The 235,243-nt window shown below is 40.6% G+C and overlaps 1 protein-coding gene across 1 annotated transcript; it reads right to left on the bottom strand.

Moving 5' to 3' along the window:
- Window positions 1-11,809: 11,809 nt before the first annotated feature.
- On the bottom strand, window positions 11,810-143,194 carry LOC115787112 (A disintegrin and metalloproteinase with thrombospondin motifs 2-like). Its single transcript, XM_030739685.1, is given in 23 exon segments — window positions 11,810-11,962; window positions 15,294-15,378; window positions 17,771-17,900; window positions 18,126-18,333; window positions 18,484-18,614; window positions 18,713-18,853; window positions 18,979-19,157; window positions 19,254-19,362; window positions 19,776-19,820; window positions 19,822-19,884; window positions 19,970-20,103; window positions 22,204-22,379; window positions 22,586-22,731; window positions 22,856-22,969; window positions 24,754-24,886; window positions 25,979-26,122; window positions 26,394-26,499; window positions 27,364-27,520; window positions 29,259-29,342; window positions 42,720-42,925; window positions 80,571-80,745; window positions 140,969-141,375; window positions 143,015-143,194. Coding segments are annotated over 23 exon segments (3,198 nt in total). The 5' UTR covers window positions 143,103-143,194; the 3' UTR covers window positions 11,810-11,925.
- Window positions 143,195-235,243: the final 92,049 nt, after the last annotated feature.

Raw genomic sequence — 235,243 nt, 5'->3', positions numbered from 1 at the left:
TAAGTCCTTAACAAGCATCTTTTGTTTGGACATGTATAAAAATACAGTTAATCAAACTTTACTTTGTGGAAAGCATAGGAGAGCCAGCTCAGCAGGACAAGACTCAGCCATACATCTGCACCCAAAGGAGAAAGGAAACTCTTTCAGGGGTGCTAACATTCACATTTTGGAACAAGATGACAGAAGGTTTGAGAGAAGAGGCCATCTATGTCCAATCTTCAGATCCCTTCCCAGGCAATTCAGCCCACAGCTCACATGATGGTGGTGTATCACAAAGGATTCACACCTTAGCCCGTGCTTTGCTTCAAACCCTGTGACCCTTAACAACCCTGCTAGGATTTAAATAAAGAAAAACTCCTGAAACCCCACTGGTTTTGAATCATTTTAATTCGAGTGTGGAACAATAACTAAAAAAATGTCTAATCAGCCAATCACATGGCAACAATTCAATGTATTTACGCACGTAAACATGATCACGATGACCTCCTGAAGTTCAAACTGAGCAAACTGAATGGAAAAGGTGCCAGAGGGGCTCTGAGTGTTTCAGAAACCAGGTGCCACTCCTGTCAGCTAAGAACAGGAAACAGGTTATACTTCACACAGAGTCACCAAAATTGGACAATAGAAGATAGGAAAACACTGCCTGCTCTGATGAGTCCGTTTCTGCTGTGGCATTTGAATGGTAGCATCAGAACTTGGTGTAAACAGCATGAAAATGTGGATCCATCCTGCCTTATATCAACAATTCAGGCTCGTGGTGGTGTAATGGTGTGGTGGATGTTTTCTTGGCACATGTTGTGCACCTTAGTATGTAGTAGCCTTTATGACCACAGTATACCCATTTTCTGATGGCTGCTTCCATGAGTAACTAATTCAAAATTCTAAATAGTTTTTGTAGACTGTTTTTCTAAATACTAGCACTCAAATTGTTGTCTCACAGTATGGATTATCAAGAAAATGATAATGAAGATATTTGTGCAGTTTTACAGAAATGTTACCTTGTTGAGAATTCAAATCCAGACCCTTCAGAGCCAACAGTCAACAATCTACCCCTGTGTTTGAGGAAAATACTTCCCCTCTTACAGCGTGGAGTGATTGCATGTGTGTGTGTGTGTGTGTGTGTGTGTGTGTGTGTGTGTGTGTGTGAATGTGCATGTGCTGGAGGCAGCCTGACCCATAATGCATAAGATGAGTCATACCTTTTCTTTCTTTTTTTGTATCAGCCTATAAAAAGATTTCTGGCTTTTTATAGATATCTAATGAAACAGTCACAAGGAACTAAATGTGTTCACACACACACACACACACGCGCGCGCGCACACACACAATGATGTGTGTGTGTGTGTGTGTGTGTATATGTGTGTGTCTTGTCTCTGTTAGACAGACTGTCTAGTACAGACAGGCACCACACTGACTGCATTTGTTGATGCACATTTTGGTAATGACAAATTCTAGGCTCATAAATGACCTCACTAGTTTTAATAAAAACAGAAGCAAGAATAATTATGAAAGAAACAACAAACAGAAGATTATTTTAAGCAACAGCGGCGATATTTGTGTGTTTACAGGGAAATAGATGTCTTATCAGGAGCACACCATAGGCTGTTACTCTCAAGCATGGTGTGCTGCAGAAAGACTGACAATTAGCAGCTACATTATGATATTTTTGGAAAACAAAATTCAAATTGAAGATAGCTATACTCAATTAGTATGAAATACTCTACGCACTTTTTCCCTCAAGATTTACAAAAATCTTGAGTTACTTTTGTGTATTTTTCATGTTATTTTAACAGAACTCACTGACTGCTGCAGTTCTGGCTGCAATAACACGTGACCTTCTTTCTTAAACAGCTAAATGGATTTCGGCCATCATAAATATTTTAACTTACAGCTTTTCCTTTCTAATGCAATGTGTCTTTTTTGAAAAACACTTAATTATAATGCTTATTCAATCAAAAAGGGAAATCCTTTTGCCCATTTTCCAGTTTATTTCCAGCTCACTAAAGCATGCGGCTGCTATAATGTCAGCACTGTGCTGTCACAAAGCTGTAAGTCGGCACATTTTAAACATAAAACACCTCTTTTCAGTCCTGCGTTATGCACAATAGCTCACTGTCTGCCAGAATTAGAGAGACACAGGAGGATGCCTGTGTTTTATGGCTGATAAAAGCTTGAATGTGCTGCCCAAGGGATTCATGGAAATGGTCAGATACAGTAGCTGTCCTCTGAAGGGCAGAGAGTGCGGTTTTTCCGTAGGAAGATGATTATTTCCAAGAAAATGTTGTTTGGAAATGTTTGACAAAAATTAAATTACATGGAGTGTACAAAATAACAAGAGCAGAGCAATGGAGTATAATGCAGTAATCACCATACATGTCGTACGGTTCGAGAGAGCATTTTTATGTAAATCACTGTAATCCAATCAACTTTGTTGTTTACAGTTAACTGAAGGGCTTCTTAATTTAATTTAATTCATCCTTAATTTACATTTTTTTTATTCACCCCTTGTGTCTTGTAGTATACATAACTGAGCACAACACTGTAATGAGTCAGGATTGCTGTCACGCAGTAGCTAGACCCAAAACCAAGAGTCTGTTCCAGGAAAGAGTCTATAAAATAATACAGTAAACAAAGAACAACCCCACCCCTGGTTAGTGGGGTTAGGCTAACTGGTGATTCTAAATTGCCCATAGGTGTGAATGTGAGTGTGAATGGGTTGTTTGAGACAGCTGGGATAGTCTCCAGCTCCACCCGTGACCCTGAAAAAAGATAAGCAGAAGAAAATGGATGGATGGATGGAAAGACTAACCAGACACAACTTTTCCCACAGTGCGCAGAAAAACTTGCGCTCAGCCCATCTTCTGACCCATTTTCTTTTTCCTGTCTGACTACAAACTCTTCCTCTTCTGCACCTGTAAATCTGCTAGCTTCTAGGAGGGATTCACATCTCTCTGTGTGCTGGTGTGTGAATGTGGCCGACAGCTGATTTCATTCTTCATGTATGCAAGATTCAAAGACCTTGTTTATCACTTGTACCAACATGGGGCAAATTGGGTCATTTAGACAGTCTTAATGACTTTTTGTTCGATAACTTATTCAGCCTCACAGGAAACATGGAACCCAGAAACCATTTGGTCCTACAGTGAGCCCTCGAAACATCCACAGACTGAGACAGAGATTCAGGATTACTTTCTAAAGGGATAGCAGGCTATAAGTTAGACCAAACCTTTCAGAATTACACAAACACCACCAACAACAACAACAGCAGCAGCAGCAACAACAAAAACATAATGCACGTGGTTCACACTTAATGGTGCTGTGCGAAAATATTCCAGCACCCTAAGACCAGAGGTGGCAAAAGTACTGACATTCTGTACTTAAGTACAAGTACAAGTACTTATGTTAAAAAATACTTTAGTAAAAGTCAAAGTACTGGTTCAACTTCTCTACTTAAGTAAAAGTAAAAAGTACAGGCTCTGAAATGTACTCAAAGTAAGAAAGTAAAAGTAGTTCTTTGGAGGACGTTTCTACCTGCTATTTTTGTGTAAAACTAACCGAACCTCGTTATATATTATTGTAATAATATAAAATAAAATTACATGAGAATGCAAACATTATTCCAATCTAAATTTTAATCCTAATGAACGCACTCAGCTTGAATCTGTTATGTAGGACACAAACTGTTAAAGGGAATTTAAACACAGCTCTATTCTCCATGTCCTCCATAGTAGAGGGTGACTGTGCCTCCACCTAAACACCAACATGAGGATACTCAGGGGTTACAGTGGGATTCAGAAGTTGGAGGAACCCTAAGATCAGCTGTAGTGGCTCTGCATGGGGAGAAGAATCACAACTTTCTATTGTGAGCTGCAGTAAATGATGTTGGTGTGCAGGCTGTGATCAGCTGACCTGCTGCTGCTGCTCTGAGGTTTACTGCTCTGTGTGGATGAACTGAACTCACAAAGATGTAACCCAGTATTTCACAGCTACCTGAGCTGATCTCCATCCCCTACACTGACAGCATACAGGCTGTAGAAATGTTGGATTCAGTGAATGAATCTCAGCAGCAGCAGCTTTGATTCAAACTCATCTCTGCTGCACTGATGTAACCTGTAACTCTGACCATGAACACAAACACTGTGCTCCAGTCCAACACAGAGCTTTACTGTAAATACAGTACAACAAGCTAACCTATTTATTACACACTAAACTGCAGTATTTTCATACAATCTTTGAATAACACAAATTCAGCATACTTCAGTTTATTTTCCAGTCCTTACCTTTAATTCTAACCTCTCTTCTCCTCTCCTGTCCTCTTTCTCCATCTCTGAGTGAACTTCTCTCTCTTTGCTCTCCCTGAAATGCAGCAGCTCTTCTTTTAGCTAGCAGACACACTGTGTGACAAACTGCACACACTTTGTGTGTTTGCTGATATTTGTTGAGCATTTAGAAACGTTGCATTACCTGCCACACGTTACTCCCTTCATGCTCGCTCCTCTTCAGTAGCGCTAGCTAAGCTGTTTATGTGCCGCAGCGCAACTTACGGACTCGGTCCGGCCCGCTGTAACCCCTGATTATAGGGCTATAAATGATACATTAATTATATGGGTTTGCGTATTTAATCCCTTGTACGAGATAAGCCCGATGATGGAGGATACGCAGTACGATTGTCTCTTATATGTTAATATTCCTCCGTTTAGGCTCAGATCGTTTGATGTTTGACGGCGCACTGACCGGAAATGCAAACTTCTCTCTGACGTTAAAAAGTAACGAGTCTGTTTGAAAATGTAAGAAGTAGAAAGTACCGATACTTGTGTAAAAATGTAGGGAGTAAAAGTAAAAAGTAGTCAGAAAATAAATACTTAAGTAAAGTACAGATACCTGAAATCTACTTAAGTACAGTAACGAAGTATTTGTACTTCGTTACTTCCCACCTCTGCCTAAGACTAATATGCTGACTGTTAAAAGTCATATACTGTGAATAGTATCAAGATAAGCCTTCCATTTCTGAATCATTTTGATCCAAAAAATTTACTGGTGTGAATAAACAAACTCATTATGTCATTTAATGTTGCAAATATTAATGTTCCTCCTTTTTTGAAACTAATTTCAACTGCAGACAGTGAAGGCAACAACTCAGCCTATGAGGACACAAATATTACATGTAGCATTTTCTTTGGTAGCCTTGCGGGCATACACTGTGCTTTTTGCTTTTTGTTTTGTGCGTGGCACAAAATGGAATCTGACAGCCAGCATTATTGACCATGCAGCCTTAATTTGCTGCACATGCTCCTGACAAGCCTTTATGAGTAAATCTAATATTCTGGTGACAGACACAATGGAACCTATAATGACTGGAGCAAGAGTCGCACGGACACTTTATAGTAGCTTGCACAAACCAGCTTTGAAAAGCAAAAAGCAAACAGCACAGAAGAAACATATAAACAATCAAGTCTGACGTTGTTTCCATAACTTAGCCACGTCCATGGAGGTATACTGCAGCAGATTTGCAAATGTGTCCAGGAGTTGTGTAACTGTGTTTGTTGCCAGGTGTCCGTAATGAGATTTTGAAACTCTGGATGCAGACTGAGATTTGTGAGTGTGTAAACATTTACTCAGATCTGTTGCGTAATCATATTTTGATGCATGTAGAAAAAATAAAGTCTCCACATTTGTACTCAGATTTCCAAATGCATACAGATTTGTCAGTGTGTAGAAGAATATGTAAATGCAAACTGTCACTGAAAAGTACTAAGGCACAGTGTAGACAAAGAGGTATACCACCTGAGTCGGGTGACAAATCTGCACACAGTGTGCAATAAGTTGGTATACCTTTACAAATTTGTGCTTTATGCACATTAGACACAGATTCTAAATACACATCTGCAAGTTATTTCACAGATCTTAATAAGGACACACTGGTTGAGACACAGTTACACGACTCTTCAGATACATTTACTAATGTTGCTAGAGTAATACTTCCTTATATGGCACATATTAAAAAAGTTCAGATTGAACCTGTTTGAATTCTACTGTCAACAAGCCAGAGCAGATAAGTAGATGCTTGAATAAGTAGATGCAAAGCCTGATGAGTTCAGTTTAATTGCATACAGATATTCATGCGCAGTGGTCGTTTTGTTTATATGCCCGCTGCCCCAATACAGCAGAATAAATTAATGGGTTTTTTTTTGTGTTAAAGTAATGTAAAATGAATATCACATTAAAAAGAAAATAACATGTGTTTAGATACACAGTACTCAGACTTTTTTACTATTGATTAACCTTCACTAGAAAAAAGGTAAGTCATGTCCTGCCTTTTGTACGCAACATATCTTGTAAACTCAGGTTAATTCATTTTCTGGTCATTTCTTTATAAGTCTTTGCCTTAATAAGGGTAATTAATCAAGAAAAGTAATAGCCTGATTGTAATGGTAAGTAATTCCATTACAAAAATCCTGACATAAAGAAAGCAAGAAAACATGAATTTGCTTCTGTGTTGTGTTGTGTGTGTGTCCCATATGGCAGATATAGCATTTTCAAATAGGAATATTAATAGATTGAAGGAAAGCTTGTAATAATACTGATGACGTTGCTCCTGAAATTTAGGCAACTGTCAGGAACAAATATCTGAGTCCATGATTGGTTTGTACTCTGTGTGTCAGGATTGTCACATTTGTCACAGTAACAAAAAATCACACAACACTTTGTGATTGCAAAATACCACAGGCACTTAATCTTTAATAAATATTAAACATTAACTTCTATTTCATATATACAGGTATTGTACAGGAAGACTCGTAGATGCTTTGGCAGCTGCTGCATGTTAGATGTACAAAGACAACTTTTATACAAAAAATAAACTGGCCTTCAAAGTTTTTGTTTAGCTAGAGATACCATAAAAAGGCTTGTATATTTTATTTTTATATTTTTGTAGTTTTCCTATATAAATGAATGCATGAGGGACATTGCTTTTAGTAACAGTGACAAACAAAGCACCACTTTAATGACCATTAAAAATGAAAAAAAAAATGCAGTAAAAATATGTTTTCTTTTTCTCCTTAGTTTTTTTTTTACTACTTACATTAATGACATTATAATTTACTATTTAAGCACCAAATATTGGCAATGTCCCTCATCAAACTGTCATACTGTAGCTTTACTTCCTGAGAGATAAGTAACTGCTCTAGAAATGACAACAGAATCCAACCAGTGTAAACTTTCGCAATGCAATTAAGTGAAATGGGAACTTTGATTTTGCTTTCAGACCAAAACTACTATATATATATATATATATATATATAATAATATAATAATATATATATAATATATATATATATATATATAATACACACACTTTCATTAAATGGAGAGAGACATCAACCAAAAATCCTGAAAAAAAACAAAAAAAAAAACCAATATAAAAGTTATAAATTGATTTGCATGTCACTGAGTGAAACAGGTATTTGATCTTCTACTATCCAGCCAGAATTCTGGCTCCCACAGACTGGCTGTGTTCCCATGTGGCGTGCATAGATTACAATCAATCAATTACAGACAGTCCTGATCTCAGCTCCTTGTGTGTATAAAGCAGACCTGTTCACAGAAGCAATTTCTTCCATTTCAGCCTCTCCACCATCACGGATAAGACCAAAGAGCTGTCAAAGGATGTCAGGGACAAGATTGTAGGCCTGCACAAGGCTGAAATGGCCTACAAGACCATCAGCAAGGAGCTTGGTGAGAAGGTGACACTGTTGGTACGATTATTCAGAAATGGAAGAAATATAAAATGAACATCAATCACCCTCAGTCTGGAGTATCTTGCCTCATGGGGTGATGATTATCATGAGAAAGATGGTGGATCAGCCCAAAACTACACAGGAGGAGCTTGTTACTGATCTAAAGGCAGCTGGGACCACTGTCACCAAGAACACCATTGGTATCACACTACGCAATAATGGATTAAAATCTTGCAGTGCCCACGAGGTCCCATCACAGTTCACAGCCCCGTCTTAAGTTTACCAGTATCTGATTCAGAGAAGGCTTGGGAGAAAGTGCTGTGGTCAGATGAAACCAAAATCGAGCTCTTTGTCATCAATTCAATCTGCCATGTTTTGAGGAAGAGAAATACTGAGTATGACCCAAAGAACACCATCCCCACAGTCAACCATGGAGATGGAAACATGATGCTATGGGAATGTTTCTGTTTCTCTTCTAAGGGTACAGGATGACTTGAGGTCATGGAGTGGCCTATCCAGTCTTGAGGACTTAATGCTATGTGGAGGGAGTTGAAGCTTTGAGTTGCCAAGCGGCAGCCAAGAAACCTAAAGGATTTAGAGAGTTTCTGTAAAGAGGGGGCAAAAATGTGTGCAAAACCTGGTGACCAACAAGAAGAAAGATCTTACTGCTGTGCTCACCAACAAGTGGTTTCGTCACGAAGTACTAAGTCAAGTTTTGCTTAGGGATCAAATACTTACTTCATTGCCATGCAAATCAATTTATAACCTTTATGTGTTTTTTTTTTTTTTTCTTTTGGGGGGGGGGATATTCCGTCTCTCTCCATTAAAATGAAACTGCCATAAACATTAGAAGCTGTTCATTACAAATTCAGCAGGCCATCAAATAATTATTTCCCCCATTGTATATATTCAGACTATTGGCCAAAGGAATTCAGGGTTAAAGGTATATATCTGTACTGTGGAAACTGCAGTCCTGGGCTGTAATATAAAATGGGATGAAAATTTGGATTCTAGGTGGTAGATTTTGTTGTTGTGCAAATGTCAGTACCATTTTACAAAAAAAAAATGTTACATCTCATCAACATCATCATTAAATTGTTAAACAAGACAAAGGGTGGTTTTGGGAGATAAAAGCCTGGTTTTGTAAAGTGCTGGTAATACTGGATGTACATTTTTTATCCCTTCTGCTTTATTGTGTGTACACAGGCAAGGAGATTTGCAACAGTCTGTACTCTAAAGGGTTTTAGTCAAATCAGCTGTGCAAACATTTGACTGCGATATGACAGGGTTTCTTTTATTGTTTGGTTTTTTTATTTGGTGGAAAGGCCCATTAGAAAGCACTGTGGCAGTTAAGCTGTGTTTAAAGACAAAGTGTTCATCATCTCTATAAGAGAAATGGGAAGGCTTAGTTTATTTTGCTGTGTGGCCTCTCTTCATCCTCAGGAGAAAGTTTCGCTTCTCCTCTAGAAGCTCCTGAATACGTTTGTTCCTGGTTCTTTCTCTAAGGCTGACCCGGTGTTTTGGGATCAAGTTGTTCTGAGAGACGTCATTGTCTGAGCCGATGACCCTCCTGTAAAAAACTTTGATGGAGTTATCCTCTCTGTTTTCCTCAGCACTTCGTGGAGGCTTTAGAGTGGAGATGGTGGTGGTGAGGGTTGTTGGGTCTTCCTTCCTGCCCGTGGTGGGAGGTGAGCCAATATCTGGGTTTGAAGTTATCGTGACAACAGGTGTGCTCACAGGGATGTACTCAGCCTGATCCAGCCAGGGTGAAGCGGTGAGCTCTGTCATGTCATCTCCATTTATGGTTGGAATCACCATGGTGAGGCTGTCCTCCACCACCATGGTGTCACTGACCACTCCCGCATTCCTGTAGGACACTGTGATGCCATCACCACTTGGATTACTATCGCTGGTTACTGAAGAGGGAGTGGTTGTGAAATAAGGTGTTTTCCTTTTTGGATAAGTCTTTATCACCTTAAATCTATTCTTGTCAACCTTGGCCTGTGAGTTTAAGCCACTTTTGCTGTAGGACATTGTGATGTCAATGCCAGTGGGATTGCTACTGCTGGTAACTGAAACATCTTCACTGCTAGTCACTGGGACATCACTGTGAGGCATGGTTTCACTGGGCATTGTGACATCCTCAACCAAACTGTTTTCAGAGGGTATAATAAGATCATCAAAAGTACTGAGTGTTGTGGGTCCAGTATTTGTACTGTCGTGGTACCACAAGGGAGTATCATCAGTAATTTCCATGTTACTACTGATGTATGGGACATTGATTATTGACTCAGGGAAAACGAAGCTCATCACTGTGCCAGTAATGCTAGGAGAAATAGTGGAAGAAAAGCCCTCTATTGGTGGTTGGTTGCTTGAATAAGTAGGGAAAGTAGTTGCGTAATAAGGTGTTTTCTTTTTTGGATAAGTCTTTATCACTTTAAATCTACTTTTATCACTGTTAGACTGTGAGTTTAAGCCACTTTTGCTGTAGGACACTATGATGTCATCACCACTGGGATTGCTACTGCTGGTAACTGAAACATCATCGGTGCTAATCACTGGGACAACATCACCGTAAAACATGGCTTCAGTGGGCATTGTGACATCCTCAACTAAACCACTTTCCGTGGTCATTACAAGATCATCAAATGTACTGAGTGTTGTGGGTCCAGTATTTGTGCTGTCATGGTACCACAATGGAGTCTCATCTGTAATTTCCATGTTGTTAGTAATGTATGGGTTACTGATTCTTGACTCAGGGAAAGCGAAGCTAATTGCTGTCCCAGTAATGCTTGAAGAAATAGTGGAAGAAAAGTCCTCTTTTGGTGGTTGCTTGCTTGAACAGGGAGGAAGAGTAGTTGTGTAATAAGGTGCTTTCTTTTTAGGATAAGTCTTTACCACCTTAAATCTACTCTGCTCAACCTTGACCCGTGAGTTTAAGCCACATTTGGGTCCTGGTTTTGGGTTCTTTGGTTTCTCATGCTTTGTAACTTTTGTCTTTGGGTCAATTTTCTTTTGAGACTTGGACTTTGGTGGAGCATCTTTTTTAGGAGAGGGTTTGCTTTTTTCCACTGGAGTGGTCTTAAAAAGAGTTGTCTTTTTGGGGATATTATTTGCTGTAGTTGTCTTTTTGGGAGTAGTGTTCGATGAAGTAGTCTTTTTGGGAGTAGTGTTTGATGGAGAAGGCTTTTTGGGAGCATTGCTTGATGGAGTAATCTTTTTGGGAGAAGTGAGAGGTGGAATAATCTTTTTGACGGTAGTGTTTGATGAAGCAGTCTTTTGGGGAGTATTGTTCGATGGAGTAATTTTTTGAGGACTATTAATCGGAGTAATCTTTTTGGGAGTAGTGATTGATGCAGTAATCTTTTTGGGAGTATTATTCAATGGAGTGGTCTTTTTGGGAGAAGTTTTTGCTGTAGTAGTCTTTTTCGGAGTAGTGTTCAATGGAGTAGTCTTTTTGGGAGAAGTGTTTCCTGAAGTAGCCTTTTTTGGAGTAGTGTTTGGTTTCTTTTTGGGATTGACCTTTGGTAAAGTGGGTTTTCCTGGAGTACTTTTCGGGGCTACATTTCTTTTTGGATTGATCTTTGTCGGATAGATCTTTTTCGGAGTTTTCTTTGGAACAATGTTCTTCTTAGGCTTGGATTTTTGTAGGATGTCTGTCTTTTTACCATTTGCTGCTGGCTGTGTCATTGGCAGAGTGGTTGTTGCTGTAGCAGTATTTAAACCAGATGTTACTGGACTATTTGTAGAGCTGTGCACCAGATTTTTGTTTCTGTTGTTTATTTCTGGGGTAGGTAAAGGCAGAGGATGTGCAGTAACACTGGGAATGGTTATGGACTCCGTGGTGATTGCTATGGAAGAGGTTGTAGGGGGTACAGGAGTACTGGTGGTAGCCGGTGAATGAATGGTAGTCATTTCTGTGGTACTCAGAGAAACTGAGGTGGAATGAGGAGCTGGAGGGGTAGATGTAGGAGGATGAGTGGTAGACACTGAACTGATGACAGCATTGGAAAGTTGTAAGGTGGTGAAACCAGAGCTTGGGATGCTTGTGGGTGGAGGAGATGTAACTATGATGGATGTGGCTCTGGGGGTGGAGTTGGGGACAGGCTCTATGTTAGTGACATTGCTGCAGGACATGCAGCATATGCGCTGGTAGTCCGGTAGAGAGCAGTAGCGCTTCAGCACCTCCCTACGACAGAACACAGAGCGGTCTCCACGACAACGGCCTGTAAACGAAAGAACAGAAATCTGAACAGAGAGGTAGAAATTATGATAATGTGTGTGTCTGCTTGCTGTATGTTAAAGAATGTGAACAAAAAAAAGATATTGTTGTTACATTAGCATAACTCTCTGTGAACATGTAAGTTACACATACATAAAGTCCATGCACATGTGAGTGAAAGTGCACAGTGGTTTCACGGCATTAGAAGTACAGTAGTAAAGCCAGACCATTAGCAGAGGATGCAGGAAGGAAGAAAAAAGGAGAAAAATCCAAACATCAAGAGCATTCATGAGATTAGTCCAGGGCAACTGAAATGGAAAAAGAAGGGTCGCCAGTCTTGTGTTGTACCTATAACAGGTTTTTCATCTAATTCTGGCTTCCTCTTATCAATACAGCTTTTGTGTTAGCATTTTTTTTTTCAGATATGCAGAATTTTCAGTTCAATATTAAGGCTCCCACTTGACTTGTACCCTTTTTGTACCATGCCAGTAAAAATAACCACTCTCTTATAGCAATATATACCACTCTGACATTTCCTCTGACAAACAATCTAACCAGTTAACATTCCCATTAGGAGAAAGATCACACTTTTTAAAACATTTTTATTGATACAACTTTGCTGTTGAGAATGACAGGAACTGAAACAATGAGATGTACGCCCCCGCCCTCCCCTCTCAATATATAGATATATTTTTTTTTTCTTAAGAAAAATAATTCAACTGTATCGAAAGTTACAAGTTCACAGTCACTTTGGTAAAACACTTGATTACTTGGAAATCAACCAGTCAATCTGTTTATCGACTGAAAAAGAAACAAACAAACATGAAATACATAAATGATATTTGCTGTTTAAATAAAATACATAATTTTCATGATGATGTAAAAACTGTAATGGCACATTAAGTGTCATATGAAACATTTACAAAACATTAATAAAATTTCCCTGATAAATCAAAGTGCATATAGACGCAGTGCACGTAGTCCATCTGAATGTTTCTTCAACGTTAGCCAAACGTTAGTCAGCCCCACGCAGCAGGCCAGTGAAGCCACGAAACAGTTACCCATAGTATAGAATATTATAGAAGAAGAAACAGTCATGAACATTATTAAATACAGTCAACACACAATGTTATATACAGTATCGCACTGCTAGGTCTGGCTTGGTCTCATACAGTCCAACTCCAGCAGAAGGAAACCTTGGATAGCTCGCTACATAGTCACAACAGAAATATGTGTTCACAATACAATGACAAGTCTGAAGTGTTTTTTTTTTTTTTTTTTTTTTTGTTTTTTTTTTCTAGATGCCACATGTGTCAGTACCCTAGGCCCTTTGAAACCCTTCCCAGTAGTCAGACATTGGTCCAACATCATCTTGGTAGGTTTGATGGTTGGCGGGTGTGAGTTTGTTACGTTGGTTTGAAGCTGCCTCTATTCCGAGTGAAACTTTGAATGAGTAAAGCCATCTCTTTCACAGATAAATGCCATTACATTCAATCCAAGATAAGGCATTGTTCATGTTTTCAATGTTCACCAAAATAAAATGAGATCATCGGACGCTCTAAAATCAAAGTTTATGAGGTATTTCTGTAGCTGATCGCAATGTGTAAAAGCCCAAATGATGAAGCACTCTTGCACGCGCACACATACACACAAACACACACCTACCCACACACACACACTCACAACGACTAAGGATGCTCATTCATCTAAGCATACAGACAACTTGCACATCCTCCCAACACACAACACATACACAAAGACGCACACCCACGCACATACACTCACTGATATGCTCGCACACACATTTATACAAACACACAGGTGATGGACGCAAATGTGCATGACAAAATGTGATCCTAGCCGTAAAGAAAACGAGAAGCAACAGTAAACCACTGATCCATCTGAGAGAATGGAGAGGCAAATAACTGACCAGGTCCTGCATAATATAGGTCTAACCCTTTCCCCCAAAACACTTTACCTTTATTAAATATTCATCTGTATTCATGTAAAATCAATAAAAAAATACACATAACAGTCAAGGATCTAAGCGATCAATAGCAGTCCAAAGATTTTAGGCAAATAAGCTACAGCTTATTCATGGTAAAACATTATTAATATTATTGTTACTCATATAGATTTATATTTATAGTTATATATAAATACAAATATATTTATAGATGTATTTGTTTAAAGTCTGCAAGCACAAATAAGCTGCATTTATTGAACTTTTGTATAACAGTCAAAGAGAGGATGGCTGATGATGAGGTGAAATGGGAAGCAACCTCAATTGGTCAAACTACCCTGTTTTTTTTTCTTTTCTTCTTTTTCTTTATTTTTTTGTTATCTTCAACTTCGAGAGTCATCACCTCAGAATACCCTCCCACAAAAATCCAAAGGTTTACTGATTTCACTTCCTGTCCCTGTGGTGAGTTCCCATCAATCTGAGAATGGAAATGTGGAATGAGACACCATTCTCATCCCCGAATGGAACCAATATGTCAGATGAGCACTTTAGCAAAGATGTCCTCAGATCACATTCACAGTAAAGCTTTCATATTATATATATATTATATATATATATATATATATCTCTATCTCTTCTCTCCTCTCTCTCTATCTCTCTCTCTCTCTCTCCTGTTGTCTTTCTGGTCTCTCTTTTTTTCTCTATCGCTCTTTCTCACCTTTTCTGTTTCATTTTGCACCCTGTTTCTCTTCTCCCCCACATTGACAATGCGCTACAAAAAAGAAAAAAGCGCAGCTGCATGATGGCACGCAGCTAGCTCGCGCAAATCACTGCCGCCAAATGCAGAGGGGGGTCCCTCACACGTGGACGGCTCTTCGACACATCTCAGGAGATGCCAATGAAAACCTGTTCGCCTTGCCACTTCGAAATCCTTTTCACATCAAATTTTTTGTTGATCTTTTGAATTTTCGACTGGCCAGCGGTTACAACACAATGCTCCACAAAGGAGAGAGAGAGAGAGAGAGAAGAGAGAGCGAGAGAGAGAGAGAGAGAGAGAGAGTGAGACAAGCAAGAGAGAACCAACTAGCACACACAGGAGCCAGAGACCTCCCCCAGTCAGAGCCGTCTCAGACACAGAGAGAGAGAGAGAGACAACACCCCCCCCCCACCACCCAAAAGAGAAGCGAAAGCTTTGCCGTTCGCTCACGGGCGTGGCACAGGCACAAGGCTTAGGGGAGGGGCGGGTCAGGGGGCCAGCCGGGGCCAGCCCTGCAGGGACAGGAGACAGAAATGGGCAGGGCCCAGCAGAGGACAGACATGCAGCTGCAGCTGCTGCTGGTAGGCCAGCTGGAACTATAGAGGGAGGTTTTACGTGAGGAGATCTTCGGGAAGTTGGGGCTGGGGCGTGACAGCCACTGGATCAAATGTTGCCGTTCTTGTTGAGGTCTGATGAGCCTCTGTAGGGAAACACGGAGAGAGTGATGGAAAGGTTAAAACTGACTTTAACAGAACATTTTATTTAATCCTCATCACCTATCACACCTACCTTCGACACTGATGCCAGGGTTTATTTCAGTATATTATCTGCTTATTAAAAATATCACATCCCTAGAATGTGTCTCTAACATCTCAGCCAAAAATATGACAGAAATCATTTCAGTTTGATCTGACAGAAATACATGCAACGGCAGGGACCTCATGACAATCATGCCAACAAAAACAACTGAAAGACATTTCAAACTCTGGCAAATTACCTGTTGGTCACATTACCCTCAGACAAAAGCACAATCCCCATACTCAGACTGTATGATGATTGTGTAATGGTGGCTCAAGGCAAGACTTTCACTCGGTAGACTGTTGCCCCTGTGAGGTCATGCTTTTTTAGATGTTTATCCCATAGTTCTTACTTTCATTAGTTTTGATTAGGTTTAGCAAGTAGTTTCCTTCATTTGCCATTACAGGGTTCTTTGATTTAGGCAAGTAGTTGGTTAGGAAAAGACTGCGGTAGTGGTTGCATAGATAACTGCATGTAAGATGTAAAAAAGAAAAGTGGTGGTGATGTAACCATAGACACTATTCAAAGGATGGACACAGTCACTCACTGGTTTGTGGAATATTGTTCAGAAGCTTTCAGTTGTAGTGTTGCCAGCCAAAGGTAATCTATTTTCTTATTCTACACACACACATGCACGCACCGCACGCACGCACGCACGCACAGACACTCACGTACACCTGTTCAACTGATTGGTAACACAAATATGTAAACAGCCAATCACATGGCAGAAACTTGGTACATTTAGGCATGTAGACATGGCCAAGACAACCTGATTAAACTCAAAATGAGCATCAGAATGGGGAAGAAAAGTAGCTCAGAAACAGCTGATCTGCTGGGATTTTCCCACACAAACATCTCTAGGGGTTACAGAGAATGGTCCAAAATGGCAGTTATCTGGAGGGAAAATGCCTTGTCAGTGCCAGAGGTCAGAGGAGAATGGGCAGACTGGTTTGAGCTGACAGGAAGGCAACAGTAATATATATATATTATATATATATATATATATATATAATTATATATTAGGGCTGCAACGATTCATCGATTAACTCGATTAAATCGATTCTAAAAATTTATCGACACAAATTTACTGTGTCGATGCTTCGTTTAAACTCTGCAGCGCTCAGCTGTCTCGCTGTAAGCGGCGCTCCTCACTAGCATTAGCAGCATTAGTGCTGACGTTTTTTTGTGGGTTTATTGGGGGCTGGCAAACCAACATAGAACTGCATTACCGCCACCTACTGGACTGGAGTGTGAATCACTCACATATACACAAGCACACATTCTAAAAAGCTCTCCGTCGCTGCGATGTATTTCATTTAACACAGAGTGGATCATCACTAGAGTTGCCACCTGTCTCGTAAAATACAGAACCCCGTATGTTACGGGACTCCGTGGAATACGGCTCCGTAACATGCCGTGTTCCGTACTTTACGGGACGGGTGGCAACTGTCGCTGACATGCATTTCCACGCCTCCACTGCTCTCTGTGTGTCTGTGTGTTGTGCTCGCTGAGAATTTCAGCTGCTATTTTTGTTTTTACTTCAGCTGTAGCTACCAGAACTGGTTTGCTAGCGAGCGCGGGCCATTAGCACTAGCGATGGTTCGGTACCGGAAGGCCCGCCCCCCAGGACCGAGGGGCTCCTTCAAAATATTTTTTACTTTAATCCCTTATTAGTGACTAAATATAGACCTGCAGTAGAAACGTATTTTCGAGAATGCTTGTGAATACAAAGCATTACACCATTACTCACACATGCGCCATGGCTCCCGCAGCCACTAGTTTTTCAAAACACTCATAGCAGGCAGCGGTTTTAACTGCGCAAGCGCAAAGAGGCGAAGCTGTGACGGTGAGCTCAAGTAGTGAAAAAGGAAACGTTTTTCCAGCGTCCAAAACAGCAGCTTTTTCTTTTAGTAACCACCATTAAATCTGTGAAACAGCTGGAGGTCCTTCATCAAGCACCTGATCAGCAAGTGTTAAGGTGAAGAAAAGAGAACTTTGTAGCTGCTCCATTCACCGCTGTTTGTTCACATGGCAAGAAACTGCAGTACGGAAGTTAAAATATGCAGATAAACTGTTAATAAAAAAAAGTATTTCTTATCCGATTACTTGATTAATCGCTGGAATAATCGATAGAATACTCGATTACTAAAATAATCGTTTTATATATAATCGTTTTATGCAGCCCTAATATATATATATATATATATATATATATATATATATATATATATATATATATATATATATATATATATATGCATGCATGTATGAGGTGGGGCTCACACAACACTTACTGGGACATGGTGCCAGGCGACAAACTCTTATGGTATCTGGCTTACTATCAAGACACAGGTCGATTGTGTTGTCCCTGGTGTGACACAAAGCCTGTCTCTGCTGGGTCCCATTACCACATGTCACTGAGCACTAGAGATACAAGACGTAAACACACATAGTTTTTTCAATATTTTCAAATTCACAAAATTTAAAGCAAAAAAAATTGTTTAAATGCATGGATGAGTTTTTAAAGAGTTTAACTTTCATTTTTAATGATTACTTTCTCAGAAGCTTGTCCTGACTCCCAAACATAAAGTCTGAAAAAGTGAGCATCTTAAAAGTTTTGCTTTTACTAGTGTAGTTTAGTCTGCATACCTGTGACCACGGTCCAACTCTCCACTGGTTGGGGCAGGGAAATCGGTTGCAGGGTCTGCGCGACTCTGGACGGTTGTCGTTGCAGTGCTTGTTGTGGATGGAACGTGTTGTGTTGTCATCCGAAAGCTGGACACAGCTCACCGATCGGATTTGCAGGCCTGTCTTTCCACACTGTTTGCTGCAGTTCTGCCACTCCCCTGTCACCCAGCTGGAGAATATCACAGCAAAGAGAGGAAAGAGCTTAGAGGGCAATCAAAGTATGTCAACCTCAAAGGAGAAAAAGGGCGATCTGAATGCCCTGAATTCCTAAGTCATATTTTCACAGATCATGTCATGTATTTATTATACAAACACATACATGGGAGGAGGGCAGGGCTTCTGGTTGCAGTCTCTCATGTCACCTCTTGGTTTCATGTTGGACTTGTTACAGAAGCTTTTATGAACCATCTTGCTGTCAACTTTTCTTCTGCAGCCATATCGCAGATACTGCTTCCCTACAAGACGATGGAAAATGTAACTTAATTAGAGTGTTCAAAATGCAGGTAAGTGACCTCAAAGACTCAACAGTTTCACTGCGAGATTTCTACTGTACCTCCACCACAAGGCTTGGAGCAGTATGACCATTTCTTTGGGGCCCATTCATAGGCACTGTCCTCCACTAACATGTTGTTCAGAATGGCAGAGTCACAGTCTGTATTCATCAAGTACTTGTAAGACAAATTCACATCCTCATCCCCATGTAATTTCATCTAAACACAGAAAAATCATCACAAAATTATTGAAGGGAAATAGATGATGCATAATTTCAACCACAAAAGTTGATATTATGAGATTATTATGAAATGTAGGTAACTGTGTTGTTGTATACCATTATCAGAACTCCGTGTCTGAGGGGACCAGTTGACTGAAGGGTCTCCTTGTCATTATCATTCTCATATTCCCACTCCACACCCTTCTCTATGACTGAGTAGGATTCTGGCTTTTCCATGTCTTCATTTATGAAGAATTGCCCCGATGCCACATTTTTAACCACTGTGTATGGGCGAGAAAATGGACAACACTGCAACACCCAAATCTATATTAAAGTATTCGGCACAAAAAAGAAAACCAGGTACAGTGGTAAAATACCTAGAGTGTGTGAGGTGTCTTTCAGCTCTTGGATCAGCAAGTGTCTCGCTCCTCTGGGGATTTTCCAGAACTTGAGGAATCCTGAAATAAAACAAACATCTGGTTTATCCTTGCAAACTAGTTAAATTCCCTTAGCCTTGATTATTTTCATCCAGAGAAAACATCTGGTTCTGAGGAAAACTGCTGGTCTAACGAGGAGCTCTCCCAACGCCAAGAGTTAGATAATATACTTATAAACATTAGGTTATGAAGTGAGGTTTGACGTAACTTCTTGGCAATGCTCAAATGAAAACATGTGAGCTTAGAGTTTACTGAGGGTTTGGGGCATTTTTAAAATCTTCCTCTAGAGGGCGATGTTTAATCAAACATAAAAATAAATAGAGTCCAGTATGCTGGACGCTGGCTAAATATTTGCACTACACTCTTACCAGACTAAGAGTTGGCTGCTACCAAGTCAAGTTTGTTCTGAAGCAAAATAAGGTTATCCTCACTGTTATTGGGTTACCTTGTTCTTGGCAGGACGTGTGATGGTTTGTCTTTGAAGATTTTGCAGCTGGAGTTGTCACCTTCCACACACTCCACAATTGTCCTCCTGCTTTGAGGAGCCGACCACACCGTCGCATCCCACTTTCTGTTGGTAAAGATATGCGGAGTTTGACACATGGTGATCTGAGCCCGTGCAGCTGTCTTTCATGCACACATGTAACACCCCTTACCTTACACTCCCCACCCACACACACACTGTGCGGGTCCTTGTATGAGCACCGTGTACCATCCAGGACCACTGTCTCCGTGAAAACCGCAGTTCGTGTCTCCTTGGACTGGCAATGCAAGTAGCAGCGTTTGTTAGCTGGAAGCAAACACACATGCACATTCAGAATGAAAATAAATATCCAACGATTGTGGCAGTGTCACCCTTGTGATCTGTCTCGAAGATTCATGTTTACAACCAACATGTGATTTTTTACACTCTGAATATGCTCCCCATGAGTCAGCATGACACTTTGTCTCATTGTGTCTGTCTGAGTGAGTCATACTACAACTGCATGAGCCCCCAGAGATGAAACCTGGCAGATAGTCCAAGTGAGAATGAACACTCCTACTTCATCACATTTATTACAGATGGCTATAATCCAAAGACCTTGTCTTTTGGAGCTCTGACACTAATAAACAGGTGGCAGACATGCAACAAAACTGCTCAGTTCTATCATGTGGAGAAAACACATTCTTGTCAGGTTGAACTGAATCACAAACAATGTACAGCATCCCTTCTCAGTGTTCTGAATGAAGACTCTTTTACTGCACCATGCATACACATTAGAGTGAAGAGCAGCAGAACTAGAGAGGCTAAACAAAATAGCCTCTATTTAAAGTACCATCCATCAATCCATACATTTTCTGCTGCTTATCCGAGGCACCACCAGTGTAAGTAGAGATGTCCAGACCTAGGTCTCCCCAGCCACCTCCTTCACCTCTTCTATGGGGACAATCTCTCCAACATGTCCTTGGTCTGCCATGGGGCCTACTCCCAGTTGGACATGATGCTCGAACCACCTCAACTGCCTCCTTTGGATGTGGAGGAGTAGCTACTCTACACTGAGCCCCTCCCTAATGACCAAACTCTTCGCCCTATCTCTAAGGAAGAGCCCAGACATCCAACGCAGGAAACTCATTTCCACTGCTTGTAACCGCGATCTCACTCTTTTGGTCACTATTCACAGCTTGTGGCCATAGTTGAATCAGGAACATACACTACATGGACTAAAGTATTGTGCCACACTCTTAATCTTCAGGTGTTTTCAGTCCCATTGCCACAGGTGTATAAAATCAAGCACCTAACCATACAGTCTGCCTTTACAAACATTTGGGAAAGAATTGGTCATTCAGTGATATTGAGCTTGGTAGTGTGATAGGATGCCACTGATGCAGCAAGTTCGTTCATGAAACGTCTTCCCTCCTAGATATTCCACGATCAACTTTAAGTGGTTCTATAGCAAAGTGGAAGCATTTAAAGAACCACAGCGACTCAGACACAAAGTGGCAGAGGACATAAACTCACAGAGCAGGGTCGCCAAGTTCTGAGGCACATAGTCACACAAACGTAACTGTGCACCAGGAGCTCCATGGCATGGGTTTGCATGGCCGAGCAGCTCCCATAGGTGTAATGAGTGGGTAGCCCCATACCTTTGTCCATATCACGTAGATTGACCAATAAATCAGCAGTTTCCCTTTTACACAGAGCTCTCTCTTTAACACAAGAGACAAATCTAGCTAGCCGAGATGGTAAAAGCTTTGCTGAAAAATATGGCATTTAGAAATAATGAAAATGAAGAAAAACAATTTAGCAAGGCCCTCTTAGCTGACTTTGTGTAGCGTGACCTCCGTTTAGATAAAGAGACAGCTCAGCACTTTTCTTGAGGGCTGCCCTTTAGTTGGATGATAATTTAATATGTATCAGGAAGACAGTGACATCTCAACTTGGAGGCAAGGGTTGATACTCACACTCACACACTCCAAACTCTGTCAATAATGTAAAAGGCTTAGGCTATTAAGTAGAGAAATATAGGGTTGGGTTATATTGTGAATATGATAGTTGTCCATATGCGCACGGATGGAGAAAAAGTTGGAGGAGGAGCTGCTGGGGTTCAATGACATCAGCAAAAGGGTGGAGAAAAAGAAAACCATAGAAAATGGGTTTTAAAGATGTGGCTTTTTTATGGGAGGGTGTAGTCATACTTCAAAGCTGTACTCAGTCTCAGCAGGGCGGCCAGATGTCAGCGACCATAACAAAACACATCCTATACATAAACGCTCCACAACCCAGCCACATTCAAGACTGTACGGACTTCCACTTTTGGCTTTCCCCTATTTATGACTTCCACAGTATATCATCACTTAAGGTTGGCCCATATCTCCATCCCAGTACATCCCATGCAACATGTATACTCACGGTCTGGGTGTTCATAAGGCAGCCAGTGGTGCTTGTTGGTGTGGATTTCAGAGTGAAGCGCCCAAGCATGGCACTGCTCTTCTCTTGGGTCACTGTAAATATCCTCACACTCGTTGGTGTTGCACATCTGGAATTGGGAATCCGCCCCCACGCATTTCCGGCCTCCATTGTGTGGTCTGGGAGGGTGGCAGGTTCAGAGAGCACAGGAATGTTTCTGTCTACATGATTTTTCACCTCTGAAACCTTAAGCCATCACAAATCATTTATATTATTGACTCCCTGCAATTCTCTCTATCAGAAGTGCAACAATAACTAACTTGTACTTTACAGCTTTTACTTTTTTAATACATAGATGCATACACAGCGGCAAAGAGTTTCCTACATTGGATTGTTACAGTCGCGTGTGCGAAACTGTACTCCTCCACCACAGGTGCGGGAACACTGGCCAAACTCACTCCATGAACCCCAGTTTCCATCTTGCCTCATGAGGTCAGGGGTCAGCCAGATGCAGTGACCTCTATAGCAATGCTGAAATAGGCCAAGGATGTAAGACAAAGTTACCATTTGAAGACAGTATGGAATCAAATACACTTTCTTTGTACTCCAGCAGTATTGTTCCATATTTTGTGGTACTATAGCAGTGTATAAATACCTTCCCGTCCCCACACATGGTTCCATCAATGGGCGGCCCTTTCTTGGTCTTACAGAAGAACGGATTGTCTGGGTGGCTACACCACAGCTGCTTGCATGGGTCAAATGTGCGATACTGTGGGGCACAGAGAGAGACCCATTTTCATAGCTGGAAGCTCCAATTTATAATACACACAATAGGATGAGATTAAACATTGAATAAAGGAAACAAAAGTAGAGATGGGAGGAGAGATATCACAACAACGATAGCCACAACAGTATTATATTCAACACTAAACAACACCAAACCTGTGCTGAGTCACTGCACTGTACACTATGCTCACTGAAAGATACACAGCCATTCATGCAAACTAAACCAATGGATGTGTGTGAGAGAAACAAGACTCTCATAATGATACAGCCTACAGTTTAAGTACGTCACCACGGAGGTCAGAGGGCAAAAGGTTTAAAAGCCAAAAGTGAGGTCTCAGTGACCTCTAAAAAATGCCCCTGGACACAGATCAAGGACCAAATTCTCCTTGACTGATATGAGCCACAGATGAGGATATCAACCAACCAAACCGATGTGCAGTCCAGTGTCTGAGGGGCGGTGCCCTCCTCCCTCCAAAGGCTTTTCTTTTTACCCACCATGACCCCAGTGGACCTTTACAGGTCTTAGTGTGAGTCACAATCAATGGCTAGACAGCAGTAGGTAATCACCAGTAACATCAGACTGGAGGATCCTAAAAGCTGAAGAGAAGACATGGAAAAATAGCCTCTGTTCTGGCTAGCCCCTTTCCCCTTGGACGGGAAGGCATCTTTCCAACCTTTTCCACTCGTTTATAGTTATACGAGTGCCAATATGAGGCTCTTCCTGCCAGTGCTGCAGTGATTTAACACAGATTTGCAGAAGAGGACTCAGGGTATTGTACTTTTCAACTGCTGGATTGCACCACAGCCAACCAATGAACCAGTAGCTTCACAGTGTTTTGACAGATTTTAGTGCCACTTTGAAGCGTTTTAGAATCCTGCAGACTAACATCCAAAGTTAACATCCAAAGTATGACAATGGGCCGAACAGATAAACACAGTACAGTCAAAAGAAAAACAGAAAATAAGGAGCAACATTACAAACAGTTACAACTTTGGAGAACAAATAGAAAAAGAAAGTCTGAGAAAATAAAAGACGGGCCACATGTCTTCCAGGAGATGGGGTAACCTTACCTGCGTTCCTGACTGCCCCGCCTTTTGTAGCTGAGGGGAATGAGTTTGACAAGAGAATAGAGGGTAATCTAGCAAGGTGTGCAAAGCCCCTGAACAAGCTGTCAGTCAATTAAGCAACAGCCTCCCCAACAGCGTGCCACAGTGGCTTCACAGTCATAGAGTGGGTTGAGGGTGACGGGGGTAAAAAGGCCTGGCAAGATGGTGCAGTTGGGTGATGCTTGTCAACCATGTGATGGCGTTTTTTGTGTTTACAAAGTGCTGTTTGGGACCGTTTCATGTAAAGGCACTGTGGTATCAAGGCATATGTAGTGTTATAACAGATTCACTATTGATTACCATATAATAACAGAAAAAAAAAGTTATCTATCAAAACCAATTACCTGCTTTTAAGTAAGATGTCAATCCCACCAGAGGCCAGGAGAGGAAACAGAGGACATCAGAAGAACGTGAATAGCTGTGTATGAGTGACTTTCATTTCATTACAGTGTGGCCCTTGGTTAGTAAGGAAAATCTTCAGGGCTCAAGTGGTCACACAAAAAGTATATACCACAGTGAAATTCAGCAAATTGAACTGAATTGACCCGTATAATGAATTCATAGTGAGAAAGAAGATAAAGTGATAAAGGCTGAGATCATTTTGTTAGCGCAGTTTTGTATGCCAGTAAAGGGACTGTTGAGACTACGGTGGTCTCTTACCGCGGTGCACATTGTGTAGCCCACGCCGAAGTCAAAGCGGCACTGCTCATTCATGGAGTAATGCAAACCAGGAAGTTGAGGCAGCGATGGCCAGTTGTGGTCAAAAGGATCATCACGAAGACAGTCGTAGGAACTGAAAGAGGAGTTTAAAAATGTGTTTATTCGACTTACTTTCATTTATTTTCTTCCTCTTCCTCTTATATGCTATTCTTCAGCCATAAAATTAGGACTGGGACTATTATTATTAATTAGTATTGATAAAATGAATCATTTTAAATTTTTAAGGAGTCATCAGAATCTTCAAAGAATGTGGCCATAAACAAATAAAAAATAATATCAGATTTACATCTGGCTGATGTCGCCTTATTGGTCATCTCCTCGGGCAGGTATGTTTAGTTTTCTCCCGTTTTAATCACTTAAACGTGTGTCTGGACACTGGATCGCTTTGTCTTAAAACAGCAACTTTCATGCTTACCTTCAACTTTTGTGGGAAGTAGACAAAAGCTGCAAAGAGCAAAATTTGGCATGTCTGTTTTGGCACGCACCGCACCAGATTCCAGAGGCGTCTGAGGTCCTTGGGGGACGAATTCACGGTGCACGACCAATTCTCCCAAGCCACACCTGATGTGCTGCCTTTGCACTCGAACACTGGATTCTTTCACTAAATGCTGCTGTTTGATTTCTGAGGCGTAGCCAGAGCTCCAGCTCTATGACAAACTCACATGCAAGCAATCAGAACGGGACACTGGGGGAGTGAACTGGAAGTAGCAGCCACAGTGGAAGCAGTGAAGTGTTGCCCGAGAAAACGACTTATAAGGGAAGATCAGCCAAATGGGTGGAGCCATGAAACATTAGCTGGAACACTTTAATTGTTCCAATATGATTTTAGTATGATTTGTGGACCACAATGTTTTCAGAAGCTGTCAAACTACCTAAAAAGTGATGTAAACAAGTAATCATGTTTCTTTAGAAGTTGAAGATCTCACTACATATTAAAAATGTGTGAACATTGTCACAGAAGATATAATTTAATAGGATTTTTCAATTTTATAAAAATATGTTTATTTTTTTCATTCAAAATAAAACAACTAATCTTAAAGACGGTGAAGACTGGCAATATCTGCGTATCAGCTGGATGCAAAGTCATACTGATGCCAGCATTGACCTTTAACAGCCCATAAATCAAATACTTCTCTACGTGAGGTTGCATGTGTATGTGTCTCACTGAAGGTATCGTCCCAGCTCCTGCATGCTACATTTGGACCAGTGAAAGCGGTGGAAAGCAGCTTGCACCAGAGGAGCCATGATGCTGCCCATGTGCACCTCATCTCCACAGCGGTTTCCCTGGCCATCATGCTCCATCCCCAGCCTACACAAGAAGGAGAGAAAGGGAAAAAAAGAGAGAGACGTCAAGAGAGAAATGAAGGGAAGGAAGATGAACCAGTGGAGACAGATTGGGAACGTGTGGGAGTTAAAGAACACGGAACAAAGGCGGGAGGCAGTGTTAATTCACTCATCAGATATTGACTGAAGTGGACCAATGCTCCAAAGCTGTAATGAATCAATCTAGTCAATCTAGTTTTGTTTTTCCTTTGTTCTATCAAGTTAGCAGGCACACATCATCACGGCAATGCACTTACACATGTCCGGTCTCGTGTGCCACCACAAAGGCTGAGGAGAAACCATCCTCGTGGTTCAGGGTGCAGCTCCTGACTGGGTGGCACATGCCTGTCACTGGAGCATAACCTTAGCAACAAGGAAAAGAGAGAAAAACTTGAAGGATTTATAGACACACAAACAATGATTGAGAGACTAAAGTGTTCCAAATAAGCATTAAAATTTTGGACAATCAGTCGGTCAAAAGCAGTGTTCAGTCTCACACTAATCTATTACATGTTCACAAGAATTTTACTTCAAGTTCACCATCAAGTTCATAATCACAAAAAGTCTTAAATACACAATGGAACATTTCTGGTCAATGACCAATCATACTGAAATACACTAATCGTTTGGCAGCCATGCGAAAGAACTGATCAGTGAGATCAAACCAAAGAGTCATTTATATTCACTTCTCACCCCAATGTCAGCCTTTTATATAAAGGCAAATATGATGTATAATGCACACACCCACAATGAAAAGTGTGTCACCCACATAAGAACAAATGTGTTTGTATTTGTGTGTCTAATACTAACCCTAAACCATCACCTTCCACCTCTGCGTATGCTAATCTCTTGCTCCCTGTGAGCTTTTCTGTCCTGTACTGCCTTTAATTGTGACTCTGTGGCTGGCCCTTCTCTGTTTATTGATTTTCTGCTGCTAAAGGATGAGCCCAAGGGCAGCTGAAGGGCTTCTGGATAGCTAGGCCACTGCCTTTAGAGGCCTCTCCCCTGGGCTTGCCTGTTAGCCTGTACTCTGCTGCACAGAAAACCACCAACCACCAAACCCGCAGCTGCACTATGCAGCTATATGAGGAAAAGGAAGAAAGAGAGGCGATTTCTCTGAATGATGGATTGTATTTTCTCAAGGGAGGGAGCACTTGATTTGGATGCATGCACCATTATGTTAAACACATTATGAAGGCATTAGATTGTGTACATGTCTTCAAATACCCTGCATTCCCGTGGGGCCAAATTCCTGCCGTGTGAGGAAGATGGCGTGATCGTGATACTCGGCGTCCCCCGTGTCTTGCTTCTGCTGCAGAAAGGCCCAACGACACACGTTCTCCAGACTCTGAGATGGGTTTCCTAGTTCAATCAGACGCATGGACTGGAAAAAGAAAGGCATTCACACACAAAGGCAAAATAAGGAGAGGATTAAAAAATTATACAAGAAACACAGAAAACCTGCTTCTTGTTCTACTGCTGATACATTATCCTCCTCAGCCCTGTAGGGGGCAGTGTCACAGTGTGATATATTGTCAGCATATCTTGTAAATTGCTGATGTGTACAACAAACACACACACACACACACACACACACACACACACACACACACACACACACACACACACACACACACACACACAGGGGAAAGGACACTACTTACAAAATAATAAATGAATCCTGAATTGCTAATTTCAGTCATGAACATGAAATAGAACAAAAGCAGCCTATTAATAAGCTATGCACTAGTAGTCAAAAACATGCCCAATTACAAAATATTTACTTACAGTTACTTGCATAATGCCAACACCCACACAAACACCCAGATGCTTGCAGTTACTTCCATTCACCTTCACCTCTCACGCTCTTTCTCATTAGGCTCTCTGCATATCTACACCCCGCCCCCTTCGAGTCTTTCCATGTCTGCCTTTGCCTCTTTCTACATTCGCTCTCTGTTTTCACACATGCACAATGCACAGCTGACAGAGTGTGTGTGGTGTGAGTGAGTTGCACTGAAGACATATGGCCTGCCTCTGTACACATGATGAAGTGTGAAGTCTGTACTCTGCATAAACACCCCGTTAGACAATGCAAGATGCATGTATGTGATTCCTCATGTTCATCAGTTGCTTGAGTGTGTTTCGGGGTATTTTTATGATCTTTCAAAATGTGTTTGCAATGGTGTGTCGTGTGTAAATGTTGTGTTGGAGTGTGTGAAGTGTGGGAGTGTGAGTGAGCCCGCATTCAGGGTCACACAGCCAATCTGCAGGCTGTCTGGGTGCAGCTCTGTTGCCACGGTAATTGGGAATGATGGACAGCCGGAGCTTTGGCTGAAGCTGCATAGGGGCTGGCCCAGAATGACCAATGTAGTGTGGTGTGTGTGTGTGTCTGTTTGCACGTGGGTGTGGTGCTCGTGTGTGTGCATTTCCAGCGTTCCACTGGGACTGTAGACATGTAGAGAGAGGAGAGGAAGAGATAAGGCTACAGCAGCGTAAGTATATCACAGAGCACCTATCCAGCAATAAAATCACTTGTATCATCTGTTGTGGTAATCCCTGCCCTCCTCCATTTCTGCCATGTTTTGCTTTATCTCTCTTTTCCCTCTCTTCCACTTTTTCTCCCTTCCCCTTTTCAGCACAGAGAGTGCAGATAGTGTTACAGTCAAGAAGAAAAGGATGCCCCTACCACCCCGCATCCCTATTGTCCGGCCTCTCTCTTTATGAATGAGGGAGGGCTATCATTGATTGTTTATCTTTGCCTGGACTTCCCATGATTCTGTGCTGCAACCCACTGGGAAGAAGGCTGATTGCATAACGGGCAGAGCTACTGTGTTCTTTGGTGCTGAACTGTGAAGGCGTGCAACTTGAAAACACTCCCCTGGGATGCTGCATGCTTTTAGTTCCTCTTTTGCTCAGTCCACTGGAATAACAGGCTCTGGGCATCAGCGTGTGCTGATGAGTATGCGGGTGTGTCTGTGCGTTTGTTTATGACACCACATGTATGACTTCGCTGTGCTTTCTATAGGTAGATCTGCAGCAAACTTGAGAGACAAAGCGTCCACTTTCCAGGAACTGCATTTCAGTTAGCTTTTCAGTAGAACTGGTGTCGTTTCAGGTCTTACCTTTCCGTAGCCAAGCATGATAATCCGCACCAGAACCACATTGATTTTTGCTCCTAAAGAACTGTCATGGTAGATCTCATTCACCTGGAATCACACACAAACACAAGAAAGAAAACCAGCTTCAGTAGCAGTAATAAGCCCTTTTATAAAACACCTTAATATGAAATAAACAAAGTCTGAGTTGTAACAGATAGTTTGGTTGATTGCTAAATAATCTGACAACGCATTACAAAAACAGTCTAAGTCTACAGTTCCAAATATTAATAATTTTTCAAAGGTTCAAATAGTGTGACATTTTCACCAAGATACTTGTTCTCCAGAATCGTCCATCTGTCACTGAAAGGTTCACAACAGTATGCGCTCAGTTCAGTGAATGCATCCCTTTGGCTGTGCTCCATTAAAAATCGTGAACTCATGTTTTTGTGCAGGGCGTGTTTTTGTACTAGCTGTGTACTAGCCTGGCCAGGCAGCTGTGGCTCAGGAGGTAGAGTGGGTCATCCACCAATCAGAAGGTCAGTGGTTTGATCATCGGCTCCTCTAGTTTGCATGATGAAGTATCCTTGGTCAACAGTATCCAGTATCTGAAGTATCCTTGGACACTGTATCCCGAGTGCCCCCAACACATCCGTCGGAGTGTGAGTGTGTGAATGTTAGGTTAAAAGCGCTAGTGTGTGTGTGAATGGGTGAATGAGGCTTGCAGTAAGAAAGTGCTCAAATAGAGTAGAAAAGCACTATATAAGCACAACTTAATTCACCAAATGTAAAATGTATTCATTCAGTGAGCGTTGCCCTCTTTTCAAAAAAGCAATGCATATGCGAGCGTGTGTTTTTTTTTCCCTGCACACATGACCTGCAGCCCAGAACCTTTCTGCACCCAACAGAGCTAAACGTGAGAACGCAAATCAGAAATTAAACAGAATATAAATTCCCAGCTCCTTTTTACAGCATCCATGCGTTGCACATGTGAAAATAGGTGGTGAAATAACAGCAAATGAGACGGCATCATGTGCCCTGCCTTGTGCTTGCTCTATACAGCTTCCTCTCCTATCCCAAGGTATTTCCAGTAATGAGAATGTAGACTAAATGTGGGCTGTGATCTCCTGTTGTGTGTTACATGTGAGAAAGAACAACTTCAGACAGATTTCCAACCTGATTATCCCACCATTTTCTGGAGTTCATTTCCACACACACACCTGCAATCCATGATTGGTCCAATCAGAACAGGCATGCTTTAAATGGGGACTGCACTACTCTAACTAATAAAGGAAGGAAGAGTTTAGTAGCCTCAGTGAATTGTTTTCTGTTATACTTTCAATACTGCTTGTGATCAGTCAAGATATGCAACTTCACAGGCTGCCTGGCTGTCGGTTGGCTCCCAAGGGCAGAAAACTTCGCAGCAACTTTCCAAAATGTGGCATCTTTATAGGAAACCTCCCTCAAGGTGCCCTCTTAGAGCTACAGCCATGTTCACTGTGTGCAGCTCACGTGAAGTTGTTTTGCATGCTATTATTAGTAATGATCTGTCCCCCTACTGCTTTTTTACGCTGCTACGTCAAACCAAGCAGGCTTGTCATACTACTATGCTGTGCACAGAATGAGATTTAGCACTGTTTTGCTGAAATAAGCAAGACCTTTCATGAAAAAGGTGCTACCTATCAGTATATGTTGCTGCAAAATTTCTATATATCATTCCGCATTAAGGATACCTTCAGAAATACTTGTTACCCATGCCGCAGGCTGAAATGATCAGCCATACCACCGGCTGGCTTTTGAACGTTGCACTGATAGCAGGCTGGAATAATGGCTGTAATTACTAAACAGTTAATGCAATGCTTTTGTTAAACTCCTTGAAGTAGGAGCAGGTAGGAGTCTGCACGTCAGTCACATCTTGACTATTTGATTTTAAAATCCACTGTGTCGGTGTACAGAGGCAAAATTACATATGCTGTAAACGTTTCATTGTTCAAAAAAGATGAATGGACTTAAAGATTAAGAAAATGCCAATTTGTAATTTTATGTTTTGAACCATGTTCCTAAACTGCTGTATGTGCCCATGCAGGCTGTCACAGGGTGGTGAAGCCCTCAACACTCTCCCTCTCTGGGATGGGAAGACTCTACCTCTCTCGTTTTTTTTTTTTTTTAACCATCAAGCAGCTAATTAGTTGTGAGATGTTCCACCAGGTGTTTTGCTGCCCATGTCCCATTTTTTAAAAATATGCTGCAGGCATCAGTTCTGTTTTATTTAGATTTAACACATCCTAACATTTGGAAAGAGGGTTGTACCTTCAATAAGTGTATTTTTAACTATTAGTTTATAAAGGGTCTCGATGAAGCTGACGCAGCTGAAAGGAGAATTAACACCAAGATCATCGGTACGCAATTGATTTTCATAATTGATTTATGCAGCATTCTCATATGACCTACTAGTTATAAATAAAGCTTCACACACTCCAACCACTGGACAGCATGGTGGTCCAGTGGTTAACAGTGATGCCTCACAACTAGTGGGTTCTTGGTTCAAACCCACCGTGGAGTTTGCATGTTCTCCCTGTGTCTGTGTGGGTTTTCTTCAGGTACTCTGGCTTCCTCCCACAGTCCCAGAGGCATGCATGCTGGGTTAATTGACGATTCTAAATTGGCTGTAGGTGTGAATGGTTCCATGTCTCTTTATGTTGGCTTACTGACCACTTGTCCACGGTGAACCCTGCCTCTTGCCCTATGACGGCTGGGATAGGGTACAGCCGCCCCACAACCCTTGGAATTGGATAAGCAGAAGAAAATGGGCGGGTGGTTACAAATTACAAAGTTGACACAAAAAGTGCCTCATTAGAAAGTTACGAAAAGAACACAATAGTTAACTAAAGAGTGAAAATAACTAAAGAATGAGGATAGGATGTGAATTTTCCAACAGCAACTCAAGACTGAGACAGAAGAATGAGCCGAAAACAAGATTAAGGGATGTAGAGTAGAGGATGGTCAGGAAACTCAGTTTCCCATGAGTACAAATGGGCAGCAGATGAGGAAAATGCAAAGGATGGAAGAGCCATAATACAAGGAAACAAAGTAATCTGTGACAAAGTAGATGCAAAAAGAACTCTTCTTACTCTCTCTCTTTCTCTCTCTCGCTCGCTCACACACACACACACACGCACACACACACACGCACACACACACACACACACACACACACACACACACACACACACACACACACACACACACGCACGCACACACACACACACACACACACACACACACACACAAAGCCACTGAGAGAGAGGTAAATTGGCACTGGAGTTGAGACCCGCTGTCCTCAGTGGCTGTGCGTGGTGCCTAATGAGGCAAAGGGATGTAACAACAGACAGCCATAATGAGATGGCTGATGGACATGCTGTGGAGAAGAAACACACATTCCGTACACACAAATGTGCGCGCACACACACACACACACACACACACAAAGAGAGAGAGAGCGGCATAGAGACAAGGAACAAAACTGCAGACACATCCAGCAAGAGAGAGTTAAGTGAAAGAGTTAAGGAATGCTATGAATAGAGGAAGTGAAGCAAAGGGAAAGAAGACCAGAAGCTGAGCATAGAGGGGAGAAGCAGCAAAGGGGTAACGGAAGAAAAGAGGAAAAGCTTGGAAAGCATTTTTATGCGGTTTTGTGAGAAGGGTTTTTGTTTCGGGTTTTTTTTGTTTTTTTTAAAAAAAGGAAAATTCTGGTGTGAGCTCATTTTTTTTCAGACACAGTGTAAAATTAGAAATTCCAGCATCTTTTTCGGAAAAATCCAGTGGCCTCATTCTTTAAGTCTGACTAGTAATTTGTTACCCACAAACCGTCTGGAATGAATTTTCTTCATTACGTCAACATACAAGCATGTCTGCTACCTAAAGCAGTAACAGCTTTACAGCATGTTCTGAAACCTCAACATAAAGTCATGTTTGGCTTTCACCGTTGCATTTGTGTCATTCTGTTAGCAGCCAGCAGTCTGAACTAACTTTCTAATGGAGGGAAATGTTATTACTGTAACATCAGCGGCTTCAGTGGAAGCAGTGTTTAGCATCAAGAAAGTCATGTGTTGAAAGCATCTGTGGTGAGTTAAAATAATGCAGGCTGTAATTAATCTGTGAAACTAACTGTGGCTTTTTGACCTTCAAGTGGGAATGGGACGGAGCATTGCTTGAAGGAAAGAAGGTAATACTTTGTGATTTTAGATGTGTTTAATAAGGGATCAAACACATCCAGAAGCACTAGATGTGTATTTTGTAAATTCACCTACAAGTCAAAATTGGCTTTCACTAATAAAGGAGGGAAAACATCAGCAAGACCCCATCAGAGAACAGAGTGCAGCCCCGGCTAGAAAAACAGTAAAAACTGATAATGTTTTACTAGTGCAAGTTCTAGTACTAGTTCCAGGAGTCCCTATTGCTGCCATTTGCCAGGCATTTGTGTTAGTTATTTGTGAGTCTAGTTTCAGGAGTCATGGAACAGAAAAGTCAGCTAGCCAAAGATTTATGCTAGCAGCATTAGGATGTTATGTGCGTGTGTGGGGGGGTCGGTGAACTTGGCTTGCAAACAGCAATTCTTTTACTTTGAAACTATGTAAGTCAGTTCTATGACTGATAAATGTTACTTTGACTAAATTATTGCATACATATAAGATTACTGTGATGGATTTGTAAGCAAGGTTTGCTGCATAATCATTTCCTCACGTTTCCGGCTTTAAAACAAAGTGCTACATTTCAGGGTGTTTATCAGGATACAGGAACATTTGCCCTTAAGCTAAACCAATCAGCACGATTTATCCAGTGTTCAAATAAGTATTCAGATGGTTTGAAAAAATGGAATCAGAGTGACAATATGGCAAAATACTGAATTGCAACTAAAGGTACTGCATTCCAAGTGAACAGAAATGCAACATGCTTCAATGTGAAAAACGGCACAGCAAGTTGAGCTAAATCTAACACCTTTATAAGGTGATGAGTTGTTTAATCCAAAACAAGGCATCATATGCTGTAAATATGTTTTATCTGCTAGCAAATGCTATCAGACAAATGTAGTGATAGTAAAAGGTCTCATTTTTCCATCTGAAATGTCATCAAGTACAAAATAGCGTCCAATTTTAATACTACCAAAAGTGCAAGTAAACTGAGTTTACTTATTTGTTGATTTATCCTTGAACTGGGTAACATCGATCATTTTATTTTTCATTTTAGATTCAGAAGATGGGGAAAGTTGTAGAATATAGGACACAATGGGAAGACAGGGATAGGTTTTCTCCCGGCGACCTTCAGTATGATTATACTAAAGAGGTTTGTTATTGTCTCAGTTTAACCCAGTCTCAGACTGTGTGTGTGTGTGTGTGTGTGTGTGGCTGATGGACATGCTGTGGGGAAGAAACACACATTCTGTACACACAAATGCGCGCACGCACACACACACACACACACACACACACACACACACACACACACACACACACACACACACACACACTTCCCTCCTTTCTGTTTTCCTGTGTATTTACTTACTGGTTATTTTGCCTCATTTGGGAGCAGGTTGTGTCAGTCCCTTGTTGTCTTTGCAGATTGAAATATATGCCTGGAGGTGACATACATACATACTCTGAAGGTGTGTGCTGTGTTTGTTTAAGATGGACATGGACACTTGGTTGGGTCACTTTTCCCTGATCCAGCCTGTTTCCTTGACAACTGTTATGCCAATTAGGGGAGGTTGACTTCCAGGTGACCCTGACGCTCTAACGAGACATGCATGCACACACGCACATGGGCAGTGTAGTGTCCTTTCAGTCACAACTTTGGCTTTATGTGTCTTCTTACACACTTAACTCACAGATGGTAAAGGCTGGAGGACAGATATGTTACAGCAAATCATAATCCAAAACACACCCACATATTTGCTGAGATATGCTTATCCACACACACACACGCTCGTTCCTTGTGCTGCTCGCTGTCTTCTGAAATTCTGAAAGGCCACACTAGATGTCATTCCTTATAACCAAGCCTATACATGCAAATCCAAGAAAGCCTGAGTATTAATTACTACAAGCTTAGAGGTCAACAATGCCCAAAGTCAGCACTATCACATATATTCTGCAGCTAGAGACTCTCACTAAACTGCAAGAAGGAGCACAAGAATAAGCGTGAAGGCACGACCAAACTGGCAATGCGAGAAACTGCTGATCTCCTCGTTACTAATTGCTTAATCATAACAATTACAGCTGTACATATTTCAAATTCAAATTAATTATGATGATTTGTTTGTTTATGCTCATCCTAATTGGAAAGATTGGCCTGCTTTATTTATGGGTACAAACACCTCATGTAAAAAAACTTTAGGTCTGTCACAGTGAAGTGAAGGGTTGCTATTTTAGTCTGCATTTTTTCAACTGCTGTCACCTCATCCACAGGTTCACAACTGCATTTAGTGTTACAATGACAGACTATGAAGGCCTTCATAAGGGCTTAAATGCATTTGAGCTAGTATTTATTTATTTATTTATTTTTTTGCGGTGCTTTGTACTCTAATTGAATGTGTTTAAAGAAACTCATCTTGGAAAATGGATTTGATTTATTAGGCAGTGCAATTTTACAGAGATACATTTTGGAAATTTGCCTTAAAAACATTTCTCAGCTGCTGATGAGACAGAACTGAGTCATCAAATAAAATTTGGCTGGAGTGCGACATAAATTAGATAAGGCTTTAGACAGGTTCTCTACATCTTTTTCATCGACACACACATGGGAATATTTAAAAACTGAAACCCAGAATTTGAGTTCTCAGTCTCTCAGTGCTCCTTACACATTTGTGACACTTCTCGCTAACAAGGTGTCTATTATTACCTGGACTACAGCTCCTTTCCCAGCTCTTCCTGCCACCTATTAATATGAGTTTTCACTGCCTCTAGGAGCTTTGGTAAAGACAAAAGTGAAAGATCTGCACCACTTTCCAGACAGCTCTTACAGACAGGACCTTTATCATACTGGAGGCATAAAAGTGCAGACAAAACATGCATCAGCATCAGTTTGCCTCATCAAAATTAAATATGCACATGCATGTTTTCACAAACACACACACCTCCATTATCAGACTATTTTGGAGAGTGTAATTAAGACTTTGTAGCACCTCTGCAAAGGTCTTCCTTAATGAGGGTGTGAGGAAGACGGAGAGACAAATCACCGTTGGCAACAAAGTCTATCACAATGATGGTTGCCACAGGAAAATTACTGTACCACTGCCACAGCACAACACATTTATTGCGATATTAAGTAATTACTTAATATCGCAATAAGCTTATTGATTCACTGCTCCGACTTTCATTATGTATGATCAGAGGATGTACTGCCTTGGGTGCCGTTTACACGAAGCCATTTTCACTGGAAACGGTGTCGTTTTGATGCGTTTCAGCCTTTCAGCGTTTCAGAAACGATCCGCGTTTACACGATGACATGTGAAACGATGGAAACGATGAAAACGATGTAGTTCCCATGCCAGGCCACAAGTTGGCGTTGGTTTTCTCTTTGCAAAGTTTGTTTATGCAAGACGCGCATGCGTGGAGTGACACAGTAGGTAGAGCGGCAAATTGTTCATTACTTACAAAACGGCCAATGTCAGAGGTTTTGTGTGGACTGACGATGAGGTTGGATCGCTGCTGCACACAACGCTAAATTACAAAAAGGTAAAAACACAAGAAAAGCATAAGAAGCACTCGTGAATCCGCGAGTACAGTTTATCAATTCGCGCATGCGCAAAAAACTGTGGCCGTCGCAACCATAGTGCGCATGTGCGAGTCGAGCGTTTTCAAATCACCCCGGTTTCAAGTGTTTACACGAGAACGCAAGTCGGTGCGTTTCTGAAACGCTCCACTCTGGACCCCGTTTACGAAACACATCGTTTTCACTCTGTTGTCGTGTAAACAGAAGGGCGAAACGCATCAAAACGACACCGTTTTCGTGTAAACGCAAGGCCGAAACGCATCAAAACGACGCCGTTTCAAAATGAAAATGGTCTCGTGTAAACGGCACCTTGAAGACCTAGTGCTGCCTGGTTATTGTTATGCACTGTTGAACAAAGCTGTCCTGGAGTCTGTGCAGGGTAAACTAGCCATATATAGCTGCACAGTTTTGCAATCAACGTTTACGGGTTGGGAATGTTTAACGTGGCCATGCCCAAACACATCAGGCAACTTGTTCTCCACTTGATGCGGCCCTTCGGCACCAACCTGCTGCATGGGTTTTTTGCAGGGGGCGTGACATGCTGCAGTCTCCCTGGCACATCTGCTACCTGCAGAACAAGCTTCCAGACCTGACCTCCATTCATCACCGGATGGTGCATCACTCACTGTGGTATTGTGGTTTAGGCTCATTTAGTTTTGCTCCGTCTCGAGTTTAGTAATTGCTTGTTATCCATTGTTGAAGTCTTGCATATCCTCCTTCCTATGCTTCCTCTGTATGCCAGACTTTATTTCCTTACCTGGACCCCCGACCTCCTCTGTCTACCTACCTTCACTCTCACTTATGCCCTGAACCTAGCCTCTTCTCTTTCCCTGAAAATTCCTCACTGGACTCACCTGTTTCCCCCACAACAAACAATATATGGTGGTTGGTACATCATACATTTGTCCCCCCCCCAAAAAAATGGTCTCCAGCTATAGACTTTGATACAAATACAGACAAATAACAGACTCTCTCTTGAACCTTTTACTGAATAAAAAGGTGAAGCAGTCCCCAGTTGTCAATATTTGTCCATAATCCATCCATTTATCCATTGCTTTAATTTTTCAGCTTAGGGTTGTGGGGAGCTGTTATATGGTGAGAGGATGGAAGGGCCTATCACAGGTAACACAGAGAGACATTCAACCACACACTGTCAAATCCACATGTGAGGCCAATTCAGAATTACCAGTTAACCAACAGGCATGTCCGTGTACACCCAGACCCTTCCTTGTATTAAATGTGTGAAACCTGCGTGAAACGATAGTGCTGTACCACCACGCCACCCTTATAATCCATTTCCAAATGAACACATTACAAAGGGTTATTTTTTTTAACAACTTTTTTTTTTTAAGACAGATAAAAAAGAGGTGTCAATCTTATGACACAACTGGAAAAAATGACAGGAAAACACATGAGGAAGGAGTGGGAAGAAGGAAAGAATTAGCAACACGCATGCATACACGCATGCACACATTCTGACACTCCTGTTGAACTTTTTAGACAGGACTTAGCAGCCTAATACATTACTCTATGACTATTTGATTGGCTTTTTATGCATAAATCACTTCAGATTCTCATATTTTCATGCAACCCGAAAAAGCAAAAAAAAAGTCAGTGTCAGCCATATTGGCAACAAATATGAAGCATGATATTGAATTCATGTATCTAGGAAGTTTTAGATATCTGCGAGTGATTGATATAGTAATAACCAGAGATCATTTCTGAAGTGTAAGCCAGCAGCTGCAAAAGTTCTTATAGAGTGATATTACATTTGTAAATCCATCCAAATGTCCTCCTTTATGATGGTAAAACATATACTTGCACTGTACTTGTACTGTACTTGTATTGGTTTTCCTTGTATTGGCGACTCAGAGCCGATCATGAAAGAGGCTAATAAGGAGGAGGTTCTTCTGAAAAAGAATAGTCTGGAAACTCCAGAATTTTGTTCTATTTGGATAGGACTGCTGACATTTGTACAATTTGTTATATTTTCTCAATCCAGCATGAAAGTTAAATAAAAATTGCATTTTCTTCATTTCTGTGCCTAAAAATTTAATGTTATAATGTATTCTGCATGCTTTATTTTTGCAGTATTGTGAAATTCAACTATATGCCATTCAGAAATTGTCACTACTTGTCTTTTGTAATGTAAAGTTTTGTTATTAGCATGTGCTCAAATATGGGACTTTTTCATATTTTAACTAAGCAATAGTCAGATAATATTTAATGTAGCTACAGATCCAGATGAATTTTGATGGTAACAAAGACCTGTGAAAATTTCAGGCTTTTTCTTTAATGGGTTTTGAGATATTCATGTTCAAACATTGCCTCAGATATTAATGTGCAAATAAATGGCCTGAAAGTGGGTCAACAGACCATTTTTCAGAAAAATATATCTTGGAAAGTATTTGATATATGAAGCTAAAATTCCACAGCAATCATTATATATGCCCAAACTTTGGACTATGAAATTTTTCATGCAAATCGGAGATGATTGAGCAGAAAATGTTCTAATTGTTGCTGATTTGAGATGGAATGACCCTACTGCTAGCTGTTACACAATCCCACACACTGGTTTTTTAGATCATATTCACTCCAGGCATGCCTGAGCGTGACTGTCCTCTTGCTGACCAACACTCAAACTGCGCTTAGTTTTCTAGGCTCCATATGCTTCATTTTTACCCTTTTGATCCCAATATTTTACCCCTTACTCTTCTCAAAGGCGCAACCCAAAAAAACTGGATGTCTGTATTGATGTGCACATTATCAAGCGATATAACCACTAATTTCTAGGGAAAAAACATGTAAAATGGAAACAGAGAAGGCTCGTCTTCAAAGTAAAAGTTGTGCCTCAGTGTTGCAGCCACTATGTTGCAAAAGGCACAACTTTTACTTTGAAGACGAGCCTTTTCCCCGCAAGACTGATGGTTGCCAGAGAGTTGCAGACCAGTCTCTAGGCCTGGGGCCATATTCACTTGACCCAGTATTGCGGACAAATTAAAGCCACGTGGTTTGCGGTCACGTGTCTGCAAAACGTCACCTAAAGAAAACCCATCTTGCATAGCACAATAAAGTTTATTATATTTGGGGTCGTTTTGGCTTTGGTAGCACAACACATGGCCTTATCAATTATTTAATACAGAGATTTCCTGCACATGTAGGCAGCTGAAATTAAGCAAGCGTTGAAGTTCCATGTTTGTGAACAGGGACACTGATGTTTTAGCATATGTGAGAAAGTGAAGGTCCGCTTGATGTACATTTTGTCATCACAGGATGAACAGGAGGCTTGACCTTCAAATTTCTGTGACTGTGCAGTCTTGTCTGTGAGAAAAACACTACAATGTGCCAAAGGTTCAAGTGTCAAGCAGACTGCATGTGTTGTGTCAGTATGTACGTAAGGGATCACTCCATATGTACAAGTTCACCTGTTTTTGTGATAGCGTATGCTAAATCATGCATCCATTTTCTTCCACTTATCCAATTAAGGGTCACAGGGGGCTGGGGCCTATCCCAGGTACCAAAGGTGGGGACAGGGGACCACCCTATAGCCAATTTAGAATCACCCCACTAACTGCATGTCTTTGGACTGTGGGAGGAAGCCAGAGTACTCCAAGAGAACACACAAACTCCCCAGCCAGATGGTGGATTTGAACCTGAGGCCGTCTTGCTGCGAGGCAACGATGCTAACCACTGCACTGCCATGCAGCCCATCTTCACATTAAAAGTTTGTGAGCCTCAGATGAATTCCCCCAGATGAATTCCTACAATTTGACAGTCTAAACAGATTATTTTCACACATATAAAAAAAAACACACGAGCATACACATCACACACACAGATGCACACAGTCCACCTAGACCCTTAGCTCACTTCAGTAGTCATCCAAATAGACAGGCAGGGGACACAAATGAAAGACAAAAACTAAAGAAGAAGAAGTAGCACAGAGAAAGAAAAATGATCTAGTGAGAATAAATACTGAAAACACTGTTATTTTACAGAATATCCTCCTGCACTAAACGCCTGCTTACCATTTTAAGGTGGCTGTACAACAATTTTTGCCAGAAAATACCCTTTCATTGGTGAACTGAATGTTTGAAAATATACATTAGGAGCATAGAGAAGAGCTCTGTTTTAATGCTTGTATAGTTTCTGCCTCTGTTTTAGGTTGACTATAGAGAAAATATGGACTTAATATTAATGTATTAACTTAATATGAATTTATTGAAACTAGAGTGCTAAGCATTCACGTTACTGTGATTAAGCAGCTACACTACTACAATAATTCAAAGACCAGTCCTACTTGTGATTACCTTTAGAGAGCATTTGTGGCAAGAAATATTTTCTAAAATATCTCTTAATTTTATCTCTAGTATGTCTCCCATTTTACTGAGAAAGTTTTTTTCTTTTTCACACCATTGAGGATTTGTTGGCATAAACTACCCAAGTCAGGGAGGAGTAACAATCCAAGGAGCAACACTGCTGAGAACCTGGGAGAGTGAGAGGGAGACTGAGAGAGAAAAAAAATAGAGAAAGACAGAGAGAGGGGGAGAGAGAGAATCAGACAGAGCACACCCATCCTGAAGTGAGCAAAGCAAACTTTCAAGAAGAAAGTCGCCCAGATGCCACGCGTGGGAGGCAAACCTTATTTATTTATTTCTGTTTATCTGGCTGTCAGTAATTTATTCTGAATGCGCTGTTTAAAATACTCCTTCTCCCTCTGTTTCTCTTTCTCTACCCCACAGATGAGAGGGGGGCTGTGACAGGGCTGCGCACTCCCGTCTCCTATATTGTCTAACAAATATCTAAAAGGGGAGGCAGAGAGCACAGCGGCTCTTGTTCTTTCTCAAGCGCTGAACTTAGACAAAGAGGTGTGGAAGGATTTGTTGCACCTGCTTAACAGTCGGAGATTGGTTCCTTGCGCAGTGGGTCGCAGTAAAACAAAAAGCAAACAGGAGCGCGCAGAAAACAGATGCACACACATGCGCGCACACTTACGAATGCATGCTAACAGCACGCTCACCACAGGTTTAATTTGCAAAGATTAAAGTCTGCAGTGTGTTCAGTGTCAGACCAACACACATAAACATGTACACACAGATACACATACACTTGTAACAACACCTGGGTGTGTAAGTGCTAAGTGTTGTTGTGGCCTGGAGCATACTACCTGCTGTTTTTGCATCTCTCTTTCTCCCTCTCTTCCTATTTCTCTCTTATTCTCACACACACACACACACACACACTGAGTGATGAGACGACACAAAGCCTGATGAAACGATATGTAGGAGCTCCTTCAGCACAGAGGGTTCACCTTACACACACACACTCATGCACAAATGAAATCTCATCATATTCAGATAGAGAAGACAGGATTACCCGCGGCTGATTGCTGGATGAGAACATGTAGGAAGGGAATTGAATCCCATTCAGTTGGTGGGTGTGTGCGATGCGTTTTGTTTGACCTCTGTGTGACTTACTTTCTATTCAACTCAAATGAGACAATTTTATCCATTGATGATTTCATTTTTGGGCACCCGGAAAGCTGCGTATCATTTGATTACATTAATGTGAGACTTGAAATCTGTCCCATTTCAGTCTCTTAAATAACCTCAGATGATGTCCGTTAATCATGCATCATTTTACTTGAGATATATTAATTTACTCGGCTGTCTGTGTCTGTTTATGTTAGTGTGCTTACCGCTGTGTTAGCTACAGACTTACAATGTTCATAAGTGTGAGAAGGTACTTCTGGACATGCTCCTTCCCGTGAAACTGGACCACTGAGTCGTCGACGCCCAGCAGCACCTCGATGTTGTAGGCTCTGTCAGAGGTCTGTCTGCGTGCTCGCCCTGCTCGCGTGTGGTTGATGCTCTGCTCCACACCACGGTACAGAGACTCCAGCTCCATCAGACCACCAAGATCTGCACCTAGAGGCAGAAAACACACACATGAATAGTGTTGTGGAAAACTGATCAAACATATATCTAACATATATCATCGTCTGTTGTTTGGCTGATTTTACTAACAGCCTTTCAAAGAAGCCTATGCTCCAGTTCTGTTGAGTGTATTTTTAGCATTTTATTTGTATGTTATTTATAGTACAACAAATTAGGTATTGGTGACAATTGGCGTGGCCTTGCTAAGCAAGCTCACTAGCATTAATAAGGTGTGCTCCATGTTTTTGTCCAGATATGGTAACTTCTGGCTTTAAAATCAACATAGCGGCTACCAATTTGCAAAACTGTCAGCTTCAAAACAGGACTTCACAAACCAGTGAGTGATGTCAGTATCGCTATGACCATCTTTTATATACCACCAAAAGTTACTAATCCATTCAGAAGAAAGATATGCATGTAATGTCTTTATCAGTCTTTCTTAAATTAGATTAGAGGGCTTCTCAGGTACAGAAAGACTCCTGTCAGCGTTTTTAGATCACTGAGACCTTTGAGGCCATACAAGGAATGTCCTGAAAGCTAAAAAAAAAAAAAAAAGAAAAAGAAAAAAGAGATTGCTATCATTTTTGTTTGTCATAAATTCTTGATAGAAATGTTAGTGCAGAAATCTACGAATGCTGTTTTACAACTCTCCAAGGTCAGGGTACTTTATGCGTTCAATCTGTGATAAACTGCAACCTGGACAGAATCAGTTTTATACACTGAAAATCGGAATTATATATCAAAAGGCAAAAACTAAAACATAACATCCAGGTTTATTATGCAAGACACAAATTTGATGAAAAAAAAAATCTGATCACAGGTCTGCTAATTTGTTTTTCAACAAAAATATCAAAGCATAGCGAAAACAGTGTAAAAAAGTGGTGCTTTCTGACAAAAATGTGTAGGCCCAGTGCAGTCTCCAAGGTCAACAGACTCAAAAACTGACCTTTAATTAATAAGCAAATATTTGCCTTAAAATATCTGTTGGACAGTACTATGCTTGAGCCACCCCTCATTTCTTTATAGACTGCTTGGAAAATGGGAAGTTGATGGCTGTTTCAGTGATTTACTGAAACATAAATGGGAAAACCATAACTGGAAATAGAGTATATAAGAAAAAAAAAACAAAGTTTGTACAATTTAACAAGTTTGAAAGTCAAAGTTAATATTTGCTGTGACCACCTTTATTCTTCAACAGAGCCTGAACTCTCTTAGGCAAGCTCTGGGGAGGTCAATCCATGAGTGATGGTGTTCCACTGTGTGTTTTTCTATCCTGGTATGCTTTTATTGCACTGGCAGTGTGTTTGGGATCACTGTCACAATCGCGCTGAAAAATGAAGCTTTTGCCAAACAGGTGGCTTTCTGGATCAAATCTGACTGTACTTTTCAGCATTCATGATGTCCAACACCAGTGGCTGAAATGCAGGCCAGGTCAGTGTTAAGTTGCTTAACAAGCAAACAATTTTAAAAAATAATTCCCCTGAAAATGGTCAGGTATAAGGACTAGACTGAAAATGAGTGAAAAAGCAGCCAATGTTCTTCATAAAGCCTGGTGAACAACTGCTCAAGACCACTTTAAAAAATTACAAGAAAGTCCGACTCCTTGGCAGCAAAATATAAGGGAATACGAGGTGTGTCAAGACTTTTGCACAGCACTGTGTGCACACTCCTTCAAATCTGCTCGGCTGGCACGTGTGCTTCTGCTTGTTACACTGTTGTAAACACAATATGCTTATTGTCTGTGTGTGGTTCGTGTTCACATCCATATGCACATGTGTACTTATCTGAGCACTTGCATGTTGACATCTGTGTGTCTGTCTCCCATTTCCTTTCCAAGACACCAGTTGATACAATCAAGCATGTGTGTCCCTTGCAGCTCACGGTAACGTTGCGGCTATCCTTCACAGATCCTTTCCTAATCAACCAAATATTTCTACTCCCATCTGAAGAAAAGGAACAGATGGTGCTTGCTGAACACATGGATTAAGGCAGCTCCCTTACACAAGGGGTTGACCACCCTGCTCTTTTCTTGGCTTGCTATATGCTTGAAAAAAATGCAAATCACACTAGAAACTGAATTTAAAGTTATGCCATCAAAGAAGATGCAACCTACAGCAGCCCTGATTTGTTCAGATCACTAATTACATACAGGTGTGTCAGCCTGTGCACTGTGTTTTGAGTCTTTTTTGGATAAACTCCAAAAAGAAAAGCTTTTATTAAGTTTGAAGTGTCAGATCTGATCATCTTTCTTCCTCCATTTTAAGTGAGGTAAAGAGTCAGTGAAGCTACAGAAGATAAACTGTCCTGTCTCCAGAGCCAAGGCCATCCTTCCCTAACGTGCTGCCCTTCTTTGCACAACCCAACCCCAGCCTCCCGTTCTCTTTCATCCTCCTCGTATATGTGGGCACAGCATGGCCTTGATCATAAGGAAGCCATGGAAGGCCAAGCCATACATGTGGTCTCAGTGGATTCAACAAAGCGCTATTCTCACTGACTCCAGCCAAGGCCTCCCACAGCCAAGGATGACACATAACACAGCTCAAATAGTGGCGCGTGTGTGTAAGAGAGTGTGTTTACAGGTGTTTATGTGTGTGAGCACTCTGTGGACAAACATTTCCAATTGGGCAATAAATCATTGTGCCAACAGGCACTTTAATTTAGTTGAAACTAGGGTGCAGGGGCGAGAAACTGTAATAGCAGTACTGTTTTTAACTGTAGACACAGGCATAGATATTGGAAAGGGGGTGCAGGGGATACAGCTCTATCAATACTCCAAACATGTGCAGTTGTTCCCATCAATCAAAACAGAAGAAAAAAAAAGAGGGCTTTTATTTTGAAAAACATTTACAAATCTCTACAATGTTACCAAAAAGGATGCAGCTTTTTCTTACAACAAAAATATAATGTGAATTTTGCACTCATATAACCACTCAGTGACACGTGTAAGTGTCCACGCCACACACTGTACAGCTGTAGAGCATTGCAGCTTCTCCTCTCCTCTGGCACCATGTGCACACCAGCAGGGTGATGAAACCAGAAGGGAAAAAGAGGAAGACAGTTCATTTCTAAGCCATGAGGTTACATTTTCCCATTTACTTAGTTTGGTAGTTTGCTAACTTCTTCCTTCAACTGCTGCCTTTAGGGGTCACCTAAAGGGTGCAGCTGATATCTCTAGCATCCTCCTCTGTCAGCCCTCTGCATGTCCTCCTTCACTACATCCCTGAATCTTCTCTGAAGTCCCCTTCCCCGCACACGTCCAAACCATCTCAGCCTTGGCGCTCTAACTTTGTCTCCAAACCGCTCAATCTGAGCTGTCCCTCCGATGTACTCATTTCTAATTTTGTCCATTCTGGTCGCTCCCATCGAAAACCTTAACATCTGGTAGTTTTCTAACTAATCTTATGGTAGGTTTCACCCCAAAACACACGCGTGACATGTTTTGCATTTGCAGAATATTTTTGAGCAGAAATCTTGCTGGCACAAGCATAAGTTATTAAAGCTTAGGGATTTTCTAAATCAGTTAACGTTCTTATATGATTAGGTGCCACAGAGTTTTAAAAAAAAAATAGGGAAAAGCCTGCTTGTGTGCATCAGCAATGATAATATTAAACTGAAAAAGATCTAAAGCAGTGCAGAATGCCTGAGAGTCTGCCTGCTTTATATCGCAATTATTGTCACCTGATGCCTGATTTGTGTGTGTGTGTGTGTGTGTTTTCTTGTACATCATAAATTGATGCGTAAATAGTAAAAAACGTGCATAAAATCCCCCAAAATGCAGGAAATGAAGAGTCTGGTGCTAAAAGCATCCCGTGGGAGGACCCCTAGACCGCACCCAGTGTAAAACAAAACCTGTGCCCACGTCCGTAGAGCTTTAGTTGGAGGCGCTGCATGCGGACTTGATTCAACATGTGTCACAAGGGGGCAGCTGGATTGCCACTGTTTGGACACATGCGGTGCTGAAGGGAGGAAAAAAAGAAAACAATGCAAGAAGGAGAAACGGGGAAGACAAAGCGAGAGAAAGAGAGATCTGCCACCTTGTCTCCCAATCAGCAAGGGGTATTCTGATTTCCCACTCCCTCTTATGCAACGTTTCCAAGACAACGGGCTCATGGGTAAAACAATAACCACGTGGTTAACATTGGCTCCTGAGTTGCTAACAGAATTAATCTGAAAGTCTGACTATTATCCCATATCTGCCCACATTCCAGTGAGTGACAGAATACAAGCAGAGAAACAGAAAAAAAACAGGAGATGGGGGCAAAGACAGGCAGCATTATCCAGAAAAAAATGTAAAGATTTTTTTTTTTTTCCAACACATACTTTTTTTCTGTTTCATAGCGCGTTTCACACAGATGCTGAGCATTTCTTCTCCTTGTTAGTGGAGGAAGCTGAACTTAAGGCGGTGTACTTCACAACAACCCTTGGCTCTTCCTAGTTACAGCTGCCTTTAACGAGGCTGATGTCACAACCACACCATCTGCTTCTAAAGACAGGTCCAGATATTTTTACCTTTTGCTTATGTAATGTTAAAAAAATAAATAAATAAAGAGAGAAAAAAAAAAAAGTATTGTGTTTTCACTTTTAGTCCTGTGTCGCCGCGAAATTGCAGTACCTTGAAACCAGTGAATGTAACAATGCAGCGATGTTGCGTAACGCAGGGCCACAACTGTACGGAACTGTAAGGAAGATGGGAGAAATAACTCAAAGTGACAAAAGCAGAGTGGTAAACAATAAATGACTAAACCAAACAGGGCTGACTTTTTAAACCTATGTTTCATCCCACTTCTGTCCTTGCTTACTCTTGCTGGAACACTAAATATTGTTTTTTCTCTTGCTTCAGCTGTTCAGGAACAAGTTTTTCAGAGAAAAGCGTGGAGGAATAAACTGCAGGAGAGACTGAGGGAGGTGGTAAGAGAGGTGAGACGTAGAGCTGAGGGGGTGTGATGGATGAGAGAGAGAGAGAGAGATGAGACCAGAAGGACCTTGGGTGCTGTGAGTTCCGCTTCAAGTTCCTGCAGTGATGGAGAATTTCGCTCTCTTCAAGAGCAACAACCTGTCTGAGTCTGTCTGTGTGACTGTGGGCAAAGCATCGGGGTGCACTGCTGCATTTCTCACAGCTTACATTAGCCTCTGAAACCAAACAGTTAACATTATCAACCTATTTACAGGAGCTGATTTTACTGTCCTTTCTTTTCAGTGTCACTCTGAGCCCTAACAACCCCCCCCCCCCCCCCCCCACACACACACACACACACACACACACACACACGCACACACACACACACACACACACACACACACAGCTCTTGCACTCCCAGTGTTTTTATTCAGGTGGGTATAGACCGTGGCCTTATTAGGAGACAAAGGTTCTTTGTCTTTCAACCTTTGCAAAATGTCAAGAATGTCTAGGTGCCCATTGCCCAGGGCTGGGGTGGGGAGTAGGGGGTGTGTGTTGGTGGGGGCCAGAGATCCAGGGGAGACTACAAGCCACAACAAGAGAGGGTGAGAATGATGATGATAATTCAGGGCAAGCCACATTTTACTACAGAGCAGCGGCCTTTGGTTTAAACTGACTGTTTGGCAGCTGGGTGTGGCGCATCACTCTGCTATAACGGTCATTCTGGCCAGCATAAAGATAGGTGTGCATGAGAGAGACAGTGAGTGAGCGAGAGCAAGAGTATATTTGGATTATACTGCATGCTATGTATGTTTCACGACTATAACGTGGAGAGGCTGTGCCACAATTCCCAAACATGCTGAAACCAACACTTTCTCAGGCCTGAGCACGAGCGTATTGTCTTAGTGCGTTCCATTTGAAGTCAGAATTTCCGAGTTCCCAGTCGGAATTTTCAACTGGACTATCCCCCTTCGGAAAGTCGAAGCAGCCCAACCAACCCTGACTTAACAATCCAAGTTGGCACCAGCGCATCTAAACATTAGTAAAACTGTAAATCTTGCAGTCTGTACTACTACTGTTGTGCATTTGTGACTTGCTAAATAAGCCACACACAGAGCACTGACCATGCTCCCTCCATGAATGTGCTGTGACTGTGTTTATAAGAGTTAAAAAAAAAAAACAAGCTTTGTGCTGTATCGCCAGTGATGCATGAATGGCTCTACCTTGCTAAGGAGGAAAACAAATCCTAGTTTTCTGACTTTACTACTGAAATGCACTCAAATTGGGAGTGACGCCACTCCCAGCTCCGACATCCAGCTTCGGAGGCAAATGGAACGCATCATCTGTCTCTCTTCTTTATCATTTGTTTTTGCAAACAGTTTTTAATCACAAAACTGTGAACCAGTATAAATCTGTTTGTGGAGAGAGTGCTTGAAAGTAGGAGCTGCCATCCTGGTGTTTAAACAATTATCGTGTGTGTCCATTCGGAACAGCCACAAGCACTTTTTCCTTCCTAGTTCTTTTAAATTTCCCCTAAGTATAGTCTTACAGTCTTTAAAGACTTTCATGACTTTAAAGAAAATAAGGTTGGTGTTAAGTGTTTATGGCTGCTAAATTACACAAGATTATGTGACTTAAATCCACTCCCATTCATTTATTAGGTATGGGGAGTCCTGGAGGAGGAGAGCCCTGGCTTTAGGAAGCCTGATTATTTTGAAGAGAACTCTTTTGATAGATTTGCTGCTTCGTCTCAGTTCTTAAAGTGAAGAAGTGCTTGTATTAAACACAGAAGCGAGCATTATACTAACAACATGAAAATTTGTTGCATTGTGGCTCTGTCTCCACAAACAGTTTGTCGCTCAGGCGTGCCTTAATATATGTTTTAGCTACTTTTCAAACGCAGTGCTTATTTATGAGTAGCAAACAGCACAAGGGGAGATGCTAAACTCATTAGTCCTTACCTGAGTTCAAGGCTGTTTGTCCAGAGGGAGGCACAGACATCCACACACGTCAACTAATTTGCTTACAGACACGTCTTGGTCGCATAGCTCAGGGCACAAATATTTTGTCTCCCCACTGACAGCTTTATGGGTTGTCAAGGTGATGAATAGTTTGGACAGTGGACTGTTAATACTGCTGCTAGCATCTGGGCAGGTAGCAACATGTCATGCTGTCCCAAACAATGTCCCTATACTGAATGCTCATTATACCTAAGCTGCCATATGACAGCTGCAAATGCTAGAGAGTGAGGAGCACACAGTGAACTACGGTCCCCATAATTACACTGCTGTTAATTATTTAGGTTGGCAATCAGCAATCTAATTTTACATGGACAGTTCCCTGAAGATCATAATAATTATTCATACATCAAGTGCTGAACTTGGCCTAATAATTAATAACTGCTTTAGGTTAGGGCTGTTTATTTTCAACCGGGAATTTCTATGATGCTGATTAGATGTTTTGAGTGGTCGAGCCTTGGCTGCGATTTCCACATCCAAATATCCATAATATTCAGTCTGTTGAATTAGATCTATCCGTGTTCCCTGAAGTGAAGTGAAAGACCAATTTTTTTTTTTTTGTTTTTATTACTGCATGAAGAAGCTTTTATTATCAGCAGGTGAGCGGGCTACCTATATTCGCTGGTGCTCGGTATGTCTGTGTGGATTTCTGGTGGTTCAGGAGACAAGGCAACCTTTAGCTCTCCCTTCTTACATAACCGTCTGTCTGTCAGAAGCACACAGGGCTGTCGGCTGCCTGGGAGGTGCTGCGGTGCACGCCGATCCCCCCCGTGTCCTGCTGTACCATGGTTTCATTAGTGGAGCTGAGCCTTTCCTTCATAAACTCTATAATGTATGCAGCACCTACACATTCATAAAGCAGAGCCTCCAAATGAAATAAGCTACTGAGGTTTGAACCTGACAGACTTCACTGTCAGGTCTGTTCAGTCTGTCACAAATGAGCCAAATACTTGAATGGCGACGTCTTAAGCCGCAAGGATGTCCATAATTACAGCAAAGAAGAGCAGCCCATGTAAACATTACAAACAGATCTCAAAACACATTAATGCAATCATTGTCATCCACTGAAGAAATATTGCTGGCAAAGATAAATCATGTCCCCAAACTCTTTCTCTTCGCTCTGTGATTGGATCCACGGAGCTCAATGTAAACTGGAGAGCTTTAGTGTTCAATAAGACAGTAAAGCCAAGCTTATATAGGGCTTACCACAGGTCTCCTGCAGTCTGAAACTGACCTGTCTGAGTGTCTGTCTGCCTGTCCTTCTCTGTGTCTGCCTATATCAGTCACAGGACATTTATAAAGGTCTCTTATGAAATCAAAAAAAGGAGGAAAACAACTACAGCCACCGCAGGGCAGCAAAGATAAACACACAACAGCGCCAGCATGTAGATGACAGCACTGGAAGACCAGTTGTTCAACTTCATCTCTTATTATTGTTTTATCTCGCGTCACTGCCTGAAAAGGTGTAGAGCTATAGATCAGTCTTACTGGGAAGCAGGGTGTGCATCAAGAAGACAAAGAGAGACAGCGACTGACAGCGAAGTGCAAGGTCCATCTAACAGAGTAGCAATAAATCTCAGCAGCATTTCAAACCAGCAGGAGGGTGTTTCCTGCTGGACGGCTGCAGCTCTCCTTTGCCTATCACCCTATTTGCTCATATATCCGCTTTATAAACCTCAAATATTAATTGTAAGTGCTAAATTCTTTTAATCTGTTTAAATGTATCGAGTGGCTGTAACAGCTCATAGAACAAAAGGTTCAGTGCAATTTAAAATGGTATGAATCAAATCATTTTTGAAAAATATATTTGTCCAGTTATAATAATTGGTATATTGGTCATTTGTGGGCAGTTTAACAAGCTGTAAACAGAAGACTGATATTTTAACACCTCAAAATGTGTAAATTTAAGGAACAGTGGCCCATTTACACATAGCAGCACAGGCATTCATTTGAAGAATCTGCTCAAATATAAACACCAGCAAGTCGCTAACTTTGTCCTTCTGCTGTTTGGGCAGCTAGTGTAAAGCAGCTTTATCAAAGCTTTCTTGCTAAAAACAGCTGCCTGCTGTGGCTGAAAAACAATGCCGAGGAAAGTGGCGAGAGGCAGCAAAACAGTGAAATTGTGGGCTTAAAAACCAAAACAGTGAGTTAAGAACTGTGAGAAGCTGCAGAGCTGGGTCATAATTACCATTGGGTGCAAGTGTAAATAAGCAAAGTTACTGAAGGCTAAGTTTTCCGCATCTGCAGTCTGTGTGCTTTGTCTTTCACTTCTGCTGTTGTTTTTCCTTTACTTTCCTCTCACCTCTGCCTGCTTTCATATTCTAAATTGCACTCATCAAGGCTTTCAGTGGATTGTTTTCTTGCTCCCTCATCCATTGTCCCATGCAGTGTCCTGCCTTGTCCTGTCCTGGCTTTGAAGTACTCAAAGAACAGCCAGCACCGGCCACCTGAGACACACAGCACCACTTATGAAAGGACAGCCAGGCAAGCATCTGTCAACCTGAGCACTGAAGGGATGGATGGAGAGGGGGGAGTGGAGAGGAGGTGGCAGAAGAAAGATAAAATTGCTAAAGGAATGACAAGAGTGACAAGAAAATAAAAAGGAAAGGGAAGAGGATACGGTATCAATGGAGCTGGATGGAAATGGGCCAATAACTATTAAGAGGACAAGTCTGGCTGGATAAATTGTTAACCAGAGCAGTTCTAGTAGATTCTAGTAGTAGAAGTAGGTGCAAAATTTTCAAGATGGCAAACCAAATATAAAAGCTTAGGTTGCAATCATAACCTGTTTCCGAAGTCTGGGTGCATTCTATCACCACCATGTCTGATCTAAACTCAGCAGCCACCTCATTAGATACACCTGTTCAAGTGCTTGTTAATGAAAATATCTAATCAGCCAATCAGCAGTTTAATGCATTTAGACATGTAGACATGGTCTACTGAAGTCCAAACTGAGCATCAGAATGGGGAAGAAAGGTGTTTTAAGTGACTTTGAATGTGATATGGTTGTTGGTGCCAGAAGGACTGGTCTGAATATTTCACGAACTGCTGGGATTTTCCCACACAGCCATCTTTAGGGTTTACAGATCCGAAGAAGAGAAAATATCCAATCAAAGCGTGCTCTGCCTTGTTGATGATTTCGAACCTCGAAGCAGATGGGATAGAGCAGCACAAGACCACACTGGGTGCCACTCCTGTCAGCTAAGGACAGGAAACTGGTCTGATGAATCTTGGTTTCTGCTGCAACATTCAGATACTAGGGGCATAATTTGGCACAAATAACACAAAAGCATGGACCCATCTTCCCTTGTGTCAATGATTCAGGCTGCTGGTGGTAGTGTAATGGTGTGGGGGATATTTTCTTGGCACTTTTTGGGTCTCTTAGCGCCAATTAAGCATCATTTAAACACCACAGCCAACCAAAGTTTTGGTGTGACCATGTCCATCCCTTTACCGCCACAGTGTGCCCATCTTCTGATGTCTCATCATGTCACAAAGCTCAAATCCTCTCAAACTGGTTTCTTGAACATGCCATACATAACACAAGTTCACCGCACTCAGATGGCCTCCACAGTCACCAAAATCTCAAACCAATAGTGCACTTTTGGGATTTGCATAATGGGTGTGCAGCCAACAAAAATGCAGCAACTGTGTGATGCTATCATGTCAGTATGGACCAAAATCTCTGAGTAATGTTTCCAGCACTTTGTCAAATCTATGCCATGAAGAATTACAGCAGATCTGAAGGCAAAAGTGTCCAATCAAGTACTAACAAGGTGTGCCCAGCGAGTGTAGGTATTGTCCTGTATCACTGTATTGTCATCTTTAACATAAATTCATGTCTTAAGTCAGCAGTTGCAAATGCTTCCATAAGCACAAATATTTATCAGTGATAAACTGTCTGCTCTGGTTGTCCAAAAGAACCTTCCAACACTCGGGTCTTGATTTGATTTAAAGGGCAACAATAGAAGGCAGCATGGCTGATACACATGCTGTCCAGAGCCACAGATTAAGAAGTTACAGTTCTGTTCCTTTTTCTGTATTTTCTTTAAATAGACACATTTATTTAAGGCACTTTACATCATTCGCTCATTTGTCTGCAGTTCTATGTTAGTGTGTAGTCTTTTCATTTAGTTAATTAGCACCATTTAGCACCTTTGGCAGCTTGTGAAGTCAACTGGTTTGTAAAAGTTTTCTAAAACAGGCTGCTGAAAAGCAAACACACTGCTGTCTGTACGCTGCACACACGGAGCTCATGACATGCTACAAAATAAATGGACAAAGCACACATGGCAAAATGTCAAACAAGGTGTGTGTAATGTGCTATGTATTTGTCCCTTTAGGCTATAGATAATACCTCTCTGAGATTATCTCTGTCTCTCTATAGCCCTCTGTCCCACTCAGTTTCTATCCATTTTATTGTCAGTTTTCATTGCTACAGAAGCAGATCCAAGCGTTGTGTTCACACCCAGTGATTTGACGAGGCAATCGCGGGTTGGAGCAGTGAACACCCACAGGGAAAGTGTGTGGAAACAGTAAACAAATACTAATGCAGCAGCTCACGTGTGTGATTGGCCTCCATAAAAGCCAAATGACCAAACAGGTTACAGGTGTCATTAGGCCTGCTGACTGACAACCACCCCTGAGTGTTTCCTCTACCTTCCTCTTCCCTTTGCATTCTTTTTCTCTCCTGTTTCCTTAATTCCCTCATTTATTCATTAAATGTACCTTTGGAAGTGCTTTCGAAAGGTTAGATGTAGAGTGAAAATGGGTGAGAGAAAAGGAAAGTCTATCTAAAGGTGTGAGACAATATGTATGCAAATGTTCTCTACGAGCAGCTCACCAGCAGAGCCGAATCCACATGCCTGCCACGGGGCAGCTGAATGAGGATTTATCATCCAATATATCCTCATCATAAATGATAAAAAAAAATCCACATTTGCCACACTGTAAGATGGCTATAGACATCTCTAAGCCAGCTCCCTAAACAGAGTAGTAAATCAACACAAATGACATTGTAATGTTTTGAAGAATTAAAAATGGAGCCCTTGAATGCACCAAAGACTTGGACATAAAGAGGTGAACACACGAAAAAAAAGTCTTTTGGCATTTAAAAATGGACACGGTCTTCCACCAAGAAATATTACTGCCTAGTGGGCCTGCAATGCAACCACACAGACGGAGTTCTTTTCAATTGCACAAGGCTCGAGCCAGACGGGAGAGAATTAATAAGGCTCTACAGTGTATCGGTGTTACTAAATTGGCGGTGTTTCATAACAAAGTCTTTCAGAGCAGATATCAATTAGAAACAATTAAAAGAACCATTCATCATCTAACAAAGCGGGCTCCATACAGGGAGCAGCGCTGCAAGAGAAGCTGATAAAACATAATAAAGAATTTTACTCAACAGAGCTCCATAACGGAGGTTTATTTTGATAGAACTGATGCACATATCCGTCTCTCTCTCTCTCTCTCTCTCTCTATATATATATATATATATATAGAGAGAGAGATATATATATATATATATAGAGAGAGAGAGAGAGAGAGAGAGATATATATATATATACATATATAATTTTTTTAAATTTTTATTTATTTATTTTATTCTTTTTTTTGCGAAGATCCCACCCTCCGACTATCTCTGCTGGACAGAACCGTGCATGTCTATCAAACAAACACATGGCCAATGAAGCAGATTTTCTGCAGAAATATTGACAACACAGAAAAAAGAAAAAAAAAAAAAAAGGTTTAAAATTCAAGCAGGGAGAAGCTTCAAAAGATTCCTGCAAAAACACACAAACATGCCCATCCTTAGGCCCCTGGTGAATGTCAGTACAGCCTGTGTGTGAGTATGAAGCTTTTTACCAGTCTATCTGTGTGCATTCTGTTGATTGACAAACAGCTTCCTTCTTTCCTGGAAAACCCTCACAAAGGCTTCCCATATCAATGTCCAGATTATCGTTGCTTTGTTTGGAAACCAAAGTAGATATGATCTTAATGCAAAGATTGCACTGGGGGGAAAGCAGGCCATACACAGTGGCACTGGGTGAGACTACAACCCTCCAAGCCTCCAGGCTGACTAATCAGTGCAACTTCTTCCGTGCAAATGTAACTCTATACTCAAGCAGGGAGGATAGGGAAGCTACCAGCACGGCCTCCCCTGTCTCTCTGTCCTAATGAATCTCCCAGGTAATCGAATCACTGTACACACAGGCTGATGGCCAATAAGGGAACATTCTGGAGTGCACCTAATGGGAGCATGACAAAGTTTTTAAATTTTCAGATGAGTTATTTCTTCTCTCTGAATCTACTTATCAAACTGACCAAACTTGATTATGCATGTGAGCACATTAGTTCAATATGCCCAATGTGTCATTTATCTCTGTGTGCCCTTTACAGCACTGAAATACTGACACCCGCTAGATACAGCTGTGTTAGGAGTATTTCATGCATGCAGGATTTGCAGAAGTAAAATTTGTAATCATTTTAACACTGGTTTCCAAACCGAGAGGTAGGACACTATAACCCTAGGTGCTCTGTCTGACTGTCTGAGTGATATCAGCAACTGTATACAGTAGCACATATTCTTCAGCTAAATACTTATGGTTCGATCATCCAAACCTGGGTCCCTTACGTACTAACATGATGCAAGCTGCCAAAAACTTGGGGGTGTGGTTCAACATAGCTCTAACTTAACAATCAGAGAAGTTCACGCGTCTTTCAAATAAAAATCCATCCATCTATCCATTCGCTTCCACACATCCCGTTAAGGGTCGCGGGGGGGCTGGAGCCTATCCCAGCTGTCACAGGGCGAGAGGTAGGGTACACCCCGAACAGGTCGCCAGCCTGTTGCAGGGCCAACACGGAGTGACAGACAACCTTTCACACTCACATTCACGCACTCAGTCACACCTATGGGCAATTTAGATTAGCCAATTAACCTAACCCCAGTAAGTGTATGTCTTTGGAATGTGGGAGGAAACCGGAGTACCGGAGGAAACCCACGCAAGCACGGGGAGAACATGCAAACTCCACACAGAGAGAGGGAGAGGCCTGGGCCAAGGTGGAATCGAACCCAGGCCTTCCAGATGGTATTCAAACTGTGAGGCAGCAGTGCTAACCACTGCACCACCGTGCTGCCCCAAATAAAAATCAGTTGCAAAAAATTAAACGAAATGATTTTGTGTTCCCTGAACTAGATTACTCCAACTCTCTTCTTTCTGGTCACTCTTGTCTCCAGCTCGGCTTCTTTCTGGTATTAGCAGACGGTATCATATTACTCCGATCCTGGCTCATCTCCACTGGCTCCCCGTATGCTTTAGAATTGATTTTAAAAACTTTACTCATCACTTTTAAAGCACATTGTGGTTTGGCTTCATTCTACATAGCAGATATGTTGGCTCCATATGAGCCTTAGATCCTCAAATGCTTTCCTCCAAAATCAAGGCTTAAATACTAAGGTCACCATCAGGGCCTTATGGGGTGTCTTGTGCTTCCCTGGAGCAACAAGTTAAAAGGTTTAATGAAGGAAAAAAGTTTCATGGGGAAGAAAAAAAATGGTGATGCTCATCAAGCAAAAATGTACTTTGGGTACTGCCATCAATACAAAAGATAAGGCACTGTAAAGGTGGGCATTCAATTTTCCCCATCGAATCACTTTTACAAAAAGATTAGAGCTGCACTGGAAAAAAATCTGAATCTGGATAGAAATTCAAAGAAAATGGTGTGTGCAGGTAAATGGTTTGTGGAAGCCGCCGTGTTCCCCTACCATCTTTGGATACAGTGACTGAGAAAGACATCCCCCTTTTGACTAATGGTGTTTTAAGGCTTGTCTCTTTTTGCTTCTTTGGTCAAGGGGACCCCTTCTCAGCTGATAAAGCATAGGTATAATGCTTCATATCTCGATCGTGATGACGAATTTAATTGTCCCTCCATGGCACACGAATGCCCACGACTTCAGTTCTCCACTGCCTTTGCATATTAAGTATGTAGCTGGTCTCTAGTCACATACTCATCTTCTGAACTGAAGTCAGGGCTCTAGCAACGTGAATGAAAATGTTTATGTGTTGTTTATTTATTCCCGATATTTTCACAATTACTTATTGTCAGAAGATTAAACAGACCCTCCTGTCTCTGGACAGCTGACAAGCGCTAGCTAACAGGTTGTATATCAGCTGGTTATAAGTAGGGGTGGGACTTTAACACGTTAATTTCGATTAATTAATTACAAAGCTCCTAATGAATTAGATTAATTTTTTTTAATCGAGTCCCACCCCTAGTTATAAGATTTCAGCAGTGCCAGCCAATGTAGAGTTGAGTGTCCTAAAAGTCACACTTTCCCTCTGATAAACAGTTTGATTACATTCTCAACATCATATGACAGTTTATTCAGTCCAGTAATGTTACAGCCACTTCAAAAAACAGTTTCACTAAGGCTAGCTAACCGAGGCTAACAGCAGCAAAAACAGTAGCACTTACCGACAGAAAAAGTTCTACACCTCACCGCAGCATCGCTGTCATCGACCACTATGGGGTACAGTCTAAATTTAATATATTTTATCTCTTGGCTGACTAAAATTTTAAATGAGAAGTTGTGTGATTGAAAGTGTAATGTAACATGTCAGAGTGTTATTATGATGAAACAATGATTTATTTATTATTTGAGTTTGATGCACAGGCTTTGAATAATCAATTTGAGCTGGGATGGTACCATGTGCAGTGTTTCCATGAAGTTTTGTCAAAATCTGTCAGACAAACAGTGTGAAAGCTGGGGCTAAATTTCAAAACTGATTCTAGAGTCTGTAATATTTGTACGGTTAGGATTTCAAAATGACGTATCCTCTGGGCTGGGCAGTTGATCGAATTTTATTTTTAATAAAATACAAGCTCTCCAAGCTAAACACTACTGTGCTGCATCCCATTTCACAATGATCATCTAGCTTTGCTATTGTTATAAAGCCAGCATAGCCCTGTCCCTGAATGCCCCTGCCAGGCTGTGGCATGGTAAGATCAGCTTGAGCCAAGAGAACAAAAAAAAGAGAGCATTTGGTGAGGAATTTACACTTTAGTTTGCACATTATTAATTTGAAAAGATTAGCTGTAAAATCAGACACACACACACACACACACACACACACACACACACACACACACACACACACACACACACACACACACACACACACCACACCATATCATAAGGGTTTCAAGATTCAGATTCACTAATTACCTTTCAATCAATATGTTAACAGTAATTAAATGCAACCCTCACCCCCAATAAAAACAAACAAACAAACAAACAAAAAAAACAAAACAAAACAAAACTTGGCACTATTCATGCAAACACACTGGCAGATGTACAGAAGCTGCTCAGCTGCTGTGCGTTCTCCAGCTTGATTAAGTAATGAGAGGTTATTATACAGATACACACACACACACACACACACACACACACACACACACACACACACACACACATGCACACACACACACACACACACACACACTAACTCTCCCTGTCCTCCCAATCTAGGAACTGGCAGTAAGACCTGTTTCATTCTCCTCGCTCAGTAGAGCAAGTAATACCCACTAATCCTAGACACAGAAAGACACTGTGGGGATGAGAGCAGGAAAGAGAACAAATGATAAAGCTAATGTGATTATTTACAGTTTTTATGCTGAAGTGCTTTCTTCAGCCATTCAAACTTTCACCCTTTCACCCCACGCTTGCCTGTGGGTTTAAGAAAATGTGTGATTTTCTCTCTATGTGTGTGTGCTTTGTTACCAGAGCATACCCAGTGTGACACCATGCAAAGAGTCGCAATCCCCAACAGTGTTCATTTAGAAGGATTCACAATGGCAGCACACACACACACACACACACACACACACAACACACAAAGGAAGCTCCCAGGCCTAGTCCTATCCAGTGTGATGTAATGAGATATCTGCTGTTTCCCATTTGAGCCTCTTTATCCTCCACAGAACAGAAACAACTGAAGGAGATGGGACAGGGATAGGAGAGGATAAGAACTAAAGGACAAGGAGCAAAATCAGATTCCTCTGCTCCTCTCTTTCTCTCCGTCTCTGTTTAAGGCTGTAATATGTCTCCATCTAAGTCTATACTATTGTAATGGGGTGGGTCTCACTACCCTGCCTGAGGAAATTGCTTTATAGTCCCACTGCCCTCTTCTATATGTGGACACACACACACACACACACACACACACACACACACACACACACACACACACACACCACACACACACACACACACAGACACACACACACCACACACACACAAAAACAGACCCCACACACTCGCATGGCAATGGCCCCAGTGACACTGCTTAAATATTATGACCTGATTCTCTCTCATTAATAATAGCTGCAGTGCTGACTTACTCAAGCAAATTAACACTGAGTGTGTGTGTGTGTGGTGTGTATACACATGGAAGTGTGCTACTCACAGTGCGTGAGCCAAGATTTTTTGCCTGTCACTGGCATATTATACTGTGAATGACTCCAAAATGATCACTGACATTGCATTACTGAGGTAATTAAATATTATTGAATTACATAACACCAGGGATGTTAAAGGTTAATGTACGATGATAAATCCATTGTATTATGTCAGCGTGGTTGCTTATGTTTGCAAGGGACCAAAAAAAACATAAGTGTGGATGGTGGGCGCCGGGAGATATAAGAGGAGGACGTGTATATCCACAAGGAAAGAATTTAACCATGGCAACGTGACACACACAACACACACCCAACACACACACACAGACAAATAAATACAATTTGCACATGCAAAGACATAGAAACACTCACACACCCTTAGCATTCGCTCAGTTAAGCCCTGCATGAGTCGTGTGCGATGCAGCTGGCTTAAGTAGCTTAGTACCAGACAACACACTGAGTCACACACCCGCACACACATAGTAGGGCAAAGGAAAGCAAGCGTAGACATCAGTATCCAGTGGGTTGTAAGGAGAGCTATCCTCTGCTAAGAATAGCAAGGGCTAGCCATGAAAAGGAAGAGAAGTGAGGCTGCAGATAGAAAGGAGAGTATGACACTATGAGCTGTGTGTCCTTTAGGAATGATGAGCAGGGAATTACAGTGGCACAGTTGTCAAATAAAAAGCATCCCAAGAAGTATTCACTAATTAAATGAAAATTTATTGTTTGCTTGTGATGTGCTTGTTTAAGAGAAACTACAAACTACAGGCATGGCATTTCTGGATGAAAAAGGTGCCATACTAAAGCCTTGGCTAGTGAGTGTGTGCAAAGTGCCTTATACCCTCTAGTTTGTGTGTGTGTGTGGGTGGTGTTGTGTGTGTGTGTGCCTGTGTGTTCAAGTGTTCCAAACACCTACAAAATTCACATTTCTTTTCCTGATGAATTACACTGAGCTGTATTTAGACAAGGGGGAGATGTAAAGAAAGAGCTACACAACAAAAAGGAGAAGGTAATCTTGTTTGTTAAGGTTGTAATGCGTAACAGGTCAGCTAAATGTGGTTCTAGATTCAAAGGATCACCGTTCCCCCTTTTTTCAATCACTCACTCACACACGGGGCGTTATCTCGACAATCCATGGAAACAATCATTTTAGTATCCTGCTTTTCTTCTTGTCTCTTTTCTCCTTCTTCCCCTTCCCTTCTCCCACTTGACTGACTCCTTCTCACACCAGCCCCAGCCCCACCCACAACCCTAAACCTCCCCCCCCCAAGGCACAGTCAGACTTTAACACCCAACCCACCAGGACGCTCTGGCCCTGGCTGTCGTTACCTGCGTGTTCTGGCTCTGGCTGATGGAAATCATCTTATTAGAGCTGTTGCTATGCCTGCTCTGGATTCCTGGGACACTCTGGCTGCCCTATTTAATTGGCTGCTTATTAATATTTCCATTCGTTTAAATACAGCAATCACCTTTCACTCCGCTGCCTGTGACCCCCACTAGTGGCTCCTCGCTATGTCAGATGGGATATTGATAGGGAAAATTGTTTTAACGTGACCCTCACATTTTGCTTTGGATATTTTGTGTGCGTGTAAGTGTGCTTTGTGGATTTGTTATGGAATTGATTTGGAATTGGAATTTATCAGTTACGGTAAAAAGTCACAGTAATTTGGCATATGAAAAAGGTTTGTGTCCCCTTCCCCTTGATATGTCACAAAATTTCATGCACTTGTCAGAAGCCTTGATTCACTCGTTAGGGTTTGTAAGAGAGTCAACATGTCATTTGGAGTCAGCTAATGAAACTAGAGCAGAGAAATGCTACAAAGAAGGTATCAAAGTTCTTCCAGCTGGCATATTCTATCATCCACAGTTTTAAAAAGCAGTAAGTGGAGCTGTGGAAATCAAGGCAAAATCTAGAAGACCAAGAAATTTTTCAGATAAAACTGTGATTCTGGCAGAATGAAAGGTTAAAACCCAACATGACTGCAAAAGATCTGCAGGATCAGATGAAGTTGAAATATAGTTTTTTGGAAAAAAAATTGAATATGGACACCTTAACAAATGTAGCAATGATACAATGCCTACTGCAAAATTTATGTATAGACATGTTAGGCCAGAGACGGGCCTCGATACCAGCCTGTGACAATCTGGCAACTACTGGTCACTATGAAATCAACTACTAAACTCCCAGTCACACAAGCCTAGACAACAACTTCCTGGTAACCAACAGTTGCTAGGGAAAAGTGTATATTAAGCAAGCATTTGGTGAGTGGTTGCTAGAAGTTGCCGCTGTCACCAGTAGTTTGCAAGATGCCAACATGTCAGCAAACACTCGCAAACTACTCACCAAGCGGGACATAAGCTGTGAAAAACGTTCACCTTCAAGTTAAGTTACAGCTTTTGAAATATATTGGTTGCAGCAATGAGGCGCAACTTTGACTTGGAAGCTGAGAAGTTTTCCGTTTCCAGTTTGTGTTGCACTTTTTCCAAGTTTCGCTACATCTCAGAGATTATATGGTGAGGCTTTGGAGTCCAGCTTCTCCCATGTAAACTATGGGTGACCCCAACAACCACAAGGAGGTTTTCACTACAGTACTGTGTACTTGTATGTCCATCCATCCATCCATTCGCTTCCGCACATCCTGTTAAGGGGCGCGGGGGGGGGCTGGAGCCTATCCCAGCTGTCATAGGGCGAGAGGCAGGGTACACCCTGAACAGGTCGCCAGCCTGTTGCAGGGCCAACACAGAGTGAGAGACAACCTTTCACACTCACATTCATGCTCTCATTCACACCTATGGGCAATTTAGATTAGCCAATGAACCTAACCCCAGTAAGTGCATGTCTTTGGAATGTGGGAGGAAGCTAGAGTACCCGGAAGAAACCCACGCAAGCACGGGGAGAACATGCAACCTCCACACAGAGACGGAGAGGCCTGGGCCAAGGTGGAATCGAACCCAGGCCTTCCAGATGGTATTCTAACTGTGAGGCAGCAGTGCTAACCACTACGCCACCGTGCTGCCGTGTATGTACATCGGTGATTTCACCTGGCCACATCCAGTAACCTCTAGCAACCACTCCCCAACTGGTTGGGGAATAAACATTTTCTAGACCTTTGTGACTGAGGACTTAGTTATTTTCCAGTACATCAGTTTCAGGAAGTTCTTCCTAATCAATCAGTGTAGTAAGCAAGAAGGAGCACCTAGGAAGCATGAGAAATTATTCAAATGGCCAGTATCATTTTAATTTTATGACTCGTGGACTGTAGAGAGCTTAAATTTAGATTACCACAGAATAAACCCAACAAACTTTATACTGAGACATGCGTTCACTCTGTGCTTGCTGTAAGAATACAGGTGAGGACGTTGCTCACTCAGGAATGCACAGATACACACATACATGCGCGCACAAATGCACACAGAGCCAGTAGCCCTGGGGCTACCTCCAGGACAGAACTGCAGCTGAAGAGGAAAGGAGGAACACAAGAAGTGGAATGAGTTAGGGTTTGGTGACATGAAAAGTTAAGAGAAAGAGTTCCTGACTAAGAAGCCCTTGTACTACAAAATCTTCACTGACTCTTAACTCCACGATTATTTTATCAGCTCTTTTCTTTTGTGGTAGATAATATTTGACAAACTCTGGGCTCCTGGCTCTGAATCAGGAATCCACCATACACCTTCTGCAGCGATTAGGTGCTCTATCTGTAGAGTGCCAGCGACTCTGATGTGCATTCCCAGTGTAAGTTTGTGGTTTATAGTTAAGCAGGTATTTTTCTGCTTGAGGTGAGATACAGTCAGCAGGGTCTCTACTGTAAATTGCGGCGGTTGCAACACCATTTTATTGGATGACTAGAGGTTTGTTTATAGAGTGAGTTCAAACACAGTTATTATATTAAGCTGTTCATGGCTGAGGGAACTGTGTGAAGTCTGATAAATTGCCTCAAATTACGTCACCTGAGTAAGTCAGAAGATGAAAAAAATGTCAGACTGTGGAGAAAGGAGCAGACCTGTGACAGCGGAGATGCACCATCTTTTGACTCCTTTGACCAAAATCGCCAGTTTTAGCTGATTCAGCCTCAGATCCAGTGATCTACAGTCAATTCAATACAATCAATTTTATTATATAGCGCCAAATCACAACAAACAGTCGCTTTATATGCTAAGTTAAAGACCCTACAATAATTACAGAGAAACCCAACAATCAAAACGACCCCGTATGAGCAAGCTCTTGGCAGACAGTGGGAAGGAAAAAACCTCTTTTAACAGGAAGAAACCTCCAGCAGAACCAGCTCAGGGAGGGGCAGCCATCTGCTGCGAGTCAAAAACACAATAAAACATCACAATGCAAAATCGAGTGCATATCCGTTTATTACCAGTGCAAAAAGTCTGAGAAACCACTACTGATCTCCTGGTTACACAGATTCAGAGAAATACATTAGCTTTATTACAGTGTGCTGATAATAGATGCCACTGGGTGTTTTAAGGGGATTGCTGACAACTCCTGTCTTCCTCAACCCACCTCCTTTTTTTTTTTTTTTTACCAAAGCATCTTTGTGTGTAATAGCATCCTTCTGATCTTTAAGATTAAAGAGAAGTCAAAGAAATCTTTACTGAAATCACATAAATCTTATGATCCAGTATTTGTTCATCATTTCAATGTAAAATCAATGTTTTAATATGATTTTGATGATATTGTAATGTTAGTTGTGTAATGTTAGCACAAGGCTATACCTTACATACGCTAATAGTTTGTTTCCTTTTTTTGCATTTGATTAAAGCAAAAACAAAGCAAAGTATACACTTACACTTGTAAGGACCACAGGACCAAGGAAGCAAATACAATGTTATGAATTTCACCTTTTCACAAAGAACTTGAGAAAACTCGACCAAATAAAGTAATCGATCCCAAACTACTGTCCAATGTTTTTACTCTGTAAAAGTTCAGTATTGGGAAAAAGCTGAGAATTTGCCACATTATTTGGAGACAAGATTCAAACTCGCCGTCACACTATATTCTATTTGACAGCTCTAAAAGTGAAAATGTAAGCACAGGTAGGATTATAATGTGACAGCTATGGCAGCTAGGAGTCTGTGCCCACGTGTGTGTGTGTGTGGTGTGTGTGTGTGGTGTGTGTGTGTGTGTGTGTGTGTGTGTGTGTGTGAATAATGGCTGCTCCTGCGGCCTTCAACACCCATCTGTCATCCGTCAACTAAGCTCTGCACTGCTGCCATCTCAATCAGCTGACATAATGTGCTGCCCCCCCCCCCCCCCCCCCCCCCCCACACACACACACACAAACTCACTTTCTGTGTCTCTCCCGTTTCTCCAATAAGCACACACATATACACACATTATTTTGACAGTGCGCCACCATGAGTGTGAGTGGCGAGAGAAGCACACACTGTGTCCCCACAGCGTTCCCTGATTAACGAGATGGTTTGTTCCCTTCCTCAGACATGAGCCAATCAGGCACGAGGACACAAATCTCTCCCCACTGGTGATACTGAAGGCCACCGGCCACTATTTATTGGCAATCTCAGCCCTAACTGCCCAGACAGAGAGAGCAACACGCCTGCACAGGCAGACACTACCAACCTGTCTGCCTGTGTGTGTTTTTCATGTACTCCAAGTAAATTCTGCTACAGGAAATATGAAGGTAGGCATATAATAAATCTAACAATTACTATGATGAAATAATAGCTTGAAAAAAATATATACAGAAATACACAATAATGCACATGGAGGAATCTCCTTGTTTTTGTCTGTGCTGGTGTTTGAATGGAGTGCAGGTATTAAAGCTGCAACCCATCACATCGAGGTTGTGATTAAAGCAGATTAGGCCTCATAATGGTGTTTAATTAGTCCCAAAACTCATGCACATCAAACCTCGAAGCATGCACATAATATGAGCACACACAACATTATTTCCAAGCATTTCTGCTTTGTGTGCACCTGTGTCGTGTTGCAAACATGGGGCTTTCATAAGTACAAATACACCAACCTATGCAGCTACAGTTAATTCATTAAAAAAAAGTGTTCATTCATTTGAACTTATACTATATTTTACTAACCCTCTACTCTGCATTTGCTATAGGTTTGTGTTATTTTTTGGGGGGGGGCTTTCATTTATACTTCACTTATAACAATAACAGTTTCAGCAGTGATGTGTTTCAGCACAAGGCCTTCCTCAGCGTTTCTAATGATTTTCAATTCAGGTTCATTAGAAACGCTGAGGAAGGCCTTGTGCTGAAACGCCTTGTAAAATGAAATCCTTTATACATGTAATTGTGAGTGCTGAAGGTCTCATTCACAGGTCAACATTTATACGGTTCACCACCCATTAAATGGTGTCTTTGGATTTGAGTTGAGCACGTTGATTTTCTTGTTTTAAAAGATACAAATCCCTGGAAGGGTCCGTCAGGAGGGACATCTGATGTAAAAATTTATGCCAATTCATCCACTGCGGTGACTGCTGTAGCAAAGTAGCGCTGTAACTGTAACTTGTCAGAAAAGTAATTTATTGAGAAGCGAACTGGTACCTAGCTAAAAACAATCCAGTGAAAGAGCAGGTGTGCACCTCTGAAGTTGTAAAAATCAGCTTAATGAGAGATGAGTGAGCAAGTGCACGCGGAGAGCTGCTATCCCTCGTTATGGTTGTCTTTCCATCACTAATGCTTATCTACATGCACGAGCACATTTCAGCTTTTTATGTGTTTAATGGTTTTGGAGACTAATACCCCCCCCCCCCCCCCCCCCCAAAAAAAAAAAAAAAAAAAAGAGGGTTTAATTGGGTTTAATTGGAAGGATTTATCAGGGTTGGTGCTGTAGCAATTCAGCTAAACATTAGTAATTGCCTTGTTTATCTGCTTTCACAGTAAAAATAACCCACATAGAGAGGTTTCTGCTTTCACCAAAGACATATTCCTGTTTTGTTCGCTGAAATCTGAAAACAGGCCCTGATGGCAGAGTCTGTTTTTTTTCTCCCTGAAAAGAACTTGATGACAGCTTTGTTTGTGAAACATTTAACTGTGTTCCCATCAGTTATTTTAAGAAGACTTAAATTGTTTACAGCTTTTCTCTTTTTAATGGCTCTAACATCATATCTCAGTGGCTAAATTTCAGATGATCCTGCCATGAACTTCAGCCTCAGAGTTTTAACCCGCAGCAGTAATAGCATCTTTGCATTTCTACTTTTTTACTTCCCTTATCTACTCATGCTCTATTCACTATCCTGCCTCAATATTCTGTCTTGAAACCTTTGTATTCTGTGTTGACTAGTTCAGCTCCAAAGACAATGAACAGCATCAGTGAGACATGTCCACTAGCAGGCAGATTCAAAATGTACCTAAGTGAAAAACTGCAAGTGGAGTTATGAGAGAGGAAGTCTACAAGCTACTGTACTCTTGTAATATTGACACCGTATCACATGCAGAGAGACATAGTGGGAAGAAATGTGGAAGGAGAGAGAGAACTGAACTTGGCTCAAGTTCTGAACTGTAGTGCATGTGAGCCATGCTGACTGTTGCATAGTCAGAACCACTGCAAAGGCAAACCCGGCTCAAAGTCATTTTGACAAGGAAGTCAGAGCCAATTTCTAGGGGAGGAAAAACGGGGGAAAGAGTGAGAACATTAAAGATAAATAAACTGCAATATTATCTGATTTAAAGATAATCTGTAAGAAGATTCAAATCCCAGTTTTAAAATCTTTCTTTGGTTGGAAATTTTAATAGCCATCAAATGTATTTATCTTTAAGAGGCAACTCTGGCTGTCCTTCCTGCACTGGATTCCAACACAGGGGACTCACAGGAAATGATGGATATATTGCACCCCTTTGAAGTACAAAATTTGATTCATTGTCAATGTTTTAACATTAGAATAGTCTATTTACAAACAAAATAGGCTAAAAAAAAAAATCACACTATCTGATTTATACTCCACCCCTGAAAGTCACATTCACCCATCTGCTACCCCAGCTCCATCTCCCCAAAAGACTAAAATCTCAAAAAAAAAACCCCAAAAAAACAAAAGACCTATTCAAATTCATACACCGGTTACTACTCACTCAGTGGAGGCTTTGCGATAGACTACAGGCTCCAGGCCCCTAAATTGGGTAAGTGGCTAAAAATGGATGGACATATTCACCACTAGCTCAGATTCACTAAGTGTGATATTTCTTTGTTTTTGGCTGACACGGTGGTGAGATGGTTAGCACTGTTGCATCACAGCAAGAAGGTCCTGGGTTTGAATCCGCTGGCTGGGGCCTTTCCGTGTGGCGTCCCTGTGTCTGCATGGTATCCTGGCTCCCTCGCACAGTCAAAAGACATGCATGTTAGTTAAACTGGTGATTCTAAATTAGCCATATATGTGAATGTGAGCATCAACACTGTGTAGGCCCTGTGATAGATGGGCTATCCAGGGTGTGCACTACCTTCTGCCCTAAGTCAGCTGGGATAGACTGGCACTCCTATGATACAGTAAGCCATTAAAAAAAAAAAAATGAATAGATGGACTGTTTTGGAATTTGGATCAGAAACCCAAATAAGATGCACAATAATTTAGTTTGACCTGCCAGTTTATTCTGTCATGTAGACCTTTTTCAGTCGACAGCTGCTGGTGGTGGTTAAAGGTGCAACAGCACAAAAGCTTGAAGGCTGGTCTGAGATCTGAGAAATAGAAACTAGAGGAGAAGAGAGAGAGAGACAGATGGTTGAAAGTCATGGAGAACATGCTGAGAAATAGAGGTCAAAAGGAGAATGCAGGGGTACAGAAAAGTTAGCCATGCTGAATGAGCAGAATAAGCATAGAAAATACATACAAGCCCACATGGACAACCGTGAGCCAAAAACTGGGGTTATCAGATTGTCTGGGAATCCTTTCAGAAATCTCCCAGAGTTCTGAGCAATGGTGAAGTCTGGAGAAAGTGAGGGATCACAGAGGGAATGTGGGTAATATGCCAAGGGAAGCAAACTAACTTTTCTCTGGTGTCAGCACTTCTGTGGAGGATGATCTCTCTCCCTCTCATTGCTAAAGGATGACACACATGGCAGGAGAGGGAGAGTATACACATAAGCTGCTCACTGACGACAGACACACACACACACACACAAAGAGCACGGCACTCACGACATGCCAGCTCGCTTTGTAATTGTCTCAGTGTGATTGTAACCACAGCTGCAGAGGAGTATTACATAAAAGCAAAGACCTTCAGTAGTTCAACTGGCTGTGCGAACCATTGTTCAGTTATAGCTATTAAACACTCCTCAGTTGGAATAAACTGAAATGTTTCAACACTTCAAACTGACCCTGATATGATTTTCATAGGTTTTACTTATTGGTTATTATGCACTTACAGTATCAGCATTGCTCCTACACAGAACAGTCTGGATTGCCTACATGCATTTGTATTAATGCATTTGACTAAATGTTAAATGACAAATTATCTCAGTACTTTTCATGACCACAACAAGGAAACATTAATCTTGAACATATCAAGAAACAGAAAAAAATATGCAGAGCATTTGCTGTTATTGCTGTTTCATGCCCGACTACATAAAAGTTTCTAATGACCTCTCTTCTTCTGCTACTGAAGTGTAATTTTTCATCTGTATGTTTAAAGTGACAATCTTTAAGGCCTCAAGTTAAAGTGGACATATGATGCAAAAGCATTTTTGCTTTTGAATAAAATTACATGCCCCTCAAAATATGAGAAAAGATAATCTCCACAATTGTGGTCAGTTCCATAAACCAGGAAGAGCACGTCTGAATCAGCTTTCTTTTTTTTTGCAGCACGCTATGATATCAGAACAGTCTCACCGTACAACCTCCAGCTGGAACAGAACCTTTGCTAAAAGCACTTTCTTTACAGTCTGACATTTTTTTAAATTAATTTTAAATACTTGCTAGAGCTGCTTTTGCAGATTCTCTATAGTCAGTCTAAGACCCCACTCACAGAAGGCCTAGAGACCAGCTGGAGACCCCCTGGTAACCACCTTGTCACTCGGCTAGGGAAAATTCCTCAAACGGATAGCCAGTGGTTGCAGGAGGTTGTTTGCTAGGTGAAATTGGTTCCTAAGAGGTATACGGTGCTGTACTGAAAATCTCCTTGTGGTTATTTTGATCTCTAGCAGATTGCCACAGTTGCCTGCAATTTGCCTTAGACTACTGCAGCTTTATTAAATGGAGACTAATAATGATCATATTACTATGCAGGAGTTTGTCTCCTACCACTACTGTATTACCCAAACACATATGATTAAAAGTCAGGGATCAACAGTATGTCAACCACAAAATGACCCATCTGGATTTGACGGTCATTCCGGGTCAGCGCGTGCAGTAACAGAATGACAAACGGGTATTTTCATCTCCTTCTAAGCTCTAATCGGGCCTTGTTTTCTCCTCCCTCTCTCCATCCTCTCATCTTTACGCATTCGCCACTTTTATTCAAGCTAAATCTGAGCACATCAGAGTAATGCTACGAGACATATCAGCCAGCTCGGTGGAAGCAAAGACACAGGAAGAAAGAGATGATTGCAATTTCTCTTCCCTGTGCGCTCTCTTATCTTTCTTCATCACATTACAAACAAATGCATTAAAAAAATAACAACACTTAAGTAAAATGTTAATCATAAGCAAGATTTTCCAGAGTCATGACTGCATTGGCTATCTTCAATGCTTGCATTATAGCCTTTGTGGAATGAACAGGCACAGAGCTGTGCTTTATTCAATTAAAGTCCCTAGGGGCGCAGCGGCAAATGAACTGCAGCCTAACAACTCCCACCACTACACATCACCCTGCTAATCAGGCAGCAGCAATAAGGGACACACTCTGACATTTTCAATCTCGCTACATAGATATTTGAGCTTTACTGGTATCATGCAAACAGAAACTTACTCATTAAAATGCTGAATTTATACAAGCTGCAAACAGAAATCTAAACAAAATATGTGACCGACTTCATTTCCAGTGAAATGAAGAATGTGAATTTGTCAAGAATTACCTGTGAAGCTTAGCTGAAGGCACCTGCAACAACAAACTAACATTCAACTTTAGTATGTAACCCTGTGCGAGTTGGATGTAAAATCACGTGCATGAAAAAAGATAAAGAATTGTGATTAGAATTGTATTTTACATCATAACACATGCTGTGCATCTAAAGAATAAAAAAAAGCCACAGGCAGCTTGCATGTGGCTTTTTTCCTTTTTAAAAGGACAAACCCCTACACTACACAGAGACTAATAATTTTGCTTTTGAGGATCATGTTTACTCTAGTAAGTGCTACACGCAGGACGAGGAATCTACTGTAATAGCGCTGAATGTGTCTCTATCTCCACAGGGATGAGCCTCTCATTCACATGAGAGGCTCCATTAACCTCTGAATCAGCTGCTTTAGTATTACATCCTCTTTGCACAAACATTCCTACATTAACCTACACGCTTTTTCAATGACTGGTTTATCATCCGGTGGACCATTATATTGCAATTTGAAGTCTCCGTACACCCACGCAGGCGCTTTAAGTTATTTTGGCTGATTATGGCTAATCTCACGTTTATGCTGGGTTGAACTGCAGTGCAGGTCAGTAAACTCAGTGTACTTATGAAGGTTATTTGGTTCCAGGCTGCCTTGCCTTAACAACTGAATGTAAATTATCCTGGGAGGAACCATAATCAGGCAAAATAACATTTCTTTTATTTATTTTTACCAGCACTGTGCAAAAGCTTTAATCCTAGAAAACAATGTCAAAATATTCCACAAAGCATGCCATCATGGCAGCTTTTTTTTTTTAGGCAGTGGCTCCAGCGCTTTTCTGAGGAGTGCCAGATTTAACACAGCGTATGTGGTGTGCATTTGTGGTGCATGTTTGCGGCACTGTGACAGTAGTGGGAGGAAGGAAGTCACACACCATCTCATCTTCCTTGAGCGTCTGTCCCTTAGGTTGGCTGCTTATATAACTGATGTTAAGACAGAACGCTGGCCACCTCCAGGGAGGTATGTGGCACGAAATTGTAGTTACACAGTACCTGCTGCCTTGTGCCAGCCCTGTGATGAAGCCTGCACGCATAAAAATAACGCATCTTATTGTATTACTCTTGTACATTTATAGTCCAGCTAATTACTTTTGGTTATTAGATCAATAATATGCATTTAAACCTGAGTGAACATTAAAAGCGATAATTTTTTTGTTCTTATTCACCATGAATGCTTCACTGTTTTGTCTGTTTTACAACTGACTAAGCCTCGACAGCTGTATGATGTAATTACAATGCCTGAATAAGTTCTAATGTCATCATGCAGACATGAACATGCTATAGAAATACACCAGATGTGGATCTGAGTCTCCAGTATGGCTTTGCTCTGTCCTTCACACAGCTTCCTGCCATACTGGAAGATTTTTGGAAGCAGAACATTTGGTCTGTACAGGCTGCTTTTTATAATGCTCAGTGCTGTTCCTGTGTCTGACTTCCAGCCCTCCTCATCTGCTCTGTGTAGCTTGACGCAACTTCTGTATTTTTAGTATAACAGAGAGAAGAGCCCCTTCTTGGACACTTCTGAAACAGGTTGCTGCATGTCTGCTGGAATCACAAGCACTATCTTGAGGTGTAGTCACAGCTGGAATGCATCATCTCTCCATTATATTCATCATCTCCTCAAAACACTGGGGATAAAAAAAAATCTATCTATCTATCTCTATCTATCTATCTATCTATCTATCTATCTATCTATCTATCTATCTATCTATCTATCTATCTATCTATCTATCTTAATTTTAAAATTAAGATAGATAGATTAAATCTATAATTCTAAAAGCTAAATCACTAATCTAGCTGATCTTTTCAATACCGCATTTCATTTAACATTTACTCTTTAACCTTCAGCACCAGTTATATGACTAGATGTGAATTCCTCACTAAATGCCCACATTTGAAATGGTCATCATGAACTGCACAATCAGCCAGCATGGTTGCACTAAAAGAAGCAAACACACACAAACACACAGACACACCAATGAATTTGAAGAAAATCCATGTTTAAAAGACCATATATGTGGTCGAATTCACCCTCAATGGCAAAGCTCTGAATATTTGAACACCACACCAGAGGCAGTACAGAGGCTCACAAAGGTGCTAATCTTGTCAGAGCACTATGATCACCATGATATAGTGACACTCTCTCAATCACTAGGGCTGTAATAACACTCTACCCCTTCATCCCTGTAAGGCTTCCCTTCTCTTCCACCTCATCTTCACCTCACTCACTCTCTCTCTTTGTCTTGCAAGCAGACAGACACCCACACACAGACACACACACACATGCACACAGACAGACTGCGTGTGGGTCAGTGCGGCACCGGTGGCTGCATGACTGGAACAGAGGTCGGCCCGCACCCTGCTATTATCCCCAGAGACCTGTTCAGTTTAAAGGCAGCGCTGTGGCGCACTGAGTGACAGCTCAATGGAAGGCCTGCTGGGAGCTTACAAGCAGGTGAGGAGTCAGACAAACCAGAGGGAGAACACACACAGAGGGACATAGTGCAGGCAACACTGACAAATACACACCAGCAGACATATAACACGAATGCTGTTAGTTGGCTGTGAGTTAAACAAGCAAGGATAAAACTGTCAATGCAATGAAAAGCACACATACATGCAGGAACACATGACTGCACAACACATGCACACACACACACACACATATGCTGAGTATGGTAATAAGGCAGTCATGTTCTTCAGGGATGGAGCCAGTGGCCACAGAGAGGGAGAGAGGAAGCAGCTGGCTGTTAAAATGCTTCCCCTCCTAGCACTGTAATTTCCTCCCAGAGGCCCACCTGGCCAACACTCATTCACACATATATACTGTATCTGTGTGTGTGTGTGTGTGTGTGTGTGTGTGTGTGTGTGTGTGTGTGTGTGTGTGTGTGTGTGTGTGCAGTGCATACATCATACATGTGAGTGTATTTTCACACCTGTATATGTGTTTCTTCTTTAGTTCTGCTTGACTGCGCACGCCTGTGTGTGTGTGTGTGTGCGTGTGTGTGTGTGTGTGTGTGTGTGTGTGTGTGTGTGTGTGTTTATGCTGTCACTAATGTTCATGGCTGATTCAAAGTGGATCCCTGCTGCACAATATAACACCCATATTATTATACAGCATTACAAGTTATTACAAACACGAGGCGCATATTACAGAGGCAGCTATTGGCACAACATCTGAGACTACTATCTTGTTATTGCCATTTTATGTTCTGAGAAAAAAAAAAGGGAAATATTGTTGGAAATTTTTTTATATAAATTTAAAAACTTTCCATTTAAGCTCAATATACTTAATTTGGACTGCTAGCTTTAGTTTTGTAGCTCCTATTTTAAAACACTGCGGTTCTCAAATTCATCAGTTTGCTGCCAGATTTTGGGTTTTCCCTTCTATAGATGCTCAGCCTTGGAAAATGACTTTGTTTACATAGGTTGCACATGTTGAAACCTCTCCTCTAGAACCACTTCTTTCAGAGCTAAATACACCAGCCTAAAGACACGGGTCAGACAGCTCATTTCATTCAGCTAAGCTTAAATAGCCATTTTATTTAAGGGTGAATGGAAGACAGTGCTGAAATGGGATTATGTTGCTTCAGGGAACTGTGCCAGATAATGCAAATTGACAGAAGCATTAATCTGCTAGTTAAAAGTGAGATGGGCGATGTTTCGAGGGACTTGATTGTGCAAATACAATGTACTGTGTCTGCTAAGCTGTAATTGCAGGAAATTTGTGAAATTTGTCTATTAAGATACTGTGATCAGGCAACAGACACATGCATATGAATATGCAGAATCTGTAGGCAAGGGACAAATGTTTGGTACTAGAAGCTTTCTGGGTTCCTTTGTAGCCCGAGAATTAAGTTACTGACAAAGTCTGAGCAACTTTGGTTACGAGCAAATAGTCTATTTGGAGAGAAAACAAACAAAGGGGCTCAGCTGACAAAGTGGGTTGTTCTACCACTGGAAGATCAGTGGATTGAGCCCTGACTCCTCAATCAGCTCAAGTATCTTTGGGCAGTTGCCCCAGTGAGAGTGTGCATGAATGAACCTCAGACTGTGTTTGAACCAATAATAATTTTGTGTGGAGTTTGCATGTTGCCTGTGTGGGTTCTTGCTGGGTACCCCCGGCTTCCTCCCACAGTCCAAAGACATTTAGGTTAACTGGTGATTTTAAGTTGTGTGTCTGTATATGCTAACCTTGCAGTAGATTGGCGACCTGTCCAGGGTGGGATAACAGGAAACAGGTTTGATATGGCATCACTTAGTAGCATGGAAGTCAAACTTTTTCTCTTCATGTATTTAAGCTTGTGGTCCAAAGCAAAGGAGATAAATATGACTCAAGAAAGCACGAACATGGCCTTCCAAGCATTTCCAGGTGGCTATTTGGGTTTTCCATCAAGAGGCACACCATAATGCAAAGTGTCTGCTGGGGGCCCCGGTTACACACTGAAGATGAGTTCAGGCCATTATGAGTTGCGTGTGTTCACATCTCTAAGTGCTTAGTCATGAGTCGCCTCTAAAAACCCTTGCACCATGTGGCTATCCTTGTGACAGACCAGCAGAGATGCAACGGGGGGTGAAGGGGTTTTGAGCAAAAAAAAAAGAAAGAAAAAAAAAGGAGGCGTAAGTGGGAGAGTGAGACAGAGAAAGATATAGAGAGAAAGTGGGACCCAAGGGAGCCTCCTTCATTTTCTGGATGTGGGAGGCAGACATTAAGCTACAGTGACTAGCACTACTGGCCTCTGTCTGACCCTCTCCAACTTCCTCTTAGCTCAGGCCAAGACTGACACGTCATCATATCGGCACTGTGCAACGTGGCACACAATAACAACACAACAACGCCAGTCTAACAAGAGCTCACATCAGCCCTGAATGCTAAAGCGCATTAGGGTACACCATAAAACATACAAGAACACAGAATATCATCGCCTGTGGGGTAAAACAAAACAGGCTTTGTATGCATGTATAAAACCCCACGTAGCTGCCTCAGCCCTCTGCCCGGTGTCAGCCCACTAGCTAATTGCAGACATTTTCCCCCAAGGCTGCAGGGAGTCTTTCTGCCTTGAGAACAAAATATCAAACTTGAGAACAAAATGTCAGAGAAAACAAGGGAGCTGCAATGAATTACACTTATGTTATGTGTATAAGTACAAAATGGAGCTAAATGATACCACACAAAGAGAATGCTGGAGCAAAGCATCAGCTGGATTGCATTGAATTCAGTAATAATACAGGAAACAGTAACATTAATGAAGAGTATTTATGTGAGATTTAAACACAGGTAAAAGACTACATGAAGAGCATTATGGGAAAAAGCCCTCTAGTAGTCCATCTGTTTGGGCATGTCTCAGTGCCCTGGACAAAACACTGCACTAACACAAAAACACACACACACACACACACACACACACACACACACCACACACACACACACACACACACACACACACACACACACACACACACACACACAAGTGTGTTTTGCTATCTTTGTGGGGAATTTCCATTGACTTCCATTCATTTCTACAGCCTAAACCTTACCTTTACCCTTTTCCTAACCCTAACCATCACATACCTAACCCTAACCCTAACCTAAACTCAATTCATACCTTAGCCCTAACTCTGACCCCTGACCCAAAAACAGGGTTTCCCCTTGTGGGGACAAGGTTCCAGTCCCCACAAGGAGCAATTGGTCCCCACAACGTAGTGTGTCAGGAAAATTGTCCCCACAAGGTATTATAAACATACGCACACACACACACACACACACACACACACACACACACACACACACACACACACACACACACACACACACACACACACACACACAGGACAGTCCTGCCTCCCAAGACTAGACACGTAACTACACCCTTATTGCCCGGCCTCTGGAACGAAGGAAAGCCAGGTGAGAATTTGTCTGGGGCACAAAGCAGCAAACAAAGCAAACTCTGAGAAAAATAAGGGAGTGCAAAAGAAAGGAAAATTAGCTGAACAGAAGGACATTGATGAAAACCACAGATAAAATGAGATAAAAGTAAGTTATGGGGCGGCGGGGGTGGGGGGGTGGGGGGTGACAGATTGAAAGATGGGGCTCTGCCCACCCAGCAAAAAAAAAGAAAAAAGAAAAGAAGAAGCTTTACTGTCACTGTGCAAGAATACAACAAAACTTGGAAAAGAAGAAAGTGTGGCAATCCTTCCCTTTGTATTGCCCCAGCAATTAATTGATAAATGTGTCACATTAATAATAAAGCTTGCTCTCTCCACTTAGGACATTGATTCACACCTTCTCAACTTATGGTGCAAGAAACTGATCAATCTCACTGCTTCTTCATCTCTCTCTCTCTCTTGAGCTCCTCTATTACCTTGCTAAATATAACTTCCTTCCCTCTGTCTTTAGCCAGGAAATGAGTCCAGCATTCAATATCTGGCTGTGAATTACACAAGCCCAGCATAGGAGATCTTCAGAAATGATTGATCTATTATTAATTAATTTGCTAATGTCCCTGATTGATCTACAGGTGGGGAGTGATTGTCTGACAAAGAGAATATGAGGGGAATACAAGAGGAGAGCAAAAAAGATTTGATTTCTTTTTAACTTGAGGAGGGGGAAGAAGCCAAGACAATCTATACTGTGCTGCTTCTATGTCCGTGCAGCGCTGATATTACAGTGATATGATGTAACAAATGGAAGGTAAACCTTGTGTTTACATAATGTTGCGGTCTAGAATAGCTAAGACAAAAAAGATAAAAAGGAAAAGAGAAACAAAGAGGGCGATCCACATCAAATGCTACAGGGAGCAGCACATGCCTGCTTGTCTGTCTGTCTGTCAGTCTGTCTGTCTGCTTAGCCTTGAAAATCCCAGCACTCAAAGCCAGACGACCACAGAACTCATGCCCACGCCGTACACGCACGCACACAGACACACGCACACACAAACGCACGCACACACTAGCCTGTTCTATCCTACGCTATTGATCTGCACCCCACTCTTCATTAGAAAGAGAGATTCAAAGGCAGCAAGGAGCAGTGAGACGTGTTGTGTGTGCCCGTGTGTCTGCGTGGATGGAGCGTGTGTGTTCGCAAGTGTAAATATATGATCAAGGGAGTTGTATAAGCTGTGTGTGGTTACATCCTGTATATGTGTGTGTTTTTGTAAAGTTTTCCTTTCTTTCTTTGTTTTTTTTTTTTTGTTTTTAACCCATATGCATGTGTGTATGGATGTGGATGTACTGCCAGGTATCAGTAACAGTGGGAACAGATCTGTGTTACTCTAATGCAGTCTGTCCTCACTGGGTGTTCCTATGGAAACTCTCTGTCTCTCTCTGTATATTATTAGACGTTCTTGAGTCAACTGCTCAGAATAGGAAGACACAGATCTCATCTATTGCAATGCACTCGCTATAAAGTCCTTCGACTCACACCTGTACAGCGCAGCAGTTTCCTTAAAATTATTTTCACTTTAGTGATTATTTGAGATGCTGACTCTTGAACTGGTCAGTTTATTAACTCGTAGGCATCAGATCAATCAGAGCAACTGGAGGGTCACGTCTACTGACACAGGCCTGAGGCGTGCAGGGCAATAGCAGCATTCTATTCTCTGGTAAATTTTCCATTTTTATTTGATTAATGTTTTTAGCAAAAAATTCAAAAAAAAAAAAATAACACTACCTTGCAAAAAAAAAAAAATACTCACATACCTCCAAACAAAACAAAAACAAAGAAAAGCAGTAGTAGTAATTATTGTAATGTGTTAGAGGCTAATTAGTAGAAGCTTACACAGCAGATTCTGATAATGATGCATGCTTTGCATTTGCTTTAAGTCAATATACGAACAGTATTCTCAGTATTTTCTCTACAAAATAATTCTGTGGTCACTATATTTGCATAATTTTGTCAATGGTCAGACAGTAAGTAAGTTTCATGCTAAACAGAGGTGATATTAAAAGTATAACTTTCTGCTTTATTGAGTAGTGTTGTGTCTGTGGATAAGAACAAACTAAATAAGATTGTAAATATGTCCGGCTACATTCCAGGTCAACAATAACAGGGCACTGTGGCGGAAAGAGTGAATTTTTCCACCACGATCCTCAGCAGTGCATTATACCCTCTCTATGGCAAATACGAGTTAGCACAAGCTAGTCTGGCAGTCCCAAGCTGGGATCAATGGAAAGGTTACATCAGGGAGGATGTGTTTGATAAAGCTGCTAACCTCACAGGGATATTGTAATCGGGTGAACAAAGCAAAGTTGTTGTTGACTTTGTAAAGCAAAGTCTACAACAACAGTTAAAAGTTGAGAAAACTCATAAACTGAATCGAGTTTTACAGTGTAACTCTGTAAGGAAATGTGGGTGATATGAGATTTGGGTCCACATTTTTTTGCACATTCGTTGACTGTTGTGGAGCACTTTGTTGTTAGATGTATGACACAGACGACACAGACACAAAGATTGATGTAAAACCAAAACTTAAAATGTGCAAGTATTACAAAACCAAACCAAATCAAATTGATGAATAACAGGATTTATACAATTCTATGTGGACCTCAAGCATCTGAGTACATAATTTGCCTTCCCTTCCTCTAATTCATGCCAAACTTTTATATTTTGTTCCCTAAAATAATTCCATTCCTGTTGTTTCAGTTTATCGATTTCATCTGCAGAGTGGAAAGTAGAGGCGATCACGATGAGAAACCAAAGACTTGAGAACCAGCTTTTAATTATTAAGGGAGCCAAGGCAGCGTATAATTCTGTACAGGAACAGGGCGGTACCTTACCAGTGACACGTGTGAGTCTCCATATGTTACTCCTTCCTCACTGGAAAACTAGTGCAGTGACATGAAGATGTGTTTGAGGGTGTGTAGGTGTAATCTTTTTGACAGTCGGGCGCACTTAGACTGTGACTCACTGTCTTTGCACACAATAGGTTGATATGATTATATAACTAGGTGAGCATTTGGGAAGAGTTTATTTAATGGGAGAACAGCTTGGATTGTGCTTCAGGATGTATTGCGGAGAACACAAACTGTGTTTTTGCATGACAAAAATCCCATTTGCAAAACTTACCCGGGTTTAAAATTCAGTGTGAATGACTAGGAATTACTTTGAAGTCAGCGTTACTGAATAACTTCCACATGTGGCTAGTGCCAGTATAAATGGAGAGGAGAGTGTAGAGTTGAATTGTGCATGAAGAGCTTCAAAAGTAGAGGATGGCGCAATGGGAACTAGAGACTAACCTCTGGAGTGGTAGTCGGCTGCTGCACCGCTGATGGGCACTTTCTTAACGGCTGAAGAGCGATAGACGATGTGTGTCCTTCCTCCTCCTCCCTCCTCCTCCTCTTCTATCACTCCATCGCCCCTCTCGACTGGCTCGATGAAAAACTCCTCTCGCTCTGTCTTGATCATACCAGCCTGAAAAGGAAACACGACTCATTATATCACAGTAATGCTTATCAGTCCCTAACATGACATCCAGCTTCTTTTCATCCGAGATATGCCTCCATCCTTCACCTCTCTGATAGTCTAAAGAAAGAAACGAAGGAGAAGAGAAGGCCAGAGCAGTGATCCCTCCTGGGGGCCCCACAGAGATCCAGAGTGACACCTGGCATCTAAAATGGCCAACACAAGAGCAGGAGATGAGACTGTCCCACTCCCATCCTCCACTAACACATCCTGTCAGGTAATTCCCCATGTCCCCTTTGCACACACTCACACAACACACATCAGCTGGGCTCAGATGCAAACTCACAGGAAATGTGCATGAGAACAGGAGCGAGGAAGAAGAGATGGGGGCAAGTAAAGAAGAATACACAGAAAACACACACACAAAAAGGAGTTGTGTGCACATACATGGGGAAAACAGGCACTGGGAAAATTGCCCGTCACTCTCTCTTATTCCATCTGTCTGTTTAAGACAACTGGTAATTACCAAGGCAACGCACTGCTGTAGAGGGAAGAGAACACACAGAGAGGATCGGGAGGCTTTTGAGAGGAAGAGAGCAAAAGAAAGAGAGTGATAAATGAAGGGAAAACATTGATACGATCAGCATGTGCTTCTATGTTTTTCCCTTCGCTCTGACAGCAGAAGGAAGATATGATGAGCAAGTTGAAGACAGGAAAGTGAGCTGATGATGGAAAAAAAAAAAAAGCATGCGTTACAGACGAATGTGGAATAAATAGCTGCGTGTGTACTGTACTGCATAGAGATTAGCTGAAGCAAGTGGAGTCAGAAACCTCACAATGACTACTAACACCTCAAATAAAAACAGGCAGTCAATTAAGCCCTGATAGTGTCCGGGTGGGGAGGTGGGTGTGTGTGTGTGATCAACATAAACAAATAAAAAGCAGGCCCCAAATACAAGCCAGGATAGAAACAATCTCACCCTGCAAAGTACTGCCAACTTTAAATGCAACATATGCCAGTAACTGTTACACCATGAAGGCTTATTGAGAAAACAGGGGTTTCTGTCCACTGAAACGCTAGGGCTCTTAATATGAACACGTTATATAAAGTAAATGGTCTAGTTCTTGTATAGAGCTTCTCTACTCTAGCTAGTACTCACAGCGCTTTATACAACATGTTTGCATTTACCCAATCACTGCTTTCTATATCAAAGCGCTTTCTATCTAACATTCACAGCTGCACAACTTGGGGTTCAATATCTTGCCCAAGGATACTTTGGCACGCAGACTGGAGAAGCCAGGACTTGAGCCACCAACCTTCCGATTCATAGATGACCTGCTCTACCTCCTGAGCCACAGCCACCTTGTAAAATGTACCGTAGCAGTCTGAAGGCAGTCTGAGTAGAAGTTCCAAGGTTTGCAGTAGTAAAACTTCTGGACATTCTGGACATTCTCTAAACTGTTTAGGAAGCTATATCATAATAACTTGTGTTTTGGTTCCATTATGATTCTCATCTTAATGTTATTTATATATATATTATACAGCCCCAGTCAAACTCACCCATTCATATGAATGGGTGTCACCTTTGAATGCAAATGTGTGTGTGTGTGTGTGTGTGTGTGTGTGTGTGTGTGTGTGTGTGTGTGTGTGTGTGTGTGTGTGTGTGTGTGTGTGTGTGTGTGTGTGTGTGTGAGTAGTTTATGAGTCCATAAGGGTCCATGTAGAGGGACCTCAAGAACCTTCAGTCATAATATAAAATTAAAATAAGCTTTGATTGTTTATATGATCAGTGCATGCATCTGTTTGAACTGTCTATAAAAGAGATTTTCTAGAACTTTTCAGAATTTTCTAGTGATTCATTATTATACTATATATATTTACTCATAGCTGATGAATTTAGTTGGTGTAATATACAGTGTGTCTTGTCCACTACACTGTAAGAATACAGCTGATTAGACTTCACACTGTTTGAGAAAAAAGAGAAATAATACATACACTACATTTTTCATTATTTTTTACATTTCTTAAGTGCAATCATAAAAAAAAACAATTTTATTGGCTACATCTGTAGCAGTAATGTTTCTATAGTAGAATACAGGGAGTCTAAATGCATCAAATCTCAGAAATATGCTTGGTGGAAACAAGAATACATACTATTTATTGACTCCTTTCCGCACTATCAGAAATGGAGAATATGAATTTGTATGCTCCTGGTATTCCTCAGAGAGGCTGATTTGAGAGGATATTAGCAAAAGTTGCCCCTTAGAAATTAAAAGGTGCTGTTTTTCATGCTCCTTTCCATTCCTTTCTCTGTCTGCCTCTCTCCTTCTCCCTGCCAGTCTGATGCTTTAGTCCCAGAAGGATGTTGACAAGTCACTGACCTGCCTCCCCTTTTCGCTTTTTCTCTTTCTCTTTCCTCCGCTCTCTCTTCTCATCCCTCTATTTTTTCGAGCTACGGTGCAGCATTCTGATTGGATCTGATGGATCTGCGATGGTGCATGCCTTCCCACTCTAGAATACCAAGCAGCCGGGAGAGGAGAGCCGTGTCAAAGAAAAAAGATGACATGTGGGACTGGGAGACATGCTTAGATCAATCAGAGCTTGCATAGTGGGGGTGGTGGGTCGGAGAGAGGGGAAGGTGTGTGAACATATAAGAACTGGACAAAACCACTGAAAAAGTGATATGAATGCACACATTTCAATAGTGAAAAACACTGTCTTCATCTCCTCTAAAGCATGAGCAGCCAAGGGGATTACAGGGAGGCTTGTCCAAATACTTTCTCTGGAAGAAGCAAAAGTTCACTTTCATAGGCAGTATACCATCAGCTGTGATGTCACTATAAGCAGAGTCATTCAAAGATGGGACTGAAAATGGTGAAAAGCAAAAATCAGGCTCTGCTCTACTAGCTTCAGTAGTTAATTAAATCTTTCTTATTTGAAATGTATTTTATTAGTCTTCATGAAAAAAAAGCAGGTGTGTTACTATTCGTCTCCCTGTTGTAAGACAAATCAGCTTCAACTATAACAGTTGCTGTAAGAAACGGAAACTGATTTAATTTGCAAAGGGATTACTTTGAACAACGCCCATGAAAGAAAACAGGAAGAGGAGCAGCACAGAACTCAGTTTTGTCAATTTCCATAAAACTCACAAATGCTCACAAGACATTTAAAAAAAGAAAACAACAACGTTGTAGTCATAATCTCTAAAGTTTAATAACTTCAGCTCGTGCTGCTTTGGCAGGCAGTGCTTTCTCTTTACATTATTCCTGCTTGAATCACACTCATACTTTTAATGTTGAAACAACAAACTACAAAGACTTTAGGAAGCATGGTTTAAATGATTTCTTAACAAATACAGGGAAATTTATCCTCGACTGACACTGCACTGCCTTGAAAAATACAACTGAGCTCTGCTGATTCGATGATCCTGGTAGTCAGTGCATGATGCGTGTGTAATCCGATGACTCTGCGTGACAAGTGTGGATATTGGCTGATGGGTAACTTGTTACTGAAAAAAAATATTGTGTCTGTTTAAAGAACACTGTGTGCGAGTGTCTGTATTCCTCTAAAATTACATAATATCAAAAGCAAATACTAAAATGATGTCATCTGGATCTGTTTAGTTTTTTGTTTTTAACCAAAGTGATCTGCAATATAGCATATTTCCTGCCAACTGGATATTCATCTGCTTTTATGAATTTTTTTTTTTTGCTATTTCCTTTGTAATTGCTGGAGCTTAATAACCATCACCCTAAAACTTGTTTTGCCTGTTCAGGGACTGCTTTAGGCTCAGCTGCCTTGCTAGCGGCTGTTCTCTTATTACAGTAAATTCATTGTGCTCCTTTGGGTGATGAGCCTCAAGACGTTTTATTAGGTTTGACATGTTAAAATTTAGCTTATTAGCTTCCCTCCCCTCATGAGGCACTTAACTCTAACACAATCACTCTCTACATTTTATCATCATTTAAAACCCTTTTATAATCCGTATATTAGATCACACACATAAAGTTGCATTGGATCTGGCTGAAATGGTTATTTCATATGGAGCATTAATATCTATTTGATCATATGAATATAATTATACATATATCACTATATGGTAGTCATATGTGATAGGGCTGTGCACAGTTGTAGCCCCCTGTAGCTGCTGTCGACACTTTGTTTCAATAGACACAAACTTTAAATTAAGGGGTGTGTCATCAACAACAGCAGCTTATTGGAAAAGAAGGATGAAAAATACCCCTCATTTACTTAAACTTATGCCCGAAATGTCATAGTAAATTTTCTTGAAATATCATGATATAATTTTGCGGCTATATCACCCATCCCTAATTCTGGCAGGTACCCCATCTGGGGACTCCATTGATCTAATTGGAAACCAACAATGGTCACATAAGCAGCTTCAAGGAATAAGGAATCTTTTGAGAATCTCCCAAATTACAATGGCATGCTTTCCACAGAGGAAGCAGAGTCTGGGGACGAAAGGGGTGACTTGTCCATCACTGGGGAATAAGCATCTTAGCTATTCATTTAATTTTCAGTGGCTGGGGCTAGATGAGATTCACCCCAAGTTTGTCAAAGTGCCCAATTTTATGTCGCTTTCTTGGTTGCCACATATCTGCAATGTTACGTGAACTGCAGAGCCCATGGATTAGGCAACTGTGGTAGTGGTCCCTGGTCCCCCTTTTCAAGAAGGGAGTAAAGTCCACCTGTTAGTTGATTTCAGGAGGAATGAAAATGTAATGGATTTTTTTTTTTTTTTTTTTTTACAGTTCTGGTACTTCTCTGTGAAAGCTTATTCTATCTCCACACAATATTTCAGATTACCACATTTTGCACAGAATGTTCTGAATGTATTGTGTGACCACGGTAGACAGCCAGCTGTCAAAAAACATGAAGACTGCTGTCATTTGTTTACTGTTGGCTGACCTCTTTGCAAAGGTAAATAAAACTCATAAAGACAACTTGATTGTGTGCACTTCATTTCAGATTTCCACATCAAGCTTGTTATCAAGTGGAAGTGGGATCCCACTTGAAATGGGATCCCATGGCTGATTGGATCCGGGGTCTGAGATGGACAGTGACTGATCATCCTGGAAAAATGCATTTCCAGCCTCTACCTCACATAATTGAGAGCTGCAGAGGATGAGCCTTTTGGATCCCAGACCATCTCCACTGGGATCTTCAGGAATGGATTATATTGTCCTCAGAGGTGAATAAAAAAGGTAAAGGTAAATAAAAAACAGGAAAATTGATTATTTCTCCATCTCCACATCTGGTTTAGAGAATAGTCTCAGGGAGAAAGTAAATTGAGGATTGGGTCCTGCAAAGGTTTCCTGCTGCTGTGACTGCTTTTTCCTGGTTTGAGCAGGACAATCTGGATTCGACAATTGTATCTACTGCAGCACACAGATAAACCTAGGCATTTCTGAACATGGGAAATGAGTCTAACAAAAAAAATATATATATATGAAGAAATAGGTTTCATGTCTCCAAATGTGGTTTATGTGAAAGGAAAATATGGAGAAGGAGATAACAAATTTATGCATGTTTGTATTAAACATTTTAGAGGGAACTTTCAGCATGAGACAACTAATGTAGTTGGATCTCACACTGTCAGTGGACTCTTCCAGTGATTTGTTACTGACCACAGCCCACCATCGGCGGTTTCACATCAACAAGCCTCAGAAAGCACGACCACTTTCACATCAGAATTTTTCCCCCATAGCCCACCGCACCAGACATGCACCTCAAATGCGCCAATGGACAACCCCTACTAGACTTTTAACCTATATCAGAAGCTCAGATTAAAGGAGTCATGACTCAGCCTATATGAGACATTAGCAAACAACATCATGACTGGGATGATGATGAAAATAAGGCATACAGGGAGGCCATGAGAGCATGTCATCTTGACAATCTCCTCAGAGCCCAACGGAAGAAGAAAAAGGACAAAATGGACAAAGAGCTCCATGTGACAGCCCTAAACATGTACCAATCTATCCAAGCTACAGCCTTTGTGCCAGAACTCCTAACAGCAACCATGTATCAAGCTATCTCTTGTAATAGAGGGGACAATATGACCCAGACATCTGTTTTAAGTGCTATCAGAGAGGACATGACGAGCAGCAGTGTTGTCCGTGTTGAGGACTGAGGATGGGTGGAGGCACAGCAAAGACGTCCAACTACTCTGATTTAGACGATGCTTGCGGTTGATGGTACCACACCCAACACACAAACACATATGATAGTATACAGCCTATGTTCACACCTGTAACATAAGTTATTCTGTACCTTCAAGACAAATTGAGAGTTTCCAACTGCTCCACAGGTTAGTGGCAGCTATGTTCGCTCTGTGAGGGCGTGAGGACAAGTGGTAAGAAGAATTTTTATTTTATCAGTTATGTGTAATGATTAATCAAGGAAAATTTAAATGTAAACTTTGTGTTAGAGTCAAATTAGTTTATTACACTGTAATATAATGTGTTGGGTATCACATTAATTTGAACCCCTGAAGGTCTCAAAGTAGTGAAACCTGAAGGAGTTCGAACGCTCACATTTTCAGCTCTGATCAGCTGTTATGAATGGAAACTGTCAGCTGGTAACATAAGTGACCTACTTTTGGAGGAAGCTGGGAAATGTAAACCACACACGCCAAGGTTATTATAGTTAACTACAGTAGAACTAAACTAAACACTAAAACTAGATGTGAAAAAAAGAATTAAAAAATAGGCTTCTGAGGAAAAAAACTAACTGAAATGAACTGGTGAATTTGAAAAACTGAACTAAAATAAAATAAATCTTTCTTGTGACATATGCCCTCCATACCATAATAATTTTAAAAAAAGAATAAAAGTAAACATTTTCAAACAATAAAAAAACTAAACTAAAACGAGGAACCCATTCTGGAAACTAACTGAAGCTAAATTAAATTAAAAACATAAAGTAAAAAAAAAAAAAATGCTAATTAGAAAATGCAAAACTATAATATCTCTGATGCATACACACACACACATGCACACACACAGTACATGTCGTCACATGTCTATATGGGAGCAGACGGTGACTTGGAGGAAAAAGTGCTACAAGGATAAATTTACTATCACTCACTTGTTCTGGTCAAAACATCAATGCACAGTTTAACATGTTTGATGTGTCAACGCTTCTCAGAGACAGATGGGAAGATTTGGGCCCTTTTACACCTGTTTGGTCAAATACAGTGCAGTTCTGCTTGGCGTAGGAAACATCACAGTCAAGCGGTGCAGTGTTTTACATCATGCCATGCTGCTAACTGTTGCCAAAGTTTAAAGAGGGGAGCAGAGTCCAGTCGTTAGTTGAAAACAACTCGACCTGCTCTGCCAGTGCCTTTGATATCCTGTTTGGGAGGCCCCTAGAGATGGGGTGGGTCCCTCCGGCCACTGTGAAAGTGGAAATCTTTGTCTTCTGTGCTATCCCAAATTGACAGACAGATGAAGGATGCCCTCTCCACCTTAACCTGACAACCAACAAGAGCAGACAGTTGACACACCTCTGCAATACCACGTGAAGTTTAAAGTAGAGTCCAGCCATTAGTTGATTTAGCTTTCAGGGGGAGCACAGTTTTTTACTGATCGTGGAACACTGGACCGATTCTTTATCCTTTTAAGGAAGCATTGCAGTGACCAAAAGAATAAGAAATGAGCTTCCTCTGAGCATCTCTCTCAGCTGGCATGGGAATGCCTCAGAGTCTCCCAGAGGGGCTGGAGGAGGTCTGGACTGCTCCCCCGGCAACCTGGACCCCGGTAAGCATCATTAACATAAAGGTTAATGATGCCAAAATTATATGTTTTTAAAAAGAGTAAAACAAATGCAGCTTAAACACCTGAGTAAGCAACCGCCAATGAATTTGAAATGCTAATAATTATCATGAATAAAGAAAGCATTAGCACATACTGCATCGCATATTCACTTCTGGCTCACATTCAAACAATCATTTATGTTCACAACTCAGCAGACTGTGCTGTATATAATGGGTTTTCATTACTCTCGGATAATGAGAGCGTTGAACATTGAGACAGTGACACTAACCACAACCCTCCCTCTGAGACCCTGAAGTCCATCTGAAGAATCCAAATGTGAATCCTAAACACTGCGTGTCGGGTTACAACTGGAGGATCATCTGTATTTGAAACCACACTGAGCTCTATTTGAAGATCTGAAAGGAGTAACTCGAGTCCAGTAAGTGTCACGAGGAGGACGTGAGACGGCAGAGTAGCAGGAAAACAGTGTCGGAGTGGAAGAGCTGATGCTGTGGTGTGGATCAAAGTCACACCCGGCCGGGGCCCTCCAGCCCAGTCCAGTGGCAGTCAGTGTGCGTGCGTATGTTTGATCTGGTGTCATGTGCGGTTGTGTGTGTTTGATCTGATTCATAACCCTGCGACTGCTGGCTTACTTCACACACAGTCGCACACATGCATCCACAGGCAGGCGGAGCAGGCACAGTCACACAAACACAAACACACATCTTCGCACAAATATAGCTTTGATAGTGACTCACTCTCACTGTGTAACCCTCCATTCATTCACCCTTTGAGTCATGAGATAATCAGTGTCATACAATAGTAGAGCTGATTTGGAAAATTAGACACACTTCAGAGAGGCAGATTAAGAGGACACGTCATCGCAAGCATTAATACTGTTTTAATTACTCGCATCAGCAGCAAATTATAGCTTTTGGCTCAGAGAAAACAAGCTCAGAAAAAAAAATTAAGATTTGCATTGTGGACTAAATATGGCTCTGGCAAAAAATGTAAATTTATATAAAATTTATGCAGGCAGAATAACTCAAACGTAGTGTTCAGGGAAGCTAAATATATAAGAAATGTGTGATAAATTCACTGCTTCATGGAGATGGAGCGCAAAAGCACCAGAAGACTTAAGATTAGGATAGATTCATTAAGTGAATTAAATTGTTTTCTTAATGTTGTGAGGAGTGAGGCGTTTTCCCAATTATGTTAATCTGGGATATGGAAGGAGGATGAGGGGAATAAATCCGACACAGCAGAAAAAACATGAATGCAAACGCATTAAACACATAAAGAGAGTAAGGCCTTGCCGTACTTAAACTTTCAGAAAGCCTTTTCCATCCCACCCTGTGTCACACACACTCGCAGGCTGAGTGTGTGTGTGAGTGTGTGTGTGAGTGTGTGTTTGTGTGCGGTATAAGCCAGATGCCAGTGTGATTTAAGCCGTAGAGGACTTAGTGATGCTGCCTCATCCCTGTCACCCTGCTCAGCTCATTACATAGAGTGGTCTCTAAAAATGGCCACTAGAAACAGAAGAAAAAAAACTGCAAGCACACACCTACACCTACACACACACACACACACACGCACACACACACGCATGGCAGCTCTGTCCCAGTCACCCTACATGTCTTCTTTTCTTTTTGCACCTCATTTCTAAATTGTTCATTTTTGACCTACATTTGTGATCACAGTATGTCAGCCAGGCAAACACACACACTCCTTTACTATCTCTCTCTCGCTTTCCCTCCCGCTTACACACACACACACACACACACACACACACACACACACACACACACACACACACACACACACACACACACACACACACACACACCAAGGGTCATTTCAGGTTTTAAATCTTCTCTCAGGCCAACACAAATCAACTGTCAACAATCACAAAATGAAAAAAAAAATTGTAAAAATGAAGCAGCCAAAGGAAGAAGACGAGACACGAGTAAACAGGAAAAGCCCTCTGTGAGTCCCCCACAGCAGCACTCTGGGGCTTTTCTCTGTTAACTCCAGAAACATCTTCCTTCTTATGAATTTGACCCCACTCACTTAGTGAGTTTTCTGTTTCTGGTCACATAATTCTCAAACTTTCCCAAGTTCCTTCATTTCTTCTCTGTCCTTGCTTCTCTCTTGTTCCCTGTGTTGTTTTTTTCCTCCCTTCTTTTTCTTTTCTCTTATTGCATCTCCACTGCTATTTTCTTACAATTCTGTTAGCATCTCATCCTACTACACTCTATTTCTTTCCATTAAGTAAGTGGCAGAGGTCCCCAGATGTCTGAGAGTGAAGACCCAGGTGTTGGAAAAAGGCAGAAGACAGCAGAGCGCAGGCTGTATTATTTTAACAGACTAATAATAGCAGTAGTAAGCCAAACCTGGTTAGTCTGACAGCACAATCTGTGGAAATTTTGGTTTGGGGTCAAAGCGTTGACACAGACAGAAACACAGTTGCTGACAGTCTGGCAGTTAGACCGAGCCAGACAGACAGTTTGGGCTGCCTCAGTGCCCTGTTCTCTCTCTCCCTTTCTCTTGTGTTGTCTCTCTCTCTCCCAATTCCTGTTGTTATTCATCAGGACAGAAGCTCCCTCCCTCTGTTTTCTATCCAAAGAGAGATTATGAATCAGCAGTACAAGGAAGGCAATAGGAGGAGAAGTAAAGACAGAATGAACAGAGGCGGCAGAGCAACAGAAATATGTGTTAACCAGCTGGGTAAAGGTGTTTATTTTCTGCTAAAAATGAGACAATTTAAAAATGTCAGGTGAGAATTAAGAAAAAAAAAGAAAGAAAAAAGACAAGGATTGAGAATGTGGATGGTGTAGAGAAAGGCTGGAGGGAAATTTGGGTCAGTGGCAAGCCATAGAAAGGAAAAACACATACATAAGAGGTCATTTAAAAGCATAATCATAATTAGCTCAATACTGTAATAAAGCAAATATCCTCCTCAGCTTCCCCATTTGTCTCTCTCTCTGTCTGACAGCTTTCCCAGACAACCAAATGTTCTTGGCATGACAAATATCAAGGAGTCAGGACAAGCATGGAGAATGTTTACAAGATTCAATTATCAGAAGCATCCATTCTTGGTCTCTACTGTTGTCTTTGTGGCTCAGGTATTAGCAGAGGGCCTGTAATTCCTGAACAGAGTGTCAGGTTTGACTCAGAGAGCCTGAGGCTCTATATAACATAAAGCTACTCTAATCTCATAGGAAGGTTCATCCCAATCACGAGCTAGTGTGTGGAGAGCGTCTGATGTACAATACTGTCCCAACAACGACAAAATGCTGTTAAGAAAAGCTCAGAACTCCAAACAAACCCTGGGGCGTTGTAGCAAAGACAGCCTCTGAGGAAATGCATGCCTATAGGGCTTGCTATTTGTTTTCACCTTGGAAATGCTAATTATATCCAGTGCAAATTAGGAATTAGGTGAAAAAAATATTAAAACAAATTCAAGAACTTTAAAAGATGAAAATAACGACTTTACAGGTTTCAAGTTAGTTCTGCAGGACACATATGATATGGATGCTGTAGGCTATGAAAAGAGACACACATAAACCCATTTAAAAAAAAAGTCGGGAGGCTGTGTAAAATGTAAATAAAAAGAATGCAATGATTCGCAAATCTCACAAACCCATATTTTATTCACAAACGACCATAGAAAACATATCAAATGTTTAAACTGAGAAAAATTTACCATTTGAAGAAAAACATTAGCTCATTTTGAATTTGATGGCAGCCATGCACCTCAAAAAAGTTGGCAAAAGGCAATAAAAGGCTGGAAAATTAAGTGGTATAAAAAATACATTTTGCTACTTCTTATTTTATTGGCAACAGGTCAGTAACATGACTGGATATAAAACGAGCATCTAAGAGAAGCAGAGTTTCTCAGAAGTTAAGCGGAGCAGAGGTTCACGAGTCTGAAAAAAATCTACAAATCCACAAATTGTGAAACAATTTCAGAATAATGCTCCTCAATGTAAAAATGCAAAGATTGTTATCTGCTCAGACGAATCGAAATGTGAAATTCTGTCTGGAAAACATGGACGCTGCATCCTCCAGACTAAGGAGTAGAGGGACAATCTGGCTTGGTTCAAAAGTGGTGTGGGGGAGCCTATGGAAGTGCAGCCTGCACATCTGGAAAGGCACCATCAATGCTGAAAGGTGCAAACCTATATTTTATTGTTAATAAAATATAGAATCAAAATAAAATATGGGTTTATGACATTACCAAATCAATGCATTCTGCCTTTACTTTTGTTGGAATTGCCATTCCCTCTTGATTCATGATGTACAATCATATCAAAATATCTTGGTAGCACTTTACTGTTAAGCCCCCTGTTTTTTACCATTTATAAGCAGTATACATGATGCGAGATGTACTGTTATAGATTACATGTACAGCACTGAAGAGTCAGCAAAGACCTCTGCAAGCTGAAAAGGACAGAGATGCGATTGAAAGCTGTAGAACAAGGTGTTAAGTGACACTGAGCTGAGATATTTTTATAAAGTGGCAATAAATTTGTTATATTTATTTGGTGTAAAAAAAAATTTACTTGTGGAATTGCAGAAATAGTTCAGAAAATACAAAGTACAAAAAAATTAATTGTGCAGCCCAACTGATTCACAGGGGACAGGACTCACACACATTTTAATGGACTGAAGGTTAATCTTTACAGATCTTTAGCCTTTGTGTGCACCCTGTTTTTCCTGTGTTCATGTCAGCAAACACTCTTAGTCTCACACACACACTCACTCACAAAGCACCAGCCAAGCACCCATCAATCCTTCTTACTGGCCAAGTCCCGCCATCGATCAGTGTGCGTGTGCGTGTGTGTTTTTATGTTCTGTGACTGTGTCTGTGCTCTTATTTTGGCGTGCTTTGTGTGTGGTCGCACAGATTGATAAATGACCCCGATTAGTGGCAACTGACCGGTCTATGATTGCAATCTAAGTGTAGCTGAACAGCTGTTCTCAGAGCAGTGTTGTCTAGAGCAGTCTGCGATTAATACAACAGCACTTTAATGAATTACAAATCAGCCACAGGCCTCGGATCTGCTGGCCAGTAATAACTGCGCTGCTGCACCTGTGAATTTCGAGGTCTGTGGAAAACCATGGCATATTGTGTTAAACAAACATGCCAAAACATCCCCGTACCGTTTGATTGAAACCAACAGAATGAAACCAACAGAATAAAAAAAGCATGAAAATTCTTGTATTTTCACATCTCTCCATATTTGCTCTATTACAGCTGTTTGTCTAAGCTTTCAGTTGGGATTGTGGGAATGTGGATAAATGATGTTTGTATGTATGGGCATGACATCTTGCTAAAACACTACGAAGCCGCTTTTTTTTTGCCCCTTTTTGTCTTACAGGGAAGCCCTCTCTCTCTATTTTTCTCTTGTTGTCGCTTCCCTTCAGTGTCACTCTTCTTTCCTGACCTATTGACCTCTTCCTGATGCTGAAAATCACTTACAAACACACACACACACACACACACACACATCGGCACTCAGATTAACGCCCATCCTCAACCTTATCTCTACTCTATCTCCTTATCTCCACATCTATTGGGTATACCTGTAACCTAGCAACAGAGCTGAGCAAAGACCCACCCCTACCTGCTCACTGCGCTGACTCCTAGCCCTAACAGCCAATCAAACCGTGTCAGGGCAGCAACAAGAGCCAATCGAATTTCTGCTATAACTGGGAGTTGCCCCTTGCTCTCCACCCTTTTGAACCCACATGCAGGCATATGCATGCGCATGTAATGCATGCTTATGCATCACGCAGAAGCAGAAGTCTATTAAGACCAGAGAGAGAGAGAGAGAGAGAACACAGCACTGGGCTCCCTCCTGATTTCTTAAAAAGCAGTACTTTATTAAGGAGGACTGAGGTGTGTTACCAGGAGAAAATGTGTATAAATCTTGATGAACAACTCCAAAACCAGTCTTCCATAATAAGATATAAACTGCTCAATACTTGCACAAAATACACAATAAAATGTTAGAATGCTTTTCATACCGAACTCTCTCTACAAGGCTTGCTCCCTGTCTATTATTTTTCCACTCCTAGCTACTGACATTACAAACTAATAAAAAATGTCCTCTTTGCTGTTGTGTCTCTTTGACCACTGCTGCATATTTCTTGATTTATTTCTCTAGATGAACCAGTGTGTGCTCCTGCTGTACTATTGTGGTGCAAAATCAACATGTGCCCGTCCAAAGCCACCGGTGTTGCTATGTGGCCAGAAAACATGAATACCTACTTTGTTCAAAGCACATTTTCTTCCACCTTAACAGTGCTTTATTTCCTTTAGAACCCTTCTGTATTGACATGCCCATACTTCCTCTTTGCAGGATAGACTATAATATTTTCTTTTTTGTTACACGATCAATACCCAGGTACATTACACCTGAAACCTGAAACTAAGAGACATAAACCACGGGCTTAACAAAGCTGACACACAGCAACAACTGTGCAGCAACATTTTATAGTGGCCCTCAAATGAACTTGCTATGAATTATAGAATTGTGCTGTAATTTTAAAAAGGTGCACATCTACAGATGGGGACGATTTAACACAGCATATTGTGTCCCACCCACATTGTTAAAAAGATCCCAAAGTATCCCTGGCACATAATCAATATTTAAGTGCAAAAGACTTATATGCAGATTTAATTGTAACGTTCAAAGCTCTAAGATTATTTATATTTTTTACATTCTTTTTCCTCAGTCGCAGATAATGCTATAATGACCACATCAATGGCCTTCTTAATGTCAATCAGACTCTCATCAACAGACTGACTTGACAGATTGTCTTGAGGTGCACTTCTTTTGTTAGTTTTGCTTGAAATCCACATTTGTACCAGTCTTCTCCTTCGGTCCTTATCTTTGAGTTTGTGTTCAGTTCTTGCTGTGTCACATCAAGCACTTTGTAAACAGTGTTTTAAATGAACATATTTAATGCATGCAGGTTCGTTTTTTTTCCCTCTGACTTCCCTCTCCCTCTTTGATCTCTCTATCTTTTCCTGTCCTGTGTCATTGCCTCTCTCTTCTTTTATTTTTGCATTTCTGCTCTTTTCCTGGAATCTGTCACAACTAATGCAAGTGGATGGGAGGAAGGTAGCAGGGCGAGGCAGAGGAGCTACCTTTGGCTGTGTCTAAATACACAAAAAACACACAACTGCTGTTGCAAACATTCCCTTTCACATGGGTGCTGACTTGATTTGCAAATGTGGGAAGCTGATCTACTCACTCTACTTGCGGATAAAGAAATAAAATAATCAGCACTGAAGTGTAATTAGAGCAGTAAACTCCCAGCCCCACATAGGTGCGTGTGTATGTGACAGAGGCTCACGTTTCCAAGAGAAAAAAGGAATTCTGAGGCCCTTCAAACAGTTTTTCAAAAATTCCAGGTATGCAGTTCAGTGTGGCTCTCCCTGAACCACTGTGAGTTCATGTGTGCCTATGGATGTGTATGTACATGTAGGAGGTAGGAAGAAGATACAGTAAAGCTGCCTTATTAAGGCCAACTGTAGGATTATTTAGTAACGTACCTCAGTCTTTCCTACATGCATACCTTTTTTCCCCATCCAAAACTTCCATATCTTATTTCTGGCTAAACAACTTCCTCAGTGTTGTTTATGCTGAAACAATGGGGTAAAGATCCTGTCAGTTTACTTTATGTCCACCAGTTTCAGTTACTTCAAAACTACAATACCTATAACAACCAGTCACATATCAATCAAGGCATAAAGCATCAGTCCAAACACAATCATCCTGCACAGCTGAAAAGTTCACAGTGAACCAGTTTAAGGTGCACCAACCATTCAACGCTCACTTCAGATATTTACTGCCTATTACTGCATCTTAGGAGTTGTAGCTAATTTCTCCCCCTAAGTTTTATGCATGTACTTGGACCTTCAATTTTTGATCATTATGACTGATGATTTTCAAGAGTCTCATGCCGGTCCAAGCTGGAGATGCCTGACAGCTCTCCCATTTACTTCTGGCAACTCTTGCATTGCTATTTTCAGAAATCATCTCTTTGTGCGTGCAGCACAATGCAGAGTCTTTCAGAAAGCATCAGCACACATCAAAAGAAGAGGAATTCAAAGTTTTTGCCTGAAATTTTCTATGTACAAGTAAATAGTGTACTGTAGTGTAAACAACCTGAAGAAGTCACAACACTTGTGTAACATGTATATATATATATATATATATATATATATATATATATATATATATATATATATATATATATATATATATATATATATATATATATATATATATATATTGAACAGTGAATGGTATTTCATTAAGTTCCAGTAAGTTCATTAAGTTCCAGCATTTTTAAAAAACACAATTTTGATTATGACTGCACAGTGGTTATCTTATTAGCCATATAAAGCCACAAAGGGGATCTTAACACCAGTAGGTTAATGCAAAAGCACACGCAAAAGCACAAAGACAGCAACCCACTATGTATATATATATGATTGGTTACATAAAGCCTATGTAGTCTTTAGAGGCAAACAACCACAGAGCGCTTAAAAAAGAAGGCTGCAACTTCGGGATCTGAAAAGTGAACCTTATGTGGAAGTGCCTTAAACCTGAATTTTTTAAATAGTTCATTTAATCACCGGTTTCAAGTCTCGCTGTGTAACTTGTGAATGACAAGATGCTACTGTATGACTGAATTCATAATCAAATACACTCATGCTTGTGATGTGGTTTCAAAAAGCTAAGACAGAGTCGGAGAAAACAGTGAGCTCAAGGAGTCAAAAATGCAAACCAGTGGGCTGTGCCCGTCTTTTATATGTAGCCTAACCAAACGTGTCATTAGTAAACTGAGGCCTCGTGGACCACAGTACCTTTTAGCTCTCCAGCCCGTCCTTTTTCACTTCAAATTAAAAAGCTTCCAGAATAGCGCCTACAGACACAAACCTGCATAAATGCACGCTAAAATGAAAAAACACACAAGAAAAAAGAGGAAAAAAAAAACATTTTGAGGCGAGTGCGTGCTTTTTTCATCAAGCATTTGTTAATGCATACAATAACTGTATCATGCATTCCTGCACTATACAACTGTGTATCAATTTCCGCTAAACCCCACCACCCACAACTGCTGCCTCTATGCCAGTAAAGGTTTTCATTCCAGTCCAGCACATATCAAGTTTACAATGACAGTGGTGTCTGAGTGATCCAAATCTTAGCCAAGTTGTGATAGCCAAATTTTGAATCAGAGAAAAATTAAATCAAATGCACTTCTAGCAGAATTTAATTGCTTTTCAGTGACAGACGCAAAAGTTCGGCCTACCATCAAGGACTGGTTTTTGCTTGATGGACTGGTTGTGAACTGTGATCCTTTAAACATGTCTCACTGCCAGACTGTTTTACTCCAATTTAAATTGCTCATCACACACTGTAGACTGGTCCAAAAAGAGAAACGCATCAGGAAGGAGTCTCTTGAAAAGCTGATCAATTTTGTCTGGTAACATTAGAAAACTTTAGAAGAGCTATATGATTATTTTTGTTTTTATCCCTTTAATGTTTGCGAGGAGCCAACAAGAAATCAGCCAGCTCGGCTGGAGTCTTATTCACGTATGCTCTCTACCAGCTCGGCTGAGTTGAATGCTAATGCATGTGCTCGTAGGCCTAAAACTGCGGAAGCAAAAAAAAAGAACATCCAGATACTTAAAAGTGGAAGTTTGGATATTCTTTTCACCATATGTGCCACAGAGCAGCTTTCATTTAAACGAATAAGGCGACATCTTATAATCCAGTATCCAGCTGTCCTTGTTAAATCCATGAGATTTAAACATAGTAAAATCTGTTCCTTACTTTTTTTTTGTTGTTTTTCTTCTAAGAGAGGCTAACCAAGACAGAGTATTTCTCTTATTACAGCTCTATACACTCCATACTTTATATGGATTTATTCCACAAAGAGGCTTGTAATATCATGTTTACTAAGGGAAGAGAACAAAAAAGGTATTTCTTGACTAAAAACCTTTCCCTGACTATAATTTGATCTAATATTGAATCCTGGAAATGCAGAATATTGTAAATAACAACACATCCTACAGTGAAAGGCAGCAGTGTGATTAATTTCTTAAATTTAAAGTGGTGTGTTATGTCTCTCAAAATATTTTAAGTTAATAATCAAATTTTTGCATTTTTACTTTCCTGTCTTTTTATATTGACAGACATCAAAGTATGTTACACTATATTTCATACATCTGATAGCTCGTCTTCCAGGCATATGCCTCTGAGGTGTCAGTGCTGCCACCAGAGGGCAACACTGTGGCGTTCCAGGTCCATAGGAACTCAGTGGGCAGCAAGGTCTGCGAGGTCTGTCTGGTGGGCAGAACAGAGAGAGCAAGACAGAGACGAGGGGAAGAGGCAGAATGTGTGTGGGAGAGAAAAAAACACTAAACAGAAGGTGAGGCGAGACAACTGAGTGGGGGGCCATGAGACTGAGATGTACTCAGAAGGAGTGTGTGTGTGTTTGTATGTGTGTGAACATGAGGCTTATGTATGAGATCTTGCATAAGCTCAGGTGTCAGCAGGTGCATGCAGGCACTAATATGAAGCAGTGCACTGGCATCTGTGTGCGCGCATGTGTATGCATGTGTGCCTAAAGACAATAGCGCTCCCTCATTACCCTGTTTCCTCCAGTCCAGCCCTAATGAGGAGCCTCACCATCACTGTGGTAATCAAGGTCAAGCCTAGGCCAAAACACAGAATAAGTCACACAAGGCAGGCACACACTTTGTGAAGCCACAGTGAGGAAGTGAATGTGTATGCACAGCTACAATTAGCTACAAATACAAATAGCCACTTTATATGGATTTATTCCACAAATGAAAAAGGAAGACGATGGCAAAAGCAAGAGGCAAAAGGGTGGAGTGCTGTAGCTTCCCATGTGATCCCAACAGTTGCTAAGAAAGGATGTGGGTGTGATGTTATGTCCCCCCTGTCTCCGCTTCTTCCTCTTTTTGTGAGTTGAAGACAGAGAGACAGGCAGAACATGAGGGAGAGGATGCATGATCGAACACAGGTGGAGTCAAGTAGAAAAAGAGGAAAAAGCAAAGAAGCATATGGATGAGAGAGAAAAAAGGGGAGGGAGGGAAAAGCAGGGTGATATACAGGGGTATAAGGCTTGGAGGGGGTTGGGGTGGAGGGAGTAATTAAATGAAAAGAGCAAGACTTAGCTCTTTAGTCTCATCCCTCAAGACCAGCCTGACACTGCTCCAGCTAGCTAATGTCATAGCAACAGGGAGAAGGAAAGTCTAATGGGTGCGGCACAGAGAAAAGGAGTAAAGAGCAGGTACAGGCGAGAAAGAGGAGGTAAGGGAGGAGAAACTGAGTGATGAAGGATGTAATGTTGGAAGGGAAGTAAGGAAAAGGAAGGGAAGGAAGAAAGACTGGAAGCAAGAAAGACACAAACACCGCATAGTCAAGGACAGAAACATTGGCCTGAGAGTGCTGGGAATGATATAAGAAAGATGAAGACATGAAGAAAAAAGGAAGGAAAAAAAACAGGAGTGGAGGATGGAACAAAAAAGTGAGCAGGCTGGCAAAGAGCCAGAGGAATAAAGGCCATGCCGTCCCTTTCTCTCTGTCCATACGAATTCCCCACTCACTTCTGTGTGCAGCTGTACCTGTGTTTACCATTGTTTCTATATCTAATCTTCTCCTCTGAATAATTAAGTAGAGTATCAATAATTCAGCTTTAATTAGCAAAGAAACATCAGACAGATGTGAACTTCACTGTATCATAGTGCAAATAAATACAACAAAACACACACAGTGGGACTTATGTTTCAGGCAGTCTAAAATAGGATAGGCAGACAATAAATTATAAGCAAGAGATCGGTTAAAACTAATGCTAAAGTGTGAAACCTGACAAAATCTGAAAGGAGACAACATTGTTTGAATGTTGTCATATTCACAAGATAACAGTTAGACTACAGCTGATGATTTTATTTGCTGTAAAATCATTTGGTTTTTACCAAATTTATAACTCAGAGTAACAAAGTGTGCTTCATACTTTAGCAGGAAGTGTCTGTATACTGCATTGTCACTTAGAACCATTGCATTCCCTGTTGTCCTATCAGCAATTATTGTTTTCTTTATTAGCAGAGAATAGAGGAAGACTTTCCTCAAGCTGTGCTAAACAGACAAGCCACCTAAAAAGTGTGAAGAATCATTTTATTCTGTTCTTGCTGTTTTTGTTTCCTTTTATAAGCCTCACAGTTTGGAGTCTGGACCTGTGGGCCACTGAAGCAGCTGAGGCATCCCAACTGGATAGAATTATATAAAGTTTATGAAAAATAATGTGCAAGACTAGGATACATGGGTTGCTGTTTCACTTCATCTTGGACCAGCGACAGCCCACAAATGACAGAGCAGGTCATAAAAAAAACTGCACTAATCAATGCATGGCCACTCGTAGCCAGAAAAACACAAAATGAAGATGTTAAACACATACAAGTCCAATCCCCATGGAATGAAGCTTAGCTGGAAGACAGCTGTTGGCATAGTGGCCAAAGAAGTGAGCATTTCCGGCACAGAGTTAGAATGGTTCAAATCTCACAGACAGCCCTCGCATCTAATTCCTTCATAATGTCCTGTGGCGTTCCACAGGGATCGATTCTGGAGCCCTCATTTCATACCTGCTGTTAGTTTTAATGTAAGCTACAACTTACTTGATGACATTCAGCTTTATTTTTTTCAAACTATATGAGGTTTCTTGAGCAACAAACTGCTAATAAGATAGAAGTGCTAATTGCCAAGAAAATGCAACCCACTTGATCATATGTGGTTTTTGGAAGCCTGTCAGCATCTGTTGACATCAATATCAGCAGCCATCCTTCAACTCATGCAGAACAGTTCTCCAAATCCTATTTTTTTTTCCACTTGGGAATTATACATAACCTACGAATTATATGTTCCAAAAGAGAAGCTAAAGATTCGTATTTATGCATTCATCTCAAATCTGCCCTGGATTGCTTGTAGGCAATTTGGAAAGCTGCCACTAGCCTAACTACTAAACCCCATTTCATCACACTGCTAATCACCCTGCATTGCATGGTGGTCGTGGTCAAGTTTCCTCACTTTACAACTGCTGTTTGTTTTACGCACCTGCCTAATAGGATGTCCAGGCAGGAAGCGACTAGAGACCATCAAATGTCAATGATATTCAGTGACTTCAACCAAAGGCAGGTAAAAATAACTGCCTTTATTAAACTTTTTTTTTTTTTCAGTTTAAAGGAAAGCAATTGAACTGACTGCCAATGAGAGTGAAGGATACCGTTGATTGACACTTGAGGGGGTGGTAAATTTGTTAGATGGTTACCTAGGCAACCAGAGCCTATAGAATGCCCACTAGTGACCAGCTGTCAGCTACAAAGCTCTTCATACGTGGACAGGGCTTTAGGACACGGGGTGATCAAGCTTTTGAGGCAGTGGCGCCTGACCTGTGAAATTCTCTGCCTCCACCTTTGAGGTCTGCCAGTTTCATGGGCATTTAAATGTCAGCTAAAGACATGTTTTTTATTTGGTCATTTGAGTAGCATATTTGAGCCAGTTCTATTTTAAAGTAATGTACCTTTTTTAAACTCGGCACAACAAATAACCTTATTTATTTTGCACTTTTTTTGCACCCAGTTATTGTACATTTAAATATTTGTGTTCTTTTAGACATATGCTTTTCTCTCCTTTTACTTGTTATTTTACACAGTTGCCTTCTGTAAAGCGCACTATAAATATTGGTTGCTTACCTTAAAACATTTTTCTAATACACTGTCAGTGGAAAAGGAGTAGCTTTTTTAGTGAATTAAAAATTCTACAGAATTTATGGTAATGGTATGAGCATCTCATACCAAGACATCTCTGTGGTATTGACAGCTCACTAGCTACCGCCAAAACAACTATACACATTTCCTGCCTGTTTCTATATAACGTCTGCGTACATCTGTGAAGCATTTGTGCTGTGTGTGTGTGTGTGTGTGTGTGTGTGTGTGTGTGTGTGTGTGTGTGTGTGTGTGTGTGTGTGTGTGTGTGTGTGTGTGTGTGTGTGTGTTCCAGCCCAAATAGAGTGTACACCAATAAGATCTGCCTCTGGATCGATTGGACTCAGACTGTGCATGAGTTGACAGGCTGGGCTTGTTGTTTTTTTGATTGATCCATCCTCTGTGTTATGCGTGTGGGTGTTCCAAGTGTATGTGTGCCTATAAAATAGTGAGAAAAGGATATAAAATAATTAAATTATCCATCTGTACCTTTATACCACTACACAAATAATTCATTTTAGTATTTAAAGAAAACAGGATTGAACAAACTAAAGCTTAATTGCCATACCCAGTGTTAATTTTCCTCAGTAAGTTTTACTGAGGCTTAATTTTGGCTGTCTAATTCTCCCTCAACCCCATTAAATATTAGCTATGTTTTCATAATGTGAAAAACATCACACAATAGCTGCTTTTTCCCATGATTAATGCACGATACACATTAAATTAAAAACACAAATGCAAACACATTAGAGATGAGATAAAGGAGAGAAATAAATTTGGGAAAAACAAAAGAGGGAAAAGATAAAGCAGAGTGGCAGAAGCAGCAGGTTAGCACTAATGGTCAATGACATGTTAGCGCTGCGGCCGGGCTTAGCACAAGCGTATGCACTGCTGAAATATTTACACGGCTTACAGAACCAGAGGCTCATTCACTTCAAATCAGCTGGAGCAGAGAGGGAGAGCAAGCCGGGCCACTTTCCTACCTCTTTGCTGCACTGTAACAGCACATGCAGTTCAAATGGATGGAAACTTTTTGCTTTACTTATTCATTTTTGCCCCAGTGTGTTGGACCTTTGCTTCAGTTTATTTACAGGCAAAAGGACGGTTTAAAGATGAGGAAATGGAGAAACAAACGTATTTGTAATGTCGTATGGCTTTCTTTTTCCCCCTCTCCTTCTTCTTATGTGGTTTTCTGTTCCTTTGGACCATTGTCTTGGCCTATTCTCTAGAACAACTTGTTCTCTGCATCGCTCCCATCTCTCTTCCACACACATTCTTTCCATATCTCTCAGTCAATATTAAAATAACTCTGACGAGCCGCAATCAACTTTGATTTCAACATTTCATGCAGGCCTGCCCATACCACAGTGTGTGTGTGTGTACGTGTGTGTTTGTCTGTGTGTGCGCCTGTGTCCCTCTGCATGCGTATGTGAGCCTACGTGGGTGTGTGAAACCGAACCATCCAACTCCTCAGTGTGTTTTTCGAGAGCTCGTCAGCTTCAAAGACAGAGGTCAAACCAACAGGCACCTGACACAGGCTAACTTCACTTACTGCTGCCATGACAACAGAAAACAAACAAAAAAAAAATGAAAACATACTGTATTTTCATAATGACAGCTCAGTCTCTCTCTCCTTATCACTCACTTTCTCTCCCTCATGCTGGACAGATGACTGAAGAGAAGGATTCAGGAAGAGAGAGACAGAAATCTGTCACTTGTGTTCTTCCCTGTGAAATTCTCTCTCTCTCTCTCTGTAGTAGTGTTTTTGCTTTCACCCTGTCAGCTGCAAATCATTGAACTTCTTCACCTTTTTCCTCTCATTTTTTTTTTTTCTTTTCTTGCTTTCTGGAAGCCTGAGGTGGACATGCCTGGAAGCAAAATTCCTCCTGATCAACTCTGACAGCTCCAGTTTAATATTTTACCACTGGACGGGCACACTTACGCACAGCCATATTGTACACATGCAGGACATGCGCAGAAATTTTCAAATGCGAAGTCTGGTAAAGCTGATGATAAAAAGAGGCAGCGGGACCCTCCAGGAGAACTTTCTGTGTCTTACCTAAGTGACGGCTTCGTGGCGGTACCCACAGGCTTTAACATGGTGGTTGCTGACGGCGGTGCTAATGACAAGTTATGTTTTCAGGCAAAGCTGCATGAGGTTGTCCATTATCCTTCTCCCTACTGGCCTCTTCTCTCATTCCCTCCCACCCACCCCCCACACACTCCTGTTCTTTCTCTCACTTTTCTTTTTAATTACCTGATGTCTCCTCTTCTGGCCCAGACGCCAATAGAGATGTGAGCAGCACCGCCTGCACAGAACCGTCTGTGTACATCTGATCTCTGATCTTTCCTCTGTCTGACTGTGTGTATGCACTGTGTGTGTGTGTGTGTGTGTGTGTGTGTGTGTGTGTGTGTGTGTGTGTGTGTGTGTGCGCGTGCGTTTCCCTAAGTGTGCCTGTTTTGTGTGTATCTAGACACAACCTGTCTGCACTGTCTGTCTGTGAATATCAGAGGTGGCAAAAGTACTGACATTCTTAAGTACAAGTACAAGTACTTATGTTAAAAAATACTTTAGTAAAAGTCAAAGTACTGGTTCAACTTCTCTACTTAAGTAAAAGTAAAAAAGTACAGGCTCTGAAATGTACTCAAAGTAAGAAAGTAAAAGTAGTTCTTTGGAGGACGTTTCTACCTGCTATTTTTGTGTAAAACTAACCGAACCTCGTTATATATTATTGTAATAATATAAAATAAAATTACATGAGAATGCAAACATTATTCCAATCTAAATTTTAATCCTAATGAACGCACTCAGCTTGAATCTGTTATGTAGGACACAAACTGTTAAAGGGAATTTAAACACAGCTCTATTCTCCATGTCCTCCATAGTAGAGGGTGACTGTGCCTCCACCTAAACACCAACATGAGGATACTCAGGGGTTACAGTGGGATTCAGAAGGTGGAGGAACCCTAAGATCAGCTGTAGTGGCTCTGCATGGGGAGAAGAATCACAACTTTCTATTGTGAGCTGCAGTAAATGATGTTGGTGTGCAGGCTGTGATCAGCTGACCTGCTGCTGCTGCTCTGAGGTTTACTGCTCTGTGTGGATGAACTGAACTCACAAAGATGTAACCCAGTATTTCACAGCTCTCTGAGCTGATCTCCATCCCCTACACTGACAGCATACAGGCTGTAGAAATGTTGGATTCAGTGAATGAATCTCAGCATCAGCAGCTTTGATTCAAACTCATCTCTGCTGCACTGATGTAACCTGTAACTCTGACCATGAACACAAACACTGTGCTCCAGTCCAACACAGAGCTTTACTGTAAATACCGTACAACAAGCTAACCTATTTATTACACACTAAACTGCAGTATTTTCATACAATCTTTGAATAACACAAAGTCAGCATACTTCAGTTTATTTTCCAGTCCTTACCTTTAATTCTAACCTCTCTTCTTCCTCTCCTGTCCTCTTTCTCCATCTCTGAGTGAACTTCTCTCTCTTTGCTCTCCCTGAAATGCAGCAGCTCTTCTTTTAGCTAGCAGACACACTGTGTGACAAACTGCACACACTTTGTGTGTTTGCTGATATTTGTTGAGCATTTAAAAATGTTGCATTTACCTGCCACACGTTACTCCCTTCATGCTCGCTCCTCTTCAGTAGCGCTAGCTAAGCTGTTTGTGTGCCGCAGCGCAACTTACGGACTCGGTCCGGCCCGCTGTGACCCCTGATTATAGGGCTATAAATGATACATTAATTATATGGGTTTGCGTATTTAATCCCTTTGTACGAGATAAGCCCCGATGATGGAGGATACGCCAGTACGATTGTCTCTTATATGTTATTATTCCTCCGTTTAGGCTCAGATCGTTTGATGTTTGACGGCGCACTGACCGGAAATGCAAACTTCTCTCTGACGTTAAAAAGTAACGAGTCTGTTTGAAAATGTAAGAAGTAGAAAGTACAGATACTTGTGTAAAAATGTAGGGAGTAAAAGTAAAAAGTAGTCAGAAAAATAAATACTTAAGTAAAGTACAGATACCTGAAAAATCTACTTAAGTACAGTAACGAAGTATTTGTACTTCGTTACTTCCCACCTCTGGTGAATATGATCGTTGTACAAGCGTTATTATAATGTCTGCTTACATTTTTGAGGAAATGCATTGTTTTATTGAACTTTTTGCAAAAAGGAAATGAGCTCTATAAATGATTAACAAATATAGACATAAACACATTTTTCTTTCTTTTTGTATGTACCAATCAGCCACATCCTTAAAACCACTGACAACTGAAGTGAAGTGAAACTGAGAATTGTGTTACCGGCCAGTGTTCTGTTAAGGAACTCATTGCATTCATGTAGCATCCAAGTAAATGTTGTTGCAGAGCAAGCAGACTCCCCAGCAGGACAATGTGTCAAGCTACACTGCAAAACCTCTGAGGAGAGAGGCTAAAAAAACTGGAACAAGCCTAATCCAAGGTGGTGTCGCCCCAAAATTTAAAGAACCAAAAGGCTCCACCAATATCCCGGCGTCACTCACCACAAGACACTTGCTATGATACCGTGTCTGTGTTCCAAAGGGGTCAGAGCTGTTTTGGCAGCACAAGGAGGACCTACCTACCTATTAGGCAGGTTATGTTAATGTTGTGGCTGACTGATGTATCTGAAAATCTAGGCTAGTATGTCTATGATAAGACTTGTTTTCATAATCGATTTGTATGCTGATTATTTACCTCATTATTGTTTAATCTTTTGACCTATCAACATTTAGGAAATAGTGAAAAATGTCCTTCTCAATCTTCTGGGACCTGAGCTGACATTTAAATACCTTTTGTTTGTCAAGAAATTCTACAAATGTAAACTTCTTCTCATTAAATGAATGTGAGCTTCAAATCAGTCTTTTAAGATTTTGCTCTTCAAGCGCAAACAGACTGATCTGACATATTAGGCGCCCCGCTGGTGAGCAAATCAGCTTGCGCTCTCTGTACCAACAAGGGTTTACGTCACAAAAAATAGACAAAGTACAAGAGGGATTAGAATAGAAAAACAAAGTAGAAGTGACAAGGGGGAGACAAATGACAGTGAGAACACAAAACATAGTTTGGAAGGATTTGGGAAGATGATCATAAACTAATTCGGTTAAGCTGTCGGGACAGCACTATAGAGACCTACACAGACGGGAATCAGAGGAAGTGACACTGAGGCACAAACGGATTTTGGCTGTCTGTCAGTCCTTCTTCTCCACTCAGTAGATCAGAACAAGGCTTTCTGTGTGTGCCATACACTTTTCTTTTCTGCATATCCAGGTTTTTGTACACTTTTCTGTTTCCTGTGACTGATCTCTCTGGGATGTCCCTTCTCTCTCAAGAGAAGTCAAGCTCAGGTTTCCCATCTGCGACATGTATGAGGACAGAGACGGCTTGTTGCACTTCAAACAAAACCAAAAGGCCTCTGGCACCCTTGGCGCTGCAGCAGAGATGACTGGATACTGAGACGGGAAGTTACCTGCCAGTGGGGTCATCTGCATTCGTGTGTGTGTGTCTGTGTATGTATTTGGCTGGAATTTAGGAGCTTTCATCCCTCTTGTCATGCTGGCACGAACAAGGCTACATGAGGAGGACTTTACATTGTGGTTTGTGAAAGAAAGTTTTTCTTTTGGCATCAAATATTCACCTCCTGAAGGCTTGAAAGTTGTTGTTTTTTTTTCCATGTCATTCTTTATTTAACCACTTTGTGATCATGTTTATTACAGAAAAGTGCCAAATATCTGTTGTTTACAGCTTCACAAAAAGACAGAGATGTTTACAAGCATAAATTCTGCCAAGACCACTTTAGTCAAAATGGGACTTTTAATCTCATATGCAGTAATTTCTCTTATGGCATAGCTCTGCTCTGGGACCCGCACATACACAGAAAGCCTAACGACACAGAGAACAGCCGCAAGATCCCCTCACAGAACAGTGCCAGGCAACAGACAACAGTGCCAACAGGCACGACACTGATTCAGCCAGAAATAACACGAATAGCATGAAACTGAGGTGGGTGGGGTGGAGGTGTGTCTGCAAAGAGGCTTGCAGAGGCAGCAGCAGTCATATGCAGGCTTAAATAGAATGTTGCATGTGAGATTTGCCCAAAGGATGCACAGAGAAGTCTCAGATGAGCCATCAGCTGATGCGGGCTGGCACTTAGAGCAGCTGATCTGGCCGGGATGGCTGGCTCAGCTTAACACAGCGGCCTGCCAGAACTAAGATGATGCTGAAATTTTGAACAAATCAAGGGTGTCATCTGCACAAAGACAAGAGTTTAAACATACTGGTCACAATCTCATAAAAGCAATAAAATAATATAAAAAGTATATAAGTTTTTTAAAAAGTTTTTTCTTTAACCTTTTTGGATCAATAGGAGTCACATCTTCTCCTTATACTCATATGATTAGTTGGGAAATGAGTTCCCGAGATTGAAAGTCCATCACTTCAGTTTAATGCTAAAGCCAAGCTCACAAAAAAAAGATTCATCTGAAAAGTATATCTTATGCCAAATTTGAAAATATTGCATTAGAGAGTAGGAATCCAGATATCTGTAATCTGTAAAAACAAAAAAAATTGAGACACAGTGAGAGAAATTTCAACATCACATCAAGTTTCTACAAGAAAAATAAATCCAGAAAAAGAGACGTGAGAAAATCAGATCTGGGGAATTTGAAAATGGAAATATTTAGCCCTCTGACAAAGTCAAACAGACTCTATGTTTACAGTGTGGAGGTTAGATAGGATCCTCTGAGGTCTGAAAGCTTTGAAAGCACATCTATGAGCTCTGTTTTTTAAAACATTCTAGGTGTGTAATGTGCAGGGATACACGGCACTATAGGGACAGCCAGGCTACACTTCTCAATGAGAGGATGGTTATCTTTACAAGTAAGCACTAAAATCTGTAAACAGCAGCGGAAACTACTGTGCTGGGTGAAAAACCAAACAGAGGCTGCACATAGTAAACTGTGCATGTGTATAGGATTGCCCTTTGTTTTGTGCTCCAGCCTTTTTAAAGTCAGAGCAGCTATATCTTAACAAACATATTCAGACACCGTACACCAGTTCAACTGCTTGTTACTACAAATATCTGAATAGCCAATCACACGCAACACAATTAGGCATGTAGACACGGTCAAGACAACCTGCTGAAGTTCAAACCGAGCATCAGACTGAGGAAGAAAGGGGATTTAAGTGACTGAATGTGGCATAGTTGTTGGTGCCAGACGGGCTGGTCTGAATACTTCAGAAACTGCTCATCTACTGGGATTTTCCCACACAACCATCTCTAGGGTTTACAGAGAAAATATGCAGTGAGTGGTAGTTCTCTGGGCAAAAATGCTCGGCCATTCTCCTCGAACCTCTAGCATAAAGCCGGAGGTTAGATGCCATTCTAGAATGGCCAGACTGTTTTAAGCTGATAGGAAGGCAACAACAACTCAAATAACCACTCATTACAACCAAGTTATGCAGAAGAACGGATGGGCCGCACCAAGTGCCATTACTGTCAGCTAAAAACAGGAAAATGCAGCTACAATTAACTCACCAAAATAGGACAACAGAAGATTGGAAAAATGTTGCCTGGTCTGATGAGTCTCAAGTTCTGCTGTGGCATTGAGATGGTAGGGTCACAATTTGATTTAAACAACATGAAAGCATGGATCTGTCCTACCTTCTATCAGCAGTTCAGGGTGCTGCTGGTGGTGTAATGGTGTGGGCGATATTTTCTTGGCACACTTTGACCCCGCCCTTTGTACCAAGTGAGCATTGTTTAAACACCACAGCCTACCTGAGTACTGCTGCTGACCATGTCCATCCCTTTATGACCACAGTGTACCCATCTTCTGATGGCTGCTCCCAGCAGGATAACATGCCATGTCACAAAGCTCACATCATCTCAAACTGGTTTCCTGAACATGACAGTGAGTTCACTGTACTCAAATGGCCTCCACAGTCAACAGATCTCAATCCAATAGAGCACCGTTGGGATATGGTGGAAGAGGAAATTCATATCTTGGATGTGCAGCCAACAAATCTGCAGGAACAGCGTAATACTATCATGTTAATATGAACCAAAATCCCTGAGGAATTTTTCCAGCACCTCGTTGAATCTGTGCCACAATTAAGGCCAGTCTGAAGGTAAAAGAGGGTCCAACTCAAACTCAAAGTGTCCAGTGAGTGTAGTGTTCAAATTAGTTAACAGATAACAATGTACACTGGGTATCCTTTCTCACCTTAGGCTAAAACTCAAATAGCTTAATATTACAACATGCTGTATTGAGTGGCTAGACTTGATGCAGTCTGATGACTGATGGCTGCACTGATTAAAATAGAGTGCTTGTGATTATCAAAAACATGAGGGAAAATGAAAGAGACACAGAGAATTAAAGACTGAGTGAGATGAGAGAATAAATACTCCATTACCGTCAGCATATTACTCACCACACCAGAGTAATGTTTAAGAATAGACCAATAAAAAAATATGGCTAGCATACTTTTTTTTATTGCTCCTTAATAGGAATAGAAACTTGATATTTTGGGTTAATTACACAACAGGGAAGCTCTGATGATGTCAGTAAGTTTGTATGGTAACTATAAAAACAATAGTTAGATGCAAACACAAACATTGCTTTACTGAATTTCTGCTTGACCCTTTGCCTCAACGTTCTAGTGTTCACCACACAGATACAAACGCACACTGAAGGTCAACTTGTCTTTGTGTCACAAACCTTGTGCCACTCAGTGAATAGAAGCCATAACAACTGTGCACAGCAGGCAAGATGCTAGAGAAAACTGCACAGAGATCTGTCTTTTGAAAAGCATAACATCATCTATCAGCCAGAATCTTGTTCAATCTGTGTGGAGGAGATGCTTCAAGATGTGTCAAGGAAAGATCAGTGGTAATGCTATTGATATTTATGCAAGCTGTAAGGTTACAGAGAGCTGCTTTCAAATGAAACCGTCCGCTTTGAAGAGACACGACTATTTAGACGCCGAGAACAGCGGCACAAATACAAAGCTCTGTTCACAGTTGCACAGTGAAAACATCAGCTGTGAAGCGGTTTTCATGGTTAATTTTGAATGGTTTACAAGGGCCCGCAGATCACACACCAAATGAGTTATAACAACATCAGTACACTCTGTGCTTAACCACTCCTCATTGTCATGGTAACGCACAGGGTCAGTAGGTCAGGAATAAGTGTGGTATTGCACTTTAGTGATTTCAGCCATTTATGTCACACACACACACACGTGCACGCACGCACACACACACGTGCACACACACACACCAAGTGCATTTAGGCGTTTATCCAGCGTTCACCATGACCTCCCTCATTAGCTGGAATTAGCTTAATAATTCCTGGACAGGCTTGGAAAAGTGACTAAAACTGGGAAAACTGCCACATCCCCTCAAATTTCCTCACACTTATTTAACCCTCACTGGGTCAGGAGAGGGCCTAGAGAGACAGACTAGGATCAGGCCTCAGGGGATTGATGTGAATAGTGGAGATAGGGGCTGGAATAGGGCAACGGCAAAAAAAAATTCTGTGTGTGGTGAAGAAGTAGAGCATAACTTGATCTTTCCACTCACATTCCCTCTTTTTATATGCATGCGCTGCACCTTATCTGCAGCACACATGAGTAGCTGAGGATTCAACTCTCTTACAAAGATATCATGGTCTTCCTATGTGATAGCTGGGACTCTTTGAACTGGAAAATAGAATACATTTGTGAACATATGCTAAAGCTTCATCTCCATTTCTTTTTGGCAATTCTCAAAAAGCTGTGGAAGATTTTCTTCCAGTAGCTTAACTACTGTTAAAGGTGGGACTGATTCTTATTGTGCCTGCTTGTGCAAACAGAACATGCAGTAAATCAATGACAACTTAAAAAAAAAAGTTCTTTAAAGTGCTGCACATTGACATAAAGTGTCAGGATACTCAATAAGAGAAACCCAAGAATGGATAAATCTAATCTAATACAAGGATCAACATTTCTGATAAGCTACAGTTGAAACTAGGAGATAAATTATGATTCAAAAGCTAATTTATGGTTCACAGTAGAGCTGTCTGTCTCAGCTCCTTTCCTGCTGTCACACTGGACTCATTGGATAGAAGCCTCACCAACTTATATTTCACCTCCGTGGGATAAAATTGCAGGGTTGTTCAGTGTTGATTTCTACCTAAGCAAAGCAAAGCCTCCAGTATTTGGTGAAATCCAAAGCTAAGTACTAACAAACAGCATTTTATTTGGAAGGGATGGATGGAAAATTATATTCTTATTAGGAGATTTATTCTGCATTGCTGTCCTTAAACTACAGTATAAAGCATGCAGCGTATAATTATTGACTTGGTTGAAAAGATTCTGCTATATATCTGCTTATATCTGTTACAACTTCAAATGTTGGATTGAGGTTCACTTTAATATTTTGATAATATAATACGTATGTGTGCAGTTTGTGTTCTATGTGACGCTATATATCAGGACATTGTCAGATATTTCTATAACTGTTCAACCACTGGTCCTGGATAACAATGATTTGACAATAAATTGTCACAGCTGGAGAGCCTCCTTGACAGGGTTGGATGAGGAAAGGTTGAAGGTCATGCGGGTGTGTGACAGCACAAAAAATAGGAAGAAAAATTTCTGTTTTAAACATTATTTTCCAAAAAAGAAGGACTTCATTTCGTTCACCCCTCTTCTTTCTCTGTTTGGGTGGGATGAGTATGAGTTGAAACAGGCTACATGTTTGTTATGCACATTTAAGGCAATATATAATTCAAATTAAAATTTGTAACTCATTAAAAAAAGAAAAGAAAAGAAAAAGGAGTTGCACTATATGAAACAAGCAGCCAGAAATGCTCCCATGCAAAACTTTCTTCTTTTTTTTTTTCATGCTGCCAAGAAAAGACTGTTGTCTGGAAAACATTTATGCCTGTATCAATATAGATTTTATGACTCAAAACAACAAGTTTGTAGTGTAACCCAGAAAGTCCGAAGAATGAATCATGTTCAATAGTAAACAGCAGTTAAAGAAGGTGGGTAGCAGCTGTCCTCTATGACAAATGCCTCATGTTAAGTTGTGCCTGCCAACTATATTCATTACGGTCTTGTCAAAGTCATACAACAGTTGGTTAATTTAAATCAACCAGCAATCTAGACACTTCATATGCAACTGCAAATTGGGTAGCTATGTTTGATATATTTCCCTTGATGTCTTTAAAAACTCTGGTTATAGAGAAACAAATCAGGCTGAGTGTTTTCTGGCATCCATCTATGTTCTGAGAGAATGGCCTTAAGAGTAATTTCCACCTTTCTCTTTGTTGTGGCTCTCCTTTTTCTCACCCCCTGAGCCATCTGTCCTTCTTCCAGTGTTTGGATGCTGTCAGATTATTAATTCTGTTAGACCTAGATGGACCTGGGTTCGGGACTATGAGTGTACCCTGCATCCACTCATGTCTAACAAATGCATATAAGCATAAAAATGCTTTTTTTTTTTTCTTTTTTTCTCCTTTTTACCCATTGATGCTTCTTCTGTCTAACTTTGTACAGCCACACCATTAAAACCACTGACAGGTGTGTATAAAAAGCATCAGTTGATCATCTCATTACATTGCATGTTCTAATGGGACAACCTTGGCTCCTGGCACTTGTTTGACACATACCTCATAGTTCAAAGTGGTTGTGGACCAACCCCCATATGGACAACACTCTCCCGTGTTAGGGGGTGGGGACACAATAAAGAGCCTAAGGCTTCATGCAACTCTGCCCTGTACTTTAGCACTGCTGTGACATTCATTAAACTTGGAAGTAGGGAACGAAGGAAGCCACTTTTCAAATTATGCTCAGGTTTTCCCAAGGCTGGGCGTAACACATTCAAACCTCCCAAATCCCAAACTGATTGAGTATCCACAGGATGCACTGGAAAAAGCCGGATCTGTTGATACTACAATCTGCAACCTGAAGTAGCCGAGGGATCCGCAGTCAACTTCCCACAGGACACGGGACAGACTCAGAGTTCCAGTTTTCATGTCCCTGTACAGAGCAGAGCTGTCCTGGTGACTGAAGGGGCCTGCACTTTATTAGACATGTGGTAATATTGTGTGTGTTCTGGCACCCATAGTAATTTCTGTGTATTAGCGTAAAGACGTCAAGGTTGTCTGACATTCTCAACTGAAAAAGAAGCAGCACATAGCTACGATCGCCATATTTTGCTTGGACTTTTCCAGGAAATAAGGTGCAGCGTGGCTGTGCTTTTGCAGAAAATCCATTAGCATAGTTTAGATGCCATTTCCAACAAGCCATTCTGCTACCACAGTCTCAAGTGGCCAACTAACTACAAATTTGCACACAGGTCCACACTCATTCCTTCACCATGCTGCATCAAAGAATATTTTCACATGCGCTCATGCACCACAGACACATAGCTGCACATGCATACACACCTTGCTGTCAGAAAAGTGATAAATTGTTGAGAAAATGAAAAGGGGAAGCAGTAATCTGACACCTCCAGTGCTGGGCAACCAGTAATTAAATCCCTTCATTACGTCAAATATTTGATTATGAAGAACCGTGTGTGTGTGTTTGTGTGTGTGTGTGTGTGTGTGTGTGTGTGTGTGTGGGTGGGGGGTGTCTTGTAATGACCTCTTTCTCTCAGGGGAAGGTGATAGGAGAAGGAAGGAGGAGATGTACATTAGTGAAGGTAGAGGAGAAAGGAAATGGAAATGAAGCAAGACTGTCATAATACACAGAACTTTGTGACTATGTTCTTCACACCTCCTCCCCACTTTACCCCATGTCTCTGGAAAGTGTCTTTTGTGTTGTTATAGTGAGTCAAAAACGCTGGCCGCAGCATATTGCTAATGTGTTGATGAAGGCAGCCCAGGCCAAGGGAGTCTCTCTCCTGTGGAAGACAGACAGTGTGCGTGTTCGACAGACGAGTGAACATCGCTGGCCTCCGCCTCAACCCTCTCTGGGAAGCTGCTAGCTTCAGCCTGCAACTGCATCCCTTCCACTCTGCTATTCCTTGTACATTAGCCTGTGATAACACAGAAAGAGGTTTACGCACATTAAAAGGCAGGAACATGTAGGAGTGTGCAGGATTAGCACAACGTAGCAAAAGGAAAGGCAACTTAATTTCATTCTTTACTTTCACACGCTGTCTTGACAATACTGAAAATTGTGCTAAAGATTATGTCAAATTACTTTAAAATTCATCAAAGGGGTGCAAACTGCAGATTCAACTTGGATCTTCAGTTTGCACTACATACATTTTCTCTATTGATTATCTTATTATCCACTCCTTATAACCAAGCAATTACAGAATTAGTGGCCATGCTGAGGATGTCCAGCTGTACTTCTCTGGAGATACAATATGCAATACTGTTGATGGAGCACAGTCTGTTCAACCATAAATCACACACAAAGGGGCCACAGCGTTCTCACAGGCAGGCCCACAGGGAGAGACTTGAGCACACTACAGTTTATATAGCAGAAGTACTATAAAGAAACACTTAACATCTTCTCTCACGAGCTGCAGGCTTCCACAATTAATTAATAAGATGTTTATGCAATGGTGTACCTGAACTTAGATGCTCCTGTTTCATATTTCACAGCTTTCCCTCGATGTCTCCCCCTTCCCTTCCCCTCTCACGCGTGTGTGTGTGTGTGTGTGCGTGTGTGTGTGGCTGCTCGAATGCCAGTGCCATCATCAAAGGATATGTCAAAATGAAGGCACTGACAGGGGCTGCTATCAGGATCTCAGACAAGCACACACATAAACATGCATACGCACACACACTGCTCCAGCTATGCTTTCATATCACGCCCTGGCAACGCCCACTGACTGCAGCATATCTTCACCGGTATCACCAAGGTTACCAGCGGTAGCCAGGGATACCATCGGAGCCGCCTGTGAAAATGTAGAATATGGGTGTGGCCAAAGTCTAGTTTGTCAACGCTCACATCTTCATGTCAAAAACATGCCACTATAAAGGGCACGATTTCATGCTCCTTGAAACCTCACAAACCTTGTGGTTTCCCAGTTGCACAGTCAACATTTCACGTACTAAAGTCTTTAACAAAAAAAAAAAACAAAACAAAAAAAGGAGGCTGGAAATAAAATAAATTAGATTCACAAAGTACATCCCATATGCAAACCTCGTGTTTGCTAATCCTTCCACAGTCGATCACAGTCTCGTTTTTTTTTCTTATGCAGTGAAGAAACTGATTCTGTTCCAAATCTCAGTTAGCACTTTACCCTTAACAGTTCTCAGCTTGCCGGCTTTGCCGCAATCCTAATACAGCAACATGTTATTAAGAACCCAGGTGCTGTTTGATCCGTCGGACCTCAGCTTGTTATATTCCACCTCTTTGCACACCTCTGCATCCATTATAATGTGTGCATGCACAGATCTGACAGACAATTCACATGCATCAATTACACCAGGGTGAATGTGTTAGTCAGTGAGTTAGTTAGCTGGTGCGATATCTTCAAGGACCCACGATTAAAAATTGGTGTTTCCATGACAAAGGAGGGCCTCCGCCAGCACCCGTGCATTCATGGCACTCACACACAAATTGAGGAAAAATATTCCCAGACATGCTCCAAGCTTCACTTTCTTTGCCTGGAGAGGTGTGTTTGCATGTGTGTGTGTGTGTGTGTGTGTGTATGTGTGTGTGTGTGTGTGTGTCAGTGCAATAGAGAGAAAGAGGCTGTGTCTTCATTTAGTTAAAAAAAATATGTAGACTGTTTGGGAACCATTTAGCTTTGATCAAACAAAAATAATAATGAGTTTAAAAAAACAAAAAAGTATAGCACCAGATCCAGTAATACACATTTATATATAAGTGTGTGTGTGTGCGTGTGTGTGCGTGTGTGTGTGTGTGTGTGCGTGCACCTGCGTCTGTGTCATCATGGCAAAAAGTGGTCCTGCAGTCACTGGCTGTAGCTGGAACTATAACAGAGGCTAATTTAAGTACTCTGGCAAGTGTTTATATGGCTTCTTTCTTTTTTGTCTGTAAGAGGCCAAACAAAGCAAAACAAAGCAACTGTGTTCGATCCAGTTGAGAAACTTTACAGACGTGTAGTTTGTTAAAAGTAGTCTTTTGAAAAAGACACAAAATAACCGAAACAGTACTGTGCACTCACAAAACTAACTATGAAATAAAATAAAAACATACAAAATGTCCTCAGTTTTAGGGTTTGCTCAAATTTATTATCACAAGCCGCCTTATGAGGATTTGGTGTTTCTGTTTGTTGTGACTGGGGCATATCAGTGACTTGCTGCAAGTGTGCTGCATGTGAAAATTTCCCCCTGACAAATACCACTCACATTACAATAATTTAAAAAAGAAATCTTAAAATATATATATAATAACTCTGGACCACACCCAGTAGTTTTCTCTAGGAGCTCAGTTTGCTATAATGACACAGACAGAGGTATGCAGAAAAGAGTACCTTCCTTACAGCTGAGTATTTATAATATATAAAGTACTAATTACTATATTTTAACATAAGTACGTGTTGATGGACACCAAGGCTGGTGTGATCCCATGGCAAGATGGTCTCTTTTTTACTCACATCATAATTATAAAGTGATATGCATTCCTGCAAGTGAGAATTGCATACGCTTTGAGCTGTCAAAGAATCTCAGAGCTCTCTCTGTATTTCCATATTTTGTGCGGTGTGAAGAAACAAAAATAGAAGGCACCAGTGGCAGAGCGAGATCATTTTTGTAGGGTTGGCCTGGCTGAGCCCATTATTTGTGATGGCAAAGGAACGCAGAGGCCAGATGGCAAAGTTGTGTAGCTGATGCCAAAATTAAGGCCAACTTCAAAGATCCAAGAACTCATCAGTAATGCAGCTGGTGAGTCCCATCACAGGACGGGTTCTGGTTATTCCTGTTAATGTTACATGTCCTGCAAAAAACAAGCAGCTGTAGCTGCAGCAGCTTTTAAGTCTGTACCTGGAGGTGTGCAATATAAGATATTAAGGCCTCAGTCACACAGGCCTAGAGGACAGTTGGCGATTATCTAACAACCACCAGTAGCTAGGGGAAAAAAAGGTATATTCCTCGCCGGGTTGGTGAGTGGTCCTCAGAGGTGGCTGGGAGTTGCTAGGTGAAATCGGTCACAAACAGGGTGCTGTACCAAAAACCCCCTTATGATTGCCTTGGCTGCTATCCCCCATAGTTCACACAGAAGATGCAGATTTGTCTGCAAACACTTACTAAATACTCAGTCCCAACTGCGGGCAACTGCAGCCTTCTGCTAGTGCCCAAAGCAACCACAAGGAGGTTTTTGGTGCTGCACAGTGTATCTTTGCAACCAATTTCACCTTGTGACTGCCAGCAACTGTTCTCCCACTGTTTGGGGGAATACACATTTTCCCCCCAGAGGTTGCTAGGGGTTCACTGACTAGGTTGTGTGACTGGGGTCTAAAGATATTAAGGAAATGCTAACCAGGCACCTAACAAGCACAAACACTGAAAATCCATTTAGTCCACTGAATTATTTCAAGCATGATGATACACTGCAGTTTGGGGTCTGACCCCAAAACTGGGGATAAATCACACTGATTATGCAGAAATCTCAAAAACTCACAAAAACTCATGTATCAAATATGATACACTAGGCGTTAAGGGGTTAAAGGTAAATCTCTTTAGTACATTTATGAATTCTTCTCATTAAACAGCATGTAGGGTCACACCCTCCACTGACGTAAACAGTGTTTATGCAAGCACACAACAGGAGCAAGGAAAAGAGGCTAAGGACGTAGCCTGAGGCTGCAAGTATGTCAATGCATATATGAGTATATGTTGTACTGCATAGGTTTGTGGATCCCAGTTAAAGCGTTGACTAATCTACACAGCATTCCAATCCAATATCTGATCTGCAGGCTCAGGGTAAAACTACAGATACATCTAATCCCAAATCTACGGCACACATGCATTCACACGTACAGAAAAAAAAAAAAAAAGGAAAAACATTTATACAGCGTCTCCTCAGAGAAAACTCCAGAAAAATAAAAGATGTGGCAAGCTATCAAACTGACAATCACTTGGGAATCCCACCACTTTCAAACAAATAAATATGTGCTTGTGCACCAGTAAACTCTCAGACATGTTCTCTCTCTCTCTCTCTCTCTCACACACACACACACACACACACACACACACACACACACACACACACACACACACACACACACACACACACACACACACACACACACACAAACACGTGCATCACTGTTTTCCTGAGCAGCTGAATACAGTAGACACCGTAATTTGTGCCGCGTCTGAGCTAAAACAGAGATTTCATCTAAAGGGGAAGCACCACGCTCCTCTATTGCCCGCAGTAACTGGGGTCTGGAAGCAGAGTCAACAGTCACGGTTTTATACAATCACATTGTCTAGGAGGGAATCAGCCCCTTTTCACTTCTGCTTTGAGCTAAGCACTGCTGGTCTGGGCTTCGGCAAAAGCCACTTAGTGCTATCATATTCTGAAAGAGAGCAAAAATGACTTGAGCTCCTTTTGGAAAAGGTTTTTATGCAATTTGCTGAGAGACATCCTCTGCGTTCTTTTTTCTTTTTTATGTAATACTTTCACAAAGATCAAACAGACACCTTAATCCTAAGAACACACGCAGGCTTGTGCTTGCTACTTCGTATGGTAGAGAGAAAGCCTATACGTTCAATTTGTTTGCAATGTTCTTATGTGTTTGTGTGGTTCATACGGGCCATTTTTGTTCTCTGCAAGCTCACTCGTATTGCCATTATACATCACAGCTCAGCACCAGCGAATGGTTGTGTCAAAAAGCCTGCCTTCCTCTCCGCCATATCTCATAGTTACCTCCTCTAACCAAATTACCCCCAACCCCTGCTTCACCCACCCCCTCATCCTGTAGACACTGAGAGATGAGTTTCAGAAAGCAGCTGCCTAAAAAAAGACAGCAGCCATGTCCAGCAGCATCTGAGAAGAAATGAGAATAAATGAATAAATTCCACAAAGAACAATCCCAGCTTTTCTGCAGAAACTCAAAAACCATTTAGAAAAAAATGTATATTTCCTGTAGCTTCTCAGTTTTACTACCATTTACTATAACATTTATAGCCAGTTTGTGAATGCTTTTACAATCACCGAAAATACTCCTGCACACAGGGAAGCAGGAAGCAGTGCATTGTTCAAAGTAAACAGAGAAATGCAAGCAAAGTTCCCCACTGTAACACAGAGGAAAAAGCTGACTCTTCATTCATAAACATATTATCAACAACCTGTACTCTTGAGGAAAACAGGTGGAGAACAGCCCCCAGTGTGCTTGATGGGGCCACAATGCATTTTGATCTAAGTGCCATCCTGATATCAATGAGAACTTTGCATATTATTACTTTAGTAACTCTCCCTTTAATTCAGTCCAAACTGGTGCAAATTCTTTGTGGATCAAACGCCATGTGGAATATCAGAAAGTAAACATCTGGCGCCAATTGTAGACATTAATCATACATTAAAAATGCACAAAATATACTTCAAAGCATCTTTTTTTAGCATAAACATTCTTTAAAATAAGCAATCGTGCCAGACTGATATATTGGCAAGACCAACATATTGGCCAATATTAACTGCGAGCCGATATATCAGTATCAGCATTTATAATATGGAATGGAAATTTATAATGGAAATTCAAAAAGTAAACAACAGACGAGAGAAACACCCTTCAATCGTGTTATGATTCTTGATGTTGCATAGTTTGTCCACCAGAGGGTGCTCTGCAACTTCCCTACTGGCAACACAGGTTTGGAACACCATAAATACAACAACTGGCTGATCCCTGAAGTAGAGTCAGTCAGTGTAAATGAGTAATTCACGACTTGATCTGACAATATTATAAAAACTTATAAATAACTACACATAGTAAATTTTGGGGAAATCTATTTTTTGTGTGTGTGACTGAAAAAAAAAAAAATCAGCTAATGTATCGGCTATATAACCAAGCAAATATCGGTATCGGCATCTGTCTTAAAAATCCTTAAAAATCAGTCAAACACTAACTAGGTTTTTACCTTTATCAAAAAAACGACTAAGGCCATTCCAGGTTGTTGTTCTAACTGTCTAAACGAACAATCCAACAAATGTTTTTTTTTGCCATTTTTTCCACAAGTGTAAAGCTGAGTGTGTACTATATTTCTCACGCAGAGCTTGAGAGTGACATGATAAACTGGGCTTGCTGGTAACATTAGCAGGTAGAGTACTCAGTGTAAGGCAACAACAGCTTGTGGCTCAGCCGGTGCTATGACCTCTACACACTGTAGTGGGAGGGAGGGAGACGTGACGGGGCCAAAAGAGAGAATAATGATGGATGGCCAGTAGAGAAAGGAGAAACAGCAAGAAAAAAAAAGTGCAGCAGACAAAGCGGGCTTCAGTTCAAAACATCAGCCTTTTCTGAACACGTTTCCTTTGTCACACTCCACACACCTCAGCCTATCCTCACAATGTTTAGTTAGAGGTTATTTAGTTGAATTAACACTTTTAACTGTGAGACTGCACTTTCAGCGACATGAGCACAGTCACCAATACCTGTGCTGTTATAATAAAGAAAGAAAGAAGAAGAAAAAAAGACTCACAAAGCTCCCATCAAGCTCTGAACTGCTGAGAACATCTTGATCAATGTCCTGTTTCTGCCCCAGTGTAAAACTTCTAGAAGTCTTTGCAAAATAAATCATTTGGTCATTTTAATTAGCAAAACCTATTGGAGTATTTTTTTTAATCGTCAACTAGACCAGTATGGTGGGAAATACTTAAAAATGACAGACAACAGCATATTTTACAAAGATGTGGTAAGTACAAAATCTACAGTTATGCTGCAATGTTTTCAACCCTTTAAAGCAGTCTAAGAGAAGGCTTTCTGAGTTATCCAAAGACTTCTTTAATTAAATTCTTAACCTTGTTATTACCACTTACAACAAGCTAAATAATACTTCATATACTAAAATTTAGGATTTCAGTGTAAATTTAAAGAAAATCCATTTCCAAATGCACATTTTAGCTTTGTAGGTCACACAGAAGAGAAGATGAGCTCACTAGAAGCTTTGAACTGTATATTAGCTCAGTAACTAAACAGGCAGGGCAAACTGTTTTCAATCTACAGGGGCATTCGTACCTATAAATGATCTGAGAGCATATGACAACTAACCAGGAAAGCTCATTCCTTCAGGAAGGTGCTCATTATATAAATATATATATATATATATATATATATATATATATATATATATATATATATATATATATATATATATATATATATATATATATATATATATATATATATATACACACACACAGCTGAAATGTTAGGAAGCATGTTTCCCAAAATTACAGAATAAATGTAATCTCAAATGTCCTCTTTTTATCTGAAACTGCAGTATATACTTGGACAGTGAATACAGTGTGTGTAGTCCTCTGTTTTACTATTTATTGATCAAATCTTATTCAAGGGATTTATAACTGAATAGATGTTAATCCTTATTTATTTTACCTCAGTGGGTAATTCACAAATTCTGGTGCATACTTTTTTTTTTTTCGAACTGGTGATAAATAAAGAGCTAGGTTGGGAGAATTTAAAGACAGTGGTGAATGATGGCTTCGTGCTGTAACAGACCAGCAAAAAGGACAGAGAACAGGGTCCTATCACATCGCATCACAGTCAGCTGTAGCCACACCCGCCCTCAGAGCATAAAACCAGGTGCTGGGCGAGGAGAGGAGCGGAGCGGAGGGCAATATCCCCTTCTGTTCTCCGCCTCCTACTATTAGTCTCTACTCTCCAAAATGTCTTACTTCAGTTGTATCTCATTGCTCATCTAGCTTGCCTGTCATTCAGCTGTTTCCGTCCCATCTTCACAAGTCTCCCAGAGTTGGCCACGATGGGGGCTTGTGGGGTGGATCCCAGTCTCAGGACAGAGCTAGCAGACTATAGTTTGGTTGGCGGTGGTTGTGTGTACGAGTGGGTGAAATGGAAAGAGAGAAAGAGGATTAGAAATGAACTGTGGAGATAGAGCACAACCTGACAATAAGTCCCTTCTCCCCAGTGTGTCTGTAGTCGAGTGTCAGCTTGTGTGAAAGAGAGAGGCGAAGGATTAGCTTGTGAGAAAGGAATCATTTCCCTTTGTATTCCAAGTGATGCTGTCAATCACTGCACTGTAAAAGGAGCACTCACTGGCTCTGTGTGTGTGTGTGTGTGTGTGTGTGTGTGTGTGTGTGTGTGTGTGTGTGTGTGTGTGTGTGTGTGTGTGTGTGTGTGTGTGTGAGAGTATGAGAGAAGGGATGGTAGCTAAAAGAATGTTTTAGATATGGGCATAAAAAGTAAAGAAATGATAGTCAAAGTCTGACAGCAGAGCTATTTTAGCATTTATCTTTTGCTCCTTCATTTCCATTGCAATAGTTAATGCACTTTGTGACCAAATGGCACCACACAGTTCAAAATTAAATAGAGACACCTCAGTAAAAGAGACCCATGAAGCACTTACACAAATGCAAACATAGATGGTGACCTAGGAAATTGTTTAACCTCATTCTTTATTGATCCCTACTGGGATTTTCTTTCCCCTTTCCAGGGAGACCAGGGGTAAGGGCTGGCTATAGGAGGGAACTTGAAGTGTTAGTGTTGAAGGAACCATCAACCGAGCAGGTTTGTAAAAGAGTTTGAAACTGATTATTTTAGAAATACAGAATATTCAATATACTTATAGCCCAATCCATACAAATCCATACAAATCCCAATCCAAAAAATTCTAATCAGTCTTAAGGCACCATTTGAGGAATGGGCAGCTCCTGTCAAAGCTGAAATCAGCTTCAGACTCTTTTTGGCCAAGCAGGGGATGAGATTATCTCAAAGAGGGTTAAGCTAATGTTTCTTTAAGTTCAACACAAAACAGATATTTGAAAAAACTAAATAAATAAAAAGTAAACACCTTACACATTAAGTTAATCACATAATGCATGCAATTTGCAAGCAATCTCACCATCATTAAAGCTAAACCTTAAAATGTAAAATAACACTAAAATTAATCTTAAAAAAAAACTATCAGTATATACGCTTTCTAGCTGTAAACCTTTTAAAAATTAGAATTTAAATTATTTAAACTGACCTCATTTTTTGAATCTTTTATCTGCTTGTAATTAATGCAGTTCTTTTATATAGTGCTCAAAAAAAAATTAATGGAGCACTTGAACAAATTTGGCTTCCACTGACTGTTATTTCATTTTGGTCTCAAAAAATTAAACAATGTGTGTCAGTAAAGATTTTCAATTTGAATATTTCATTCATCGAGTGTACATATATAAAATCTCCTTCTCACCTGCTGGGGGGTGGTATCTGTGGGGCTTGGTCTCGCTACCAGAGACCTGAGAGGTTAAGGGTTCGGCACAGTATCTTAGGTGTTCCTAGGATTGCACTCTTCTAGACAGAGACCTCAGGTGTTGTGCCTGGGATCTGCTGGAGCCACACTTCCAGTTTCGGGGTTACAGCTTCAGATGCTCCTGTTACAGCTGGAACAATTTTGAACTTTAGTTTCCACATCCGCTCCAGTTGTTCCTTCAGTCCCTGGTGCTTCTCTTTTTTCTCATGCTCCTTCTTTCTGATGTTAATGTCACTGGGATTGCCACTATCACAACGGTCTGTCATAGTGAAGAGGGAGCTGAGTGTAAAAGCAAAGCTGTTGATTTACCGAGCTTTGGGTAGTGACCGAAAGAATAAAATCATGAATACAAGCGGCAAAAATGAGTTTCCTTCAAAGGGTGGCTGGCCTCTCCCTTAGAGATAAGGTGAGGAGTGCGGCCATCCGGGAGGGGCTCAGAGTAGAACCGCTGCTCCTCCACATAGAAAGGAGCCAGTTGAGGTGGCTCTGGCATCTGATTAGGATGCCTCCTGGCCACCTCTTGGGTGAGGTGTTCTGGGCATGTCCCACCGGGAGGAGGCCCCGTGGTAGACCCAGGACACGCTGGGGAGATTATATCTCTTGGCTGGCCTGGGAACACCTTTGGGTCCCTCTGGATGAGATGGAGGAGGTGGCTGGGGTCAGGGCAGCCTGGGCTTCTCTTCTTAGGCTCCTGCCCCCACGGCCCGGCCCCGGATAAGGGAAGAGAATGGATGGATGGATGGATGGATGGATGGATGGATGGACAACTGTAGTATTCTGCTTCTTGTCAACCACCGCTACATCTGGTTGGTTGGCCTGTAGTTGATTGTCTGTTTGGAACTTGACGTCCCAGAGGACCTTAACCCTGCTGTTTTCAACCACCATTGGTGGTGTCTCCCATCAGGACCTGGGGGCTTCTGGTTCATATGTAGCTACTTGTTTGTGTCTCTCAGTGTACACAGTCTCAGCTTGCATCTTACATCCTGCTACGTGTTGCATAGTTTCTGGGGTACCTTTGCACAGTCTTCAACTTGGGTCCCATCAGCTGTGGTAGAGCGCTGGCTCTATGGATCTGGTGCTTACGGCCTGTTCTTGTGCTGCCTTGATTAGAGGCCCTGTGCAATCCTTTAAGCTGGCCTTTTCTAGCCACTGGATGCCAGCCATTTACTGTATCTCTTGATGGTACATCCTAAGCAGGGGCTTGATCATCCATGATAGTTCCTCTTTCTATTCCTTATCGCTGTCTGTCTTTAGTTGCCTAAGGCTATCTTGAAGCATCTCATCTCGGGGAGTGATCTTCCCAGTGTATTTGTGGATGTCGTGCCTCTCCTGGATTGTGATTCTGAGACTCACTAATCCCTGCCCTCCCTCCTTCTGCTGCTCATAGAGCCTCAGGGTGTTGAACTTTGGGTGGAGACCTCTGTGCACTGTAGGAGTTTTCGTGTCTTGACATCAGTGGCCTTTATCTCCCCCTGTGGATAGCTTATTATTCCAGCTGGGCATCTGATGACCGGTAGGGCATATGTATTGATGGCTCAGATCTTATTTCTACGAGTCAGCTGGTTTCTCAGCACCTGTCTTAACTTCTTCATTATGGTTCCTGCTGGGCTGTGAGATACCCAGGTACTTGAAATTGTGTATATCTGCTATTTTGCCTTCTGGTAGCTCTACCTTCTCAGTCTCAGTCTCACCTTCCCTTTCTTTGCAACCATTTGGCCTCACTTATCCAGACTAAATGACATCCCGATGTCCTCACTGTAGATCCTGGTACGGTGGATCAGTGAGTCGATGTCTTACTTGCTCCTGACATACGGTTTGATGTCATCAATATACAGAAGGTGGCTGATGATGGTGTCATACCCTCGTAGGGATTCTTCATGATCAGAATTGTTAGCCAGTCTAGATGAGTACTTGCTGTTAGCAGCCCCATTATTTGTACTGCCAGGAGATTGTGGCATGCCATGGGCTTCTTCAGCCAGTAGGCACGGATCAGGTCAGGTCCTGTCTAGCTCTTCATTCTGGAAACTTGTTGTTGGATGACTGCCTTTGTGATGTGGACTGGCTCTTGTCTTGAGAGGCTGCTGTGGTCTGCTCTTGGGTCCACCAGCCACTTGGCATTGGTGGGTGGGTCTGCCCTTGTGCTACTGTTCCCTTGTAGCTGAGAGTTCACCTTGGATGGATCTTTGGAGAACAGGTGATTGATTCTCTTGGCCTCTGCTTCTCTGATATATCTTTTCAACCTAGATGCCAGAGCTGCAAGCCGTCGTTTGGCAGTTTCTTGAGCTACCGACTAACATCCTTCCAGGCTTCCCTGATTTTGGCATCTAGCCTTCTTCTTCTAACTTCCACTACATGCATTCTTGATCTTAAACTAATGGCATATATGCGCTCATTGGTTTCAGTGATACTGGTAGTGTGTGTGTATATATATATATATATATATATATATATATATATATATATATATATATATATATATATATATATATATCATTTAAATGTCACAGCCTACTTGAGTATTGTTGCTAACCATGTCCATTCCTTTATGACCTCAAAGTACCCACCTTCTGTTGGCTGTTTCCAGCAGCATAGCACACCACAAAGCTCAGATCATCTCTAACTGCTTTATTGAAAGTGACAATGAGTTCACTGTACTCACATGACCTTCAGAGTCACCAGATCAGGCATGTTGTATAAAGCACTTTGAGTGCTCAAAGTAGAGTAGAGAAGCACTATATAAGAACAGGTTAATTTACCATTTGCCATTTATCATCTCAATCCAACAGAGCAGCTTTAGGATGTCGTGGAACAGGAGAGATGAGATGAGATGAGATGAGATGAGATGAGAGCGACAGACAGACAGACAGACAGACAGACAGACAGACATATAGATAGATAGATAGATAGATAGATAGATAGATAGATAGATAGATAGATAGATAGATAGATAGATAGATAGATAGATAGATAGATAGATAGATAGATAGATAGATAGATAGATAGATAATACTTTATGGCAGCCAAATAAAAATGCAAGTAAAATGCAAATAAAATATCAGTAGTAATACTAGTACTTTTAAGGTCTTTCTCACTAAATTAGTGACTTTAATTTCAAAGAATTATTGAAATTTTTTTTCTTGCAAATGTTTGATAAGAGATCATTTTTGACTTTTCTTTCCTTTTTAATCTTTAAATTCAGTTTAGTCATAAACTTAATACTTTAATCTCAAATAATACTCATGAGTAATGACAGGCAATGAGTTGATTTTTTAAAGAACATTAATCCTCTCCACTGGCTCTGTATTTTCTATAATAATAATAATAATAATAATAATAATAATAATAATAATAATAATAATAATAATAATAATAATAATAATGTTTTTGTTATATCTCAAAGCACTTTGTTGAAACTCTTGAAGCAGCTGTTGATAAGGTCCTTGACCCTGTCCCTGATTCAGAGGATACATTCAGCCTAACTATGCAGTTGCCAAATCTCACACAGTGCTTTACATGGGCAAGGTCATCTCAAAGTCTCCATTACATCTTGGCAAACAGATTATATAATTGTAAGGCAGTATCCAAAGCTTTCCCTGTACACGTTGGCAGATGATCAGTCACAGTGATCAAAGCACTAGATGTGTTTCTTTGTTTTTGCTGCTCCACTCCAGCCCCCACAGAGTCAGTTATTAGAATACAATATATTATTATATAATATATTACATATGCTGGTACTGTAACAATTCCCGAGATCCTCATACACTGGCAAAAAACCCCAAACCTAACACACGGGGAGAGAAAAAGTGATTATTTTTCTCTTGCAGAAAACAAAAACCGGAAGCCTTAGTAAGATGAGGAGGGTGTGAGGTTCTGTTATGAGGTGCGATTCTTGCCGCTTAGCTGCCTGCTGCACCAAGCAAAAATGTTTTTCAACTGTAGATACTGTATGCTGACAGAGATGCAGACAGATCTGTTCCATTAAGGAACACACAAACTGAAAACAGAAATGAGAAAGAACAATCCAACTAATACAATCAGACTGGGACAAAATGCACATGCACTGACAGCAACTGTTAAGCATAAATTATCTATGATCAGGCAGAGAAGTGTGTGAGCTTCTGGATGCAAGCAAGTGACCTCAGATTAAGCGAAGAGACAATAAAAAGCAATAATTCTTCAAGTTAATTAAGACAGCCCCATTCCCCATTCCTTCTTACAGAGCACTGAGCAGGTGGTGATGGTTATGATGTCGCCGTTGTTCTTGTTCAGGTTTGTGCACATTAAGATTCTGTTGAGCTGTGCCTCCCTCCCCCCTTTGAGTTACTCTCATTTTCCTCCCTCCCCCACACTCCCTCCTGTCTCTCTCTCTCTCTTTCTCTCTCTCTCGCTGTCTCTCTCTCGCTGTCTCTCTCTCGCTGTCTCTCTCTCTCTCTTTCTCTCTCTCTCTCTCTTTCTCTCTCTCTTGCTGTCTCTCTCTCGCTGTCTCTCTCGCTGTCTCTCTCTCTCTCTCGTGTTTTGTTTGTGAGGATTATGTGGGGAAAACTTCCAGGCGAGCGGAAGCTTTAAGAGTACAAAGCCACCTGTGTGGTGGCTGGGAGGTAAAACAGTGTGGCCACTGGAGACTTGGGTCAGGTCAATCAGGAGAAGCAGGCAGAAGGCTTGTTAAGATGCTGAAACAAGTAAAGGATGTCTCGTCCTGTTTCCAAGATCCTCCTCAGAGGCTGCTGGGACCTACAGAACTGCCGATGTGGCCAGCATCGATCAGCTTCCTGCAGCCTGTGAGACTGGCTGGCTAAATGAATGTCTGTCAAGCTGATGGTGGCTGTCCAGCAGGCAAGAAAACATTTCCAAAAAGGCTAATTTCTACTGCATTGCATTTTTTATTATTCGTTTTTATTGTGCTTTCTATGAGCTCATCTTAACTTTATGGTTAGAACTCAATTCAGTTTTTATCCCTGCATTTTTCTCCTCATTGTCACCCTTGATCCTTCAGAATTTCAGGGCATGATAGGTTTAATTTATTTGTCTTGACCCTGAAATGCTTTTTGTCTAGTCAAGTGGCACCAGTCTGGATCATTGTCACTGCCTGAAATGACAGGCATAAATACTGACAGCCTGTCCCAGCTTTCAAAGGGTCAGGCAAGTGGTCACCTTGGACAGGTCGCTAGTCCAGCGCATGGCTAACACATAATAGAAACAGGAAATCCTTATTTCATTATCGCCACTCAGCAGCCATATTGGTTCTGACTCCAGACAGTTTCACATATGCACTGCAGACCTGAACTTCACCTGGATTTACCTGGCAGAGGTGCACAGAAGTGCACAAAAGTCTGAGGCAATAGCACAGCTTTCTGAGACACAATAACTATGTATAGAATCAGCAGTATTACATGATAATAACAATAACAAAAATGAAAAAAAAAAACCAAACACTTAAACAGAGACGTGTTGGCCTATAGAGCTCTGCTGTTTAATGTTTTACTTGTAGAATATGTGATATATTGGAATGTAAAGGCTGCGGGTCAACCAACAATAAAACAAACAATAAAAACAGTAAGTCTCAGGTCAATGTTTTTATTGTTTACAAATTTGTAAATTTGTAAACAATAAAAAATAAAATTGAAACTCTGTAACATTCTGTAGTCCTTTGCCCAGTGAATACTATATTATATAAGTTTCAGAAGAATTTGCCAATAAATAAAGGAGGAGTAGGGAGGTACAGTATTTCTGGAAAATTTTTTTAATTCATTCATTTTTTTTTAAAGTTTGTTTTGTTGAGCCTTACCCAAAGAGTATTTATGCCAAGTTCCAGATGACTGAGGAGTAGTGACTTTAGCAAAAAGCTGACGGACGCTGGACGGCTTGGTATCGGATAAGCTCTGACTGTCTATTTTTGGTATGAATGTATTTTGTGTATCAGTACAACAATTCAGGTTGGGCTGTTGTTTTGGGGCAGGTCAACTGTGCCGCTAAGAAATTCTCCAATAGATTTCCACTCAGGATTCATTGAGTGCCTCGCCTCTCTCTTATAATGTATCCTGTATTATCTCATCCCCACTGCCACATCATTTGAACATGTTTTACCAGATTTCAGCATATAAAAATAACTCTCTGTGATCATGACATCACAGTGGAGTTTCCCTTAAAATTGCTGGGGTTCCACTGCATTTTTTTCTTTGGTGAATCCTGTTATTTCAACCACTCGAACAAACCTGGAGCTCTGAGCCAGCACTCTGTGAATGACAGAGCAAGAGGAAAGGACGGCAAGGGGGCTGGTTAAGTGCACTGAGTGAGTGGCAGTAATCACAGCTCTGGTAAAAGCACTCATTTGCTCTGTGCTGCATTCCTCAGAATGGGCCTCCTCTCTGTCTGATTCTATCTCTCTTTCCCTCTGTTTCTCTCTCAGTCTGATAATAGCTCTAGATTGAGTAATTGTGTGTTTGAGTAGAGCTACACTGTAGGGTGGAAACCTGCAATCAGATACTGAGAACACATCTCTCTCTCTCTCTCTCTCTCTCTCTCTCTCTCTCACTGTCTCTTCATTCATACCATGCCTCAGCAGTCTGGCCTCTCCACACCCAGCCCTCCCTTCAGCCCTGCAGCTCCTGCAGGGCTCACCCCTACGCTTCTTTTTTTTCCCCCTCCCTTTCTACACAGCTTAGTCTACACAGCCAGTGAGGGCTGGGGTCAATAACAGCTGTGCGCCGTGCTGTAATTGATGTCATCATTTCAATTTGAGCTGATTACAGTTGAGAGCTGCTTATCGTGTGACCCGGGGTGGAATAACATGCTGTAGGGCCCAGTGAGCTGTCACGCCTGACCAAGCTTAACTGCTGGACTGGATGGATGGATGAGTTGGCTCAGCCCAGGGCTTCCTTCTCTATTGACTTCTAATGCAGAGGTAATGACTGAGTGTATTACAGGGGCATGGCTGGCGCAAGTGTCCATGTCGCTGGCATTTAATAGTTCTGGGGCTATTACTGTGATAGGCCTGCCCCTCTGTCAACACTCTCTCACATGATTACCCCTAAGCTGGCACAGAGCTGGGTGCATGTGAGTGTGTACTCCCATAGTGGATGTGCACGCACATACGTGTGTGTGTGTGTGTGTGTGTGTGTGTGCAGCAGCTATAACTTAACCACCTTTAATTTTTGAGGCAGAACAGTAACAACATCAGTTGCACTCAATTAATAAGACGATTTTTATAGTATGTAGTATTTGTGAGGAATGTGCCCGCTCCAAGCACCCACCCACAGAAAATAAATAAATAAAACACCTGTCAGTGCTTTGGCATTTCTCCTTGCAGTTCATATCTGAGTCTTTTCAATGAAAGCACCAAAATAACACTGCCGCCTTCCGGCATTCCTGCTGTGTACTAATAACACACATGAACAGACTGCGTCACACAGCCACACATGAATATGGCATATCAGAATATAGAAAGGGCAACACCTTCAGGACTAATTATCTGCTGAGATAATGATGGCCACTCTATAAAAATAATATGCATGAAATATCTTCTAGTTAGTAAGATCTTGGCTCTTAACTTTTGTCTTTTCTAGGGGGGGGGGGGGGGGGGGGGGGGGGGGGTTGCAATACCCTTAACCCCCAACACCACTTCTCTGATCAACACTTAGGAGCAGAGCTGTTGCTAAAAACAGACAAAGCCTGCTCACTAAAGGAACACTGCCTCTTACTGTCTTCTTCCTTTTCGCTGGCGCTCTGAATCTGTGGGTGTTGGGGAGCAAAAAGCTGTCTGCCACATTCTTTTTCTTTCTCCTTCTCTGTCATTTCCCTGACTCTTTTAAGACCATCATTAGGAGGGCTCTCCTGCTTGCTGCTACCGCTGCTGGCCAAGAAACACGAGACAGAGGGAGCGAGAGAAGCGAGGGGTGGAGACAATAAGAGAAATGTGTGCAGTAGTTTTTGTGATGCAGAGAGGTAAAGATGGTTCAGCTTTAAAAAAAAGAAAAGAAAAGAAAAAAAAAGCTTCTCCTTCTGCCATTTACTTGAGCATTTACCTGAATTGTAAAGGTGCAGTTATTGTGACGTTTATAAGGAGCAAAAGCTATGCAATATACTGTATATCACATCTGTGAAAACATGGGTCCTGTTATGCAGGTGTGAATCCACCTGGATTTTAGGAGTAAAAGCCAAGATGACAGGTAGCTCACTTCCTCTGTTAAAGCCATTAAGATCACTTCTCACCCTCCCAGATTTTTAGCCTACCTGGACCCTCTGTTCCCACAGTAGAGTATAGCTGCCGTGCCATTTGAACATGCTGATTACCTGAAGCTGAAAGCCTCAAACTAGAGATAAATATCTGGATGTGCCACGCTGCAGCGAGAGATGATCTGTGTCAGCTAGTAGGACAAAGTATTCAGCTCTCAGTCTACCACAGTTTGAGGATTATTCAAATATCTGATGTTGTTACATGATTTGCTACACAGTTCTGATGTAAATGATTTGATTTGAAAAGTTATCCTGGTGGAATATGTGAATATTTCAGACTTTTAGTAATTTTACTCAATCATCTCCTGTCTGTCTATACTTTTATCTTTTTCTTTTTTTTTTTACCGTTGTCTATTTAAGATTCTTTTTTTTTTCTTTACAAGTTTTCTCTTTAGCTGTTGTGAGTTTGCATTAATGCATGCCAAACTTTTACGTTTAGAATGAATTTTTACAGTATAATCCTTACAAAGCTACTCTGTGCCAGTCCCCGGCTAACCTCAGAATCTCACAGCGAGAAAATTATAATGACAAATTTCTATAAGTTGTAATCATTGATCTCCTATCAACGAATCAATGAAAAACAGGGAGTCTCTGACCCTTGACATTCCACAGAATTTGCAAAAACAATGACCTCACATATACATGTGCACAACATCAGGTCAACACAGTCATCGGTCTCCACGCCTATGAACAAACACAGAAGGAGAAGCTGGAGGAGAGGCCACAAGTACGACCAGAGGCTCTCACACATACAAATATAGATATGTTCTGGAGTTCTCACCATAATCCACTTTCTTTTGCCAAGAAGAAATTTCTGTTTTTGTTTTGGCGGTAATTGAAAAAAAAAAAATTAACCTCCAAATTTCAGTTGTTCCACTTTTCATAGAACCTCAAATAATTGAATTTGCTTAACTTTTAACTGAGCAGGTTTTTCTTCCTATTAGTTTTAATGCTAAATTGTGAGTTCATGCGAGACAGTTATTTTTTTAATAATGATGACAAAATCTCAAATCATCACTTTCTTAGCCACTTACAGTATTAATCAAACAGGGGCAGAGCAGGATGAAGCCCATCCCAGCTCGGCAGGTCGCCAGTCCATCACAAAGCTAATACAGAGACAGAGACAAGCCATTCACAGCTACAGCCAACAAACCTAACTGAGAAAACCCATACAGGCACAGGCATGCAATATAGAACCGCCAGCCCCGTGCCAACTACATGCCAACCACGGCACCACCTCGCCTTCAAATTCAACTATAAAGCAAGCAGTGTCTCTGTCTTTGCAATAGTGCAGCAAAGCGTCCTAGAACAATTTTTCCGCACCTCCAACCTCAAATACCAAATAAAGCCTTTCTGAACTGGCTGCATTTGAAAGATTTTCCATCCATGTTGCTGAATACATTAATCAGATAAGATCAGGACTGTGTTATTTTGAATTGTATTATCTTCATCTAACAAGGATTATATTTGAATACACAACATTTCTGAAGTCAAACAGGTAAACCAATAAGCAGGCGCTTACACAGCCAGCATGCACAAACGCAGGACCCTGAAACCACCAGGACCCTTTGATTAAAGGAATTGTTTATTAAAGGAACTTAAGAGGTTATCACAGTTTTACTGATTTTTTTTATTTTTTTAGCTTTGGTTTTAGTTATAGTTTGTGTTTAAACACTTCCTGTCCCTGTTTTGCCTCTATTCCATCTTCCCTCATCACACTCCTGGGTCACACCCGGCATAAGGTTCTTGGTTGTGAACAGAGGTGGGAAGTAACGAAGTACAAATACTTCGTTATGTACTTAAGTAGATTTTTTAGGTATCTGTACTTTATTGAGTATTTATTTTTCTGAGTACTTTTTACTTTTACTCCCTACATTTTTACACAAGTATCGGTACTTTCTACTTCTTACATTTTCAAAACAGACTCGTTACTTTTTAACACGTCAGGGAGAAGTTTGCGTTTCCGGTCGCCATCAAGCGATCAAGCGATCTGAGCCTAAACGGAGGAATATTAACATATAAGAGACAATCGTACTGGCGTATCCTCCATCACCGGGGCTTATCGGGTACAAAGGGATTAAATACACAAACCCATGTAATTAATGTCTCATTTATAGCGCTATAATCAGGGGTCACAGCGGGCCGGACCGAATCCGTAAGTTATGCTCGCAGGACACAAACAGCTTAGCTAGCGGTACTGAAGAGGAGCGAGCATGAAGGGAGTAACGTGTGGCAGGTAAATGCAACATTTTTAAATGCTCAACAAATATCAGCAAACACACAAAGTGTGTGCAGTTTGTCACACAGTGTGTCTACTAGCTAAAAGAAGAGCTGCTGCATTTCAGGGAGAGCAAAGAGAGAGAAGTTCACTCAGAGATGGAGAAAGAGGACAGGAGAGGAAGAAGAGGTTAGAATTAAAGGTAAGGACTGGAAAATAAACTGAAGTATGCTGACTTTGTGTAATTCAAAGAGTGGATGAAAATACTGCAGTTTAGTGTGTAATAAATAGGTTAGCTTGTTGTACTGTATTTACAGTAAAGCTCTGTGTTGGTGCACTTTGTGTTCATGGTCAGAGTTACAGGTTACATCAGTGCAGCAGAGATGAGTTTGAATCAAAGCTGCTGATGCTGAGATTCATTCACTGAATCCAACATTTCTACAGCCTGTATGCTGTCAGTGTAGGGGATGGAGATCAGCTCAGAGAGCTGTGAAATACTGGGTTACATCTTTGTGAGTTCAGTTCATCCACACAGAGCAGTAAACCTCAGAGCAGCAGCAGCAGGTCAGCTGATCACAGCCTGCACACCAACATCATTTACTGCAGCTCACAATAGAAAGTTGTGATTCTTCTCCCCATGCAGAGCCACTACAGCTGATCTTAGGGTTCCTCCACCTTCTGAATCCCACTGTAACCCCTGAGTATCCTCATGTTGGTGTTTAGGTGGAGACACAGTCACCCTCTACTATGGAGGACACAGAGAACAGAGCTGTGTTTAAATTCCTTTTCACAGTTTGTGATTCAAGCCGAGTACATTCATTAGAATTAAAATTTAGATTGGAATAACGTTTGTGTTCTCATGTATTATTTTATATTATTACAATAATATATAATAAGGTTCAGTTAGCTTTACACAAAAATAGCAGGTAGAAACGTCCTCCAAAGAGCTACTTTTACTTTCTTACTTTGAGTAAATTTCAGAGCCTGTACTTTTTTACTTTTACTTAAGTAAAGAAGTTGAACCAGTACTTCGACTTTTACCAAAGTATTTTTTAACACAAGTACTTGTACTTCTACTTAAGTACAGAATGTTAGTACTTTTGCCACCTCTGGTTGTGAATGACAACACAGGGCAGAAGACACTCTAACCAGGTGCCTGGGTCAATAATTAAAAAAAATAAATACATTTTTTAAAAAAGCTAAAACAAAACAAAACTGAGGTAAAACTGGGCAGAGTTGTCCTGCGTGGCTCTTCTGGCTTTAAAAAAGACAGATGTGGGTAGAGCTAGGCAGAACTTGGCTGTATTTCTTGGCATGGGAGACAGGTTGTAAGAATTGATTAGTAATGATGTGAGTTGTTCAAGGGCAGAGAGAAACAAATTAAATCTAAGCAGACAGCTCTCACGTGATTGTTAAAAGGGATTTTTCTTCTCTTTTTTTTGGCTGTTGCATGTGATCCATACGACACTGATATCAAAATATTTTTTGCACATTTTTGTATTTACAAAAAGAGGTACCCAAGCATGTGCATATTAAGAAGAGTTAATAAGTAGTCTAAATTTTAATGTTCTAAGGAAATCTGCCTCTAGCATTTTTTAAAAAGCATATCTAAGATTAGATTTTCAAATTGTTTTCAAGCCTGTCTTAAGACATCTTTACATTTAGCATTTTTCACCAAAACACTCTGTGTCACTACGTGAGATCTAACAAACGTTTTAATGCATTTCAATTCCAAATATGTTTTATATGTTTTATGTGCATTGCTTGCACCTCGGTTTATCTCGTTTACAGGGCTTGAATTTATGTTGATACTGAACTGCAACAACACATAAATATGGCTGAATATTACTTTATACTAATGGAATGAGGAAACTGATTAACAGATATGTTGATACTGAACTTGCACTGTGTTTTTTTTCTACCAGAACAGGAAATGCTGCAATATAATGTTCACTTATTGTGTCTAAAAGCATCATTCGACTTACTTACAGTTATGATGAGGCTCTCACTACATTTGGTCATGATAAAGAAAAGCTCTCGGTCTGGTTTAATACTGAAAAGTCCACGTTGACTTGAGAAAGCGCATTTAACCAAAACCAGAATCGTTTGCTTGACTAGGAGTCTGAGGTACAAACCAAATTCTGTGGCATTAGTTACTAGGGATGTCACCAGAGTCAATACTTGGACTACTTTTTGAAACCAAAATTCTGAAAACAGTAACAGTACCTTTTTGTTTTTTTTCTTTGTACTGTAGACAGCCCAAGGTTGCAATTCTTCTGAAAAGGAAGGGGGCAGCATACAAGTGTTCTAGTCTTTCCTCACATGCTGAAGAAGAAGAAGGACGCCCACAAACACAGGAAAAACTACCCACTCACAGCAGGAACTTCATGTGAAAGATGGTGACTAGTATTGCTGCTTATTGATAAGAAAGGCAGTAAGAGTTGGGTATTAAAGTACTTTGCGGTGTTATCCTGAAATTCACATTACCATTTCTTAGGCTAAAATGTATGTATTGGCTAATGTTATAAAAATGGTTAAACTAACATAATGAACAAATGTTATACCTTGTAGTATTGTTAGCAGGCTACCATCTCAACATTTCGGTCTGTGTCCTGCCAACAAAATATAATGTTAACCTTTTAAGTAAACAGTCTGCCACCACCATGTTGGTGATTTAAAACAACTAATCATTGTTAAATTGGGGTGAAATTCACAAAACCCTCAGAAAACATTTAAAACTGAGGACACAGTTAAACACTGGCAAAACAAATATTTTGTGTGTATTTTAAGAGATATACAAAACCATTAAAGTTTTAAATGTTTTAAATGTCACTGAAATGTGCTGGCTAACCTTAGCAGTGCTAGCAGCAGTAGCCTTGGTTTAGTTCAGGTTAGCGTCCACACCCCAAAGCAGAATATGGTTACAAGTCACTTGGTTATATTCTAGTTTATGCTGACAAACCATACACCACTCCTTTTTTTTTTTTTATTACATCAATGTACTACAGAACAGAGCTGGCTAGCACAGATATCATCTGTTTATTTCCCCATGCTTGTTTACAACTTTCTTAATTTGGCGTCACTGTGGCTTAAGAGGTAGATCAGGTTATCTGCTAATCAGAGGGCTGATGTTCAATCGCTGACTGCTCCAGTGTGAATGCCAAAGTATACTTGGGCAAGTTGCTGAACCCTGAGTTGTTGCCGGTGTGTTCATCAGAGTGTGAATGTGTGTGAATGTTAGATAGAAAGCACTTGTGTGAATGGGTGAATGAGACATGTATAAAGCGCTTTGAGTGCTCGAGTAGAAAAGCGCCATATAAAAACCAGTGCATTTACCATATTGTGATCAAGAGATGCTTGTTTCAAGCTTGAGCAGGTGTAGCGCAACGGCAGTCTGAGGATAGTCACAGACTGTTTGTGTACCTGCAGAGAGTGTTTGTTGCAGAGGGGGGGGGGGGGGGGGGGGGGGCAGTGTCAAAAGCATGTGGTACAACAGGTCTGTGGGCTGCTCTTGTGCTGTTGTTGATCCGTCAGACAGCCATGGAAAAGTTATTCAAAGTACTGAAGTGAAACTGAGTGTTAAAAACAGTGGAAAGTGTCCACTGGAGCCACTGTCTGTACTTTTCATGATGTATATTTGATCTCTTTTTGGCACTTCTCCTGATCCTGGTGAATTCTGCTGTCACTCTGTTCCCTATTCCGGCCCACTTGTCAACCTATCAGCATTCGACCAACGCGTAGGTCATCCACATCCATCACTGTGCAGCTGGTATTTTAGAGGACTGTACGGGAGCACGTTTGCGGTGGGTGAAAACCCCTCTCTGTTCACTGTTCAAACCCAAATGTGTAGGCTGATGCATTTGCAGGACTGTAAACTACGCTAGAGCAGTGGTTCCCAAAGTGTGGGCCACAGCTCACCAGGTGGGCCACAGCAATAACAGAGATTCAGTTTGAAATTATTCACAAGAATGCATCCTTACATATTCATATAAATGTTTTTACTTATATAAAAAGTGAATCAAAACTGGTAATAGGAGGTGGTTAGTTTGTGATATTAGTCATTACTCTGACCTAAATTTACTTGTCTTGTATTGAAGTTTGTGTCCCAGTGGCAAGTGGGTCACATATTGGTATTAGCACTTTACATATGACTGGGTAGTATTAGCAATTTATAGCCAAGAGCCTGTGTTGTTTATGTTTTTTTAATCAAGCTTTCAAGAAAATACATCTCTTGTATTTTGATGAGAGTGAAGACAGGTTTCTAGGCTGGGGGGATTGTCTGGTTCTTGACTTTTGGGAACCACTGCACTAGAAGGACGGGGCGGGGGGGGGTCTTTCATGGCTGCAGCCTCGGGTAGTGGCCGGTGGTGTTGTAACATCTTTAAAACGGTACCTGTAATTGTACATTAATAAAATAAGAATAATACATTTACCCAACTAATATTTCTGGCACCGACTGGCACCTTGCATTTAAAAGGAATTTAAAGGACACACAACCCTAATGTGGATAACATGGGCTCCAGATGTTGTTCCCCATTTCTAACATTGTCACATTAACAATTGATCTTTGTGCCGCCATTATGGACAGATCAGGAATTATATGTTAAAAAAAAAAAGTCAAAAAAACAGAAAGCTGTGCGCTCAACAAACCACTGATCAGCACTGCTTGATCTGTTATGTGTAACCAACTACACTGTGACAGTAATCTTTATAAGAAATTGCCAATAGGCTCTGAAATGACAGTCTGTAGCAAGCAGCAACAGCAGTGAGTTGCCACTGGCTGGTGTCAAGCTAAGTGGGCATGTCAGGCCTGTGCTGTCCTGGCACCTTGCCTGCTCTCTCAGCTGCTCACTCAGTCCCTAGTGTCCTCGACCCTAAACGGATCCAGTTGCTGCTGCTCAGCTCCAGTGGTGGGCCGAGCCGACTGACTAACAAACACTTTTTTTTCTAATGAATAAAACTCCTCCCTCGAATCTCATCAGTGCCTGTGCAAACCCTCTTGTGCATATTTTCTCATATTTGCTTGCCTATGTTCTTCTGCCCTGAGGCATATCTTTCACACTTGTCCATTCCACCTCTTCCTCGAGCACTGGTCTCCATCTTTCTGCATCGTCTCATTTCGTCTCAGTTCCTGTGCACAGTTCCTGTGCACAGTTTTCACACCGTCTATATCTCACTTCTCTCGCTTACTGACAGCCATTCACCAACTGTTTGCTGTCTCCTTTCATTTTTCCCTATTCATCATCAGCTCTATTAAAAGCATTTACAATTTGGGCTCTTTGAGCAACTGTTGTGCAACCAAAATATTTTATGGAGGCAGTTTAAATTTGAATGTTGTTGTAGTGTTATCAACTTGTCCATCCCTTCTGTATCTATGTATTACAAGCCTGCTAAATGCTATTTTATTAGCTGAGGTAGTGATAATTAACGAGGTTATCTTTGAAACATCAGTAATCCCTCCCCTCTCCCTTTGCATGACTAAACTAAAAGATGCAGAGAACATAGGGATGGAAACATGACTCAGGCATTTCTCAGGGCAGACCTAGTGTTATAGCCAGTTTAGAGGACAACAGGGAGAGCAGGAAGGTTGACCCCCATGTGTGCTTCTGAGCTTTGGTGTCAGCCAGGAAAAGTGGGTCAAATCTTGCTTTTACTATTAGCTCTGTCCATTCCCTTGTGTCCCCTCATGTCATTCTGTCCACAGACATCTTTTCAGTGAGGAGAGAAGAGCACAGGTAACACACTTACCAGGCCATCACAGTTGCTGATCGCCACAGTGGCTCCTGGTGTGTCTGTGATGTCACCCACATACAAGCATTCATCATGCAATGGCTCAGAGTGCCGGATGCTGTCGTTGTCATCATGCCACTCCATCTTGGCTCCGGGTGCAACCAGCCTGGCATTGTGGTGCAGACGTAAGTGGAACTCCCGGCCGAAGACGGTGACGTTGTAGTAAAGCCTTTCCCGAGGGGGCACAGCTCCTCTTGGTCCTTCCCACTCATCATTGCCTTCTCCTACCTCCCTCCTCCGGCGCCTACGGGACTGCCCTCCTGCTATGCTGCCAGCCGAGACGGCGTGTGACAAGAAGCGGCCCTCTGCGTCCACACTGATCGGCCTAACCAGTCCATACTCCCCCAGGACGTGCTGCAGGGAGTCTAGGAAAAGGGCAGGTAAGTTGGGTGGGAGGGAGGGAGTAAGGCAAGAGGAGGTGAAAGAAGGTGAATTATTGTTATTTGGTGAGGAAAATATACAAATGTGGGAGATGGTCAGAAGGGAGAAGTTGAATAAAAAAGGGGAAAAACAGCATGAAGAAGAGGGGATGACATGGGAGAAGAATGGGGGATAAACAGTGGAGAAAATCGAGAGTCGTGGGAATGGAAGAAAGGGGGGGGAGGAAAAAAAGGGATAAGGAAAATGTCAAGTCTGGCATGGAATTATTTATTCCTTATTCCAAGCTGCGTCAAAGGGAGCACGTGATGAATAAAAACTAAAATCACTAACCTTTCAAATACCTACACACACACACACACACACACACACACACACACACACACACACACACACACACACACACAGCCCCACCCATGAACCTGGAGGCGACCCCCGTGCTCGGCAGTTTGCGTCTGGAAAAGGCAGCCTCAGCAGTGCGCGCTGCGCTCCTGACACCTTCTGTTGCCCTTCCACCATCAACAGGAAAGTCAGTACAAGATCAAGGTGCTAATTGCGGCTCTATCGCGCTGTTTTATCACTCACAACCTGCTCAATCCGAGAATAAACAGATAGCCTCTATTAAAAAAAAAAAAAAAAAAGATCCAGTGCCTCAGATTGCCTTTTTTCTCCCGCACTTCTTATTAATTTGCACTGAAATGCATTTGTCATCGTTGTTTTTATAATCAACATTTATGATTTGGTTATTATATTTAAACTATATTAGTACAGGTGAGTATACGATAAACGTTTTTAATTTACATCAAATGACAGTTCGTGCTTCTGACATTAGATTAGAAATCATTTCTCTTGCGTGACGTGACACTGACATTACAGGTGCGTTTTGGAAACAACCTCAGATGTGTTAGTGTATGCGCTCCCAGCGCTCATACACTAACACACAGCCTGCACACACTAAGCCAGGGCCACTTTATGGTGTCAATGCCGTTACACAGTCAAACAGTATGCTGTCACCTTGTATGTGGTCCCCGGATGCAGTTCTAATTTTTAATATGAGTATCCACCTATCAGATCTAATTCAGAAAGTTTGCAGACTGATCAAACCAAACATACACTGTCAACATTTCTTCATCCTCCATGTTGGAGGAATGATTTGATAATAGTGTGATCAATAGGCTGACATCCGACTCCAGCGTCCTGTGACAGATCGATAGATGCGACAGCGGCCGAATCGGGTAATGTTAGGCTACTTCCCTGCAAAATCCGACAGTAAACCGGTGCATCAGATGCCCTCTTACACCCTAGATTAAATTATACCCTGGATGGGGAAAAAGCAAATCACAACACTGCTTGCACCGCTGAGGGACCTCCGGAAAGTCCCTTTAAGCACCACAGCAGGACCTAGGCTACAGAAGTTGCATATGCGCACTACAATATTATTTGCAAAAACTGCAAAAGCATGGCAAAAATTAAATCCAAGAAAGAAACAGGACAGTGCCTTCCCGCAACGATGAGCTCCACACTTCCAGTGAGCGCGTAAGAGCCCCGTGCAGCCCAGCTGATAAGATATGATCAGATAAGGAGAACAACATAAACACTGACCACGTTTAACTGTACTGTACTTACCAACGCTACTGGCGATGTAAAGGCCGCTGGTGTGCAGCAGAAAGGCCGGTAGAATAATTAGGACAGTATATCCTGTTGAGAAACCCATGGCAGCTCCGAACTGCGCAGGTGAGAGAGTGGGACTCCGGGCTCCAGTGTGGTGAAGTTCCCCGCCTGGCGCGACCAGCCACGCCACGACAGCAACAGCACAGCAGCCCGCAACTAGACTGCCAAGTGCACCGGGAGAGACGGAGCTCTCCTCCCCTCTCTCTCTCCTCCTCCTCTCCGTCGAGGTCTCTCACTCTCGCTCGCTCACTCTTTCTCGCTCCCTCTCTCACTCAACTCTTCCCCCTCTCTTTCCGCTCTATCTCTCCCTCTTTCTCCCAACTTCTCTCTTGCATTCTGCGTGCTCCCACTTTCCCCCCCTTTTTGTTTCTTTTACCTCTGACAACTCCCCGAAACTACACACACACACACACACACACACACACACACACACACACACACACACGCACGTACCGGCCACCGGGATCCCATCCACCCCCAGCGTGTCCGCTGTGTGAGAAGTGAGGATATTCGAGCGAGCGCTGGCTGTGCTGCGGATTCACTGACTGACCGACTGGCAGGCCCACCGACAGCTCGCTTAGAAAAAAAAAACGAAACAAAACAAAACAACAGAAAGGCACGGGGAATTAATAAGTCGGCCTGTTTTATGACACTTCAAGCGCGAGTCCCAATGTGAAGCATTATTATGATTATTATTTTTTTTAAACTTGGGCATCCTTTTCGGGATCATAACTACTGTAAAACTCTCCACTCCACTGCTCTCTGATCAGCTGCGAGCCTTTTTATAAACTTTGAATATTCCGTTCAGCTTTCTGGCTTTGAGTGAGCAGCAGCGCCCCGCGTGGCTCACTGGTTGAAACGCACGGAGTTTTGCAAGGCCCAAGGGTCCAATTTACAGGAAAAAAAAAAAAAAAAAGAAGAAGAGAAGCCTTATAGACCTAACCTGCATTGCCCTCATTTAGCACATCATTTACCCTTCTTGACCACCAATCTTCAGCTGTTGTACACAATGATAAGATGCATAGGGTGAACTACAGATATGAGCGAAAAATAAGAAAATCTTTCAAATCCACGTCATCAAAATCGATTGAGTTAATCTTAAGCGGCGGTTCATATTCAAAAAAAGCACCGTCTTTATTTATAGTCTTCAGTTTCTATTCATTTTTACTCTTGTACTAAGATTTTCAAAGCAACACAAAGTGATCAAACAGTTCCAAAGATGCAAAACAGTGCTGACGTAGTTACAAATACTGCAAAGCATGTCAGACTGAAGTGCAAAACAATCAGCCACTCCTCCATGATGTCATAGTGGTAGTGGTCAATAGTGTCAAAGCACTGATCAGCCACATTAAAATCAAATGACTAATTTATGTACACCTCCATGCGGTCAAAACAGCTCCTGCTCTCAAGGGCATGGATTTTGGGTGTCCTGTGGTGTCTTGTACTGGGATGTTGGCAGCAGATCCTTTGGGTCTTGAGGGAACACTTCCTGCAGATGCTCGATCAAATTGGGATCTGGGGAGTTTGGAGGCTGGATCAGCGCCTTGGGCTCTTTGTCGTTTTCCTCGAGCTGTACCTGAGGAGTTTTGCCATTTTCCAACAGCGCATTGCACTGAAACGAGATGGCAGACGTTATTCATTTCACCTTTCAGTGGTTTTGCTGTTGTGGATTATCAGGTAGATGTGTGTTTTGAGGAGGCCATGGCGACCCTGACCAGGTGTTAAAAATGGAACAATTGTGACAAGAGGAATTATAGATTTTGTATTTTGATATTTGTTTCATTTCTCAGTTAAAAAAAAACAAAACAGAAGACACACGTCTTACTTCTCGAGTGACGTAACAGACAGTTTCTCTCTCTTTTATTCACTCTTGGGATTTTTTTCTTTGTGGAATAGAGAAACAAATGGAAGAAATCATGTTTTAAAGAAGTAAAATAATCAACCTATGTTGCAGTTAAGCCTGTGCAGCTGGATAAAGATTATACATAATGCCAGAGACCGTATTAGTTGTCCAGGAGTAGAGAATGCCAGCTGTACGACAGTGAAACAATAATCTCAAAAAAAAAAAAAAATTGCCCCCCTGCTGATCCAATCTAACATCAACCCTGTCAACAAGAGAGAGGCGCCACTTGCAGTTTGGTGTTAGTTTGTCAGCTCTACTGTCCAATAAAAGCACCCTAACGCTAACAATCCCCACAATTAGTAGCCTAATCAGCAGTTACAGCAGAGGATTTCTTTCACTGTGCCCCTCCCCTGCCTGAGCCAATAAAACACCATTCATAACCAGAGCAAAAAACTTTCTTTAGGTATTAATTACTCTTTGTGCACAGCTCAGTCAGTGTAGTTCTGCTTGGTTGCAGCCCAGAGGCAGACAGGCAGTTTATGTCAGGTAAATAATGGGAAGCCACAGGCATCTCAAATTTGTATATTTTCAACTAAAAAGAATTAAAAAAAGAGTTAATTGTCTGAGTGGCCTTGCCATTAGCTTCTCAGAATGTAGGTTAATTAAAATTGCTGTTTTCCTGTTGTAACTCTTTTTTTAATCATTATTTTCAGATAAAAGGTTAAATTCGAAATTGTTGCGAATTTGTTGGTAAGAAAATATTTCCCTAACGCACATCAAAGTACTGATCACACAGTTGTAGGAGTCAGATTCTATTAATGATACCAGAATTTCCGATTATAATCGGAAATTCTGGTATCAAGTAAACTCACATCATTATCATATATCACATATCACATCAGGATATATGATAATTATCATATACAGTATCCTGATGTGAGTTTACTTTATCCATGTTTTCAGCTTTCCTTGGAGATACTTCTTTCACCGTAAATTTTGGATGACTAAAAAGTCACAGCTGCCTGGCAAAACTGTCAGCCTCACAAATGAAGTTGCTTACTGTGAGAATTTTAGCATTCTAATTAGTATTTAGATCAAAGCAAAGCTGTGCGAATAGCCTCACAGATCTGCTAGAGTGGCTTTAGACTGATTTCTACAAAGATCTGGTAGCTAATGCCACACACACTCACACACACACCCACACACATGCGCTTGCGCACATGTGTGTGTCAGCTTTAAACAAAAAGGTTTAAAGAAAGGAATTTGTTTACATTTCTCCAAACTTATCACATTAAGCCTTGTTACTGATCAGTACCATGTATCAGTCAGCCTCTATACCTTTGCCCAGATTTGGAGTTTCTCATTACACTAAAGATACCAATGTACACTCACCAGACACTTTGTTTGGCACACCTTGCCAGTACTGGGCTGAACCACCTTCTGTCTTCACAACTGTCTTCATTCTTTATTAAGATTCAACAAGATGCTGGAAACATTCCTCAGATATTTTGGTCCACACTGACTCTTCCACCTAAAGGTGCATTATTGCACTGAGATTTGGTGACAGTGGAGACCATGTGAATACAGTGAACTCATTGTGATGTTCAAGAAACCAGTTTGACATCACGTAAGCGTGTGACATGGTGTGTTATCGTGCTGGAAGCAGCCATCAGAAGATGGACGGACATGGTCAACAACAATACTCAGGTATGCTGTGGTGTTTAAATGGTGTTCAGTTGGTACTAAGGGGCACAAAGTGTGCCCCTTAGAAAATATCCCCCACACCACTGCAGCACCAACAGCCTGAATCATTGATACAAGGCAGGATGGATCCATGTTTTCATGTTGTTTACGCCAAATTCTTGCACTACCATCCAAATGCCGCAGCAGAAATCGAGACTCGTCTGTCCAGGCAACATTTTTCCAACCTTCCATTGGCCACTTTTCTTGTGCTTGTGCCATTTGTAGCCTCATTTTCCCGTTCTTAACTGACAGGAGTGGCGCTCGCTGTGGGTTTCTGCTGCTGTAGCCCATCTACTTCGAGGCCGGTTGTGTTGTACATTCAGAGATCCTCTTCTGCAGACCTTGGTAGTAACGAGTGGTTATTTGAGTTACGGTTGCATTCCTATCAGCTCAAAGCAGTCTGGCCATTCTCCTCAGATCTCTGACATCAACAAGGCATTTTCACCCAGAGGACTGCCACTCTCTGGATATTGTATCTTTTTCTGACCATTCTCTGAGAACCCTTGAGATGGTTGTGCAGGAAAATTCCAGTAAATCAGCAGTTTCTGAAATACTCAAACCAGGCTGTCTGGCACCAACAACCATGCCACATTCAGAGTCACTTAAATCACCTTTTTTCTTCATTGCGATGCTCAGTTTGAACTTCTGCAGGTTGTGTTGACTATGTCTACATATCTAAATGCATTAACTTGCTGTCATGTGATTGGCTGATTACTGCATTAAAGAGCGGTTGAACAAGTGTTCCAAATAATGTGGCCAATGAGTGTAGACCCAAGATTACTCTTCAGCTTGTCCCTTCAGAAACCTGTAAGACTGTATGGCCACATCGTTGAACAGCTTGGTTCTATTTGTGCTGTTTGACTGATTGAACTAGATTTTATTATATTCCATGTCTAATCACACTGTAAAAATCTCAACTTCAAAATGATTAGTCTAATATATTTTTTTAAATTAAGAAAGGAAATCATTCACTAAGCTAAAAATGAAGCTCAAACCACCTGCATATGTGTACAGGCTATGTTCTAAGGCTGAGAAATAGTGATGTAGTACAACATGGTATGCCAAATCCAGCAATAAATTGAATAAGCAATGTTAAAATGTCAGTGTCTTGCTGACATTGTCATGCACTTGAAATAATTAGGAAATAGTTTACTTTTAGCAGGACTCTGTCAACAGGACAAGTTAATAAGCACAATTTATTGGGTAAGTCACTTTTAGATATACCTTTAAAATGGTGTGTAATTCAATATGTTCCTTTATTATAATTACAAACAATATTTTCTTTAGTTGCACAGATTTTTGTACTGTGTTTATGTGAATAAAACATAACAAATGATGTCCATGAATATACAGAAATGCTACAGGGGGTAGCGGAAGGGGCAGAGAGCAAGGATGAGCAGGAGAGAAATCAACAAAAACAAAAAGGATTTTAAACAAAACATCAAGGGCAAAGAAAAAAAATCTACTTGTTACATTAGGATGTAAAGACAGCAAAAAGTAACAAGAAAAGTTAAGGTCAAAAAAGAGAACGGATAGAGAAGAGAAGAATACTGCAGAGAGGTGGACGTATCTGGGCCAGCATCAAAGTACGCACATGTAAACACAGTCCAATTATACCTGGAGGTCTTTGCTATACAAACACACAGTGACCCTCCACTGAGAGAGAAACACTGTGTGTGTGTGTGTGTGTGTGTGTGTGTGTGTGTGTGTGTGTGTGTGTGTGTGTGTGTGTGTGTGTGTGTGTGTGTGTGTGTGTCACACAGTGAGAGGTCATCTTTCACCAAGCATCACGGTTACACCTTGGTTCACAGTGCCTAGATCTGCTTGGGAACACGGGAACACACAGATATGACTGCAGATGCACACACAGTAATGCATCTCCAGAAAAAGCCACACCCTGCCTGCCCTGAGTTTCCACCATAACAACACACATCAGTGTTCCCAATCTATGCACCCTGCATGCCACTGTGACCAGAGGACACCCTCCCTCCATATGAACAATTACGCTGTTACCCACATATACCCGCCACCCTTCACAACATCTCCTCCCTCCCCTAGCTCCTGGTTGCTTTGCTGTTGCCATGGAGATACCAAGCCCTGCACCTTGAAAAGTGCACTTGGAAGGAGTCTGGGAGAGACAGACAATAATCTCCCTATTTCCAGACAAACAGACACACACACGTGCACACATAAAGTCTTGTGTTTGTGGAGGTTATTATAACTAGGTTGGCAGTGCGGGGGTTTTGTGTGTGTGTGTGTGTGTGTGTGTGTGTGTGTGTGTGTGCAGGCCCATGTTTGTGCATTTTTATGGGAGGTGGGTGTTCAGATGTCCATTGCCTGTGCATGTGCAAACAGATTGTGAGTGGAGAAATAGAGCTACATGGTCAGACGAGACAAGTGGCGAAAATCTGTTGTGTTCTCAACATGTTGCGCTGTTTCAGGGCTGCATGCATTTAATATAGATTTTAATTACAAGTTGTTAAATCAGTTTACCGCTTCAAGTGTCCATTCTCCACTTTTGTGAATTACGATCATCACCGGGTAGTACTTGTAGTACTTATGATACTACATAAAACCGACTGAGAATATATTCAGATTTTTGCTCAAACACATTTGTGTTTTATTGGTCTTACTAAGTGCCGTAAGTGCTGCTTGTACAGTCTGCCTGAGTGTTATGCACCTTTTCTCACTAGCAACTTGATTATGCTGCATGTGTTAAGGGCTATACTGAGTGAGCATATGCTGAATAGTGTCCTGCAGGGCCACCATTGCCACTCTCTCCAATGACTCCTGCTGTCCTAGCAAGGTCAGGCAGCAGGCCACCATGTGTCAGCATGTATTAGCATATCTTATGAGTGCAAGGACAGGTGTTCCCAGTGTCTCAGAGAGGTTACATGATGAAGCATCAGAGCCCCATGACAGCACATCAAGCCAAAGCCATGAACCCGGACACAGGTGCCTCCTGAAAGTCGATTGTCATAACTCTACATGGAGAGTAATACAAAGTGTGTGACTGTGTGCATTTGTGTAAAAAGCCAGGTGTACACAATGCATTGCATATGTTAATACATTGGCTATCATATAAGTTGCACTTCATCTATAAGCTAAGAGGACTATGTGGGTTTTTTGATAAACTCCCTGAGCCCAGAAGGAAATTAACAGTCACATAAATGATTTGTTTTGCTCACTTGTGTTACAGTCTATCTAGACAAAAAGAAAAATATACAGCTGGAGTAAAAAAAAAGATGTAAAAAAAGGACTCTATGCCATCCTGTGAAAAACTGAGCATAGCTTTATTGCTTCCATAGGATTTAAGAGGGTAAGTAGCAGCCAGACGTTGCTCATCAAATCCACTTGCTTAACTGATGCTCAGCAAGTGTGACCACCTCTATAAAAGCAGAAGTTTTGGCAGGTTGCTGGTCTGGAGCATTGAATACCACAGTCTTATCAGATGTGGATTTCCTCACAAGTTCAGATTGTGCAATGTTCAGAGAAACCGCAAAAAAACGCAAGAGCTACATCTCAGATGCTACAGGTCTCAGTTGGCATATTAAATGTTAAAGTTCATGTTCAATTAGAAAAAAGACTGAACAAGTACAGCTTGTTTGGAAGGGCTGCCAGGAGAAAGCCTCTTCTCTTTAAACAGAACATGGCAGCACTGTTTAGGTTTGCAAAATTGCATTTGAACGAAGACTTCACCAACTTTTGGAGCAATAAGACTCATTTTCTAACAGTATATGCACATAAAACTGTGCATAAATCATGCATTTCACACACAAATCAGTGATTTATGTCATAACCTGCACTGGCTGTTTTCTTCCTGGTCTAGTAGGCAAACTGCCTCTCCTCCCCTGTGGGGTGGAGTTCAGAGGTTCCCTCTCTTCAGTCTACTCACCTGGATCTCATCAGCCTCTTCAAGCACAGTATGAAGGGGCCAGCTTTGTTCTCTCCAGAACTCACCAGCTGGCTGACGGGCGTCGACACAGTTCCATCTCCACGCTTCCTCTGTAAGCTGGTGCCTGCTTTCTTGGAAAAGAAACTCCAACTGGAAACTTACCTTGCAACTCCTGCCTGCTCGGGAAGGTGGGAATTTCGAGTTTACTTGGGTTTCGGGATGAGTCCGATCCTGAAACCCAAGTAAACTTGAAATTTTGAGTTGCTAAGTTGTAATTTCGAGAAAACTCAAAATTTTGAGAAAATAATCCAAAATTTCCAGTTAATAAGTTAAAATTTTGAGGTACATATCTCAAATTTTCGTGTTAATAACTCAAAATCTCATGTTAACGCTGCCAATCAGGAAGCTCCATGATCGGTACATCATTTCCTTGTTAACTGAAAGCAGGAAGCTGAAGGGATCAGCTGGCCAACAGATCGACATGAAAACATTGATTCCTTACCTTTTATGCAGCTGTTTTTTGCTAGAAGACATTTTGACCGTTCATGGTCAAAAAGATGCCAACAATTTGTTCACGTTTGCTAGAAACTGCTAGCTGATACTGTCGCTACCCCATTTTGAGTGCACATGTGCTGGCTGCATCTGCTTCCGGGTAAAAAGGAAATGACCTCTTTCTCTGAGCTTCCTGATTGGCAGCGCTAAGCCAAAATTTCGAGCTATTAACATAAAAATCTGAGATACGTAACTCAAAATTTCAACTTATTAACTTGAAATTTTGACTTACGAATGGAGATTTATTTATTTTTATTTTTAATTTTTTTTAGTGATGGAAACAAGCTTCCATACTTTTCATATCAACTTTGATGCCCAAATTTCTTATTTTTTTCACTTGAGCCTCATGCCACGCCATCACTCCAGTGGAAACACTTTGGAAAGTTGTGCCTTTTCTGGCTTCCTCTTTGGAGACAGTTGTTTCACTTTCTTCAGTCAGACTTTCTTCTGCTTTCTTGCCTTAAGCACAATTTATGGTCCAGCAAATATTTCCATTTGGGTATGGGTTACCATTCAGACAGCACATGGAGAGGGGTTTTCACTCACTGCAAACATGCTCCCCTGCAGTCCTCTAAAATCCCAACTGCACGTCACTGGATGTGGATGATCTGTGCATCGGTCCAATGCTGATTTATTGACAAGCGGGCTGGAGCAGGGAATGGAGCAACAGAGGAGTTCACCAGCAATGGGAGAAGTGTGAAAAAAATGATCAAAGATCAAAAAATATAGCAAGAAAAGTAGAGACAGTGGCTGCAGTGAACACTTTTCATTGTTTTTAACTCTCTTTTTTATCAGCAGTGATTTGAATTTGGCCAGCGGTAAACAATTCAGAACAGAGCAGCCATTAAACAGATATAGCATGATAGCAGGAGCTGGGGTGGAGGCAGGTTGCAAAGTGGCTTGCAGATGAGGCATCAGGGATAAGCAGGACAAAGCAACTTAAGGAGTGCAACTTATGTGAAATTTGTCAGCTGGATTCTCCATCAACTTAATAGACAGCTTGGGGCCTGTGCTGAGCTTTGTGGCCGACCTGAGATAATCCTATACTCAGTTCAGATGAGTGTGTCCACGTTCAGCAGGCATTAATCAATGAACACCTACAACAAAAAATATGGTATAGTATGATTAAATATTAAATATTGACAGAACCCAAAAATACTGAGTGGTGGACACAACAACACAGTTCATACTCTTTCCTCTGATTCTTTTTCTTGAAATTTTTATGCTTCAGCTGTAAAGTAAACTGATTGATCTTGTCAATACCTTTCACAATGCCAATACACTGCAGTCCACTGTAGGACACCCTTCAGGTATGTGTTTAGTTTGGCATGTACACACACGGGTGCGCATACGCACAAACACACACGGAAGCTTTTGCTATCGTGCACCATATGTTATCTAAGCTCTCAGTGGGTGCCTGTGGCCTATTTCCCTTTACTGCCCTTAACTGATCTGATGGGCCTGGATGCCCTCTCTGATAACTGATCACTGTGGAAGTGGAGCATGGAGGTGGGGGTTTTTTTGTTGCTGTTTTTTGTTTTTAAGTAATATGCAACTCATCTCTGTGTGTGTTTTACTAACATTATTACATAAAATTGTCATAGTTTTTTTTTTTTTTTATTGAAATAATAAGAAAAATACACTTCAGGAAAATATCAAATTTTTTTACAGCTGATGGGGGAAATATCTTGTTTTTAATTCTTCTCTTTATCAGCACTAAATTAATATTTCTTAATCTTCCTCCCACATAAGAAGATTAGGAGGATTTTTTTTTTTGGATAATTTTAATCTTTGCCTAGACCTGGTTTGTGCCAGAGACCAGGGCAATAGACAACTTGAAATGGGCCTGGATGATCGAGGGCAGTCTGGCTTTTAATTCCAACAGTGCCACATCCCACACCATGGGAGTCATGCCAGCAGAGACAGATTCTGCTCCCTGACCTCAGTGGCACAGTGGTCACTGATTTTATCCTGACCACAGGAAACTCAGTGTCCTGCCCAGGAATGAGTACTATTGTAGTACTATAATTATCCATGGGAGCCTGTTTGTGTGAGATTTAAGAAAGAAAGAAAAAGTCAAGAAAGAAAGCAAAAGAAACAAAAATCCATCTCTATTTGAAAAAAAAAGAAAAAAAGCGATGAAATGACTGAATTGGGTTCTTCTTAAAGCTTCTATGACAGGATCAGGTCATTGAGTAGACAAAGGTGACATGCTGGAAGACAAAGGCAGAAAATCTTCCCCTATTTTACAACTCTGAGGCTGACAGCTGGGAAATCTTTGTCACTCACTAAGTCACTAACTGTTTAACTGCCTGCCTGTTTTTCCCAGTTACTGTTTGTCCTGCCATTTTAGCAACAGGCACTCTACCTGCTTTGCCGCCTGTCAAAACACTTGATCATCCCCGCCCCGCCGCTCAGCTCCCCTGTATAGATATACCAGTATTCTGAGTTCACTCTCTATCCAGATTGTCGTTGTGTGTTTACATTAGCACCACAAACTTGTTTCTTACCTGCCTGCCTGTCCGTCTGATTACCTGATCTGACATTTTATTTGCCTCTCTTGTCCTCCGGTTTCATTTCCCTGTCAGTTCTGCTCCTTGCTCATACAAGCTAAAGTAAGGAAAGAATTTAGCTGATTGCCAGTCTGAGTGTTTTCTGCTCTGTGTTTTTGCTAAGCAGTGATAGCAAAGGTACTACCAGTTCTTTGAATGGAGGCTGCAACATGTACTTTGTATGAATGTTACACAGGCAAATAGCAGCACTAAATGGCAAAACCAATTTAACAGAGTGAACCCTTGTAATCCACAACAGTAAGTCCACAATAGAAGCCAGTATCACTTTGATTTATGCTTTTTTATCCATTTCATGGCAAAAAAGAACAAAATGCCATTAAAAATTTTTTTTTACAAGAAAGTTTCTGGTCCAATTTTGAGCCAAAAGTCAGTATGCAGGAACCAAAGGGTAGTGCTCCTGCATACGACTAGGTTCAAAGCATCATTAAGAAGGGACAACAGAAGACAGTCACACCGCTCCTATTGCCCAGTGCAGTCTGGTTGTTTTTGTAAGTCACAAACTGTGCCAAACTTGCTTCCTATAAGCAATGATCAACATTTATCTTCTTTTTTCATTTAAAAAAAATGCAATTTCTAATTTGCAGTAAAACATCATATTTGCAACCGAACCAACCCATGTGCTTAGGAGAGCCCTGTAGGCCTCACAAATTTATCTACAATATGCAGGACAACCGTTTATGTAAATTGGTGCTTCTAGCATTTGCTCTCTGTAATTAAGCCATGCTTGCAAATCCCTTTTGTAGAACAGGGCAGAGTGATTATTCTGGACACAAAAGCTCAGGTTCAGAGTTTGATAGAAAAATAGCTAAAAAAAAAAAAAAAAAAAAATATATATATATATATATATATATATATATATATATATATATATATATATATATATATATATATATAATGTATGTGTGTGTATGTGTTCTCTTCAAACAGTATTTCCAGCTTTAAAGCATTCCTTTAGAAGATTAAGAAAAAATAACACTGACACGAGCTGCATTTTGTTACCTGTTTTTCAGTGTAAACAAGTATCTATACAGTTAAAAAGAATGTGTGGCTAGTATTTCTATAAAGTGGACAAAGCAATTTTTTAGTCACAATGTTGCTCACAAGGTAGGATAATCCCTCAGAGGCACGTCTAGCTCTCTTAGGAACGAGTCAAGAATGAGAGTTATGATAGAATGGCCACACATGCCACGTGCATGCGTACTGGAGGTACATTATCAGATCTGCAGAGATCAAGGGGCCAAGAAGGCCTTTCTTTTCCTCTCATGCGCAGTGTGAGTTCAGGGTTGAGGCTGGTGCAGTCACATCCAACTCGGATGGTGCAGTATTGGTGATGTAGTCACATGAGAATAGAAAGAGCTTTCACTGCTGCAGTATTGTTTCATTATTCTAGGGAATGTTTTCACTGATGCTGTGGACTCTATTACTTCTTTGCCTGTTAATCAAATGCTTAGTTGATATCAACACACAGAGTATCAGCCAGTTTTAATCATGATCCAGATAATGGAGTGTGTGAAGATGATAACAAATGAGATGCTTTGGAAGTTGTATTAAAGGAGTCTGCTGATCCTGCTTAAATCTATGATTTGTTTAGTGTTCCAGAATAAAATGCACGGAGAGTCACTGCATGATCCACATTATCCACCATTTTCCTGATTAATCTTTGTCCCTGAAAATGACTAAAAATAAAGATCATTTCAATTCTTGCTCAAGTCTAATGACTCTGTGACACATGCAAATATAGACAATATTTAAGTGTGAGAGCGTGAGCTGTGTGTAAAACTAGCAGGACTGGTGGGTGTTCACTGTTGTCTTTACTCCAGTTGCAGTCTCTGCAGGGCCAGCAGTGCGAGGTCAAAGGATAAACGATTTAGGGTATCAGGGTGTGCACTGGAGGTGGCTGGCTGACAAATTAGAGCATCAGTAAGGAGAGAGAATGATGGATGAAGGACCAGACAGAGGAGAGGTGGCCAAGACATAATGTAATGACAGACAGAGCAAGAGATGTGGAGGAAAAAGAAAAACAACAATACAGGGATAGGAGGAGAGCGAGGTGCCACTTGATGCTTCCGTTTTAAAGGTAGTAATCATTGCGACCGCAGTTTTGGTATGGCTTCTAGAGAAAAAAATATGATAGGGTTCCAAGAAAGGAACTGCGGTACTGTATGAGGAAGACAAGACCAGCAGTGAAGTATGTGAGGGTGTTACAGGACATGTATGAGGACAGTGAAACAGTGGGGAGGTGTGCAGTAGGAGTGACACTTGGGTTCAAGGTGGGGGTGAGATTACATCAGGGATCTGCTCTGAGCCTCATCTGCTTGCAGTGGTGATGGACAGGCTGACAAATGAGGTCAGGCAGGCGTCTCAGTGAACTATTATGTTTGCAGATGACACTGTGATCTGTAGGGAGAGTAGGGAGCAGGTGGAAGAGAGCCTTGAGAGGTGGAGGTATGCTCTGGAGACGAGAGGAATGAAAGTCAGTGGAAGCAAGACAGAATATGTGTGTGAGTGAGAGGGAGACAGGCGTAACAGTAAAGATGAAAAGAGCAAGGGTCAAGGTGGGAGTTAAGGTGGACGATATTTAATACTTGGAGTCAGCCACCCAAAGCAACAGACAGTGTGCAAGAGAGGTGAAGAAGAGAGTGCCAGCAGGGTGGAGTGGTTTGAGATGAGTGTCGGGGGTTATTTGTGACAGACGGAAAGCAGCAAGAGTGAAAGGGAAGGTTTATATGATAGCAGTGAGACATGCTGTGATGAATGGTTTGGAGATGGTGGCACTGACAGGAGGCCAATCTGGAGGTGGAAGAGTTGACAATGCTAAAATTTTGATTGGGAGTGACCAGAATGGACAAGGTTAGAAATTAGTACATGAGAGGGACAGCTCAGGGTGAGCGTTTTGGAGACAAAAGGCTGAGATGATTTGAACATGTACAGAGGAGGGATGGTGAATATATCAGACAAAGGATGTTGAAGATGGAGCTGCCAGGCAATAGGTAAAGAAGACCACATAGAAGGTGGATATAGTGGAGGACGTGCAGAGGGTTGGTGTGACAGGAGAGAGTGCCAGGGATAGGGTGAGAAGGAGGCAGATTATCTGCTGTGGCGACTCCTAAAAGGAGCAGCTGAAAGATGAAGAAGGTTTCAGTTAATACTTTCTATTTGGGTTGATCAAATAAAAAACAGAGAAAATGTTTCTAGTAAAGGTTTAATCACTTTGTTCTGATTGGATCATGAAGGAAAAATTAACTGCATTATTCTGATGTGTTTCCAGTTAACTGTCTACCTGAATGATCGAGATACATGGAAGACGGAGCTGGTAGAAAATGTCATCACATTTGGTTCCAGTTATATATTGGCTCCATAATCAAAAAGTACCTTTCCAGAAGTGTTGAGCCAGGGAACTGTATGGGTTCTATAATATTCTTCCTGAGAAGGTCTGACTACATGGATACAGTATGTTCCTGTGATAACTAATCCTGCTGTTGTTTCTAAGAAATGCAAATTCTGGGACTGCAACAGTTCAATAGAGCTCAAGCAATAATCCATGTACAGTACCAGTAAAAAGTTCGGGTGAGTGTGTCCATACTTTTGACTGGTATTGTAAGGAGAACAAATATCTCTGCTCCTTCAGTTGGCAACACATATGAATAAATGTGAAGTTTGACTTCTAACATTTGAGTTTAGCTCTCAAACCACAAGAGTAAAGCCCACATTTGTATTTTGGTTCTCTTAACTTTGTGAGCCACATTTTAAAAGTTAAGTCATAAAAGCAGAATGACCACTCTCTTCTTCCAGTAGATATTTCTAGTCTCTCAGAAGGCTTATAACTTCCACCAGGACCAGACACCAACCCCATGGAATACATCAGAACTGAGTTTGGTCTCTATAATTATTCTCTGAAAAACACATGCACTCACTGCACGAAACACACATACGGAAACCATATTTGATTCAACTATCTGTTCTTTTCTGTTATTTTAAGTATGTAAAACATGGCAAGAAGAAACCTTAGAAGAGGAAGAAAAACAACTCACATCAAGTCCAACCACAATTTTAAAAAATTGGAAGACAGCAAGCTATCAGAGCGTTGTGAACAACTTGATGTTCCAATCCTTATTTGTCTCTGTATTATAAATACTTATCCCTGGATTAACACAGCTAAATGTAAAATGTGTCATACTATTATTGCTTTGATAGTAAAACATAATCACCGCTCTAATCCTAATTAAGCTTGTGGCATGTTTTGATAGCATTTCAAAAATAGTGGGACACTATTTGTGCTGTTTAATATTTTCATATTAACATTGGATCAAATATTAATTTCATGTGAATAGAGTAGCGCCCAATAATAATAGTAGAGCAAATTACCAGCCAATTCTGCAGCTCCCCTCAGATCTGCATTCCAACACCCAGACTACAAAACTATTTAGTATGCCAGAAAAAGATTTAGTGTGCCTTCAGTAGGCCACACCTGGCCTCTTGCTCTGACGTCTGTTTCTTATCTTACTAAGCCACTGCTGTTTGAACTTCCCAATACCGCTGTCAGGGGGCAGAGAGGCGATTGTGATGTATAAAAAGCATCAAGTATTTACATTTAAAACATATATTTACATACATAATGCATTTAAAAAACAGGCTCCAGTAATACTAGTCAGAGTATATAGAGTGGATATTGTGCGCTGTCGGATCACAGCTACCTAGTAAACAAGTTGGTTCTTGTATTCTTTAAAAAAAAGAAGAAGAAGAGAAGAAGATGGATGAAGGAGGAGATGGAGAAGAAGAAAAAATGAGCTGTGCATTAGATTTCTTCTTTGCAAAAATGCGAGCAAGACTTTTGGCTCCGTAAGAGAATCTGAGTGGTCTAATGACCATTATAGTCAGCATCTGTGTGCAAGATGCAAAACGCCCTTGTTCTGATACAACTGGCAGATGTTTGCAGCCAAAGATCTCTAAAAGTTCACGACACAATAGGAGGTAACTGACCGGTTAAAGTCTCAGATATGTTGATATGTTTCTCAGTAGTGGGTGGAGCCAGCGGGACAGCTATTTATTTTAAGTCCTCATGATGTTTGGAATATGTGTAAAATGGATTTTGGTATTGTCTTGCTGAAATAAGCAGGGCTTTTCTTCAAAACAACAATGACTGGATGACTCCAGCACCTGTGTAACAGTTTTGTAGAAATTTCAGGACACAAGAAAATGAACCTTTATCTGTGCTGTAGTCCAAAATGAGTACTAAACTTGGAGTCTACCTACTTAAAATCCAAAATTTCCTTAAAACAACTCAAAATTGTACTCAGTAGTTTGCATGGCCCCACGTATACACCTCCTATTAAGACAGATGGTGTCCTGGGGGATCTCCTCGTAGATTTAGACCAGAGCATCAGTGAGCTCCTGGACAGTCTGAGGTGGAACCAGCGTCAGATGGACTGAAACATAATGTTCCAGAGGTTTTCTATTGAATTTATCTCAGGCGAGCCCAGGGGCCGGTCAGTGTTATCAATGCCTTCATCCTCCAGGAACTGCCTGCATAGATGAGGCCGGGCATTGTCATGTACCAGTAGGAACCCAGAACCTACTGCACCAGCATAGGGTCTGACAGTGGGTCCAAGGATGTCATCCTGATACCTAATGGCAATCAGGGTGCCGTTGCCTAGCCTGTAGAGGTCTGTGGATCCCTCCATGCATATGCCTCCCCAGAGCATCACTGACCCACCACCAAACTGCTCATGCTGAACAATGCTACAGGCAGCATAACGTTCTGCATGGCTTCTCCAGACCCTTTCACATCTGTCACATGAGCTCAGGCAGAACCTGCACTCATCTGTGAAAAGCAAAGGGCACCAGTGGTGGACCTGCTGATTCTGGTATTCTTTGGCAAATGCCCATTGGACTCCACGGTGCCAGGCAGTGAGCACAGGGCCCACTAGAGGACGTCTGGCCTCATGAAGTCTGTTCCTGATTGTTTGGTCAGAGACCTTCACACCCATGGCATGCTGGAGGTCATTTTGTAGTGCAGTGCTCATCCTGTTCCTCCCTGCACAAAGGTCCTGCTGATGTACTAAGTACCTTCTATGGCCCTGTCCAGCTCTCCTAGAGTAACTATCTGTCTACTGGAATCCGCCTAAATGCTCGTGAGCTGTGCTGGGAGACACAGCAAACCTTCAGGCAATGGCACACATTGATGTGCCATCCTGGAGGAGTTGGACTACCTGTGCAACCTCTGTAGGGTCCAGGTATGGCATGCTATATCATGCTATAAGTAGTCACACTGACCCTAGCTAAATGCAAAACTAGTGAAAAAACAGTCATAAAAGATGAGGAGAGGGAAAAAAACTGTCAGTGGCCTCCACCTGTAAAACCATTCCTGTTTTGAGGGTTATGTGATTATTGCCTCTGTAGTGCACCTGTTGTTATTGTCATTAACAACAAAGCAGCTGAACCTGGTTAACAACCCCCTCTGCTACTTAACTGACCAGATCAATATCCCTAACTTGATGCTACACTCTCATTAAAAAGTGTTCTTTTAATTTTTTTGAGCAGTGTATTTATTGATGCAGTGACTATATCCGTTTAAAACTGGGGTTTGAGGAAGTGTTCCTGAACTCATGCAGTGAACTTAGCTACAAAATTGGCTCATTTTAGGGTTTCTGTAGGACTGTCTGAAAGCTCAACATTTTTTTTAATCTTTCTCTCCATTCTCTGATCATCTTAAATATATTATGTATCTTATGATGAAATCCACAAATTCTTTGTAATTTGAGAAAATTGTTGTTAAATTGTTAGAAGACTGAGCCACACAGTGGTAAAAGATTCCCTGTCATTTCTCTTTGAGATGCTATTTTTATACCCAGGGTTACTAATTAACCTCAGATGTTCCACCAGGTGTTTTTTTTAAGCATTACTCAACTTTTCCAGTCTTTTTTTTTTTTTTTCGCCCTTATGTCAATGTTTTTCATATGCTTTGCACTCATAAAATTCAAAAGGAACATCTATTTATTTTAAAAAAGACTTAAATTATTGCTGTCTTGATTATGATTTATGAATAATTACATTTCTCTTTACACTGTATTCATTCTGCCAACATTTTGGAAGCTGTGTTGTATAAACAGCTAAAAAAAAGTGGGCAAAAATACTCCAAATACATGTATAATGGCAAGTGTGTAACTTTGTGTGATTCACACACCTTTCTCACACACACAGTGTCAATCAGAATCACTACCACAACTATTTTCTCCACTTTATGTAAATCACTGCTATGCAATGGTTTCTATCCCTTTTGTAGCGTAGCGTGTTTCGTCTATGTGTGTGCGCTCATGTGTGAGTGTGTGTATATCCTCTGCAGCACCGAAACGCACCCCAACACAATTTAATTTAGTTTAATCTCAGCCCTTCCACTGGGAATGCAACATATAATTAAACTTTATGGAACTGCCCTGCAGCTCATGCGGAGAAGCAGATTGTCTCACATACACTGACTCACTGAGGATGCACAATAATTTGTGTCAATGCATAATCAAATCATTATATAACTTACGATTTAAAATTCAACACCTAAAATAAATATTGGTAAATCCTGAGAACACGCAGTTCATAAATGAAAGAACAGCATGACTAATCATATAAACCTATAATACATCTTTTCTATTACATCAAAGTGTGTGGATTTCGTTGATTTGATTCTCCTCTTCATTATTTTTCAATGTATATGGGAAACTCCTGTGGATGCAATAACACCAGTTATTACTACAGTACACAGAAAGTGATTTTGAATAGTTTTTATCTGACTCTGGTCCTGCCTGTGCATAGCGCTTGAGTTTTACATGGCACTCAAGCATAGTCATATAACATGGTCATCTGTCTTGCTGGATTGGGCTGAACAAGGCAGATTTCTATTGGACTTTCCATGGAAAAGAAAAGGAGTGGTAATACCTCAGTGGAGCTGGGCTCTGGGTCTTAAGGCAATGCCTTGGAGATGGAGGAAGATCAGCTGTGCTTAGACATGTGGATCAAACCTTGTGTAACCTGTAGATGCACATGTGTTGCGCCATGAGCAGATTCCAAACATATGGGAGAAAAGATGGTTTATATATATGTTTTCATCCATCACAATGAGACTCGTACTGAGTACCTGGTGTGTTTTCTGCAGCTTAGGGGAAAGCCAGGGGTGTTTTTGTTGATGCATCTTTCTGTATCTGCCTTGTATGTGGAACAAAGGCCTGCTCCCCTGAGACCTCCCACATCTCCCACTCCTCTTCTCCCCTGACCTAATTTACCTGATTGATTTCCACCCAGTTGGCCACTTGTGTAACAGGAACAGTTCTTAGGTGTGTTCCTGCATGGTTACGGTCAAATTGATCTAGGTTAAGTTTTAAAATTCTTCCTTTACCTGATTCTTGCAAAATATACCACAACACCAATCACAAAGTAAGAAATGCATTTTCCTCGCTTTTTCACCTTCCCTCTTGTATTTTGACTGTTTTTCTCCTTTCTTATAGGTCTAACCAGCCTAAAATAAGTTTGACAGTTGACAGTGCAGTACAACAATATCTTCTGTAGAGATGTTTTTCTATAAGCATGTTGCAAATTCAACGGATTTAGTAGACAAGTAAATTTCCCAAGCAACATGACTCCTTTCTTCTCTCCAAGTAACATTAGTACAGTTCATCTGGGTCCTACACACACATGCACACTCACAATAACAGAGTGTACTGCCAGTACTTCTTCTAACACTCCCTCCATGTCCCCCTGGCCTTGCAAAGTCTGTTTCTCACACGACCACACTATTAATAAATTCTCTTTTCCCTGCCTTCTCCCAGTCTCTGTCACTCTTATTAGCTCCACCTCTGGCTGCCACTGTGGTTTCCAAATAATGATACATTCCAAATACAATGTTCATTTACTGATTTTGCTCCAGGCAGAAACTGGAAGTCACATGTGCAGTTTAAGCTGCACTAACTAGCTTCGTGAGAAAAGCATCAAGGCTGGTTATGTTAGGTTTCATCGCGTTTTACGTTTAGGAAATGATTGAACTTTTGACCTCAGCAAGAAAGACTGAGATATATGAGCACATCTGCTGTTAGAGAGTGCAAACGGCAGATAAAGTACTCACAAGCAAGGCAAGAAGCAACGTCTCTGTGTTTGACAACTTTTTTCCATCATTTAGTATTTTTTGGGTGAGCCTTCTTTTTTTTTTTTTTTTTTTTTTTTTCAAATGAGGGAGCAGAGAGACCTACCCAGATATTGTGCCCTGAAATACTGAAAATTAGAGGTTTTCACATGCCGGATCTCATTGTGAGTCCTTTTTTTCCCCACACTTTACCTACCAAACAAGTTGCTGAGATCCTGGATCTCTCTAACAAAGTGATGCTAGAAACATGGAGAGTGAGGTGGTCAGACACACTGTACAAGCGGTTACAACTTTCATAAAAGAGGCAAAATCCAGATACAGAGGATTTGTTATCGCTCCCTGTGCAGTGTGTTTGAACAGTTACTGGAAGTAGGATCAAATTTGAGTGCAGAATTCTATCTGTGCACTTCAACAAATGCTCACAGTGGATTGTTTCCATGATCGTTCTTTCTTCTCCAAAAGTTTGTTGATGTGGTAATCTGTTTGAACGGTGCATGTTTGTATGACTGCTCCTGTTTCTTACCAAGTAATAATGTTTTGTTGCAAAGTCACTTGCAAATTTCACTTAAAAAATGATTAAACATGAAGCAATAATTTTGAGTAAAATGCAACTGAAATAAATATAATCAAAGGTTTATTTATTCAAATAATTAATCATTAAGGAGAATGTGCTTGGCATAAACTGAATATATACCAATCAAGTAAATTTCATTTGACCAGATTCCATTAAACTGAATATTTTACATTGTACTTATGTAACAAAATTACATGGAAATTTTACATGCAATCAAATTACTTAAAGTCAGCATTTTTGGCATAAATATATGATATGCTGAGATTGTCCCATGGACTGCCAGTTCACTTGACACCACTGATAATTATGAGTGGAAGGCTAGCTTGTGGTTGGAGCTGAAACTGCATAATTTAACCTCACTCTTATATGAAGACAAGAACAAAGAGTTTTTGGAGAAAAGCCAAATAATCAGACACTGATAAGTTCAGGAAAATGTAATTCAAGCCTTTGGTTGTACTTTGAAAGGAAGTAATTCTTTCACTGACTCTTAGGGGGGAAATATTTAGGGGTTGCACAACTGTTCCAAAACACTCCAGCAGGGCGCTCAGGTGGCTCAGTGGTGGAGCAAGCAACCACATGCAAATGCAGGTTTGCGGTGCGGACAGCGTGGGTTCGAGTTGCTGATTGGCCATCATCCATTTCCTGTCTCTACACTGTCAATGAAAGCTGCTGTGGTCAAAAAAAAGAAATGCAACAAAACATCAGATGGTTTGATATGCAAGGAAAATAGAACAGTTTTAGTGTTATTTTATTTTAAAATGCAGCTCTACAAACAGCTGTTTGTACCTTATACACAACCAACCACAGGAAGACAGATGAGCAGATTTCTTATGTATTCTCATTTCTGTATGTCACAGTTTCAGTTAAATGTTGACTGGAAGAGGTTCCATCCATCCATCCATCCATCCATCCATCCATCCATCCATCCATCCATCCATCCATCCATCCATCCATCCATTTTCAGCCTTCCCAGCCATCATAGGATGAAAGGCAGGGTACACCCTGGACATGCTGCCAGTCCATCATATGGCCGTCACAGAGAGACAGACAACCATTCATGCTCACACATACTGCCACTTTCCAATCACCAATTAACTTAACAAGCATGTAATTGAACTGTTAGAAGAAGCTGGAATACTTGGAGAGAACCCATGGCCCAGAAGTCATCGAAGACAGTTGCTCCACTGGTTCGTATACTTGGTTCTCCTCTTCATCCTCCTCCTCAGCCTCTTCATTTTCACCCTTCCCCTGACTCACCCCTGCTCTAGATTTTCACCAAAATTTTTAATGATGCAATGAGATGCGATGCAATACTGTGTGATAGAGTGTGATACAATACGAATCCAGTTATTCATGTGTAGCTGGTAGGAGCCTGAAACTGGTAACAGTCACCTGCAACTAAAGTGTTCACAGGACTTCAATACCTGTGCCACACTCTTCATACATCCTCCTCTCCCCTGAGATGAAGTTATGTACAAACCCAAACAGAATCCAATGATTTTCAAATCTCATTAACCCATATATTATTCACAATAAATCACAGAAAAAAATATCAAATGTTTAACGTGGGACATTTAACTATTTCATGAAAAACATTAGCTCATTTTGAAATTGACGGCAGCAACACATCTCAAAAAAGTTGAGACGGGGGAACAAAAGGTTGGAAAAGTAAGTGGTAGTAAAAAAGAAACAGCTGGAGGCACATTTTGCAACTAATTAGGTTAATTGGCAACAGGTCAGTGAGATGATTAGGGATAAAAAAAACAGCATCTTAGAGAGGCAGTTTCTCAGAAGTACAGATGGGCAAAGGTTCACCAAAATGCAAAAAACTGTATCTACAAATGGTAAAACAAATTCTAAATACAATTGTGTTGACTTTGAATATCTTATTTTCTACAGTACATATAATCATCAAAAGATTCAGAGAATCTGGAGAAATCTCAAGGGACAAGGCTGAAAATAAATATTGGATGCATGTGATCTTCAGGCCCTCAGGCAGCAGTTCATTAAAAACAGGCATGACTCTGTCATGGAAATCACTGCATGGACTCAAGAACACTTTCAGAAAGCACTGTCTGTGAACACAGTCCATGGTGCCATCCCCAAATGCAGGTTAAAGCCTTATTTGCAAAGAAGAAGCCATAGGTGAACACAGACTAAAGGCATCATAGTCTTTGCTGAACCAAAGCTGAGGCAAAGAGGAAAACTGTTCTGTGGTCAGAATCAAATTTTCAATTCAGTTCAATTCAATTTATATAGCACCAGACCACAGTTGCAAGGTAAAGACCTTACTATATATAGAAAACCCCCCAACAATCAGCAAGAACTATGAGAAAGCACTTGGCGACAGTGGGAAGGAAAAACTTCCTTCACAAAGAAACCTCAGAGGAGCCGTTTGCCGCGATTGGTTGGGGGTGAAATTATTTCTGGAAAACATGGACACCACATCTCATGGACTTAAGAGAAGAGAGACTATCCAGTTTGTTATCAGCGTTCAGTTCAAAGCCTGCATCTTTGATGCTTTGGAGGCACATTAGTGCCTATGGAACTGGCAGCTTGAAAAGGCACCATCATTACTGAAAGATTTAAACAGGTCTTAGAACAACATATGCTCCCATCCATACGACAACTTTGCCAGGGAAGGCCTTGCATATTTCAGCTAGACAATGCTAAAACATATACTGCAGCTATTAGTGTAGAGCAGCATGGCTTCACAGTAGAAGAATCCAGATGCTGAACTGGCCTGGCTGCAGTGCAGATCTTTCGCCAGCTTAAAACTTCCCGTTAAAAGAGGAGGGGAAGCTGCACAGTCTAAATGTGGATCTGTCCCAACTTTTTTGAGATTTGTTGCTCCCATCAAATTCCAAATGAGCTAATAATTTTCTTAAAAATATTGGTACATGTTTTCATACATTTTCTACATAAAAAATATCGTGTTTATAAAATAACATGGGTTTATGAGATTTGCAAATCATTGCATTCTGTTTTTATTTACATTTGACACAGCATCCCATCTTTTTGGGAACTGGGTTTGCAGATATACAGGAGGTATAAGAGCCTTGAGAACGTTCTTATGTACCCTGATTTCATTTGGTATGACGCAAACTTTACAGAAACCAGTGCTGCAGTTTCTTTGACTTGGTCATTTTTAAAATAAGAAACAGGCACAATTAAAAGAAGTTAATCGCACATTGCAGCAGTTGGCTATATTTGTCTCACTCTTGTGTGCCTTGATCTTTTTAAACTTTAAAATTAAAAAGGGAAAAATTATTCTAGGTCAATTACTTACAGTGGCCCTAGGAGGTCAAATGCACTGCAACTTAAGAAAGCACCAGCAAATAGAAGAAAAGTTGCAAAAGTACACAAAACACAATGGAAGTTGAATAAAACAGAATGGAAATAGGAAACCAAAACACTACCAAAGCTCACAAAAAAGAAAAAAAAAAAAAAATCTGTGAAACACAATGGAAGTGTTTTTGGGGAGACAATAATGTGATGGAACAACTGTGGAAGAGACAAGCTAACAGTAAACGGCTAATAGCAAACATGTATCTACAGTATTAAATCAATCATGTGATTAAAACACATTACTTTGCATCTTTTTTGTCCCTCGCACCACTTAGGAATCCTCCACTTTAAGCAGATCGTGCACTTCTTTGCATGTTTTGCTTTCTGTCGCTTTTGCAGCTGTTCCGTCATGTTATTGTCTCCACAGAAACACTTCTGCTGTGGTTTCATTTTTCCATTTCCGTTGTGTTTTGTGCAACATCCTTTGTGTTTTGAAGCATTTTTCTATTTGCTGGTGTTTTCTTAAGTTGCAGTGCGTTTGACCTCTCAGGACCACCGTACTTAATAGCCATACATGCTTACACATGAACAAACTCAGTGCTCAGTGCACTTCCGTTTAACTATTTTTTTTTAATTTATTATTTTTTTTACCTTTCACGAAGGAACCCATTTAATCCTGTTTGTATTCTCTGCAGCTGGATGCTCATTGAACGTGATATAGTAATAGTGAAACTGTGATATTGGGCCCGTGTGCTTCAGATTAGTGTTTTCTGGGCACATAAACAGGCTGTGAATCAGGCTGGGAGGAAGAATTCACAGCTAAACAAACGTAGGCCACCAGCCAGGCCAACCCACTCTACTGGCAATCATGCATGGACATGAGATCACACACACACACACACGCACACACACATCCACACACACACACACACACCTTAGCACATGAGCACGTACACACACACACACACACAAAATATAAACTTGGAGCATACACCTAATAGTTTCAGACCCCGGTGCTCAATCACTGCACACATCACTGCTGCTCTTCCCTGTGTCTGCTGTTACTCAAGTAATATTTTCTCTTTCACTCTCAATCTTCCTGATTCACCGTGTGATAAATCTGGCCCTGACGCTGCTGTTATCTTCATCTCTTTGAATGGCTTTTTTTTCCAGCTGCTGCACTTATCATGTTAGCAGAGAAATCGACAGCATCTCTACCAAGATATAATCCTTTTTACAGTGTGAACATGCTGCTTAAAGTCAGAAGTGGCTCACAAGAAGAACAAACAGAGTAATGGAGGGTCATAGAGTTCCCTAGCTATCATTTCACCACCCCCACCATCATCAGTAGAGAAGGGCAAAGAACACATTTAACTCACAGGGTATTATATATCTTAATACTCTTTTTTTTTTATTCCAGCCTACTTACAACATAAATACAGACCATCTATTTAACAGGATTAGAAGATAAGGCTGCTTTCCACTTGACCAGGCCAAAAGCTCCACACAGAAATCCTCGGTTATCTCACAGCCTTAGGCTAATACTTGTGCTAACTGCTAACACCTTCATCCAGAGGAAGAAAAGAAGAGGGCTGCACAGATAGAGATGATCCAAGCCAGTGGGCCTCTAGCCTGGGTGATTTATCTCATCCTCCGCCTGCTGCTTGGGGAAAGTGGGAAAGGAGCATGTGGCCTGCACAGAGTGTGGCAGAAGTGCCTCATAGCACTGCTGTTGTCTCTAACCGGGTTCATTTAAAGAGCACACAAACAAGCCAGTGAGCTGTCTTTCTGCGCAAACAACATTGATTCATTTTCACACTTAAAACTTTCTACCGTTTTCTCGAAAGCATAAACACAAAACCCAGTTTTCAAGCTACATTCACAAAACTGCTTACTTTTCCATGAAAGCCAAACAGTTCCTTCAAAACCTAAAATCAAACAGTGGCATCAGATCATGCACATAGCCAGAACCATTAAAAAATATATATGCAGTAAAAAAAGTGCTGGACTGGTCACCCTGGCAACATCAACAATGGAGCATGTTTGTGTGTTTAATGTTGTAAAAGGGCACAGTTTAACTCAGACCAGGATTTTTTTTTCCTGACCAAATTCTCATACAAGATTAGAACTACAGTGGGCATGTTTTTGTTACCATTTCTCACTTTAAACCAGTGTTTCTCAAAGTGTGGGCACAGTGTCATGACAGGTGGGGCGCAAACGACCTGAGAGAAAAGTCATGCAGAACAAATGTTTAACACTGGAATAATTTTCACAGTGGAAAAAGGAAATTCACCGCAGTTACGTTAGCATAGCGACTAGGCGAATTCTTCACCGTCACCGTGTTATTTAAACAGCGTTAGATTGTAATGAACCCCACGTGTGTGACGTGTGACGGCAAAGCTGGGTTTATAAGTTATTGCATTATTTATAGTCAGTGGGTTGTTTCAGCTAGTATGAAGAATTGAGTGAGCTGATCATTTGGTTGGTCAACTTGTTGTGGCGCAGTCATGTACCGAAATTTCAGTACATGAACATTGAGTGGTCCAAAATAAATAATGAAATAAAAGCATAAATAAAAAGAGGCACTTGTTCTGTTCTGTTATCTCCATTTTATGATGACCACAGAGAATCTGCTGAGACTGGGTTTGAACTGTTTCTCCTGCTTCCCTCATTGTCAATCTACGACCAAGGACATGATCTACCACAGTTGCTCAGTTTTCAAGTGAAATTGCTCTTCTTGGTCATCCTCCTCCTCGTCCTCCTCCTCCTCCCCATCCTCTCCATTCACTGCCTCTTAAAGGCACTCTTCTTCCTCTCCCTCTGTGATTACTGGGCTTAGAGAATGGAGTTTAGCAACTCAGAAAAAATATGCAGTAAATTTTAACAGCACTATTATGGCAAATCCTTTTACAACGATGTAAAATATGAAGTTGGAGTCCATAGCAATCATGGCATATTATTAAAACATCTTATTGCTGAACAGGACTGTTGACCACCACTAAAAATCCAGCAACATAGTTTAATGATCAAGTCTAAGACTTGTTGAGATCGGCCCTACGTTTGACACCATCTGACTATTTTTTGCCCAAGAGTAAAACTACATGTGAAACATAGTCATGCTTGTTATTAGTCTGCAGTTTTCTATATTTTCATGTAGGGGGTGTGGTAGAGGGCATAAACTTATGGCAGAAAAGAACGAGATGCTCCATCCCTGACATTATAAAAGATCAGGGAGCTCTAAAAGGTCGCCGTTGCCATATTCTCATTCTCAGTTGTATTGACACTTGGTATTTCTCTGATCTTTTGCTCTAATTAAAAAAAAAGAAAGAAAAACAGTTACCAAGGCTGCAATTCAAGTGCATTTGTGAGCTGTGAGTTGGTTGTTGTTGATGTTGCAAATTCTTTGAGTGTGCGTGTGCGTGTGTGTGTGTGTGTGTGTTCGTGCTTACACCAGGGCAACAAAGCATTCAAATGGACTATTTCAATTCATATCATAAAATCAATTCCAAGAAAATCTATTTTTGCTGATGCTCAGTTCAGAAGCTAATAATGCAGACAAGAGAAAAATACACTTTGTGATTAACAGTCTAAAATCTGTGGTGCATTGACAGTAGCAGCTTTGTTCTGATGTGCAGCTTTGTCCCAGTTTTAGAGTAAATTGATGAAGATAACAAGTAAATGTATGACAGGAGATGGCCCTGTCAACTTCAAATTCACACTTCTTTTTTTTAATAATCACCTTGTTAATCTAATCTGGTATAATGTCAACTATGTCACTGCTTACTGTCCACCCACTAGTCACAGTTAGTTTACCTTGTCTGATAACCATAGTTTTATATAGCCACAGGTGACATCAACTCTATGAACGCCATCCAACAACTCTGAATTCATCACTTGTCACCTTAAAATAACTGTCAGTGAAGAAATCAATACTCAGGAGCAGGCAAGGAGTCTGGAAACGACAAACACGAGGAACACAAAGTTGAACGTAAGCTGGGTCCTTTTGTCCAAAACGCAACCTTTGTGGGATGAGACACTGTAGGCATGTTCAATGCACGACACGACAGCTTGTTTTTCAATAGACGATGTTACAGCATGGAAAAACATTACAATCCCAGTCACAGGATGAGGTAAGTTGTAAGCACCGGCATGTCCTGGCAGGAATCGAAAGGCTACTGAGTCATGATGGACCGGTGCTTTCTTTATAACAAGTTTGGGCAGACTGAAGTGAAGACAAGCTTGAGAGCGATGCGCTGCATATGCCATAGTGATATACCACTGTAGGGGAAACTACAGCGAACTGATAGCTACTTCAAAAAAACACCTGACAATGGAATACAAAATAGTTATATAATATAATACAAAAATATCACACGCCAGCAAAACAGGCCACTGACTTGACTTTATTGCAAAAAGTTGTCCGCTTGTTGATAATTCATAAATACCCACATTCTGGGTATTCCTGTGTTATTCACACATAACCCAGAAAATGAAGAAGGCCCTCCCCCACTATTCAGCAGTGAGTGATGTCAGGTCTGGTTTTTGTATACAGTGTTCATCAGTCAGGCATCTGCCTTCCAGGTGGCAGCACTGGCCCAAGCAGGATTACTCAATTAGCCACGTATGCAACAATTTCTCTGAGCATGTGTCGATAAATAGCAATAATCAATACACTGATCATGCTGCTGCTGTATGAGCACAGATCAATGCCGGCCTTTCTGGAGGCAGTCGCCCCCATATATTGGTGCTCTACAGAAACTCGTGGCGGTGGCACTGCCTTCACAGAACTCATGATCACAGCAGAAATGTGATGGAGCTTTTGGCTCAAATTTGTGTGTAGTGTCAACATTTAACTGCACAAAAACGGAGAAGTAAATTAACTACTTGAATGACCAATAGCAGGCTACTGCAAAATGTAAACTACCAGTTTAATCACGTGTAGTTCAATACCCCCAAAACACTGGGAAGTACCGGCTAACACACACACACACACACACACACACACTCACAATTGGCAGGTTCAATTTAAGTTCAGTGAGAACTTCTGACTTAAAAAAACAGACCAGCAGGCATCAGAAATACCCTCTAATCTTATCACTCCCTCTAAGAGTCTTTAACTAAATCTGTCTTTCATTCTGCTGAAGTAACGTTAATTCAACATAATCACTTAAACACTGCAAGCATCAACAACATTCTCCATAAGTTAGATGCTTGACAGGTGATGCAAGTATCCATGAGCAACTCCCATACTTCTTGAGAGTATGTTTGTGTAGAAATAAAAGGCAGGAAAATGAGATGGAGACAGAGGGAGGGACTGTGGAGATTCAAACAGATGAACTGCTAAGTCCTCCATTATTTCATATAGTTTCCATATCCCTAAAAACTGGGGTAGATCCAAAGTTTTTTACTGGTTCACAATCCTTAAATTATTGCTCTCTCAAACATACGTACTGCATGTACTCATCACTAGACAGATCACCGCTGTCTTGTGGTATCAAAGCACGAAAGTACTTGGCAGCTGGACGTGACAAGTAAAATCCACAAACACATCACACGTGGCCTACTGTGTACTTTAACATCTGCCTCGCCACACAGCACAAGCACTTAGTGTGAACAGCTGCTGTCTTTCTGTGGCTTCAGTAGTTTCTATCTAAAATCTCATCTAGGTACCTATAAGATAGATTAAAAAAGAGTAAATGTCCACTTGCTGTAACTTTAACTTTTACTCTGTTCTTTTAATATTATCGTGAAAAACTGCAATATGGAATACTATTTAAGACAATTCAGTAGCTCTTTAACTGAGGGTGTAATTCTCCTGGATTTAAAGTGGAATTTCAATGTATTTTTCTGCAATTTCATGGTTTTTATGGGAAAGAAGACACAAAGTACATGCTAAGTAATTTTAAGTAGTGAATAACCTCTGCATATTTTAGCAGAAAAACAATATTTTACCATCTTACACTGTAAACACACCACACTTTTAGGAGCTATATTATGGAGTGGCTTAACCTCACCTTTTTACATTTTTATTATGCATTACACACACGGTGGATGTTCCACTTTTCAATTGTCCTCTTATATTACAAAGAAAATATAATGTGGGCAGTTCGCCCTTTACTGCTTACAAGAAAAAATAAATACCATCAGACTCTGCAGGGTACGGGCCCACACTGCTCAACTACCAACCAGAACTTTGAAAAATTGAATGAATGACTATTACCTATGAAGACTTTCACTAATGCGTTTTTATTTGTACAATTTAGTTATTTCTTGACTTTTTTTGTGCTTTCTTCTTTTTGTTGTTTCTTCTTCCCCCCCCCCTTTTTGATGAAGATGAATGTGAGCAGGAGGAGGAGGAGGAGGAGGAGGAAGATTCTATGATCTGTAAAGTGTCTAAAATTTTGAAAAAAATAACATTTTTGTTTTATTATTATAGATGGTTTTCTAAGCACAGCCACTATTGTAGTGAACTGTAGTAATCAGTGAACAATTTAAAACAGAACCTAGAATTTTTGGAATGGCACCATCACATATAGGCTGCTTACAAAGCTGCTGTACAGCCACTGCATGTTTCTCCTCAGGCCTCAGGCACATAAGCCTAGTTTGCATGAAAGGCACTTACTTGTCTGCAAACACTGATGATCTACTCATTAAGCAGGAGTGAATCTATAATTTCTTACTTCCTATAACTATAATTTTTTTTCTCTCCTGTAAAAATTTATTATTATCCCCTATTCTAATGTACCTATCAGCAAGTATTTGTAGATAAATTAAATTCCACCTTAATTTCAGATAAAATACACTGAAATTCCACTTTAAATCTGGGGGAATTACACCCTCAGCTGCAGGCTGTATTATAAAGTGCAACCGAAAATTCAATAAAGACTGACAGACTGCTGACATACAGTAACACTTAAAAGAGATTTGACTGCCTTTGTTTATGTAAGCTAAGTTTGCTCAGGAATTTGGTGACCAAAGCATGTGTTTATCCCAAGCACAAGGTATAATAATGAACCATCCACATCAAATGCTGTGGGATTTAATTACACGTCAGCTTAACCTTCACTGACATCCCGTTGTGCTCTCTTTTTCAAATATCAGGAAACTTGAAAAATGGATAATAAAAACTACTAGATCCAAACTGATAGAGTTGTGCCTGCTGCTGCAATTTCCACAGTGTGAGGCGGTAAGTATTAAATTATTGTTACTGGCTGACATCCATATGCCAATAACAGATTGACAGGCTAGAATTAGAGATGGGGTTTGTCCCAGTGAGAGGCAGGCTGTCTGCTAGACGCACCTGACTCTAATGCCAAATGACCCCTGGCCCGTTATGGTGATGCAGAATGATAAGGGCTAAAAATGTGAGAAACATTTATCAATAAAATGACTGAAGGTGAGTGTAGGGGTACACTACTGTGTCTGTGTGTGTGTGCTGTATATACATTGTAGATTTGACAGTTCCTTGATAACTTACTGTCTGTGCAATCATTGATATCTGTTTGAATTACAAAGACAAACTAGGGTTGAGCGTTTTTATAAATACCTCTCATTCCCAATGTAATACTCTCCAGCTGTAAAAACACTGGCTCAGTGCTGATGCTCGTTCATCATGGTCCAACTGCTGCCAAGATACACCGAGAAGAGCTCAAAACACATGCAGTACATGAACACATGCAAGTCAATAGGCGGCATTCACATGATTGCATGAGCCCTGACAGTTATTTTGCATGAAATGAGCACAAAATGGATCATCATCATTATCATTATCATCAACCTCCTTTGACCTCAGTATCAAACCTCACCATTACTGTTGTCTACCATACCTACCATACCAGCTACCTAGAAAAAAAAAAAACAACTTCAGGTTTACTTTATCAACTTCATCTTGCTAAGTTCTTACACTTTGTTGACACACTAGCCCTAATATGTAACTTGAATTGTTACCATCAAAAGCGCTGGGACACGAAAACACGAGACAATAACCACTGTAGCTACCTGGAGGGGGCACTACTAGTATATTAACTAACCTTCCTGGTTGATGAAAAACAATCGAATACGTGGCCCAGTTCAGCCTTTACATTAAAGTGGTGAAATTAATCTGCCTGGCAGCTCAACAAACCAAAACTATGACAATTAAACGCTTAACATGCCAAAAAATAAAAACTTTTTTAATTGCAGTGGTCATTTTCAAAAAGAATGTCCACACTAAAATAATCCAGTCACATTATACAAATGTGTATACACTCCAAGGATTAATTATCCACACAAACAGTGTACACAACTACTCATTTAGTACTTTATTTACAAGCAGTCTCTCTCTCTCTCTCTCTCTCTCTCTCTCTCTCTCTCTCTCTCTCTCTCTCTCACACACACACACACACACACACACACACACACACAAAGCAAATGAAAATGCCTGCCTGTCTGTGCCAATAATGTATTCGGCTGCACACCCCCAATATTTACCAAGCTCTCTGTGTCTGGCATCTCCTTAAAGGTGAAGACACCTCAAAATGTCTCTGAAGATCACCAGTTAGAACAGACTACTAATGTACAATGGGGAACACAGCATCGCAACATACAATTAATGAGCACACCGCTACGAAAAGTGAAAGGGGAAAACAGAAAACGCAAACAAACGATGCAGCCGGATGCTGCTTCTCTTCCATCACTCTCTCAGCCAAGAGGGAAACATCAAGGATTGAAAATAAAAAAACTAAAAAAAAACTGGGCAGAGTGATGCAGAGACACCTGAGGCCTGTACTACTAAGAGGAATTAGGTAACTTCAGGTCTAACTCTGTGCTTTCAGGGTTACAAAAGGTTTTTTTTTTTCCATCTTATAGCAGATTATGCAACCTACGATGGAGCAGCTTATATTTGGAAAAGGGGATCAACATGTACAAAACCACCTTCTGATGACCAATCAGCTCACTTGAAAATAGATTCACGATTCCCCGAAGAACCCTTGGACCTTGTTTCGCAGATTTTAAGAGGGGAAAACAGTGTTTAGAGGCCATCTTTCCCTGATGAGTAAAATATAGAACCTCATTCGCTGCCTTTTGCCCTGCAGGTTGCAAACAATTTCAAAACTATGCGACTTACAGGACTTAATATAGCAAATATCACCTTAAACCCTGCAATTGTTAATTGCTGTTGATTAACACCACCGAGGTTGCAGCACAAAGAAGAAGGCAAAAACAGTTTTGTTTTAAATGCCAAAAATCAAGCTTTATGCATTTAAGCACCATAATATTTTAACAGTAGTCAGCTTCCATTGTTTAGCAATGGCCAGTGATACTAATACAGGTTTATTAGCTGATACAGTGGTAATATTTTTTTCCCCAACTTTCCATCCTGGCTTTAAATAGATTTTGGCTGAATTTGCACTTCTCCAATTTTAAAGAACACATTTTAATACAGTACATAAAACACCCTCACACACTCTTAGCTAGAAAATCCCGGGTTGATATATCAAGTTTTTAACCACCTTTGTGTGTCCGCTCAGCCTGATTACTAAATTTTACAGTAAAGAAATGATTTTCTGGGTATGTTAAACTCCCTTCATTGCTGCTTATTTTCACGCATGGGCTGCTCTTTTCAAAATGTTTTAAATGCTGTTGTTAATTGCACATCTATTGATTTGGGGAAATACCTGATTATGCAAGATCTACAAGTAGGGCTCAATGAGGACTTTTATTTGAACTGATGTCCTTACATTTGTAATACAAACAAAAAAAAAAAAATAACTAGAGAGAAATGTGTTCAAGTCAATGAAATCCTAAAAAAAAAAACAGTCCAACACACTAAATAGATGCATCTGCCTAAATGCACTGCAGTGACAGACAACTATTTTTACTTCTTTAAAAATTAGTTATTTGATTAATTTTATTATTGCAGAAAACTAGAATTACAATATGGGTTTGGTTAAAAAGATTCTTATGTTTTATTTTATTTACCCAAGTCATTACATACAGGAGGTTCATATGTTGCAGAAGACCACTGCTCCAAATATTACTGTCCCATAATGTTCCACTCGACACAGTGGGAAAAATATTTAGATTTTCCTGAAGAAGCGATATTTGGACTTTCGCCCAAAATAAAAATGTTGCAACAGCTCTGGTGGTGCTAGACTCATCCTGTCTGTGGCTGCTTTATTCCCACTGACTTCAGTTTAGAAACTGTGAATCTACCAGTATTCACTGCTGGGCCATGTGTGAAAATTATACACAGCCCCTCTCTCAATTTGATGACACATGTATCAGTCCCGCTGCTAACTGTTTAATAAAGTCATTGACAATGAGCCAGCATGAGACAGCGTCTGAAAGCGATTTCAAGAGTTGTGTGAGAGTTGGCAAGAGTCTGATACTGAAAGAGAAGGAGCTGATCTCCAGCAGGGTGTGATTTGGACAGGAGGCGGAACTCAGCTCTGGTGGGCTGTGACCCATTTAACCCCTGTAAGTGGCTCTGCTATTCTATCACGGCTAATAGCAGCATTATGTTTTATATCTGCAATTTATACGTTTATTGTTTTAAGCTTTTTGGAAATATCACCTATAGCAAGTTTAGTTAAATTAGGAACACTATAGTAAAGAGATTGTTTCATTGTTATTTCCAGATGTTTATGGTTGGCGTTACAGCTCTGTTCTCAGACCTAGCTGCATGTCTGTACACACTGCATAGAGCACAAGGCAGGAAGAGCAGGAGGATCAGGAATCACTGACGACTCATATGACACTGATTGACTCAGACATAGAATGAAGGGGAGACCTATGGTGGAGGTGGGTTGCAGCTTTGCAGAGACTGTAGGAAGGCTCAAGCATCTTAAATAGTGAGTGCTATATGAAATTTGCAAATTGGTTGCGTAAAATGGAGCTGTGAAAGCTGTGCTATCAGCTGATGTGGAGTGGCCTGTGTGAACTCAACTGATGTTCATTGTCATTATTATTATGTACTTGTATTAGGTGATTGTGGCTATCATGGGGAAATTTTACATGGATGCAGAAACCCTTTTCAGGCAGTGTCCTGATACAATTCACTCCTGATATAATGGATAAAGAAAAAAACACATTTTCTTTGTTAAAAAGGAAACATCTTTCTGTGAAGCGGAAGATCTGGATCACTTCTTTCCTTTCCTTTCAATAATTCAATTGCAGCTGTTAATTAGATACCACTGTGGTCCACTTGTTGTCTCAGCTGCCAATTAGGGAGCAGCCCATGCGTGAATGAGGGAACAGTGTGGTGAGGTCAGAGCTCCCCCTGATTAGGTGGCTTTCCTTACAGATGAAAGGGCAGCACCTTAGAAGGGAGAGAGAGAAAAAAAAGAAACAAGCAGTTTGGTGAGTGTCCAACCTAAAGTTATGCAACTCTCATCGATTGAGAAGTGTAAACATACAGCAGAAGCCACTTACCCTACCTGAAGGAAGTGTTCTTCCTGTCTGGGGACAACAAGCTGGGTGCGTGTGGGGGTCTCCTTTCCAGACATCCCTAATGATTTAGCAAGTAAATAATCCACAGTGGAGTGGGTTTACACAGTCGGGCTTGGCTTCTGCAGGATGCATTTGCTGCACAACAGATGCAGCGAAGCTTCTGTCAGTTTCACTAGATTTACTTCAAAGGCCAAATTCAGTTCTTTTAGCATCTGTTTCAGGCAGTCCGACCGTTTGGGACATAATGTACTAACTCAACATGAAAGGGCTGCAGGTGTCATCAGGCGGCATTAAGTCTGCTTCAGCCAACACTGGTGATTTATTAACGTCAGGTAAGCACCATCTTCCATTTAGCCAATAATGTGGGTTGATTTACTTTCTTACTAATTTTGAATATCAGCTAACACTTAAAGGAGTGATAAAATGCTTTCATTCAAGTTGCACACACAAAAGAAAATACTGGCAGGAAACACAGGAAAATGAGAGTAATCTACTCCACTCATCGGGCAATTTTAATCTTACTTATCAACAGAGGAATGATATGAATTTGCAAGTTTAGGTCAGCACTGAGGACTTTATGGAACAGGAGATGTTATACATATTCTTTTTGCTACAATAGTTTCCTCTTTCAGTTCTTTTTTTCTTGGGTGTGCAGTGTAAATACAAACAGGTTTCCTTCCCCTTTGTAACACAGTAGATGCTGCTTCTGAGAACAAGGTGAATTCACCCCCAGGCAAAAACACACACTGATACACATGCATATTAATCAAATCTTTTTTCCTTCTGTCTTTCTAAGGCATTTACAGGCACAGTGTATTCCCTTTTCCATCACCCCAAATGTCAACAATCCCAGTTAACCTAAACTTAATTTTACCAAGCATCCTAAAACTTTGGGAAAGCTTTTTGAAGGTGTGTATCTAAGAGAAGGCGAGACAGAACGTCCTCACTGAAACACCTTCATTTCCTATGTCTAAAACATGCACACACACTTTTGACTGGATGTAGACTCCAAATGAAATGAAATAATGCCGATGATATTATTTCTATTTTGAGGCAAAGTGCACTCCAGAAAATGTCCAGCAAGACAGCAAAAACACAATGTACTGCATGTTTGGCTGATGGTAAGCCTTCCAAGCAGCTCCATAAAGTACTATAATTGTTACAGTGGTACCAAAGATATACGCCATACTCCTTATTATTGCTTTTATCCATAAAACACTGTATGACTTTAGTTTCACAACTGTTTCCCCCATGAAATTGTGTCTTTGATATCTGAAACCACAGTTTGTGTACTAATCGCTTTATAAGAACCAATAAAGTATTCTAAGCTTGTGCATTTGTGGTTCAAAAAAGCCAGCGCTTAGCTTTGAGGTTGTGTTTTTTATGCAAGAGCTGTGGCTTCATATTGAGATACAGACGTGTATTCAGGTGCGCACATGCTTGTGTGTGCACATTATTAATATGTAAACACACTAACTCAGTATGGCCCCAGGCCATTATCTGAGGCAGGTCCAAACAAAGGTCTCAAGGTTATGAGAATGTCATTTCTCTGTTTTTGGAGGGCGATCAGATTTCCAATTCCTCCTGACCTCACTCCTCTGTACCTCCCCTTGGGCTCAACAGCAACTGAACAAGGTCGCCATGGTAAAACAGGCCCCACCCACTGGCTGATCTGCCGCGGGCATCCCGGCGGCAGAGCTGATCCAATCTATGTGGAGCCAAAGTGCAATAAACAGCACGTCATGCTTTGATTAGTTTTGTGTCTGTTACCATAAAATACCAGCGAGGATTTAGAATATTTTGTCACATGCTGGAATTTTTTCAGCAACAGCTGGAGAGCTGTGCTGCTTCGTTTGAGGTTTTGGCGAGAGAAAGTGAGAGACATGTTTGCGGTAAATGGAGAGTCTCTCACCTTCATGTTTTTTGTGAAATAGTCTCAGTTTTTTAGCACCCCCCCCATAGCACCTCAATTCACACATTGACCCCTTTTTTCAAACCACTGTTGACAACCACATAACCCTGTAATAGAGGGTGTCAGGAGCAATCTGGAGACATTGCTCTCTGGGAGGGCTCCCTCTGATATGTCCCACTCAGGAAATGTTTTGTTTTACAACAGAAGACAAACTCGCTGCCACTGTCTCTTCTTCCTGTTCCAAGAGCTATTTTGTTCTCTCTTCTTCAACCTGTTTCAGTTTAATGATCATACCTAGGTATTTTTGAGGAAGTAACTGATATCAAATAGATAATTTGAGGTCACTAGTACTGATGTGCGACACTGACCTAAGGTTTGGATGCTTTCAGGGTTATTGTTATCTGTGCTGCTGCTTATGCGCTTCTGGAACTACTATCAACATACGTTTAATCTTCAGTATGATGCATAAACTGTTACAGACAGAGACTGAGTAGATTGATTGATGAACACAAATGGTCTCTGTGAGAAATTTCAGTGAGTTTTAGGGCTCATCAGAGTTTACATAAATGAAGTAGCAGGAGCAGCGCATCAGCAGAGCAGCAGCTGAGGTGCTCTATATGTCCACACAGAAGACATTTAGGCAGAGAACTGAGTTGTTGGTTACTTATGGAAGCACTCAAGAGCCCAATACACAATCTCTCTGGTTATATGAGTGACAGGAAAACAGACTTAAAGCACTGAAATGTTCCACTGTGACTGCTGACAGCTGGATTGACAGATGGATCTCCAAGATGACCGTTTGGATCACCATCAACAGGTCCCTTCCTCCAGGATGCTGGGGACAACTTTGGCTATACCTGAAGAGATCTGGCTTTGTTTCCACAGTGGTGAGCTGACCCCAGAAAACCTTTGTATGGGTTTGTATGGATTATACAGTTTAATCTCCATATTCCTGCCACTCCATTCACCCTGCCAAACTACGGTTCAGTTTTTTAAGTGAACTTAAAATACATTGATTTGAAGACTTCTGTTATTAGTTTTGAAATAACACATTTACTTTTCACTATTAACCCACTTGTTCTCTTTTAGCGTAATCATCTTCCACTTTAATTTGGCTTTTTATTTCAGGCAGTGTTGCTTGAATTTGTGTCTTTAATTCTGAATAACATTTATTTTTGTAAAGAAGTCTGTGCAACTCATTTGTGAGGCATGGACACATATGTTTTTTGGTTTCTGCCGTTACTTATTTTATAGTCTCATATTCTCTGGTGTGACACCCAGTCTGGTTGGGATTAAATATATATATAGCCCACCTTTTGCAACATAAGCAAGAAGAGACAAACCTGGAATGAACCCAGCCACCACAAGAAACTGTCCCAGAGTAGATGTGTGCAACAGCAGCCTCCACACCTTACAAAGGACAGAGAAGTGGTGTGCTTCATAAATGCATCCCTTTTTATGTGCGGCTTTGATTTAATTTGAGGCTTTGAAATTAGGGTTTAGGTTTAATAGCCTTTTATCCAATCTGCTGCCAGCATAATCCTCTTTTAAATTGAATCCAGAGTTTCTGTTGACAGTGAAAAGTTTTGCGTGCAGCTGAAGGTAATTTATTGATTGCTGCAGTTAGCACCTGAAATATTATTTAGCTCAAGACTTTATTTGCCTAGAATGTGAAATATACACTGAAAATATGAATCGAAATATTAGTCTATAATATGAAATGTATTTTTAATGTAACAGTGCAAATACTTGAAGTAGAATATATGTTTGGAGAAAACATGCTATACAACTAATAACTCATAACATATCTGTCTGTCTGTCTGTCTGTAATTATGTAGTCGTGACAGTAAGCAACAATATTGTTTTGGGGAAATGCGATTGTATGGGCATGTAGCAAAAGAATAAGCAGCATCAGATCAATGACAGCTTAAGTACACTGTCATTGATTAATGTGTTAAATTTATGTTAGCATGAGATGAGATGAGATGAGATGAGATGATTTATTGATTTATTGATTGCTTCTGGTATGTTTGTATGTTTATATTTATGTGTAGTGGACCTGATTTGATTGGGGCCTCTTGGCCAGGTTATGTTTGTAAATGAGAAATAGTTCTCAAACATTTTTACCTGGTAAAATAAAGGTTTAAAAAAAAAAAAAGATGACATGAGATGAGATGAGTACATAATGTAGGGGTAGCTGGCCTGAAGGCACCCATGGCTTCATATTTGTAGCCAGTATCACTTACCTCTAAATGTTTTCTAGTACCATTCAAAGAAGAAAAAAAGTCTTGCAGCAGTGTAAAAACAAATAATCAAGCAGTTTAAGTAATGATCACAGTTAGCTTAATGTTTGGTTAGATTATACTCCATATATTTATTTACAGTCAGCAGTCTGGACAGTAGTCCACAATACTGCAACACTTAGCAAAAAGTCATTTGCACATCTTCAATTTGTTCCAAAGGTACCTCAGAATGTTTTCAAGCAACTGAGTTTTTTTGGTTTTTTTTAACAGCAGTCATGTTCCAAAGTGGCAGATGGAGTCTAATCTGCTATAAAGAAAGAGAATTCATATTGCAGCCATTGCGCTGTCTTTAAAAAGAATCTATCTATCTATCTATCTATCTATCTATCTATCTATCTATCTATCTATCTGTCTATCTGTCTATCTGTCTATCTATCTATCTATCTATCTATCTATCTATCTATCTATCTATCTATCTATCTAAAACAAGACTGAATGTCAATTCCACCTTTATTTCTTTAAGTAGTCTTCAGGAATAGTTCAGGAATAGTTCTCCAGGCATGTTCAAGAACATTTGAAGCTCTTCTTTGTGGTGTTCTATTGTGTGTTTTTCTGTCCAGGTATACTTTCATTGCACTGGTAATGTATTTGGAACTGCTGACACATTGAAGCTGTTGCCAGTCAAATTTAACAGTACTTTCATAATTCATAATTTCATCAACTAGCAAACCCTTGCGCCTTTCATGTCCTGCATTCAGGTCCTGTGCCTTGCCTGCACAACATGACAACAAGGGAGACAGGGAACATACAAAAATACACACATATGCTTGGATCATTATAGAATGATGCTATGATACATTATATTGTGACACATTATTCTAATTTGACATTCCATACATTCCATTCCAGTACATACATTCCAGTGCTCAACTGAACTGTCTGTAACACTTTATAATACGGCTGTGACTAAGTACACGTATTTTACAGGGGATGTACCCCAAGACTAAGGCTGAAAGTTCTGGGACTAAGGCTGTGAGTACCCTGTAATTACATGTGTGTACAGGTATTTTACATCGATGTACTCTGTAAGTAAATTTAAGGTTTGCATAATTCTGGGTAATTCAGCCAAAAAACCAACAATGTTTCCCCGATCCTACATCGTAGGTGCGCTGTACTTTTTAGGGCACGAGTTGTATTATGCAGTGGCTTAACCTAACTTACAGGTATTTTACAGGTGATGTACCCTGTAAATTAAAGTAAATTCTGCATAACTTTGAACACCATGTAGAGACATGCCGAGTTTTTTCGCTAATACTGTAGCTCTTTAGAATTACCTTGTTGGTAAAAAAACAAAACAAAACAATTTTTTTTAAGTCAATCAAACTGTTATTGATTGGCATTTTTCTCAAATTCATCTTAAAAAAAGATGGGAACAAATTGTTTTTTGTGACAGGCTGCTAGTAACAAAGTTCCTACAGATACAATTTAAAGCTGTTTTTTTTTTTTTTTTTCGCTTAATTGTTATGTGTGGACACAACACTGGTTCATCTATTGAGTTAGGTGCTTCTTTATACGATACTATACGATCAGTGTTTATGTGGCTTAACAAGCAAACAAAATAACTATGTATTCCTCTGACCTCTGACGACGAACAGGTACAAGGACTCGACTGAAAATGACTGAAAAAAGCAGCCAACTTCAAACGACCTTGAGAAAGGCTGGAGAACTACTGCTCAATTACAAGACAGTGTCTGGCTCCTTGGAATATATATATATATATATATATATATATATATATATATATATATATATATATATATATATATATATATATATATATATATATATTAGAGAGAGAGAGAGAGAGCTGCTGCCTTTTCATATTTCATTTTTTCCTTTTTACATGAATTTATTTGCTCTTTATCCTACTTTGTGTCAGCAAATTGAGCCCAAAGAAGGTGCAGGTCACATAAAAACATAGAACTTGTGAAACTGTGTGACATAACACACAGCCAAGGTAAGGTAAAGCTATTTTTGTTTTTGAGTAACTATTTACAGAAAGAGGAACAAAAGTTACCTTAGAAAAAAGGAATGAATCAGAACTGAATTAAAGTCAATAATCATTCATTAGTACTTCCCTAATATCATCTATAAATGATGTAGAACTATATAATTGCTAATAAAGAAGTACCAGGGAGTTTATATATTAGTGAACCATTGGGGTAATAATTAGTTAGCTACACTGATCGCAAGTCATTCCGAGTTAACTAAACACTCAGGAGCACAATTATTATAGGTTTCACGTAGTGAAGTATTATTCAGTAGTATTCAGTATTCAATTATTTCCTTTCTGAAACAAGATCTAGTAGTACTGGGTGGGTGGGATGAGTTGGGGGAGGGAGAGAATTTTTTTTTTTTTGCTTATATATCAATGAATGGAGTTATTACTTCGTGTATGTATATATATTTATATATAGAGAGAGAGATTTGATTTGTTTTGTTCTTCTCCCGTTATATAATTTTTTTTTTTTCATCTTTTGTGAGATGTCTGTTATTTACATTATAAAATAATGAAGCATTGTATAAGCCAATGATGGATATAGTTTTGATATTCTGTCTGCTTTTTCTGTAAAAATATTTGGAGTATTCAGTAGTTCCTCCTACTTGATGAAAACTTCACAATTTTTTTTTTTATAATAAGGATTAATCTGAGTATGACTGCTTTGGCCATGAGTTCCTGTCTGCTCTGGAAATCTTGCAGAATTGTCTTTTATATATATATATATTCAAAATATGAGGGATATATGATTTTTTTCCACCATTTTAATTATTATTTACTTTATTGCATCTGGTTTGAAAAAGCCAATCATGGCTACAAACTGGTTCAGATCATAATCATTTTGATCGTATAAATTTATTTGATTATTTATTTTATTTATTTAAACAATCATCCTGTAGATCAGCTCTTACAGCCTTCACCGGTACAGTGCTGTTGTGTACCCGCATATATGGCCTCACACACACACTACTTGCACACCTCTCTTTGGAACATTTCATTGTGGTTAATCGACCTATGGCCCACTAAGAGGATGATGGCAGGCATTAGAGGAAAGCAGAGAAATACCTGGGTGGACCAGGTCATTAAAACAGCACCACTCATATTGAAAATGGTAATACCTTATCCACATGAATTAGAATGGACTTGCATAAGCCAAGCTGTCTCTGTAAGAGGTGCCAGAGGGTCACACACGATGTTGCATTCATGCACAGATCAAAGCATGCATACGAAAACACAAAGTCACAAGCAATACCTCTCTACATGTTCTTGCAGCCTTTAAGGATTGAGTACCCTTTCTTTGCACTATCCCATAATGTTCTATTGTGATATTGCAATTGAATAAACATGTTACTAAATGCATATATGAAACACAGAAGTCTTAAATATGTATTTTAGCTATGTAAATAAAATGTCCATATATTTGTGTGTATATTTGTATACTTCTGATCTTTGTTTTCTAAGACTTTCAGTTTAGTTTAAAGAAACTCTCAGCCCTGCAATGTGCACAGCTATTGTGCAGTCTAATATTACATTTACACTATTTCACTGCTACGATACAATCAGTGTCACGGTGCACAAAGTGAGGTGCAGAAGTGTGGAAGAACTTGACAACAGCATTTGGATGCCTCACATTGGTGTCAGACCCAGTAACACACTTCTGGCAGAATGGGAGCAAATACAAGTGTGGAGGGTACCGTGACAGCAAATGAAGTTCCTGGTTCTGAAATAAGGAAAAGTTCATCTAAAACATACATAACACTGATGTGGAAATGTAACTACATTCCATTGAAATTCTTGGGGTTTTTTTGGAACTTGATCATCTATGAAACAGTGCCTATGGATTACATTTTTTTTTTTTCTTAATAACATCACAAGAAAATTAATGTTATTCAACTTGAAAAGCAACAAATGGCATATACTTATGTGGGACAAGTAAGCATACCCTTGCTCCCTTAAGCTAATATTGCCCTCGTTAGTAGAAATTAATTACTGTCCACAACTCTCTGCTCTTGGCTTTCTGGCACCTAAAATCCTTTTGAGTTGCAAAAATTGCATGATTATTAATGTTTATATTAGACATTGTTCTATCAAAAAAATTGTGTCATTTGAGTAAATCCCCTTATTAATTGGGATTGTTTCAAAAGGAATATCACATGTATGCATGTTTAAAATATGTTGAACAAATATTTAAATTTTTTTCAAAAGGCATCATAATGCAACATTTACAGAGCTAATAATGACACATAGATAAAGCCTAGAAAAAAAACAAGAAAAAACTTTTTTTTTTTAAAAACAAAACCATTAGTTTCTGATTATTCTCCTTTTCTTTAAGCATTGTTTCTTTGAGATCTTATTTCAATGACGTATTTGTGACGTGTTTTCCATTTGGACTGAATAGGACGCCAGTTAAAACCATTTTGCCTGATTGTGATGATTATAGTTTAGTTTTAGACTGTACCTTTCTTAAAGTAGTTTAATTTCTTGTTCCACTGTGTACAGAGAAAACAGCACTCGTTGTACTTTAGCATAAGTGGACCTCTTTCTCTCCTATGGCAAACATCAAGTCTGACTACAACCTTTGTCTTACAGATGAATAAGATACAGCATGACGGCCCTTTAATCAGCATTCCAAAACTGGCTCTGACTATTTTATTGCCAAGATACCATTCCTTATACCTGGAACGTATCCTCTGGATAGTAAGAAATGCATTATAAAGGCCCATAAAATCCTATTTTTGTCTTTTTGTTTTCCCAGAAGAAACAGTAATAAAAGTCAAAGCTTTTCTGTCTTCTGTAAAACAGGAAAAAAGGGAGTGTAGAGCATTCCCAGTGGCACAGAGGTTGTGACCAAGTGTTGAATGATGGCTGTCCTCTTTTTTGTGCCTGTACTCTTCACAAGCTTTTTCCAAGATCCTAAACAATTCTGACAGACATCAGATATACAGTGGCTTGCAAAAGTATTCATACCCTTTGAACTTTTCCATATTTTGTCACATTACAACCACAAACAAATATATTTCACTGGAATTTAATGTGAAAGTCCAGCACAAAGTGGTATACAATTGTGAAGTGGAAAGAAAATTATACATGATTCAAAACATTTTTTACAATTAAAAAACTGAAAAGTGTGGTGTGCAAAAGTATTCAGCCCCCTTTTCTCTGAGTGCAACCAATTGCATTCAGAAGTTGCCTGATGACTGCTAATGACTAAAAAGAGTCCACCTGTGTGTAATCTAATCTCAGTACAAATACAGCTGCTCTGTGACGGCCTCAGAGGTTGGTTAAGAGAATACTGGGGAGTAAACAGCATCATGAAGTCCAAAGAACACAGCAGACAGGTCAGGAATATGGTTGTGGAGAAGTTTAAAGCAGGCTTAGGCTATAAAAAGATTTCCCAAGCTTTGAACATCTCACGGAGCACTGTTCAATCCATTATCCGGAAATGGAAAGAGTATGGCACAACTGTAAACCTACCAAGACAACGCCGTCCACCTAAACTTCCTGTCATGGTCCCTGGTAGTCCTGGGGTTGTTCTGCTGGGGTCTCTCTCTCTCTCCCTCTCTTTCTGGCATTTGTTTGCTGGGCTGGGTTAGCCTGGGTCTCGCCTACTGAACCAGCTGCTGCAGGAGGCTGACTCTCACACCTGTTCCTGATGTGGCCATCATGCCTCCTATTTAAGCTGGCAAGTGGCATTTAGTCTTCGCTGGATCGTTGACTGTGAAACAGTTAGTCTGGCTGTCTCACAATTCAAGCCTTTAAGTCCTTTCGTGTTGCCTGACTTCTTGCTAACCCGTTTTTGTCCTGTGCTCCAGATTACGGCGAGTGCAGGGAGAGACCAGATAACCCCTAAGAGGAAAACTGACCCGAGGAGGAAACTTGTAACTACACTGGAAACCCCGCAACCACCTAGCCCAAGACAACTTTGCATAATCCCTTGAGTTACTAGCCTTGTAAATAAACCTCCTTAAAACTTTCCCCAGGAGTCTGCCTCTTGAGTTCACCCACCTCTGAATCATGACACTTACAGGCCGAACAAGGAAGCCAAGAGGCCCATGGTGACTCTGGAGGAAATGCAGGAACCACAGCTCAGGTGGGGGAATCTGTCCACAGGACAACTTTTAGTTGTGCACTGCACAAATGTGGTCTTTATGGAAGAGTGGCAAGAAGAAAGCCATTGTTAAAAGAAAACCATAAAAAGTCCCGTTTGCAGTTTGCCAGAAGCCATGTTGGAGACACAGCAAACATGTGGAACAAGGTGCTTTGGTCAGATGAGACCAAAATTGAACTTTTTGGCCAAAATGCAAAACGCTATGTGTGGCGGAGAATTAACACTGCACATCACTCTGAACACACCATCCCCACTGTCAAATATGGTGGTGGCAGCATCATGCTCTGGGGCTTTCCATATTTTGTAATGTGACGAAATATGGAAAAGTTCAAGGGGTATGAATACTTTTGCAAGTCACTGTATTCTGTGTGTGTGTGTGTGTGTGTGTGTGTGTGTGTGTGTGTGTGTGTGTGTGTGTGTGTGTGTGTGTGTGTGTGTAAGTGTGTGTTTTCCCCTGAATGGAAATGTGCTACACCTCATGAACTACTCTTGGCAGAGGGATTAGTTGTTGCTCAATATTTACAAACATCCTGATACAGTCAATGTGAACTTAAATGTGAAAATAATATTGTGTAATGGACGCAGCACACTTGATAAAAATGAATTAATGATATTAACTTTTAAGATGGTAAATCATGTTCAACAAAAATAATAAAGCACATTTAAAACTTAATCTACTGAATGACCAGTTGTTTGTGGGCGTGTACAACCTTCTGCTCTAAACTTCATGAACCCAACCAACAAACTAAAACCTGACATTGGCGTTTCTCTGGTGATTGTATTTATGTGTTAAAAGTCATAAAAGATGACTCATCAGCATTTTCTCACTGATATTGTAAGTCAGATATCTAAATTGTTAGGCAATTATTGTTCTCCAAGTGATGCCTCAGTCACACAGGGCTACAGACTACTCAGTTACCCACCTGCCAACCTCTGGTCACAAGGGAAAAATGTGTATTCCCTGACTGGTAGGCAAGTGGTCGAAGCTGTTGTTAGACGAAATTTATCGTAAAGAGGGTGCTGCTCCACAAACCTCCTTGTGATTGCTTTCGTTACTAGCAGATTGCCACAGTTGCCCATAGTTCACATGGGTGATGCCAACTTGTCTGCAAACACTTGTGGTAGTGAAACTTTAAAAAGTTCAAAGCAAACTGGAATCAGAGAACATTCGCCTTCAAACTAAAAGTTCTGCCTTTCAGCTGGAATCAGTACATTTCAAAAGGTGCAACTTTTACTTTGAAGGGAAACAGTCCCAGTTTCCCAAATTATGGGAGACTGTGGCAATCTGCTAACAACCAAGGAGAATTTTGGTACAACACTATAAGACTTTGCGACAACTTTGCCTGGCACCTGTCTGCAACCCCTTGCCAACCACTGGGAATACACAATCCCTAGCAACCAGAGGATGCCAGATTCCCTATGCCTGTGTGACAGCGGGTTTACACTGAAGCATTCTGAAAGTGTGCAGCTTGTATTATATTTTTATCAAGCTAAATAATTCAGAAAGCTTTGAGTAACACTGATATGTATTTAAGTGCCTTAGCTAAGTAATGTAGCTTGCTAACACAGTTAATGTTGTCTACAGAGGTGGCAAAAGTACACACATTCGTCACTGAAGTAGAAGTACAGATATTGAAGTACTGATTCAACTTCTAAATGTGAAAAGGCACAGTCTGTGAAATGCACTCAGAGTATAAAACTAGTTCTTTGGTGGACATTTCTGCTATTTTGTGCAAATCTGAGTGTCGTAATTAATATAATTTATATTATAAGAGAGAACGGTCATTATTATTCTCACTCCTTCTGGAGATTGGCCACATGTATGGTATTGAAATCTGTGTGAATGGGGAGTTTATGTATACGTACATGTTTATGATGTGGAAGAGCAAATCGAGGGCTTGGAGCCATAGGGGCGTAAGTGACATTTTGTTCAAAATTGAGATATATATATCAAATGAAAGCTCTCGATGTGCTCTATCTACTGTCAAAATTACAGAAGTAAAATATTAAGAGAAATCGAGTTATTCAACTAAAACCAAAAGGCTTAAATCTGAATGCACAGACGAAGTTGGTGCCAAAAGGGCATAAGTGCATTTACAACAAAGACAATATTGTTCATTAAGCATTGTGTCATCAATTTGTAAAAAGAAACGTGCTTAAAAAAGCTAAAATCAGTATATAAAGTAAGAGCAAACAATGGCCATTTTTTTAATTTTGTTTTTTTGTTTTGGCTCCCCTGTAAAGTTGGTGAAATGTCACTTACGCCCCTATGGCTCCAAGCCCTCGAAATGAAAGGGCATGAGGAAGGTGTTTTTAAAGGCATTTTCAGGCCACAAATTCCCCAGGCGTTCGCCTTGCAGCCCGAGGGTTGCAAGTTCGAGCCCCTGTCCTTGCGCTGCATTGTGTCCTTGGGCAAGAAACTTAAACCACATTGCCTAACGGTAGCGCCGGTCTCTGGCTGCATGACCACAGATGCTCGAAATAATCTGGAACAATCATTTCGTTGTGTGCACAATGACAATGAGTTGAATCTAAATATAGATTTTTTTTTAGGATTTGCTGATGTCACAGGGACTGCACACGCTATGATTACCGGATTGGAGACAGCCATACGTGGGGGAAACCTACAAAAATAAGTATTAATAAACAAAAATGGAGGGACTTGAGTATAGTTATCTGCTGGTCAGTTCCTTCAGTAGTGTTTAGTGCCTTAGTATTGTTAACACTATATTTTTTATGGGATATATGTCCAGGTCATTGTGCCTCTACAATGATGTGTCACTAACTGGTAAGCATAACGTTCCTGTTACAAACATGCACTGGGTACTTTGCTAGTATTAAAATAATATTAAGGGAATGGGAACTCTATTACAACTTAAATTCTAATTCGAAAGAATATACTCAATTTGAACAGGTGTTGTGTAGAACAGAAGAACTGAATTCAAGATATAAGTACACATTACATGAGCTATTGTGGCTGATTTCTCAGCCATAAACAGTATAAAGCTAGTATAAAAGTGGATTTCAGTGAGTGAATGATCAGCTTAAATTTAATTAGATGTTACACTGACCATGAACATCATTGCTGCTATGCACCAGCCCAGCATAGTGAATCACAGTAAACAGCACTCTTGCCCAGTGTTTTCATGCAACCTCTGAATAACGCAAAGCTAGCATACATTTCACAAAAACATAATTCAGCTACATATCATGTGTACATCCAATATCTGATCAAAAAACTCTAAAATGAATGAGGACATTACATGTAGGCTTCAAATTTCCAGTTTATTGCTTTGAAAATGTAAGAAGTAAAAAGCAGAGATATTTGTGTTCAAATGTAGGGAGTAAAAGTAAAAATATGTCAGAAAAAGTAAATTTTCACATAATTTTCACAGATAACAGAAAATTCTACTGAAGTACAAAGTATTTGTATTTCCTTACTTCCCACCTCTGGTTGTCTATGAGAAAAGTGGACATAGAGCACTAAAATAAACCTCTGACAAATAGTTGATGGTATTATTTTAGCCTGAAAATTCTCAGTTGCATACTGTGAAGCTGACTGTCCACGTGGTTTCCAAAGTGTGCTGCATTGTGCTTTTTCTCTATGCTGCACCTCACAATGCTACAGTGTTTACTGATTTGATTGATTTTGATCCATCCTAGCAACAGTTTACACATAATTAGATATTAGGTTTCAGTTATCCAAAACTTAATATCTAATTATGTTAATCACAAAGACATAGATGCATGTAAATATGGACACACATAGGAATCCATGAAAAACAACAGACTGAAAAAAATGGTCAGCAAGCACACACACACACACACAGACACACACACGCACACACACACGCACACACACACAGACACACACACACACAGACACACACATTTTCCACATCTCGACATCTTGTGGCATGGTGGTGAATTGGGGGGGTGGGGTTGGGGAGTTAGTTTTCCCTTTAATTAATAACTGTGTCTGTTATTATCAAAGCCGCATTCATCTGTAGCAGGGAGGAGAAAGGATGTGCTTCCTTTATATGTCATTAAACCAGGGAGGGAGGCAAAGGAGAAGTTTGACATGCACAGCAGAAGCTTAAAGTACAGGACATATGAACTGTAACAGCAGTCAGCCATCTGTTAGCAGCTGTTTAACAGTAGCAGAGGTTATATATTATATCTTTTTCATATGGTTGCGTGTTTCTAGCAGCTGTACACACTTCTGATGCGTTTTGCATATATCTGTGTGTATGGGGTTATTGGGACTCAAGTCTAATAACAACCTTGATACTGTTCTCACAGAGGCCTCTGAAGTTGCTTCCACTCCATCAAGTCAGTGTGTGGTTGCCTGGCAACGGAGGGTCCGGTGTTCCCGAGCGGCGTTGTTTGTTCCCTGCGAATGATCCGCCAGAGAGAGGGAAGATGGGCGGAGGTGAGGATGAGAGTAGGAAAGACACAAATTGGTAAATGGAAGACGCAGCCTCGAGGGGCCCTGAATCAATGCCTGAGCAAACAAGCTCCGTCTGTCTCTCTCAGTCAGGCGCCATCTTTCTCCCTGGTTCTTCAGTTTCACTGTCTTGTTTTGCTCTCTCTGACCCTTTTTCTTACAGATACTCTTTTATTCAGTTTTGACTATTTTACATGCACTCTGTCAACTCATTAAATCTGATTTTTACTTTAAAATGTTCCTAATTTCCTTTGAATTATTCAGCTTTCTGTCTTACCCCACAGGCTATTGTCTAACCATTTCGCTTTTTCTCTTCTTCCCCACTTCCAGCCACATTCTTTCTATTCCTGAACCATTAATTAAACTACATAAAAAAGGCTGTATTCTAGATTCTGTCTTAGTAAGGCAAGTGGCTTCCATGCTGTTAAAAGACACACTCTGTTACTGGCTGATATTTCTAATTACTTAGAGCTAACTAGTTTCTCATAACAGCAACTTTTTTTTTGAGACTGCTGACTGATTTATTTTTGTTAATTCAAAATGCATCAGTATAACTTCAGTGGTGTTTCCTTTGTCATGACAGAAAACAAATTCAGATTATGAAAAAAACTGAGGTATTCTACAACCTAGTTTTTTAGTTCCTAGTTTTTTTGTTCCTTCAGAGATCTGAACCAGTTTTGCTTAGCAGTGAATATAAAAGCCAAAGCCACGTGCAGCCCACAGACTGGTGCTTTTTTTTCAGCTCAAGCTGATGTCTGAGCGGTGGAGAGACTTGTCAATCTGCCAACTTGTGTCTTCACAGACAAGGCTAGCTGTTTTCTATATTTTCATTATTGTTTAATTGTGAAATGGTCTGAAAATACTCTAGCAACTGTATTTGCATGAATAACACAAGCAAAGTTGCTGTCTTGGCTGGGACTTCTGATTTCAGCAAGACCTCTTTGTATAATACATGTAGCACAAAAGAAGTTGAAGGTGTTTGTGCAGATGTAAATATGGTAATCACACACAAATGTGGACCAAAATATCTACACTAAGACTCTTTAATGATAATAATAATAATAATAATAATAATAATAATAGATAGATAGATAGATAGATAGATAGATAGATAGATAGATAGATAGATAGATAGATAGATAGATAGATAGATAGATAGATAGATAGATAGATAGATAGATAGATAGATAGATGGTGTGCAAAGTTATGCATAATTTACATTTATTTACAGGGTACATCCCTGTAAAATACCTGTAAGTTAGGTTAAGCCACTGCATAATACAACTTGTGCCCTGAAAAGTACAGCGCACCTACGATGTAGGATCGGGGAAATATCGTTGGTTTTTTGACTGAATTACCCAGAATTATGCAAACCTTAACTTTACTTACAGTGTTACATATAAAGTGTTGCAGACAGTTCAGTTGAGCACTGGAATGTATGTACTGGAATGGAATGTATGGAATGTCAAATTAGAAATAATGTGTCACAATATAATGTATCATAGCATCATTCTATAATGATCCAAGCATATGTGTGTATTTTTGTATGTTCCCTGTCTCCCTTGTTGTCATGTTGTGCAGGCAAGGCAGAGGACCCCAGTACAGGACATGAAAGGCGCAAGGGTTTGCTAGTTGATGAAATTATGAATTATGAAAGTACTGTTAAATTTGACTGGCAACAGCTTCAATGTGTCAACAATTCCAAATACATTGCCAGTGCAATGAAAGTATACCTGGACAGAAAAACACACAATAGAACACCACAAAGAAGAGCTTCTGATGTTCTTGAACATGCCTGGAGAACTATTCCTGAACTATTCCAGAAGAGTACTTAAAGAAATAAAGGTGGAATTGACGTTCAGTCTTGTTTTAGATAGATAGATAGATAGATAGATAGATAGATAGATAGATAGATAGATAGATAGATAGATAGATAGATAGATAGATAGATAGATAGATAGATAGATAGATAGATAGATAGATAGATAGATAGATAGATAGATAGATAGATAGATAGATAGATAGATAGATAGATTTATATACCGCCTTTCAAGAAACCCAAGGATGCTGTACAAAGAGTGTAAATAAACCAAAACAAACAAATAAATAAAGTAGAGATTAAAAGCCCTTTTGAACAGGTGACTTTTCAAACGTTTCCTAAAAGAGTCCAATGATGGGGCATTGCGAAGCTCAGAAGGGAGAGAGTTCCAGAGTGTGGGGGCTGCCACACTCTGGATCTCTGGAGGCTATGTCCCCAAAGGTATGGAGATTGGTGCAAGGGACAGAGAGCAGACCCACGGCTGAGGACTGAGTGTCCGAGACTGTTTGTATGGGTGAAGGAAGTCAGACAAATACTGAGGGGCCAGGGTACTGAGGGATTTATAAGTGAGAAGAAGGATCTTGTAGGTAATGCGTGACTTTACATGGAGCCAGCAGAGATTAATAAGGGTGGGGTTGATATGTTGCCAGAGCTTATTGTGTGTTACAAGCTTAGCAGCTGAGTTCTGGACATACTGGATCCTGTCCAGGCCTTTGCTGGAGATATCAAACAAGACCCTATTATAGTAGTCCAGCCGGGTGGTGACAAAGGCATGGATAAGAGTCTCTGCTACAGAGTCAGTGAGTAGGTGGGAAAAGGCAGTTTTGGTGACAGATTTGATATGAGTCTGGAATGAAAGTGTGGAGTCTAGGACAACACCCAGGTTGCAAACTTCTGGTGATGGTGAATTGAAGGAACCATCTATGTCAAGACGTAGATCTCCAAACTCCAAATAGGGCTTTGGGGCCACAACCAAGAGCTCTGTTTTATTACTGTTAAGCTTGAGTAGATTAAATGACATCCAGGTTTGGATTTCATGCAAACAGTTGACAAGTGATTGTGGGGGGAGCTGGGAGGAGGGTTTGGTACTGAGATAGAGTTGTGTGTCATCAGCATAAGAATGGAAGCAGAGACCATGGTGGCAGATGATCTGGCCAAGGGGGAGCATGTAGATGGTGAAGAGAAGGGGTCCAAGCACAGAACCTTGAGGCACACTGTGGTTAACTGGAGCAGAGGTGGAGCAGGAGCCTCCCACAGTAACAAACTGTGTTTGGTTGGAGAGGTAGGACTGAAACCAGGAGAGTACAGTACCAGTGAGACTGAGACAGCTGGATAGATGTGAAAGAAGGATGGTATGAGAAATGGTGTCAAAAGCTGCAGAAAGGTCTGGGAAGATGTAGATGCGGATGTGGCCAGAGTCAGCGGCAATAAGAAGGTCATTAGTTATTTTAATGAGAGCAGTCTTGGTGCTGCGGTGTGCTCTGAAGCCAGATTGTAAAGGTTCATAGAGGTCATGGTTAGACATATGTTGCTGGAGTTGGGTGGCCACTGTTCCATTCAAGATTTTACTGAAGAGAAGAAGGTTGGAGGTAGGCTGGTAATTGTTAAAGTTGTCAGGGTCAAGACCTGGTTTCTTGAGAATTGGAGTCACTGTGGCAGTTTTGAAGCTGGAGGGTACCACTCCTGACTCCAGAGAAGAGTTTATGATGTCAACTATCAGGGAGCACAGAGCATCTTGACCAATGTTGTCTGCATGGGGTGCAGGGTGCAGGTGGAGGCTTTAGCCTGAGAGATCCAATTTTTGACCTGGGAGGAATTTACAGAGGAGAAGGAGCACTGAGATAGATGTGGAGCAGGGGGAATGAAATCCTACAGCGGATATACAGGTGCCAGGAGGTGCCGATGGATATGGTTGACTTATTCTTGGCAAAAATCCAAGAACTTGTGGCAGAGGTCAGGGCACTCTTTGAAGCAGTTGGTCTTGGTCTAGTTCCTAACAAACTCCAGAGTGGTTTGTTTGTGGTGAGTACATGATCCAATCTCGATCCAACCTAACTACCAGGTGTACACTGAAAGTTTGAGCTACACGTCTTCCTGTAGCCAGGTATGCTTAGCATTCTGGGATGCAGCAGGGAATCATAGGTGTGCAGAGTACACAAACTGTCAGTACAGGCTAGCAACTAGCCGTAAAGTGAATATAAATTATTCACTAGGCCAGAACACAGCACCTCCTTCCTGTATTTACTTTTGTTGCTCCCACCTTAGACACATCTGGCCAATAAGCAGACTGAATGTTCTCATGTGGTTTGTAGTGACAGATTTTGGTTTGCTTGGAGTTTTCGTGGATCTGATCACCAACTGATCCAGACCCCAGTCAATGAACTATATGTGTAAAAATGCCTTAAGTCTGTGAAGTCATTTATGGATGCCAATAAGTGAGAGGAGATGGTATTTTGTAGGTACTGCAGTGTCTGTGCATCCCTTCACTGCTGGAAAGAAGAAAGCAAGAAAGTGCAGCGGATGGCAGTATATGATTTTTTGGAAAATGATTATTGGAAAAAGTACACTTTCAGTCAGACTCAAAAAGAGCATGTAAAATGATTCATGTGTAAAGTGGGAGCTCATGGTGTTTGCTCAGATATAAGCTATTTGTGTGATTTCCCCAAATCTCCTAACAGATGTGGAGAGTAAAAGTTAAAGTTAACATAACTAATAGTTAGCTTTTATCCAGTTATATACAGCCATGTAGAACCTGGGTCATATGTGTGGAAGTGATTGTGAAGAAACTTTTAAGTTTTCCATCAATTCTTAAGGAATGTTGTCAGTAATATGAATGTTTTTTTTAATATCTTTTTCCTATAGTTTCTCTTGTGTAAATACTATACCAATATTTCTAAGAGATGAGCAGATAGTATAGTGATATAGGTTATAGTGTGTGTATTGATTATTTTTGTATGTGTGGTGGACCACAAGAAGAATAGCACAAGTAGAAATGTGCTAACTGGAACACTAATAAAGGAAAAAAAAATAGATGCTAATGTGGGCCAATAAAGCCTACCCCACTGTGCATGTTAAAGCTAAAAATGAAGGTCGCTTTAAAGGAAATTGTTCACAATTTACTGGAGTAAGTATTTACTTAGCATCACCAAGCAAATGCTTTATTTCTCCTTATAGATCACTTTCCTCCCTTATGGGGTTAATATTCTTGACAGAGCCTTGTTGTGCAAAATTATGACCACTAAATTCTTCTTTTGCTTGGATATAATAAGAATACAGTTGGAATCTACAAATCTACAAATTTGTTTCTATTTGTTTGGAAGTTTATTATCAACTTAGGTATTAATTTTATTAGATCAAATTTTTAATATTGCAGCATATATGATATTTACCTTCAACTATGCATACTGTAAGACCATCTTATACTTCTTTCAAGTGCTTCCTGTGGCTCTACAGGGCAACAAAATGCCTTTATATGAGCAATATTTCTCATACAGTTTGCAATGTGAGGAATAAAGTTAGGCTCTGCTGACTTTCACAAGCTGAACCAAAATAACTGTGGCTTGACCAAATGCTTCCACAGAACAGCCTGTGACAACAACAATCAAAACAGATTCATACTCTGTGAAGCATTATGTGGAAAATGTGGAGATCAAGTCTTGGTTTTCATTCTGAGGTCTGGAAGCTCTATGACATCAGTGCATATCTTTGCAACTTGGTGGAATCTTGGATTTATTGTTTAGCAGGCTGACATTTGGGTAAATGTTATGAAAGCACTGTATTTAACTAAGTAGTCTTTCTCTACAGGACTGCACATTAATGGTTCCCGACTACACAAAGGTTGAGACAAAAATCAATTTACTGAAGTTGGTCCCCGCAGACTCAGGTTCAAAGCAAACACCGAATGCACACTGGAGCGTGAGAGTCTACCTGGCCTTTCTGCTTCAGTTCAGCTTACTATAGCATTGAGACCTAACCAGCTAGGTGGCCAGAACACACAGGCAGGCATTAAGCTTCACAAAGGACACAATGTACTCAGCACCATTTCTTGTTCTTTTCCTCCTTTTTCACCCTTTCCCCTTTCGTTAACCTAATTATATCTGTCCTTCTTTCTCCTCCCTTGCACTGCAGTGCTGGCGCTCTCACCGCAGTAATGACACGGTGTGATCTCCACAGAGTCCCTAGCCACTGAGCTAGGGTCACATATGTTCTATATCATCTCCTGAACACTTCCATATGGAAGCATGCCACCCATGCCAAGATCTGACACAAACAAAGTGCTTCTGCAGGAGCAGGGAGAGAAACTAAGATGGAGATACTGACAGAAATAGTTGGGTAAAAGAGAATAAGCAATGAGAAAAACACAGTGAGAAGGATGGACAAAGAAGAAGAAGAAAGGAAGAGTGAAGGAATGAATAAAGAAGTACTGAGTGAGAGAGAAAGGCAAACGCAGAGAACAACATACTAAAACTAAAACAGGGAGAGTGTGAGTATGATGGAAAAGCATGCATACCAGAACTACTTTTTTTTTCCCTGTCTGGCTGTTGACTTAGGCAGACAGAGGCAGTCATAAACAGGAAAGCTCACAATGATAAAGCACCATGCTGCTACTGCTGGTCTCCGTCTCCCCATCACTCTTTTCAAAATATATGTTTCTCTTTTTTCAGTCCATGCTTTATTGGTTATGATAGAAGCTGAAAACCATAGCTGTTACACAAAAAAGCTTAGAGTCATGTTTCTTACATTATGTAAGTGCACTCACATTGAATGACTTTGCCTGTAAAACACGAAAAACACATCAGATTTAAATTTGACTTCAAGACCGTCTCCTCCTGAAGCACTGCACAAATCCCAGCTCTCCTGGAAATCCTGTTCTGATCACTTTGCACTTGAACATTAAAGAAAGAAGAGGATGAAGTCACAAGGGAGTGAAATCTAGCAATCAGGGTATGTGCTGAGTGAGAGTTGGATTAGTGTACCCCCAAAAAACCTCCTAACTTTTCCATTTGCACCACGTTCCAAAAGCATGCTCCTGATATGACCCTTCTTTGGCACCCAGTTTTCATCAAACAGAAAAGCAGGTCCATTTGACAAAAAAATAAAATAAAATAAATTGTGTGTACATGTTGAAATCACAAATGCACATATTCACGCGGTCAGAATCCGATTTCCAAGGAAACATAGCAGGAGCTCTGGAAACAGTACAGCACTAGGACAAGGATACCACCTTCAAGGGATTACCAGCCAAATTTACACCAAGTATGTTCTTGCTTTTTATGGATTGACTTGTGCAGTATTTTTGTGACAGATTAATATCAGTCTTTTTTGCCTCTCTTGAAAAAAATTTTAGACTCAAACTCTGTCTGCTAAATGTTTCACTAGCTAGGTCCCATCTTTGCTGATTATCATTTAGTGGAGGCAGCTAACAGACTTTTTTTCTAGCTGCTTCATGTGCCGACTTAACAATAGAATTTGATGATTTAAAAGCTGAAAGACATTAAAACATAAGGTAACCCACTAGTGAATTGCAGTGTTGGGTGATTATTTCATTCTGTTTTACCGACTGTTAATAAAAATTGGGATTTCTAGGCCGCAGTAAGCAACTGAAGCAGACTGTTAACTTTCTTAACACATATATGGTGCTGTGAAAGAGTATTTACCCCTTCTTTTTTGCATATTTTTCACACTCTCATGTTTCAGATCATCAAACAAATTTTTATGTTAGACTCAGATAACTCAAGTGAATACAATACAGTTGTTAAATGATGATTTCATTTATTGAGGGAAAAAAAGCTTTCCACACCTACCTGGCCTTATAATTCTAATCATGAATTAACTGTGATTAACCAAAAAATTTTTGTTCAATTTCACTTGCCACACCCAAGTGCGATTACTGCCAGACCAGAGATTACTGAAATAAAACCTTTTTGAGAAAGTGAAGCAGGCTAAAAAATTCAAAACACAATGCATCATGCGATGATCTGGAGAAACTCAAGAACAACTGAGAAACAAAGCCACTGACATCTATCAGTCTGGAAGAGGTTAGAAAACCTTTTCTAATGCTTTGGGACTCCAGCGAAGCACAGTGAGAGCCATTATCCACAAATGGCAAAAACGTGGAACAGCGGTGAACCCAGGAGCGGCCAGCCAATGAAAATTACTCCAAGAATGCATTGATGACTCATCCAAGAGGTCAAAAGAGAACCCAGAACAACATCTAAAGAACTACAGGGCTCGCTTGCCTCAGTCAAGGTCAGAGTTCATGATTCAACAATAAGAAGGAGACTGGGGAAAAAAATGGCATCCATGGGAGCGTTCAAAGGAGAAAATCTTGCTGACCAAAAAGAAAACAGGCTCATCTCACATTTGCCAAAACCCATCTTGATTATCCCCAAGACTTTTGGAAAACATTTTGTGGACTGCCGAGACAAAAGTTAAACTTTTTAGAAGGTCTGAATCTTTTTACATCTGGTGTAAAAATAACAAAGCGTTTCATAAATCAGTTCAATTAAATTTATTTATATAGCGCCAAATCACAACAACAGTCACCTCAAGGTTCTTTATGTTGTAAGGTAAAAACTATACAATAGTACAGAGAAAATCCCAACAATCAAATGACCCCCTGTGAGCAAGCACTTGGCGACAATGGGAAGGAAAAAAATCCCTTTTAACAGGAAGAAACCTCCAGCAGAACCAGGCTCAGGGAGGTGCAGCCATCTGCCACAACCGGTTAGGGGTGAAGGGAAGGAGAAAGGATGAAAGACACACTGTGGAAGAGAACTAGAGATCAATAATGATTAAATGCACAGTGGTGTATAAACACATAAAGAGAACATCATACCAACAGTCAAACATGGAGGTGGTAGTGTGATGGTCTGGAGCTGCTTTGCTGCCTCAGGACCTGGATGACTTGCTGTAATTGATGGATCTATGAATTCTGCTCTCTACCAGAAAATCCTGAAAGAGACTGTCCAGCCATCGGTTCGTGCCCCAAAGCTCACACACACTTGGGTTATGCAGCAGGACAATTATCCTAAATACACCAGCAAGTCCACCTCTGAATAGCTCAGAAAGAAATCAATAAAATGGTGGCCTAGTCAAAGTTCTGACTTAAATCCATTTGAGATGACCTTAAACAGGCCGTTCATGGTCGCAAATCCTCCAGTGTGACTGACTTAAACCAATTCTGTAAAAAGTGGGTCAAAATTCCTCCACGGTGATGGGAAAGACTTGGTGCCAGTTACTGCAATCACTTGATTGTAGTTCTTGCTGCCAAAGGTGGCACAACTAGTTATCAGGTTTGGGGGGCAATTACTTTTGCACATAGGCCCAGGTAGGTTTGGATAACTTTTTCCCTTAATAAATGAAATCATCATGTAAAAACTGCATTTTGTGTTCATTTGGATTATCTTTGTTGAGCACTGAAATATGTTTGATGATTATGGGCAGCATGGTGTGGTGGTTAGCACTATTGCCTCAAAGCAACAAAGGTTCAAGTCCACCACAGGGACCTTTACTTTATTCATTTTTAAAGCACTTTAAAAGCAGAAACTGCAACAAAGTGCTGTACAATAAAACAATAAAAACATCAAAAACACAAACAAAAAGCAATAAAAACAGACAATAAGAATCTCAATGTGTATTAAAAGCCAAAGAATAAAAATGTGTCTTAAGAAGGGTTTTGAAGGTTGACAATGAAGGGGCACTCCTAATATGTAATGGCAAGTCATTCCATAATTTAGAGGCAACAATACTAAAAGCTCTATCTCCTCTGTGCTTCAATTTTGACCTCGGTACCTCTAAGAACAGCTGATCAGCTGATCTGAGGCAGCGAGTTGGGAGATATGGATTAAGTAGCTCAGAAATATAGGATGGGGCCAGCTCATGCAAACATTTAACCACAAGTAAAAGAATCTTAAACTGAACTCTAAAATGTACAGGCAGCCAATGTAGGGAAGCCAGGATAGGAGTAATATGCTCCCTCCTCCTAACGCCAGTCAGAAGCCGAGCAGCAGCATTCTGAACTAACTGGAGACGCTTAAGGGAGGACTGGCTAATTCCAAAGTAAAGAGCATTACTATAATCAAGCCTAGTTGTAATAAAGGCATGAATCACCATCTCAAAATGCTGCTTTAAAAGAATTGGCTTAACCTTTGCTAACTGCCGTAAGTGATAAAAACAAGACTGAACCACTGCCCCAAACTGGCGGTCTAATTTCAGATCTCTATCAATTTTAAAGCCCAGGTTAGAAACAGTCTGCTTCTAGTAGGACGCCAGAGGCCCCAGATCAATTGTGGATGTATCATGTGCACTACTCAGACTAAACACCATCACTTCTGTTTTTTTAATCATTGAAATTTAAAAAATGTAAGGCCATCCATGCTTTGATGTCCTCAAGACATCGCAATAATGGCTCGACCGAGAGGGCACCTTTCTTTAGGGGCATAATTATTTGACTGTCATCAGCATAGCAGTGGAAAGAAATCCCATGTTTTCTGAGTATTGAGCCCAAGGGAAGCAGATAGAGAGCAAAAAGTAGTGGACCAATGACTGAGCCCTGTGAAACCCCGCAAAGTAAAGGAGCGGATGAAGATTCAGCATCAGCTATTTTTACAGACATGGTTTTGCCAGACAAGTAAGACCCAAACCATTTTAATACGGTACCATGAAAACCAAGTTGGGTTTGTAAATGAGATTATAAAATACTGTGGTCTACCGTATCAAAAGCAGCGGTTAGGTCAAGGAGAACGAGGACAACATAGTCCCCAGAATCAGTAGCCCTAAATACACTGCTCAACAAAATAAAGAGAACACTCAAATAACACATCCTAGATCTGAATGAATGAAATATTCTCATTGAATACTTTGAATGTTGAATGTGCTGACAACAAAATCACACAAAAATCATCAATGGAAATCAAATTTATTAACCAATGGAGGCCTGGATTTGGAGTCACACACAAAATTAAAGTGGAAAAACACACTACAGGCTGATCCAACTTTGATGTGATGTCCTTAAAACAAGTCAAAATGAGGCTCAGTATTGTGTGTGGCCTCCACGTGCCTCTATGACCTCCCTACAATGCCTGGCATGCTCCTGATGAGGTGGCGGATGGTCTCCTGAGGGATCTCCTCCCAGACCTGGACTAAAGCATCTGCCAACTCCTGGACAGTCTGTGGTGCAACGTGACATTGGTGGATGGAGCAAGACATGATGTCCCAGATGTGCTCATTCGGATTCAGGTCTGGGGAACAGGCGGGCCAGTCCATAGCTTCAATGCCTTCATCTTGCAGGAACTGCTGACACACTCCAACCACATGAGGTCTAGCACTGTCCTGCATTAGGAGGAACCCAGGGCGAACTGCACCAGCGTATGGTCTCATGATCTCATCTCGGTACCTAATGTCATGCTACCTCTGGCGAGCATATGGAGGGCTGTGCGGTCCTCCAAAGAAATGCCACCCCACACCATTACTGACCCACTGCCAAACTGGTCATGCTGAAGGATGTTGCAGGCAGCAGATCACTCTCCACGGCGTCTCGAGACTCTGTCACGTCTGTCACATGTACTCAGTGTGAACCTGCTTTCATCTGTGAAGAGCACAGGGCGCCAGTGGCGAATTTGCCAATCCTGGTGTTCTCTGGCAAATGCCAAGCATCCTGCACGGTGTTGGGCTGTGAGCACAACTCCCATCTGTGGATGTCGGGCCCTCATACCATCCTCATCCAGTTTCTAACTGTTTATGCAGACACATACACATTTGTGGCCTGCTGGAGGTCATTTTGCAGGGCTCTGGCAGTGCTCCTCCTGTTCCTCCTTGCACAAAGGTGGAGATAGCGGTCCTGCTGCTGGGTTGTTGCCCTCCTACAGCCTCCTCCACATCTCCTGCTGTACTGGCCTATCTCCTGGTAGCGCCTCCAGCCTCTGGACACTATGCTGACAGACACAGCAAACCTTCTTGCCACAGCTCACACTGATGTGCCATCCTGGATGAGCTGCACTACCTGAGCCACTTGTGTGGGTTGTAGAGTCCGTCTCATGCTACCACAAGTGTGAAAGCACCACCAACATTCAAAAGTGACCAAAACATCAGCCAGAAAGCATAGGTACTGAGAAGTGGTCTGTGGTCCCCACCTGAAGAACCACTGCTTTATTGAGTGTGTCTTACTAATTGCCAATAATTTCCATCTGTTGTCTATTCCATTTGCACAACAGCATGTGAAATTGATTGTCAATCAGTGTTGCTTCCTAAGTGGACAGTTTGATTTCACAGAAGTTTGATTTACTTGAAGTTATATTGTGTTGTTTAAGTGTTCCCTTTATTTTTTTGAGCAGTGTATATCATTAAAACCCTTTTACTACCACAGGGATCACCGGTGACCCCTGTGGTAGTAGAAGGGCTAAGGACTCTCACCAAGGCTGACTCCGTGCTATGCTGGGATTTAAAACCAGATTGAAAAACCTCCATAATATTATGTTAATCTAAAAAGGGTTTGATCTGGGAAGGGACAATTTTCTCTAGTACTTTAGAAATAAAAGGCAGTTTAGAAATGGGCCTAAAATTTGCCAAGACAGTCTGGTCAAGGCTGGGTTTCTTAAGAAAAGGCTGCACCACTGTGTGCTTAAAGCTCACGGGAACAGCACCTGACAACAAGTTACTATTTACAATAGTAAGAATAGACTGACCAACACTAGAAAAGGCTTCCTTAAGAAAATGAGGAGGAATAGGATCACGAGGTAAGCCCGATGGCTTAATATGTTGAACTATATCATGTAGGAAGGTCAGATCCACAGGTTCAAATTTATCTAACACAGCTGAACATGAAGCCATACAAGAAGGGTCATTTGCAGGTGGCAGAGTAGTGGTTCTTGCAGTAGTAACCTTGTCTATAAAAAAATTCATAAAATCATTACATGTTTTAGAACAAGCTTCCAGAGGAAGAGCTTGTGAGGCATTAAGAACAGAGTCAATCGTTTGAACAGTTCATGCGAGTTATTTTGATGAGATACAATAATTTTTGATCTCTTTTAGCGTCCTTAACAGTGTTCTGATAATGATGCCAACAGTTCCTAAGAAACTGGAAAGAGGCCTGCAATTTATCCTTCTTCCATTTTTGTTCTGCTCTGGGACATTCCCATTTGACAGCGCGAACTTGATCATTTAACCATGGCTCAGGTTTGACTTTGGACTGCATAAGTTTCATAGGGGCCACAGTGTCCAAAATACTCTTACAAGATGCATCTAGCCAAAGACTTAGTTGCTCTGTATCTACGTCAGGGGGAATATTAAGCTGCTCAAAGGCAGCAGAAAACTGGCTGACAGTAAAAGAATTAAAAACTCGGTGGTGACAAGCAGGAGCAGATAGTTTAACTGTAGCGTCAGATAGAACAACACTGAATAATACAGGCATGTGATCAGAAATAATATTGTCACCTATTTCAAGATTAGTAACAACCTAACCTTTCTGTTTAGAGTTTGCATGTTCTCCCCATGTCTGTGATGGCTTTTCTCTGGTACTCCGGTTTCCACAGTTAGTGGGGTTAGGTTAATTGGTCATAGTTGTGAATGGTTGTCTGTCTCTTTGTGTTAGCCCTGCAACAGTTTGGTGACCTGTCCAGGGTGTACTCTGTCTCTTGTCCTATGACAGTGGGGATAGGCTCTGTGACCCTGAACAGGACAAAGAAAATGGATGGATGGATCTCAAATATATAAGTATAACAAATATGAGAAAAAAAATCAGGATGGGGAAAAAAACTGTTTTTATTGGACTGTATCATAAACCAGAATGTCATTAACATAGCTCATCTGGCTTACATCCCATCACAATTCACAGGTTATTGCAATGTGTGTAGTACAGAAAGAAAGTCATTCTTTGGTTGTTCTCCACTAAGTAATGAGAATTAGAAGAATTCAAGGGGTCTTGCAAACAGTCAAATCAGGAGAAATAATTCTTGTTTACCACTGAGTGAAAGGGTTTGAGTTTGGGAGTACTACTGCATGGTCAGTAGTAGCCATGAAAACAACACAGTTTTTAGTAAGTTTTGAAAAGTATGGCTGAGCCAGTCCCTTAAGAAAATACATCCATGCATGATCATAAAAAAACTAGAATTTAATGAATGTAACTTTTTGTGTTGCATACATTACATAACATACACACTCAAGCATATGTGCTACTCTCTAACAATGCACTAATAGCTTGCTATACCCTGGGCTAAAGACAAATGAAGGAAGGACAAGAGACCGAAGGAGACAAACAAGTTGGTTGCCATGCAGACATGTGTGGAGGTTGTGAGAACGCCGCTCTCCCACTAATCAGCCTATCACCCAGACAACATCAAGTCATATTCACTTTTTATGGCAACAGCCTGAGCCAGCTGCTCCTCCAGGGGTGGCATATGGCATGGAGTGTTATGGGGGGGGGGGGGGGGGGCAGCCTGTGCATACATGTGTGTAGTAACGAGTCACGCAATGTGTAAACTTATGGGGCATGCAGATGAGATTGACACGCAAAACGTGGACACATATCCAAATAAATACAACAGTGGCAACTCTGTAAATGAAACACTGAGCAAATACATTAATGAACTAAGATTAATGTCATAAAAATGCAAATAGAAGCTTCCTCTGTTGTATTTTAAGGCATACCAATACTATTACTGCTATATAAATATTTTTTGGACAGTATCAGCTTTCCAGTGCTCATATACCCTGGGTCTACACAGATTATATTAAAATTAATTTGGCCATTTAATAAATACAAGTACATATATTGTTACCAGAATTCCATGAATGGCGGCATTTTTGAAGTTCACGGGCCGCTGGGGGGCCCATGGTAAATAAAGGGTTAAAGCCAGCAAGTCACTACCACCTTTTTCTTGACATTTCAACAATACCACACTACCAAGATTACTTAAGAAAAAGAAAAGATGAGACAAGACTGGGGAGACAATAGGTGTAGGGAGGCCAAATATAAATGTCATGGTCCTGGGTTCTTTGACCCAGTGTTTTGGTTTATGATTTGTTTTTTTGAATCATGTTTTCCTTTGAGTTTCTTTTGTTTCTGTTCATGGTTGTGTTTTAGGTTGTGTTTTGATTTCTAGTTTCCCAGTGTTCTGTGTCAGGTCTGCGTCTTTGTTCCCTCGTCTCACTTCCTGTTTTATTTTGATAGGCATCTGGTCCCTGTGTGTTGTGTTCAGTTTTGCTTCCCCCTATCTCCTCAATGTAATTATGTTCAGCTGTGCCCCTCACCTGGTTCCACGCCCCTCATCAGCCCTTTTGTTATTTAAGTCCTGTGTTTCCTCTGCTTGTTGTCGCATTGTTGGTTTTGTCATGGTGGTGTGTCATTGTCTTGTCTCTTTGTGGATCACGCTTCTTGCCTGGTTCCCAAGAGGATTTTTGTATTTTGTTTTTTGTGTTACTCAATAAACATGTCCCACCGGGAAGAGGCCCCGTGGTAGACCCAGGACACGCTGGAGAGATTATGTATCTCGGCTGGCCTGGGAACGCCTTGGGGTCCCTCCAGATGAGCTGGAGGAGGTGGCTGGGGAGAGGGAAGCCTGGGCTTCTCTGCTTAGGCTTCTGCCCCCGCGACCCGGCCCCGGATAAGCGGAAGAAAATGGATGGATGGATGGATGGATGGTGTTACTCAATAAACACTTTTTAAGTTACGTCTGTTTTCAGAGTCCTGCATCTGGGTCCATCCCTGCCGATCACACTGCCCGCTATGACAATAAATGCATATTAGCCATCTAGCTTGTTGGCTTTAACTCTACAACGTGGAATGTGTCGTCTGTGACTTCTGGCAACTATTACTGTAATAGCCCTATTTTGGATGTGAAGCTCAATTTCTCAGCATTCAGAAACCATTTGAATTTTTCCAACAGAACAAGCAGTCAAATAATTGCTGTAATTCAAAGTTCCTTTGATCAGCCGCCTCAGCAGTGACACGCTCAGTGTTAACCAGCTGTTCACAGCTAGTAGGGGAAGGTAACGGGTTAAATAAAATATGGCCCCCTGCTGGTACTGCAATGCAAACATGCAACTTGCATGCGTGTCTGCTCTGTGTGTTCATTTCACGCCTAGGACAGGCAGACTGTGGCATCGACACAGTGGACCAGCGTGTCTACTACTTGTTCTGAAAGTGCCATAGTTGAGCACACAATCATGAAAAAATTTAAAATCGCAACAGACAACTAGTGGCAATTTCTGAATGATACATAATTGTATTTCACAATAATGCAAAATAAAACATGTAGAATACTTTTTAACATAAATCCTTAGTCACAGAAATAAAGAAAATGCTAGTTTCTTTCAAATATAATGTTGGATTGAGCAAATATTACAAGTCGCACCACAAAAACAAAAATATAAGTAGATAGTCCTATCCATATAAAACAACAAACATTGTAGGCATGCTTGCACGTTAGAGGTCACTTAACTTTATCATGGCATAATTATGCAGCCAATTAAACTAATCATTTGAACTGTTACCTCAAAATCTGTCAGATATAAAAATTAGATGACTATTTAGTGAATATTTATGTCTTTGCCCTGCTGATTTCTGCTTTAAAATGAGTACATAACATTCAATGGGATTTTGAATGTAACCTACCAGAGTCTGACGCCCACATGTCTGTGAGGGACAGCAGACAAGTGATCACAGAAAGATGTGATCCTCCTCACACTCCGCAAGACAAAAACAGCACAGCCTGCCAGCGCTAAAAATGAGATATTGTGTTGTCACTACCCATTACGAAGTGATGAAGATGTACTCTGAAAAACTGCAACTACATCTCTTAATTGCTTTTTCCAGTCTAATTTTCTTCCAGAATATCATGTTGGAAAACACTGTTCACATCACGCTTGTTATTTAGATAGACTTGTTCATGCTTTGTGATGAGAGTGAAGTCAGGACAGTCTGGTGTCCTAATCAGGGACCATATTGGAGTATGTCTGTGTTTGTATCTGTTCTGGTATGTGAGGCAGCCAAACACGTGGTGCACACGCTCTCTCACACACACAAGCAAACATACAAACACAGCATGGTCTGCAGATGTACCAAATCCACAGCCGGCAAACAGGCAAATACCATCATGTGCCATGTTTTGTCTCATATACTTCAAGTTTCAAATACTTTCATGAAAAATATCAAAAACAAAATGCTTGTGATTGCGTGACACCCTGTTAGTATCAGAGAACAAGAATCTGTGTTGGAGGAGGATAATGGGAGCATAGTGGCTCAGTGGACGTATGATCCGAGGAACACTCAGTTGCACACATACCTGTCCTTGAATTCTCTGTTCCTTCACCACAGGTTTCCATGGAAACCGGGGAAAGCAAGGTGTGTGCGTGTGTGTGTGTGTGTGTGTGTGTGTGTTTGCAAGAGAGAGAGAACAAGAGAGAGTTTGCAGGTAAGAAACTGCTCGCACCTTACAGAACTCACTCCATTTTTAACACCTGGTTGTTCCCATTAAAATTTAAGCATGGTGTGATTTTTAATGATAAAAGAATGCTCGAGGTAAAAGACTGCAGCCATAATGGTGTAAAATTCAGGGGTAATTAATGTGAGTACATATAGCTATGTAACAGTGAAATATGTTATGAAAAGTTGCTGCTTTGCACACAGTAAATACCTCTGGGGAAGACCTTATGTGAACCAAGTCAACAGCTTTACCCTTGACACCAAAGTCAAAGATCAAGCACATACTCACTGGGCTCATTCTCAGGCAGTCCTCATCAGCCACAGCAATACCAATGATGTATTTACAAGTGGCAGACAGAGAAGTCCCAGTGAATTTTTAATGATAGTTCTGTTTGAAATTTCGAACAAGCTCAAATTGATTCATGATTTTTTAATGGGGCCTGTGGAAGCTTCCAGGATTGCTGATTGTTTCTCTCTCGATGAGCAAACATCCACAGCGTGAGTGGGGGTAAAAAAGGGGGCCATAACACAGACAAATTTCCTACATTTTCCTCCCCACACGATCAATGCAAAAAGGCCGCATTGTGTTTTGATATTATTGCATTTAGAGCTTGATGGTCGAGAACTTGATGGTCGAGAGCTTCTCGTCGCTCATTTAAAAACGCTGCATGCCATTTAAAATGCTGCTCGACTTTAGATTTGAAGGACGGGGAAAAAGTATGTCTTTTCCAAGACTTCAGTTAAATTAATGTCAGGTTAGTGAGCTTGCATTTAGAGTGTTACATTTTGGGACCATTAATGTCTTATAAATATGATAGTAGTGCTGGATGCAATTAGCCTAGCTTAGCATAAAAAAAAACTGCAACAGGGAAACAGCTAGGGCAGCACGGTGGTTAGCACTGTGGTTAGCCTCACAACAAGAAGGTCCTGGGTTCTGTGTGGAGCTTGTGGGTTCTCTCCAGGTATTTTGGCCTCCTCCCACAGTCCAAAGACATGCAGTTAGTGGGGTTAAGTTAATTGGTGATTCTAAATTGTCCTAAATTGGTGTGAATGTGGGGGAAAAAAAAAAAAAATCACATCTCCCTCAAAACCCTTAAAACCCATCAGATTCATCTGATATTTGGTACACGGTTGTGGAGGGCCATGAACTAGTGCCAAACTGAACACCATTTGTATTGAGATTCTGGATTTGCAGGCTACGTGAATTTGACATGAGAAAGTCTGTTTAATATATATTTTGGCCATATCTCAGCTGAAAAAAATACATCATCCTAATTTGTTGCAGGAAGAAGTATATCACTATTGTCCACATTCATATAACATTTGATCAGGATATGATCCGACTATCAATCAGATCACTCAATTCGCCTATAGTATTATCGCCACCTGACAAATCAAAATTTCCTCATTATAAGAGATAAAGGTTTTACAAAATATGAAAGATATTTTAGTTCTACTTTTTAAACCTTGGGAAATGACGGGGATGGACAAAAGGACCTATGTGTTATCTCGGTGATTCAGTGTTTGGAGACTGACATGTTTGTGAGACAAACATTCAAATCAGCTAAAAAGGCTGCTGAGGGCAGGGTTTGTTGTACCCGGCACCACGTCTGATAGGTTCAGATCATTTTAATAAACTCAGAGAACAAACACACAACTCTTTTCAAACTTGCGCAAGGAGGAGAGATCCGTTCCTTAAGCTCAGCTCTCGGCTGAGCGGAAGTTATCTGTCCCAAAGGACGACTTCCTGCGCAGCGTTTTTATTCGGACTTTCACAACAAGATCACGTGGTTTACACCAAACTCAGTTTACAGCATGTAATAAACAACATTCTCGGCTTCTTCCTTACCATATATGGTAGTAAGTATACTGTGGAATGTGCATATGTAACATGGCGTCAGTGGTGGCCAAAGTACTGACATTCTGTACTTAAGTAGAAGTACAAGTACTTGTGTTAAAAACTACTCTGGTAAAAGTTGAAGTACTGGTTCAACTTCTGTACTCAAGTAAAAGTAAAAAAGTACGGGCTCTGAAATCTACTCAAAGTAAGAAGGTAAAAGTATCTCCTTGGAGGACGTTTCTACTTCTTTCTTACATCTTCCTCCATCTGAGTGAAGTTATCGCTCATTCTTTGCTCTCCCTTAAAATCCAGCAGCTGTTCTTTTAGCTAGCAGACACACTGTGTGACAAACTGCACACACTTTTTTTGTCCTCTACGTTTTCTGTCATTTATTTTCCTCACCGTTTCGGCGTGCAGCGACTTCCAAGAAAAAAACGCTTACAATCAGAAGCCGGAAATGCAAACGTTTCTCAGACGCATTAAACCTGAAGTAACGAGCTTGTTTTGAAAATGTAATATGTAGAAAGTACAGATACTTGTGTAAAAATGTAGGGAGTAAAAGTTAAAAAGTTGTCAGAAAAATAAATACTCAAGTAAAGTACAGATACCTGAAAAATCTACTTAAGTACAGTAACAAAGTATTTGTACTTCGTTACTGTCCACCACTGCATGGCGTACATGAGACACGTATCCCATGTGTGTTCTGTAGGCTTGAAACAGCCTGCAGGAAACTACAGCTTCCTCTTTAAGAAATGTCACCACGTGTTTCCATTTCAAACATAAAAACAACAGTATAATATGTACATAAAACAACTTATAAAAACATACAAACAGAAAATATGATAATTCGTAATAAACAGAATGGAATTTATACTATAATTCCAACAACTTCCATCCATTTTCTTCCTCTTATCCCTTTCAGAGCCTCAGGAGGGTCATAGGGCTGTCATAGGGCAACCTGTGTGGCGACCTGTACAGGGTACCCTGTACAGGTCGCCAGTAGTGTTATTTACTGTGTTTGTATTTGGCTTGTTTTTGAAATTTGTTGTAAAGTGCTTGTGTTTTATTTGAAAATTTCATTTGTTTAAAACCTTGTTATTAAATTTTATAGTATCCAAACAGAGCACTTGTTGTATTACTCAGTGCTTGGCCCTTTACCGTACAAGATAGCTATGAGAAACACTGGCTGGGAATTTGATTATACATAAGTGCTTTGAGATGGTTGTTGTTGTGAGCTGGCTTTTTATAAATGAAATAAAATAAATTAAATAGAAATTGTAAAGGCTACTGTTGGATGATATCTTCTTTTAGAGTGGATTATTGTGTTGCACAAGGACTCACTATTTTATGGGTGCCTGAAACGTTCGGGCTCAGTGGACTCTTCTTGGAACATGATGACCCGATGACTGAGTGGACGTATAAATAAAGCCCTCTGCTCATAAAGTTCAGGACTGGATGATCATGTCTTTTTTATTTATTTATTTATTACAAAAGAAGGTATAAAGAAATTTCTCTGTTGATAAAGTTCAGATCTGGATGATCATTTCTGCTGTAACATGTATGTTCATCTCTCTTCTTCGTGACATCAGGTATTTCCATCAAACATTTATAGACAGCAGCGCAAAGAAAGTTTGATCATGTGTGTCATTACAGAACTCCGTCCACAGAACATATTTCTCCTGTCCTAAAAGAACTTCATTGACTTCCTGTAAAATACCACATTAATTTTAAGATTCTGCTTCTTACTTTCAAGTCTCTCCATAACCTCGCACCTCCGTATCTCTCTGATCATCTACACATTGCCACTCCTTCCCACACTCTGAGATCCTCCTCTATTACTCTGATTACACCACCTGCTCACCTAACTACCATGGGCTTTAGAGCTTTCAGCCGAGTGGCCCCTCGTCCTTGGAACTCTCTCCCGCACTACATTTGCAGTATTGATTCTCTTCCTATCTTTCAAGCCAGCATTAAAACACATCTTTTTAAAATTGCCTATTCTGTTTGATTTTTGCATTGTTGGCTTTTATTTTATTGTATTTTCTAATTATGCATACTGTGATTTTGATGTTTGATTGCTTGTAAGGTGTCCTTGAGTGTCTTGAAAGGCACAGACAAATAAAATGTATTATTATTATTGCCAGTGTTCATAAGCTAGTCTACCTTTTACTGACAATGGCAAATAAAAAGTTACATAAAATTTGTTACAGTAACAGATGCAAAATATTTTGTTGCCTGTGTGTTTTGAAAATGGAAGAGTATTCCCGTACAGCATTTGCGTATGAGTGTGAGAAGGAAACTTTCACACTTTTTTTTCCTGTTTTGGGCCCCATAAAATCAAATTTTTGCTGCTTTCTGAGTTTTCTGCTTATTTGGGGGAAAGATTCAGTTTAAATTATTTCATAATAAAAGTCAACAGCTAACCATGAAAGGATTACTACATGACAAATATTAAACTTTTATTTCATCCCATTAAGGGAGAAATTGTGGTCCATGCTGATTTGATATTCTTCATTCCAGTTGAGACGAAAACCACATTAACCAAAAAAGCTTTTTTTTGGTTATGGCAATAGGGTTACTCCTGCACAGGAGTTACCTTTTAACACTGTAACGTTTATAATACTGTAACATTGTAACATTCAGTGTTGCAGTACTACAAACCTTGCAAAATGAACCATTTCACCCTGTTATCATTGGGACCATTTGTTCCAATTACATGCGGAAAGCCTACAGAGGCCAGATGATTATTCTATTTAAGCTCATTCATTTGAGCAATCAAAAAGTCAGAGCGATGCTGTGAATCTCAGCAGTGCATGGTGCATGGTCTGTACACTGTCTGGACATCTGTGTACCTCATGGAAGAAAACTGGAGGGTTTTTTTTTTTTTTTTCTTCAGTGTATGCACAACTTCCATTCAGTGCAGGAGCCATCATCAGATAAAGTTTTTGGAAAATCGTTTGGAGTTTGCACTTCATATGCATTTTTTTGTGTGACTCTTGCATTCCCTGATAGCTTTGCTTATGTAACCATATTAGTCTGAAACATGCCACATTGAAATAAAAAGTAATTATGCCTTTTTTCTTTTCTTTTCTTTTGTGCGAACACACAATGAGAGATATTCAGCCGAAATCGAATTATAATCCACAAAGATCCCTTGCTGGCAACCTCATTACCTTATTTAAATATCTGAGCTTCTCTGTAAAGAAGAAGTAATGCAGTATAAGATTATCTTCACAAGTAGTCAGGTCAGATTTCCTCAGACTGTTTTTCCTCTAAACTAACAATTTGTTTGTTTGAAAAAATGTCCATAAGGTCACTGGAGAAGGGCTTTACGATTCAAACCTTTGCCTTGCTCTATCCAGCGCTAATAAATCATGAGCCGGTAAAGTCAGGCTGCAACTATTGCTTTGTGGGGAAGGTTCAGCTGTCCATCCTTTCCCCTCCCCTGCCCACACTTAATTTATATTATAGGTGTAAAGCAGTGTCTGCTCAGCTAAAGGTCTCCTCCAAAACCCTCAGGGCCACAGTTCTCCCTGGCATGAAATAATTTATGAACAAAGTTGCCAGGTTTTATGAGACAAGCGTGTCAAGTTTGTGATACCTTTATCTATTCTGGACACGGACTCTGACTGTCTAAAATATAGATCAAAGACTGTGCACTGGGTATAGATTAAGAGAATGTAGTGTAGAAAAGATCATTTACAAAAACCATAGTGCCTCTGTAATTCAGCGTCGTCTTTGTGCAGGAATAAAATCTTTGCACATATAACCAAAAGACAAAAAAACTGTTAATGGCAGAACAGTGGTGTCATGAAAGTCTGACATTTGGGAGAGGTGTTACCTCCTTTCACGTGAAGGAGACGTAAAGAAGACATCGAGCCTGGAGGGCGATCATTAGACCAGGAAAGAGCCGTGAACCATCTATCCGCACTGTTTGAAGCAGCCTGACAGAGCTGAGATCTCTCTTCTCTGCCTCTCAATGTCACACTAACCCTCTGTCCCTGATGCATTTTCTTTTCTTTCTGTCTCATCTGATTCTCCCACTCATGCCTCCTTTTCAGTCAGGCTATTTGTCCACATGGCTTTTCCTTTTTCTGCATCTACAGCATATCTGAAGGAAAGCCACACAAAAGATCCTCCTAAAATGGATTAGGGGTGCATATTGGTTAGATTTTTATTGATAACAATAAAAATATGGATTCTAATTGCAGGTCAGATTCTTTATTGGTTCCTTTATTGATTTCTGAAAAACAGTAAGGTCTATACTGCATCAGTGCTATATATTATAACTGAGTCTGAACACAGTGTACCAACAGAATAAACAAAAGGCTTCACAGCTGCAAGTCACTATCAGAAAAATATGCCAGCATTGATAAAAATAACTGATATGTAAGTCCTATAGAATGGACAGCTTGGAATTGGTTCTTAACTGGAACCAGTTCCCGGTTCTCAAACCTATACAGTGTGGATTAGCAGAGGCCACATACAGCATACAATCCTGGCAGATATTTGTTTTCTTTCTGTAGAGGAGGTCAATACCATTACGCTGCTTAGAGATATCCATCATCCTCCACTCTGACTCCGCGCTCAGCATCATCTCTCTTTCAACTTCTTGGAGGTCAGGGGGACGGAGGTACAGAGAGAGCCATCTCAGTGTTCGTTGGCATTTCTGCTCCACTCTGGCAGCCGAGGGCTGCAGGGATGAGCGACGACAGGAAGGAAAAGGCTGCCATTTCTGCAAGAACAGGCGCGGGGGTCAAACTGATAGACTGGTTTCTGACAACAAACACTCACCAGGTGCCGGTTAAAGAGATGGCAGGGCAGCGAGTACAGGTGCCCTCACTGGTTGTGTAACAGGAGAAGCTATAGTTCAAAGGCGACCACTGCTTACACAACAGACATTTACCACCTCTCTGCTGTCTGCCACTGCGTTACACAGGCTCTGTGGACTGCTGCGAGGCCATGGTCTCATTTTATATAGAAAATTTGCTTCTTTCACCAGTTTCTACCTTTAATAATTTGCTAGTGTGGTATCATCTTCACTGTCTGCAACCATCTAATGTCACCAAAAACTATATTATTAACTGAAAAAATATCCAGAATTAAACAAAACACCACAAATCCAAATTTCCCCGTATTGCCTGAAGCAACTTGCGACACAAGAGACTCTGTTGAGAAATTAAGAGGACTTAGTATCCATCCAAGATATGGTCATCCTTAGCATCCATTTTTGTGTCTGCTGGATTTCAAAGAATTCCAAAAATGTCCATGCACACGCAGACGCTCACAGCTACATTACACAGACATGAGTGACAACAGGTTGATGGATGGCCTGAAAGGTGACTCAAGATGACTACAAAATGAGGATAAAATCAGAATAAGTTATCTGCATGTTTCTGCAGTCAAAATCCTTTACCGCGTTTTGCAACAACATGTGGTCTCTGCCACAGGACACAAAGCCGCCTTTCCCAGAACTCTCAGGGGCTCACACTCCAGCTGCATCGTCATTTCTTCTCAACTCGGTTCTTCTATTACGTCTGTCTCTCAAAATAATTCCTTCTCTCAGCAAATTCTTTGTCTATCCCTTCTTGACAAAGATGGTTTAACACATTGATAATGCCCTTTGCATGAATAAAAATCACTAACCTTAACTTTAGCATCAAAACTAGAGTGGAGGGAAGGTCAGATAAAGACTTTTCTGACTGTGACAATCAACCTATCCTTGCATGGATAATAATAAAGTTGTGGTCAGAAGTTTATATACTCATCATGGGCATGAATGTCATGGTAATTTGGTGTTTTTAATGATTTCTTTGAACTTTTCTTTTTCCAGGCTGGAATGATTATACAGCATCTTTAATGACTTTAAAAACAAAGTTGGGAGCACAAGCTTGAATTTATTTTGGATTTTCTCTGATCCACACAATGTCCAAAGTATACATACAAACTCAAATATATACATACACCCCCACTAATAGTTGGTTAAATTTCTCTTTGCAAGTTTCACCTTGACCAGATGCTTTTGGTTACCATCAGCAAGCTTCTGGCATCATTCAGCTGGATACCTAATCACTCTTTTTGGCAGAATTGGTAGAGTTTTTTTTTTAATTGCTTGGTTTCCTGCCGCAGCATAATCCACAAATTTTCAGTGGGTTGAGGTCAGGGCTTTGATGAGGCCATTCCGGAAGCTTAATGTTAGCCTATTTTATCCATCCCAAAAACAGTTTTGATGTGTGTTTGAGATCATTGTCCTGTTGGAACACCTAATTTTGTCCATATTTCAACCATCTAATGGTGGATTTTAGGTGAAGGTGAAGAATTTGGAGGTAGTCCTCTGTCTTCATAATTCCATCCTCTTTGTGAAATGCACCAGTACCACTGGCAACAAAACAGCCCCAGAGCATGATGCTACCACCACCTTGCTTGAAAGTTGGTACAGTGTTGTTCAGTTTGAAAGCTTCTTGTCATTATGGCCAAACAGCTCAGTCTTTGTCTCATCCAACAATTAAACTTTTATCCAGAAAGCATTTGGCTCATCCATCCATGCAGCTGCAGATTCCAGTGGTCTTGGTTGGCACCCTTTCAGTCCATGGTGATGTAAAACACTGTGGACAGTGATGCTGGTGCTCTAGCAGTTTCCAGTTTATGGCAGACTTGAGCCTTGGTGGTCCCTGGGTTGTTCATGACCATCCTAACCAATGTCCTCTGGGTGACAGTTTGGGTCTTCCAGACCTTGGCAAAGTAGTGACACAGCAAAATAACTTCTACTTTGGTACAATTGTTTGAGCTGATGATCCTGGAATCTGCAGTTGTTTAGAAATTGTTCCAATAGACCTTCCCAACTTGTGTAAATCTACAATTAGAGACCAGTTATAGTCAGTCATGATCTCTAACGATAAGGTAGTAAGCCTTGGCCTTGTCAAGCTAAAAGACATTGTAGAACCTTAAGCACCAGTTACTGAGATTTAAGTGAGTGTATGTATATATTTGAGCCTGCATGTATACCGGTGACCCTGTGTGGATTAGAGAAAATCCAAAATAATTTCAAACTTGTGCTCCCAATTTTTGTTTTGTTTTTTTAAAGTAATTAAATGTGTATGCTGTACAATTGTTCAATCATTAAAAGCCCAAAATTACCATGACATTCATGCCCACGATGAGTGTATACAAACATCTGACCACAACTGTAGATCTCAAGAATAAGGTTTGGCTGTGCTTAAATTTTATTTCCAATGGAGAATGTGATAATTTGCTATGATATTGCACAAGTGTAAGTTCCAACACTATCAAGGGTTATCCAGATTTGATGCTTAGGGCTCAAAACTGATGCTTTGTTAAGGAAAAAAAGAGTGATTTAATCTGACCTTTTGGTAGAAATATTACTTCAATTTAAATGCCTGGTTGCCGGCTGTGTTTTTGAGTTTTTATGGTGTATACAACCATTCTCATTCCCATACAGGCAGCAGACGTACACCCATTGGCATGTTTGCCTTGAGGATTGCTGCAAGACATAATGAGCCAAGTGAGCTAAGTACATGATCAAGCTGAAACGACTGCTTATAATGAAATGAAGAAATGACAGCAGCAACTGGCCACAGAGGGAGCTGCCAGTATCTCGGCTCTCAGATGTTGCTCTGCTCAATAGCGATCGATATTCAGACACAAATGCCCTCCAACTAAACATACACATAGACACACACACCAGCTGCTCAAAGTCTCTATCTCACCAAATCAACTCATTTGTCTCTTGACTCCCAATTCCTTGTCAAAGCTGTCATCAAATAACAGTCCCTAAAGCCTCTTTTTGTTTTATATGCACATTTAGTTTCACACTAGAGCCCAACTGACACAGTGGCTGGCAGATATTATCAGTTTAACTTACACAATAAGTACAAAAAACTACAGTGCTGGAATGCCACTTAAATTACAGTGTAGTGCATTTAAGTTCATGCATTTTTGTCCTGCCCTGTCATTCATTGGAATAGAGCTATAGTGGGGTGCTAGTCAAATGTGAATGTCATTATCTCATCCATCCAAATTCAACATTATGAGTCACTTTGAGCTCCTGTCCTACTTTCCCTCAATATTTTTTTTGTGTATTTGTAATCTTCCAGTTTCAGGTGTATACATATACAATATTTCTGAGGATGGTGTAGTTCCAGAATTGAATGAACTGGCATTGTGGTTAGTGTTCTCCCAGGTCTAAGTTCAGTTTTTAAGTTTTTTTTTTTTTACAAGCCAAAAAAAATTACTTGTTAAGTTATAAACAAAGATATGGTACTGTGCAAAAGTCTTGAAGCATACCCCCATTCCTTCATATTTTGTTAGGAAAATGGGAAATAGGTGCAGCAATGTATTAAAACCTGTTTTTGAACGGGATCCCCAAAACCTTTTAAAAATCTTCGAGCTGGTACTCAGGGCCTTCTTTCTGTGAGGCAACAGTGTTAACCCCACCACCTTTGTGTGTACATAAACACACACACACAGATACTGATATTATTCATTTATTATTATATCAGTCTAAAAACATCTGTATCAGTCAAGCTCTGCATACACATTTAGAAAAACATGTCAACATTTACATTTGTTTGGCTGGATCGCACAATCCTTCATTTTAAACATAAAATGGAAGTAGGCTGCTGCATATGCTTAGTGGCAGCTCATTTCTACTATTTCACAAATTCGTTTTTCACTTCAGTTCACTAAATAGTTTTAACCCAGTTGTCCATGTATAAACACACAGTCTTCTGTGGTTGTGAGTTCATGGACAGACAAGATGAGATGTATATCTTCAGCACACACAGACTGTTTTTCTCCTGTCAAACTTCACTGACCCATCCAAGCGCACTTTCAACCCAGCACGCAGTGTTTTGAAAACGTGTCAGACATACTTCCAAACTATGCCGATAACATCCGCTCTCCACATGTGTGTTTGACTGGATCTGGGCTGAATTATTTTTTTATGCTTTATCGAACGAGCTCCTCTTACTCCTCCAAGTGGGACTGGATCAGAAATCTTTGTTGTTTACATGTGAGTGTGAGGCAGATGGGCAAACAACAGAGACAGCAGTCTCTCTTAGAGATGTGCAAATTCAGCTTACCAACGGTACCTGCCGCACTCAGCGTTCTCTTGATGCCGCTGCAAACCAGCCACAGCACAAAAACATAAAACTAAATGCCAGTGATGTTCAGAATTTTAATACTGAGGAACAACACGGAAACACAGTTCAGCATAGAACCTCATTATCATCAGCGTGTGCAGCCATTTATATGTAGGTGCACAGCTGAAGACATAATGGTGAATGCAAGTTGTGTGGGTGTTTAAGTTGTTTAGTATCTGGCAGAAAGTGTTTAGGGGCCCTCGCTGTCTGAACAAACGACACTCCGAACTTTTGAACCCGAAGCCTGGATTAACAGCTGACCTGGGAGCAGCAGAGTCTGGGAAAGTATAATTAAGGTTGATTAAAGAACATTCCTGGGGTCTGTTTCTGCATGTTAAGTGAGCTGTGGAGGTTGCAGAAGACCCGGGTCCCTCTCAAATTGGCAAGTTCATAGCTGAGAATGAAATCGGTTTATTCATCATGAAACACACCACAAGGCACCACCTGGATGCAATCACACATTGTAAAATTGCAGTGAAACAAATATACTGTATGCATCCACACATACATATGAAAACTTACACACACAAACACAAATTTCCTTATTGTGTTCCACGGCAAAGTGAACGGAGAGGAAAACAGCTATGAATGCTCTAGAAAGCCAACCAGTCATTACAGCAATTATCCCTATGGCGTCCACAGTATAATTAGATAAACCATGCAGTACTGTACCTATAAATACTAGACTAAACAACAATAAACAAAGGGACAACCGCAGCCGGCAACCTCTCACATTAGACTTCAGCTCCCTCCCACAAACCTTAACAACAGCAGCATCAACAATAACTATGGCAGCGCTGACAGCAGCAGCAGCAGCGGCATAAATCAGCGATAGGATGCTCACAATTAAACATTGCTCAAGTTATTTATTACAGATGGAGTCACAAAGGAACAAAGGAATGTTTTCTTGATTGAAGCCACTGTTTTTTACAACATCATCAACCCGCAGTTCTGCCTCTTTCTTTTTTTTCAACCCACTCCATACCCTCATTGTTTCCTCTGTCCTATACTCTCTCCATCTTAAAGCAAATGTGTGTCATTTTCATTCAGGCTCAAAGTCTTGGCAAAAGTGCTAAAACAAGCCTGGAGATAAACTGTCCCTGCACTTGTGAGACCTCAGGCACGACCGCTGGTATGCAAGCCGAGAGGGCAAACTGGGTCAGAGAAAGCAGGAGCATCACGTCATGCAGGGTGGACCTATACAAAACAGGTGTTTATAACCCAACCATGTGACTTAAATTATATTTACAACTTGCTAGCAAATAGTAATTTGAGAAACACTGAATTATCTTGCTTATTCAGGCATACATAACCTACAATTCACTTAACAGTATTTCAATCACGCCTCCATCTTTACCTGCCGCACCAGTAGTAGCTTTTAGCTCAAGGTCAGGTCAGGAGGGAACAAAGTTAAACTCCAGGATTGTTGTGTGGGGAGAAAGCCACTGCACGAACAGCTGTCACAGCTGATGACCAAATTCTGGAAAGTTGCTCTGGCAGACCAAGTTATGGTTGCATAGATAGTTTCATATATTGTTTTTCTTTCTATGTAATGTGCTGTGAATCAGCACTTTGTAATTTGTTTAACCACAGTTCAGTACCCTGTGATGTACCACTGCTATTTTTTGTTTTTTTTCCATAAAAAAAATCCATTAACCTTTTTTAAACTGATTAATTTTTTAGGAGAAGTTTCTGTAAAAAAAATTGTTTAAATTTATTAAAAAAAAAATACAGGAAAACATCTGTTAAAAAAAAAAGCTAAAACAGTACATTACTGTGTTTTTACATATTTAGTTTAGTTTATTTATTTATTTATTTTAACAGTAAATTGCAAAGCATCACACTTTTTTTTTGTAACATTTTACACTGCTTGTCAACTTTTTGGAGACTTCAAGGATATTTTTCCAAAATGTCAAGGTATTCCTTTATAAGCTACAATGCAATGCATCCCAGTGCAGTGGCAGAGGTCTGTACTGTTGTTCAGGTCAAAGTGCACGTTTGCAGAAATAATGCAAACGAAATAATGTCGCTGCTCCTTTGGACTACATTTTGCAGACTTTCATTGTGTCTTGCCACAAACCATCATGTTTGCTTAAAATGAAACTCAAGCCATCACATTTTGCTCTCGTGCTCATTAGGCTTTGGAAACACAAATGCAGACATACATAAACAGGAGCTGTCATACTATGACCCGCAGATCTGTGTGGGCAAGCCTCGAGTGACAGACAAAAGTCCCTAGCCTGAAGAATAATTAGCACAGCAAGCTCTGGAGAAAGAGGGAGAGAGAGAGAGAGTTGAGTGGTTGCAGCCTTGCTCTAAAGCACTGTGTTCAGTTGCTACAACACTTATCGAGAACGACAAGGAAATAAAGGCAGAAACAGAACCCACACTTTTAATTTCATCTATCTGTGGAAAGAGTTAAGAAAGAGCTGAGGAGGCCACTGGAAAAGCTAGCTGAATCAACCTTTGTGGTCCCACATCGTTTGAAGCAGTGAGAAGTTATTGCCACTTTAACACTTGTCAAATGAAATTAAAAGAATTTTCCAAGAGTAAGTGCAATTTCACCATAATACGCAAGCTGTTAAAGCACCAACGAAAAGCAGATCATTTCATATAGTTTAACCTCAGTGATAAAAAAAAAAAAAAAAAAAAACTAAAGGAACACAGAACATCATGCTGTATTATTTTGAGGAAAGTCAGGGCATGGTTCTTGTTTTTTGTCCCATAAAATATGTGCTTTGAATTCCTGGCATGACTTCACAGATGAGTACTCTTGTGCTTGTGCTGTTTGTGGATAATATATGTTGGTGGCAGGGGTGCTGCTGCTGCTGCTGAAGGGATTGTTCATGTGTGCGTTTGCAAGCAGGTGTGCTTGTTGGTTGGTGCACCCTCCATCTTAATTAGTTCTGTTCCACTTCTTAACGTCAGTGCTAATATTAATTTATTTCAAATGTTTCATACCTAATTTTACATTCACGCAGTGTAAACCACGTTTGCATTCTTTACCTGCACACATTAGTGCATGAATCTTCAAATCGAGTCATGCTGTGGTATCTAACAGATAATAACTTCAGTCAGGAGGCGCCACAATAGTGCAGTACTATTTACATTGCTGTTGATCGCTGACGGTGTAAATTTCACAAATACTGTGTGGCAAAACAAGTCTGCAGGAAGCATGCCTGAGCTGAGTGTCTGCCTTGTGCAGACATTTTATGATACCTTTTATTGCCTATGACATAAACAGCACATGACATCTTAAAATATGTTTAAGAAAGGCTCGTCCCAAATTCTAACAATAAAATTCAGCAATGAGAAACAGCTGCTGGATGAGTCAAAACAAAGGAATTGGCAAAGGAAGCTGAACAAAACACAAAATATCACATCTGAATGCAACACTGTTCAACTAGGTGGCGGTAGGAGAGAGCTCAAGGTACTTTTTGGATGATTTTTGCTTCTCTTGACTGGTGAGTTTAACCCCACCGCACACTGACAGCAGGTGACTTTGGTTAATGCATTTCACATCTGCTCGACATGCCACCTGGCTACCCTCTAAAATGCCTTAACACACACACACACACACACACACACACACACACACACACACACACACACACACACACACACACACACACACACACACACACACACACAAATACACAGAAAGAGAAAGTGAGAGTGAGAGTGTGAAACATTAGACAGGAATCTACTGAAAATTTCATTGGCATCCACTAATCTTTCATCATTCAGCCCAGTCTCGGGGCAAATCATGAAATAGTCACAAAATGCAATCCATTTGTTAATGTACATGGACACAAATTGTGCTTATATATATATATATATATATATATATATATATATATATATATATATATATATATATATATATATATATATATATATATATATAAACAGTCAGATGAACTTTGAAACTCATTTATTTCAAATGGAAGTCCGTTTCATGCCATCATCACAATTTTTTGAGATTCTTCAAATGAGTGTTCTCATCCATGCAACCAAGAAAAAAAAAGGTTATAAAGAAGTGGTTAAAAAAATCCTTTTTAACCCAAACCAGTAGCAAGTGAAAGTACAAAATTTAAAATATTGGTCCCAAGTGGCATTCAAACTAATGAATAAGTGAAATATGCCACAACCACCAACTCCCACCTGCTTCTGACATTGTTGTTCACTGTGAGAATAAGTCCAAAGCAAATGCACCTGTAATGTTGTTGACTGAACACAGTATCTCAATCCTGATACCCTTTTTCAGCAAGCTTCTATCATTTGAGCTTACACTGAGACTTGAGACTTGAACTAAAGTAATAATGAGATATATTATTTTTGAGATATATTTAAAATTTTCCCAAAACACTACGTATAACTTTATTTTATTTAGAGAAACAATGTCAAAAGCCATAGATGTTGTTGCCCCAGTAAAACCTGTGGTTGTCTTAGAAATAGAGACTGTTTGGGTAAAGTTCAGAAAATGTAATGACAGTAAATCTCACGCTGCATGTAACAAACTAAGAAGTATTACTTAACACATAATAGCTAAAGCCAAAAAGGATTTTATAAAAAATGAAACAGATGAACAATGACATTCTCCAAATGGACTACGGAAGGTTTTTAAGAAAACAGATGTGCTGGGTGATGCTAACATTGTATCTTGTAATGTTAAAAAAGCATTGTTCCCTTTCATAAATAGAGAAATTTTGATTTTGGAGATTTTAAGTTCTGTTATTGAACCAGAAGCATGTAGAGAAACTGACCAGTAACTTGGATATATCTAAATCTACATATAGTGATAATATTCCAGCTAAATTCTTCAAGGATGCATCTTGTGTAATCTTCCTCTCCTCTTTTATATATTAACTTGTTTTTTCCAACTTCAAAATTGCTAGAATTATACCATTGTTTCAAAATAATGCTAGACCTGTATCAATATTGCCAGTTGCATCCAGGTCTACAACTACTTCAGTGCCAAGAAGCTAATGTATGAATTTCAGTCAGGTTTTAGACCAGGGTACTCAACTGATACTACTCTTACATACCTTTGCAATAAAATTTGATTTAATATGGATAGTGACTTGTATACTGGCGCTGTGTTGATTGACCTTCAAAAGGCTCTTGATACTGTGGATCATTCTATTCTAGAAGCTAGCGGTACAGATAATATGTCTAAAATGGTAAGAAAGACACAGTATGTAGAATTAAACAATGGTTCTGGAAGGTCACCTCTTGGAAATGTTATTTGTGGTGAACCACAGGGATCTACTTAAGATCCATTACTTTTTTCCATCTATGTTAATGACATGTCTCAGGCTGTGTCTGCTCTTGTAGTCAGTGGATTATTAAATCATCTCAAGAATCTGTTAGCCTTTGGCTTGAGGAAAACGTGCTTTTACTCTGTCTAGGGAAGACTGAAAGTATACTTTTTGCTAGTGACCAAAAACTTAACGAGCATAGACACTTATCAGTCAAGGTACTTAGCAGTAGCTTTAGGCCCAGCATGTGTGCATCTGTTATTAAAAAGATAAATATAAAAATTTGATTCTTATAAAGGAAAAATACGATTTTATTTTTTCAGCAAAAGAAATGAAAATGTTATGCTCTGCTCTGGTCCAATCGAACTCATTATGCATGGAACTCAAGGTTTAGGGGCCTTCAGAAAAGACTCAATACCCAATTACAGTTAGCTCAAAATCCTTAATTATCCTTAATTATCCACCTCAGCAAACTTTGATGTTTAATGACATTTGTAGACTAAAATGGTTAAATGTTCCAATAACAGCAGATTACTTATCTTGAACCCTCATGTATAATATTCACAATAAATCATGATTCCATCATATTTTTGAGACTTCTTTCCGGTCTCTCATAGTTATATATGTCTATATGTAGACATGATTTGCCAGATGTTACTGTGAATATTAAAACTTTTAGATATTGCACCATAAAACTTTGGAACAAATTCCCCTTCTCTGAATCTAAGGAAAGTGTAAACAATTTTTGTTTTGCTGAAAATGATCTTACTATGGAATTTTTTTACTAGGTGTATTTTAGCTAAAGTTTATTAAGTTGATGTGATGGTTAAATAAATATTTTAATTCTAATTAGCTGATTTGTGATTGTATCCATGTGCATTTCTTTCTGTGATGTAATGCCTCCAAAAGGTCCACTATGGAAATAAGTTGATCTTTATGATTACTAATTAGGAATCCTTATTGTAGTATGTATTGTGTGCACTGAGTATCATGGTCTTAATTCATATATATTTTAGTCTGTGATCATTTTTGTTCTGTGATATGTATTGGGATAAAATAAAATCAATCACTCAATTTAAAATTCCCTTTCAATTATCACTTATTACCCACTATGTGTGTGTGATGGTGTTTTTATCTGCACAGACTCTGCACTGAACCTGCATTTTCTAATTTTCTTCCTATTTTTCTTCTCTGGGCAGCAAACTTTAGGCAGTGGGTGAGTATCCCCCACAATGTCTATTTGCACGAAAGCGTGGGACCTTATTAAAATGTGGAAACCATATTACATTTTTTTTTTTACCCCATCCTTCTTCTCTGTTATCTGTCTGTCATGGATGTATAAAAAGCTGCAGATCTCTGTGCCTGTTTGACCAATGGCAGAGCAAAGGACACAGAAACACAGAGCAGGGCAGCAACAGAGAGCAGGATGAGGTGTGTGTGCACGGAGGCACTGAGGCTCTCTGCCACAGGTTTGCCTCAAAGTGTTCATTTGTTCTTTAAAATGTTGCTGCCCTGAAACAATTCACTGCTTTGTTCGTGCTAATGCCTCTCCCTCGTCATTAACTGTCCAGGTAGCTCAACCATTACTGCTATCTCTCTCTCACGCTCATTTAGCATGCCGCAACGCACAAAGTTTAAATGCCTACATACAATAACCAACAACAATGACCTTTAAGTTGTGTTCAGATAAAACACAAACAGCCAAGGACAGCTTTTAAGTGGAACCAGCAATTTTTTTACAGTGCAGATCTTTGTGCAGAGCTGCTGCTGCTGGTTATCCCTGCATCCCTGATTCCTTTCTAAAATAACTAAGTCACACCCTGAAGTTTACCGGGGCAATTAGACACACACACACACACACACACACACACACACACACACACACACACACACACACACACACACACACACAGGCACACACACACACACACAGGCACAAGCATGTGCTGTTTACACAGAAACAAATGAGCAGGTGTCATTACAGTAAAAATCTTTTGGTCAAACTTTCTCCAGATTGTTTCACTCTCATTAGTTATCATTCAGCAGCTGTTAACATTGCTCCTTTGTGATTTCACTCAAGTAGATTCTCAGGTCCAAGGACAGGCCCTGCTGTGCTAGGCTGTGTTAGGCTGTGTTAGGCCTGCGTCTGCTCTGGCACGTCGAAGCTCAGTTAGACGCACGCAGCTATATTTCATGTACTCATTCCTGGAGCTTTACAACTTGAATCCACAACCGTGAAACCCAAAGAAGTATTCTGAGAAAATCTTAGGAGGGGCTGGCTGCACATCACACGGCAACTGGCCTAGTAGTCATTCATGAGCATGCACACACACACACACACACATACGGGAATTTTGGTGGAAAAGGAAAATGTTGGTGGAGGTGGGGGGTGGGGGCAAAGGAGAGAAGGGGAAAAAAAGTAAGAACAACAGAAGCGAGACAGAGCGAGTACATCTGTAAAGCACTACAGAGCCTTTGAAATTGTGGTGCCACGTCAACCATGTGAACTAATGTCCTCCTTCTAACACACTAACACAGAAAAACACATTTGGCTAGTTATCGCTACAATAAATTCCTCTTTTAATAAGAAATAGTTCGTGACCTCAAGAGCAAACATTACCTCTTGGACAGCCCTTTATGTTTCCTTCCAACTTCCTCACTCTCATTTTAAACAGATCAACTCCAGTGAATTAAGGCAGCATGTTTCTAAAGCCTCTGGTTTCCATATGAGCACAGTAAGGTGAGAATCATATTTACTGTCACAGATCATTTTGGGCTAAATAATAGGAACCGTGTGGCTTTTTGCACACAACTTCTGGTTTGTGTTTTTCATTAACTCTGTACACAAGTTCATTAACTCTTTATATAAGTGCGTATCTGCTAAGAACATAACACAAAGCTGTGGGTATTATTTTTTTGTGTTTGCCTGCATTTGTCAGTGAGTTTCTCGGGTTTCTTCTGCAGCTGTTTCATCATATGCTGCTGCATTAAGAAAGGGTTCAGACTCTTGAAGGTCTGTTAACTAGAACTAATATAACTAACAAGTGAAGCAGGCACAAGTGGAGTATCAAAAGTTCTGCAAAATCACCTTTCCCAGTACAGCCTCAACAGTTTGGGAGGAAATGTAATTAGCTTACTCAGTCAATAAAGAAGCAAAACAGAAGGAGTGGATATCACACTGATTAAAGGCCGTGCAGCGCTCTCAGCAGCATTGTGGCAGGCCTGGAGTGATGAAGAAAGACAAGTTTGTCTGAGAGTCAAACCAGCTTTCATTCTGCAGGTGATGAAACTTTTCATTACTGATTAATAAACCTGTAGTCTTCAGGGTGAAAAGCTAAGCAAATGGATGGATGGAGAGTCTTTTTTCTTTAGAGTCTGCTCTCACCCCAGACTTCTATAAATCATTTATAAATCAAGTGCAAATACAGAATTTAATGCAATTAGTGTAGTAGGTTAAAAATGACCCTTGAGAAAACAAAAACTGTTAGGTATGTGCTTCTACTTATATTAACAAGGCGCAAGGGTGGTTCAGGGCGTGAGGAGGCAGTGTGGTCGGCACAGGTTCAAGTCCCGGCCTGTACCGTGTGTCTTCCCCATTTCTCCTCCTGCTTTCCTGTCTTTCTCTCCACTACAAAAATCAGCCTAAAAAGGCCAAAAATATCTATACTTATATTAACAATATTTTTTGCACCTCCTCTCAGCAATGCTTTTCCTTAGTGTAAAATAGTTTTTATAGTTTTATATTGTATTCCCAAACTCCAATTGGGTGGTAGAAACACATTCGATTGTTCTTATTTATGCTGACTGGAACCTGTAATCCACATTTCCAGTCTCATCTCCATAATTGGAGAAACAGGCAACTGCAACTGTGTTCACAGATAGCAGTTGGATACAGCTGCAATTAGTCCTTTTGAATTTAATAATGAACGCAGTGACTAATGTAACATATCTGTAGCATTTTAATAGTCTTTCCCTAATCTAGTAATGTACAGTATTATAATGGGACTGGGTACCAACAGATCGTCTGTTTATATGGCTCAAAGGGGGAAAAGGAAACAAAGACTGAGACCAGGAGGGTTTATCTGTCAGTTATGTCGCACAGTTTGTTTCATTTGCCAACATTTAATTGCAATAACTGAACAACACTAGTCTTAGTAGTCTAGAATAGTAGTATGCATTATCTAACGTTGTTGGGGGAGGGGAGTGGGGGTGGGGGCATTACCCCCCCCAAAAAAAGACCAATAGGGGCCCAAGGAGCAAAATTAAAAACCTGTTAGTGTAAAGAACAGGTGGCACCTGCGTGTGTGTGTACATACACACTGAGTAAGGTATTGCTAAATTATTAAAAGAAAACTTAACTTTCATTAGTTCCTTGCATTTGCAAGTTTAGCTTCTCAAACAGCTTCATAATTGGAAAAAGCTCTGCATACAGAGAAAAGGATCAGCTGTGGTCACTGTACCCTCTGAAGGCCCTCGGAGGAGGTCAAAGTGTAACAAGAAAACACGACTTCATGCTCCACACTGCACTTCCTCAGATGGCCAAAGACACACCCATAAAGTAAGTAGATGAAGGGATGTCGAGAACAGCGAGGGACAAATACACATATACAGATTCCTTCTTTGCCAATTAACTTTTTTTGTGCCCGCATGTGAACAATTTACTAATCACCACCATGAAGCTGTAGAAAACTGTCAGCACTGTCAGTCAAGGAATCACTCAGTTTTAATGGCTTTTTATAGCACGTAAACAACATACTGTATACACTGTAACTACAGTCATGTGGAGAAGAAAGTTTTCACAGGACTCGATGCACTCCTGCAAAAACGGAAGCACTTCTACTTGTAGCTTGTACAAAAACCTTTAGCAGCGATAACCTGAAGTGACTTTATCAGTCTCTCACATCATTGGGGAACAACTTTGCCCCACTATTTTTCACAGCATTGCTTTGGTTCATTATGGTTTGTAAGCATTTTTTTCACGCACAGCATTCCAATCAGGTTGAGATCCGGACTTCGACTGGACCATTGTAACCCCTCGATTCTTTTCATTTTCAGTCATTCTGTTGTAGATTTGCTGCCGAGCTCGGGCTCATTGTCCTGTTGTGTAACCCAGTATTGGCTAAGATTTAGAGTCTGAGATGGAGCTCTTGGGATTTTGCAGTTTCTCTGAGCATTCAGAGGTGTGACCTTGGGGTGAATTTGCTGGGATGTCCGCTGTTATTCATCTGTGTTTTTATGAAACCACTGAGTTTAATTAGATAAAATAAACTTGGAAAAATAATAGAATATTTTTAAAAAGCCATGTTTGAATACAAATGATCCACCTCAACTAATATTTAGATTTTTTCCTACCAAAAAAAAAAACCCCTTTGAGTCTTCACAAACCTGTCAGTAGACGCTATGATCGGATCAGTTCTGTGCTGGTCCTGAGCTAATCCTCTGGCTCCACCATGTGTCTGTAAATGTTAATACAAAAAACTGTCATTTCCAACCTACTTACGGTATTAAATGTTAATGTTAAACTTTATTGATCCCCAATGGGAAATTCTCTTTTCATTTGCTGTTCCGGAGGAAAACCAAAGGTCAGTCTCAGCTACAAAACAGCACCCGCGGCACTGTTAACGGTTTAGTGTCTTACTAAAGGACACTTCAGGGATTGAGTGCACTTGCTGACACAGGTGCTTCAACCAAGATGGCCCTCCTAGCCCAACAGTCTGGAAAAAAGTGTGTCACAGAGAGCCATGAGTACGCAGGTTTTAATTTCCAGCAGATATTCACATATTCTAATGAAGCTGGTGGAACGCTTGGCTGGAACAAAAACCTGCAAACTTGCATACCCTTGGGCCTCATAATCCAGCCTTCGCCAGCTGTTTGACACACTTGCAGCTTCGGCAACAACTGCAACACACGATGCTCCTGAATCTAGTTTCAAAATCAGAGTTATCACCTCGCAGTTGTAAGCCTGCACCACTCAGTTTTCAGTTTCACATCCACGTCTATGCAGAGCCATCTGCAGTGAAAACTGAAGCAATTTCACTGAAGAAATGAAAAAGGTATGGAGTGATTTTTGCCCTTTTCTTTGCAAATATTAAAGTCATCACTTTATTATCAACTGAGGAAAAGGTACAGAAAAATACGCAAGTTTAAAACTTGAGAAAGGCTGGGAGGAAGCAAAACAAGGAGGAAAAAGCAGGCAAGACAAGGAGAACAGATATAGAATTTATTGTCCAATATCCATTGCAAAGAATAAGAGGTGACACAGCTTGAAACAGATAATACAGAATTTATTTTCAACCAGAAGTAGGAAAATACATAGGTAGGTGTAAAGGAAACAAGCAGAACCTGTATTCAAAAGGAAAAAAAATAAAATAAAAGGAAAAAAAATAAAACTAGTCCAAAGAGAATCGAGAGGACGGCTAAGGGGTACAACAGAAAGCATTGTTTACCATTCAGTTTAATTTTAAACAGTATGTGTTGATTTGAAAACAGCTGCCTTGATTTCTCATCTGTGTTAATGGACATTCTACAACATTGTGCAAGTGTTTTGTCTTTTTTTTTTTTTGCTGGTATTTCATGAATGGTAAACAATAGTTGGTCCAGTGCATAAACACAGTGACACAGATCAATATATGTACTCAGCTGACTACAGATAGACAATCCTGATCATTGAACAACTACCACTAAATTGGCAGGGAGGAGGTGAGTAAATATACAAGATGGATGAGAAAAGAAGAAAATAAAATAAAAACTGTTCAGGTAATAGAGTAACCTGGGAGGTTAAAGAAGAGAGCTTTTAAAAAAAAAAAGTTAAAACAACCACACTCTGAAACGTGAAATAGCTACATATTCCAGGTAAACATTAAATCCAAAAAAAAAAAAAAAAAAAAAAGTCTGAAGGTGTTTGAATGTTTCTGGGTATTATTGCCAAGTTTCTGGGAAGGAGAAAAAAAAAAAAAGAATCTCAAATGAGGTGTCGGGTTGAGAAACCAAACTCCAACTACAGCATGAATGTGGGTTTATATGCAGTTCAGGAAAAGGACAAAAGTGCTTTGATTTCCTTACAGCCCTACATTTCATGAAAACTATCAACTGGATTTGAAAAGAAAAAGAAAAAAAAAAAAAGAAAAATGTGATGGGATGGCATATGGACCCGATCTATAATGCAGAACTGAACTATGAGCAGCTTTGGTGTGCACTAATGCAAAGCGATGCAGCCTGTGGAGAGAGGGAAAACAATCCCTTTACATTTAAGAATGAAACAACGCAAGAGTGAAAAAGTGAAGGGCCAACAACGTGATCACACATTGCGGCTCACAGGGTGCCACAACTCAGCTTTGATTTTCAGTCTGAAGCCATCTGTGGTTCAATGGGGGGGTGCAAACAAAATAAGAGTCAAATCAGTGACTATCAATAGTAGCTAACTAGTTTGACAGATTTAACCACTGTGATGCACGAGAACAGAATGAAATGGACTAGTAGTACTCAAATCATCACAGGACCAGGCTAGCGGCACATCATTAGCTTAGTCTTACAAACACATTTTACACTTGTCCAAAAAAAAAAAAAAAAAAAAAGGTGTTTTCTAGCTCTGAACTGCAGCGACTAGAAGAGAGCTCTGCTGCCCTAACCTACAAGCACTAGCGCTCTCCTGCTAGTGCCATGCAACATCCAAAATAAAGCTGAAATATTTAATTTTTTTTAAAAAAAATTAAAACTAAACATCCCTGTGCTCAAACTTGCTCTTACCAATGATGCAGGGATTTTTTTTTTCCTTTTATCCCTACCAATAAGCTCTCCATCCTTTATTGTGGGAGGCATCATCAGGAACATTCAACTTCTAATCAACCCATCAAGACAACGTCTCATGATTTCCACAAAGGATTTGGTTTGTGATGGGATGAGTAAAACGGGGAAAGAAATATTGAGTTTAAGTAAAAACAATGTAGCAAACATAACACCATCATAGAATTCATGATTTACACAACACAACAATTCAACATCTTTTTAGAAAGGAAACATGAGATACATCTTTTATTCACACTTTACAAAAAAAAAAGCTACCCTTTGAATCTACAACAATACTAATGCCATTCAGGAGAAAAAAAAAAAAAAAAAAATCTCAGTGTGGACACTTTTTTCCCACTGAATGAAAGAAAAAAAAAAACTTGGAGCGGACAAAAAACAAAAAAAAACAAAACAAAACAAAAAAAAAACAACAAAAAAAAAAAAAAAGGATTTGAGAACCAAATACCAAATTTGTTATTTGCGTGCTTCCCTCTTGCTTTAAAATTTTAATTTCAATGCATTTAAAGTAATGAGATTTTTTTTACTCACAAAATACAACAGGGCAGGGAGTGAGGAGAGCTGCTCATGACTCTACTAAGTGCTTCTCATCTGTGTAAAAGCATGACTGTTTGAGTAATCATCTCGCTCGTGACAGATTTAATTCTTTAAGATTTAACAAAATTCATAGCAACAGGTTAGCCTGACCTAGAGAGAAATGGCTAAGCTCACTGACCCTCATCCCTTGTTTATCCAAAAGCAGAGAAACGTGGACCTTCAACCCTTTCCAAATACAGAGGAAGTGGGTCCACAAAATGGCACTATAGCTGCAGTAACAAGGGTAGGAAAACTATACAAAGTGGTTGAGCAAAGGGGATTAAAAGATGCAGCTTGTGTAAGATTGGGGGGGGGTAAAGTCTGAGGATGGGCAGTTAGGGTGGAAGATGTTAGGTTGATGGACAGGCTTAGGGAGGTTTAAATTTGTGACCAGAGGAAGCTAAGGGCTAGGCATTTCTGGGGCGTGGCTATGGAGCTGTGTGAAGAGGGAGCAAAACATGAGTGGATTTATAAAGATAAAAACCGCTACTCATGTTCCTTGAGGAGAG

The sequence above is a fragment of the Archocentrus centrarchus genome, chromosome 10, assembly GCF_007364275.1.
Source record: "Archocentrus centrarchus isolate MPI-CPG fArcCen1 chromosome 10, fArcCen1, whole genome shotgun sequence".
In the NCBI taxonomy this organism is placed as follows: Eukaryota; Metazoa; Chordata; class Actinopteri; order Cichliformes; family Cichlidae; genus Archocentrus; species Archocentrus centrarchus.
Note: the sequence above shows the minus strand (reverse complement) of the source record. Positions and strands in the feature narration are given on the sequence as shown.